The sequence below is a fragment of the Hesperophylax consimilis genome, chromosome 3 (assembly GCF_061612785.1).
Source record: "Hesperophylax consimilis isolate HC1 chromosome 3, BYU_Hcon_1.0, whole genome shotgun sequence".
NCBI lineage: Eukaryota > Metazoa > Arthropoda > Insecta > Trichoptera > Limnephilidae > Hesperophylax > Hesperophylax consimilis.
The window spans coordinates 17445062-17699020 of NC_142838.1; the positions used below are offsets into that span (position 1 = coordinate 17445062).

The window sequence follows — 253959 nt, forward strand, 5'->3', positions numbered from 1 at the left end:
CAGAATTCTGTCCGAAAATTATGAAACTAATTGACAATTTAGAAGGTTCAAACTATTCGTTTGCACACATTTTGTGGAGTAAATTAGAAGGTTCAAACTATTCGTTTGCACACATTTTGTGGAGTAAATTAGAAGATTTGAAGTCCTCTCTTCAGCGTCAATGTGAAGGCTCTTTTGGCGAAAAAAACAATGAATATTTTATCAACCGAAAATTCTATCGATCACAGCATGATGTTGAAGACAGCAGCTCAAGAGATAAATTATTGTTGGTACACATGGGGCCGAATCCAACAAATGAGTGCTACAAGCACATTATTTTGTCCATCGGAAGCAGCAAATGTGCCCTCTTCTTCTGTCAATTCAAATTCCATAGTGGAAAGCTTCGCAAAAATTCCGTTTTTCAAAAGTGTACCACAAGAAGAACTAATTGACGGGTACTCTCATTTTCACAGACAATTACTTCGATTGGTCGGCCAAGAAGCTCCTGTGGATGTAATGCAAGTTTTAGTTACATCAAAATCTTGCTACCCTGGATTTGCAAAAGCAGCTATTCAATGTCTCAATTGCCCTGTCAATAGTGTTGATGCCGAGAGGTACTTTACTCTTTAGTATCTACAACATTGTCGTAACTGATCGCAGGCAAACAATGAAAGATGAAAATGTAGAAATTACAACAATGCTAGCCTTTAATTGAGTTTTTAACGCTGTATTTTTTTTTGCGAAATAAATGCGAAATTTTCTTTTGAGTTTTTTTAAATGCGAAATCACGATTTTCTATTTGCGAAATTTACGTACCCCTACCTATAAGCAATGATTTTGTTAAACGCGTCTTTTCTTTCTTTCGGGAAATTTGAAACTGCTTGTCAATGGACATGGTGAAGGCAGAATTAATTACAATATGAATTGCCAAGAATTTTTGAAGAAACCTGAGCAAGAAAAGATGCTTAAACAATCCCTTCAGAATTAAAAATATAGTTTTAAGTGTCAAGCTGTCAGCTTAGCACTAGCTAGGTCATTTATATTTTAAAAAAAAACATTATCAATGGTAATTTACTATGACATTTTACCTTAATTAAATAATTCATACTAAAAAAGTTTTATTTTAATTAAAAAAAAACTATTTTTCTAAAATCTCCGGGTCTACTGTTTTTGAAAGGTGGCAGCCCTAATCCAGTACTAGAAGAATTAACAAACACACCACCACATTTTTTTTTAATCTCAGCCGTCCAAAACCAGTGGAATTATTGCACCCCTATATTAAGAAATATTGTAAACGACAGAGGGAGGTGTGTGTGGTAAAAAAAACACCTGTGGCAATGGATATATATATATATATTTTATTATATAAATTCAAACAATAGTTATATCTAGTCAATGCCCGTGGCGCTTATAACCTACTTAAATAAAATTGGGAAATGAAGCACTTGACTTGGCCATTTTGAATGGCTGTATATATTTTTTTATTCAATAGTAACATTTCAGCACAAAAATAAAATGTCAATATTTGAACAGGTAACTTTAGTCTTTAACTGTACACCATATTTTGGATATTTCTTGAATACTTGACAATAAATTTCGAACTAACCATCTTCTTTTTTCTTGGTTGCGGATCAAGCTACACTATTTATGAGTAATTTTCTTTGTCACAACTTTTAAGTATTTTTTGGTTTAGTGTAGCACTAGCAGAGAGCGTACACGGTTACCGCCTTTGTTCAAATTATGCCGACATTAGGTTTTTTTAATAAGAAAGACAAACATTACCGGGTTACAAATAACCTGACAATATTTTAAAATCTCCTACTACCACCACAGTAAGCGGAAAATGTTGCTTGTGTTGTGATGGAGGACTTGAACACACTACGCCTGGATGGGACCCAAACGCGATGCCAACTCAGCCACTGACTGGTCTGTGACGTATGACATCTTCCGGCCATCGCTACCCCAACTCTAACATGTTGTTTCATTTACACTGGCCAGCAGCTCTCTCCCCGTACTATACCAAATATATTTAAATTAATGTAATATTAAAATACATATTGATTGAAGTCAAGAAGTGGTTGTGTAGTTCATATTGTATTGATGGTTGTACAGCAAAAACATAATATTCTAAAATTATATAATTAAAAAAATTTTAAACACATTTTCGAGTCATGGGTATTTTGATGTGGTATGTTCTTGGAAATGTACTGTCCATCTTTCCAAATCTCAATGACCTGATAATTTATAGATGTTTTAAATCTCAATGACTTGATAATTTATAATTTTTTTAAATCACAATGATTTGATATAGATGTTTTAAATTCGATTTTCTTGTGATTTTTATGTTATGACCGTAAAACAGTGGGGATAATATCTGTAAAAACAAAATAAATATTACAATATTACACAGAACAAACTTCCACAACATGTAATTGATGCTTCTAATATAAATCAATTTAAAGCTCTATTGGATTCTTCTTTGGAGAGAAGACAGGATTAACTTAATTTAAAACAACTCAATTACTATTCAACTTATTGTGAAATGAGATACGAATGCATCAGCAGAATGCTGTCTACTCATTTAATAATAATAAAAATAATATATAATACTAATGTGTATTTTTAGCAAGTCTAATCTATTTATAGGAGAGTATATGTGTTTGTAGCGGGCGGCCGTGTGGCGGACACCGGGCGGGAGCCGTGGACTTGATTAGTATACACATCTACAGTTTTATTCTGAGACTGCACACTTGACCTTCAAAATAAGAGAGGGGTCACTGTCTACATTTGATTTCGAAAAACTCTGTGGAGAGCCCGGGAAACGCCGGGGACTTCAGCTAGTGTCAAGTGTGAAAAAAAACACGAAAAAGCTTTTAGAAATACGAGGGTGGTCCTGAAAAGTTTCCGACCTAACAATGAAATAAGATTTTTTTTCTTAAGTTTTTTATTTATTTTTCTACATAGTCTCCTTGTAACTCTACATACTTCTAGCAGAGAAGCTCCCATCTCTCTAACCGGTCCAAATAGTACTCGGCATTTTTCTCTGTAAAATAATTGTTTACAAAGGTGATTGCCTCATCATTTGACGAAAATCTCTGTCCTCCGAGTGTAGTTTTTACATTAGGGAACAAAGGAGTCGCTTGGGGCTAGATCTGGTGAGTAAGGAGGATGGTCAAGCAGTTCAAACCGTAATTCGTGGATTTTTGCCATGGTAACCTGCTGAGGTGTGAGACGGCGTGTTGTCTTGGTAAAACAGGATTTTCTTGTTCTGCAAATGTGGCTGTTTTTCCGCAATTTCTGCCTTCAGCTTGTCAAGTAATAATGCGTAGTATGCTATGAAGACAATGTTGGTAGTTCTTATACGAAGTATGATACAGTTAAAAGTGACCGAGGGGGATAGGATCCCATTAGCTCAGTTGGTAGAGCAGTGTCCCGGAAAGACAAGGGTCCTGGGTTTGAGTTCTAGATGTGACCGTATCCTTTTCTGATTTTTCTGTTTCAGATTTTCGTTTAGAAATCACTAATATTGTCTTCAATATTTAAATATGACAATTTGAGGTTTTACTCAATAAAGTTATTCCGAAAAATAAAAAAAAAACATTTTTTACTTATTTTGAAGCCGGTTCCCCTTTTGCAGTCCACTGTTTTGACTGTATTTTTATTTAGTGCATATAATGATGTATCCAAGTTTCATCTACAGTAATTAATCGGTGCCAAAACTCGGATTTATTGCGCCAACAGAGCGTTGGAAATGTTCATTCGTAAACGTTTTTGGTCTTAAGTGAGCAAACGCGGCACCCAACGCGCGGACAGCTTTCTCATGTCTTAATCTTGATTTAATATGTGACAGACACGTTTTTTGGACATTTTCATAACCTCTGCTATCTCTCTCATTTTAATTTGGCGGTCGTCTAACACTATTTGGTAAAGTTTAGCAATGTTATCGTCAGTGGTTGCAGTTTTTGGACGTCCCGACGTTGAACGTTCATCGTCTCCCAAGCTCTTACGACCACGTTTAAATTAAGCTGCCCAAAATTTCACTGTGGTAAATGATGGTGCAGAGTCACCATACACAGAGTCCAACTCATCTTTGATTTGTGTAGGCGTATTTCCTTACAAAAACAAAAATTTAATAACAGCTCGATACTCAATTTTTTCCATTTTCACAAAAACACACACATCGACTCACTCAAACGACTGTCAACTAAAAACTGCGCATCCAAAATGACCAAAACTTTGGTGAGTAACTGTCAAAAGATGCACAACTACATTCACTAGTTTTTATTGAAGAGTACTGCCATCTTTGCGTTGAGGAAACTTTTCAGACCACCCTCCTATAGTACGAAACAGAAGACGTGTAATGGTGCTGCCACACGCAAAGCTCACATCAACAGATAATATAAAGCACAATAGCGCTCGCCATACAATCCCATACAGACCCGACACACGTAAAAAGATAACGCGCTATAAGTGTGGTTCTGAACTTCGCTAACCGAATTTATTTTACGTAACCGCTCCCGACGCGATATTTGAAAAGTTATGCGTCCCCCTCTCCGCCGTAAAAAGGAGAGGGGGTCATTTTAATTACGGAGCTACCAACTAAGTTCCGTGTTCCCTTTGACAGCCATGACATAAGCAGCCTAATAATGCATTTCTTATTTATTATGTTAGCTCATATCGTCATGTGTGCTAGTAAATTTAGAAACATAAAAAAAAACTTTATTTGGCAAACATACTTAACATATATTTAAAATATAAATATAATCAATATTTGAATTTGAAGTAAACAAATTTTCGCCCTTTCAAAATTAATCATATTTTTAATCTCAGTATGTTTATATGGTAATATCATTCGGTTTTTTGATAAAAGTTGGACGGCTTGGACGAAAGTTGAGCTTATTTTACAATAATTTATTATATGTCGCTTTCGTCGATCGGCGTGCGAACTGCGAATTTCCTGATTCGACGGAGAGGTTATGTCAGGCTATGTGAAAATGCGCTATTTACGCGCAGATTGTTTAAAATCTAAAAAGTTTATAAATAGCATTTATAATTATATAGTTGGCGGCATCATCATCTGAGGATGAGCTGTCCAACAGATCCAGCAATAGGCGACAAGTATCATCCATTTCGAAAACGTGCTCAAGCTGTCAGTAAGTAAAGTTGTCACTTTGACAGATGAAATTATGTTCCTCGGCCGCTCTCGAATTCAACTGACCCCCTCTCCTACCATAGGAAGAAATATTTGACAGCGTCGTGTGTCGGTAGAAAAGATGATGCGCTGTACATTAACTTTTGATGTGAGCTTTGCGTCTGGCAGCAGCTTAAGAATATCTATTATTTTTTATGAAACATTTATGTATGTACTAACAATTACAAACATAAATATGAAAAATACAAACATATGATAATAGTTAGTATAAATATTCACATAACAGTCCCGATAGTTCAAAAGGAAGACAGCAAATTTCAATAACATGCCAATACAAAGAGTAGGTATTCATCATTCTTACCTGTTAAAAACATATTACAAGAACATATATTTCATCTGTCTATGGTCTTATAATTAGTGTCTTTGGTCTATATATCAGGAAATGCACTCCCAATAAGATTTTTCCCGTCATACTTTAATATGTAGGTCTTTATAGGAAATGATTGTCCCGCAATGGACAGTGGACAACGCCTGTTTGGCCGTGTTATAAAACATAAGGAATACAATGCCATTTCAAGTTCTGGAGAGAATGCCACGAACATGGATCCCACAGCTTTTTGTATACCATCCAAAACAAATGTCATCTTTATTATTGAATTATTCTGCAAAAATATAACACATTGTGCATTAATAATTCAATTACAGAAAATGGAATGCAGGCATAAAAATAAAACAAAATATAAATATACATATACAGGTACATAAACACTGGGTAAATATTGTAATGTTTCAAGGGGTTAGTAGATCAGTGGTATGTGTTTTTATTTTTGTTGTTTAAACAATTTTGTTAAAACGACGCAAATTATTTACAGATTACATAATTTTAATGGTAAGTTTACCATGCTATCCAGTACACCTCTACGTTTGTTGACCACAAAATAGTGAAATACATACTTCCTTCAAATCTATTTTATTGAAATAGCCCAAATAGTTTGCATGATGCGATTCTTCTTGAGTGAAAAAATACAACCAATTGTGAAGACCTAAAAATCAATCAAATAATACAATTGTATATACTTTAGACCCGTAAAGCAACGGAAAGGTAATATTCATCTTCTGTCTCAGATTAGTAAAAGATACAATAGTATATCAGTTGAAATTATTAAATTAATAATCCACTTTGATTTCGAAATATTGTAATTATTTTTATAAATAAATTCGAATGTTACCTGATATTTTGCCTCTCTTTATTTCTGATAAAAATATGTGTTCAAAACCACTGCTTGTGAGTTTGCCTTTGCTTCTAGGGTATAGTTCAAACCACATGTTCCTTAAGTATTCCCTTTGGTCATTGTAATCATTTGGTACTAAACCTAAAAAAATATAATGAACAAAACATAAAACCTGACCTTGCTCTATTAACTCTTTGCACGCGGCCGTATCAACTGTTGTTACGGCAAAAAGTCTATACTCACACGCGGCTGTATCAACAGTTGATACGGAAACTTTGACAGCCGATATTCCAGCGCTCTTTCGTCATAAATGTATTTCTTGCTCACTTGGACATTCGTCGGAACTATCACGATGCTGACATCTACAAGAATTTCTCAAAAATAAAATTGTATTTCATAAAAAAAGATCGATAATCAAGTGCGCCTCTTCGCGCCTTTTAGTCCTTTAGTTTACATTTTTGTCAACGGATGGCGTTAGTACTAGTATGTCATTCACAACTTTTGATAACTAAAAATGATAAGTGATCATGGTGTCCCACTTGTGTCTATCAACGCAGTGGCCTAAGTACACACACACCGAGTGAATGGCGGGACCACATTTAAAAGATACGGTACGTCTTTGTATGAAATTTTATGTTTTTGTTTTTATAAACATCTAAGAGTGTTGACACACGAGGATTTGTTTTCATGCTGTGGAGAATAATCTGTTCTGTCTATAAAGTCCAATAAATCATGCCAGAATGCTATAATCTGACATTTAATTGCGTGCATAGGTATTTGAAAATATGTACCGCGTACGGGTATAGATAAAACGGAGCTAATTAACGCGTTTAAAAGGTTAAATAAAATTATTAACAATGGTATTGACAGCCCTGAAAATCTCGTCAAAATAAAATTAATTTGTAGGTATTAATGAATAGAGATATGTGACTAAATGCTAACTTTTTCTGTGACAATTTTAAAACAAATTATCAGGCTCACACCCCTATAAATGGACTTCTTAATTTTGGTAATAGATTTGGGAATGATGTATATATGAGATTGCATATTTATTTATTTATTTAACGCCCAGAGGCCTTTTACATGGTTGGTAGTATAATTTTAATTTGACAAATACTTTGAAACATAAAAAATAAGAATAAAATTACATTTGATAAAAGCTATGCAACAAGTCATACAAACACAAGAAACAAAAAAAGAAAATTACAGCTATTTGTAGGTTTACATGATGTGTTTAGGATTATTGTTGAAATAAATGTTTTAAATGATCCACAAAACTTGCCAAGTTGGTATTGAATATGTCAACATAACCCAAGTAATGATTTCCCATGGTGTGAAGTCGTTGTATCGGAGAGTGGGCAATGTAGTTACGCTTATGTGTGCTGCTGTAGAATATTGTATTTTGTCGTGTTGTTACTGTGGGTGTATGTATGTTTATAAGTTGCAGGAGTTCACAACAGTCGAATTTAGAGTTAAGTATTTTGAATAAGAACGTTAAATCGTTTATTTTGCGTCTATCTTCTAATGTATGTATTTTTAGAGTATTTAATAAGAAATTGTATTTTAAGTCTTCGACAGGGATATTTAATTTAAAATTTATAACACGTAGAAATTTTTTTTGTATTCGCTCAATGTTGTTAATGTGAATTTTGTAAGATGGAGACCAAACTACTGAGTTATATTCAATTAGACTTCTTACTAGAGATATGTATAATAGTTTAATGGCTTGTAAAGAATTAAAGTTTTTAGTTGTTCTTAATACGAAGCCTAGTGTTTTCATACCTTTGTTCACAATTTGATGGACATGATTGGTGAAACTTAGTTTTTCGTCCAAAATAATTCCAAGATCTCTCATTTCCGTGACTCTTTCTAAAGCTATGTTATTGATGGAATATTCAAATAAAACAGGATTTTTGTTTCTGAAGAAAGTCAAGGTTTTGCACTTTACTACATTTAAAAATAAATTATTTTGAACGCACATATTGGTGATGAAACATAATTGTCATATTAAATTTTATTAATTTCTCAGGTTTAGGGGGTTCAACCCCCCCCCCCTAAAAAAAATAGAATAGTACTCGTAAATTACATTCCTGTCAAATACAACAAAATTATTTGCACCATCTCTTTAATCAATGTGATGTAAATAACGAACCCCTCCCGTGTGAATGCTCTAGCTACGCCCTTGATTATATCACTAACATTTATTTCATGTAAAAGCCCACTAAGGCGTAAATAAATAACCTCTATCTCACTGCGAGTATACTACCGGGCATTATAGTTAAAATAATACTAGCCTTTATCCTTTAAAACAGACATCAAGTAGCCCATGAGTGGGGTACCCATGACAGCATCCAAGAAAATAACCTCTTCATTTAATTCCTAAAACACATACATGTAAGTTATTCAAGTTTTTAAGTATATTGAAATATAAACTTTTAATCATGGGGGTTCAGCGATCAAAAGGGGTAAAAATAATATAATTTCAATTTGCATTTAGAAGAAAATTGATATTTAATTTTGATTCATACATTAATTTATCGAATTGACAAAATGAAAGTGATTTTTTAAGATATTTTTTACTTTATTTTTGATTATAACACTTTCCCTACACCAAAAATGCCAAAGTTGCCTCTAAAATCAAGCAAAATTGAATTCTTTAGTGGTAAAATAAATATAATAAAATAATAATTTAAAACACAAATAAATAAAATAGCACAGATCCGTACTAGATATTTGCTACATATTAAGAATATCATATTTCAAAATACCTGACTGGTAACGGTTTCTTCAATTTTAGAGTTCCTTTCATAATTGTCATATAGTGCTCTCATAGCTGATATGGTGGGTATATTCCATACTTCATTTTTCACAATCAGGAGACTAAAATATTTTTAAAACATTGACATTTTTGTTACCATGAAAAGCAGCAGTCTTTGATAATAATTTAAAATACACTTTCAAAGAATTCTGTGAGAAAAAACGCAAACGTTGGAAGTTTTTATGCATTTTAAAAGAACAATGATACTCACACACACTGCAATATTGCTACACCATCATCATTTTACTGTTTATGTGAACAAATATGCATATTCTAACTGGAGAATTCCAGATGTCAATAAAGGTTCATTTTGGTTCACTTCACTCATATACTAAATTAATCACATAATTTTGTAGCATACAGCTGCTAAAGTTGCATGCATAAATATATGCGCATAGCGCTGAAGGTGTGTTTTATTTGGGAATATTTGTGCGCAAAGCAGCATATAGGTTCAAATGGATTGAAGGTAAGTTCACAAGATTCCTCGGGGCCACTAATTTGTTATATCAAATAAAGGAAAAAGTTTAAAGCCAAATTCCATATCCACACTATTTTAAATTTTTAATACGTACGGTTCTAGAGCAAAATCCACTTTTGACTTTGACTGTGCTTTCCCTTGGTAATTGACCAAAACATACTTTCCTGCATTATTAACATCTTTCTTGAATAGATTTTCGCTGATAGTTTGAAGTTCAAAATCAGTCATGTTATGGAATACCTCAGGAATAGTATAATCCGAAGACTTTCTCAAGGAGTACGAAAGATCAGTCGGAATTATTTTTTCAATCATGGGAACCACTAATTCTGGTAAGAATGCTGTAAAAAAAATGTGTGTCAAATTTTAAATTATCAAGCACAAGCCATTATTTGACCGGTATCCCAGATTTTATTTTCCGTACAAATTAATAATGTAACTTTATTAAGCAAACAGTATTTACTCACCATTTAAAAATCCTAGATCAGAGTATAGTATAAATAAACCTAACACACAAAAACCCATAATTATTGCTCTTCCAGAAATAAAATTTCTAATCATAATAATGATAGGTATATTGTATCATACAATATATTGTTAGTAAAGCACTATGTAAAATTGGTGTCATTAACACACATTGAAGATTAAATTTCTAGCAAGGCGTAACGTGTATTTTTTGTTTTGTTTCGTTTTGGTTTATTTCGTCAACAAATGTCAAAATCTGACAGCAATTTTTTTCTTCCGGGAAACCATAGATATGCCTATAAATAAACTACCATAAATGAACCACTCACTAAACTACTCACGATATGCCATTATCACAGTAGTGATGGGAAGGATCGAAATATTTTAATCGAAACATCAAACAGACGAAAGATCAAAACAATCTGACAGACCTAGACGCAGCATTGTCTGGAGAGGGGGAATGAATTCCCTTCTAAAAATTTCGAATTTCTTCTACAACACTGCCATATTCGTAGCTTCTTCGGTTGGTAGATAATATTGTAAACAACAATCTACCCACGGGAATATCTCGTTTGTCAAGCCATCCGAGATATTTTTGACGTATCTCGGATTTGGGAATCGATGAATTCTGACCAATGACGTGACGGCTGTGATTTCGTATGATTTTTGAGAGAATCGATGTCTAATTCGATGACGTTTCAAAACGATTGTCTCGGACTGCGTGATTATTTTTGACAGAATCAATTTTTTCCATGACAATCTTTGAAATATTTCGATGGTCAAAAAGATCGAGCTATCATCGATGATTCATCGATTGTGAATCACGTCGAAGTAAAATTGAGTAAAACCAAAGATATTATAATAAGAGTAAAACCAAGGTTCGTGGAAAACGTATAAAACATAAATTTTCTAAGAAACTTGGAGTAAAACAATTACAAATAAGATGAATTCGCATGTAGAACATTTAAATCGTTTCCATATTTTCAAATTTATATATTTCAAAAAGACAGACAAACATTTCCGGGTTACAAATAACCTGATAATAATTTGAAAATCTAATACTACCACAACAGTTAGTGAAAAGTATTGCTTGTATCGTGATGGAGAACTTAGCCAGCCGAAAAATGGCACTTACGACGCCTTGGTGGGAACCAGATGCGATTTCAACTCAGCCACTAGCCGGACATTTTAGAATTATTTCGATAACAAATTAATTTAATTACCATCAGATGTTTTTTTTATGTTCGAAATAATTAATCCGAATTACATATAGTAAGAAAATTGTTTCGAATGCATTTCAGACATTTCGATGGCGAAAAAATAATAATAATAATAATGACAGAGCAATTCGATTTGGAAAAGTGATCATTGATCAGATAGTGATTTATTTATGTTGATCAGTAATGAAGAATTGTTTTATTTGATTTGTTAACGCGACTAAAAAATATGGATATTTCTGTAATATTTTTCTAGCTGTCTATGGGATTAAATTGAAAATCTCCGAGTGGTATATTTATGATCTCCGATTTTCTTCTGGTTTTCGTATTCCCTATTTTGTATTTGATTTTAATAATTCAGTTTCCTTTCAATACGGTCTGCGATTAAATGACTTAATTTACACTTTACAGATTGCGTTAAAATATCTTACAATCATGATTCGATCTATATTTTCATGTATCAAAAATAATTTTGAACCTAACCTGTTCTTCGCTCGAAATTTGCAAATTAGTTCCACTCTTTTGAAAGATGATAGGAAATGGACCTATAAATCGCTGCCCACGCTTGACGAAGGAACACTTGGAGAGCGAGTAGTGGATCTTGACTATATGATTGACAAGTAAATATACCAAATTATTAAAAAAAAATAATTCTTACCTAGAGTTTTTGTGTTTTGTGCAGCATAAAATTAACTCCGTATTCATTTTCCTTAGAAATTTGCACACCTGCAGGAACACTGGCATATATTTTATAAAAATTGACCAATTTCCATAGACCTTATATCTTTAGTTGGTTAAAGAGATAATCGCGTTTGGGTCCCACCCAGGCGTAATGTATTCAATTCTTCGGCTGGCTAAGTCCCCCATCACAACACAGGCAACATTTTCCTCTTAATATGTGGTGGTAGTAGGAGATTTTCATATATTGTCAGGTTATTCGTAACCCGGAAATGTTTGCCTTTCTTTTAAGGAAATAAATAATAATAATATTGAATTTCTTTCAGGAAAGTTTCCATTTTCCCTGATGCCAACTCACACCTGAGAACATTTGATGGGATTCCATTTGAGAAAATTCCCATCTGTAACATAAAAGTTTCCCCAAACAACACTATTATAAACATCACAAATGATAGCGGTGTTCCTGTATTAATCCGAAGCTGTGGAATCGAAGGATTTAAGCACACGAGGAAGGGGACGAACATAGCAGCGCAAGCAACGGCCATTAGCATTAGCCAAGTAACAACATTTCTTTTGTACAATGCACTTTTTTTTAAAGTTCATTTTTACAAGTATATTAAAATTTCTTTTCGTATTTTGATATTATTATTATTTATAGAAAGCAATCAATATGGGATTCAAGAATATGAGAGTCAAAGTGCAGGGGTTGGGACCAGGAAGAATGGTAAGCTATAATTCTGCTCTATCCCAAATAAATTATTGTATGAAGGTATCTCTGCTGCCAGGAAAACTTGCTGATCCATTGGCTACTGTACCCCTACGCGGATGTCACTTATTATGTGATCCACGATTCTTCACCATAACACATCCTAGGTGTCAAAATGCGCCTCACGATTAGACAGATTTTATAAAAAAGTCAGCCTAGTAAAGGTTAATTGTATGGTTCTTTACAATATGAAATATGAGACAAACTCCTGCCTTTTCTGCGACAATTTAATTGTATGGTTCTTTACAATATGAAATACAAGACAAACTCCTACCCTTTCTGCAACAATTTAAAAACAAACTATCAGGCTCACATACTTATAAATCCACTGCATAATTTTGTTAACCTCCCAGGCCACTATTCCATCCGAAGGTTGGAATATTTCCACTTTGCGCAAATAAACTAAAAACTGTTTTGAAAGGTATTTTCAAATATTAAAATTTTTAATGCAACATACAAAAGTTTCAAAAATGACTCACCTTACGCTTTTTTATCTAAACACTGAACTAAAATTAATGATAACGAAAATCACACATTTTATTAGACAAATGTATTTTAAACATTAGGTACTGTCACCTCACTTTTTTAAAGTTTCATATAAAAAAGTCACACACTTTCAAAAAATTTTCTCAATTTGCGGTCATTACCTCTGGTTTCACAAAGGTGTACTCTTTAATTCTTCTGTGGTTAACTTCTAGATTTGAATATAAAGTGTGATGTTTTCTCTTTCTGACACCGTTTACATTATATTTCTAACCATGTTAGTAAGGGAGACCCAAAGATTTCCATGAGACCATATGAGCTTTTCCCAAAAGCAAACAAATTAGCCTGAAGGCTCAATACATTTGGGAATGTTGTCGACATATTTATAGATTCCGTATTAGTGATGAAACGAACTCTTCATAAATACTTTGCTGAAATATGCCAGTTTACCATTCCTTAGAGATTTTTTTTTAATGTATTATTATTTTTTCTTTTGTACATATTTCATTTTATAATTTATTTAAAATCAACCTGTTTACATATTTAATTAGATAACCTTATTTTTTAAATTTTAAAGAAGTGTGTTTTTGTAAATTATTTTATAAATCAATACCATGCGTGTTCTTACTCCATTGTTACTACAACTGCATTATTTATGTCACGTAAAAGACCAGGGTAGATAAATAAGAGTAAGACAAAAATGAATGTCAAAATCAATATCTCTTGAAAATTATTACATCAACAATGAAGCAAGCATCATATTTTGTAAAGATATGCTCTTGAAATGTGTACTTTGTTAATTTAAATATTATAAAAGCTAAAGTTATTTGTATTAAATTATAATTTTCTTTTTGAAGGCTGCTATCAAAGGACTTCAGATGGGCGGATTGAGCATAATCAGTATAACCGATGCTACCAGAGTATCATGGAATCCACCGCGGCCAAGGAAAGCCAGGAGACTGTAGTGTAGTGCACTCTCTAATTGTTAATATATTATTTTAGAAATAAATATTGTTTAGAGTTTACACAATGTATTTTTATTGAAGGTCAAATAATCATTACTGTACAAACTTATTTTATAATGTTCAGTCTTCTTAATGTTCAGATTTTATTTTATTGTTAATTAACCTTCATCCTACATTCAAATGTATGGATGATGTCATCCCCTTTCATCTCGTCTTGGCGACCAATAATACTTAATTTTTTAAACTAACTAAGCATATATCACTTTTTTTTTACAAATATAAGGCAAAAATGTCCTGATAAACTGCTTATTAGCAGTTTATCTAACGGGTTCTTTACATTATAAATCTTATTATAGTGAGTTTACAGTTACATTTTTACAATTATATAAAATTAAAACTGTTTGTTTTGGGCACAGTTTTTAATTTCAGCAGGTAACATATTAAAACAACTGGGAATCATATAGTTTAACGTTCTTTGTTCATATTTATTTGTATGCTTAGGTACAATAAGTCCTTCATTAAAGTTAAAACAAGTATTATGATTGTGTTCTAGCCTGTTAAGGGTTATTTATGTGCTGAAATATAATTTTGTACCACAGAATTGCTCTCACGAAGTATGGAATATTATGCCGTTCTTTGTATAAATTTTTTTCAGCTAAATTAAATGAATTTTGCACGGATTGAACATGGTCGATATTAGTTTTACAGGAGAATCCCCAAGCTGTTACTCCATACCTTATAACAGATTCTGCTAGAGATAAATAAATTATTTGAAGTATACAGATTGGAACAAAAAAATTTAGTTTATACAATCTGCTTACAATTGATCTTAGTCGTGCACAAACTTTGTATATTTGTATATCCCACATGATCATTCTTTTACTAAACTTTGCTCAAATAGCGCATCCATATATACGTAAATAACTATTGTTATTACGTATATATTATATTGTTTTGGGACGATGTTAATATAAAAAATAAAAAAATTACTGAGCAGATAAAACATTACAGAATAGTAACGCGGACCGGGCGGTAACGATAGATAATTACATCTGTTTGTTTTTGAATTTTGTGTCCAATTGTTTGATCTAAGCGTCGATAACATGAGCGTTTTATTTATGTAATAAGGATTTGTTCATGAACTTACATATACTATACGCAAACTTACAAATACACTTAAAGATAACATTTTTTACCTCTGAACAATATTTCAAAAATATTAATTAAATAAAAAATCAGTTTTCTGAGCACTATGTTAGTTAAAATTATATTTTAAACTAGCTGTACCCCGCCACGCGTTGCTGCGGCTCAGTATGTCTGTGCAGATTTAAAAACTATAACTTAAGTTGCTTTTACATCCAAGAGATGGTGCTGTTTTTTTTTAAAGAATGTTTATCGAACAGATTACGCTGTTTTTAAAAAAAACATGTTTTTACATGTCACAAGTGACATTTATATATGATATAAGTATATAAAAACACACGCATATTCAAATGCAACGTTGTTTCAAAATTTCACAACAATCGCTAAAAAACATTCTGAGATATTTTTCGGAGTTTGCATTATACAAACGAATATTAAAATTTTTATTTTTGTATATATAGATAAAACGCATTGTGTTGTAACACATAAATCCTCTAAAACACAAAACAAAACACAGAACATAATAACATTGAATCTTAAGAGAAATGTAAATTTTTAGGTTAATAACTCTATTGCGTTTTAATATTAAACATTTTAACAAAATATTCCAGCAAGATGAGATTATCAAATATATGAATGAGAAATTTTTACAAATGAATTTCGTCTCTGTAACGTTCTTGTACGCAATACAGGGAGGACTCAAACCTAGAAATGACTCGAGTCGGCTCCCGTGAAGAATTTTAACCTCTTCCCGTATGACTTAACAAATATTGTTATAAATAATAATAAAAGATCACATTTTATTTTTGATGTTAAAGATTACAATTTTTTTGGCTTATTTAGAGTTTAGCAGGGATGTGACATCATATGTGTAAGTCATGCATCAATGGACCAATATTTTTTTATCATAGTAGCAAACAGAACCTAAACAAACATAGTATTTGATAGCACAAGTAAAAAAGATAAATAACTTTTTCGAAATTTTAACATTTTAAGCTACAAAAGATGAATTGTTTGTATGGAAAATGTTTTTGTACGGAAAAACATTTGTGTATGGAGAAAAACAATTGAATTTCCAAAAAGTTATTTATCTTTTTTACTTATACCATCATGTAGAAAACCTCCCAAAGTTTTGTGCTTTGTCCTGTACCCCGGACATCCCGTATAAAAGATAAATTAAATATGTTACATAGAAACGTACATTTATTACAATATTTTTTTTTAATTTACAAAAAAAACATACGCCATTTGAAAATTTGACAGAAATATAATTTTGGTATGGAAATGCCATATAAAATCAGGACTCACAGGCAGTGGCGGCTCGGTACTTTTCTGTGTACTAGATTGCTAATATTACAAAAAATGGCATTTATTTATTTTATTTAAACGCCCATAGGGCTTTTACATATAATAATATAAAATTAGTAATAACAATAGTTTACAAAGTAGGTAGAAATAGTTTGCACATACTCCGTTTAAAGTTTGCCAAGTTCAAATTATTGTCAAATACATTTATATTGTTTAAGTATTTGTTACCAAGTCTGTGTAAACGTTGTATTGGAGAATGAAAACTATAGTTGGAATGAAATGTATGTATGTAAAATACTAGTTGTTTGTGTAGGTATGCAGAATTTATTAATTTTTTTCTTCTGTTCACAACAATCGAATTTAGAGTTCAATAATTTTAATAAAAAGGTTCGGTTGTTTATTTTTCTTCTGTTTTCTAATGTTGGAATACGTATTTAAAAGATTCATTAATGACGGGTAATTTATGTGTTCTAAATGGATGTTAAAATTAAAATTTATGCGTAGAAATTTTCTTTGAATTCTTTCAACATTATGAATATGTACAAAGGTGGGTCACGACTGTATGGGAAGAAAAATTCTTGTTTCGATTTGTCTAATAGTGATAAAAGGGTATTAACCGTTTGGGTGCCAATCGTCGATTCGTGTTTTAACGAAGATTGCCGATCGTCGATTTCCGTCGATTGCGTCAGTCGTGTTCTGATTCGCGCGTAGGTCTGTACGTAAAATTCTCATTTTTTCGAAACGCCTGGACTTCGGGATCCTCCTCCGCGTGATTCTAAACCAATATTCTTTAATAAAACACCGAAAAAATCATCGAAATCCTTGAAAATTCAAAGAATTTATGGGTTTTAAAAAAATATATAGTTTCATAAAAAATAATGTTTTTTTGGTGGCATTTTACAAGCAACTGTATGAATTTTTTTGGCACTCAAACGGTTAAATGAAGATATAAAATCACTTTTTTTAATAATATTTGGATATCATCTTTTTCCGGATTGACTTTGAAAATTTCAAGAAAATGTTACAAAACCAAAATTAACTATTTTTCAATAAAACACGAAATAGTTAATTTTTAATGGTTAATGGGCCAAACCATTAAAAATTAACTATTTTTCATTAAAACACGAAATAGAGGGAATATTTTGATTTATTTATTAAAAAAAAGGTAACCGGATAAATCACCACAATGATAATTCATCACATCTTTAAAAAGTTATATAAAGTCATGGAAAGTGATGAAACAAAAACTTTATTAACTGGGTTATGTAGGTTAGGTTAAAACAAAAAAAAAATTTCATCGTTTCTAATGACTTTATATCACTTTTTAAAAGTGTGTTGAATTTTCACTGTGTTGAGTTATCATGGAACCCAAAAAATATATGAATATAATTCAAATTATCTCAAGGCAGTGTATTCAAATACCAACAAAATCCTTCTTACTCTCAAATTTCTTCATTATTTTGCGAGACTCGATCTTTGCCTTAAAAAGACCTTCTCTTACAGAATTCGTACATAATGTAGTTGAGGCTTCAGTAACAGTCTTTACAGCTCTTTCAACTGCTTGAGTATGATGCAGAAGAGGCAATTTACCTTCTCCCCCTTGTGTTACAAATAATTGAAGATCTTCAGTATTGGGGGTACGGTTACATTTTGCTGCCAATTAATAAGATCATAGTAATATGATGCATCGAGGTTTATGTTTGGAAGTTGGAACAGCCTTGTTTTACTTAGTTTCTTACTGCGTGCTTTTAGAACATGACGCGCAGCTAATTTTCAGAAATGCTTGTGAGGGTCAGTTAACATTGCAAGCAATAAATTTTCAGGGTGTGTGAAGTAACTGTTTCTTTCTATGACTGGATCAGTTAGTTAGTTAGTTCAGCTGATAAGTATTTAGACGCTGAGATTAACTGCCATTGGTGACGTGCTCCATCTTTACAGGTGGAATGAGTTTTAATACTGAACCGAGTCGGAGCATAATGTGGAATAATCTATTGTGACCGCAACCTGCTTCTGGGGCGTTTGAGGTACAACATTAGGTTTGAAAACATCATCACAATCGGATTCATTTAATGCAGAAAACGTGGAAATATCAAGTTGAGAAGTAGTTGGCTTACCCGTGCTTTCCTTTTTAGATGTGCACAAGAATTTTTGCATCAAAAGTTTCCTTTTCAACGTTGTTTTCATTTGTTTTCTTGTAGCGGTATCCACGTTTCCTATTAACATTTTTTGTGTAGTTCGTTGGTCAGTAAAGAAACTCTGATTATTTACAGGTATTTTTTGATCTCTAGGACAGTCGAATTTACTGAAATCATGGCATCTGCAAGACGAAATATAAGAAGGTTTTTGCATTTCAAATGATATGCCTTCAACATTTGTGCTACCCGCGTGTGTATGTAACGATGGGAATAGAAGCCTTTCTCCATATTTCTTCAATTCGTGCTATCACAGTACACGCTATTTGCTGAAATTTGGGTTCTAGTTTAGTCTCTAGTTGGTAAAACATTGTCTTTGACGTCGCAAATTTCACCAAATAGGGGACTTTTTAACGCATTCCGAGTACGTTCCTTAGCGAAAACTAGTGCAACGCGACCTACCGCTTAAAGAGCTGTAGCGATACCATAGTGATACTGACTCCGACCCCGACCCAACGCTGACGATCACAAGTGTCGCGCCTGCCCTTAGGGCAATCAGTGCTCCCCCGCCCTCACCTCACGCCTCCAATAATCAAAACTGGGACTTGATCTACCTCTAATGAAACCATGTTGTTTGTCATTTATTTCCTTTGTTAGTATGGGATGTATTTCTTCCAGAACTAAAGATTCAAAGATTTTGGGTAATACAGGTTGTATGCATACTGGTCGATAGTTTGTAATGTCAGTATCGTCACCTTTTTTAAATATTGGAATAATATAGCTGATTTTCCAATAGACGGGAAAATATCCACAAGATAGTGGTTAAATAAAATGGTTAGTGGTTTAGATAAAACGGAGGAGCACTGTTTTAGGAAAATTGGCGGGATGGTGTCCGGGCCTGCAGACTTGTTAATGTGTAAGGAATTTAGTTTTTTTTTGCAAGATTCTTCGGTGATGTAGCACTCTGTTAAAATGTGTGGTTTTTTTTAATGTGTATGAAGGAATATTTTCTTCTGGTGTTTCAAAATTATATTAACATTTTTAAAGAAATCAGAAAAAAGTTTTACAATGTCTTTGTTGTTCGAGTTTAAGGCTGTGTTCTCGATAGAATTTATATATGTTTTATAACAGATTTTAGAGAGATCTTCGCATTTTTTCCTACTTTCACTGAAATTTGTTTCTTAGAATTTTTTATGAAGTTTTTTTTTTGTTGTAGTGAGGCTATTAGTTCTGATGGTAAGTTGGATATGTATGTTTTTTAGGAGTAAATAGTGGTACATATGATTTGATGGTGGTGGAGAATATTGAATATAGGTTTTTTAAGGAATTGTCAGTATTAACTTCAGACAAAAAAGACCAGTCAACATGCGAAATATGAGAATTTGTAGATTCAAAATCTGCTTTTTTGTAGTTGAGAGTTTTTTCAACAGGTTTCGGCTTGACGCCATATATTTAACGTAATATAAAGAGGGGTGATGGTTATCAACAGGTAACAGGGGATCATTACATTCCTCAATGAACAATTTAGGATAATCTGATATTGCTAGATCTCTAGTAAGCAATCATTTTTTTGTATATTTGGGGATCTGGTGAGGAGGCACGAAATGAAAAAGGTAGGTGAAGGTCACAGTGTTTATTTGAGTCAGGTAGCCGTGATGAGAGTTGACGTAGGACTGATGTTGAATTCTCCTGATGCAGGCGATGATGTGCTGGTCAAGCGCGGGTCAGTGAGTCGATGCCGCTGCTGGTGACCGGACTCGTTGACGGTCAGGAACTGGCGAAGAATGTGGGTCTTCAGGTACTCCAGTTCCTACAGGAAAGCCGAAGGTGCGGTGGACCTTGTAGGCGGTTGTACGGGAGGTGCGTAGACCAGGGAGTATGCTGCGTGGATGTAGCGCTGGTCAGATGCGCTGGAACCAGGGTGCTGGCCAGGGACGGTGGCCGGGGCCAAGGCGCTATGATGATATCCCGATGGAGTCGATGGTTGAAACCGTGCGGAGCCGGGAATGTTGTCCTAACGCGCAGGAAGAGGAGCGGTAAGCGGGTTATCACTCTCGAGACTTGCATATTGTTGACGGATGACTGACTGACTGACTGACTGCTCGCTGTGTCTGGCCCATTTATACAGAACGGCCGACGACAACAGTAGGCAGGCGAGATCGCAAGTAAAACGGAGACACTCGCTCAGTCTGGGTCCTACTGGAACTTTCGTTGGCGCTGCTATTATTCCTAGGCAACAGGCTAGAACCCTCTAGTGAGTTGGCGTAATGTGCCAGACCAACTCGCAACGTATTGTCGTAGGTAGCTCTAGACGTCGCGAGTAGGTAGTTCACTAGCAAGTAGATAGGTAGGTCGTGTTGTTTACAATTAGCGAGACAATCTGGATTATTCTCTCGCTACATATATAAAGTTATGTTGTAAAAGATTTAAAAAATTTGTCATCTAAAATCTCACGTGCACAATCATGTTCGCTTTCATGAACAATGAAATCACTATCACTTGTTTTCCATTTTAGGTTAGGGAGGTTGTAATCCCCGAGAATAATAATTTTAGAGTTATTTAGAGGTATTTGTAGAGTAGATTTTCAATGTCTTGGCTGTGGCTTCGATAGTTTCCGGCATCAGATAGTGGCGGTTTGTACAAAGTTTTTTTTTTTTTTATTAGGCAATTCACCCTAAAAAGAGTGCTATGTGCCGTTAAAGTTAGGGGAGATGGTCATAATTTTATGGGAAATCTATACGGGAATAGGAAATCTCAAATATTGAAGTCATTCAAGTCTATGAACTTGTATAGAACTTTGAAAATGCGAGAATTGTTGAGAGAAAGAAAATAAGGAATACTAAGGGGAGATTGGTGGGTGATTTTTATAAGTAAACGATAAATGCCTTTGAAAGATAAATGATTTTTACAATTAAAGAAAACATGATCAAGAGTCTCATTTTCCATGCCGCACTGGCAGAGTGGACTATCTAGGACCCGGATTTTAAACAAATGGGATGCAATGGAGCAATGACCAATTCTCATTCTCGAGATACAGGAAATAAATCTTTTGGATTTTTTCTTGCCGTGGAACCAAGGTTTACTTGGAATATGATTTTGTATTCCAGCATAAAAAGCACCAGTTCGGGTTTTCGTATTAGTCCAATTTTCTTCCCAGGAGCGAATCATGTTGGATTTAAGAATTGGGATGACGTCAGAGATAGGAATTCTAAAATCTAAAGGATTAGAGCCAGAAATTGTTCCAAGTTTAGCTAGAGAATCGGCTTTCTCGTTACCCTCAATTCCCAAATGGCCAGGGACCCAAACCAATATTGTCTCGAAATTTAATTCATTTAAAGATTTAAGGGTGTTTCTGATATTATAAATAATATAGTCTTCTGGTTTATGGATATTTGAGGAAATTTTCAACACTGCGCTTAGTGAGTCAGTGCACAGTAAGGCTCGTCGAATATTAAAAAGCTGGATTTGGCTCAAAGCTTGTTCAATTGCGAAGCATTCTGCAGTAAATATAGAAATTTCTTTAGGCAATTTATAAGACAAATCTAAATCGAATTCGGGAATGTGTACCGCAGCTCCACAATCTTTGTTATCAGACTTAGAACCATCTGTGTAAATGAGTGAAAATTCTGGAAACTTAGAAGATGTAATGTTTTTAAATTTTTCCTCAACATTTTGATTAGATGAGGTTAAAATATCAGTTCGGAAGTCTGAAGTTATAACGTTGGGGATATAATTGATAGAATCAAATGGGATAGTGAAAATAGGAAGGATAGGATCTTTTTGTAGATTTTGGAGGGAAGAGGACAGAGATTTGAATGAAAGAAAACTTTTTAGAAGGAGAGGAAGTCGATTTTTATCTGTCGATCTTTTTTCGTTATTTAAGTTATTGAACAAATAATCAAGGCTTTGTTCTAAAGGGTGACGCGATACAGAAAAAGATTTAAAAATATATTTATCAGCCAGGAATTGTCTCCTCAGAATTAAGGGGGGATCAACACATTCTACCTGGAGAGAATTAATTGGAGAAGATTTCATCGCTCCAATAATTATTCTGAGCGCTTTCGACTGAATTCTTTCAAGTTTTTTGTCCAAATATTTAGGAAGAGGATCGAAAAGAAATGTTCCATAATCCAAATGGCTTCGCACTAGAGCACCATACATTAATTTAAGAGTAGTAGGATGAGATCCCCACCACACTCTGGAAACAGCTCGCATAATATTTAGCCCCTTTTCACACTTAGCCGAAATGTTCTGAATATGCGGGAGCCAGGAAAGTTTATGATCCAAAAGTAGTCCAAGAAATTTAATTTTAACGATTTGAAAAGGGACATTATCAAAGCAGACAGAAAAGGGGGTTATTTTTCTTTTGCGCGTAAAAGCCACTACTTTGGTTTTAGACGTAGCTAAATTCATCCCATTAGTCAACAACCAAACTTTAATATTATGTAAAGCCAAATTCAATTCCTTCGCAGCGCGCGATAGATTTTTGTGTGATAAATATATAAGGAAATCATCAGCAAAATAAAGTCGCTTGATAGATGAAGGAATTACATTGTCTAAATCACTTATATATATATATTAAATAATAATGGACTGATTACGGACCCCTGAGGTAACCCCTTCCATAGTTTGCGATTTATCGTTTTTGAGGAAAAGTGGATAATAATGGATCTGTCTGTTAGTAAATTAATAATAAATTGAACTAGTTTTAAGGGAATTTTTATTTTAATTAATTTTTCTTTCAAAATGTTAATTAATACATCGTCGTAAGCTGACGAAAGATCAAGAAATGTGGCCAGAGTGCAAGAATTAAGGGACTGAGATATACGGATGTCTGTTGTTAATACACTTAAATTATCTATGGTTGATTTCTTTTTCCGGAAGCCATATTGATTAGGAGAGATAATTCTGTTATTTTCAACAAACCATTCCAATCTGTTCTTTATCAAGTGTTCTGCTACTTTCATTAAACATGACGAAAGAGCAATAGGACGATAGGATGAGATTTCAGATGGATTTTTGCCTGGTTTTAAAATCGGAAGGATTTTTTGAACTTTCCAGACTTCCGGTATAAATCCTGTTTCGAACATGTAATTAATTAGGGATAAAAAATATTCAACCAACATATCTGAGAATGCTTTAATGAAACTATATAAGATTCCATCAGGGCCAGGAGAAGAGTCTGGAAGGGAATTGATTACTCGATTTAATTCACTTACTGAGAAAGAAGAGTCCAGCCAGCTAGAGTGAGATGGATAAGAAATAAAGGAAGGCATTTCCTCACATCTGGCAACTGACGGAGGAGCTATCTTATCAGCAAAACCTATAATAATTTCTTCTGGAATATGTTTGGAACGCTGGGGAGTATATGACGAACCGAATTTTTTTAAGTTGGACCATACGGATGACTGGGGAGATTCAGGAGACAAGCGTTCACAGAATTTTCGCCATCCAGACCGCTTTTTGTTTTTCAAAACGCGTTTCGCTTCTGCCTGGGCGCGTTTCACAGAAAGGTAATTTTCGAAAGACATACATTTACGGAAAATGGAAATTGCTTCTCTTCTGGATTTAACGACACTAGTGCATTCTTCATCCCACCATGGGGTGGAATGTTTTATCTTAATGTTTACATTACGTTTTTTAAGTGTTTTTTCTGCAGCTTTTATTATCATGTTAGGAAATAATTCACATTGTAAACTAGTGTTGACAAGGGAAGACTTAGATTCTTGAACAATGGAGTCTAATTCTGAAGAAAAATTTCTCCAATTCGCGTCTTTCGTTTTAAATTTAAAACTATTGTTTATCGAAAAGGAATGCGTGGAAGATAGATGGTGGAAGGTAATTATTATAGAAAAATGGTCACTGGAAAGTGGATCTTTAAGAATGTTCCAAGAACATATGGGAATCACCGAAGATGAGCAAAGAGATAAATCGATTGCACTTTTCCGATGTTGAGGGGCAGTGAAACGAGTTGGAGATCCATCATTTAGAATACATAAATTATAGGTATCCATAAATTCTAATAGATTATGGCCAGAACGGTTTGTTAACTCACTGCCCCAAGAAGGAGAATGAGCATTGAAGTCCCCAAGTATCATATACGGGGGACGAATCTGGGATATAAATGTTGTTCATTCGTTTTCAACAAAAATTGTAGAGGGAGGGATATATATTGATGGTAATGTAATATCAGATACAACAGCTGCTACTATCTGAAAATTATTGGGGAGAGTGTTGAAAATAATTTGTTTAAAAGGGATAGAATTATGTATAATAAGAGCAGTGCCACCTTTGCCATCCAGTCTATCATGTCTTAGACAATGATATCCAGGAATCTTAAATTGGTATGAGGGTTTTAACCACGTTTCGGAGATGGCAGCAACTGAAATATTATGTTCATCAAGTAACTGTACAAGATCAATTTTGTTGGCGAATAGACTTCTACTATTCCATTGAAGTATTTTGCTCAGTTGCGGATACATCGGGAAGGCTAGAGAGTAAAGATTTCATATAATCGGCAGCGTTGGACGGTACTTTATTGTTATTTGAAAGGATCGTAATTAATAGGGTAATTAAAGTTTGAATAAAAGAAGAATTTTCAATCATGACTTTAGGTAAGATATCGGAAGTGGAACAGTTTTTTAAGGCAGTCCCATTGGGAGCCTGGGATTTATTATTCCCATTCGGGTTAAGTAAAAGATCATTATGTAGTTTTTTATCGAAAGAAGGAATAAATTTTGGATTAGATTTTATCGGTTTGAAAATTGTTTCTTTGTGGGAAGATGATAGAGGGGATTTAGGGGAAGAAAAATGAAAGATAGAAGCGTTAGACGTTATCTCTGCAAAAGATTTTTTCGTAGGAGAGAATAATTTAGAAGCCTGAAAGTAGGAAATGTTGTCTGCAGCCATTGACTGTTTGATATTTCTCTGTCTAGATAACTCTGGACAGGCCACACTAACAGCAGTATGGTTGCCCTTACAATTAATACAAATAGGGTTATTCGTTGTATTTTGACACTGTTCAAAGAGATGATCCTCTCCGCAATGGAAGCAACGAGGAGGGGAACGACAAATAGGTTTTGAATGGCCAAAACGGCAACAGTTGAAACATTGGATCGTCGGGAATCTGTATACTTCAACGGGAAGAGCGTTATAATAAATAAATACATGGGATGGTAATGTTTGACCTTCAAAAGTGATAACAACGGATTGGGAAGGTTTCCATATAGTGGTGCCGGTGGAAGTATCCTTGAAATTCAAACGACGTGCTTTTAAAACTTTTGGAGTTAATTGAGAGTCATTAAGAGCGTCTACTATTTCTGTTTCTGATAGATCGGTTGGGATACCTCTTACTCTGCCCATTCTGGTTAAATTGAAAGTAGGTATGAAAGATTTAAATTTATTATTTGAAAGAGAACCTATTTTTTTAACAAAATCATTAGCTAATGTGGCGGATTTAAATTCTATGGATAGTTTGTATCGACCTTCCGGTTTTATTGATCCATTTATAATACCGAGGTTATTGAGTTTTGAGCTAAAAATAAATTTACCGAAATCCAGGGGATGAATTATTTTCCCCTGTTCAGTCCTTTGGACATTAACAATAAATGGAGCTGAAGATGAAATAGAATACATAAGCTCAATGGCTTTTGCTTCTGTAGGAATGGTATCATTATAACTTCCATGAGAGATTGGGGATTCGTTTGTTTGTGAAAGAGATTTAATTTTAGCAGGTACATTAAGGCAAAGCGGAGGTCGTCGTTTTCGGGAAGGAATGGTTACAGAAGCTTGGGAATCATCAGAATCGTAGACGTCTGCAATATTAGAAATGGACTCAGGGTCAGGAGGTCGATTTTCATCCTCCTCCATTTCAACAAATTAAAAAAAAAAAAATTAAACAATAAATACTATTTAAGAAATAATAAATTATAGAAATAATACACGCAACTGCGTCGCAAACCAATAATAGAAACAAAAATAATGAATACGAAAAGGTAACAATAAATAAATCTTATCTGTACGTCGCGCCACCGTCAGTAAGCCGTCAAACACAGAGCACTGGAAGTAACACGACTGCACACTACCGAGGTTCGGTGACTACTCAGTGTACAAAGTTGCAATTATTATCTTTTCTACAGTGGTATCAATTTGTACATATACATAGTTGTTTAGTGTATTATTTTTTGTTTTGAGTTTTCTAAAATATTGCTAAGGAAAAACTTTTTTTTTTGTTATTAAATTGTACTTACAGTACACATTATTAATTTGTAGATGTTAAAATTCAACCACTAACTAGCAATAATTATCGATCAGTACCCCGTGAGAGTTGTCATAGACCTCTTCCTCAGATGCACGATGGCATCATATGATGCCACGTGTTTCGAATCTTCTAAAAGTGTTTTAACCCTTAGCACTCGAGTGCCGCCATTGAGGCGGCATGCGTGGTTTGCCATATTACTTGAGTGGCGGCAAGATAATAAAGTCTTATTCTTCAATATAATTTAACCAAAATCATATTAGTACAATTAAATAGTAAGAAGTTACGGAATTTGATCGAGAAACAAGTGATAAGTCATTAAAATACAATATATCGTTTTAGTATCAGAGTGATAATTGATTTAAAGGACATAAATATATTTAATATATCTGTGAAAGATTTACTTGTGTGTAAAGTCGTACATATTGCTGAATGGTATGCTAAGTATTCACGCTCATTCTTATGTATAAATTCAAGCGTAAGTCAACGTGAGTACCATCCCGCTTGAATCATTTTTGACAGCTGCAGCGCAAAATGAACGAAACGAAAAAGATTCAAGTTATGTAATTCTAGATGCGGCATTTTGCTGCCGTGACAAGTTGGTGCATGTTCGCATCAGCAACTTCGTTCATTTCATTCGCCGTATTGATTGTGTGGAAGAAAAGAAACAATTGTATTGCGAAACCTGCAAAAGATCTGGACTTCACATTGGGGATTGGTATGTAAAATATCATACAGTGAAAAACTTCAAATTATCAATTGTGTCCATTTTATATCTTACATACCTGTTTTACTAAAACAAAAAATAAATAAATAATAAAACAATTTATTTTTATAAATTTTTGTGTTTCAATTCAAATGATTTATTTTTCTTAAATACTTCGATTAGGCGGTATGCATATACCAAGAATCTTTTGAGTACAAAGGGTTAAATATATTTTAAAGAAGAAAAAAATAAGAAAGGTCTCATTAATGGTGGAAAAATTTCTTACCTATGATAACAGTGTTTTTCGTAGAATTTAAAAAAAAACACCATACATTCAAATCTTTTGAAATCAAATATACTGTGTTCATTCAAGTTGAATTTTGTAAAAGTGGCAGTGTTCGACGTCTAACAAAAAAAATTGTGAAGGGTAAAAGGCACCTTTATTATCTCTGTACGATGAAAAATAAAGTGAGGGAGTCAAAATAAATTTTCGAATTTCCTGTCAACGGGTGATGCTGTCATGCAGGAAGGGGTTAAAATATGCTTTGTACTTTGTTTTCAAGAAATTAAAATCCGTATTTTGATTGTGTCTGCTTTTTGGAAAGACGATTATTTGCCCATTGATTTTGCAGCTCTTGTTCATTAGCCTTAGCCTGAAACAGATAGAAACAATTCATTGAGAATATGTACAAATAAAATAGTAATTTTTTTTTTTCGAAGAAAATTTCTTCTGAAATCTTATCACTCTGTGATGTCATTATTTATTATATTAAAACACAAATAACTTTGTTTACATCACTTTAATATAAATATTTATAACCTCAACATGTTTCATGAACAAAGTTCACATCATCAGGATATACTTGCACCTGGTGAGGCGAACTTTTTTTATGAAACATGTAGAGGTTATATATATATATATATTAAAGTGATGTAAACAAAGTTATTTGTGTTTTAATATAATAAAATAGTAAACTTGTCCCAGCTAGATATTTTATGTGACGTCATCGTTCTAGTATATCTGTTTTTTTTTGGATTCTGAACAAGTTACATGATAAGGAAGAGGACGAACGTCAATCACGTCCGTATGAGCTCTTTACAGGGACTAGTAAATATGTAAAATAATAAAATCAATTGGTAGTTATTCCATATAGTTATAGAGAGAAGTCATAGATGACGCCGTCGTTCTAGTATTTTCTGTCTTTTCGTTTTCACAGAAGATGTGTGAGAAGGAAGAGGACGATCGTCGATAATATACGTACAAGCCCTCTCTGGGACTACTTTAATATATTATCAAAATGTCTCAATTTCAACTGCACAACATTCAACGTGAAGTGTGGTACTAAATAACAGATTTTTAATTTGTGAAACTTCACCCTCTTTCTCATAAACTACAGATGTAGCATAAAGAGATTTACAGTGGAGCTGTTTCTGGTATGACTGAAAGTGATGTTTCTTCTCAAAGGGTAAAGAGAAAATTTTAAATACCTGGTGAGCCAAATACGTAATTTGGTGTTTACGTCTCTGCTGGGTGGTTGGTTCATCTCCGCGCCTCTTGCTGGACGAGGTTCTCTTGGAGTTGTCTTCGGTCAAGGCCTTAGTCAGCCACTCCCTCGGATCGGGCAACATTTCCTTCTGGTTGATGTCAATTATCTGCATATTTTCCCCCTTGTGTCTAGCCCGACTTCCGCATAGTTTTCGCAGCTAAAAAATGAACTCCAGTGGGTCAGAAGATTAAAATGGAATACACAAAAATAACTTTCAGGGGTAGTGCAGAGATATGTATCAGGTATTCATTACTGTAGGGCTATTCTCACGCTTTTTAAAAATAATCACATTTATTGTAAAATTATGTACGCTTCAAGGGGGACTGGACTCTTCCATCGTGGGGCCTTTAGGGAACCAAGGAGGGGTGGAGAGAAGAGACGAAGGCCTCTACCCTCGTGGGGCCTTCGGGGAACCAAGGAGTGGAGAGGAGAGATGAGGCCCTCTTCCCTCGTGGCCCTCAGGGAACCAAGGGGGAGTGGATTCTTCCCCCATGGGGCTTTCGGGGAACCAAGGAGGAGTGGAGAGGAGAGATGAGACCCTCTTCCCTTATGGGGCCTTTAGGGAACCAAGGAGAGATGAGGCTCTCTTCCCTTGTGGGGCCTTCGGGGAACCAAGGGGAATTGGAGAGGAGAGATGAGACCTGGGAAGACACATTGTGGAACCAGAAGACATAGCCACATATCCAATGACAACCCCGGTGAACCTTATCCCAGGTTACTGTTAAAGGAATGAGGTAAAATGGGAGATAGCACAATGGGCCTATGGCCTAAGTGCTCACGGGAACTATTTGTAAACCGCCTCCGCTCTATAAATAAAAAATAAAAAAACAACCTAACCTAACCTAACCTAACCTAACCTAACGCTGGCTAAACCTTTATAAACCTGAGACACATCAAAATAATGTACTACGGAATTGTATATCTTGAACAGGCCTACAGTCCGCGATTGTATATGTCTATCTCCTAAGGATAACCCCCAGCAATCCCAGGTACATGTCAGCTATACAGAATATAAAGTTTTTAATACAATATGGTTCAATATTTATTACTTACGGTATCATCATCAATATCCATATTGGTATTCTGATTAGAACTTTGTTCTGGAATTGCATTATAGTATGATTGATTTTCTTCATACTCTTTCAGATGCTCTGAATTCACTTCCTGGTTTGATTCGATGTTAGCAATAGCTTGGATAGTATTATCCTCATATTTCTGGGCGATATTACTTGGGATTCCAATGTCTAAATCAGCATTCAAGTCTTCCAGAGGGGCGGCTTTTTTACTCAGGGAAAAGAAATCCATAGAAGCTTCCTCATTATCACTTTCATCCGATGAATCATACTTAATAAGAGATGAGAACTGCTGAGAATTTTTGTTGACTGATGGTTTAGGGTTGATGGGAGTCAATACCTTATTTTTTACTGAATCTGGAATTAATAACCCTTTACTTTTTTTCTTGATTTGTTCTGCAACTTGCGCTGATTTTGGTTGGGGTAGTAAACTAAGTAGACCGGTTCCTTTCTGAAAAAAATGTGGACTATAGAGTATTAATTTATAAAATTTTAGAGCCCTCTGACCTTTCAAATCTCTTGTCATATAAAAAAAAAGATTTTAAACAGAGCTTTATCCCTCCTCACAGCATTTCCAACACTATGTGGACAATGTATGGATTTAATATAAAGCTGCCTGTCCACATTGGGCCAACCCGACGAGATCCTTTGATTTGTGCATGAAAAACCAACGCTAATCGGTTGGCTGGCCAACATTGGCAGCCCAATGTGTTGGCCCAACAGGCAGCTTAACACAGATAAAATTAATTATTAATTTATTTTAACCCTTGGCATATTACAACTTATATAGTTTTTTTTAAATTTAAATCTATATCCCAAATTATTTAAGGAATTACTGCAACTGAATCGGTAATCTACCTCGAAGCGGTATTAAGTTTATCAACAGAAAAAATGAATTGTCGAAAGTCAGCATTCATCTATCAATTACATTACAAGTAAGATAGCGTACAGTCGAATTGTGGTGCGCTGGCGCCGATAGGTATTGCATCTTATATTTTTAAATATTTTGTCTATTATAGTTTTTTTTTAATAGATTAAGGTTTTTATTTCTATACAAAGATTGAATAAACATGCATCCTAATGCCTGAATTACACCTGCCGAGTGCTCAGCCAAGATAGTGCATTCGGCCGAGTGCTCGGCTGATGTGATCAGTAGTCAGTACTCAGTATAGTAACGGGCGAGTGATTCACACGAGACAGTGGATAGAAGCAGGGCCCAATGACTCGGTCGAGTAAGTACCCTCCACCTGCATTATCAACTCGGTGCTTCACTCGCTCTCCACTCGGTCAGTACGATCAGCCGAGTCAGTCAGTGAATGAAAAAAAATTCTGTTGTCATAAAACTCTCATAATTTTTATATTTTTCATACTTGGTATGTCAACAGCACTTTAAATGAATATCAACGAACTGACTCCCCCACTGTCTCTTCTCCTCTCCAATAAGTTGCTTGGCAGATGATTTCAATGATAATTATGATGTAGATTATAGTCTACACTGTCAAGTGCTCAGATGAGGAGTGTTCTTGTGGCATGTATATGTATACAACATACAACCTACACTGCCAAGTGCTCAGCTTCTTTAGAATGTAGAAAACAGTATGAGAACACACTGGCAAATACCTTATATAGTATTCATAATTAATACAGGACGTTTTCGAACTGTATATAAAAGTTGGATTTGAGTGATTCATTTGCTAAAACTAAATATATTTAGTTCAATGTGTTAAAAAAAATATTTTCTACTTCTTTTAATGACAAATCTATTTATTACATACCTGCCAATCAAAAACTAGTAAATGAAAATATTGAGCATGTATATTTCTTTGTTGATATGCGAGCTCACAAAGAGAAGTTCGCAATCAATCGTTCGAAATCACAAAGATCGTTTCCTGGCGTCAAAGTTTTATCAAACAATACCTCAGGAACTTGCTTAGAAAAGATATTGGGTTTTGTTTCTTGTATCCAAACGTCGTCAGATTTGATGTAGGTGAAGGGTCCCTTATTCACAGTTAAAAAGCTCAACTCCTTCCTTGGAAAGGATGATTATTCATTGAATTTCTCCGAAATGGATACCGAAGAACCCAGTAATGCCAAATGCGATTTTCAGCTGACACCCGCCATTACAGAGGTTTTTCCGAGCCAGACTGCCAGCCGAGATAGTGACGATGCCTTGCCGTCAATAATCATTGCTTCAATCTTTATCCGTCACTGCCACCTCATAAAATTTAATCACATATGTATTAACCCTTTGAAAACGTAAAAGAGCACCACATATGGTACCTGATAGGGCCAAGAAAAGGGTACACAATAGGAATTTTTATTGGCAAAATCTGATTTCACTCTCTGCGCAGAGTTGATAGTTCCGTCTTTAGTAAAATTGGAAAAAATAAGAAGATTGAATCATGAAATTTACCACAGATGGTTGAAATTTTGTTAGAGGTCCAGTCGGCTTCTCATCTTCAAACTAAAATCAAAAATACACAATAAATCACAATCAATGTTTGTTTATTAATGCTTTTAATATATTTTACTCAGGCAGCGCTTTTATGGATATAAACTTTTAAAGGGCATAAACTTTGGGGTGTGATTCTACACAATAATACTAGTAAAAAAATAAATTACTTTTTTCGAAATTTTAACATTTTCAGGAAAAAAGATTGTATTTTTTTAATGCAAAAAATAATACTTTTATATATCGCGACACCAACATACATAAAAATTTTGTTAAAAATATAATTTTTCTCACGCTAGACAGAGATGGTAAAAAGATTTTTGCTGTTTTCCTTTCTGTAGTTTTTTTCGGCAATTCTACTGGGGTTTCTTTTTTCAGAAGAAATTCATCTTCAGTTTCTTCACTATACTTCAAATTATGAGATGTAGACTTCTTGGGCTGTGGAAGTGCTTTGAAAAGATCTTGAGCTGAAAGAAATTGCATACTAAAGAAATAGCAAAAATCTATAAGCAATTAAATGTTACACAGTTAAAGGTAGAGATCAGTTATCAAAAGCAAGATGTCCTGCATTAATCGTCGTCATTTTTCTTGGTACATACAGAAGATAGTTTAGCGGTTTATTTATTTATTCTTTTCATTCATTTTCTGTTCTATTACATACATTGACATTATACAACTGTATTGGAGGTAATTATTTCCCTAATCACCGCACTTTTAGGCACAGGTTATAGAAATTATACTTTTTGAACAATGACTATAAGAAACAAATATTTATATGAACAAGATAGGTTCTTATTTTGGGTTAATTAAGTAATTTATGCGTATTTCGATTGAAACGAAACTTTCGCAAGTGTTTCTCTCTATACATAAAAGCACAAAATGGTGACAAAGGGATCGTTTTATAAGGTCAATTTTATACTTTGAATAAAAATGCAATAACAGTGCATCTTTTACGATCTATCCCAACGTAAATCGTTGTTTCTTGTAGTAAGTAAGTAGAAACAGGGTATAATTTCCATGATCTGTGCCTGTTAAGGGTGCGGCGGTTGTGAAAATCTTTACTGAATTGAAAATAGCCTCTAATGTTGTAAAAATCTAGAAAATAAATAAAAGACTTACAATCAACTAAAAGAGGTTTCACTGGAAACTTTTCAGTATTTACTGGTTGATTAGACGGTCTACGATACGACTCCTGCTCATCATCACTGTCACTTATTTCACTATCGTATGCAACAAGAGAATTCATTATTTTAGAATCTTTTATTAAATAATTATTATTACTGAATTAGACAACATTGACAATTTTTGACACATTGTGCATAAATAAACCACTCTCCATTTGTGACAGCGACAACCATAGATATACCCGATATACCACGCGACATAATTATAATAACTTACGTACCGAAACCAGACTTCTCAAACTATCAGATACAAGAGTTATTATTTTATTACCTATTATTTTTATTCAAAATTATAAAATCTCTCATTGACAGCCCTGAATTATTGGAATTAATTTATATGAATGTACCTGCCAGACAAACTCGAAGCAAAGACACTTTTAAATGTAACAATAACTTCGATACTAACTACTCTATGTATTCACCAATTCCAAGAATTCATCACCTTGCAAAGAAATACTGTGAACTTGTTAATAACTTTGTGAGTTTCAAAAGGCAACTAATTTCATACCTATTTGCTAGTTATTAACTTGTATTGTTTATTAGCTTTAAAAAAAATCTTGTCTCTATACCTTCCAACGTTTAACTCACATACTCCTTAGTTTATTTGTTATTTATTTTTTAGGACGCATATTAATTACTGTATGCATGTACGGTCATACTTGATATGTATATTATACTTTGTATTACTTTACCATTTCAAGTACTATTATTTAAATTCAATATTAATTACGGCGTTGGTATTTTGCCATTACTTATTAGTTTTTTTCTCTATAGATACAACAGACACTATTTTTCTTCTTTTTTAAACATTTGTTTTATAATACATATCAGTATATTACATAAATTTATTTTGTAATTACCTTACGAGTAAATTATATTTAGCTATTTTATCCATGTATTATGTTAAACTTACATACATATACTGTCAATTTTCTATGTAAAAGCCCGATAGGGCTTTAATGAATAATAAATAAATTAATTAATGTGATAGGCAGGATCGAAACATTTTAATCGAAACACGAAAAATTCGAGTAATTAATCGATGTAATCTCTCGTAGGTCAGCGGTACCAGTAGACATGCAATAGCTGCGGACAGAGGCTTCGTTTTTTGCTCTCGGGGCAGGGGATATATAAATGATGTACATTCGTATGGCAACATTTTGGTAGGTAAGTACATAAATGGGCAAAACCAATATTTTCATACTGGCAATGATATATATACTGTTTACTTTGCTAATTTTCTTCGACTACGAATTTGAATGCTTATATTTCCGTGAAGACATTCATCGAGAGAAGAAATAATACAATATTTCATCTTTACGGATATAAAAACCTGGACACTATACGAAAACCAAATGTTAAATTTATATTTCAGGATGAATGGGTTTTTCACAACAATTACTATTATTTATTAATTTTCGGGATATCTACAGTTTACATTTATTTCAGTTTGTACATAATTACTATACAGCCAAAATAAAACCAATTATGGATTTCTTCCTTGTGACTACCTCGACTGAGACAGCATAATAAGGAATAAATAAATAAAATGTGCAAGAAAGGAATATGAATACAAAAATTTATACAAAAAAAAGATTATATAAAACGAAAAATTTACAAAACAAAACATTTATAGTCGTGTAGAGAGGTTGTAGATATAAATCAAATCATAACAGATATATAAACAATAGAGACATAAACATTATTCACAAACCATCAGAGAAATATTTTTTTATAGATCTCTTGTATTTGGTAAGTTCGCAACTGAAAATATCACAATATAAAACTATTGCTGCTATTAAAAAGTTTTGTTTTTCTTATGATGAAGCCTAACATTTTAGCAGCTTTATTTGTGATTTGATGTATTTGAAGGTTATATTTAAATTTAATATCAAGGGTTATCAGAGGCGGATTTGCCCTTAGGCCCATGTAGGCCTGGGCCTAGGGCGGCCAGATATTAGGGGCGGCCAATCGTGACAAAACTGTTCTGGAGAACGATCATTTTCTTGTTTACGACGTGTAAAAAATTATTTACGCACAACAATGGCGGAGCAAAGGCTGAACAATCTTTCTTTGCTTAACATAGAAGCAGATTTTTTAAGGACATTGGATTGCGAAGATCTAATTAATGATTTTGCTTCACTTAAGTTCAGACGAGAATTATAACTGCCAGATTTTTGTTTTGAGTTCAGTTTTTTTTTTTTATGTTAGATAATGCTTTACGTAAATTTTTTTACCAACGTTTTAATTTGTATTTTAAGTTTAGTTATTATATTCGAATATGTACCTTAAGTTGATTTTTATTTAAAAGAGGTGCTGATTTCTTTTATTTGTTTGGAGACTTAATAATAACTTTTTATCCAGCCCGTATCTGGCAACCCTAATTGTAACTGTGAAACACTTATAAATTATTGTATGAGAATAAACCTGAAACTAGTTAAATAAATTAAACCTAAAACTGTTTTAAATGTTTTATTCAAATCCTTGAAACCTTAGAAAGTATTACAAACTAGCAGCTATTATAGTTAACTAAATTTCTGAATCGATTTCGATAAAAGTTGTCAATAAAGTAAATTCATTATGTAGTCTATAGTCTATATCAGGGGTCTCCAAACAACGGCCCGCCAATGTCATCAATCCGGCCTACGACAATCGACAATTACTATACAGTAATTGAACTAGCGAATTTAGCAAGCGTATTTTTTTACATTAATTCCACACAGGAGGCTTTGAGGAAAATATTTTTTCTTATGTCATCTTAGGTGATGCTGTGTGGAGGGTCTTTTTAAGGAAGGGAGGGATAGGAAGTTCTGAAAAGGAAAATGTATGAGGGGTGGGTAGGAATCTGGGGATTAGTGTGTCCAGGAGTGACGGGACGTATGAATACATCCCTCCAACTGCGGTGCAAGGCGATGGGTCAAGATAGCCCGGCTGGAAATGTCAAAAGGCCTCCCTCACCCAGTCTCTCTCGATCCGGCCCGCCACGCAGCAGGTGGGCAAACGTATCCGCCTCCAAGACCTGGATAAATTTCACCCCATGAACCATGAATAATAATGGCAGGAAAATTAAAACGGTTTTGACCCTAGGAACTTACTGAAAAGTTTGGATACTCCTGGTCAATGTGATGGGTACTGAGAAAGGGGCGGCTACATGGTCTGGGGCCTAGGGCGGCCAAGACTGCAAATCCGCCTCTGAGGGTTATTCCAAAATCACAAACATCTGAGACTGCTGCAATGTTGTTGTTTAGAATAATTAATAATAATAATAAATTCTTTATTCCAGGATGTGGGAGGTTAGTGCAATCCCACACATCCCATAGAGGATATAAGTACAGATAGTATTTACATATAGTAAAATAAATAAAAAGAGATTAAAAATTAAATTAAAAATGAAATTAAAGCAGAGAAGCGCGGGAATCCATCGGATCTAAGATTGTGGGAGCAAGTATCTTTCTCCAATGGTCTTCAATGTTCGATCCTGAAGTCAGACGGGATTCTATGATAAGAATGTTTCTGGAATGGTTTATCCTTCCCCTCAGTCCTGCAATCCTGGTTTATCCAGAGTTGCAGGATAAATAAAAAATAAATTTAAAAAATAAATAAAAAATACATTTTATTTTTTATCCAATCCAGAGCTGTAAATCCTGGAACTCGCCCTTCTGTAAATATTGAGGAGGCACTGCAGTTCCTGGGGAGTCCGAACATCAATCGGTAAGTGTTGTTATATTGCACCCGAAGCCTTTCTTTTCTTGAAATTAGCCCAGAGCTCGCATGTGTAAAGGGTGGTGCAAAAGGCTATGAAGAGCGTCCTTTTCACTCGTGAACTACAGAGCTGAAATCTTCTACTGAGCATGTTACATTTTATACTCAGTAATAATAATATTTTATTTTTATTTCTCGAATGTGATGACATTTTGAAACATTCAGATATATGTAGTTCATTTTATTGGCAATAGGTGGATATATTGTTTAAATCATGTTGTAAATTGACACAACAGTTTAGACTTTTTATTAATTGTATAGCTTAGCATCATCAGCAAATAATTCTATTTCTAGAGTATTTTACAACATTAGTCAAATCATTAATATATGAAATGAAAAAACAATTATCTAAGATAAGAACCCAGTTGGATGCCAGAGGAAATTTCATTGAAATCTGATTCAAAGCCCTTTATTGCTACTGCCTGTGATCTGTTGAGTATAAACATAACCTCAATTTATTTTTATTAACAATCTTCCCAACGTATTATAAGTTAGAGTGCCATTTTTTACACACTAAATGCATGTGCATTGTAAATCCCAACCTAAAAACGAATAAACTATTCAAATACACATAGCTTCTTGGCTTCCTAGATAATATCATAAAAACAGCTAATATCTTATACCAATATAACACAATTACCAAAAAATAATTGCGTAATAACAAATGCATATCAAATCTTATTAGGTAGTTCGTAACACAATGCTCCCGTGGGAGGAATATCTCGTTTGTCTTGCAATCCAAGTCCGAAATATTATTGATGTATCTCGGATTTGGGAATCGATTTGATATCGATGAATTCTGATGAATGACGTTTTTTGACTGCTTTTTAGATAAACTTTTGAATTATTTCCGACAGAATCGATTCCTTATTCGATAACGTTTCAATTTATGTTATGTTATGTTGTTATGTTATGTTACGTTATGTTATGTTGTGTAATCAATTTTATCCTGTAATTTGTTGTATTTATAAGAATAATTGGTAAATATTTACCTACGACTACCGTTTTTACTACTACAAAAAATTGCCCCTTTAATAACGCCTGCTCGCGTCCCCTTTAGAGTTATATCCCAGTTTTCAAGTAGTTTGTGGGCTACGCTAGGTTTGTATAGACTGGTTTGTGATTTAATTCTACCTAATCCAACCTAACCTAACATGTACGGAATATTTTCTCAAACGGTAGTCGTAGGTAAATAATTACCGAATAATTACCTAATGTTGTAATGTATGGCCAAGATCACTCTTAATGGGTGAAAGCCAATATAAAGAATAAAAAAAAAAAAAAAACGACTGTCTCGGACTGTGGTTTTAAATGATTTTTGACAAAATCGATTTATCTATGACAATGAATCGAAATATTTCGATAGTCAAAAAGATCGAGTAAATAATCGATGTTTCATCGATTGTGTCCATCGCTACCGACAGCCGACAACAGAATCTAAATTAACTTTTATCTATAAATCCTAGTGATCAGCATAATCGATATAGAAATTTCGAAATATTCGACTTTTTAAATATACATATATAATTTCTTACTCAAGTGATAAAAAATTAGCCCAATCGATTACAATAAAAAAAATTGCGCGAATACTAAATTTGAAATGAGAATGAACGTGATGCTTTTGTTGGAATAAAACCTGGTCTTCGTTTTATTTTACAGTGAGAGTGTGAAATAAATGCTTTTTCAATTTTTCAGGAAACAAAATCGTCGTCAAAGTATTAAATTTGGACTGAATTAATTTTTTTTCCATTTAACAGAATCAAACATTTCGATACCCTTTTTCAAATACTTTCATAACCAGCACTTACTTTAAGGAGTAGTCGGGATGTAATTTGTAACCATCTACATTTTAATATATTTACTTTTTAATCGTTTCACCGATTTTCGCAAATATATCGAATGCATAGACATATGAATATTAGTAGACCTGCCCTAAGTGATTAAAAGCGTATTATCCCCACTCCCCATACCGGTTCCATTGGAGCCGGCTGTGCTCGCGTATGGCCTCAAGTGAAATTTGAAAACGTGACGTCATCATTCTTGTGCGAACTATGGTCGAGGCATCATCGGTTCATTTTACGAAATAACACGGCAAAATGTTGACTTGTACTATGAAAACTTGTAAAAATAGATGTGAAAAAGAGAATAAACCCAATTGTCGTATTACATTCCATATACACGGTGTCCGGAAACTCGTAGTACAAGCGGGAAACTGGAGAATCTACACCACATGGGGAACCCAAAAAAACATAAAGTTTTTTGATTTGAGCATTTTCAAAAAAAAAAAAAAAAAACAAAAAAAAATATTTTTCGGCTATTTTACGGTTAAAGTTTTTTCTGGTGTTTAGGGTTGAATAACAGATGTTTTAACCCTGCAGAGCAGAAATATTTTATGATTACACCGGGTTAAATGAAGGGTGATTTCAAAATAATGCTTCAAATCCGAGTTTCTTCATTTGTTTTACTTTCAAATAGTTTTAATTAGTTGGGTACTTTGATCTTCAGTAATAATTTATAAGAATTTGATTTAAAAAAAAAAAAAAAAAATCAACTTCAAACTCGATTTACTCGATAACGAAAGCTCAAATAAAAAAATATATACTACAAAATCGACTCCAAATGTGATGTAGATTCACCAGTTTCCCGCTTGTACTACGAGTTTCCGGACACCCTGTATAAGCATTATTTTACTTTATTTTAAGCATATTCACATCGTATAATATGAATCAGTTGTTACTATCACATCGAGAAACGTCTGGATGCGAAACACAAAGCTGGTTGGTTGCTGGGAAGTAAATTATGAACATTTATAAAAGTGTCTTAACCCCTCCGACATTTCGCGAACTTGAAGCTAAGATGTCTTAACCGAAATGTCAATTTCACGAAAACGTTGTCTTATTACCGCCTCACAATCAAAGCTCTATAAATGAAACATTACTGAACGGAGCCGAATAGTAAAAACTGTTTTAGAAAGGTTACAAAATAGGCTTTCAAATTGTTGTATCATAAATAAATATTAACATTTGTAAATATTTAAATTTAGAATGGAAACATGAAAAATAGGTTAAAAATGACTCACGTCATGTTTTTAGGTGAAAATGGTACTAAAATCACAGATTATGTAAACAAAAATATTTATTCTATTGTATATATGTGTAATAAACACTTTTATCACCTCATTTTTTTATCATTTCATATAAAAATATTTTATAAAAATTTAATATGTGAAGCGCGCGGCGCTACCGGCAGACATTTTGCGCGGATAAAAATTTTGTGTCAATTATGCGACTGTCAGCAGATTCCTGTTTTGTATTTCCATAGACAACTTGGTAGTGATGTGTAGCTTGATCTATAATCGACCTTTTAGTTTTTGTTTGAGGGATGTAACTAAAATAATAACGGAGTAAGAACGATTTCTATGGAGAGACACGCGTTGACGTGTAAACACGCTTATTGTACTTGACTGCTGTCGTATTTTTAACGCATATATCTGCTTACGTTGCTGAGGGGTTAACTAAATACTTAAACGAAATATTCGACTCTGAAAATATAACCGAATTTTTTTGCCGAATTTGGACTTCGCAAATTTGTTCATAACGTGGCGAGTAATTTTCGCTCCCATGTAAAAATGTCTATTCATTCAAAAGCAGATTTTACTTTTAAGAAGTAAATGGTGATATTATAATGCGAGATGCCTATTTACTGTCAGATTGATTTATTGACGAATCACAGTCAGCTTCACTCCCTTCGTTCTCCAACAGTTGATTTTACCCCTCGCCATTATCTTCTCGTCTATTAATTCCTATGTCTGTGATCGAATGCCATAAATATTGAAGCAAAGAAATTTTTTCTCTGAGTACTTACAACTAGTGTAACTAATCCACTGAATGATTTTAAATTCGGTGAAATGCTCACCACGTTTTTGATTTATGCTGCTTCATAAACCAGTGAATACAATAATCATTATTCTTACTCACCGAAAAGCATTGCAGTTATGAGTATACGAAAGACTTTTGTTAGATAATTACAGTAATTTATTTAAACTTTGTTTTTGTATTTTTTTTTGAGAATTAGCATTTACGTTCCTACTTTTCATAAACGAGTTTACAGTAAAATTATCTAAAGAATCATTTAAATCTGATCAAGTGGACATTGAGATATATACAACATTGTTACAATTTTAACTTACGAAGTTAAAAAAACAATTAAAAAAAGGTAGGTACTTGTAATCGTCTTGTGATCATTCTTTGCACTCGCGTTTTCGAAACAAAAACAAGAAATTACTACTGGTTATTAATTGGGCTATTTTTCTATGAAATATTTATATTTTACTAATATTTTCAAATACAAAAAAAAATATTACGCCCTTGAAACAATCCGCAAGGTAAAATAATATTTGGTAGGTAGGCCCTTACCTGTTTTTGGTTCTTCCGGCCCTATTTTGCCCATCACAAGTAGCAAGAAAAATAAGAAATTGAAATTTGGAAATCGTGTGTGCTGCTGTTTTGATTTAGTTTTGTCACAATTGATTCAATTGAATTCATTGTTGTCCAATTCCTACATCGTAAATTGTATTTTTCATTTTAAAAGGTGAAATTTCTTATAAAAATTAACGTTTTGTTATCCGACAATCTTTTCCCGAATGTTGAATGTGATGTTTATACGCCATTTTTATTAAGCTGTCATTCGAAAAATATTTTTAGAGGTACATTTGATTTGCAAATTTTCGCAAATTTTGTTGAATTATTAGTGTTCAAATGTGTTTGATTGCATTGTCTAATCAATCAGTGAAGAATTTAAACCGTTATTTTATTATTTTTCTTCTGTTCTTGTTTTTTATTAGATTTGATATTCCTCTACGCATTTTCCCTTTCACGTTTATTTATTTTTACCAAAATTCCCGCTTTTATTCTTGCTTTGTCAATTCATTTAGCGTGTGTTTAACGGTAATGATTTCCAGCTGATTTTAGCGAGAATAATATTCGTATATGATATGTTTAAAACATATTTGCCATGTGCATTTCAACTTTTCTGTTTTAGTGTCACCTTTTGGTTTTTCCATGCCAATTTAATTAAATATTGAGTTAATCGTTAGTGTACTCAGGCCGACAATAAATCATATAGCCGTATAGAATGGAAAATAACATTTATAACGTTATTACAGGTTCTATGATGAGTGATTCAAGAGACATGGCTGCGGAAGGAAACCAAGATGTAAGTTATTTTTTAATTTCATTAAATTAAGTGTTGGAAATACGTGTAAACCTTGACACACAATACAGAACATTATTAAATATAGGAAGTTAAACATCAATAGCTGTCACTTTAAATCCATTTACTTTATTACTTGCTGGAAATTGCACCCAAATTTTGAAATATTGCAGTTTCCAGTGTTGACATAATAAATTAGGTAAAGTTGACAAATTCCGCTTCATGCAAAGGCTCTTTTAAAAAACAACACTGGGTTTCAATTTAAATATCCAAAGTGAGACAACTATTAAAGGTTTTTAGGTTGGTAGTTCGGGTTATTTTAATAATTTATTCGTTTTTCCTAACCTTTAAACATAACTTTTGATTGAGAAAAAATGGAACTTTAATGCATCTTTTACCACAACATAAATAGTTGTTTCTTGAAGTGATTAAGTTGAATCCAAGTGCAATTTAATTTTTTTTTTTTGCGTATTAAGCGTGAAGTAGAATTCGACAAGTTTATGTATCCCGGTATCCGCTTAGATAAAAATGCTGTTCTAAATTCGCATCTCCAGCGACAATATTATCACAAACGTAGATCCAAAATGTTTGTGCAAATATCAAATATTGGGCCAGGGCCACAATGTTTTTGTTTTTGTGGCTGATGGAAAACCCGACATAAAAGCCGCGTCTGCAACGACAATATTACCACAAAAATTGAACCAAATGTTTGTGCAAAAATGAATATTAGGGCAGGGCTACAATGTTTTTTCCGTTGTTGCCAGTGGAAAACAAAAACATTATGGCCAATGTTTTGAAAACATTTGGTCGCTGGAGACCCGACTTGATGAGTACAGGAAAACCAATTGAAAGAGCGCACGTTTGACGTATTTGCGCACATCGGTAGTGATTCAAACTGCTTCAAATTAGTTTAGTTAACTTCTGCCCGCAGTGTCCTACCAGTCCTACCATACAGTACACCACTTCACAACTGAGGTCTGAAACTATTAAATGATTTTAAAATGCCCCGGTTAACCCTACATGGCACAACCTAAATTTATACACACCAAAAATGTTAACATGTTCGGTGTGCACAAATAAATTCAAAGGTTTCCTCTTTGCCCGTATCTCTCAGATATTGCTGATTCTGCTATAGCGCCAATGTTAACATGTTCGGTGTGCACAAATAAATTCAAAGGTTTCCTCTTTGCCCGTATCTCTCAGATATTGCTGATTCTGCTATAGCGCCAATGTTAACATGTTCGGTGTGCACAAATAAATTCAAAGGTTTCCTCTTTGCCCGTATCTCTCAGATATTGCTGATTCTGCTATAGCGCCAATGTTAACATGTTCGGTGTGCACAAATAAATTCAAAGGTTTCCTCTTTGCCCGTATCTCTCAGATATTGCTGATTCTGCTATAGCGCCAATGTTAACATGTTCGGTGTGCACAAATAAATTCAAAGGTTTCCTCTTTGCCCGTATCTCTCAGATATTGCTGATTCTGCTATGACTCCTGTGATCTCCAGATTAAACCGCAATATAATAATAATTTGATAATTTGTATAGCGCCATTTTTGTGAAAAATCACCTAAAGGTAAACGTTATGTAAACGACATGCCAATTATTATTAGTATATTTTTGTAGATAACGTTGTTTGACTTTAAGCCCTCGAATATACAATAAGAAATCAGTAACTGCCCTTGATATAATGAATAACATATATTATGAGTCGTATAGAATCAAAGGCAGAACTATCCAGAAACGATCCATTTGATATATTTAAGAAAACAGTTTTCGGGAATTATTTTATGTTGAGAATTTTTAACATTATTTATATTTAAATGACTACGAAATTTTAAAATAGCACAATTGAAATCAATTAAATATAAATATTTAAAAAATTAAAGACGGGTTGTTTCGGAGAATTTAAACAATTCTTCAAATTTCAAAGTTAATTTTCAAGTTCTGTTATTATTTCAGTTCTGTCAAGCAACTAGCCTATAATGATATAATAACAGGACTCAAATAGGACATTCACAGAACCCGAAAATGAAAACGAAAGTGAAAGTCCTATTCAAGTTCTATTATTATATCATTGTAGGCTAGTTGCTCGACAAAACTGAAATAAAACAGAACTTGAAAAAATCTTTCACAGAACTTGAAAATGAACTTTGAAATTTGATAAATTGTTCATATTCTCCGAAAAACCCGTCCTTAGAGTTCTACATCTCATACCAATTTATGTATAGTTCTGTTTTTGAAAGCAAGGGTTGTGGATGTTTCTGTATTTGATTCCAAATAATGTGCCTGACATCAAAATTACCGTCAAAATTAAAACTAGTAAAATAACTAGTTATAAATTTTTTATTAAAAAATAAACATGGTAGGAAGGTATGAATTTTCAATTAACACAAATAATTGGAAATCCCTAATTTTTGTTGAAAGTAAAATAAAATGAAAATATATATTTAACTGCATGCACTGGAAAACTCAGCCGTTTTTACCGCATGTAAGTTTATTTGGCAGATATTTTGTAGAGTACCTGTGAAAATGTTCATACGAAATAAGTAACAAATTTAATTTAAACATAAATTATTTTGCTTCCATTTTTTCAGATTTATGTACTTCTTTCTGGCATTGTTTGACCTTACAAGGGTGGCACCGGTTTAACTTTTTTAAAATTTTATTTTCAATAAAAACTATTAAAAACTGGTTTTTTAGCAAGCATAAAACGCCAGTCGCCATTTTACCAAGTGGTTTAAAACACCCCGTGATTGGTCAACATTTTAACAGTTCTGCTTTTGATTCTAACTTCGTGGAACTTTGCTACCAAACACGATTTTAAAATCATTTTTAATACCAAAGAGGTACGATTTAGATACTAAATTTAACATTTTTTTACGCACATTATGACCTAAAGAATAATATGCCATATTTAGTTTATTTTGTCCAATTTATTGGATAGTTTTGCCATTGATTCCATACGACTCCTATATATAATAATGAGAGTGCACATTTTATCTCTACATACCTCAAGTATTAGTTTTATCATTTATTTATCTTATTTTAAAAACCTCTGCTAATGTTATGATACACGGCTTAGGTGTTTGTTATCTGGGTATCTATTCTACATTGTTTGCACAGACTGTTTCTATCATTTTATAGTTTTCACAGTTTCATACTACTTCAGGGTGTTTCATTAGCTCCGTCCTGACACCGCCAATCAAGCGATGCGTGATCTAGATCTAGTGCACATGCGAGCAAGTATCAAGCAATAATTGAACACAGTGTCAAGGCTCGAAACACTATTACGGTCACAATTTATTTGGTTTGCCCACAGACATAGGAATTAATAGACGAGAAGATAATGGCGAGGGGTAAAATCAACTGTTGAAGAACGAAGGGAGTGAAGCTGACTGTGATTCGTCAATAAATCAATCTGACAGTAAATAGGCATCTCGCATTATAGTATCACCATTTACTTCTTAAAAGTAAAATCTGCTTTTGAATGGATAGACATTTTTACATGGGAGCGCAAATTACTCGCCACGTTATGAACAAATTTGCGAAACCAAATTCGGCAAAAAAATTCGTTTCTATTTTCAGAGTCGAATATTTCGTTTAAGTATTTAGTTAAGACACTTTTATAAATGTTCATAATTTACTTCCCAGCAACCAACCAGCTTTGTGTTTCGCGTCCAGACGCTTCTCGATGTGATAGTAAAAACTGATTCATATTATACGATGTGAATATGCTTAAAATAAAGTAAAATAATGCTTATATATGGAATGTAATACGACAATTGGGTTTATTCTCTTTTTCACATCTATTTTTACAAGTTTTCATAGTACAAGTCAACATTTTGCCGTGTTATTTCGTAAAATGAACCGATGATGCCTCGACCATAGTTCGCACAAGAATGATGACGTCACGTTTTCAAATTTCACTTGAGGCCATACGCGAGCACAGCCGGCTCCAATGGAACCGGTATGGGGAGTGGGGATAATACGCTTTTAATCACTTAGGGCAGGTCTACTAATATTCATATGTCTATGGGTTTGCCCTTTTTGCAATATTTTTTTGTTGTTGGTTAGGAACTGCCTTTACTCTATGAGAGCGGTGTGGACAGGGCTATTGGCTAATTTATGACATTTATTTATTTAAATTACTACTAATATTTTTTTTTTTTTTGCATATTTAGCCCCACGAGTTGGAAAAGCAAGAAGAAGCCAAATTGAAGGCAAAATTCCCCACAGCCGTCCTGGGAAGAGCAGGCGGACCTGGTGGCCACACAGCCTTCTTGCAGAAAAGGCTGGCCAAAGGGCAGAAGTTCTTCGATTCAGGAGACTACCAGATGGCCAAGCAGCGGCCGGGCGGGCTGGGGGGCCCCCTGAAGACGGCGCAGATGGGGAACAAGCAGCTGCCCACAGGGGACACCATCCCCACTCCCGAGACAGTTCCTCTCAGAAAAACCTCCATAATCCAGCCAAAGTTCAGTGCACCGAGCCAAACTTCTTAGCCCACCACCAAACCGCAATGCATTTAACATCCCCATTGGTTTAGATTAAAATAATTAATGCGTCTGATATTTTGTATGATGTAAAAATTTAGACTATGTATGTAAACCCAAAAGAAGTCTAATTTATCCCTCATCCCAATGTACAGTTAAAATTCACGCCAGTTGTTTTCATCCAAACTGAGTGTAAAATATTTTTATCAAAATGAATCTTTCTCATTTCTCATAAATTCTCATCTACACTATTTTTTTACTAATGACGGGAGTAAATTTAACTTTCTCTTTTAATTATAAATTTATGTTTTCATATACTTTAAGGATCTTATGAGTGTCTTAGTTGAATGAATGTGCTGCATAAGAGTTAAATTAAATTTAACGCATCTCAAAATTCTTTGGTAAATCAAATTTATATTGGATTTAGCACTCTAGCAGTATTCTAGCCCTGTCCAGGTGAGGTGAGGGACTCCATTAACTGTACCTATCTAATTTTTAAATGATTGGCTCAAAGTAATATTACATTCATCTAATGAAACCCTGTCCATGAGAGGCGAGGGACTCCATTAGTGTGCCGATCTAATCTTCAAATGATCGGCTCAAAGTAATGCTTCATTCATCTAATGAAAGTTTGTCAGACAGTGATTTGGTTTCAGTTTCCTAAAGAACACACCTAGCTTTGTTTTGTAAATGCACATTGTGGCTTTTGAAGCTGTGTTTTGGTTCACATCACCTTTTTTTGCTTGTTCACTTTTTCGAAATCCCACCTTTAACTAGGGATAAATGTGATCTAATCAAACTAACTTTGTAGTCTCGAGTTACTTTATTGTTTGGTTTATACCACTATGTCACAATCACCCAGGTCTATTTCCTTTGTATTGCTTGTACAATGTATTTGAAAGCCTGGTTTTCATATTGTCACTAGTGTGTTTGTTGTATAGAAATAGGAAGGTGATTTGTTATTCTGTGCTATCCTACAGCCCTACAATGATAGTGCGTGCAATACTGACACGGAGGTCAACTTACCCTCACAATTGTGTTGTAAAGCCAAGACTACCTGTAATTATATTTAAATTAGTATTGAGAAACCATAAGTTTGTGGTGTTGGGCAATCTTGATATGTACTAGTGTACTGTGAGTTATATATGCAACATTACTGTAATGTTTAGAATACCTCTACATGTTAGTTTTCAACATTCAAAATATGATTTCTGGTACATCTTTTCTATAGTTACTGTGACATTATTTTAAAAACTTGTTTCGCCTCGGATATATAGAATGCTAAAGTTAATAAAAATGTTGTTAAAATAAATGTGTTTTGTCTTTCCCCCTTTACCAGTGTTCTTTCACTCAATAATAAATTTTATAATCTCCTGTACCTAAGTTATATTACGGCAAGTCATGACATTGGCAATTCGACACTTTTGGAAAGTGATTTAGTCATGAATAAAACAAATAAGTTAGGTTTATAGGCGATTTTTCCATCACTTTTCGAATAAATAGGATTTTGGGGAAAAATATTATAATGACATAGGGAGGAATTATTTTCTTTTTTATTTATATTAAAATTGTAATTTACCATCAAGCTAAAAACGTTAACATAGTTCGGGTAATTTACAAAACATGGTCAATAATAAGTTGGGCACATGCAAAACGTTTTTACAATCAATACCTTTAGATCAAAAAATCATAATTTAAAGTTTTATCACTAAGTTGGAAAATTAATGTTTGTAATTTAGTATTCTATATACTAACAAATTCCTCTTTTGTGACAAGGCAACCCCTATAAATATAATCTTTTGATATTTTTTTCATTCATTGGAAAATGATATACGGAGATTCAAACATAAGGTTTTGTAATACACCAGCCGATCATTATTATGTATTGAAAACAACAACTTATCCTTTAAGTGAACAGTATTATGGGCATGTGAAGCTAAGTAATTAAATGTTACGGAAAACCAGAACTAAAAGGTCCTTTCAGGTCATCATACTAATAGAATATTTTATTGTTGAAAAGCATAAAGAAAATTATTATGATACAATACTTAAATTGGGTTGAAATATATTTTTTTAAAACCTTTATATAAATCTTACTAAATTTATCACTTGCTTGAAGGCAACTTCGAACTTACAAAAATTAAACTCAGAATGTATGTACAGAGAAAAAGTCCTCTACCCTTCTAATTCAAGATTTTCTTATAATAAGAATATACATATCTTTAATTACAAATTTAGTGAGCAAACATTATCTGCAACATGCATATTATGTTCAAAGATATCATTTTTCATATTCGTCCTTCCATTATCTTACTCATCCAAACTATTTCATAGGTTGCTCCAACTAAACCAAATTTGTTCATATTCCTTCTTCCAGTATCTTACTTTTCCAAACTATTCAATAGGTTGCTATCAGCTCCAACTAAACCAAGTTTGTTCATATTCCCTTTTCCAATCTATCCAATAGGTTGCTATCAGCTCCAACCAAACCAAGTTTGTTCATATTCTTATCATTTCTTCCAGTATCTTATGGAACCAAATTAGTTAATTCCATAACAGATGATTACAAAAGTAATTATTGGTGTTTCCAATTTTAAATGTCACAGCATGCTCCTGTTTTACATGGATCGGTATATATTGATAATAAATAAATCTTATTCAGAAATTGAGTTTATAATGAGGCGGTCAGCGCAGAAGAAGTGAAACCCACATAAATAAAGAGCTGAGATAATTGCGTTTGACATTTAAAGATGAGGAGGTGGTTGGTACTGTTGTGGGGTATTCCGATTAAAAAAATAATTTAAAGTCCCTTCCGATTGTTAACCTCATTTAGGAATTTTTGTGGGGTACATGCGCCACTTATGCGCTGATCGCCTCAAATCAGAGTCTCATCTATAACAGGAAAATACATTTGAAATTATCTAAAAAGATTCCGAGCAATACACTGGCCCTTGTAAAAGTGGTTTTATTGAAAAAACAATGGCATAGCGACAATCTCCCGGGCAAGTCGGTTGACCGTGCCTAACACCTACATGAAAAATTATATGCAGACATTGGTCCCGGGCCATCGTGCCACTGGGAAGGACATTCATATCACAATGATTATTATTGCAGTTACGCAAAAATTATGGCTTTGAGGTATGGCAAGTCGCTTACTACTTTATCACTCAATTAATAATATATGTAAAACAGTGAAAAACTTATAGCTATTCATTTTGTGATGGTTATTTATCTATCAAAAATTAAATTAAAATGGCCAAAATGTGGAAGCATTAAGGCTTAGATTGTATAATTATACACCAAACCCTTCACATTATTTGTTAGTGCATGATGAATGTAAAATGTATGATTCGCAACAGTGATGTTTTATGACACATTTCAAATTTGTCCGTCTTCAGTCAGCCGAATCTGTAACAAGAAAAATTATAATTTTATTAAGCACTCGAGCTTATTACATAACAAGTGCGCCCCAATTAAATTTGGCAGCCACCTCTGGTCTGTAGCACCAAAATACTTGAAAACCCCTGTACTCTTATCTAATCCTTAGAGCAAAGGCATCAGATGGGAATGCTGTCCTTGTACTATCGGTATTTCAATGAAGGATGCTCCGGTGAACCAGCGTCATTGATCCCTTTGGCACCACTGCATAGTCAGAAAACACGCCAAACACGCACACCCTACATTTGTACATGAGAAAGTTTCTACGACTCATGTTCCTACGGGTCCTCCCTCCGCACATCATCCCCAAAGATGATGTAGGCCCTGAGGGTAATTATTTTCCTGAGGGCGTCCAGTGTGGAATTAATGTTAAAAAAAAGTGAACAACTGAAGCAAGAATTATTGATTTTGGATTTCAAAATAAATAGGTACCTATGCTGTTTGTGAATTTGTAAGGGGAAGTAATAATGTGATAATGTCTCACTTGGTGTCCAGTTAATATAGTTGGGCGTGGCAGCAGCTTGGTATTCCTGCACCAGGTCATCCACCACAGCTCTCGAATTATCAAATTCTTCTAGGGAGTCTGAAAACATTGACTCCCTGCGGAATACTTCCAAAAAAGCCTCCCTTTTTCGAAGCTTGTCAAATTGCTGAAGACACCTATCGAAAAGCTGAAATCAAAAATTGTAATAAATTATCAATCATATTCCTCTGATTAGCGGGAGAGGAAGAAATTGTTTAAATAGTCTGCACCGATACATTCTAGTGTACCATCTAGATACGTTGATTTAAGACATGGTCCTTTCAGACCTTTAGATTTTGTTAGTAAATAAGAAATTTATTATTTTATTAAAATTTTAAAAAAAAACCGTCGTCTGAAGTTGGCCAATAAGAAACCAGCCAATCATAGGATAGCGGTAGGGTTGTAGTATAACGTAGGGATGTAAAATCAAAGAAATATACTTTGGCAGTTCATCTTTTTAAAATCGATAATGCTTTTGAACGAAATAAAATAAAGTTTGATTATAATAATTTGGCACGGGTACCGTCGCCCTGTAGTTAAAAACTACATCAATAGCGTCACGAAAATTTATAAATTATACCAGGAGGGCAGAAGTTTGAAGAGGTATTATTAGTAGGTTGAAACAAAGATTTTTGTTGTAAAATATACATTTTTTTAATTAAAAGTTTTTGTATTTCGCGTAATTATAAAAATCATTAAATTCGGGAGGCGGGCATGGGTACCGTCGCCCCGGGAGCCATTAATATATAAAGTATGATCCCTTTATTTTTTAACAATTAAGTTTGAAATGACAATTTTTTTCCTCCATAATGATAATTTTTATAAAGCCATATTTCAGCGAAAAATTACCTTGAGTACGCAGTAATCTACCAGGAGCACTGAAGTTTGGGAAAGTAATTTTACTATTAAAAACGTATTATATAATTGAATTTTAATTTTATATATTGTAAATTATACAATTTTTACATATTATTTTAATTAAAAGTTTTTACATTTTGCGTGTTTATAAAGCAATTTTATTTCCAAAATAAAACTCCCTGGGACTTTTCAAGAGTGTCGGTGACAAAAACCGTACATACGATATGGATATCAAACTACGCATCTCAACCTACACAACCCGAATGGCTCGGTGAAAAAATGATCAGTTAGCTGGCACCTTTTTTTCCCCAAATTTTCATTTCTTTTTTTAAATTTTGTAGTCCCACACTCCTCGCTTCATTAACATTCAAACATTACACCACGCACCACATTTTTACCCTAATTAATAAGGAAAGCTAATTTTAAGCTAATTTTAGGCACATACATTAAAACATAAAAATATTTTTATAAATTTGTGGGTACACACTCATTGCTTCATACACATACAAACATCACATCATAAATATAAAAGTAGGAACACACCTCTCGTTCCATCCACATTTAACACCAAATCATACATTCAAAAGTATTTTTACCCATTAGTTGCCTGCAACGGGCAAAAAGCTAGTATTTTTTTTTTTTTTTTTTATAGTGAATACCTCACAAGAGTCCCAACTGCTCCCGTCTGGAGCCAGTGAGACTATGGCATCCCCAATTGGGGGATGTTGTGAGGCTGGAGGTAAGTGGGGAAGGGAAAGAGGAAGGTGGGGAAGTGAAAGAGGAAGGTGGGGAAGTACCTGGCTATTCAGATCTAGTCACTAAACACGGCTAAAGCCATTTGGAGCAACGTTTCAATTCTGAATGGTGGTCTTACACCAGGGCGATACTGGTAGTATCTTCCACTCTGAAAATGTATGTAATTATTGTTGAGTTTTTTTATGTGACACCTCACAAGAGCGCCCTTGTCTTTCCAGTGTAGACAGGGGAACTACGTCATCACATATGAGTCGACTTACATAAAAAATTGGCAATGAAATGACCCATTCTCGTGTAGCCAACATCAACTGTTATGCCTATTTCACACGAGGACAGGATTATATTGTATTGTCCCATCTCCAGACGTGAGCCGACTTACATAAAAAATACTTTTAAAACAGACTCAGCATGCCCAAATTGCGTCTGTGTTTTATGAGATGGCAATCGGTCCGTTAACATTGGATTATCAATCAGACAGACCGCCCTCCTTTGCACAGAATCAAGTATTTTGGGGCTCCAGCCCAGAGGTGGCTCCCGAATTCAATTGATGGGCGTACTTGAGATTTGTACAGAGTTAGCAGCTGGTAAATATAGAAGAATCTGCAAGCCATATTCAAGAAGGACTAGGGTTAATTTTAAATGTCTGATGATGGTATCGGTAGTGCTGAATGATAATTTGTAATAATTGATTAATGGCATTATATTTACCGATGAGATGTTTGTGTGGTTAGCCAGTAGCAATCCCGACACCTTGTGGCTTGATTGGACATATGGAGATCTTCTGGAGAGGGCAACTTGGATGGACGCGGGCCCCCATGGTATAAACTGTGCCAGCTTTCTTTCCCTAATACGCTGTAAGGACTTGTGTACTTGAGAAGGATCTACTTCTCCCTGAAATTGATGAAAAAAAATCAAATTAAATATTAAAACCCTATCCTATCCTACACCGGGAATGAGTAAACTGCTCCGAACCCAAATGCAGCAGAATCATGAGGATCAAAGTAACTATGTACTATTAATCCATCTAATTATGTATTATGTAGATCAATATTTTTAAGATTATTTATTTTTGGTTGTTTACCTGAATAATGTTAAGAATCGATATGTAGCAATGCTGGTTATTTCTGTCAGGACTTAATGACACCATCATGTTTTTGGGCTGCAATAATCTCTGCATAACGTCTAAAACTGTAGTTTTTCTAATTTTAGGAGCCTTTGGAAAAAAACATATTATATTAATATAGCATAAATTTGAAAAAAATTATGTTTATCCAACTCGAGCATACCAGCAAAACTAGCAAACAAAATATTAACTACACCATTCGAAACAATCTTTGTGAAATCAAGCACTTAGTTCTAACTAGTTACAATTACTGAGGAGAAGCATTTATACATCATAAAATTGAATACCGCGTTTACTTCATGGTCAGTTGTGAGTGGGGTGTAGCCGGTCATCAGGAAGTGGAGTCGCGGGGTGGGGATGAGGGGGGCCACCAGACTTATCAGGTCATTGTTCATATACGAAGGGTACCTGTAAATTATAAAACATCATTTTCATTTGATTAAAGTGTCAAGCCACAAAGTAAACGCTTTCTTTGATAATTATATACTATTTTATATAAATAATTTTGTAAATTTATAAAACTTCTACTCAATAGTAAATATGTGTACGTTTTGGTTCAATATGTAGTATACAGCAGGGCTTCCCTAACTGCGAGTCGCGACGCTCCGGGGCGCCGCGGGATCATCCCAGGGGCGTCGTGAGGCAATATTTATAGCGTCTTCCACACGCACACTTCGGAGCGACTGAGTCCCGCGCCACTTCAGGCCGCCGCGCAGAAAAGTCTCACAGTGAACTCCGCTGTAAACTTATCGGTCTTTACCCTTCTGCGCCTGAAGTGGCGCGGGACTCGGTCGCTTGGAAGTGTGTGTGTGGGAGAAGCTAATAGGTTGGCTGTCTGTGTTGACGCGACCGACTCAAGTGAGCGCCACGCACATTGCGATGATGCGGCAGCCGGTGGGAGCGGGGGCTAGTGCGAGGCGCAGCGGGGGGGGTGGGGAGACTGTCCACTGTCCGCTCGTCCGCGTCCGCTCGTCCGCTGCCATAGTCCGCCCCCCGCACGCGGGGAATACGTACGTTGGCATCGTTTAGTCAAGCTTGTGTTTTGATAAATTACGCACGTTTTTAATTTTCGTTTTAATATTCACTATGGCGGATAATTCTATTAAAAAAAAATAGAAAACGAAATAAAGGAGGGAGTAGTAACGGGAGTTCAGAAAAACGGAAAAAGTATAGAAAATATGACGATCAATATTTGGATTTCGGATTTACCTACATTACTAAAGGAAATTTAGAACTCCCTCAATGTGTTGTTTGTGATAAAGTGTTGGCGGCTGAAAATATGCTTCCTAATAAACTAAAACGCCATTTAGAAACAACTCACTGCCATCTTCAAGGTAAGCCGAAAGACTTTTTTGTTATAAAATTGGGAGAACTGAGACGTCAGTCCACAGCTTTGTTTTCAAGAGCATCGGTTCCTGCCAAAGCATTGCTCGCTTTCTACAAGGTAGCTCACCGTATTGCCAAATGTAAGAAACCGCACACGATTGCTGAGGAGCTTATTTTACCAGCAGCAGTTGATATGGTGTCATTTATGATTGGAGGATCGGCTGCTAATGAAATAAAAAATATACCTCTTTCAAACAATACAATTAGCCGCCGTATTCATGACATGGCAGAAGATATTACTGAGCAAATTGTGGAGAAACTTTCAGGTCTATTTGCCATTCAACTTGATGAGGCCACCGATAGTAATGACGATGCTCAATTGATATGTTACGTGCGGTACATAGAAGAAACATAGAAGAAAATATGTGAAGGTGGCAAGGCTGCTGATTTATTTAAGATCTTAGAATCATATATGATCGAAAATAATATTAACTGGGAGAACTGTGTGGGTGTGTGTACGGATGGTGCTCGAGCGATGTCTGGACAATATGGAGGACTACAAGCTCTTATCAAAACCAAGGCTCCAAATATTAAATGGATCCATTGCATCATACATAGAGAGGCCTTAGCTACAAAAAACATTACACCTGAATTACAACTATGTGAAAACAAGACCCGTAAAAGCAAGATTTTTCAAGAAGCTTTGTGAAGAATTGGGTGCTGAACACACCCCTTTAATTTATTATTGCAACTCTCGTTGGTTATCCAGAGGCAATGTACTCGCACGTGTTTACGAATTACGAAATGAGTTTTACACTTACCTTCATACAGAATCACACAGTGATGCGCAAAATTTTATTAATACAGAGTTTTTAATAAAATTGTCATATCTCTGCGACATATTTCAAAAAATAAATGATCCCAATAAGTCCTTGCAGGGAAATAATACTAACATATTACAACTGGCAGATAAAATCACTGGGTTTCAGAAGAAGTTGCTCTTATGGAAAAGAAAATTAGAAGAAGATCAAGTAAGTTCCGAATGTTTCCCTGCTTTACAAGGCATTCTACAAGAAAAATCGACAGAAATTCTCGATCCTTCTTTAAAAATAATATTTACACAGCACTTGTCATCTTTGAGCGAACATTTTGAGAAATATTTTCCCGAAAATCTGGAGCAATATGACTGGGTTAGAAACCCTTTCCAGTCGACCTCACCATCAACACTTTCGACAGCAGAAGAAGAACAGTTAATAGAATTGTCCTGTGACTCCAGCCTTAAGCTGCAATATAATAAGGATAAGCTACTTGAATTTTGGAGCTCAGTTTATCAAGAATATCGTTCCATCAGCACTGCAGCGATAGGGTTTTATTACCGTTTGCGACATCATACTTGTGTGAGACAGGTTTCTCTGCAGTTGCAGTAATTAAGAATAAGTACAGATCAAAAATAAATTTAGAGGCAGAGACGAGAGTGGCGATTTCGAAACTTCAACCTCGTTTTGAGAAACTATGCTCAGAAAAGCAAGCACATCCTTCTCATTAATACGAAAGAAAAAAATTGCTTTTTTATCTTTTTTGTTTGCTTCCATTTTTGTTTTTATGTTGTGTTCTTTATTTTCTAATAAAAAAATTAGATACTATTTGGAGTTTTTCTGACAAATTGTTATTAGGTAACGTACCCATACTACGTGACCCATTCAGGGGGGGCTTCAAAATACGCTACGCTTGGTACAAATGAGCGGCGGGGGGCTTAGATTTTTAGTCACCAGGGGTGGGGAGGGGGGGGGGGAGGGGGGGCGTCGCAAAAATATGGCAACTTCCTAAGGGCGTCACAGTTGAAAAAAGTTTGGGAAGCCCTGGTGTACAGAATCATTTTGTGTTATTTATTAGTCCTTTACCTGGTTCAGACCTGGTTTAGCAAAAAAATGTTGGTTTGGTGATGGCTTTGTATTCAAATTACAACACCTCGGTAACAAAATGAACGCTGTTCCTTGGTTTCGCTCATGAGTTTGAACGCTTGTACTAGGAGTTTAAACAGAGTTGGGTTGTTAAGTTCATCTCCATATTTGGACGTACGCTATGTGGTGTCATTTTTAAAATGAATTTAACTAGACAGGACTAATCTATTTAATTATTTATTTATCGTTCTTCAAAGTACAATCCCATTAAACCGCAATTAAGCAGTTTGTCAACAGGATGTTCGTGTTCAATTACAATATAACATATTTTCATAATATTATTACTTATTACAATACAACTTATACATCATATTTATCACCAACCACTGCCATAATCAAAAGTATTACATACTAATCCAGAGTATCCTCTGCTTAGTAGCCATGTTTTCAGCATATTTTTTTTTTAAAAGAAAGACAAACATTCCCGGGTTACGAATAACCTGACAATATTTGAAAATCTCCTACTACCACCACAGAAAGCGGAAAATGTTGCTTGTGTTGTGATGGAGGACTTAGCCAGCCGAGGAATTGAACACGGTACGCCTGGGTGGGACCCAAGCCCGATGTCAACTCGGCCACCGACCGGTCATATATATCTGAATCTCTGAGGTAATTCACATTTTTTTATATTGCTTGGTATAATAGTATAATACATCAATGGATAAGACGGTACAAAAACATAATTTTGCAAAAATTATTACGAAAATAGAAACAGCTGGTACACTGCGAAAATTTAGCATTGGCGATCGAGAAATTAATACAGCCATATAGAACACAAATATTGCTTGCAAATTGCATAAAAATTGCTGTGTGTGGTATAATAATGTCTGCTCTGATCTAGAATATGCCTGCATTATTTGGTCTCCATTCTATGATATTCACATTAATCATATTAAATCCATACAGCATCGCTTCTTAAGGGGAATTGCTTGGAGGTTAGGGCTAGAAAGAAGCGATTACTCATACGATGAACTTGGGAAGTAAAATTAAATCTTTCTTCTTTAGAAAAACGTACATCTCATCTGCATTTTCAAAATTATTAACAGAATGATTGACTCACCTACTTTGTTGCAAATCCCTCTCAATATCCCTTCCCGTAGACTCAGAAATAATGATTTGCTTATCCTTAATCAACACTCCACAAATTATGGATACCATTCACCAATGTCCAGAATGGCAAGACTTGTTACTCAAGTTAGGAGCTTGAATTTTTTGGTGTAAGCCTAAATGATTTTTGTCACCCAAGTTAGTTTGTGTTACCTAAGTAATATTTTTTATATTGATGAGGCAAAAGTCGTGAACTCCATTAAAAACCTTGTTCCTGTATTGACTTGACATTATCTTCATTGTTTATGTACCCTATTTTTGTCTTAGCAGTAATTTTTTAATCATCCTGTATTGTAACATTTCTCCTTGTATTTATTAACTTTGTGTAATATGTAATGTGTTGAAATTGGACATTGTTCGATAGTAAATAAATAATTTATGAATAAAATGACCTTAATGTTGCAGTGCTGGCACTCATGATTGTGGACACCAAGTTGTTGATTTGGGTAAAGGACGGGTTCTGAATGTGCAGTCTCTCGGTGGCTATCCTGTTGAGCGCCGTGTTGTCCAACACCATGACGCAGTCCGCACTCTCCGTCAGCCTCTTGAGGGTCAGTAACGAGTTGTAGGGTTGCACTACCACATCACTGTATTGGAATAAAACATATTATATACATTGAGTACTTGAGACTATGTAAATGTATTTTTTATATTTTTTGGTACCAAATAAACTACACTTAGAGCAGGTGACTGGAATATAAATAAATTTTAATAAAATAATAACTTCATCCCAATCAACAAATATTTTTTTCTGCATTCGCATATTATGTGTAGGGGAGCTTTTAAATTCGCCTTTTGAAGAATAATTCTATAATGACTCAACAATATTATTATTAGAAGAACAGATATAAAAATATAATTTAAATTATTAGTTGGGATGGTCCAATGCTCTGTAGGGAACCCGCTTGCACAGGGCAGGTGTAAACTGTGTGCCCTAAAGTTTAAGTTTAGACTTACGGAATTCAATAATTAAATTACAAAAATCTGTAATTTATTAATTCAAAAAATGTTTTTTTTTTTTTTTTAATTCTACATGTGTAAGGATTGTATTAGGACATACATAATTATGTACATATTTAAAATACTACAAATAGATAAATTAAATTAAATTTTAAAAAAATATATACCTTATTTCGTCCAGATTGGGAAAAACGCTGTAGGTTTGAACTAGTTTTTTAGGAAATCTGTCGGAGAGGTGCTCCAAGATGTAGGAGCCCATACCAGAGCCCGTTCCTCCGGCTATAGAATGGCACAGAACAAATCCCTACAAGGAAATAAAACAAGTAAAGAATAATAACACACTTAGCAATATGAGGAGCCCATACCAGAGCCCGTTCCTCCGGCTATAGAATGGCACAGAACAAATCCCTACAAGGAAATAAAACAAGTAAAGAATAATAACACACTTAGCAATATGAGGAGCCCATACCAGAGCCCGTTCCTCCGGCTATAGAATGGCACAGAACAAATCCCTACAAGGAAATAAAACAAGTAAAGAATAATAACACACTTAGCAATATGAGGAGCCCATACCAGAGCCCGTTCCTCCGGCTATAGAATGGCACAGAACAAATCCCTACAAGGAAATAAAACAAGTAAAGAATAATAACACACTTAGCAATATGAGGAGCCCATACCAGAGCCCGTTCCTCCGGCTATAGAATGGCACAGAACAAATCCCTACAAGGAAATAAAACAAGTAAAGAATAATAACACACTTAGCAATATGAGGAAAATGGTCAAGAAATAATACCTCCAAGTTGTCGCTTCCATCTGCTTCTCGGTTAATAATATCAAAGATTTCTTCACAAAGTTTCTCTCCTTGAGCAAATCCAGATGCCCAGTTATTACCAGCACCACCGCCATGTTTCGATAAATAGACATTTTCGGGATTGTACAACTGAAAAGTTCAAGATATGTCATGTTATATGATAACAAATGAGAATATACAAATAGATTGATTCACAGAGAAGTAGTTAAACTGCGTACTTTGGCATAAGGAGAATTTAGTATGGTGTGGATTACTCGAGGCTCAAGATCTAACAAAACTGCGCGAGGTATGTAATGGTCGTCATCAGCTTGGTAAAAAAACACATCCTTTCTATCTGAGCCAGCAGAAGCGAATTCTTCCAATATTCCTTCTGGGGAGATGCCGTGTTCGGCACATAATTGTTTCCAAAATTCGAAGCCAACTGAAAGTATAAAGTGAAAGAGATATGTTAACCATGACATTGGACGAAAGATGAACATAACACAAAGAGATTTATATTTAAAAGTAAGATCATAAAATGTAACATCCTAGCTAATTACTGTAATACCCCATAATAAAATAGTCTAATTTCGGTATTTGGTATATACAGGTGGGGCAAAAATAATCACCCTATTGGAAAACGCTATAACTTTTGCAAATGTCGCCAAATTTCAATTCGGTTTTGACATTTGTGAAGTAAACAAACGCAGAATACAAATCGACAAGACATGAATCGGTTTACAAACAATCGAACAAATTTCACAATCAGTACCAAAGTTTATCATTAAAAAAAATTACAGCAAAAGAACATGATTACTTTTGCCCCATCCTGTACAGATGGTACATAGAGGCAGGATCGTTTAGCCTACCTAACAATACAAAGTATATATATATAAAAAGCACTTGGTTTCAACTAAATTACTACAAGAAATAATTATTCATGTGGTGGGAGATGGTAAAAGATGCATTGAAGTTCTATTTTTTCTCAATCAACGTTAAGTTTGAAGGTTTGGAAACACGCAAAAATTATTAAAGTAACTCAAACTAACCCGTAAAAACCTATTTTGTGCATGTTTACTTAAACCCACGACTTAAATAGTTGTCTCCATTAGATATTTAAGTTGAAATAAAGTGTTCTTTTTTAAAGAGCCTTTACATGCAGCCGAATTCCAAAAATTTACCCGAATAATTAGTAAGGTAGATAAATCACAACTGAAATTTTAATTTATTGTGTTTTTGTTTGATACAAAATATCAACTGACATTTGAATATAGTCATCGACTTACTTTGATTTCCGCACTGCCCAAGCTGCAGTGTTATCATTTCACTCGGCATCTTGAATATTTAGTCCTTTAAAGTACGTAATTAATTTTGGAGTTTGACTGAAGCTTGGCAACTTGATTAAATACGATTTTTTTTAGATTTAACTGCACCTAAAAACGGCGGGTCGCGGTTGATTGGTGTCATAGATCATCAAAAGTTGTAGAAAATTTGAAATCACAATCACCATAGATATTTATTTATTTTTAATTTCACGCCCGGCTGGGCATTATATATATTTTTATTTATAACAAAGAACATCTAAATAATAATAATAAAAAAAAATCAAAGCAAAATAAAAAAGAAACCTAGAACCCTACCACTACTTGATCGATATTTTCAATTTCAGGGACCGGTCCCAAAAATATAATGGGTTAAACAGACCATTTCAATTAAGTCGAACGGTTCCATCAATTTGGTTGAGTTGAACGTAAATTTTAACCGTGTGGAGATGCATTGTATGAGATAACGGGGCGTGGCTATCAAGTTGAATTGTTGTACCGCCAGAGCATCCAATCATCATTCAACCACCCAACTGTCCAACCAAATTAAATTGTCTGTAGCGCTGTTTAAACAACGAATAATAATAAATAAAGTGCCATGCAAGACTGATTGACTGACTGAGAACGTTTTGACATTACACAGGATGTCCGGGGGTAAAGTGCAGTAACTTTTCATTCTGCATGATGGTAGAAGTATAACAGACGAATAATTTTTTTCCCATACAAAAACATTTTTCCATAGAAGAATAATTATTTTCCAATACTAACAATTCGACTTTTTTCGAAATAGCACATTTCAAATTTATTTAAAGAGATACGACGAATGAAACTGTAAAATGCTATTTTAAATATTTTTATTCTATAAGTACCATCGTACGACTGAATGTTTTCGTTTCAGAGCCATTTTTATAATTTTATTTTCGTGTCAATAGTTACGGATGCTACTAGAGGGACCACAATTTTTTGTTTATTTTTATAAAGTAGGAGGCATGCTGCATATATGTTCCCCAGAGTAGCAACTGACGAAATTGAACCAACTATCCCGCCGTCTGTACGTATCATTCAACAGTCGAACCAACTAAATTGAGTGGTCTGAAGGGGGTTTAAATAACCGATCCACATTCGGTTCCTCACCCACTGATTAAAAGTGATCGTTTTACTTCTTTAGCATGACTCTCCCGACCCATCTCCTTGCACCGCAGTGGGGGGGATACCAACCAAATTGAGTGGTCTGTAGGAGGTTTATAGAACCGATCCACATCTGGTTACTCACAGACTGATTCAGGGAGATGTTTTTACCTCTGCAGCAGGACTCTCTCGACCCATCGTCTTGCACCTTAGTGGGAGGAATACCTTTATCCTTCCATGATCTTCCTCTTCTTCCTTTCCTTAAAAAACATTTACACAGCATATCCAAAGATGACAGGGGGTCTCCTGTGTGGAGCTAATGTAAAAAAAAATCGGTCTGGGGTACCTGGAACCGCAGTTACAAATCCTTTGGTTCTGTCTTTCTGTCTAGTGAGTATTTATGGTCATTTATGGTTCTGTCAGTTGATTTATGGTTCTGTCTATGGTTCTGTCGTTCTGTTGCCAGTGTTGCCAACGAAGGCGATTTATCGCCACTTAGGCTACTCAGAACGAGAATCGGCGACGTAAAAATCTAAAAGGCGACTGGTCGCCGATCAGGCTACCTCAAATTTAAAAAAAATGTGAGGAATTTTTCGAAATGGAACCCCCCCCCCATGGATTTCAAAATTGTTTTATTTTGTGGGGAGTACTTATTTTGAAACATTTTTGTGGGGAATTATGATTTACAGAAATTCTCTAAAAACCCCCCCCACCATGGATTTAGAATAATAAAAGGGGGAATCAAGCTCACGTAGAATATTTGTGGGGAATATGTGGGCAGAATTACTGCAACTGAAATTCGGCTACATTAGGCTACTAAATGTTTGAAAAACGGCGACATTAGGCCAAGATCCGTTGGCAACACTGTCTGTCGCCGTCGATCACCGTCTATGATTTTATCCGATTCTGTCTTCTGTCAATTTATTGCGTCTGCTTGAGTGCTTATTTATAATTTAACCTTTTAGAATATAAATATCTTTAAACCAAGTGTGTTATAAAGTATATATTAGAAATGTCTGACGGTGATGATGATTTCATGTGTGAAGAGGAGGAAGACTATGGATTGGTATATACAGAACACAACTTATTTTTAATTTAGCTATTCTTGAGCTATCAGGGCAATCGAGGAACTGGAGAAGCTTTATTTCCAGCCGAAGTAAACATCGATCCCCAAATTTTGATGGCTTCGTGTCTTGATATTTTATTCATTTTTATTATTTTGATAATAATATGCCAGGAACTACCCAAGATTAGACGAAAAGAGCAAAAATTGCTCAAATTTTGAAATGTTCAAAATTAATGCATGATACATATTGTCATAAACTTTAGTCATTATTTACCTAACAGCCACACTTTTAGACGCGTATTATGGAAATTACACTTTGTTTCAAGAAAAAACTATTTGCATACACAAAATAGGTTATTAGGTTCTTAGTATGGGTTGATTAAGTAATATTTACCTAATCGCCGCGCGTTTAGGTGCGGATTATGGAAATTACACTCTGTTTTAACAAATACTTCAAGAAATAACTTTACATGCACCAAATAGGTTATTAGGTTTTTAGTTTGGGTTAATTAAGTAATTATTGCGTAATTAGATTGAAACGAAACTTTCGCAAGTGTATGTACTAAAAAAAGTCCAAAATGGCGACAAAGGTATCTTTTTATAAGGTAAATTGTGAACTTTAATAAGAAGAGAATTATAATGCATCTTTACCATCTCTCCCGACGTAAATAGTTGTGTATGGTAGTAATTAAGTTGAAAAGAAGTGTAATTTCCATAATCTGTGTCTTAAAATTGCGGTTAGGGAAATATTTACCTAAATTACTATTTCTTACTTGAGTAAATATTCACTATTCCGCCACACTGTGCCTAGTTACCAAAAACAATACTTCGTTGCAACATAATCACTGTAGGAAAAAATTATTAAAATTGATGCATTTAAATAGCTAACAATCCATTATTATGGCAGCAGAGGTGCATCATTCCATAGGAGTTACAAGAGTGAAGAAACTTATCAGATTTTCTTACCTTATACACGGAATCTGAACCAATTTATCGATCGGTGTCGTGTCAAGTAATGATTGTAAATCATCAAACACTCAAACAGTGATTTATTCTTGACCTAAAAATAATAATTACTCATTACCTGTTGACCCTCCACTATAGCTAATAACATTCACATTTGGCTTTATTTGTATTTAACACTGTAAAATGGTTCCAGATTTCAGTGTTTTTTATTTACTGATGACATTATAATTATTATTTTAGTTTTTGCATATATTCACCTTCACCCGACTGCGAAAAGTTCGATATTAAAATTTAACATCTTCAATACAATGACTAATTAATGTACAATTATGCATTCTATCAAAAATATCACAATTGTTATTTATCGTAATAATAATATACAACTAATGTATTGAGTTTTCTAAATTGCAAGGTACCTTACTAAATGGAGATCTTACGATGTTGTTGCTAAGCTCTTCTCTTCCTGCAGGTGCTTTAGGGTTTTTCTGATTCCTGAAACAATCCCACATAATATTGCACTTATGAGTAGGGAGAGTCTTCTAGATTAGCTCCAAAATAAAACAGAGCACAAAGTTATCACTAAACAGTATGGTGTAACATGTTTATTTATCGGCCAATAGGAAGCCTGCAGGAATCTTGTTCAGAAGAATCTAGTTTCGTTCCATTATTTGTGAACTTCTAACACATTTCTGGTTTCCAGTTCCAACCGTCAAACATTGATAGTAAGTAATGGTTCTATTCAAGATGATTCTATATTCATGATCTTCACGAACTAGATGTAGAATTGTCTGTGTTAATTTAAAAGCATTATTTCTAGAGATCCTGATAACCAGGATCCCGGAAATCCCGGACCTTTGACGGCACCGTAATCCCGGAGCTGCCTTTTTCTTAATTCCAGCATCTTTTATTTGCTTCACAACCTTGTTTCAACCTTTGGAATATCTTTTTTTTATTGGCGAAATGTCATTTATCGCACAATATTCTAATGAATTGTGAATTATTCACATGAGAAAAAAAAATTTGGAGTAGATTATATTTATTGCGCTGCTTCTTAGAAGTAAGTATTGATCACGGATTTAATTTCAAAACCTTTTCAAAAATAAGAGCACCCGGAGATGTAATATGAAATATTTTTAAAAAGAAGCCGAAAAATTTTAAATTAGAAGTATGAAAAATATCACTAGGATTTAACCTTTATGCGGGCCCGCCATTTTTTTATCACTAGTGGGTGCGGGGCGGTAATCTACCGTCATCTCGTTTTTACTTATTTTACAGCTCACATCTCACCATATACCTTTGTAAATGGGGTTTATTGAAGTGAAACTTCTTTACGCGCGTCATGCAATTTCGAGGACCGGAGTAAAACCGACTCATGACCGAAACGAAAATGCGGGTACCCCCACCACCGATTAAAGTTCATTTGATCTAGTCAAAGTTTTGAAGTAACATATAAATGCTTCTTAGCTCATCCCGACAACTGGCGTTGGTGGTGTAATGGTCAGCATAGTTGCCTTCCAAGCAGTTGATCCGAGTTCGATTCTCGGCCATCGCACATTATTTTTTTGTTTTTAACGCCTTTTTCATTCAATATCTTATTTTTTAGTAGGTCAGAACATTTTTTAAAAGAAAATAATATTGCAAAATAATAAAAACACTTATCTCACTGTGATAAAACATTACTCCGCTAGAGCGCGCTTTGCGTTATTGTGTTGGATTAAAATTATTATCTAATCCGTATATTATGATAATTGTATTACATTTATTTAATTAATTTATTTATTTTGATAATATGTAATAATTTACAGAAAAAAAAATTAAAACTATCTCCCTCTGATAAAATATCCGTTCGCTAGAGCGCACTACGCGATCTTGTGTGGGATTCTATTTCTGTACATTGTACATTATTTTTAAAAATATATTATATTTTGGGTGTGATGTAGGTAACATTATAAAACATAACAAGCTCTCATATTTTCAGAACCTACATAATATAATCAATTTATGCGGCTTTGCTTACAGTTGGTGCTCAGCGTGGTTGGCTTTCAATCAGTTAAGCGAGGTTCGATTCTCGGCTGTGGCATTTTTGAAGTGAAACCTTGTTGAGGTGGGGGAGCCGCTCACGAACGTTCTCTCTCTTCTCTTCTTTCCTCTCTCTCAGACACCAGCGAACTGCGCCACGCCAAGCATCAGCTGAAACTAGAAGTTTCACTTCTGTCTTGCGTAGGCTTGACACACCCACTTTTTTTTTTAATAGAGTCGTCAAAACACATGTTTAAACAACGAAAATATATATTAAAATTTATAACATACAATATATATAAAATAGTTATATGTACAATAAACAGACTCGTGAAAGTTGGGTAATCAAGTATCATAATATTACTGTCAAGATAGGAAAGCATTTATTACAATATCCCTATAATAAATACGTATCTCCAAGAAGAATAAAATATTACTGTCAAAATAGGAACTCATTTATTGCAATATCCCTATAATAGATACATATCTCCATTTTTTTTTTTTTTTTTTTTTTTTTTTTTTTTTATAAATTTAATTTAGATTAAATTTGATAATATTATTATTAAGTTCTGCAAGTGTTTTAGTTTTTTATTATTGTGACAGCTGTTTCGGCTTACAAGGCCATTTTCAAACTGTTTGAAAATTTGAAAAGTTTGAAAATGGCCTTGTAAGCCGAAACAGCTGTCACAATAATAAAAAACTAAAACACTTGCAGAACTTAATAATAATATTATCAAATTTAATCTAAATTAAATTTATAAAAAAATTAAATGGAGTTCTACGAATTAAACACAAAAACAATAAATACATATCTCCATGAAGAATAAAAATACAATAATAATAAAGAAGTTGAAAATTATGAGAGAAAAACAGGAATATGTTTATGATAGCATGTAATTATGATCCTGTTGGACGCAAGTAGGTGCAAAGCACTGCAAAACATTAGTTTATTACTGTTTTTACTTGTACATGCAATAAAACAAGAAAAAAAACCCGAAATTTATAACTCATATATTCTTCCAATGGTCGGAGAAATTAGTCACACCACCGGGCTCACGGCGGTAAATTACCGACAACCTGACGCTTCCAACTTTTGATGATGACTGGCACGCGCGACCTGAAGTCCGAGAGATGACGTTACACACATATGCAGTAACTAGAGAATACAAGCCCATCCCGAGCTTCTGGGAACCCGTAGGACGGGCGTTAGACTACCGTTAACACGTCCGCTTGAAGGTTAAAATCAATACCACCCGCCAGTGTGCAATCTGTATGGGTTTTTTCGGGATGTGGAAAAATAGGGACTAAAATAAGATCATCACTAAATTAGACACTTTCATCTTATTGATGTCTCATTTTAATTCACAAAATATTGAATGAGTTTTTTTTATTTCATTTGTGTTTTTTTTCTTTTGAGTAGCTACTTTATATTATTGGAATTTAGTTAATAATGTACGTTTCCTAATCTAAGTATAATATTTGTAAAATATAAAGAAAATATTTTTTACAACTCTTGTTTTTTTAATAATAAATTTAAATTTTCGGTGCCAGACCCGGGATTGAAAAATGCTAGCACAGTAATCCCGGTTCTGAAAAATATAATTGTTTCCAATTCTGGTAATTTTAATAATTTTTTCTACAGTAATTAAGTTAGAATGAAAAAATAGTATTTGGTAATTAGGCATATTTAGAGTGAGGCGGAATAGAATAATAATGTTATATTTTAGGAATATTCTGAAGATAGCAACTCCGAGCCCGATGTAGATTTGGAGAACCAGTACTACAACAGTAAAGCTCTGAAGGAAGATGAGCCGCGGAATGCGTTGGCGAGCTTCCAGAAGGTGTTGGATCTGGAAGGGGGGGAAAAGGGCGAGTGGGGGTTTAAAGCTCTTAAACAAATGATTAAAATTAACTTCAAATTGGTAACTATTTATTACACTATAAATATATTAGTACATTTCATTTACATTTGTCAGAAAGCTTCTTTTAACTTGCTTTCTCTTTTACAGGCCAACTATAGACAAATGATGCATCGCTACAAACAACTACTGACATACATCAAAAGTGCAGTTACCAGAAATCATTCGGAAAAGTCAATTAATTCCATTCTGGATTATATTTCTACGTCAAGAAATGTAAGTTAAAAAGTTTAGTTTTATAAAAGTTGACAATACTTACCTACTATGTATAATTATAATATTATTTTTTTTTAGATGGAACTCCTGCAGGACTTTTATGAAACGACTTTAGAAGCTCTTAAAGATGCCAAGAACGATAGACTTTGGTTTAAAACAAACACAAAGCTTGGAAAATTGTATTACGACAGGGGAGACTTTAATAAATTGGCCAAGATATTAAAACAGCTTCATCAAAGTTGCCAGGTATTCATATACTAATTTTCTTTGTAGCTATTGATATAATTTTCAATAAAAATTGCAGGAAAAACCACAAATAATATTTTTTCAAACATTAAATGCCTTTCATGGTCTGCATTCATGAAATGGAAATATTTTACAATTTCTGATTTCTTGACATATTTTTATGCTCAAATTTGTATTTCATGGATTCCAAAAAAAAAAAACTTTTTTCGATTAACAGTGGGTGAAGTTCCATGATTTTTTTGAAAGAGAGAAATAAAGATGATATTATGCCAAACAAATAAATCTTGACCCTTTTATAATGATACCATCTTATATTTTTTGGTTTAACTTTAACTGACCTCTGGCTTGGGTAACAAGGGAACTGAGGCAACTGTACATAACATCAGTAAATGTAACAATAGCTTGTGAAATACAGATAGGTAATGTGGGGTGATAATAGCTCCACCTATTTTGTGTTTTCTTTGTTTCCATTAGCTGCGCCGGCAGGATTACGACGCGGCCACGGGTATTCTCAGTGTTTCAACAGACGATGTAATTACAACATTCTATATCATTTTTATTTCCCCCTGCTAAGATCGTTGAATTTTTAACCCCTTTCTCAGATCACCTAACTTAGATTACATCTTATTACATTTCCCCACCATGTGTGTTGCATCTGCTTTCAGGGAAGTTTAGCAACCCAAATGTCAAAGCACTCAACGATGAAAATTATTTGAGGTCAAGATTTAAAATATTTTGGAATTACATTTTATTTCTCTCGTTTTTTTAAATGCATATTATAAATACATTCAATCTTATTAGATATTGAGAATAATTTAAATTTCAGACTGATGATGGTGAAGATGATCTGAAGAAAGGAACGCAGTTACTGGAAATATATGCATTGGAAATCCAAATGTACACGGCACAGAAGAATAACAAGAAACTTAAAACCCTCTACGAGCAGTCTCTTCACATTAAATCTGCCATCCCGCACCCCCTCATCATGGGTGTCATTAGAGGTATTCAATATATGTAATACATATTATGTTTTACACTTACAGTACCCCAGATTCTCAGTGGCCCGCTTTATCAAACCTCTAATTGGCAGGTAATCTAAAACCCTCAAATCAGCCGTTGGTGCTGGTGTAGTTGGGTATCATGTCAGCCATTATTCCTATGCAATGGCTTTTTTTTACAAAATTATTTTTTTAGAAAAGTTCAATAATAATAGTTATTAAAATATCTCCATGTTGTATTGTGCCTTTATGCTCCCTGAGAACGTCTTCTCGGAACGAACGATTCTAAGTGATAAAGAGCTAAGAAAAAAATTGACGGTGCCTTAAAAATATATAAAAACAAACAAATATGAAATAATCTATTCGCAATTAACATGTAATCTTATGAGACTACTTGATGCCTCTTGAATCTATTATAATCGTAAGTACAGTATAATTTGAACGGAAAGCTATTTTATTGGCAATATAATTATAAATTAGTACTATTTCAAAACTAGACTTCACCTCACTTTTTAACATTTTTGTTCAGAAAATCTTCTGAAAATTGTTATTTCTGTCTTAAGCCGCCAATCTCAAAAAACACCAAAACCTCTTTCTCAAATATTATGTTAAAAGTATGTGTAGATACGTACATTAAAAGTAAAACAATCTGAAATAGATTGCATTTATAAACAATCTGACTTTCTTTTTCACAATTACTTTTGGATTTATATTTCTAAATTCATTTTTAACAATTCTTTGACACTCCAACCACCCTATTAATCAACTGTTTTTTAAACTGTATCACATAGCTGTCGTAACACACAAATAATATCCAACCACATCAGCGCCATCTGCTTCGAGCTCTTCAGATTTTCTGCCATTAATTTGATGACTTTTGATTGTAATGCTTTTTAGTTCAAGTTTATTTATTTTCTTTTGACAGAGTGTGGTGGAAAAATGCACCTTCGTGAAGGTGAATTTGAGAAAGCACACACAGATTTCTTTGAAGCGTTTAAAAATTACGATGAATCTGGCAGCCCACGGCGAACAACCTGTTTGAAATATCTGGTCTTGGCTAATATGTAAGTCATTTGTAACATTATAGTATATACATATATTAAAAACTGGTCACTGGCTGGTATCTGGTTCCCTAGGTTCATCCAATCCTCAATCATGACCATATTCTACTTATTGTGATGGTAGTAGGAGATTTCAAATATTTTAGGTAATCCGGGAATGTTTGTCTTTCTTAAAAAAATATATAATAAAAAGGAAAACACTTTGTTTAAAGTCACTTTATTGAAATTTTTTATTTTTTTTTTATTATAATTATTTTTTTTTTAAAATTTCAATGAAGTGACTTTAAACAAAGTGTTTTCCTTTTTATTATTTAAAATGTCAAGTCACAATGTGTTTGCTTCTTTTGAAAAAAAAAAAATATATATACAGGGTGTCCGGAAACTCGTAGTACAAGCGGGAAACTGGTGAATCTACATCACATTTGGAGTCGATTTTGTAGTATATTTTATTTTTATTTGAGCTTTCGTTATCGAGTAAATCGAGTTTGAGGTTGATTTTTTTTTATTTTTTTTAATCAAATTCTTATAAATTATTACTGAAGATCAAAGTACCCAACTAATTAAAACTATTTGAAAGTAAAACAAATGAAGAAACTCGGATTTGAAGCATTATTTTGAAATCACCCTTCATTTAACCCGGTGTAATCATAAAATATTTCTGCTCTGCAGGGTTAAAACATCTGTTATTCAACCCTAAACACCAGAAAAAACTTTAACCCTAAAATAGCCGAAAAATATTTTTTTTTGGTTTTTTTTTTTTTTTTTTGAAAATGCTCAAATCAAAAAACTTTATGTTTTTTTGGGTTCCCCATGTGGTGTAGATTCTCCAGTTTCCCGCTTGTACTACGAGTTTCCGGACACCGTGTATATACAGGGTGTCCGGAAACTCGTAGTACAAGCGGGAAACTAGTGAATCTACATCACATTTGGAGTCGATTTTGTAGTATATTTTTTTTTTATTTGAGCTTTCGTTATCGAGTAAATCGAGTTTGAAGTTGATTTTTTTATTTTTATTTTTTTTTTTTTTAATCAAATTCTTATAAATTATTACTGAAGATCAAAGTACCCAACTAATTAAAACTATTTGAAAGTAAAACAAATGAAGAAACTCGGATTTGAAGCATTATTTTGAAATCACCCTTCATTTAACCCGGTGTAATCATAAAATATTTCTGCTCTGCAGGGTTAAAACATCTGTTATTCAACCCTAAACACCAGAAAAAACTTTAACCCTAAAATAGCCGAAAAATATATTTTTTTGGTTTTTTTTTTTTTTTGAAAATGCTCAAATCAAAAAACTTTATGTTTTTTTGGGTTCCCCATGTGGTGTAGATTCTCCAGTTTCCCGCTTGTACTACGAGTTTCCGGACACCGTGTATATATATGTATGTATATGTATATATATACATCGTCGATGTAGCGCAATAAGTCATTAAGTAAAATTTTTGGTAAAATCGAATTAGAAAACATTATGGGTTATTTTTTTATAAAAACTATGATGACTAGAAGATGTCTACATGGTTTTGGCTTAAAGCATAGCACTACGAAGTAATGCAAAATAATGTGTTTAGTTTGAAACTTTGATCACCTGGAAATGTTATGGATGCCAGTCTTTTTTATAAGCCCAGAAAAAATAAAGTATTGGGCCTGTATAAACTGCTTTAAAGTTCAATATCTCCTACTTACCAACCCTTTTCGACAATGGTTTTATTATATATAGTGTGGTAAATTAAGTTCTTTAGAAAATGATGATAAAACATTAAAATATTTGTTCCTGAACTTTACAAAACAAAATTAAACACTTTTTGGTAATGTGTTTTTCTTGCATAAATCAAAACAGGCGGCCGGTGTTAAGCGGGAATTTAAACCTTATCGCCATCTACATAAGGAGTGTTATTGTTAGCGGCCCGATTCCAAATGTTACACAACGTGGTGCATCGCCTTAAAAACAGCTGTTTTGGGGGAAGAAGTCATTAATTATATAAAATGCAATTTTATAAAAATAAATCATCAGGTTACTTGATGCCTCTATATTTTATTTGAATGTTACGTAATGTCTTCTTGCGCCACACCAACGATATATATATTTTAATGAAAATAAATAACTTAGTACATTTTTTTTTGATGAATGACTATTATATTCTTTTTCGTAGTTATTTATAATGAAATGCCTTTGTAATTATTTTAGGTTAATGAAATCAGGTATCAATCCATTTGATTCTCAAGAAGCTAAGCCATACAAGAATGATCCAGAAATCTTGGCCATGACCAACCTGGTTGTGTCCTACCAGAACAATGATATTAACGAGTTTGAAGCTATTCTCAAGCACAATAGAAATAACATCATGGATGACCCATTCATCCGAGAACACATAGAGGATTTGCTCCGCAATATCAGAACGCAAGTTTTGATAAAGCTCATTAAGCCGTACACGCGGATTCATATTCCCTTCATCTCCAAAGAACTCAATATTGATGCATCAGAAGTTGAAAATTTACTGGTGTCCTGCATTTTAGACAGGTTTGTTGGCAATTCATTTTAATATTATATTTATTTAACAGCCGCTCATCACTCCACATTTCATTCCTATTTGTTGCCTTTGTCAAATGGTCTTCTTCCTTTGTAGTGTTTTCTTCCACCAGTTTAGCTTTGAACCTCTTTCAAGTGCCTCTCTCCCGCCTGAAGCTGACACCTGACTGGCCCATCTTAACTGTTTCTTTTTTCCAACCAAGAACGCCGTCCAATGATGTTACTTATTCTATGTGCCTGACATTTGCAACCTTTGTCTTGCTCTTAATTCACTCGTATGTCTTTCTGCTAAAGGATTCCTATGTAGGATTGCTCTTTCCATGACTCTCAACACAGTAATACCCAATTAAAATGAGATAAGCATGTTGTATAACGGATATGTTTGTTATTATTTTTTTGATAAATTAATGTAAAATAATTTATTGGCGTTGGTGTCATGTATTTTTTATCAGGAGATTTTTTCAATGTGGATGAGTGTTTCAGGTGAACAATTATTGCTTATAAAAATAATTGATATGTTTGTTCTTTGTAGCACAATCCGTGGACGTATCGACCAGGTGAACCAGGTACTGGAGCTTGACAGACAGTCTCGCTGCGCGGCCAGGTACAACGCCCTGGACAAATGGACCAACCAGCTAGCTTCCCTCCACCTCGCTGTTACCAACAAGATGGCGTGATTCGTCATCTCACCAATTGAAAATAATAATCGTTTATAGTTTTCTCATGTTTGAAATGGAGTAACCCTTTTTTTAATAAGTATTGAAAGATGCATACCGCTAACATAAAATAAATATAAATGTACAAATAATGTAAGTTTCTTTTTATTTGTCAACGCTATTTTACAATTTATTGTAGCTGGTGAATATCTCACATAAAATATTATAATATTGTGTGACTGAAATCAAGACCAATGTAATGTGAACATGAAGGAAGTGACTTGCCAATAACAAAAGATATACAGCCTTCCTAAACACGTGGATGAAAATAAGCCTGGTACTTATACGTAGTGTCTGGTAACTCGTGGCACAAACTAGAACCTGGTGAATTTGCAAATCTACAACAGAACCAAAAAAAAATACTTTGGCAACTGAATGGTCAAAAACTTTTTGTGCTTCTGTGTATTTTAAAAGACAGTTAACATCTGATAGGAACCCCATGGGACCGTTTTTTCTTCTAATTTTACCTAAAAAATTCCAACTTCAGACTCGATTTACTCAAAAACTAAAGCTCAAATTATAGTTATACCACGAAATCGACTACAAATTGATGTAGTTTCATCAGTTTCCCGCTTGTACTACTGGTTCCGGACACTACATACAGGCAATAAAAATGATCAGCATTAAGCAAAATAATCGGCACAGTGGCCAAAAATTGGATCACATTTATTAATTTTATAGTGTTAAAATTATACTTTGAGTAATTTTACCCTCTTCCATTTTATTGAGAGAATATTTGTGTTGTTAACTATTTTGGTCAGTTTATCAAATAGTCAAAACGATAAAATTATTATGCATAGGTTTTTATTATATTGTTTATTTAAATTAAAGATAATATACTTAGATCTACATGGTAATTTAATATGGGTAGTATGCAATATTGTGTAGAGTGAATGCAGTACATACTTTAATTACAAATAATTATGTTTAAAACATATTTCAAGTTTTCTTTCTCGATACATAATTCTTATTAATGGAGAACTTAAACCTTTTTAAACAATTGCAATGTCAATATTGGTTACAAATGAATGGTTTTATTTGCCTTGTATACATACATAATATATTATGGTCTAACAGCTTAGATTTATTAGTAGTTCTTGTCAAAGTCAATAATTTTATAACCTAGTACTAGTATGGCTCGGTTAGTAAATTATAAAATATAATATTTTACAACAATATCATGGTACTTATAATATATAATATTATGAACTTGTATAATTAATTAATATTGCGCTGTCAAATGTTAACTTAAAGCGTTAGCAAAGCAGTATTTTTTTAAACATTCTGTATTCTCAAAGTAAATTTGTCATTCATTTTACACTTATTCAAAATGATAGTAAAAATGATGCAAATATTTATTACTAGCTGAAGCACCCAGCATTGCCCGGGCTTTATTCTGCGAAAAGGGGACAGGGGTTGTTTTTAAAAATCTTATGTGAACAATGATCTTCCTCTCGTTTTGAAAGTCAAGTGCTTTTGTGGTGTGTGTTTGTATAAAACACAAACCCACAGATACTTCTTTACATCTATATAGATTATAAAATATATACATAATAACTTTAAAAATGACTACTTTTATAAGTACATAATATGAAGAAACTGGGCATTTTATTAAATTATAGCCCAAAGGCACTTTAACACACTTCAACCAGGAAAGGTAGTTCTACCCCTTTCGGTCATTTGATACTTACTTACGGCGGGAAGGCTAGTTCTATCTTTTGCGCCGATCTCATTTCAATGGCAGAAAAGACAGAATTATTCGATTTTTTTATATGAATATTATATACTAATCTCTTTGTAAAGGTGCCAACTATATGTACATAATTATCGAATCGTAATGCAAGTCTTCTTTTTATATTTATCTCGTGCCTTTCGTTTACATCTGTATTTCAACAAAAAGATAGTATATTATTTAGAGAACATATTTTGTTATTGTAATAATTCGATTCCTGGAATGAGGATTTTTATGACCCTGAAATCCGATTCGAATCTCTATCTCTGTCCCATTCAACTCCTAAGTGCAAGCGAGCGAGAGATATCGGGTGTTTTTAAAGAAAGCAGGTATGGGCAAATACCGATAGGCGGACCATAATATACATATTTCAAGGTTAATTGAGTTGCATTTCAAATAATATTCGATTTTCGTTTAGTACTTTTATAGTTTGGTATGCCGAGTTACTAGGTAGAAATTTTTATCAAAATATTTTAATTATTTTCGAGGATGTAGTGATTTAAAAGAAATTAACGAAATTCGCTCAGGACCTTTATTTTCGCCGGGATACAGTGTAGCGCCAGCGCAAAAAATACCCGCCAGAAATGTGTTAATACCCAAGATACATATTTTATGGGGAAAGAGAATTTTTTGGAGCTGAAGGCTTTGGGTTGCGATAGTTGAGTTGTCTACTTGTCCAAGATAGCTATAGTTCATTTGTATGTCCAAGGTTTTGTATTTAACTCCATTATAACTGAGTTAAATAACGGTTATACTGTGTTTTATGTAGGTACAGATAATATTCATAAACTTTATGAAACAAAAAGTAATTCCATCACAGTTGGCGTGGCGTTACTGTGCCAGTTGATCGTGCAGCCAGGGTCGGAAGACAGGTAACGTGCTTGGATAATGTGTCTCAGGTTTTAGTGAGTCCTCTCCGTCACTCAGGGGATATGTGGCCAACATTATTGGGAGCTGAAGCTTTACCTCCTTCTCCAAGCTCTTTGGCTCGATTATAAACTGAAATTAAATATATGTAATGTTATATGTTGTAAATGATTTTACACATAATATTTTTATATGCTTTACGATTGTGCTAAATAATTTGTAGGTTTATCATTGGCGTTGAAGGTCACAAATAGTTATGGAAATGTGCAGAGGTAAGGCTGGTGCTAATGACCCTCTACCACATAGCTAGGGACCTTGCAGTGGTTGTACGAAATCCCTGAGTTTACCTGGCCCCACTTTTATACTTATATACACTATGAACTAAATATAATTAATATTCACTGATTATTGAAATAGAGCTGCCAGAATTATCACTATTGCTTGATCTCCAAGTTGTTACAGTTATAATCTTAATGCTATATTTTGAAGATAGATACTGATTCCATGTTTCCAGAGCCACACATAAATTGTACAATAATATTTATAAATTTAAAAAAAGGATATAACTTGAACATTTGGAAACACAGTGGTAAAATTCACGAGTTCAAAAATTATTGAAAAAATACAACAAAAATGTGTTCTTTGAAATCACAAAACATTTGTAAAATATTATTGTAAAGTACAGAATACAATTCACATTAATTCAATTCAATTCAAAACAATGAAAAAATGTTGTTAACTACTCACATAGACATCATATTGTATTTTGATAAGGTGGCAGCCCCTGAGGTTGGTTGGTGGCAAAGGAGGAACGTACAACAATTCATTAATCCATTTGTCCTCTTCTCCAGGCCTTATCTTTCCCCTTGATAATCCCGCCAACTCCCTTCTCTCCGTCTGAACCACCTTTCCACGGGCCATGTATTGGATTGTCTACAAATCATACAAGTTTTATTTTTATAATTAAATCTACTACTAGATGAAGACCTCCCTTCAATGACATTACAATACATCTAAACTTGTTATTATCTCACTCAGCACACTCGAAGTGAAATGACTCTAAACTGCGCTATATAAATGCGATGTTATTATTATTATTATTTTTCAAGTGATCAACTTGATGCCGTGCCAAAATAGAGCAACAGCGATTGTTGATGATACTCGTTTTTACTGCTGATTTGTGTGTTGTTTTAAATAAATAAATATAGTAATTAGACTATTTTAAACTGTGGAGTTTACTTAGCGACAGTAGTGACTGTAATTTGGCATTTAAATGCCCAGGCCTGTACTCTATTAGGCCTTGTATTTTCTCTAACATACAAACTAAAAATATGTATACGCATAAAAACATAGTTTTTTAAATTTCCAAGAATTCTACCAAAAATAATTAATCACCAAGATTGCTAAAAAATGTAGATAAACCAATACGGAAGAATCATAATTTGTATTACAAAGACTAAGCAGTTGTTTTCTTATTATTCACACAATTAATATTTGACATTGAACTGAAGGCCATATTGTGCGATTTATAATATAATTTTGTAAGAAGATTAAAGATGGGTTGTTTCAGAGAATTCGAACAATTCTTCATATTTCAAAGTTAATTACAGTTAGTTACAGTTCTGTCAAGTAACTGGCCTATGATATAATAACAGAACTTGAATAGGACATTTACAGAACTCGTATATGGACATTGAAATTTGATGAATTGTTCAAATTCTATGAAACAACCCATCCTTAGATTCAAGTTCTGCAAAAGTCCCATTTAAGTTCTGTTATTATCCAAGTACCGTGTAACAACTGGTACATGATGAAAAAAAACTGATTTTGATTTGAACCTGCACAGTACCTGAATTTGTGTGTGAAATTTATCATCAAGCACATCCTAAGCTTATCCGTTTTGTTTAACTTATTTCATGTCATCAACAGGAACAATGATGACTTCCAATCTTCATTTGAATTGGACAGGAACCCAAAAAGGATAGTGAGAATCAAAATATGTCAACGGGCTGTAAAACTCCTTACATATTATAAAGACCAGTGGTTATGATGTGGTCAGGCATGTTACTTAATCGAAGATGGAGAAATAAAGTGGGTACCCCAGCAGAAATAGACATGAGTCGAACGGTGGAAGATTTTTGGGTTCACTGTGTGGAACAAGACCAGAGTGGGATGGGAAGGCCTAGATTCTGAAGATGTATGACTATGGCACAAGAGATGATAGAACACACTTATTGAAGAGGCCAAATCCTACCCTACCATGTAAGAATGAGATTCAGGGCACTTTTGAAGTGATATTTGGCAAAAATAGGGCTATAAAACTACACAGTTTTATTTTCCAACCTCAGTGAGTGCAGCTCTCGTGCTCTTAACCGTAGTTCGCGAGGAGTTGACAATGGTGGCGGAGACTGCGATGCTCTCCCCAGGCACGTAGCCCCCGCGGTCCAGTGACACCCGGCAGCTCAGTGCGCCACCGCCCACGCAGCCCACGCCCAGCCGATGCTCCACCTCGCAGCGGAACGCTTGCTGAAATATTTACATAGTCACTTAAACAAGGCTAAGGCTGGAAATAGTGCCACGCGTACCGTCGATCGACCAACGAAGCAGCAGCGACGAGCTGGACCAATGGTCCTTGTTTTTATTATTTTAGATTAAAACACTTTTGCGGGTTATGATGTTTGCGCATGTACATACGGAATATGAATGAATAGTTTTACATACAAATTCAATATTGTATCGGTGATTCATAGCAATTTTGTATTGTACTTCACCAACTAACCTGTCAATGTTTTGTGGCAGTCTAAAAAATGACTTAGCACGTCGTCCCACCCTGTGCAGAAACTTATGTTGGCTTTAGTAAGGTAACGACCTGCAGCATGGTTCAATGTGGAACTTTACAGCACAGGGTTTTGCAGCATTCGGTTTATGACGATTGCTTACCGACCTGTGGGACGACGGGTTTAGTTTTTTTGTTGCTAGAATTATTACATCCATAAACTACACACAAAGAACCTACTTTGTATTTATTGTATATTTTGTCAATAAACGAGGGCCATCCAGAATGTAAGGTTACAAGAGCTCCTGAGGCCGGGGAAATTTTTTTGTGTTAAAGTTGGCGCTCCTAGCGTGTAGAGGGGAACCTAATGGTCAGTTTGTTTGGTTCCACGTGTTTGTCGGCAATTTTGTTGTCACAGTAAATTCTTCTGATGGAGAGGTTCTCGCACATTACCGCCACCTCCCGTAAGTGCGAGATCTGCTTGAGGTTTTGGATCCTTTTGCACAGAAGGTAGAAGCTTTTTTGGCCTCTATCGTGACGCGGGATGAGACGTGGGTGTGTCACTACACCCCAGAATCAGAAATAGTCATTTCTCTTCCCCAGCCACCAAAAGTTCAAGATGACCCATTTAGCCGGAAAAGTCATGGCATCTATTTTTTGGGACTTTGGGGTATCCTCTTTGGTGGATTTTATGCCCATTAATGCAGAGGCTTACTGCAGTACCCTAAAAAAAACTTAGAAGAGTCATTCAGAACCGCAGAAGGGGAATGTTGACCCGGGAGTCAGCCTCCTGCATAACAATGCCAGGCCCCACACCGCGCAAGTTTCACGGGAGCTGCTGACATCATTTGGATGGAATATTTCACCCACCAAAGTATGTTAAAGTTCTGAAAAGTGATGAAACAAAACCTAGGTTAAATATGTGACCAATTTTACCTGGTTTTTGTTTCATAACTTTATAGCACTTTTTATAGGTGTGGTGAATTGTCATTTTAATGAGTTATCCGGTCACTGTATTGTTAATATCATAGTGTATTTGATTACACACTGTAATTAATATTTTTATAGAAACCAAGGTTTAAGATTTTTCTTCTTTTGTAATAATTACACTCGTTCATAAGAGACTAGAGAGCTACTTTCTATACCTGCCCTTTGATCATAATTATATACATGAAATCATAATGCACAAATTAAAAATAAAAATTCATTGACACTGTGTACGGTATGGAAAATTTACCGAAAGTATTGGTGGCTCCAAGTTTAAGTCTATGGGGTTCATGACAATGAACACCTGTTGGTTCTTATGGGTCAGACCATTGGGTTCTCTGAGGGCCGCCTTGCAGAAGTACTGCACCCATCCGTGCTTCCCCAAAAAAGTAGAGGGCAAACCGTGTGGTAGACCGAGCTTAAAGGGGAAACTGTGAATTCCTGGTGATAGTAGAGATGGACCTTGACCTGGCAACATTACAAACATGTTATTAGAATTGGGATGTACCATTTTTATCCAATTACTATACACATTATATTAGTATAAAGATAGTCTTGTTGCCGGGTGGCAATATCTTCCAACTAATTACCAATGCCAGAAAATAAATAAACAACATGCATTATTATTCAATTATTATGTCAGTAGAGTCAAGTCTGAAAAAAGGAGAATTATCTTGATAGCCATGTCTAATTTATTACATAAGACAGTTTATTATGAAGGAATGTTCTTACGAAGATATGTGAGGGATGTAATAAATAATAAATTTATTGTGACGATTAATGTTTAAACAGAGTAACAACTTTTTTGCTCTTGGTGTAGTTATTGTTATACAGGGTTTCCGGGTGTAAAGTGCACAAACCTCAGGATGTGATTCTACATGATAGTAAAGGTAAAAAAGATAAATAACTTTTTCGAAATTCAATGTTTTAAGGTAGTTTTCAGGTACAAATGCTTATTGTTTGTATGGAAAAAATAACATTCTTTTAGGGAAAAATATTTTTGTGTTGTAAAAAATAACAGATTTTTGAAAAAGTTATTTTTTTAAAACTTTTAACATCATGTAGAATCACAACCAAAAATAATGTATAAGATTTACCTGGCTCGCCTAATAGTCTCATGCGGAAGTCTATGTAATTCTCCTTGTCGTATATTCGCTCCTGTCTCGCAGACCTAACACGCACCACCCCTTCTCCCACAACATGGAAATGAAGTCCTAAAATCACAAATTTACAAAAGGTTATTTAATTATCAGATAAAATATAGCTCTTATGTAATAGCGAATGTAGATTGAAAAAGTTTAACATTTGTAATAAATTATATTAAATGTCTAACTGCGTTAAAAATTGAGGCCTATTAGTAATTTTTTTTTTAAATTGTTTCAATGTATTATTTTATTTTATTTGGTTTTACGCCCAGCCGGGCGTTTACATTATTGGTTATGTTAACTGTAAATGTACACTTAAAATAAATAAATTATTGGTTTGACTTTGTTATTAAAAATATCAGAAATGGGAATAATTTAATTTATTTTATAATAAATAGCTGTAAAAGATCTGATATAAACAGGTACCTATTCCTTATTTAGGCATTGTGTTGTAATCATAGACTAAATACAACATCAATGGTTGTAATGGATCTACCCACCATTGCTAATCTGTCAAACGAATAATATGATTGCAAGGACAAGGAAGCAACCTAAAACATTTATTATTTTTATGAAATTAGGAAAACTTGGTTAGCGTTTTATGTATAATAATTCGCTTATTAGAACTGTTTTGGAACAGTTAAGTGGGTCAGAAACATTAGTTCAGCATAATATTATAATATACACACCCAGGGCAGGAGTGTCATCTTGTAGCTCAATCAACACTCTTCCAGATAGAAACTGGCCCGGAAAATATAACAACGATGTATTGTCAAATAGAATTAGAAACTTTAATAACTTTCTAGGCATATTTGTACGATATGAAACCTATTTCACCAAATACTGGCAGAGTGCATATCAACATAAGTAACCAGTTTCAAGGACTTTTTCCTGGGTAGAATCGCATGTGATTAGATGTACAGGTGAATCTACACTCGTTTATGAATCGATTCTACAAATAAGATAATAACACAGCTTAGATTACGGAACTTCGCACTTGTTTAACTTTTTATTGACTTAATATTCACTTTACTTTGGTGCACAAGATTTGTAATAAATTTGAATCGCAGCAGAAGGTGATTCTTGTTAGAACTTTCGTATTAGAATAGGTATAATATATTATGTCGATTATTCGAATTTGTATTCGTAATTACTAGCAAGAAAATCTAATAATATTATTAGTTGCCCATTTCGCAGCCGTTCGTGAAGACAATCCGCGATGTGAGACTTCAAATTTGTTTAACAGGTAAGGCGTGTACAGTCAGCCTTCTTTGGGCGGTCTGCGCGGTCCGTTTGTTTCGTACTGTCTAACCAGGTTTTTAAAAAAACAACATCAGGTACAATATCACGATTCACTTTACTTACAATTACATTTTATAACACGAGTAACCGCGCTATCGTGATGACGATATTCCCGTGATACTAGTATGTATTGTAATGTATATACCTACTTACACAAGATGAGTTTTATAACCCTTGGGAATGATATTTAATACAATGTTCGTATTACATAGGTTTGTAATTATTTAAAAAAAACTGTTTAATGTATTTATAATTACTTTATATTAAACTTACTACCAAATTTTAATAATATGTTAATGAAATCCTCAACACGGGAGATCCCAATGAGTATATCATTATATCTATTTTTTTACAAAAAATAAGATAATAAAACACTTATTATTATGTAATAACGTAACATAATGGGTAATAATGTAATTATTTCGATGTTTTTAAAATACTTAGGTAGGTTCCGACTTAATTAAGTAATTAATTTTTGTCATCCTCTTTATTAAAAATGTCATGGATTGACTGCAAGTTTGGTAGTATACGCAGCTGATCGTTATTCGATTCGCTAGGGCTGGCCTAACCAAAGTTGTTAAAAAAATACCCTGTATTCTATTATGTAGGTATTAGATACATTCTCATTCAATTAATAAAATAAAATGTTAATTAAAAATGTATCATTACATGCAGATCTACAGATAGGCACTGGGTGCGGAGCGACTTTTATTAATTCCGTTTAAATTTAGATGCACGATGCATTCGAAGATGTTACTTTTAATTTTTTTGTTTAATTCTTCAGCTTCCTAACAAGAACCAAAATATCACAAATGTAATTCATCCTCCTATTCATACAGGGCCGGCCATGAGCCAAGCGGCGCTAGGCGCTAGTAAAAACCTCAATGGCGCTGTATTATAGGTATTATCAGCTGCTTGATGCATAGACTAATATTGAGTATAGGTAATACATTAATGGCTTGACGGCTTGACAAGACTGGTTGACAAGTTGTAGAGAGTAGAGATTTGTTTTTGCTTGACTTTAGTTGGTCGATTGACTAGGTAGGTACGATTATTTTTTAAATTACAAATCGTGGAATGACTACCTTTAAAATTAAAAGTTTCGAAATTGTTGCCAAGGCGGGTATCGTAAGATAAGAAAGAAAGACGCTGGTAGTTTACACTCCCAGTGATGTCAGAGATATCTGCGTTTAGGTAGGTACCCAGTATATCATTATTAGCCATTTTTATAGAGTATCAATTAAAATAACATATTAATTAGATTCTTCAATCAAATAATTTTTTTAAACAATTAATAATATCTTACATAACATTCAATCAACAAATTTAATTATCCAGTCAATAGAGAAATATTCTTGGGTCTAACTGGGCAGCTAATATATTTAACTATTGATGCTTAAAAATAATAAAGGTACAGTATAATTATAGTTTAGTAAATAATTACGCAAGTATAGTTACAAAAATATCCAGTAAAATACTAAGATATCAGACAATAAATTAATATAATACATTTATTATTATCAAGTTTAATTTGTAGAACTTAATTTAAATTTAAATGACAGTGGAATATATCTGAAAACACTGGCAATAATTAAATCAGGTAAATTATTAAATTGCTTTGGGTCTTTGTAATGGTTTTGTGCAGCTTTCGTTTCGCATCTAGGAGCATACATATTTCCAGGTGTTCTATGTCTGGCCATTATACCTAGGTATATGTAAGATTTTTTTAGTGAACAACAGAGAACTTTTCAAAGAATTTTTCTATTTAATAAATAATAATAACAACATTTGTTTTTTTCTTCTTTATTTTTCTAAATTTCCAATGTGGCAGCTCACGACTCACAACCCTACAGTTTTGTACCGCGCTATATGTATAAAAAGGTGGGCACATTGAGTAAGCGATGCCGAGCGCTGCGCTGCTGCTGTCGCTGAAAAATGTCTTAACGTTTCTTCTTGCGTCATAATATCAACTCTACCATATAGGTACCTCTGAGTAGTCCACTCATACTAATTTTAATCATTAACATACGTTTGCAACTGTTTAAGATGTGATGCAAAATAAACAAAAATGCTGCATGAACTTGCCAACCTACTCATTCTTTATCATTACGTTATGTATAGCAACCGAATATTTTATATTATTTCATGACTATTTACGTGGGAACAGCTGTTCGCGTTGTATTCAACGGCCATACAAGGCTGAAGCCCATGGTCGATGTTCAGGTTCGCGTTGAGGCGTCTACGGGTATATAAAATACACTAGAAAAAAATATGCATAGTAAAAAAGGTAAATTGGTAAAGTAAGCTCAAATTGAAATGAAATAAAAGTGCTTGCATGAAGGAAAAAAACCTTTTGGGAACAATTTCAACCCTATTAACCCTCGAATGTCCAATGTATAAGATATATTTATATATATAAGAGGGGAATATATATAAAAACCTTACCACCCGCACCTACCTATGCACCCCGTTTTCTTCCAACAGCACGGTAACAGACGAGCGGTATTTATGCAGACAGACGAGACAGCGCGTATCACGTAAAAAATATCATCGGACAGCAAAATAACATCATACATTTTACTCCAAATATAAGAATCGCCGAACATTTCGGGTGCGTGCTGACACTATTTTATTAAATAGGATACACCCTATATATATTTTCAATTATATTAAATTTCTCGCAATATCAAATATATTTGGTAGGTAAAATTTTTTTATTACGTAATCAAAGTTAATCAAATAGGTACCTACCTAACTACGATAAAAATTAGGGGCAGTCATTTTAGCACCTACTTTTTAAGTAAAATAATAAAAAATACAGGAATTCAAATTTTCCGCCCTACACATTATGTAAGTAAGAGCACGAGTTAAAAAATATCATTATTAAAAAGATGATATATTATTCTAGCAATATTACGCTCGGCCACATGCGTTCGCCTTGAGCTAGATGCGGCTCCAATGCGGCTCTGTCTAAGGCGATGGTAGACGAGCGACGAGGAACGAGGAACAAGTTAGCCGTTTACAAGGCGCAGGCGGATGGATTCCATAAAGCCCACACATCCATTCATCCTGACCGTAGAAAGCTACAATCTACAGTGTTCGCTGAACTGTGTAATAATAATATTGTTTACCTGCATATCTGTTTATAAAAAATAAAGATGAAAATTTTTCACTTCAACATCAAGCGGTATTCAAAAAACAGTGTTTATCAAAATATGTTTTTTTTATTGCTGAAAGTGCGCTTTTCTTCAACATAGTTTTTGATCATATTTAACATCATCTAATATACCATACAGACAAGGCGATTTTAGTTAATCAACACTCTGTTGAATGACACTTACTGAAAGCTAATCGAAAAGTGGAAACACCCTTTCAACAGAGTTGATCAAATTTTTAGTTGAGCGACCAAAGTTGAAAGCCCGTCTACTTTTGCCGTTCAAGTGTGAGTCATCGTTCGAGTTTTACACTGAATCGACACGTCTGAATGCATGTTTCAACTCGCTTGCGATTTTTAGTTCCTTGCGTCCTCTAGCGAAAGAAGACGTTTATATTTAGGAACATGGTATCTTCGTGAAAAAATGTCTGTAGTGGTCCGATGACATAATGTTCAGCTCTATTGATCTCTACCAAAGCGATGCCTGTCTTTGGGATCAAAAAGAAGAAATATTTAAAAATAAGAATGCGAATAATACAATATTATTTTAGAAATGGGAAACGTGGGAAATAAAATTTAAACAATCAGAACCATGTACAAGAAGGATTTAGAATAAGTATTAGTATTTCCAGAGTGGAAGATACTCTTAGTATCACCCTGGTGTAAGACCACCATTAAGAATTGAAACGTTGCTTGAAATGAAATGAGATCTGAATAGCCAGGAACTTATCCACCTTCCTCTTCGCCATCTCCTTCCTCTCCCCATTACTTTCAGCCTCACAACATACCCCAATTGGGGAAGCCAAAGTCTCACTGGCTCCAGACGGTGGGCAGCAGTTGGAGCTCTTCTGCGGTTTACTGACTTAAATTTTTGCTTTCAGTAGTAACTATGTTGAAATTAAATAATTTTATTATATATAAATGCGTATTATTGTTTACCCGTATTTCGTAAATTATTTCGATATTCTTCAGTATCTATCAATATTGTAATGCTATCTCTCTCCAAATAGTATTACATGCACTAATTCAATTCTTCTTAGACTCACGCACGCACGAATAATTTCAGTTGACGCCATCTTGATTATCAATATCGGTTCGAGTTAAACTGAACCGTCTGAACGAAATCTTGTTCTATAAAAGTCGTTCAACTAAAATCGCACCGTCTGAACCGCCATTAGTAAAAATATACCTGTAATACAACGTAATTATTCTAATATCAGCCTTTGTTTTGCCACTTAACCATGACCGCAGCCATATTTGTGTCTACAATATTTGTTGACAGTTTTAGGTGTCTATATCATATACCGCTGCCCCGGGAAACATTCCTCAAAACCTCACCCACAGGTCACCCGTGATTGGTTTATTTATGGGTCACCCCAACCCAAGTGGTTAGCTAAATTTGGTAACTTTGCAGAGGTGTCCGTAATCATGAAGAGAGGTTTGACCAGGTCCTGGCGGTGGACGCGTCTGCGTGGCGGGCCGGATTGGAAGTGAGATACTTTATCCACTCTAGCCGGACTATTGCCGGACTACTACTACCACTTGCACCGCGGTGAGAGGAACATCGTTTTTTTTAAATGTACACATCATCGAAGCCATTTTTAGTTAATTTATCAGAAAAACCAAAATAAAAATAATGTTAGAGAAGCACGCATATTTTAGCATGATTTAACTGACATGTTTCCTGTAAAGTGGCGGTTGACTATTAGAGAGAAAAAGGGGACGATCAGACATACTAAAAGGGAAAGGAATTCGGCTTAGAAAAGGGAAGGATCCAGCGGATTAAAGGGAAGCGATTCGGCCAAGAAAAAGGGAAGATCCGGCTCAGAATAAGGATCGTGTGTGGGGAAACTCAGTAGGGTTTATTAATGCTCAGTAGGATCGGCGTTGCTCGGCAACCTCCGCTTGCTATTCGGTGAGTCCAAAATCCACAGCGCTGAGTCAAAAAGCGGAGGCTCAGCTCGGTCGCATGTGGCGAATCCCCGCGCCGCCTCTGGGCTGGAGCCCCACAATACTTGATAAACCTACGTGATTCTGTGTAAAGAAGGGAGACAATCCATTCTTAACAGAGCGATTGCCATCTCTAATGCACAGGCGCAATGAGGACATGCTGAGTCTGTTCTACAAGTATTTTAATGAAGGCTGTTCTGAGGACCTAGCAGCATTGATCCCCGGTGCATCGGTGCACGTGAGTGAAACTCGTCGTATACGAGCGGAAACATAGTTGAGGTTGGCTTCATGAGAACGGGTCGCTTCTTCTACTCGTTTTTGTGTACGACGGCTAGTATGTGGAACGAGCTATCGGCATATATTTTCCTAATTCATATTATCTAGGCCTCTTCAAGACCCGAATAAATAAATCCTTTCATTCAGGCCCTCACAACGCTGCCCAACCGGGTGGCGACATAGCTCCCCTGAACTTACAATGTACATACGGGGCTCTCTTGTGAGGTGTCACATAAAATTTGAATCAAAAATAAAATAAAATAAAAAGCATGTTATTTATTTATTTTGTGAAAAAATTCTAATCAAATATTTTTGCCACATTATATTCGAAATAAAACCTGAACATGAAAATGAACTTTCCTAAATATTTCTACAGCGCTGATACAGGAGTACAATAATGAGTGTATATTATATAGGCCGAGTACGGAAAATTTAAGCAGGTACAATACAAGTTATCGTTGAGAGTGTTGTAAATTCAAGTAATAGTTGTTCAATAAATAATATATAATAATAAAAAGACAAGATAGGTACTTAGTATAACGATGAAGGTAGTAGCGGAAAAATATTAAGTAACATTGTTGATGTCAGTAAAATAAATATGAAATGTTTTTTGTTGAGCATTTTAGTATTTAGCAAACCTTTATAATGCCGAATTGGGTATTATACAGAACATAGCTTAACCTTAGTATAAGAATTAACAAGAACAGTTTGTTCTAAAGCAATTTTGTAATCAACAAACATGTGCCTGATTGGGAGTTTTGTGGAACATAGAAAGATTTATATAAAGATAAAGTGTGCATGTAAGTAAAATAAATTTTGTTGATCAGTTACAAATATTATAATAAATTGATTTTTAGTTTGGTCACTGAGTGGTGGCGGTAAACATCGATTGAACTATACTTATTACCTAGTTTGTGTAGCAGTTATTAGCAGACTTTGGAACATCATAGCGAGCAGTCTGTCTTGTCTTGTGCGTGGGTACACACAAAGTAAGCCATGGCGTCTAATCTTCCATTCGCTATTTTGATAAAACAAACTAAATCAGTCACTATGCGCCTTGATGATAAGTCGGTCAAGTTTGGTAAGTAATTCGACTGGAATTCCTAATTTATAATTAATAGTGAATCCTAAATCAATCGAAATAAATAGATGTTTCTTGTGGCAGGTAATTAAGTTGAAACCAAGTGATACTTTTTTAAACTTTTACCGTAATCAAAATCTCTATTAAAAAATAAATTAAACATAACATTGAGATATCTGACACTGGGAGTTTCATTGTCAAGTGTCCACTCTTTTATGATTTCATTACTTTTTTTATGTGAAACCGCACAAGAGCCCCAATTGCTCCCAACCGTCTGGGGCCAGTGCCACTATGGCATCCTCAATTGTGGTATTTTGTGTGGCTGAAGGTAGTGGGGAGAGGAAGGAGATGGCGAAGAGGAAGGTGGAGAAGTACCTGGCATTTCAGATCTGGTCACCAAACACGGCCAAAGCCATTTCAAGCAACGTTTCAATTTTGAATGATGGTCTTACACCAGGATGATAGTAAGAGTATCTTTCATTCTGGAAATACAAATACTAATCCTTAATCCTTCTTGTACATGGTTGTGATTGTTTAAATTTATTTTTTATGAAAATAATAATTAAATAAACAAATGATTACAAAAAATTATAATAAATAATTTTCGAATATTCGCAACTTATTTTTAAATATTTCTTGTTCCCATTGATAAGCATCGTTTTGGTAGAGGCCAATAAAACATAACGTAATGTCATCCGACCACTACAGACATTATTCTTCCACTTGTGACCTCATATACTCACCTTCTGGAAGAAGAATTCCTTTGAAGGCGAATCAGCTGTCACGCGTAATTATAATTGAACAGCAGTTTATAAATAAATTGATTTTTATAAATTAAATAACAATATCGTTGTATATAAAAAAATGAGATTCTATGTAGATGTCTATGGTTAGTCCAGTGTGAGTGGTTTATTTATGGTCCAGTTGAGAGTGCTTTGTTTATGGTCCAGTTCGTCATCTATGGACAGTATGGACATTTTTCTCGTTGATTGCTGATTGTCAAATGTCAACTTTTGAAGTTTGATGGAAGCGTGGTCCATTTCAGTCCATTTAACACGTTGATCAACTAATTTTAAAAAGAAAATGGATAAACCTTTATTTGAAAACGATGAATCAGATAATGAAGTAACATTTAAATCAAATTCTGAATATGCCAAGAAGTATAACACATTGCGACGTAAAGAAGAGTTGTTGAAATGTAACAAGATTAATTATTATACATTTTTAACCCATTCAAAATATCCCAGTTTCCCAGAACCACAATTATTCTTATATTCCCATTTAAGCCTCCAATTTTCCTGCAAAAAATCTATATTTTTCTAATATAAATGTACTCTCTTTCCATCCTATAATTATAGATCTGTAATATCCTATAATATATATTTTTAGTAAAAAATAAGTATGGCATGGATGCTGTCTTATCAGAGGATTCCAGCAGTTCTGAGGACGACGATGACAAAGTAATCTTCACTGAAGAGTTTGAACGAGATTTCTTCAAAACTTTGTCCTGTCTGAAGAAGAAAGATCCACGAATCTACGATCAGAATGTGAGATTCTTTGAAAAGGAATCTGTACCCAATAGAGCCACAGAACCTAAAAATAAATCTGACAAAGAAAAGCCAATCACAATTCGGGACTACAACAGAAAAATAATTGTTGAGAAACATGGAAAGTTCAGTGACGATGAAGGTAATTTTGCATTGTTTTTTTTTTTTAATATATACTTTGCTAATAACTTCCTCACTCTTACTGTGGATGAAATGTCAATGGCATTGCGAGTCACTTGGTTTGGCACATATGTGGGAACTGGATATTCTTCTTCGATATAAATGTACTTGTCAACTTTCAGAATGCTTTAGGCCACATTTCTACGTCGTGTGTCGCTATGTCGTCTTTTATTGATTTGACAGTAATAATAATGCAAAAATAAGCACATAACTCTACCATGAGTGCCGGATAGCGTAGGGAGTGTGGCGAACCCATCGCTCAGGGAGTGGAAACACGACCTGCAATAGCCATCCCAAGCTAAGGTGTGAGATACCGTGCCCACGGCTGAATGACACTGGGGAACAGTGTCACGAACGGTTCCTCCGAGACACAAGGTCGCATCTCGGAGTATACAGACCTTACCCCGGCATTCGGGGCTCTGCTGGGGTGGACCTTTTATTTCCCTAGATACTCGTGGGACCAAATATGGACTGCAAAAACAAAGACAACACTGACGAGGGACCTTTAAGGAACCTAGGGGGAGTGGAAGGAGGAGTTGAGGCCGCCTCGGTGGACTCATCCCTCTTGGGGCCTTTGAGGAACCAAGAGGAAGTGGAGAGGAGAGATGGGACCACCCTGGTGGACTCTTCCCTTGAGGGGCCCTCTGGGAACCGTAAAGAAGGAACCCCGACGGACGCAACGCGGCGGGATCCCCCAGGGGATCCAGACGTGGAAATGCAGGGACCATCAGGGGACCTGGAAAATAGCGCATGTCGGGATAAGGAAGGCCACTTTCACGGTGCGCCCTCCTAACACCGAGGAGCGTAAATAGGAGGAATGACCTAAGGATTAGGCAGTAATGGCTAAAAACTTACAGTTCATTCAAATAAACTTGCACCGCAGTCCGGCAGCGACTGCAGTGCTTAGCAGTAGAGTCACCCGGGACAGTGTGGACGTCGCGCTGATCCAAGAACCCTGGACTTATAGGGGGAAGGTCAGAGGACTAAACATGAACCAAGGTCTACTCTATTATAACGAGTCGGGGGACAGACCCAGGGCCTGTATTCTCATCAGAGGGATACCTGGCACACTGCTACCCGAACACTGCAGTAGGGACTTAGTGGCTGTGAAGCTACAGGTCACGCTGGACCAAAGAAGCAGGGAAGTAGTTGTGGCATCAGCATACATGCCCTATGACTCTGTGGAACCACCACCCTCAAGGGAAATAACGAGACTCATCCAGGACTGCAGGGAGAAGGGCAGGGAACTGATACTCGGAGCAGATGCTAACTCGCACCACACTGTGTGGGGGAGTACGGACATCAACAAACGAGGACAGGACCTCCTGGAATACCTGATGACAGTGAACCTTGAGATTCTTAATAGAGGTAGGGAACCCACCTTCGTTATAAGTAACAGACAGGAGGTGATAGACCTGACCCTAGGAACATTGAGAGTCTCAGGATGGAGAGTTTCGGACGAACCATCCCTGTCGGACCACCGACACATAGAATTTAAACTAGAGGGAGAAACAAGCAAAACGGGGACCGACACATATAGGAACCCAAAAGCAACTGACTGGACTAGATACTCGGAGGAACTAAATATAGGAATGACAAGATTCCCAGCTAAATACGGCTGCCCCGAAGAAATTGAGGACGCAGTAGAAGTACTGAGGGACTCAATGATAAGGGCATACGAAAATAGCTGCCCTCTGAAGACAAGTACCAGGGACAAAACACCGTGGTGGAGCAGAAGACTGCAGGAGCTACGGAAAATAGTAAGGCAAGCTTTCAACAAGGCCAAAAAGTCAGGAAACTGGGATGCCCACAAGCAATACCAGAAAGAGTACAAGGTGGCAATCCAGAAAGCCAAAACATGCTCCTGGGAGAAATACTGTGGGGAGGTGGAAACCATCCCACAGACTGCAAGAATCCAAAAAATTCTTGCAAAAGACCCAGGGGCAGCAAAAGGCCCATTCAAAAAATCTGATGGAGGATTTACCAACAGTTGGGAGGAGGAGTTGGAGGTACTGCTGGGGAAACATTTTCCCGGCTACAAAAAGTTAGAAGCAGATGACACCGGTCCACCACCAGCCCGAGTTACACGGGAAGGTAAGGACTGGGACACTGCGGCTAAAATAGTTACTCCCTCCAGAGTTAAATGGGCAATCAGAGGGTTTGACCCTTTTAAAAGCGCAGGAGAGGATGGAATCTTTCCGGCACTTCTACAGAGGGGACTAGATACAATCCTACTTCCGGTGACGAAGATCCTGAGGGCATGCTGTGCCCTCGGATACATCCCCATACCATGGCGGAAGACAAGGGTAGTGTTCATACCCAAACCGGGGAGAGCTGACTACGACCAACCAGGTGCATTCCGCCCAATTAGCCTCACCTCATTTCTTTTGAAGACAATGGAGAGGCTAATGGACAGGCACATAAGGGACGGGGCACTGAAAGAGAAGCCCCTCCACGAGTTACAATTTGCTTACCAAGCAGGTAAGTCAGTCGACGCGGCACTGCACAGGTTGGTGTACAAACTGGAGCAGGCACAAGCGACTGGGGAACTGGCGGTAGGGCTATTCCTGGATATAGAGGGAGCATTTAACTGCACCACTATTAAATCCATTGATGAAGCGGCAGAAAGACATGGACTCGACAAAACCACCAGAAGGTGGCTGAGGAACATGCTCTCAGGCCGGATACTTACGGTGACAAGGGGTGAGGTAAGCATCAAAGTGCTGGTGACACGAGGGTGTCCACAGGGAGGGGTCTTATCACCCTTGCTGTGGAGCCTGGTGGTGGACAACCTCATCCGGAAACTCAACAACAGGGGCCTATATACGCAAGGGTATGCGGATGACATTGCAACCATAATAAGGTGTTGGGATGCAGACACAACCCGAGGCCTTATACAGTCAACACTGGCAACAGTGGAAGAATGGTGTGAAGAAACAGGACTGTCAGTCAACCCAGACAAGACAGAACTAGTAATCTTTACGCGTAAAAGGAAACTAGAAGGATGGAGCAATCCAACCTTCTATGGAAAGGAATTAGAACCTTCTGACACGGTTAAGTACCTCGGAGTCATCATAGATGCCAAACTGAGCTGGAAAAACCAGGTGGAAACTGTAGGCAGAAAGGCCTGTGCTCTGATGTGGGCAACTAGGCGAATCTGCGGCAGAACGTGGGGTCTCAAACCTAAAATGATGCAATGGCTTTACACAGCCGTTGTAAAACCAAGGATCATGCACGCAGCCCTGGTCTGGTGGAGGAGAACAACACTGAAAACAGTGATGGTCACACTCAATCACATACAGGGACTTGCATGCAGAAGCATCACAGGAGCCATGAGAACCACTCCAATACTAGCCATGGGAGTGCTGCTGAACCTACCCCCACTAAACATAGAAATAGAGGGGGCGGCGATGGCGGCAGCCTACAGGTTACATTGCAATGGCCAATGGAGAGGAGAGTTGCCCAGAAACAGTCACACGGAGATAGGAATAAGACTGAGGGCAATTAGTCCGACGGCTGGGATGAAGCAGGACGGCAAGCAAGCCGAATACTTCTTCGGACAGCTGTTTAAAGTGACGTACCCCACAAGGGAGGAATGGGACTCGGTCCCAGGTCCAAACTCCAAACAGGAACTAATCTGGTTCACAGACGGGTCCAAGATGGAGGAAGGAACAGGGGCCGGGGTCTGTCTACAGGGATCTAAGAGGGAACTCAGTATACCTCTAGGAATGCACTGCACTGTGTTTCAAGCTGAGATGAAAGCCATCTTAGCCTGCGCACAGGAGAATATGAGTATCGGGTACAGAAATAAGAACATAAACATATGTTCGGATAGCCAGGCGGCCTTAATGGCACTGGAAAGTAACCGATGCGACTCCAGACTGGTGATGGAATGCAGGACTATCCTAATAGAACTGGCGACCATCAATAAAGTAACCCTGCTCTGGGTACCAGGACATAAAGGTATTGAGGGCAACGAGCGGGCTGACGAACTAGCAAGGAAAGGGGCGAAAGCACCACTTGCGGGATCTGAGCCGGCTGTAGGAGTAGCAGCTTGCCACACCAAACTACATATCAAGAGGTGGGTCAAATCCCAACACTGGAAGGAATGGAAGAAGGCACCCGGAATGAGGCAATCTAAAGTACTCATAAACGGACCGGACCCTAACCGAACCAGGCAACTACTCGATATGGACAGAAACTCACTGAGGGAACTGGTAGGACTATTAACGGGACACTGCCATCTCAGGAGACACATGCAACTGTTGGGAGTGGAAAACACCAACATCTGTAGGAAATGTGAAGAGGAGGAAGAGACTCCAATTCACCTATGGTGCCAATGTCCCGCTCTGCTGGGAATAAGGCTCAGATACCTGGGAAGACACAGTGTGGAACCAGAAGACATCGCCACATATCCAATGACAGCCCTAGTGAACTTCATAAAAGGGACCGGGTTACTGGCAAGGGAATGAGGTAAAATGGGAGATAGTACAATGGGCCTATGGCCTAAGTGCTCGCGGGGAACGTAAGTAAACCGCCTCCGACTTTAAAAAAAAAAAAAAAAAAAAAATGAGTGCCGGAAGTGCTGTGGCCGATAGGCACAATTTTTTTTTGTTACATACATTATTTTATATATAATAAAGCATTCTCTAATATATGGTACAACAAAACGCTCCCACTTTCAAAACAAGCATTTTTTCACTGGATTTAGCACAGTAAAAATGTTTGTAGCTTACTAAAATAAATCTAACAAAGTAAACAATGAGATTTTTGCTTTTCGTTTCACAAAGAGCAGCCGTTTAAAAATAGTAACAAAGTTACTACTGCGTCATTCGTCAATATGCAGTTCTTGTAGTTTGTTTTCTTTATTTTTTATTGTGAAAAACACTTATTTAGCTTTATGGAAGATATGATAAAATTTTCATATTTTCTTTAATATTTACAAAATTAATATTTTTTTATAGTATGAGAAACTATTTATGGTATATTAAATACTATTTTTATAAATATATAAACACATTATCTGGTAAAATGGTACAATTTACAAACACAGAATCAGCTCGGCGTTCCAAAGGTTAATGTATGTGTAGAAATTTTTAATTAACTTCAATAAATAAAAGATATATCAGGTTTTGATACTCACTTGGGCTTTTGAAACTGAACTGACCTGATATGGCTTCTTCAGAAACTCGCATCTAGATAATGCATGACATTCCAATCCAGACATTTTATGGGTGTTCCAAATTTTTATTCAATTATCACCATTCAGATATAAAAGGAAATCAGTAATTTTTCTTTTTTACGTTTTCTGAAGAATTGTGCCCCATATTTATTTTTAAAGAAAAACTTTTTGACCGAAGGAGATAGGGTCCCATTCGCTCAGTTGGTAGAGCGGTGCCCCGGCAAGGCAAGGGTCCTGGGTTTGAGTCCTAGATGTGACCGTATCTTTTGTGTTTCAGATTTTCATTTAGGAATCGCTAATATCTAATCCTGCCACAGACCGCTTTCTATGTAGACCACATTTTATATAGACCTCATTTTATGTAGACCGCCTTTTATCTGTTGTCTGATATTTTATGCATTTGACATACATGCGCAAGTCACATCCAACGTAGATATTGTTTTGACGTTTCATTTGATATCGATCATTTCAGCAGATTGTTATTATTGTTCAGTACGATAGAAAATAAGTAAAAATGCGACTGGTACCGTTCTATACTCTTAAGTATATGTCTTTCACAGTGTGACAGATTGTCTTATAAATATGATCCTTAGAAAACACTTTCGATATACATTTTTTATTTATCTCATATTCAAGTGCATTATGGATAAAAGTTAAGTATTAACAATTTAGTTGTTTTCAATTATAGTTATGAATTTTAGGGGGAGGGGATATTAAATTTGTGGTTGTATGTATATCTGGATGAAAAAGCTAAAAAAAATAGAAAAATAATTAAAATAAAAATTTTATCACAACACATTCGCTTACCCACTTGGACGTGTTATTTCACTAAACATTTGCTAGATAATAAAAAAATAATGTTGATTTCAATAGAATTTTGTTTTTTGGAGGTAAATCAACAGTGACCCGGTGCCTTTTATAAAGTTCACCACGGTTGTGTTTGGATATGTCTTCTGGTTCTACCTCAACTTCCATACAAAATACAGCGCCGATTAAAAATAAAACGTTGGCTTTTTGAGACTGGTGACATCACAGGTCATGTCCACAGATTCAATGCGTTTTCGAGAGACCAGAAAAATTTTAACTTTTAAATTTATTTAACTATTAAAACCATTGAATAAGGAATTTTCTTTAGTCATTAATTAAAACGAACTATAACAATACAAAATATACAGCTATGCTAGAAGGTCATTATTGTTTTAAAAAAATAGACTGCCTTTCCTCATTTTTAAACAAATGTTAGTAATTAACATACAATGGTTGCATACAATAATTACTTATTAACAATTGTTTACAATTTGATAAAAATAAGATAATCTAAAATGATCAGAAATAATATTGTGACATGAAAAAAATGATTTAAACATGGAATAAGTATGTTCAAAATATATATCAATATTTATATATTCGTTTGTTAAACTATGTAGGTCAGGGACTGGCCAATTTGCTTCTAAATTTATTTGTAAATGTTGACATTGTAAAAGGTACTTATGCCTAGTGTCGAGTAGGTTCTCTTATGTTCACTAGATTCAGGAATTTGCTACTAACGAACTCCGAATTTACAATTTTAAAATAAGAAGCTTCTTCGATCATTTTGTTATTTAATAAGTTGTTAATAAGACATTTTTTTAGGATTCGGAACCAGTCCTGGTATAATTATTTACGGGTTAGAAAAAATCGAATGCATATTTTTCTTAAAAACATATTTTGTGTTAGTTTTTTGGAAAAAAAGGGGTTGTTCAACATTTGTTGGCGATTCTTATGAACTTTCCACGTTTTAGGCATTCACATTAGTTTCCTGACTTTGTTATTTAGCGATAATACAACATTTTCTCACAAATCACTCCGTATTTCTCTGTAACATCGATTTAAAAAAAACGGGACAGCTAAATACTTGGGTGGCTGTAAGCACATGGCATGACAGCGGTGACCCATATTTTATTTTTGAAAAATAATGGCTCGTCATTGGTTGAATCCAATAAAGCGGGTTTTGATAGGTTCCTCTTAGCGATATAGCAGATTTCGTGTCTCACCCTGAGTTTTGATTGACATCATTTTTTGTCATGATATGGGGTCTTTTGAAACTGAATTTTAGGTTAGTCTTGTAGAGCGCAAAAATGTGAACAAGATCTCATACTCGGATCATTTTGTAAAAAAACGAATACATATAGAACTTATATGACTCGTACAACTATACTGTAACTTTACAAAATTAAACAATATAAAATGTTGTAGAAAACAATGAGGAAGACAACACTGAACGTCCAGTTTCCCCATCATACGTACAGGAGCAGCAGCAGATCAAGAAGATGTTCTCTTCGGCAATAAATGAGGATGAAGATGATTCTGAAGAAATAGGCGGTCTCTTTAGTAAAAAGATCAAATCCAAACAGGAGGAGGTATTGACATCACATTATTTGTTTTTTTCATTAAATAAATTGTACAATTTTTTAATTTAATTTAAATGTACAATTTTTTTGTAAATATATCAAAATTAATTTTCCTTGTTCTCTTCTTGCGATATGCGCAGCTTTGCAGCCTCATTAACCTTGTATGGTTAATATGTATTTTTAATTAATCCTTTAGGAAGAAGAAGAGAAAGGCTACAGGGATTGGATAGCTGGACAGGTGACTCATTTGACCAACGACTCTGACGAGAAAGATCTCAAACCTTTAAAAGATTTCTGGTCAAATCCGCTTTTGGAAAAAGATGAAGCATTCTTGAGAGATTATTTTTTAAATCAGAGGTAAGTCCATTTGAATATATACGTAGGTAGGTTATGTTATGTTTAGTGAAAAGGTCTAATAAGCTCGGCTTAGGAACTATTTACGTTTATACGGTTGCTATCAGGTAGTAATCCTGACAACCCAATGTGCTCATAACAACATTCCTGACTTTACTGTTAATCCGGTGGTTAGAGTTTATGATTGCTATATACCACTGAGAGCCTTACAATAGAACTTCCAGTTGCAGGATGGTATGTATGTTATATAATGCATACAACACAATAAATTGAATTGTAAAAGAGTTAAGAAGAAAGTGCTTTGTCCTATTTAACATAGTTTTTATTTTTAGGTTTAAGGAAACATCTGGCAAAAACAGGATTCCCAGCTACGATGAGATAGTTAAAGACACTGATGAAGAATTCTCAGAAGATGAGAAACTTGTTGGAGAGCAGGCGGAGTTTGAGCATAAATTCAACTTCAGATTTGAAGAACCGGACCAAGACTTTGTGAGACAATGATAAATAAAAACCTCTGTAAAAAATCTATCTATGTTTAAACTAAAGCAGAAGTCTGTTGGAAAGCAAAATATTTCAAACAGTGAGCTACAGTATGAATTAGCACAGCTTTTTCGATCTTTCATTTTTATCAACACAACTATTTTAAGCTTGCAACACCATGAGCTTTGAAATATCCATTTAACTGTCATCAAATAACACAAGAAGTCAGGCCAGGCCTTTCACAGAATTCGAACAATTCATCAAAATTAATTTTCAAGTTCTGTATTAAAATTCTATTATCACATCATTTTTGGCCAGCTGTTTCATATAACTGACATAAATAACAGAACTTGAATAGAACCTTCACAGAACTTGAAAATAACTTTGAAATTTGATGAGTTGTTCAAATTCTGTGAAACAACTGGCCCTCAAGGCGTCCGCAGACGTGAAACTTCAGTCGCGACAAAAGTTGGAAAACTATTCCAAAATTCATACAAATTCAAAGAAAGTATCCCAACTAAAAAGTCTCTCATGTGTGCACCTCCATAGACCTTAACCAGTGGGCTGCCGATGGGTCTCCGGAGAACATGCGAGCATTCTAATATTATCCTTGTTAGAATAATTTGCGATGCGATTTTGACCTTAATGCTTTGAAAAATGTATGAAAAACAAAATCAGCATCATTTGGGCTAATAAAACTTTAGGTTCCACTTTTGATTTTTATGAAAAAATATTTTTCTGTTTTATGCTCTGGCCTTCAACAGGTTAAACCAATGGTATGATTATATCTATCTGAATACCGCACAAGAGTCCCAATTGCTCCCAACCGTTTTTATGCTCTGGCCTTCAACAGGTTAATGGATCTTCATGCTGCAACTGTTGCAACGCAACTGTCTCCGCAACTAAAGTCTCTCGTCTGCGGATTCCCTTGTTGTTTATCCCAAATTTTTCAATTGTTCAATAAAAAAGATTGTTGAAGTCTACCGAGAGAAAATAAATTCCTGTTATATAAAATTGTATTATTTTGTATATTTTTCAGATAAAGCGATATCCGCGTACCTTGGAGCACTCTCTGAGGAGGAAGGACGATAAGCGTGCCAAGAAGCGGGCGGAGGTGAAGGACCGGAAGGTGGATGAGAAAAAGCGCAAGAAGGAAGAGATTGCACAGCTTAAAGCTCACAAACTAAAGGAGATTAAGGAGAAAATTGAGAAACTGAAGGAAATTACTGGGAACGACCAACTGGCATTTAATGTATAATATTTAATTTAATCTGTTAAAAACTCTCAATTAGATATCTAATGGAAAATTGAGAATTTCACAATTCGTATCCCGTTGCACGTAAACATTTTTCTTTTCTATCTGTTTTTCCAGTGCATATTTATTTATTTTATTTTAGATGCCCAAGGGAATTGTACATTCTATGCAGTATATCTTTTTTGAGAAATTACAACAAAAACAATAATAAAATACACAATGGTTAAAAAATACAAAAAATATAAATATTATGTAACAAAAATAGATTATCTGCCAATGTACCAATTCAATTATTCACTTACCTCCAATTCAATTACCTCAACACAGGCTTGTCCTAGTGAGGTTAAAAATTATAACTTAAAAAACAGATGCAATGTAAAGAAACGATAAATAAATAAATTATTAATAATACTGTATAAAATTGTTGCTAAAATAATTTATAAACTACCAAAGTTTGCCTAGTTTAAATAATTGTCAAGTACATCATTTAAATATTTGTTACCAATGTAATGTGTAAACGTTGTATTGTGAAATGCAGTTGGAATGAGATATTTCTTTTTTTTGGATCATTAAAATGGCAATGTTTCAAATGCAAAAATATAAACCATTATTTAAAAAATATTTATATTTTCAGGATGAAGACATTGAAGGTGATTTTGATCCTGACACCCATGATCGGAGAATGAAAGAATTGTTTGACGGAGGCTATTATGAAGATGAAGATAACATGAAACCAAAGTTTCCAGACATGGACGATGAATTAGGACTAGGTAAAACTCGCTCCTCACTCCTTCCTGTCCTGCTCCAATCTCCAAAATAAATAAATCCATTATACATACATAGTTTATCCACCTCTTCTTCGCTCTCCTCCTGGGTCGCTTACACTGGGACACCCACATAGTCATGACTTTTGGTGTCCTGTCATCTGTCGTTCTTTCTATATGTCCAACTTAAGAAAAATTATGTTTTCGAAGTAAGAAAATATATAAACTTTGACTGTCCAACTAAGAAATTCCCATTTTAGGACAGTCAAACTGAAAATATATTTTTATATTAAAAGAAAGACAAACATTCCCGGATTACGAATAACCTGACAATATTTGAAAATCTTCTACTACCACCACAGCGCCTGGGTGGGACCCAAACGCAACGCCAACTCAGCCACTGACCTTCCTTACTTCATAATATATTACAATATAGGTACATAGCTGACAATTTTCGCAATATTTTAAAGGTACACCGCAATATAAAGCAGCAATAATCGCAAATACAATAGCTCAATGAAGGCTGATCAAAAAAATATTAATAATTATTTTTTTTAAATCTTTGCGCTCCAACACAAAAATACTCCAATCAGTCTCTGCTCCTTTGGAATAAAATATGTTTTTTTTGTGGTGCACTCTCCCATGTGAGGTTGGCAATCTTCAATATTATAGCGATTTATTAATTTAATCCAGATGACTGGGATGCCTGGGATGCTGATGAGCCGGAACCAAAGCCAAGCACCAGCACCACTACCACTGCTGGGGAACTGCATTGTGAAGATGAACATTTCAATGTAAGAATATCTATTATACTATCCTAACATAGTCGATTCCGCTTGATCGGGAAACATTTTGTCCCAAATAAGCGGCTTTCCCAAATAAGTGAAGTTTAAGGTACTTCATTTATTACTTTGTGAGCTTTTTTATATACTTATTCGAGTACTGCCGAATGTGTTTTTAAACTTTATAAAATATGTATATTTAATTACTGAAAAATAATTATTTAATTAATTAAATATATACATATGAACATGAAAAAATATAATAATCAAATAAGTTACAAATAAATGAAAAATCATGAACAAACATTATGTCATATTTTAATATGACTTAATGTTTCTTGACGGAATAAATTCTTACTATTACTATTAATAAAAGTAACCCAAAAAATGACTTCCAACACTTTCGGCAGTGAACTCTGAACTGGAAAAATTTGTGTTGATGGATGTCGGTGGACGGAGAACAGCCGGCGTGCCACGTGATTGAAGTCCACCGTATTACTGCCGAACGAACTCAGAACTCCCATAGCACGGCGCATTCCCTCCCCTCACCCACGCCGCAAACTGCATGCCCACCTTTATTAAATATTATTAACTAAAATTTGTATACTGAGACATGTTTTCCATCGACTTCAAACTGGAATTTGACCCAATATAACAGTATGGTGTTCCAGATAACTGAAGTAAATTAGTACTAGTTTCTTTATTTGGTTTCTGTTCCTCGGGTTTTGGCCCAAATAACCGGCTGTCCCAATAAATCGGTGTACCAATGATGCGGAATCGACTGTATATCTTATCCTAAGATTTAGATTTTGTGATGTATTACATACATCATCAATCTTCGTAAAAAAAAGTTCATAAAAATATTATCATTTTTTTTTCTACCATATAAGTACAAATACATGAAGGAAGTCAGCAGGAGACAGGTCGAAGATGAGACGTTTCCTAGAGCCAGGACGCTCCAGGTGTGTGTTGTAATACCGAAGACAATAATCATAAAGATGTTGTTATTAAATTTATTTATTTTCAGATGGACTGTGAATACGATCCGGATGCAGCCGGCAAAACAACGCTCCTGGAAGAATTGAAAGAAGCGACTGAAGGAAAACGAAAACGCCGCAAAAAGAAGGGCAAGTTGGTGGAGGCCCTCGAGACCAAGAAACCCACGTTTGATTCGCAGTCGGAGCAGACTTACTCGCAGTACCTCGATGAGTACTACAAGCTGGACTGCGAGGATGTCATAGGAGATATGCCCTGCCGGTTCAAGTACAGACAAGTGCCTGCTCTTGATTACGGGCTTACCACTGCCGAGGTAATCATTTATGCTAATGTCCCCTATTTTAACCCTCATCACATTTGACGTTGTCACAAATTTACAATTTTATTTGTATTTAGCAATATGTATTTATTATTTTTTGTATTACAACCAGAGATGTGCTTTATTTCAAATAAATCCATTTCAAATGGAAATGCAAAATGGGTATTTTCCATTTTGCATTTTAAATGCTTTTCTAAAAACCATTTTGCATTTTGCATTTTAAATGCTTTTTTCAATGCATTTTCTATTTTAAATGCTTTTTTGCAACATTCTTCCTACTATCTCTACTCATCCTTTTTTCATAAGCCCCAAATATCAGTCGGTCCTACCTCGCTATGAGAGATAATTTACATTTGTCAAGTTGCTCCTTGGTAGGAGCCCTGGCAATTGAGTGATACCATTACAAAAAATACTGATTCAAATACTGAACATGGGGCCATGACGCTGTAATATTAAATGTTAGATAGCAGTTTCTATTTATTGTTATCGAGTTTAATTTGTAGAACTCCATTTTAATTTTATTTTTTTATTTATTCAATAATATTGTTATTGGGTTTATAAAAACAGTTTATTTTTAAACAAGTTCTGTGTAATTATTATTACGCGTAACAGTTTGATAATGCCTTCAGAGGGCGAAACAGCTGTCACGCGTAATAATAATTACACAACAGAACTTGTTTAAAAATAAACTGTTTTTATAAACCCAATAGCAGTTTCTATGTTTTTACGTTGGCAACATTAGTCCCGCGCAAATTTTTTGTGGTCTCATAATCTGTAGTCGTGGTGTTTTTGGATTTACCATCATGTAATATGTTTGTTCTACTTTGATATCCATTATTAAATGACAAAATTGTTTAAAAATTCTATAATTATTTTAATTGTTTGACCTGAGAAACTATTTTGCATTTTCAATGCATTTTGAAAATAGGTATTTTGCATTTTGCATTTGAAATGCTTTTCTAAAAACCATTTTGCATTTTCAAATGGAAAAGTTTTGACCCATTTCCATTTTGCATTTCAAATGGTTTTGGGTACCCATTTTGCACATCTCTGATTACAACATTATCTTATTTATTCCAGATCTTCATGGCGGATGATGATGAATTGAACCGATGGTATCCTTTGAAGAAAACTCTGGAATTTGGTCAGGAACATAGACAAAAGAATGATCAAAAAATACTGGAGGCCAAAGCACGAAATCTTCAGTTGAAGATGAAAATTCTGCCCAGTCTTTTCAAACCACAAAATGAGTAATTATATTTAAATACTAATTATATATTATGCTTTTTTTATGAAACCAAACAAGTCGGGGAATTACTAAATAATAATTTTAAAAATCTACCTGTCCAAAATACATGTAGGATCATTTTTTTTATTTATTACTTTGTTACAGCCATGAGGAACAGTCAGCTCCAAAAGAGGAAAGTGCAACTAAAAGAAAAAGAAACAAAAAGAAGAGGAAGAAAGACAAAAATCATCCCTCTGAAAATGGTGCCTCAACTAGTCAACAAGTAGGAAATGAAAAGAATAAAAAGCTTAAAGAATCCAATGAAGCAAACGGACAAACTTCTGAAAGACTCTCCAAATCAGAACGAAAGAAAAATAAAAATCCTTTACTGCAAATTGGTAATTCCGTGACTGAAAATGGTGAAAATAAAAAGGATAAGAAGCCGTCCGTAGAAAGCGAACACCTAGAAAATGAATCCATGGAATTTACAGAAACTCCCCTCAATTCTGAAGAAACAGTTCAAATACCAGAAGTGGAGAAAAAGAAAAGGAAAAGAAACAAGAAGAAAAAGCCTGACTCTCTTAATTCAACAGCTGAAGCCCCCCCGGAAATATCTAAAGAAATAGTTGGTAAGAAGAGAAAATCTGAGAAGCAAGACACTCCAGCTGAAGGTGAGGACTCGTCTCCCAAGAAGAAAAAGAAACATCAAGACAATGTTGAAATGAATAATGGTGAACAAAGTGTGAAGAAAAATAAAAACAAGAAGATAAAATTCAATAAACCTGAAAACCTTCATAATGCCCAAGAAGATAGAAAGCCTGATCCAATGAGTACCCTTTCGGATGGACGCCTCAAAGCTTATGGGCTGAATCCTAAAAAATACAAGAACTTCATGAAATTCAAGAAGTATTAAGATGCAGATATTTGTGTATGCAGAGGAAAGCAATTTCTTATTGAGGTGAACTCATTTGAAGCCATGTCCATATTGTCCATAGGTGCTATATTGAAACATTGGTCATATACAATTTGGGAATTCAAAATGTGATTGAGAGTTATCAGTGTTTATGCATCAGTTATTGCTCAAACAGTTCTGCTCATACCAACAAACTTAAGTCACATTAGTTGTTAAATAAGTTTCTATAACAAGCAAATAAGCATATTTTAACTTACTCTGACACTATCACAAAAATACCTTTGTTTACTGTATCTGCAGAGCAGCAAATCAGAAAAAGCTATAAAAGGCATCTGCCTGGTCCTAATTAAACATAATAGTACCTGGTACCACCATTATTCCCATTCTGAAATTAAAGCCTAGTTTTGTAAACTGAAGTTAATGTCAGTGGTGGGCCATTTAGTGATGTTTTATTTGTAAAAAATGTATGTATTTTAGCGTATTACAAAACAAAAATCGTTTCTCACAAATCATTACAGACAAAACAAAAACTTACGAATCTCTGGTGCGATAACTGTAAGGATGTATTTATTGCCTACATGACTACATGCAGGTTTAAATATAGTTTCCTTTTGATTCTTCCACACAAAAAACAAGAATTGATGGGGAAATCTTGGTTCATATTTTTAAATACATATACATATTATAGTTGGGACCCGCACAAAGAGATTGATATAAAATTTTTATATAAAAATATTGGACAGCCATGCCTTTTCCGCTATTCAAGTAGGACCGGCGTAAAAGGTAGAACTACCCTTTCAGCCAGTTAATTGTGAAACCACATAAATTAATCGAATAAATTTTACTTGCACACCGTCGGGATTGGTAGTTCCAGAATCTTACCCCTCCAACAAGGAGGCCATCAAACTAGTACACATAATTAGATGTCATCATTTATTATATCTGGACTAAGTTTTATTTTCTACATCAAATAATTTTGTGTAAATATTTAAATATACATAATATTGTGAATTTTGATTAATCATAAACCATAATTTTCTTTTAAAAAAGAATACATTTTATATATATTCTGAATTTTGATTAATCATAAACCATAATTTTCTTTTAAAAAAGAATACATTTTATTTCCTAATTAAATATTGTTGATATTTTTTAGATTTTGCATTATTTTTTTTTATTAAATGCATTCTTCATATTCCTCTGCAGTTTTATTGAATTAACTTGTTTTTGGACTTTACTTGGGTATTTTCTGGAGAATGGTGGATAGGTGACTTAACTTTAAAAATTAATTTGGTGCCCACCAGAGTGAATTGTTTTAATAATTGTAACTGAATAAAACTTTATACCTCATTATGATTCCGGTGAGAAATATTGTAAAAGTCCTATTCAAGTTCTGTTATTATTTCATCATAGGTTCATTGTTTCACAGTACTTGAATAGGAATTTCACACTTCGTTTCAACAAGTATGTTGAGTGCCAACGTATCTTTATGGAAATGTTCAAAAAATCGTTTCTCTGAATATAACTATCTATTCTGGGGAAACTACTTATGGTAGATTATAGACTATTTTTATAAATATATTAACACATTATTATAACAATTTTCATTGTTAAGATGGTACAATTTACAAAAACATTCAACTTTGCGATTTGGAATCCACATGAGGTAGGAACGGATATCTCTAAAGGATTAGCGTGGAATACTGTTTTTACCATGTTTCAAATGTTACGTATAATAAAATCACGGGAGTGTTATCTAGTTATCTGGTAAATCTAGTGCAATTTTCATATTTGTTACGTTCTGTCGGACATTAGTGAAGTGGAATGTTTATTAGAGCAGTGAGCTCTTTGCGAGCTCATTGGTCGCGCGATTATGCCTCACTTTCCAACGCTATTATTGGTGATCAATTATAAGTCAAACCAATCATCGCGCACTATTGTTAAAAACATGTCGCAATCTGTTCAAATCAATTCTGATGATTTCACCGAACTCGTCTCCATAAACTCAGCAGGAATTTTAAAAGAAACTCAAAATGCCCTAAAAACACTACCAAGGTACCTCGGGAAACACAAAGGTTCCCAAGGAGCAACAGCTGAAGGTTGCCAATAATATAGCCTACGTCCTGGGATCTGTTTGTCAACTTATATTGAAAAGTGAAACTTGCCGAGGTGAACTTGCCTTAGCGAAAGCGCGAAACAAAGTAATACTAGCAGAAAAGATGGCGATAAAACAGGAAAACAAGCAACTCAAATCCAAAATAATTCAGCTAGAATTAGACCTTGGCCGGGTGATGAAAAGAGTGGCAGATGCTACAGAGGCGAGTCTCTTTTATTTATTTATTTAATATCAACGGTATAAATATACCATAAACAATGATAACATGTCACAGTTAAAATCGTAGAAATATTTAAAAAAAGAATTACAAATATATGTGGCATTTGATTGTGAAATGACATTAGAGAGTAAGTAAGTAAACAAGAGATACAAGTACATAAGTTTCTATAGTGCAAATAAGGTAGAATTAGATTAAATTAATATTGATTGAAAAGATTTGATAGCATAGCCCTCTTGTACCTACCTTGCGTGCAGTTAAATAGATTTAACCTTTTGCTGAGGTTGCGAGGAAAAAGTGAACTTACCTCCGCCATTATCGCGTTCGGCCGTCCCCATAGGAAAACCACAGTTATCCGTTTGTTTCTTTCCCAAATTACCATCGATGGAAGACAGCGAGGAAACGAAAAAAATAATCAGGGTAGCACTGAAGTTATCTCAGCTAGGAGTGAGAATTACCAGAGTGAAAAACATTATAAACAAAGGCGTCATTATCCATACGGCTAGTGCTGTGGAACAAGAGAGGCTACTAAGGTCAGAAATCGTAACCGGATCCGTGACCCATAGCGCCCGACTCCCAACAAAAAGGCTACCAAGGGTCATCTTCTTTAACGTTCCAAGAGAGTTGTCTGATGAAATTTTTCTCGAGTGTGCACTAAATGGGATAGAAAACATTGAGGAGACAAACTAAACAATCAAACAATGTAAACTCAGTCATCTAGCTGGCCCCCGAACTGGACCTACATGCCATAGAATCTATGTGGTCCCCACACACCTTAGACATGCACTGGTAAAGCAAGGACGCATATTTGTTGATTGGACAGTGGGTGGTGTTCGTGATTTCATTGGGTTAACTGTGTGCACAAAGTGTCAGATGATAGGACATTCCTACAAATTCTGCAAGGAGACGACGAGATGTGAGCACTGTGCCAGGGAAGGACATACCAGTTAGGCATGCCCTTTGGCTGCAGCGGAGCCAGTCTGCATGTCATGTACGAGATTTCACAAGCCCGCAAACCACCGGTCCGGAGATAAAGACTGTCCGGCTTACAAGGCAGTCCTTCAAAAGGATCTATTATTGATTTTGACACCTCAGATATAAAATATGAACGGATTCAAATGTTCGAAGTATGTAAGTATGTACAAAATTTGCAAACCCTCTAAACTCTATTATAAAACAAATTGTATCACCTAATATATATAGACAAAGACACAATGTGCAATTATTATATTCTGCTGAGGGCCTGCTCCCAATAAAAGGTATAATCTAGTTCCTTACCATTTAGGATAACTGGTAAGATAGTACTTACGAGGGAACGTTTTTAAGTTCACGGAATGGGGTGGTAATTAGTGGAAATAAAAATCCAAATTTACTTTTCCTTTTCAATATATTTACCAGCTACCCTAATACATTTTTCGGATCTTTCAATTAACACATTCACTGCGACGTATTTTCTAAAACATTCACTGGATGCTGCAAATTACACCAAATTTAAATAAAGAATAAAACTGATACAAATTCATCTTTTCCTAACTAACTAACGATGCTCATGAGGTTTTCTTATCTGCGACGTATTTTCTAAAACATTCACTGGATGCTGCAAATTACACCAAATTTAAATAAAGAATAAAACTGATACAAATTCATCTTTTCCTAACTAACTAACGATGCTCATGAAGTTTTCTTATCATTTACCGTATTATATAATCCGTACGCGCTAGGCGCGTTCTCAGCACCACGCGAAATTATGTAATACGAGCTAGGCGCTTTTTCAGCACCCAACGTGTTAACCCCTTCAGTCATCATTTAAAAATTAAAAATGGAAAAAAAAACACCTTTTTTTTATCAATGAATTTTATTTACTCAAAATATATATCCTCATATAAAAGCCATTTCGGGCCCAAAATGGGACTGAATATGGATGTTGTGGTGCATAGTGTGAAAAAATAATTAAAATTTTTCTTTAGTATGAATTCCGAATTCTGGCACATAATAGCCGCCCGAGTATACTCGGGCGTGGTCTTTAAGAGGTTAACTTATGTATACCCTCAAAATTTTGATTTGTCTTTGTCTAAAAAATACGCCGAAACTGCATCCACTTCTTCATCACTTGAAAACTTTTTCCCACAAAGTTCTTTTTTCAAGTTTGGAAAACGGTAATAATCACTGGGAGCCAGATCAGGACTGTAGGTTGGATGTGGCAAAATTACGAAGCCCATATTCTGCAGGGCAGCCATCGCAACATGGCTCTTGTGAACAGGAGCGTTGTCGTGCAGAAGGAGGACACCTTTGGTCAATTTTCCCCTTCTTTTCTCCTTGATGGCTTCCTTTAATTGCTCTAGAATTGAAGCGTAGTAAACTCTGGTTATGGATACACCTTTATCTTTGTAATCGATCAACAGGATTCCTTCTGAGTCCCAAAAGACTGTCGCCATGATTTTCCCAGCCGATTGTGACACCTTAAACTTCTTGGGTGGTGGTGTGCCTTTCTTGTGCCACTGCATAGAGTCCTGTTTAGACTCAGGTTTATAATGATGAACCCAAGTTTCATCACCAGTAACAATTTGAGTTAACACTCCATCTTTGTATTCTCTACAGAGGTCCAAAAATGCACGAGAACACTCCACGCACTGTTGTTTTTGAGGCGGCGTGAGCATTCTCGGCACCCATCTTGCGCTGACTTTAGTCATGCCAAGATTGTCGTGAAGAATTTTGAAAATGGTTGTATCTGATACTCCAACCATTTCTGCGAGCTGTTTCTTCTTTAGTCGGGCATCTTCTATTATTAATATTTCGACTTTTTTAATAATTTCCGGAGTGGTCACCTCGATAGGCCTTCCTGGCCGTGGGTCATCTTCAAGTGACTCCCTGCCTTGTTTAAAGAGGGCATGCCACTTGTAATAATAATAATAACAATATTTCCAGAATGTGGGGAGTGCAATTAAGCGCTTGTTATATGACAGTGAATTTTTGCAAACTCTCAAAATGTCTTAATTTTTTTGTCGCTAGAGGGCGGAAGTTGTACATTAATGAACTTGTTAATTTTAACATCAAATGTGCGTTCATTATGTCGCGCACCATGAACATACACAATCGGAAATCGTAAATATTAAGTAAAATAAACAACTTAGTAAAAAGGTATGACTTATTTACAGAACCTATTATTTTGGTAAAGCATTCAATTTGACATTTTTCATAAATGTTTCATCATTCAGTAAAATCTAATTAGATTTGAACGGCTTTTGGCTTTACGACCATATTTGAGGAACATTTCCGATACAAAGAAAGTTTGTTTTACACGGTGTTCGGAATCTCGTGGTATAAACGGTATAACTTGCAAATGAATCTACCTTTCGTTTATAGTCAATTTTTGGTTATGACTTTTTTTTATTTGAGCTTTCGTTTTCGAGAAAATCGAAGGTGGATTTATTTGATAAATTTCAAAACTTTATATTTGATAGAATAACTATACATATTAATAACATCATTAATAAATTGACCTCGAGAAATAAAAGTTGTTTTTTTATATATTTGTTAAATTATTCTGTGTTTTTTAGTACAAACAACTAAACAATAATCTTTTTTCATTCATTCGTTACTTGAAGCATACCTTGTTTGGAGTATTTTTTCCGGCTGCCATGGATAAATCATGTATTGATCTACAAAGAGAAAAAAAATATAATTATTTAGAACTTTACACCACAACACATACATAGAAAATGGTTACGTCTTTATACGCAGAAAGGCGTAAATTTTAATTTGCGTTTTTAATTTCCTTAAAAAGTTTTTTTTGTTTTGTTTAATCTAAAGATTAAACAAAAGAAAAAAAACGGTAATAAACTTGTTTACTCCTTATATTAATACCCCTTACCATGTAAGGTCGGAACAGTAAAAAACTTGACTAGTTATCACATAAAACGGCCGATTTTACCAAACTAAAAATGATCCGGCTTGAGATTGTAATTTTTGGTTTTATTACCAAACGCACCATATAAAAAAACGGTCACTCTCGCAATTTAGTCAGAGCGCGTAAAGACAATGAATTCTCACACACATAAGGAGCGTAAAGAACGCGCCAGTCAACTTCATGACGTTCGTGCAAACCGTTAGTAAAAGGAACGCACATCGAATGTTGTATTTTACACGTTTGTAAGAATTTGACAGTTGAAACAATACAATTATTATTATTATTATGTAATGAGCAGGCAGCATTCTGCTGATGCGCTCATATTTGATTTCACAACAAGTTTGACAGTACAATGCGATAAATTTACATGAAAAAAGAGAATTTTTTGAGTACTTACTGTTTTTGTAGCTTCCTTAGATTATTGCAATTATTCAAGTGAGTCGGTATTCTACTTTTAGACCCATTAATGAAACATTTTGATGGCATTTTCGAAATATATACGCCGTCAAACATGGAGCGTATAGTTTCACCACCGTTCACGGGGGCTTCTCTCCCGTAATAAGTAAAAGACTGTGAAATGTGTTGAAAATTTGGTGCAAGATGAAGTATTTATTTAATTGTTAATATCCACAGATATCATAACGATAATAAGAGGCCCTACTTCTACAGATGTGTGTATTATACAGGGTGTCCGGAAACTCGTAGTACAAGCGGGAAACTGGTGAATCTACATCACATTTGGAGTCGATTTTGTAGTATATTTTTTTTTTATTTGAGCTTTCGTTATCGAGTAAATCGAGTTTGAAGTTAATTTTTTTTTTTTTTTTTTAATCAAATTCTTATAAATTATTACTGAAGATCAAAGTACCCAACTAACTAAAACTATTTGAAAGTAAAACAAATGAAGAAACTCGGATTTGAAGCATTATTTTGAAATCACCCTTCATTTAACCCGGTGTAATCATAAAATATTTCTGCTCTGCAGGGTTAAAACATCTGTTATTCAACCCTAAACACCAGAAAAAACTTTAACCCTAAAATAGCCGAAAAATATTTTTTTTTGGTTTTTTTTTTTTTTTTGAAAATGCTCAAATCAAAAAACTTTATGTTTTTTTGGGTTCCCCATGTGGTGTAGATTCTCCAGTTTCCCGCTTGTACTACGAGTTTCCGGACACCGTGTATACATATTTTAAATTAAAAATATTGTGTAAAATCGTTATTAATGCAATAATCATAGATCGAAGTTTTAAAAGTGGGTTGTATGGTGTATCAATGTTTTTTATTTTTTATGGTCGAATGCCTACATCAACTACAAAAAAAATAACAGCCTGAAAAATAATAGTCCATTCTTTGGTAACAAAAAATATGAATTCTGAGAATGACATACGAAAGGTAGTATTAAGTCGTTTTAGAGAGCCCGTTTTCCAGCAAATCTCCATTCTGCCTTATAACCTGCTCTTAATGCAACTCTTCTTTTTATATTTATCTTTGTGCTTTTCGTTTCATCGGTATTTCAACAAAAGGATAGTACATATATTATTTAGATAACATATTTTGTTATTCTAATAAATTCGATTCCTGGAATGTGGGTTTTTATGACCCTGAAACCCGATTCGAATCTCTATCTCTGTTCCGAACCCACTCAACTCCTAAGCAGTGGCGGCTGATCGCATAGTGCGTTCGTGTGCAGCACTATCTAAATTGTAATGGCTAAAATTAATTTATAATATCTTACTGAAGACTATAAAATCTATAAAAATCATTTAAAAATATTACTTACCAATACAATGCAATGAATATTATCAAGGAGAGCGATTTTAATCTCTCCAAGTATAAAGTATGGCCGCTGCGCGGAGCTCGAATCCGCCGTGTGCACAGATTTGCAAACACGAAAATACGTTTTTGTATGTATTTTTTAAAACACTGCAAGCTCGTCAATCTAGCCATTTGTACCAGGAATTAGCTGATTCTCGTGTGACACACGCCGCCGACATAACCCGATCATTGCCGAAGATTACCGATCGATGAACTTTGACCCGAGGTTATCCGAATACATCCGAAGTTCGTCGAACTTCGAACTTCATCGATAGTGGACAATAGATCACAGATCGGCTAGCGTCGTTATCGCGAGCCGTGACGTAATTATTGTCATTGTTTTGGTATTGATTTATCGAGTAATTTGATCAAGCTTAATACTGAACTTAATCCTTTTAATTTGTAACTTTATAAGAAATAAAAATGAGTGTACTCAGTGTCGAATATATAAAAAATAATAACAGTTTATTAACGCCGATGGTGCAGTGGCAATCTTGCAACTTTTTAATAAAAATAATTTAGTCAAGTCGTTTTCGGAGTGTGTGAAGCTTTCAAAAATAATATGTACAATACCTATGACATCTGTGGAAAGCGAAAGGTGTTTTTCTACCCTAAAACGAATTAAATCATTCTTGCGAAACACAATGAGTCAAGACCGTTTGAATGCTTTATCTGTACTTAGTATTGAAAGTTTTTGCTCTTCACAAACAACGTAGAATAGACCTTATCTACAAATAAGGTAGGTGGAATAATTATTTTTACCCATAATCTTTTTGTCATATTGTTTTTATTTTGGATTGTCAGTGAACCACCACCTTTTTAGGGCAGCGGCCGCCACTGCTCCTAAGTGCAAGCGAGCGAGAGATATTGGGCATATTTAAAGAAAGCAGGCAAGGTTAATTGAGTTACATTTCAAATAATATTCGATTTTCGTTTAGTACTTTTATAGCTTGGGTATGCTGAGTTACTCTTTCTGCTATTTAGACCTGGTCACTAATGCTATTTCAAGTAACATTTCGATTCTGAAAGGTCCTTCCACCAGGCCACAACTGAGAGTATCTATCACTCTGGAATATGGGGCAAATATTCTATAAAATATATAATTTCGTATTCATTCTGAAAGTTTTATAATTATAACATAGAGCTTTGGCTCTGTTTTCTTATGGCTTTGTGAAAAAAAAGTTGGCTTTCCCCAAAACTAAAAAAGATAAGACAATAAGTTATAAATATTTTTTGTTCTTATTCAATTGAAAGACGGTGTAAGCAGCTAATTGATTTGTGAGGGTTTAGATTTGACACAAAGAAAACCTACATCTTGATAAATGTCTTTATTACATATAAAATAATTATTAGTCATGATTATAATAATATTTATATAAAGGGTATAGGGAAGGGAAGGAGATGGGGAAGTACCTGGCTATTCAGATCTGGTCACCAAACCTTTCAAGCAATGTTTCAATTCTGAATGGTGGTCTTTCACCAGGGGAATACTGAGAGTATCTCTAAGAGTATTCTAAAAAATAAATGGCGGATATGATACAATTTTAGAATCACCACCCGTTTAAACGGAAAACTCTTTAGCCGATTGGCCATCCAGGCCTCCATAAAATCATAAGAATACCATTTGAAAGATAAACACTTCAAAAAAAGTTTCGGAGTATTTAATAAATCATTTACAATCTAGATCTAACTAAAAATTGTAACTATAGATATTACATTTAGAAATATATATATATTTTAAAGTCTCTAAAACATCAGTTGATTTAGATTCCTATATTATTTAAATGCTGACATCTCAATTACTGATACAGAATGAATTCTTTTTGATTGCAAACTTCTGTAGTCAGACAATGTGCACACAAGGCGCATTTGAATGTGCACTTGAAACACGCGATTGAGTATGCACTCGCCCTATGAATGTCTAGTATCTTGAAGCAGGCATTTCGAAAATGAAGCGCCTCCATTTGTACGAGATTTAAATCTAAAGTTATTCAACCAGATGTGTTGTGTTCATTTCCCCTCTAGCACCTCGAGCACAGTCCTCCACTCGTCTTCAGTGAGCGCGGCTCTCACCTTGACCATGATGGGCAAGGGGATTCGGCTGGGGGCGCTACCCCCGAGGTAGGGCAGGTCCATCAGCTGCTGCACGGTGGGGCGCAACTTTACGTTATGCGTGAGGCACCATCGCAGGGCTTTCATCAGCACGGGAGGCACTCCTGCAACCAAATCAATCATTATTGTTTTTTTATGTGAACACCGCACTATAGTTTCGCTATGACTATGGCCATTGACCAAGTATCATCTAGACAGGGCGTGTGAACCTTAAAATTACCACTGAAACTTGATTCAAGAAAATATTTATCAAAAAAAAGTTTTAATAAAAATTATTTATTTTATTTTTATATAAAAATCTTACATTTCTTTCTGGAAAAACAACTATACCACGCAACAACACTTTTGCCACAAAATGAATGATCTTCGCTGGTTTCGCATACATTTTTAGAAGCTTTTTTTATTTATTTATCTATTCACTTATACATACAGTTTATAAGTATACATATTGACATTGGGTGCAAGTAATACAGATAGATGTTCCATATTTAAAACATGGTAGTAGAACGAAATGTGATATGCAACTGTATATACATGATTGAAGCTTAGGTAGTAATGTTCTGTGAACACCTCACTAGGAGAACCTGTGCCGAGGTGTTCGCATGGGTGTTATTCTGCCGTCATAGGTGGAACAATATCCTCCTTGGGAGTCCCCACCGTAGTTCCACCCATGGTGGCAGTATTTTGCATTGTTAGGTTGGAAGTTAGAAGCTGTGTTGACATGTTCATCATAATATTATATAGACACAATGTAGTAATTTGAGGTAAGTTACGTATCAAAATGTTCTGTAGACACACTGTAGTACAAGAGTACAGATACATTGAACAAATGTAGAACATGTTCAAATGTTGGACAAGAAGTTTACATGAAGTAGGGTTTTTTAAGTACATCTCTATATCTTGTGATGCGATGCCTGAATGAAATTTAAAAAATTACAACATGGGATTGAGCAATAACTTTGTGCTCTGTTTTATATTGTAGGAAACTTGCATTTATGTCCAAACTTTCGAAGCGGGGCATTGGAATTCGATGGGGAGTTATATTATGAAGTTATTCTATTGTTATTATATATCGATGACTAAGGCATCCCCAAAGGCTGACAGTACTGGTAAATAAGATGATGGACTGAAGAGGACTTGCCTTCCAGCTTGGGGTAGGTGATGACTTGGTTAGGGTTGGAGAGGGCGGCCACCTTGGCCATAAAGTGCGTGATGTGGCTGAAAGGAGTCTGGCCGTACAACATGCTGTACAGGATGCAGCCTAGTGACCATACGTCTGACTTGTAAGATATCTGAAAACATAGTCAACACTTAATCTTTAATTCCATTAATTAATTAATCATCTTTAATTTAACACGAGCTCCTAGAGCTCACCTTTTGGAATATTAGAATAATTAGAAAAAAAAATTATATTTATTTTGCATATAAGTTGAAATCTGGTATTATTTTGTAATAAATAAAAATAAAAGACACTGACATTCTGCAAAAAGTAAAGTGAAAAATACTACTTGTACAGGTAATCTTTTAAAAATAATTGAAAATCATAAAGTTATGAAATTTAAAATACAGATTTCTCCCATAGAAGAAATCGCTTGAAAGTTTGTGTTCAGATAAATTTTTTTCAAGGAATCGAACATCATAATATATTATTAGTAAATCATACATTATTACAGATTTCTCCTTTAGAAAGGTGAAGAAGAAGAAGAAGAAGAAGAAATGCAATGTGGAAGTATTTCAAACGCCAGAATTAAGGGAAATGTTTCCTCAAATTTTAAGTATAGAAATTCCGTTTTTCAGTAAGTACATATTTACTAATTGTTTTGTCCACACATTTTTAAATGCAGTGTTCAGTAATTACATTAAAAAAAACAAAGCAGTATATATATATATTTTACACTAGCTGTACCCCGCCACACATTGCTGTGATGGCACCAACAGATGGCGCTGTTTTTCATCTATATAATATAGATATACAGTCGAACTTGGTTTTAACGATCACGGCCATAATGAGCAATTACAAAACGATATTTTAGTTAAGGCTTATCTTCATATAATTGTTGACTGTTATAACGAGGTCGATTCACTGATATACCGAGCAAATAATTTTGTCAACACAATTTCTGAATACATGAATGGGTCTGAAAAAATAGTTAGGAATTATTCAAGAATTTCGTATCCCGTTAGGGATGGATTAATATTTTTATAGCACTACCTGTGAAAGATTGTCGGCTATGTGTATCATTGCTATCCATCGGGCACAATGTAAAATTGTCATAAAATCTGCGAAAGTCATAAGAAACTTGAGCTTCGCAAATTTGTTCCCTTTTTACGTCTCCTTTTGTATTACAACTAATCGTCAATTTTGTTTTAAAAACCAATAAATATGTTTATGAAGTTACCTAGTTACGAGTACCGACATCCCTGCACGGGGTAAATTTATGATAGTGATGCACAACTTTGCCTATTTTTCAAACAGGCCGTGACCTACAAGGGGATTTTTTTTTTTCTGTTGATTTTTTTTGAATTTTGTGTTATGCAAACCGGTTCTTCAAATTTGGTTCCATTTAGGAAATGCAGCATACACCAAAACTCTATAAAAAAATGTTCTCAGCCAGGGTTTTCAAGAATTACCCAAACTTTTAGATTTCTCTCTATGGCCAAGTGGGCCGTATGAAATTAACACGCGGGCCGCGGGTTGTGCATCACTGGTTTGTGACAATTAAAATTTCACAGCCGAAAACCAAAACAATCCAGTAAGCTAGTTATTTATGACAAGTGCGATTTTACAAGCGGTAGGTACAGTACGCACAAGATAGTGATAATAAGAAAGACAATTTAGTGATATTTTTCTTGGAAGCCTTGAACCAGGTGATGATACTTATAATGCGTTGATTGTTTTGAAAAAGAAATTGAGAAGCGTGGAAGCGAAATCTTTAAAACAATCATCGATAATAAATTTGAGTAATAAAAGTGTATTTTTCTGATTATTTATTAAGTAATAGTAGAGGCAAGTAGGTAGATGCATACGAATTTTAAAAAACCTCTTTGGATATAACGATTGGCTGTAAGGAGCAAATTTAGTCAGTCCCCTCTGGCTCATTATAATATCAAATTTGAGTGTATAAAAACACACACATATTCTAATGCAACGCAACGTTGTGTCGAAATCTCAAAGCCATCGGTGAAGAACTCTCCGAGATTTAAGATTTTGAACCAACGAACATTTACATACAGATAGAAAGATACATTAGCTCCACTATGAGGCAGAGGGAAATTATTTTCCACAGCCTATGTCATTTTTGGGGATGCTGTGAGGAGGGTCTTTTTGTGGAAAAGAAGGAGTGAATCAGGATCCTGAAGAGACCCATATTGTAGGAGGGAGAAACACACAGGCGGGCAAATCATTCCACAGCCATGCCGTTGAACTCAAGAATGAGTCGTAGAAATGACCCATTCTCATGTGACAAATAATGTCATCTTTGTACGAAAAAGTGAATGGATTTAATTTACCTTCATGGGTTCTCGACCCCCGGTGCCCACATTGACCGCCTCTGGGCTGATGTAGCTGATGGTGCCGGCCGTGGAGTCCTTGAAGACGCTGGTGGCGTCCGCACTAACCACTGATGCGATACCAAAGTCTATCAGCTTCAAGCGGCCATGCGCCAGCAAGAAATTGGCGGGTTTCAGGTCAGAGTGGATGATGCCTGCACATGGTTGAACAGAGTGAGAAATGATACAGTTCAATAATATAATTGTACAGCTCATTAAAATAATGTGGACAAAAAAAGGGGGCACTGCGAAATTGCTTTAAATCAGTGCTCCGCAACCGGTGTGCCTTGGCACATTGGTGTGCCGTAAGCCCGATACAGGTGTGCCGCGGTCAAATTCAATGTATTTGACATCTTACAATATTTCATTATGTATTTAATACACAATGACAAATTATTTTTCATAATATTGTCTATTTTTCAAAATGTCGTATAGAATCTTTGGAATATTCTGTGCTGAAATGGGAGCCGAATATGAATACCTATTATTTTATATTGAAATTTGTTGGCTATCCCGAGGCAAAGTTTTGGCTAGATTGTTTGAGCTTCGTCACGAGGGGCGTGAGTTTCTTTAAAATTAAAATATGCACAAACTATATCAGCGCCTCGATGATGATTACTGATTGATTAAACTTGCATACATGACTGATATATTCGAGCATTTGAATGAACTTATTAAAAAATGTAAAATACAAATTACAAGGGTTGAAAAAAAAATCTAACTTTTGCAGAAAGAGTTGCAAAAAGGATGTTTGGAAATGTACCAAAAGACAAACCAAAGTACAATTGAAAACAAATAATTAATTTTGGATCTGGCCCAACAACATTTAAGTATGCTTCAGCACAAATTTGATCTGTATTTTTATTCCGTTAATACGGAACAATACGATTGGATTCGAAATCCTTTTGCAACCAATGCAATACATTTTACGGAAGCACTTACTCTATATAATTCGAAAGGAATTTCCAGATTTATATAGTGACATGATTTTAAAACTTCACTTCTCCGAAGATCCATTAGATGTTTTCTGGATTTACATTATCCTATATGAATATCCTCGCATTTTCGACAAAGCAATCCTAACACTACTTCCATTTTCAACGACATACTGATGTGAGCAAAGTTTTTCAACGTTTGTATTAATTAAAAATGATAAGTGGTCCTTTGACCATTTGATCATTTTGACAGCACGACTTTTCGTGCTGTCAAAATTCGAGCCGAATAAAAAACTTTTGTGTTCATTGAAACATGCGCAGTTATCACATTAATTTATTATTATTTTATAATTCTTATTAAATAATTAATAAATATGTTATAGTTAGATGTATGTATACTTTTCAAATAAAAAAACATAAAATTTGTGTATCAATTTAATACCTATATATTTTAGCTTTTGGTGTGCCGCGGAATTCCAGGAAGAATTTGAGTGTGTCTTAGGTGAGAAAAGGTTGCGGAGCACTGCTTTAAATGATAAGATGGTTCAAAGGTAAAAGGAAGTAATTTATACATAAAAAAAATTATTAATTACAAATGATGACTGTTTTCACTTGGCCCAAATCGTTAAGTAAAAATAATTTCCGCAGCTTCGGCACCATAAGTGTGAGGATTTATCAGTTCAATGTAGTGTTTTGTGATCTAACGTTTTTCCATACAAAAGACAAAAAAAACACGACAGAAAACTGGTATCACATTTTGTATGCATATACATTAGGGTGGATCGCAATTGTATAGGATTTTTTTATTTTTATAAATCAGTTTTCCGGGGTGCGGAATAGATGCTCTAGGTACATATAATTAAGCATACAAAATATCAATTTAAAATTTTGATAACCAGTACTGCCCCAAAGCAGTTGAATTATTTAAAATCTGGTAAAAAATTGTCCCTTTATAAAACAGTGTTGTGTCAATATTAATACTTTATTTTTTACTTTTACATTTTATAATGAATAAAAATTGCCGCGCCTTAAATAATAATATTAAAAAAATTTGATAATATTTATTTTCCCGCGAAAATTTGACAAATTGCTGAGTCCACTTTCGCGCCTGGCTCACGCACCGCGCATCTTTAGATCAACCGTCCACATCTCGCAGTACAGTTTCAAGTTTTACTAACGTTGATCTTCCAACTGACCAACAATACTTTGCTTCATCTACTTCTTCTTCTTATGTAATAAATCCAACAGACAGTAGACTATCTGTTGTATCCAGAACATTGGATCGATACAGTATTTCTGATCGGGCAGGTGCTGCCATCGTCTGCGCTACATTGCAAGATATTGGATTAGTGACAACAGATAATCTAACAAACGTGATTGATCGTAATAAGATAGTGCTCGTGCCAAAACTAGGACCAAGGTTGGACGCAGAAAAGTTGTGATAGAAAAACATATCAGTCTTTTGAAAGAACCTGGCTCACAATACATTGGCCACATAGGCGTTAAGTTTGGTGATGCTAAAACAATAGCTCACAAATTGTTTGCATATTTTGTGGCAAAATCCATTGATTTAGCGTGTATCGTGGCTATCAGATGTGACAGAACAGCAGTTAATACTGGAACTAAGTATGGCATTATTCGACTTCTTAAAGGAAAGCTCCATCGTCCACTTCAGTGGTTGGTTTATCAGTTACATGCTAACGAGTTAAGTTTGAGACACCTTTTCGGAAACCTTGGTGGAACGACAACAGGTCCTAGAAGCTTTAGCGGCCAACTAGGAAAGTTACTCAAGAACTGTGAACATCTTCCTGTGATAGTATTTCAAGCAATAAAATACAACTTACCAGACATTACAAAATCCTGTGACGACCTTAGCACAGACCAGCTTTATTTATTGGAAATAAGCCGAGCAATCGCCGAAGGACAATGTAACGAAAACTTTGCGAAAAGAAACCCGGATAAAATCTGTCATTCGCGTTGGTTAACAACAGCCAATACTATTCTTCGACTTAACATTTCAACCAAGAATCCGACAGAAAATCTGGGGATATTGACTGAATTTGTGCTAAGAGTGTATGCTCCGATGTGGTTTAAAATAAAAACACAACCTTCGTGTGTTTACGGGGCGAGACACCTCCACGAAACCATAAAATTGTCTCGTTACCTAGAAGAGCATTTGAAAAAGGTGGTAGATTCCTTAATTCAACGCAATGGGTATTTTGGCCACAGCGAAAAATACTTATTAGTATGTTAAACGACGAACGAAGACAAATTAGAGAGATGGCTCTGAGACGGATTCTAAGTATCCGAGAACGTACGTCAGGGTTCTCTCCAATAAGAGTATTTAAGCTACAGTATAACCCCTATTTTACGGGACTGAAAAAAAAAAACTAATTGGAGGGAAAATGTAAAAGGGGGGTTTGAAAAAAAAGAACATTTAAAGTTTGTTTCTAAAAAAATAACGTTTCATTAAAAACAACATTCAATTTTATTTATTTTTTATTAAAAAAATCTTGTATATTAGTTTGTTGCATTTTTGTTTTTTTGTTATGTAATTCTCTTTCAAGACTATAATAAAGATTTAAAAATGTCATCTTGAAAATCACCACAGCTTGTAAAGTAGGTTTTTAAACCCTCGATGAACCTCATTGCTTCTTCTTTTGTTGGAATATCACCCTCTTCTTCATCAGACAGTTCTTCAGCAGACAAGTCTGCTGGTGTTAAATGACTGTCAACAATGTCATCAACTTCCACCAAGTCTGATGTCATAATATTGGAGTCAATGTTTACATAATCCTCCAGGGGTTGGTCTGAAATTCTTTCCCAGCCTTCTATAACACCACACTGGACATTTTCTTGGGTAATATCGAACCGAAAGCAATATTAAATAATAAACCGCGAACTAGTAGCTTGTAAGACTGATGACAGAATAATTACAAAACACAAACACAATACCAAAAGAAAAGATGGCGACCAATGGACCAATCACCTTATTGTGCGCCAAACTCGGGCCAATCACAGCGTCGCTCTACGACCAATCACCGTACGCCTTTTAAAACCACGGAGTATTCCCTCCAATCACCTTACGCTGTTCGAATGTCACGACCCAATCATTGTCAAGCGCGCGTAACTCGCATATTTTGAATATTTCCGACGTAAATCGCGGGAAAAAAAACGTAAATGCTGGTATTAAATGTACTGAAATACATCGGGACTGAAAAAATTACACGCAATTGCCGGGAAAACGTGAATTCCGGGCACGTAAAAACGAGGTTATACTGTACCTACTTTTAATTTCAACACAGACTGACTTGATCTACTGGGAAAAACCATCAGAACCACCCCTTACAAAACTGATATCTAGCGAGACAATAATTGATGCCATTGCAGACCACGAAATTATCGAATACAACATTTTGTGAAAGTTTCGATTGATACCCTGTCACACGCAAGCCACGGAAAGATGCATCTAAGTGGTAACGGCATCATGCTCTGCTGTTTGCGGCCCTGAAAGACGTGAAGGGTGGATACAAAACAAGCTAGAATCTTGTCATACAATGCCAGTATTCAATTCGAAGAAGGACTATAAAACACAATAACTCTTATGATTTTTTACTTTATTTTTTTAACATTGTTTGTGTAGCAATGGTACTTTTATTGTTTCTTGATTAGTAGATAATATTATTAGTAAATGAAAAGTGTTTTTTTTTATTTTATTTTTTGACTACTTTTATTGAGCAAAGATTAAACCCTTCTTTTTCTAGTTTCTCGCTGTTTTTTTAAAATTTGAATTGACTTGGGGCAGTACTTGCACTCGAAATATCTTAATGCTGTCATAATGACTTTTAAAAGTATCCCCATAGAGCATCCATTCCACACTCCGCTGCTAAGAAAAACAAAAAATCGATCTACCCTAATATACATGTGTATAGTTGGGAACTTTTTTAAGATATTAGTATACAATATTCTTTTAAAAATGTCATGCCTCTTCCGCCATAAAGGTAGGACCGGAATAAAGGGTAGATCTACTCTTCCCGCTATCGAATGAATGGGTTGAATACCTTTCTCGCTAAAAGTGGGTTAATATGTTATGGCCTATAAGCTATGTCCTTACCATGCTGGTGTATGTGATGCACGGCCGACAGCATCTCGGTCCAATAGCAAACAAGAATGGGCAGCGGCAGACAGCTCTCCCGTGCCCGGTAGCCCTTCATAAGGCTGCACAGATCCACATCGCCCATCTCCAGCAGCACATACAGCATTCGCTGCTTCTCCACATACTCGCTGTGGTTATTAAAAAAAATAAAATAAATTAGGCTAACTTCAAGAGGCAAATAGTGAAGAAAATTATTTCCCTCGGTGCCATCTTTGGGGTTGCTGTGTGGCAGTTTTATTGAGGAGTGGAAGGAGTGCACATGAAGCGTCTTGAAGCGACCCGTGTTGTAGGAGGGAGGAAACACAGAGGCCGGCAAATCGTTCCACAGCCGTTGAACTATTTTTGTTGAATCTTGTTGCTGTTGAACTCACGAACGAGTCATAAAAATTACCCATTGTCATGTGACAAATGTCAACTGTGTACAAATGTTGGGCACAGTGTACAATATGTGTTCATCGTGGTAGAAATAATCTTTAGAACTGTAATCTTCTTGTAACTATGGTCCAATGTAGAACATAGTTGGGTAAGTCCTAACACCATCCTAACGTTTCAAGTTTTTTTTAAACACACTTTTTTTCCCCAAATTATTAAAATATTATAAAATGTGGTCTTGAATGTTTAAAATATCAATAATAAAATTAATAATCTCGAGTCATTAGTGTGATAATCATTAATGACTCGAGATTATTAATGTTAAAAAAATCTATCAATAATAATATTAATAATCTCGAGTCATTAGTGTGATAATCATTCTGTAGGTTCTTTCTTTCATGGCGTTTATAGTTTGCTTGTGGAAATGCATATAAACATGACATTTTTAAATGCAGCTTTATCGTTGAATGCTTCACAGCATACTGATTATACTTACTAGTCGTACATGGTGATGACTCTGTCAGACCCCTGCAGTCGCTGAAGCAGCCTGATTTCATTGATATAGCCCATCGCCATAGGCTTGTCCACGGCCAGATTGACGCACTTCACAGCATACATCGAAGAGTCCTCGGGGTTCATAACCTGCAACCATAATGCATGTCACTCTTATTATGTATTATATTTTTATAAATCCCTAGTACCTATGTGATCCCCAGAGATTGCGTAACTTTTATCTCAGAGAGCATTTAAAAATATATATAAACTAATATGGTGTCTTGATAACTTTTATATTGCCAGCTTCTATATAATAATAATATATTTATTAATTTAAACGCCCTGATACATATTTAACATGATTTACTGCATCATCAGTGCCAACAGACTGTTTTTATTTTTAAAACAACAACAAAATAAATAACCTAATAATGAACATAATACATGCCACATATAATTTTCCATTTAGATGTACATAATATAAGAAAAGAAAAAAAAAACAGTTTTAAAAGTGCAGATGGCATAAAAATAATATAAATTAATAGAACAGGTTGATAATATGTAATTTACAAATGTCATCGCTCCTACGCGATACTCCTAAATAATATTATAAGCTACATAAAAACATCATTCGGGTACTTCTATTATTATGATAAACTTATTTGAAATGTGTCAATATTTGAGGTGAATTTATTTCTAAGTGTGTGAAGGCGAGATATAGGTGCGTGTGTGTGGTAGTTAGCCCTGGAATTATTATTGGTTGATTTGGTACTTTAAAGTCGAGATGCAAGATATATTAATTATTATAATCAACTCTCTCAGTAATCCAAGGCTCGATTATCTGACAACTACTATAATCCGCCTTTATTTTTAAATACATCTATGTATTTGAATTACGATTTTGTTTTCTTGATGGAATGAATAAAAGGAAATGGAGTCTTGGAAGTGGAAATTAACCCAATACCTAACATCCGATCGAGCTGAAACTCGGCAGATAGACTCGCTGTTCGATGACAATACATTGTCAACTTTTGGTAGCACTCACGCACACACACGCATTTCTCGGAAATTGGATGAAATTACAAAAATTAACAGCAATTAATGTATTAAATAAATCTAAGTACCATCCAATTAGGATTTGGCCTAAGTGATAGCGGTGTTCACTCATTTTAGTCAGTCCCTGAAGAGGAAGGTTCCAATTCTCAGTCAAAACATTGTTTTTTAATGTTTGCAGAAGTTAATAGACAGTCCCTGGGGAGGAAGGGTACTCAACAAGCAAGACTGTTACAAAATCCTCTGTCAAAAAAATTATGTATAGTAAAATAAAACTACATAATAAATCTATTACTAAAAATACGAAAAGTTTGTTGAAATGGTTTAGCCATTTTTGGTGACCAGATCTGAATAGCCAGGTACTTCCCTATCTTCCTCTTCCCATCTCCTTCCCCTTCCCACTATCTTCAGCCTTACAACATACCCCAATTGGGGATGCCATAGTCGCACTGGCTTCAGACAGTTGGGAGAAGTTGGTACTCTTGTGTGGTATTCATATAACAACAACAAAAAACTAGTCCGCCGCGTACCTAGACTCGATCGAGTTAAGCTTTGTACACTGAAAAATCTTGCTTTTACCCAATCAGTTATTACAGTTATACCACCGTCTAGTTTGCTCTTGCTGACCATTTTACCAGACACCAGGTTTAACTAGTGGACTGCCGATGGGTCTCCGGAGAACATTCTAATATGATCCTTGTTAGAATAATGTAATTAGCGATTTTGACCTTTAATGCTTTGAAAATTGTATGAAAAACAAAATCAGTATCGTTTGGGCTAATAAAACTTTAGGTTCCTCTAATATTTTTCTGTTTTACGCTCCGGCCTTCAACAGGTTAATTATTGATGTTTTAGTACAATTTTGGTGAGTTTATTTCCAAGTGTGTGAAGGCGAGATATAGGTGCGTGTGTATGGTAGTTAGGCCTGGAATTATTATTGTAGAATATAATTAATGCTCAATGTATTCCAGCAACTGAACTATCGCATGTGTTTCTGTTAGTTTCGTTCGCAGGCGAAAATATGACACCTTAACTGTAAACCAAAAAATACTGGACACTTGTGCGGATGCGGATTAGTTAGGGAGGACTGTGTTATTATTTATCATACCTTAAATACTTCACTGGACCCGCCAGATCCAATCTTCCCGAGCACCGTATACTGCGTTCCCTTGAGGGTCAGAATCCTAAACTGTCTTGGCAACGCTTGTCCCAGAGGCCTTGGACAGCTCTCTGAAGTAGAAACGCTCTGCGGAGTCGACTTATACTCCACATTTCTGCTGGCCAGCAATCTATCCAGATCACAGCCTTTGTCTGCTGGGTTAGCATGCTGCCTCGGTTGGTGAATTTCATCCAGATTTGACTTAGGCGGAAAGATACTGACAGGCTTGGAATAATCGGGAACTATCACGGGATTGTTAATGGGAACTCTCTCTTTTTGATGGCTCTGTAGGAGTGCATTATTTCTACTGGCTATTTGATTGATCTGGTCTTTCTGCGGAGTATTACTTATAATGGGTTGCTTGATCGCAGATGCATACTGCAAATGACTAGACGGAAAATCTTTTGAATTTTGATTCTCATGCTTAAAGTTTTCACTGTGAGTTTCTTTATGCAGGATATTATTTATGGACATGGGTGGATCTGATATTTTTGTATTAATTTCATTACGCATTAGCTTCGGCTCGACTATGTTAAGCTGGTTTTCTTTAAGTGCTGATGATAATTGTTTAGGTGTATGGTTGATAATTTCATCACCCTTATTGAATAAGCCTTTTCTCTGCCAGCTTGCTCTGCTGGCTTCGTTTTCTTTATCCCTTCTTACTGAGAGGACAGTTTTCTTATGTGAGGCTTGTTGAGATGACGGTGTAGCCCTTTCATTGATTGGAACGAGGGGTGTATGTTGACTTTTGTAAGGAATAACTTTATTTTGAGTTGATGGCGTTTCGAACTTGTGTATCCCACTCAGATCTGAAGGTTTGAGAGGCGTTATGAAATTATTTTCTCTGCAACTTTTTAGAAGGTTTGAAGACATATTGCAGCTTTTTGGTGTGGCGAACACTTCTACAGACTTGGCTTGGACAGTGTTGAGTTTGAAAGGGTTGATCCTTTCGAAGTGAGGCGCCGCCATGTCGTGGTGATTTCTCTCATCAGCGATATGAAGAGAAGAAGCGAACACTTCGTCTAAGGTGACGGCAGGCGCTGGAACGAGGTCCTTGGAGATTCCGTCTGCAAGGTCTTCACTTGTATTTTGCCTCGCGAGTGGTGGAGGCTTACTCGAAGAAAACAATGAACCTGTAAAATGATTATCTTACATTAATACATAATATTATAAATACGACGTACGACAACTCAGATTGTTTTTAATTTTTACAACAAAGTGCTGAACAAAGATGATGATAAAATAAATGTGTTGTTACACATATGAAAGGCAAATCACAAAAAATACTTAAAAGAAGCAACCAGAAGACATACGTAATGTCAATTTTTGTGATATTTTAAGGACGGGTTGTTTTGAAGAATTTGAACAATTCTTCAAATTTTAAAGTTAATTTTCAAGTTCTGTCAAGCAACTAGCCTATAATGATATAATAACAGAACTAGAATAGGACTTTCACCGAACCCGAAATTGAATGTTGAAATTTGATGAATTGTTCAAATTCTCCGAAACAACCCGTCCTAAGACACATGCCTTAATGGTACAATTTTTTAGAAAACTCAATTCCAAGTGAAATTAAAGTAACCACAAACTCACTATTGTTTCAATTTTTCAGGCAAGTATGCCAAACAATTTTCTTGAACGTAGTTTTTTTTAATCAATGTTGAAATCAAATAAAATTGCACAGGTCAGCGTATAAAAAGCAATATCATGAAAAACATACTTACATTTTGTTGATTTAAACGCATCCTCCATATTCAAGCACTTTCTGAAAGGTGTTGTTTTTTTACCACTGCTTTTAAACATATGGGGAGTTTTCTTCTTAGCACTTGATCTAGGCGTCTTTAGTTTGAGAGATTTGATCAAACTCCCGCTTTGTTTACACTTTCTCGGAGTTTGGACAGGAGTAGCCGCGGTAGATTTACCTAGCTTGCTTTTGGAAGCACTGTTATTACTGGGATAAGTCTGGTTGTATTGGCTATCGAAGAGATATTGTTCTTTAGGAGCCCTGCTGCTCGGATGAGTGACATCAGGTTTGTAACTGTTGTAAAACCCGAGGTTATGATCCTCGCTTTCGCCATAGGAACGGTCCGGTGAACTGCTGTTTCCACTTTCGTCGTCTTCCTGCCGCTGCTTCATTTCCTGGATTTCCGCCAAGAGTTCAGACATTCGCAGCGGAGCGACTTTCATGTTGTTTTTTACGCCCGTTTGAGACATTTCTGTATTTAAAATCACATTGATAAATTACACTAAAGGATAATCCACGGTGAACTACAATCTTGCCGTCTTAAACAAACATATAAAGTGCACTTTAACTTCACAAAATTACTAGATTGATCAAATTTTGTGACAATTATTAATTATTATTTAGTTGTCAAAAAATTTCAGTTTTTCCGTTGAGTTTTGAACGAACCATAAATTCATAAATAATTGGAACGAACCGGAACGAACACTGAATATGAAATGTTGCCATAATATTAGGGAATAAATAACTCATTATTATTCCCATCCAAAAAAAACTCATCGTGGCGATTTTAGTTGATCAACTCACCGTTGAATGTTGCTGTCAACAAAGTTGATCAAGTTTTTAGTTAAACGACTAAAGTTGAAAGCCCGTCTACTTTTTCTCTCTTACTCATAATAGAAAATACGGTGAAATAAGGACAGGTTAGTAGAAAACGTTACACACAATCGTTACACGTAAACCGGCCATTATTCTTACGTTTTTAGTTGCCGACAGATTTTTAAACCGTCCGACCCCCAGAATTAGGAACATATTACTATGGTATTAAGACAAATATCTATCGGCTGCCCCTGAATAATACCCATTGGCAGCACTATCAGAGGAATATTTTAAATCGATTTACCAAAGCAAATACGGAACGCATAATCACACTGGCCAAATTTCGAAGCAATTAAAAGCAAACCAGGTGAATGTCATCTTGACATGAAAAACCAAAAATAACCGTTTTTTGAGGATTGAAACGAATTGCTGCCACTCTAAAAAAATCTTGCATTAATATTATAAGTAAATATTTTAACTATAATAATATAATATGGCTCTTGTCGGTTTGACATCAAAAAAATAATGAAATCAATAAAGAGTAGAGAAAATTAAATTCCCAGTGTCAGATATATCAATGTTATTTTTTGATGAGGATAAAGTTGTCGGATTCCGGAGCACTCTTATTCCCTTACTAATAAACGTGTTTAAAATGTTACACAACTGATAAACAACCATCAGTTGTGTAAAATGTAAAACACATTTATCAGTAAGGCCCATAGTATCCAATTTTTAAAAAAACCCTTGGTTTTAACACAATTACCTATTAAAATAAAACAACTATTTATTTGGGGAAGATGGTAAAAATGCATTAGAGTTCCATTTTTTCTCAATCGCGTTCTGAGTTAATTTTGAAGATTAAAAAATACGCTTAAATTCTTTAAATAATCGAAACAAACAACCTATTTTATGCATGTATTTCCATCTCCCCCCGACTTGAATTGTTGTTTCCAGTAGTAATTAAGTTGAAATCAAGTGATGTTATTTATAAATAAATGCGTTTTATGCGTGCACTGGAATTCGGCACATTTACCAAATTATTTATCCGAATTTCTTAAATGATACCTTCAGGATATCCTAATATTTTAGTACTATATCTCCAAAAATAGTATTAGACGCATCTTATTCAATTATTTTTGGAATATATTTTCTAACCCAAATATTTTGTGCTTTTTCTCAAGTTCATTCCGAAAATGTCAGAAATTATAGAGACGCACACACAAATAATTTCAGCTGACGCCATCTTGATTATCAATATTGGTTTGAGTTAATTTTTATTTATTATTCTTTATTTTGGCTTTCACCCATTAGGGGTGATCTTGGCCATACACAATTAACATTTTTCTTATTAATAAAATAAATACAACAAATTACAGAATAAAATTGATTACACATCATAAACATAACATAACGTAACATAAATAAACCAAACATAACATAAACATAACGTAACATACTTAACATAAACGGTACAGAGCTGGTAACAGTAGGTTATCACAAAATTATAAAAATAGGAACCTGTGTACAATATAACCAAAGATTTTTCTAAATTTAGTAGCTTTTTTTTTTTAAACAGAACTATGAAGTTGGCAATCTTATAAACAAACACAGCATATGGGAGTAAACAAATGTGATTATAAAACATAAAGATAAACATAACACAAACAAATCATAACATATCATAAACATAAACCTACCATATTGAAACCTCTGAAAGAAATCTTGTTCAATTTTTGTCGTTCAATAAAAGTTGTTCGAGTAAAATCGCACCATCTGAATCGCCATTACTTTGTTAGAGTTCCTAGCATAGACCAATTTGACGAAGAATGTAAATATTTTTCATAGGCTTTTTAGTAATTATATAGTTAATAATTACCATTACTAAAAATACTGATATACAGGCACAAAGCGAGCAGATCAATTTAAAATGCCGGGCCATAGAGTCGAAATTTCAGTATTATTGATATTCATAATATATATTTTTTAAATATTGAAGACAATATTAGTGATTCTTAAACGCAAATCTGAAACCGAAAAATCAGAAAAGGAAACGGTCACATCTGGGACCAGATGTCCCAGATGTGACCGTTTCCTTTTCTGATTTTTCTGTTTCAGATTTGCGTTTAAGAATCACTAATATTGTCTTCAATATTTAAATATTATAATTTGAGGTTTTACTCAATAAGTTATTCCGAAAAATAATAATATATATTTTTTCATTAGCTCTGAGGAAATTTATGTATTATACAGGGTGTATCGGCACGTACCCGACAAACTTTAACCAGCTATTCCTTAGCACATTTGGAGTAAAAAATCTTACGTGTACTTTGCTGTCCGGTAACGTTTTTTTTAAATAAAAAAATTATTATTCATATTTTCACCACATGTCACCACTGTTTTATCCTTTGACAAAGTTTGAAAACCCATCTGGCAAATATTTTATTCGAATTCCGTTGAATAATGCACGTGTGTACCTATATTGGCGCACGTTTACAGTCACAACGAAATAGCACGGCACCATTCGTCTCATTTTTAACTATTATTATTTAGTGTGTGCGAAAGAGCGAAGACGCTTTTTGACATATTTTCTTATAACAGCTGTTGAACACGAAACGCAATGCCAATGACAGTGATGTAGTGTGGAAATTTTTTTTTTTTTGTTTTTAATTGAAAAAGAAATGCTACCGGACAGCAAAGTGCCCATAACATTTTTTACTCCAAATGTGCTAAGGAATAGCTGGTTAAAGTTTGTCGGGTTAGTGCCGATACACCCTGTATTTATAGGAGACATCAAGCGAAAAAATAGGTTCCGCTTTTTTACCTCCAGCTGACCTCCAACTCTCCCTACGCTCTAACTAAATCTACTTAATCCGGTCTACGTGCACCGCTTATCGATTTCTAATAGTAGAACAAGTTTCGACGAGATATTAGCGCGCAGTACTGCCTCTAATCGTAGCTCTGAGGAGAATAATTTCCCTCGGGGCTTGTGATGTTTCGATCATGTAAATGTTTCGATCCTGCCCATCACTGGCTATAGTAGTATATCAAATCCAATCAAATCTATGATACTGTATGGGCTGTATCTGTATGGATACGTGATTGGTTTATTTAAGATGGATACTGTTTTGTCTATGGTTTTGTCGTTTGCACTTGATTTATGGTTTGCACGTGATTGGTTTTAGAGGTGTGAATAACGGTTCTTTTCCGATACCTAATATAACAAATAACACCCCAACCCAATAACATAGTATCATACCTGTTATTTAATAACATAGTATTCCAAGAATTTGGATAAGCTTGTAGATACGTAATAACGAACGGCATCGTTATTCGTTGCTGGGGCCGAGCGGCTGAGTCGATAATGAAATGTTATGTTATATTCATATTAGGGCAGGAGAGGAGCATAAAATAAATAATGTTTATAATTTGATGATTTTTATTGCTTTGCACCTTTCTAGTGACAGTTAGGTTGCATATACATTATGAAGTACATAAAATTGTTGAATTAATTTTGAATAAATACCTCAAATAAAAAATATATACTTTTACCACTGGAGCGATTACAGAAATAAAAAATATTCTCCTTGATTGCTTGACATTCCTGCGCGAAAAAAGTTCATTCCACATTAAAAATATCTTACCGCCGAATTTGAATATGGACACACAAAACTGATTAAATTGATATCTAGGCAATGAATCCAACTATATTTTATCATATATTTTTATCACATATTTTTAGGATTTAGCTATTAAAAAATCATTAACTTTTTTATTTTTTTATAGAAATTATTCTCAAAACCACAAATCAATCCGAGACATTTAAAATAGTATCAAAATATGGTAAAAATCGCTCCATTGGATAAGAATGTAAGGTAAATGTGTTGTAAAATTATGATAAATTGCACTTGCAGTGAAATTTCACGCAACTGCTGTACATAACAAAGACGAGAAGTTAACATTATTTCATAATTTTGTTATTCCGTTCCGTTCGTTATTCGTTATTCGAATTATTTAGTTATTCAGTTATTTTACAAGTCAACCGTTCCATGTCAGAACGGTCGACTAGTCGACTTATAAAATAACGGGAAGTTATTCAATACTATGTTATGCGGTACTAGAGTAACAGGTATGCCATTATTTGAAGATATTATGTTATCCATACCTGTTAACGTTATATTAGGCACACCTCTAATTGGTTTATGGTTTATTTATGGTTTGCACGTTGCTTATTTATGTGGTATGCCATGGATATGTCTATGTTTTGAATGTTCGTTTGAATATTATTTTATAAAGGTTTCTACAATAATATTCCAAGTAAATTGAAAGTGTTTCGTATCAATAAAATGATTCTCGATGATAGTGAACTAAATCCTCTTAGAGGTGATGCCGTAAGTTTCATAAAATTACAATGTTTATTATGAAAATGTGAATTATTGTTTACTGAAAAGTTGGGTAAAGCTATTTCAATAATACAATGTTATTATGGAACAGGGCTCTGAGCACGTACCCATGTTATTTTTTTAAAATAATATTATTTATTGTTAGTAACTGCTATAACTTTTGATAAGCGCAAAGTCTCAAGGTTCGGGAATGATCTGAAAGACTCCTGAACTCTGGATTAACAGCTGGTGTCACTTGCATTGATAACAATACATCATGGTAACATAATTAGTGTAAAAATAATTACACTGCTCAACATTTTGATTGCAAGTGGACTAATAAAAGCCGTTAGAAAAAACAAACATACTATATAAAATGATTCAAACGCCGACGGTTAATAATAAAACAGTACAAATGTCAGAAAGACGAAAAACAACTTTACTCTAAAATTAAAATATAAGCACAAGATAATAATAAAAAAAATGTTTAGCAAAAAATGAGATAATAAATAAAAAATAAGAAATACTAGAACATACCTAAAGTCACTGATGAAAAAAAACGATAAACTTGTCGAATTCAACTGGACGCTAAGTACGCAAAAAATATAAATAGCACTTGGTTTCAACTTAATTACTGCAATATATGCACAAAAATAGTGTAATATTCTAAATAACTATTTTGTTAAAGTCAGCAAAAAAAATCCATTAACACGACTAACCCTAATATTTCAAACGCACATCATAAAATGCCACATCAAAATAATAACTTCTAACCGGTAACAGAATATAATATTGAAAAAACTATTGCTGAACTAACTAGGCTCCGCCCCCGGATTTGACAACATAAAGGTTAAGACATTAGACACAATGAAACAATACCTATTGCGTCCCATAACACATATTATTTACCCAAGTCTAGCAAGTGGTATATTTCCAAACAATAATAACAATCATCACCCCTATCAACAATATCTAATATCATTATTATCAAATATAGCAATGATATATGACAAGATAAAACAAATCTGAGCATTTTTAGAAAAAATAAATAAACAATAAATTTTAATCAATTTGGCTTAAAAAACACAAGAACTCAAGATGCTATAATAGTTTGTTTTACTTTCTTATAACAAAACGTTTTTATTACAAAACTGACAAATTTTTTAATTAAGTAAATCACTAATAATGGAATTATATCTTTTCTATCACCGTCATTTGTTCCTCAAAGTTTATATGGAAAACTGTATCGGACTATCCACCTTCAGTTCGTGCCGTGCATCTAGTCATAGCGAAGAAGAAGTAGAGGAGGTATACAGTTCGCTAGATAAACTTATATCAGAGATAAAAGCAGGTGAAAATCTGATTCTCCTAGGAGACTGGAATGCTGTTGTAGGAGAAGGACGTGAAGGAACTTGCATTGGACTCTTTGGGCTGGGTGCAAGAAACGACAGAGGAAACAGATTGTCAGAATTCTGCGAAAAACACAAATTAGTGATAGCAAACACTTGTTTCCAACACCACCCAAGACAGCGATACACCTGGAAATCCCCTGGAGACAGACAAAGACTGCAAATAGACTATATAATGGTTAGACATAGATTTAAAAACCAAATAAAAGACTGTAGAAGCTATTCCGGCCCAGATATAGACAGTGACCATAAAATGGTAATGGCCAAAAGTCTTCTAAAACTGAAAAAAATAAAAAAGAGAAATAATTTCAAATGGGATACAAAAGTATTAAAGATAAAAGAGATCAGCGACAGTTTTAGGGAAAAGACGCAAGAGTGCAACTTAATGGAAGAGGAGAACGTGAATGAGATCTGGAAAGTGATAAAGACGAAGATTATAACTACGGCAGAGGAAACTATAGGCAAGGAAAAACCCCAAGCAAGGAAGGAATGGATAACCGATGAGATCCTAAATATGATAAAAGATAGAAGAGAGCTCAAAAATGATAAAAGAGCTGAATCACAAAAGGAATATAAAGTGCTGAGAAACAAAATAAATAGAGAGTCAAGAATAGCCAAAGAAACATTCTACCAGAATAAATGCGATGAGATAAACGACGACCTCAAGAGAGGAAATGTAGAAAGAGCTCACGCTGCGGTGAAAGACTTCTTTGGGATGAGAGTTGGAAAGGGTAATGCAATAGAAGGAAAAGACGGTAAAATACTCTTCGAAAATGACCAAATAGGAGAAAGGTGGAAAAGATATCTCGAAATGCTGTACAATGGAAAGGGAAATTGTGACAATGAAACATTGATAGAAAGAGAAAATGAGGTAGACGCAGATGATTTGGGAGATCCAATCACTAGAGAAGAGTTTGACCTCGCACTGAAAAATCTCAAAAACGGGAAAGCACCCGGAATCGATGACGTTCCGGCTGAACTAATTAAGCCAGCAAGAAAAGGAACCACAGATGCCCTGTTTAAAATGATACAAACCATGTATAAGACTGGAGAGATACCAGAGGATTTTGAGAAATGCCTAGTTGTTGCATTACCAAAGAAGGTAGGCACGACGAAATGTGAACAACACAGAACTCTTAGCCTAATATCCCATGCCTCAAAAATATTGACTAATATCATTCTAAAAAGAATCGAACCAAAAGTAGAGAACATCCTTTCCGGAGACCAGTATGGCTTTAGAAGAGGTGTAGGAACCAGAGAAGCAATATTGTCGCTACGAATACTACTAGAAAAAAGAATAAAAAGAAACCAAAACACATTCATAGACCTGGAGAAGGCTTTCGACAAAGTAGAATGGAAAAGACTTTTCGAGATTCTGAAGAGAATTGACATAAAATATAGAGATAGACGAATAATCCAGGCGCTATACAAGAATGAGGCCGCTATAATTAGATGTGACAATGAAACAAAAGAAGCTAGTATAAGACAAGGGGTAAGACAGGGATGCTCTCTGTCACCTGTTCTTTTTAATGCTTATATACAGAGTGCGATTGATGACTTGAGAGAGAGAATGAGTCACAGAAAAGGTGTAAAGATACACGGGCAAAAGGTGGATATGATAAGGTTTGCTGACGATATTGCTTTGGTTGCTGAAAGCGATGAAGAACTGCAAGAGGCCTTAACAACCATGCAAAGCATTCTTCAAAACAACTACAACATGAAGATAAATAAAGACAAAAAAAAGCTGCTGACTGTAGGCCGAATGCAACATTAGATGAGAGTAGAGATGGCGGGAGTTCCACTAAAGAACACCAAGGAGTTTGTCTACCTCGGGAGCAAAATAACATGGGACGGTCGGTCTAAGAGCGAGGTCGACAGCCGTATACATCAGGCTAGGCTTGCATTCAATAAAAGGTCGAAAATAATAGAATCCAATAATATAGACCTAAAACTGAGAATACTCCTCATCAAGACCTATGTATGGAGTATCTTGATGTACGGCTGCGAAACATGGTGCCTATCCGAAAGAGATAAACGGAGACTAGAGGCTTTTGAGATGTGGTCCTATAGAAGACTGTTAGGAATTTCCTGGAGAGACCATGTTACAAATGAGGAGGTTCTCCAAAGAATCGAAGGAGGAAGGCACCTGCTCAGGACCTTGTCCGAAAGGCGTGCAAGATGGATCGGCCTTGTTATACGACAAGAAGGCCTCTTGCATGTCATAATAGAGGGTATGACCGAGGGGACCAACTCTAGGGGACGCCCACGCCGAGAGTACCTGGAGGACCTGCTGGTGGACGTGCGCTGCTCATCATATGCAGAAGTCAAAAGAGCCGCACAAGACAGGGAAGAATGGAAGAGGAGATTAGATAAAATTGCTGCAAACCAATCCCAGGATTGAAACCAGAACAGATTATTCTCCACATTATGAAAACAAATCCTCATATGTCAACACTCTTAGATGTATATAAAAACAAAAACATTAAATTTCATACAAAGACGCACCGTATCTTTTGAATGTGCTCCCGCCATTCACTCGGCGTGTGTGTACTTAGGCCACTGCGTTGATAGACACAAGTGGGACACCATGATCACTTATCATTTTTAGTCATGAAAAGTTGTGAATGACATACTAGTACTAACGCCATCCGTTGACAAAAATGTAAACTAAAGGACTAAAAGGCGCACTCGATTATCGATCTTTTTTTATGAAATACAATTTTATTTTTGAGAAATTCTTGTAGATGTCAGCATTGTGATAGTTCTACGAATGTCCAAGTGAGCAAGAAATACATTTATGACGAAAGAGCGCTGGAATATCGGCCGTCAAAGTTTCCGTATCAACTGTTGATACAGCTGCGTGTGAGTATGGACTTTTTGCCGTAACAACAGTTGATACGGCCGCGTGCAAAGAGTTAAAAATTATATTTGAAATAACTGTCATTGAGATATGCAACAGATGGTAATGTAAAAAGTTTAATTAAAATATATGGGGGGTACTAGAATTTTTTTTAATCGGTGGGCGGTGGTTGAAATAAGTTTGATAACCCATAATATACATTATTAGGCCCTTTGCTATTTATCATATGACAAGGATATATGTAATGTCTCTAAAAAAGAGAGAGAAATTATCTCCTACATAGACGACACAGCGCTACTACTAAAAGTTAATACATGGACGGAAATAAATTACTTGGGCAGCACAGATATCAATGAACGAAAAAGTGGTTTTTCATAAACTTACTAACACTAAATTTAAAAAACAATATTATTATATTCCATTTTGCATACAAAAAAAGAAACACCTAAAAAACTACAAATTATAATCCACTCTAGGACAAATACACAACAAGATAACAGCGATATCTCGTTTCAGTGATAGAAAGCAAAACTGAAATAAAATACCTAAGCATTACAGTATACCAATGCCTAAAATGGTCCGCACACTTAAACATACTCAAAGACAGAGTGAGGAAACTAACATACATCGTTTAGATGTCTGAGACATATCCTAAATAAAGATTTACTCAGAATGACATACATTGCCTTCTGCCCATCAATAATACAATCTGGCATTAAAAGATGGGGTGAACTTATAAAAACACACACCCAACCGCTTTACACAACACAAAAAATAATATTAAACAATTCTACTTAAACCTTATACATATATGAACATCAGAACTTCTGTTTAAACAATTTAATGTCAGAAAACTAAATGCATTATACTTCTACCATTCAATATTATAAATTTACAAAGATAATATTCAAAATAAAAATGCACATTTTAAAAATAATAGAAAACTCAGACAAACATCAATTTAAAAAAAATAAAGTGGCAATTCAACCATAAATATCTTGGAGTAATATTTTTTTAATACATTACAAAAAAGTATTAGAAATATGATTAACAATAAAGATTTTAACTTTCATCTTAAAAAATTTAACACATGAAAATATTAAATGAATACTTTAACATGTAAATAAAAAAATAACTAACATAAGTACTCATCCCCCTCTACACACACACACACACGCCTACCTTTATGATGGTACATACATCTTATATATAACATGATGTGAAATGATTACTGTGTACATTGTAACATATTTTCTGTAAATGGTGTAACATTGTTTTTTTAATAACACATAAAAGTGAAAAAAAGAAATAAATAATGATATGTTTCTCACTCCATTCCACTAATATGTCTACACTTTCAGGGTGAAATCGATGGTGCTATACTTAGCATGCACCTTCGGAATTTTTTCTGTCACAACAATCTTGAAATAAAGTTCAATAAGAGAATTAATTTCATTGTGGGTCGCAATGGCAGTGGCAAGAGTGCCATCCTTACTGCGCTGGTCGTGGGGCTGGGATGTCGAGCAGCCGTTACCAACAGGGGGACCTCCTTGAGTGGTAAGATATTTATGCCCGCTTAAGGATTCCACTGAAAAGATTACACAATACACAAACTGTACTGTGGTATTCAAAAAAGTTTGTAGAACTGACAAGGGTGAAGTTTTTTATCTACAGAATCTTTTAGGCTTGTGCTTTTTCATGAATCTGACTATTTCATCAAGTACTCTGCAAAATCTCGAAAATAATAATAATATTGGATGATTTGAATAGCACCGGTGCAAAAACAGCGCCCTTAAGGTCTGTAGTGTGATAGATACGTCGGTAATATGTAGGTGAATGGACGAAGAGCCCTCCTCGTTGGGACTTCTCCAGTAGTTTTTATAAAGATTGGGGTGTTAAGTTAAGATGTTGGCTTGAGGTGTGAGGCATTGTTTCCATACGGTAATATGTAGGTGAATGGACGAAGAGCCCTCCTCGTTGGGACTTCTCCAGTAGTTTTTATAAAGATTGGGGTGTTAAGTTAAGATGTTGGCTTGAGGTGTGAGGCATTGTTTCCATACAGTAATATGTAGGTGAATGAAAAGCCCTCCTCATTGAGACTTATCTAATTATGAAGCCGGTTCTCCGCAGAGGTAAGCAGAGAAGATGGACCGCCAAACAACTCGGTCTTGGCACATACTGCATGCCTCATTCACATTCATACATTGTCCCATACATACGTACGGAGGCATCATAAGGATGCACTATTCCTGTATAAAGTAGTTAACCATAATATTCAATGCCCAGAGTTGCTAAACAAGATTCCATTCAATGTACCTGCACGTTCAACACGCTCTTGTGTCCTGTTCAGGGTTGATCAAAGTAAAACAAACTCTAAGCAGATTTCTTGCCTGAACAGACTATGCAATAATTACAATAGCGTATTATCTAAGGTTGATATTTTCAGTTGTTAACTTACCAAATATAAGAGGTCCATAAAAGAATATTTCTCTGATGGTTTGTGAATAATGTTTATGTCTCTATTGTTTATATCTCTATTGTACGAGACAATATACCGTCCGTACAATCACTGTAGATACGAAGGTAGCTGGGTACACTTTTCAGCGTTTTCAGTCTTGGTAGATGCTGTAGAGGTTTTGTGGTAGAGTTTAAAGCCACGATCAGAGAGGAATTTATTTCCAGATCTGAACTGACGAAAAGAATTTATTACTGGCAAAAACTGAATTTACTACTGAATAAAACACTTGAAAATATTTCTTGAGACTTTTGGAGACTTGGAGATGGTTCTTCAGGAGAGAGGATTCTCTTTCAGAGGTAGTTGTTGAACTGACTTTGTATGGAATTCGGTTCTCTATTTATAGAACGTTTTCAAATCGAACCCTCTCGGAGGCGTTCTATCCTCTTTCGTGAGGAGTAAAGTGGTTAGGTATTTTTCCTCTCTGCAATTATCTTGTTGAGAGGAAAGTTATATTTTAATATGATACCTTTAACCAAGTCAGTTCAGTCTACCAAAACCATCTCCCCCAGTCTCGTTTATTTATTGTTTAATAAATTATACAAATTTTCATATTGGGTTTGAAGTTAAATCTTTGGTTTGAACATTTCCCAAAGAGTAACAAACATATTTAGGTATGATTTTTTATGTCATTATATTAGCATATAATTATTTCTTCGTGTTGATATTTAATCCGGGGTTGAATCTTCCATCATTTTCTTGTAAATTGAGCTTGATGTTATCACAATTAGTTGCATTGAATTTCGTTATCAATGTTTGATAAGAATCCTAAAGAGATATGCCGTGCTGTGATTGGTCGAAAGTTCGGCGGCCATCATGGAATTTCTTCCGGGTGGTAGAGAGGGGGGTCCACGTAAATACTGAGTTGCTTCCTAGGCGGAGGTCACTTCGTAGGTTGGCGGCTCCGAGGGAGGTGGTTGATGGTTATTTTTAGATGTGTTTCAGGTTCTGCTATTATATTGCTATGTAATTATCTTGATTAATCACATATAATACATCATTTGATTGAGTTATTTTGATGTAAAGCTTTCCAAATGTGTCGGCGACACGGTATCAAGCGGTTTCGGGGTTCGAGTGTTCTTGTGATTTTTGCGTAAATATGAATTCTCTTGCAAAATTCTGGAGGTCTGGATACGTATGATACATCTATTATGATTTGATTTATATCTACAACCTCTCTCCATGGCTATAAATGTATTGTTTTGTAAATTTTTCGTTTCATATAATCTTTTGTTTTGTATAATTTTTTTTAAAATTAATATTCCTTTCTCACAAATTTAAATTATGCTGTCTCAGTTAAAGTCACAAGGAGGAAATCCATAATTGGTTTTATTTTACTAAATAACACTTATGTACAAACTGATTAAATGTAAACTGTCGATTTCCCAAAAATGAATAAATAAATACTCTTCTATTATTCTGACTCTTGACATGTCCCGACTCAAGTATCCGATTCACTTGGTTGTGCCATGTCTTCCTCGGGCGTCCCCTACTTCTGCTACCATTTAAATTTGCATCATATATTCTCCTTACACTCCTTTCTTCGCTCATTTGCTCTACATGCCCAAACCATCTAAGTATCCCTTTCTTGATCTTACTCATTATGCTCACATCAGCCTTGCACTCTTTGCGGATCTCCACATTTCTCACACGATCATACATGGTTTTACCACGCATACGCCTAAGGGATCTCATTTCTACAGCATTCAGTCTACTTTCATCCTTTCTCTGCCAGTTCCATGCCTCACTTCCATACATCAGGGTGTTCTTCTTTCAATATCTCGTCAATGTCAAAGTGCTAAAAATGGATCGGAGTGTGCACGTGTTTTGCTCGTACTCTTATGATGCCATATTAGTGCATTGCACCCATGCGAAGCCGGGGTGGGGCACTAGTTTAAAATAAAATTATGCTCAATCAGCAAAACACTGAAAGTGTTATATTATGAATTTATGTGTCATGTAATTTAAAAAAATATATTTATTTTAGTTATTTCTAGTTAAATAATTTTCTTTTATCTGGAACAAAAACTTTTAAAAAATAAGTTAATGTTGGCTTGAGGTGTGAGGCATTGTTTCCAGTCTTTCATGGTACAATTTTTCTGTGTTTGGGCATTTAAATTGCAAGTATTGGTTTTTTGTATGCCAACAGTTGTATGTATGACTTTTTATATATGTACATTTCCTTTTTCTGACAACTTGCTTTGTGAGTGTAAAAGCATGTATAATTTTTTATTTGCAATCATAAAACCGTTGACGTGGGACCATTTAAATATATTATTTAGATTGTGCATATAATGTAAGTGTTGTCTCCAAACATCTGGTAGACTATTAACTTGCATTATACAACTTATATAACACATAGACCCCTGGACTGATCCTGTCGCTACAGTATTTGCTAAATTTCCTCAATTAAATTCCTGTCAATTTTAACTTTAATTCTTCTATTTAAAATATTATTTTTGTACCAATTATTTACAGGACCTCTAAACCACATACCTCCTTTGCTGTTAATAGCGTTTGGTGGTCCAATGTGTCCATACAAATTATCCCGACACAATATTTTTTATGCGTATGTCTGTGAATTTCGAAAGTAATTGTAAAGTACTTTTTTCTTTTTGAAATCGATATACATGATGCAATATATTTTTCTAAATACTTGACTAGTTGTCTTTTTATTACTTATTGCCATTTGATAACATATTAATTAACTGGTCAAAATTCCTTAGATTTTTATTTTATTAAGTTAAGTGATTCCATCTGGACTGTCCGTTCAGTATTTTTTGGAAGATAAGTTTTACCAATCAATTTCAAAATGAAATGTGACCTTATTGCAAGCCCATATATGTATAATTATTAACCTGTACTATAATATAATAATAAGCCCTGCTGCCTTGCCGCATATATATTGTGCAAAGGCTCCTCCTCCGTGCTGATGGTCCTCGATTGTAATTTGTGGTATTTTACTCCCCCTCTGCTGTATTTGTCTATAATTATTATGTTTGCGTTACATGTCTGATGGTCTAAAATGTCATTTCAGAATTTGTCAAAAAGGGTACAAATGCTGCCCACATTGAAATCAAAATTAAAAACAGTAGTCGGAATTCGTACAAGCACGATTTGTACGGAGACGTAATAACTATTGTCAGGACTCTGAATGCCTCTGGAGGCTCCTCTTACAAAATTAAAAATGAATATGGTAAGATGGTCACTCGTGACATATTTAATAATTCTTTGATTTTCAATTCACAAAACTATAATTTTAATTGTTTTTAATCTTTTAGGAAATGTTGTATCAACCAAATATGATGATGTTGCAATGATATGCTCAGTTCACGATATTCAAGTGGACAATCCAATATGTATCCTGAACCAAGACGATGCAAGAAACTTTCATGCTTCTGATGCTAAGAAAAAATATACATTGTTCCGGAAGGCCACAAATATGGATGTGCAGGAAGTCAACTACCAAAAGGCCCAAAAAAACTGTTCTCAAGCAAAATCTACATTAGAAAGGAAAAAACAGGTGGGTCATAATTAACAACAGCTTTGCAAATTAATCTCCACAAGAAAGTAATATTGCTTTGGCCGCCACTAGCTACAACATAATACAAAATATGAGGGGTATCCAGAAAATAAGGTTACAACATTTACGTAGGATCGAAAAATGCTTGTATTTATTTGAAATTCACAAATATATAAAACTATTTTTCAACGTAATCACTGTCAAGAACGAAACATTTCTGTAGTTAGGGCACCAGCTTTTGTACACCAGTGTCATAGACCTCCGCCGCCAGCTCTTTCAGCCACTTCTTCACAGCTTCCTCCACCTCCTGATCATTGGAAAAACATTTTCCACCCGAAAACACCTTTAATTTAGTGAAAAGGTGATAGTGCGCAGGCGACAAGTCGGGTCAAATACGGGGAGTGGGTGACAATATCCCATCCAAACGACGTCTGCAGCTCCTGTGAAACTCGCGCGCTTTTCTGGCAATTGTCTGGTTGTCTGGCAACTCTGGCGTTGTCATGCAGGAGGCCATTCAGCGGTTCTGAATGGATGTTCTGAGTTTTTTAAGGGTATTGTAGTAAGCGTCCTCGTTAATGGTAGTCCCTTTAGGCATAAAATCCACCTAAAGAACTCTCTTACTGTGACAAAAAACAGATGCCATGATTTTTCCCGCTGAATGGGTTGTCTTAAACTTTTTGGTGGCCGGGGAATAGGAATGACACCACTGAAGTGATTGTCTTTTGTTTTCTGGGGTGTAGTGACACACACACTTCTCATCCCCCTTCTCCCACAATAGAGTCCAGAAAAGCTTCTCCCTCCTGTGCAAAATGATCCAAAAATTCACGCGCAGCGGTCACACTCCTCGCACACAACTTCTTGTAACCAAGTTTTTCCGATACAATATCACCAAGGAGACTTCGAGAAATGTCAGGAAATTCTTTGTGAAGGTCGTCAATCATCATACGGCGGTCATTTCTCACTTGTTCTTCAAATTTTTGCACAAGTTCGTCAGAAATCACTGATGGTGTCAGTACAGCCTTCTCTGAAGAACCTAAACTACTTCGTGACATGTTGTTGACTAAGTGCGCCAACTTCGAAAAATTTCCCCCGGCCCCAGGAGCCTTTGTAAACTTACTTTCTGGATGACCGTCATAATATTGACTGTGTTTTGGTAAAATCCTACAAGCCACATTTTTTGGAATCGTCTTATCATTGGTTTCGTATAGAATAGTTTTCAATGTACCACATGGTTAAGAAATTGTTGTAAATTAAGGCAGTTTTAATAATAAAAAACTAAATTTATGCGTAGTATTTTTTAGGTTATTTCGAGAAAATCATAGATAAAATTACTCAACCCTCAAAATTATAAATGGAATTGCAATATTTTACTTAAACATTTTGAAAAACAAAAAACCACTTTTATATAAACTTCAAGATTCTTAATTAGTTTTACGAATCTGTAAATATTAGTTTTTATTGTCTCCTGTTAAATTTTGATTTTGTGGCTTGAAGGGTTTTACCAAACCGCAGGTGATGTGTACTTTATTTCATGGCATTTAAAAAAAATCTGTGTTGATTTATCTAGTCCCTCTCGGTGTCAGTACTGTGTATATTCCAACAACAATGATTTTATAATCTATGGGTGTTTTTAAATATGATTTATTTTTTAAATTTATGTTAGCATGGAACTGGAAGACAAATATACATGGGAGAATATTTTATGTGGGTTCCAAATTAGGACATTTTATAATTTCTGTTTTAAGGAAACAAAAAAGGTGCAGATTTCCTACATTTCTTTCCTGTGGTGATATTATTTATTTTAATAATATTATTATGATGTATGTTTTTAAGGCTTTTTCGGAATTAGAGAGAGAGTTGCAGCAGCTGAAATTAAAATTTGATGAAATGCGCTCGAGTGATGAAGTACAAGCACTCCTCAGATCACTCGAGGACGAATATCATTGGAGTGAAATTACAGAACTAGAAAATACATTAAAACAGACTTCCAAGTCCCACGCCAAGCAAACTGCTAAGATTGACAATCTTACAGCACAGCTAACCAATTTGACAGAGAAAGATAACACCTATAAACAACAGATTAAGTAAGCCAATTTTATTTTTTCCCTGTAGTAATTATTTTTATTTGATACTAGCTGTACCCCGCCATGCGTATCTGTGGCTCAGTCTGTCTGTGCAGATGGAAAAATAATAGCTTAAAATATTTGTTCCTTTCCCGTAATTCGTGGCTCGGTTCGTGTTTGGGTTCACAAATGTATACGTACCATAAAGCAAATCATTACAATTACCAATAAGTATTAAATTTCAGAACTATCAATAAGAAGTTACAGGAAGTAGCCGTTGAGTCGGCCAGCAAAGATGCAGACTACACTTCGCTGTCTGAAAAGCTCCAAGACTTAAGAACCAAGTGGAAAACTTGTCACCATGAGCTCAAAAGAAAAAAGGAACAAATTGCACGGGAAAATTCTAAGGTCAACGATTTAGCGAAAGAAGTTTCTATTGCAACGTATGTATTTAAGAAGGTTTTGAACTTGAATCCTGTAACTTAAAAAACAGTAAACTATATTCAATGGATTTTTAAAATTAATTACCAGGTTGTGGATTCTATTTTGCCCTTGCCACACTAACGGCGCAATAGAAATTATTATAGCAATATATTATTTTTCATATTACAGGAATGTCAATTTGGCAGAACAAAGAAATTCCATCATGACAAAGATATCTGAAACTAAAGAAAAACATTCTGAAGTACTGGTTAGGAAAGGAACTACAGAACATGAGCTGACCCAAACCCGCAATGCCATCAACCATGAGCAGAGTGCTGTGAACAGTGCCGCCAAGAAAAGGGATAATTTTCAAAATTCTTTAAGTAACCACTTTTCATTTATATTAAATTCATATGCAAATGATCAAATTTAATTTACTTCTATGTAACATAAATAAATTTTTAATATTTGTTTTTTCAGGACATGTGAAAGCTCAGTTAAATGAACTAAATGTCAGGGGAAAAGACAATTTGGCAGTTTATGGTAAAAATATGACGGACCTTGTAGCGGCTGTGAAGCAAGCTCATGCCAAAGGGAAATTTAGTCAAATGCCACGAGGACCTGTTGGTAAGTGCCTTCATACCTGTGAAACCCTCTTATTATTCACTGAAATCAGTTTTAGCCCTGCCTTCTGGGCGGAATGTACGCAGAGTTTTCAAAATCATGTGGACAGTGACCTTCCTCTTGTTTTGTAGGTCAAGTGTGCAAAATTTCACCAATATTGGAATAAAACTGTATATTAGCATAAAAATCAAAGCCCGCCCACCTTTCCTACACAGACTTTTTTAAAAATATAAATAGATTTCTGTCCAGGAGGACTAGCATGGACGATCGATAAAGCCCTATGTGAATGCGATATTGACAAAATCCGTCATCCATGGTCAGTTAGCAAATTTGTGAGTACGGTCAACGATTGATAAGAAATATTCCTACCGACGTAGACAAATATTAGCACAACCTCCATAGTGTCAGATAAACTTCGGTTATCTGTCAATATTCACATATTTTTAAATAATGTTATTTGTTATACAAAATTACTGGCTTATTAACGAACGGAGTTGAACTAAGGAAGCTTTTAGAATTGAAAGAATTCATATATGCGGCGAGTTGAATCAGTTCGGGCCAATGACGCTACATTGGTTCGGGCTTTCAGAAACGAAATTTGTTCACATAACACGTGGTGAATAAAGACCTCATTAACTAATTAACTCCCTTTTAGTGTCAAAAAGTAAATGTGGACTGTCAATGCATACTTAGGTTAGTATTTCAATTCAACATTGCTAATTTATTAACGTTTTTACGTAACTGTATGACATTTGATGTTTTGGAATGTTAATTCATAGATATTACTTCCAGTGCTGCTACGGAATATCGATTTATGATTTATTGCGTTATCAATATCGGTCTGATTAACAATAGCGCGACCGTGCTCGGGAAATCGGTATAAAATCATCAGTAGTTACGCCTATCTATCCGATATTGTAAAGTTATCGATTTCACTGTGCTAGACCCCCTGAAGAAGTCACACCTTTTTCTTTATCAAAAATGAGTAAAATAAATGTATCTATTTAAAACAGGTGGACCCAAAAACTCTCCATTATTAAGAAATTTTTTTTTTCTCATACTGCTGCTCTTTGTACATCCATAATTTGCTTGCAAGCTAAAATTGTTGTATTATTTCAGGATCATATTTGAAAGTGCGGGATAAAAAGTGGTCCAGTGCTCTGGAGCACATCATCGGCAATTCAATGAAAACATTCTGTGTCAATAACGAGCAGGACTCGAGGAATTTATTTAACATAATGCAGAAGGTGTACGGTAATGAGCCAAAGCCCACAATAACGACAAGTCGCTTCTACGACAGAGTGCACGATGTATCCAGGAAGTGTGTCAGAGCTCCCGCTGGAACGATGGCCAGTCTTAGCTGTCTGCAAATTGAAGATCCTATCGTAGCAAACTTCCTGATTGATAATATTAGGATGGAATCTATCCTCCTTGTCCAGACTCATGGTAATATCTAATGTAGTGTAGTCATTGTTATACATATTACTAATTAACATGGCTGCTTTTGAATATTGTCAAAATAAGGTTAACCTAAAGTTTATATTTATTTATTTTATTTACTTATTGTTTATTTGTGAAAAACAGTGATTCTAATAATATTTCACAACATTTACAATTAATCATATACCTACGAGTACATTAATCTATTATCCACTAGAGCTTATTTGGCCACATTTTGGCTAATTTGCATAACGCGCCAGCGTTCGTACGTAAGGTGGTCAATTTGAAGATTAGAAAAATTTGAGAAATTATTTTAAAAATTCCTGCCTCTTCGTAAGTGCGGTATTTAGAGCGCTAATACTTTTATACAGCAAATTATTTCACCGTTTTTCGACAGTGCCTCTGATGTCTCTCATTTCTCTACAATACATTAATATAAATAAAATAATGTCAGTTGCGAGATATTTTTTTCATCGTGGTTCGCCGTATCATTAAAAATTCCCGTGGATGTTTATTTTACACAAATTCTGTTATATATTGTATAGCAAAGTATATTGAATTCTATGCTTATTTAAAGTTATAACAACATACTACAATTAAAAATAACACATGAATGTGAATTTTAATATACACCTGTCAAAAGTGTTATTTTTAGAAGTCATTCCTGAATTATCGTTAAATGGTGTAATATCATGAAATGTGTATATTTTTTTATTATTAATTCAGTTAGAGTAATTCATAACAAAGAAATTGATATAATTTTTATTACTCTATAATAATTTTTAGTCTAGTTAGGATAAAATAGTAATGCGTAATGTTATTATAAATATATCTTTTTAAATCAAGTTTTTAGTTTTATAGAATTCTAAACAATTTTTGATAATAATCAAACGAATTTCACAAGTAAATTTAATGGTTTTTTTATTTTTATAAAACCTACAAACTTAAGATAAATTATGAAATATAGGTAAATTCATCGGCTTTAAATGACAGTTAACAGTTTATGTATCCGTTTTTGTATCAATATTCGAGGTTATGATTTTTATAATGAGCGCGGGCGAATTCAAAACCAAACGTACGAAAATCTCCAGTGCTCAACGCATTTTATCGTAAATATCTTAGCGCTCCAGTGGTTATATACATTTATTAAATCAGTTGCGATGCATCATCGTGTTAAAAAAAATAGTTATTCTAATTTTAAATTCATTGAGATTTGACTGAAACATGTATATCTCTGAAGGAAGTTGGTTTAAAAGCGTAGTCATTCTCCCCAGAAGCATAAGCATTGGTAGGTTGGTCCTGCCTCTTGGAAAAATAAAAAGCCTCTTCCGCCTAGATCTGGTGAAGTTATCTGGGACAAAAAACGTAATACGCTGTAATTTGTCCGTTGAGCAGCTTATGTACTGCAATTTACCACCATTGCAATTTTTCTCCTAAATAATTATGGAATAACAAAAGCAGTCAGTGTGATAAACCAAATTTTTAAAGTTTGTTTAGTAAAACGAAGTGATCTTTGTCAAAAGCTTTCACAAAATTATTATACGAAACATCAACTTGTTTATTGTTATCCAAAATATTTGAGACGTAATCCGTGAATACCATTAAGTTAGTTGTTGTAGATCTGCCCTCTCTAAATCCATGCTGCTGTTTTATGAGAAAAGGTTCAACCTCACAATAAATATGTTTTTGTATGATATAAGTTCAAATAACTTGGCTGGTGCCGAAAGAATCGCCACAGGTCTGTAGTTGGATACTCACGATTTATCGCCGCGTTTATGTAAGGGCGTGACCTTTGAGATTTTCCATCCGTCAGGGAATTTTCCAGAGAAGTGAAATATTAAAGATATGTAAGAGAGGTAACATTTCAGAATAATTGTATGTATTATGTAAAATCTAGTCCAACAGATTTTTTTTGGTTTAAGTTCTTTAATTGCGGCTATGAAATCACTTTTATTTACACTTAAAATATCAACATTTTGGGCCAATGATTTGCAACCACCAGGAGCCACCTTTGTTTGCCATAGACAGACTTAAAGTATTCCGCAAATGTTTCCGGAATATCGGCACCAATATGAGTACATATGTCCATTCCATGAGATTTGCTTTACAATCCCACCATCTTTCCTCTTTTCGGATACAAATTTCCAGAAAGATTTTTGATCACTTTTGATGTTATTTTCGATATTCTTTAAATAATCCTTGTAAGCAATATTTATGCAACGTTTGATCTCTTACCGATCCAGTGCACTTCCAGTTTCTGTGACTCTTGTATTTCCTTTTCAAGTTCTTAAGAATGTCACCATTAAACCATTTAGGTTAAATTCTTTCATAGCTGGTGTACATTTTATTTTTAAACATATGTCAAAAAGGTCATAAAGTACTATACAAATATTCTACGGCTAAATCAACATAATTCAGTTTCAGTAAAGGTTTCCAATTGTGAGAAATAAAAATATTCGAAATTATTATATTCGAGGTTCCGTCCCCGCTGAGCAAAATTTTCATTATCGCTATTTAACAAATTCCTAGTGCGATTTCTACAGATAGAGATGGATGGTAGGAATCTTCTCTAACAAGTGAATGCAGAGATTTGAACACTGTTAAATCAAAATTACTGACAACAATGCCCAGTGTCCTATTCAATACATTAGTGATCAAGTTTTTCTGGTACACCTGGAACAGTTCTGTAAATTATAAGAAATCTGTTTAAGTTGCTTTATTGCTCGCACAGGAGTATAAGTTAAAATCACCAACAATATGTAATAATTTTTTTATCTACTAAAAATTTTAAATTAGCTATGACCTTATCGAAAAAATAAGAGCAAGTATTTCTCTGTGAAGTCAGTGAAATGTACACTGTACATATATAAATATTAACTTAATTTATTTTAGCATTAATCTGCGTGTTTTCACCCTCACTTTCTAAAAATATGAGCCTCTGGTTACGCGTGACACGGTCACGTCCCGTGGCTAGTAGCACACCTCCTCTTGAGTGACCCAAGATTTTGTCCTTTCATTTTTGATTTTGAAGAGTTGACAATTGTGAATGCTGTAATCAAGCCGTGTCTCTGATAGTAATATAAGGTCGTTATCTTGTATATTTACACTTTGTAGGAAATTATCAGTCTTCGATCTCAATCCTCGCATGTTTTGATAATAAATCGTGCAAGGGAGAGAACTCACTTTAAATGTGTTCCCTAGTCATTCATTCTGTTTTGACCCGTTTTGGTTGGTGTCAACCGGATTTTGTTTCCGTTTTAAATACCTGTAATGTCTTACTCCTAGGAGCCATAAATCTTCCAGCAAAAGTTTATCATACAATTCCTCTGTTACTCCTATGCAGAATGCTGCGTATTCTTGAGAATTAGCGATGAATTTCCGTATCTCGCCTTTTGTTATTTGGTTTTTCTCCAGATGCGCCCGGTTATCATCCACCGTTGTGTCCTTTAGTATCCTAGATACAATGATATTCTTTAACCTTGGGAATATTTTGACATTCAAGGTCTTATCAGAAATAAAAGAAAAGTTACCAACAAACAGGTTCTTAGCCGTCCATTGCCTGTGTTTACACTTCACGTTCATCCATTCTTCTTTATTTGATGGAGCTGATTCCGATTCAGGCTCGGAAACTGGATTGTATGACACCGCCGCCTTTGTCCTGGGGATAACGCCACTGAAAGAAGCAGCTTTGAATTGATTTGATGCGTTATATTTTGCATTACTCAGGAACCCCATAAAAATTACCCCGGTTTAGAGTGAACTATGACTAATTCTCCTTACTAAAGCGTATCCGGTGTGCGTTCACAGTCATTGTGTGTATATGATGCATAAATCGACCTTAATGGATTCTGAATTGTATGAATAAATGCAATATACCTTCATAGAAAATAAAAGAATGTCCCCTCCACCATTTTCCCAGACGCAGGAAGTGACTCCCGATGCCATCAACTTGTGGAATATAGAAGAAATAATGAATTAATTGAATAAGAAATTGAATAAACATCCTTCAAATTATTTCAGATCAAGCAACAAGTTTAGCAAGTGATGAAGAGAGAGTTCCAGTCAACTGCGCCAAGATCGTTACTCTGGACCAAACTGAGTTCTATCCAACACCCAACTATAGATCATATGGTGGCTCAGGGAGGCAGTCCCGCTTTCTGCAAGTCAGCACTAATGATCGAAAAAAGTATGTCCTTTGACCTTTTCTTTTGTATGGTACTAAATTTAACAGCTGTACATTAATTTTCCTCTAAAAAATATTTATGATTTATTTACGGTACATCTAACTAACTAACCATCACGCCATTTCCTCGCAGGGGTAGACAGAGTGGACAAACCACCAAACAACTCGATCTTGGTACACACTCCTTGCCTCCATTACATATGTCGTATCAAACACACTCTTCTATTATTCTAGTTCTTGACATGGCCCGACTTAAGTATCTGATTCACTTGATTGTGTCATCTTCCTAGGGATTCCCCGACTTCTGCTACCACTCACATTTGCGTCATATTCTTCTTACACTCCTTTCTTCGTTCATTCGCCCCACAGTGCAGTACCTTTAAATATAGAATAACATTTTTTACAAAAAAGGAATACCTAATTATATAGTGTAAAAACAAATTACTAACTAATAACTACTTTTTGATGAGTGGATTAGGAAAAAGATAGACCTACCTCAAATGTCTCTAGTTGCCAAAAGAAATATAAACAAGAAGGATTGTGACTGGATGGAAGAATGTTTGGAATGTAGAACTCTTTGGGAATGTCGGTGTAAATGTAATAATGGAAAATCTAAATAATGAACATCTTTAATTTATTTTTAGACAACTCCAAATGGAACTGCAAAGTATGGGAGAGGAATTGGCAGAGGCCGAGGCTTCATTCAACGAGCTAAAGGAACAGAACTATAAGCTGACCAGGCGGGAAGGAGAACTGCACGCTCAACTAGAGAAGCTTCTCAAGGGGCAGAATATGTTGGAAGGAAAACTTTCTACGTTGGAATCTAGTTTGCGTGATATGGAGGGTGGTTACATTAAAGTTTTGGTAGGTTTATATCATTTTTTTTTATCCGTGACCTGCAAGCCTATTTCTTTTTATAGATTTTATGTAAATCCATATCCCATGTCCTGCATTTTTCAAATATAAAAAACCGTTTTGCACCTTAGGAATGTGTAATCAATGGCAAAACCTTCATCCAGCAACAAGTTTAGCAAGTGATGAAGAGAGAGTTCCAGTCAACTGCACCAAGATCGTTACTCTGGACCAAACTGAGATCTATCCAACCCCCAACTATAGATCATATGGTGGCTCAGGGAGGCATTCCCGCTTTCTGCAAGTCAGCTTGTGACTTTTGGATGTGTTTTAAGTTTTAATATTTTAAAAACGCCATTATTGATGTCGTTGTAGCCGAAAATTGGTTTTTTTTTTTGAAAATTCGGTTTTTTGTATGAAGATTTTAAGGAAATTTTAGTTTGCAGTGCACTGTTTTCCTGAAAATGTTGTTACAAAAAAACCGAATTTTCGAAAAAAAAACTCATTTTCGGCTACAACGACATCAATAATGCCATTTTTTAAATATTAAAACACACCCAAAAGTCACAAGCCGCCTCTGCTACCCACCCTTGATAACTTTTTCCATCACAGATCTTCCTCTCCTTATTTTAAAAAAAACCTCCTCACAGCATCCCCAAAGATGACATAGGCCCTGAGGGAAATTATTTTCTTCTTTTAAACACCTTCCTTTATTGTTTTTATTTTATTATTATTAGTTAACGAGCAGGCAGCATTCTGCTTGTGCTCTTATTTATTTTTGCGATAAGTTTAAAAGTGATTGATTTGAATGTGTTGTAACATCTATTTATTTACAGACTGAAGAATTAAACCAAGCTAGAGAAAAACTTGCCATTCTACAAAAGGAAGATAACGAATTATCAGAACAAGAACAAGGTTTGAGAGACACAACCAAAAATATGGAAGTGAAGGTCAAAAAAATGAAGGAGGATAAAGATACTCTTCACACTACATTATATGTAAGTTTAATTCCGAGGCTTAATGCTAGAAGTGCCTAAGGGCCAGTTGTTTTGGAATAAATCACGTGTGAGAAAGTCATCACATTGTCAATCGACTCAGTTTTCCATAAATTGGGTTGTTTCATCGTCCGCAAAGAGAAAATTCAACGAAATATTCATGAAAATGTGATCACCCAAAATCGGCCGGTTAACGCGATAATCCAATTTTTTAAGAATGACGCATCCGCAAATGTCACAATTGCGATCTGACAGATTGTGTGTTCTACAAAATACCGATTACTGATGATAACGACTCAACTATTTTGGCAATTGGTAATAGGTTTGGCATGCGTCATTCTTAAAAAAAATCGAATTTTCTCTTGACGGACGATGAAACAACCCAATTTATGGAAAATTGAGTCGATTGACGATGTGATGACTTTCGTACATGTGATTTTTTCCGAAATAACAGGCCGTAAGTGTTGCGGCCTAACAATGAATTCCTATCGAATTCTTTGGAATAATTACCCGATTTGGCAGGGAACACTGAAACGGATTATTCAAATATAACAAAAGCTTTTTTGGAGTTGAAACAACCCAATTTGTATTTGAATAAAATCGACTTGAAGATTTTCTTACATTCGAAATCGGGAATCTGAACAATTGTTCAGTTTTTCCGAAACAACTGGCCCTAAGTGAAATTCGTGAATTGCTCATGAAAGAAGATTGTTTTTCGATTTTTTGATGTAAAAAGTTTTGAAAAATTATTTTGATTTTTAGAGATAGACTATAATTTCATTAATTCAGAACTCCCGAAAAAGTATTTATTCCATTCAAATAAAGGTTGTTTTAAAATACTTTCTGGTACTTCAAATCAAATTTACCAAAACTGATGTAGGCACTTCTAGCATAAACCCCCTGAATTAATAATGACCCATCTAGATCATAAGACTGTAAGACGAAAAGTTAATGTAATTAATAATGTACATAAATATGCCTTTTTCCATCTAACTTTTGAATAGGTAAGAGAGAAGAAGATTTATAATAATATATGTTAATATTAATTTATTATTGCTTACCTAACCTTGCTTATCCTTTATGACAGGACGATCTCACTCAAGAGCAACTGAAAGTTGAAAGAAATACGGCAGAAATAAACTTGACCAGCCAAGCAATAAATGATGAAAAAGAAAAACTACAAGACCTTCAAGAAAGAGTGCAAAGACAAAAACTCAATGTACAAGAAAAAATACAAAAGGCAGAACAACTCTGCCAACGGATAGACAATACCAGGTGCGTACAGAGGAATGGAAAAATGTTCTCAGAGTATGGAAGATGAGTCAAAAATATGTTGATGTTCACGTCGACCAAAAAACACCGATTCTGATAACTAAACATTTTTTAGTTTTATCGATGGTTGTGACTGTGATCTTTATAAATGTCCATTAATGCACACAATTATTGTAGAACACGCTAGTATAATGTCATTTTATATAATAATATGTCAGAGAACAGATTGCATCTACCATTGTCGAACGCTTGTATTTTTTAGACATTTCTACAAATATTAATTAGCATTCTCTCCTGACATTGTACATAGAAGGTTTTGTTAAATTTAATAAAAAATGTAATATTGAAGCTATTCGCTAACAACACAACTCAAACGTCAGCGCAACCGCGACTAACTTCACCTACTCCCAAAATTAATGTTTTTGTAAAATGAATAAGTAGAAACTCATTTCAAATTTACATAAGAGTGACGGTTTAACCCCACCGGCGAGTACATCTCAATCTGCAGCAACCTGTTAAGCCTGCGAGCTACGTAGGTATAAAGATAATACCATATGAGCCCCAATGTCCTGTGGTGTTGTGGTGCTAATCACAAATTCTAAAGTTAAAAATTAATTTTAGTATGAAATTTTGATATTAAAAAAATAATAATAATAAAATTTATTTAGATGGTTAAGATTGATAAAAAATGACTGGAATTCCTTAATGAAGAAGAAAGAAAATCACCATACTAAATGCCTACCCAGTACTATCCACAGTAGACGTGCGGAGCACAGATGACGTCACGCATTTATCTACCTCGTACCGCTCGGGTTTGGTCATTTTGGCAGGCTTAAAAAAATTCAAACTTTAACTTAAGAATTAATTTAACTATAAAAACAAACATTAAAAAAATACTGTTACATATTTAAGTTTGAATGTAGACATATAATATTTAAAAAAAAAAAAAACTCAAATTCCTTATTATTCATTACTCAATTTTTTATAAAAATGTTATAGTGTAATATAACTGTCTTCGCTCCATTCACTCTGAGGCCCTTCTCCTTTGTAGCTTACTCAATAGCCTTTCTCCATATAATTTAATGTTTTACACTGTATAACAGTATGTACGTTATTATTTTAGACAGATGACAGTCATCATAGCCGAATTGAAAAAAGTGAAAGTAAAATTGGAATCTTTGAAACAAAGCGGTCCCTCTAAACAACAAGTTGCGACTTCACTGATAGAGAAGCAAAACCTACACAGGACAACTTCAAAAGTGATTTCTCAACTATCTTCATTAATCGTTAAGGTAAAGCGACATCTGTACTAACATTGGAAAGTATTTTCCCACCTATTATACAATATCATTAAACAATATAATTACCTTGTGCATACATAGGTATGTGCGAGTGTGACATTTGACATTGTTGAATACAGAATTCAGATAATAATATGTGTTTTATATTTTTTAGCTGGAAAAAGCTGTGGTATTTCATTGGAATAGCGCCATTCAGCTTCAGGCCCTTATTGGAAATCGTGTTCAATATTGCTTTCAAGTTATACTGAAAATGAGAGGATACATGGTAAGTTGCATACAATATTGTATCATAAGAGATTTAATACCAAAGTATTTTGAGTACTTTTTATGTTATGTTAATATTAACTCCACACGGGAGGCTCTGAGGAAAATAATTTCCCTCAGGGCCTATGTCATCTTTGGGGATGCTGTGTAGAGGGGTATTTTTGAAGAGAAGAAGGAGTGAAGGGTTTTGAAGAGACCCATGTTGTAGGAGGGAGGAAACACAGAGGCCGGAAAATTTTCTGAAGTTCAAGAATGAGTCGTAGAAGCGACCTATTAGTCGTAGTTTAGTTGTAGAAGTGTACTTTTTAATAACAATTTTACTAAATTTAAATATATGCATATATTTATTTTAAATAAGAGAGTGTTTTGTGAATTTAAAAATATTCATTTGAGTAAAAATAACGCCTCATAATAACGTCATACTGGAATGTGGCAACACCCTTAAAAGAAAATTTTAAAGGTCCTTTTTAAAATTATTCATACTTTTTTAAAACTCTTTTGTTTATATCCAGGGTTCTATAGAAATAGACCACGAAAGAAAAGCTTTGGAAATAAAGTGCACAGGGCGAGATGCGGCTGCGCTGAGAACAGCCTCCTCCACGCGCTCCCTCTCAGGGGGCGAACGCTCATACGCCACCGTTGCCTTCATCATGGCACTGTGGGATTGTATGGAGCTGCCCTTCTACTTCCTGGACGAGTTTGATGTTTTTATGGTAAGTCATACAGAAAAAATTCTCCATGCAAACAGAATAGCATTTGTGAAAAACTGCCATTTAGAATTGAAACTTATTACTCAGCTTGTAATAAATTAAACGGCATTTCTTATTATTATTAGTGTTGTTGATAACTCGTAACCTGTAGTTGATGACTCGTAACCTCCCGTAAGCACTCACTCGCTCAAACCTATTTGTCATCTCTATCTTCAATGTTTCCCCTTGTTCCATTGACAGCTGCCCATTCCCTTTAATTAAGTGCACCAACTGCGTGTAAATAAACATACAGTAGTTACACTTGCCCTGTGGTGACATAGAGCCTTACACCTCGATCACGGAGGCCTTCTATCTTTTTTTGAAAAAAACCACAATGCCTTTTCACAATTCTCCTATTTCAATCATGTGTTTTTTTTAAATAGGATAATGTGAACAGAAAGACCACAATGGATCTGCTAATTGGACATGCTGAGGTGAACCCTCACAGGCAATATGTATTCCTCACTCCCCAGGACACATCTATTCTAGTTGCTAATGACGGAATACAAATACACAAGTGAGTTTCTTTTTCATAATTTTAAATTACTCATATTTTATAATTACAGTAGTACCCTGTTAATTCTTAATTTTATCAAAAAATATCTAAAATCTAAAAAAAAATAATCAATCAGGTTTTTGTAGCCTTTTTTGTAATTGTATATTACAAGATTTTTCTCTTTGTAGGTTGGCTGACCCAGAGAGAGAAGTTGTGGCTTGACTCCATTAACTACCAATGGTTAATCACTCGAGCAATAGAGATTTCCGGGGGTTCACAAATTCAACATTCCTTTAAATAGTTATATTTAGTCATTAAAAGAGATTAAAAAAACTAATATGTAAACCTAACATCCATTACCTTAAAACCAATGAATCCACACACATTTCATAGTACAACTTTCGTTCTTTGAAAAGACCATAGATTCTCATGTAAATGAAAAATATTTTTAAGGCGGGAACGAGTTACTGAAATTGCCGTTATTTTTACATATTTGAGGCAATATTGAATATTACTATTTCTGTATGTTTTCTATGGTTTACTGTAAATGTCTACAGTCACAGACATTAAAAAATTCAATTTTTATATGCAAACAAATGTTCAATTTTTAGAAAACAATTTGAAATTACATATGCAAGCAGACTTCACGATATAAAACATTACGTGGAATATTCAATGAGTCAAACATTAGTGACATCTTTTGGTATTCGATAGAAGCTTGTGACTGAAAATATTAACCAAGAGTGGAAAGTTCAAAATAAATTCATTAAAATCACCTACAGCCACCCAAATTTGGGTGGCTATTGCTCGAGTGGTTAACTGCGATTACCACCAAATTTAATTCATACCCACAGAGGATTAAAAATAACTTTATGGGCTCTTTGAGCATGCACTAAGCTCAGGTGGAGTTATCAAAAGGATCAGTATTATTTGAGTAACAAATTTATTCCTTTTATTTTTATATTGTAGGTATTTGAATGATTGTATGTATTTGTTATTGTAAACGTAATGTATTGTTTCATGTGATTGTACCCTAATTACATTAACAATAAGACAATTAATATGTAAATAGAATAGATTGTAAAAATATACAATAAATATTTTTCAATATTCTTTCAGATTTATTTGTGGAAAAATAGATAATGTAAAAATAGTATTAGATAAATCATCCTACTTATTTTTTTGAATTCGAGAATGGGAATGCCTATGCATATTACATATATATAATATTGATGGCTTACATTTAAAATATTGTATCTTCATAAAACATAAAAATTTGAAAGTTTTAAGATTTGCAAACCTGGAAATTTTAGATTTTGTGATATAAAAACAAGTTTTTAGTTACATTTTAGAGTATGTGTATCTTATGTAAATACAACATTTTGGCATGAACTTTCTTTTAGCTTAAAGATCTTTGTTATGGAGACACAATATCTGTGCTCATAAACACATTTCTTGGAGGATATTATATAATATGATTTTATCTTTAGGATGGTAGTTTTAGGAGGTGCAATATTTAAACGCATAAAAATACAGGCTCTCATTGCTTAACTCATTTTCGACCAAAATTGGAGATACAATATTTTAACACCAAGGGCAGCTTGTTTCACGGAATTTGATCAATTCATTAAGCGCTTGTTATATGATAGCGAAATTTCGCAAACTGTCAAAATGTCTTCATTTTTTTGTCACTAGAGGGCGGTAGTTGTACATTAATTAACATGTTAAAATATAACATCACATGTGCGTTTGTCGCAAAGCAATGATCGTATAATATGAATGTGAAATATTAAGTAAAACAAACAACTTAGTAAAAAGGTATGACTTATTTGCATAACCTACTATTTTGGTAAAGCATTTAATTTGACATTTTTTATAAATGTTTCATCATTCACTTGCTGTTGTCATTAGTGTTGAGGAACATTTCCGATACATATAGTTTGTTTTACACGGTGTTCGGAAACTCGTGGTATAAACGGTAAAACCCTTTATAGGTCATAAGCTAAAAACGGATAGTTTTGAGACCTGCAACATTAAGGTTTATATTTCTTTATGTTTACAAGTTATAAGCCCTTGGGTTGTAATCATTCTGAGGTAACGCACAGAGGTCTTGAATCGAACCAACCGCCCGAAGTTCGCACATGTTGAGTAAATTTACGAAAATCGCGTCCTGGTCAGTTTCTCTATAACATTATCAAAGCAGTTATTCCCCTGTAACGCAAATAAATAAAAGTACATTTTCCTTACCAACCTGTCGTTTTGTAATGAAAACAATAATTTTATATCATTTTTTTTAAATGGACACCGGTCAGAAAAAAACCCGCTGGAAAATCGAAAATTTCAAAAAAGCTAAGAAAAAAAAAGTTTTTTTCTGTTCATCAAAATGAATATAGAATACATAAATAAAACCATTAAGGGCGTATCGTTTAAAAAAAGTTGTCCTATAAAGGGATAACTTGTGAATAACCTTTCATTTATTGACAATTTTGGGTTATGACTTTTTTTATTTGAGCTTTCGTTTTCGAGAAAATCGAAGGTGGATTTATTTGGTGAATTTCTTAATTTTATATTTGATAGAATATCTATACATATTAATAACATCATTAATAAATTGACCTCGAGAAATAAAAGAAATTTTATTTTTTTATTTATATATTTGTTAAATTATTCTGTGTTATTTAGTACAACTAAACAATAATCTTTTTTCATTTATTCGTTACTTGAAGCATACCTTGTTTGGAGTATTTTTTCCGGCTGCCATGGATAAATCATAATATTGATCTACAAAGAGAAAAATAATATTGGTAATTTTTGGTTCAATTACCAAACGTGCCCTATGATAAAACGTTCACTCTCCCACTTGGTCAGAGCGCGTAAAGACAATGAATTCTCTCACACACACTTGCATAAAGATGCCGCCAGTAAACAACATGACGTTAGTGCTAACCGTTAGGAAAAGGAACGCATATTAAATGTTGAGTTTTAAAATATGACACTTGAAAAAATACAATGCTAATATTGATCACGCTGCCGGTAATCTGTCTTCATACAAAAGATGCGTTAAACTAAATTTGTTTGCTAGTACCACGTAAATACATCATGTAAACATAATATGCCTACCAGTACTTCTAAAACTATTAATGCACTTGAAATCATAAGTACTTGTAAAATTTATCATATCGGTTAACATAATCCAGGATTTATTACTTTTATATTTAAATCATTGTCGGTACCTTGAGATAGGTATCTTATTGGTACATTTTATTGTTTTATTTCAATCTTTAAATTTTTATTTTTTTTTATACTTTTTCCTAATAAATTATGGTTTGTACTTTAATACTTTATATTTTAAACTATTCACTTTACAATTTACTTTTATACATTATAGTTTTTATACACTACTTATTACCTTACTTTTTACCTATTTTCTTAAATTTTACTAACATTATACTGTTATTCTTCATGTTGTTGTACTATTATAAGTATGTCAATTATGTTAATGGCACGTGTTGTGCCGTATATGTGTAAATAAATAAATAAATAAATACGTCAAATTTACATGAAAAAAGAGAATTTGTGAGTAATTACTGTTTTTGTAGCTTCATTAGATTATTGCAATGCTTCAAGTGAGTCGGTATTCTACTTTTAGACCCATTAATGAAACATTTTGATGGCATTTTCGAAATATATACGCCGTGAAACAGGGAGCGATAGCTTCAGTACCGTTCACGGGGGCTTCTCACCCGTAATAAGTAAAATACTGTGAAATGTCTTAAAAATTTGGTGCAAGATGAAGTATTTATTTAATTGTTAATATCCACAGATATCATAACGATAATAAGAGGCCGTACTTCTACAGATGTGTGTATTATATACATATTTTAAATTAAAAATATTGTGTAAAAGCGTTTTTAATGCGATAATCATGGATCGAAGTTTTAAAAGTGGGTTGTATGGTGTATCAATGTTTTTATTTTTTATAGTCGAATGCCTACAACAACTACAAAAAAAAATAGGCAGACTGAAAAATAATAGTCCATTAATTGGTATAAAAAAATATGAAGTCTGAGAATGACATACGAAAGGTAGTATTAAGCCGTTTTAGGGAGCTGTTTTCCAGCAAATCACCATTATGCCCTATAACCCACTCTTAAAGCTAATATTCATGTTCTGTGAAAGTCTTATTCACATACTGTTACTATCCTAGTACTGTGAACCAACCGGTCAATGATAAAATAATAACACTTGAATAGAATTTTCACAGAACTTGAATATTAATTTTGAAATTTGATGAAATGTTCGAATTCTGTGAACCAACCTGCCCTAAGCCATCGGTATGACACATGATGTAAAACTAAAGCCACATTCGGATGGTGTAATTTTACTGAAATATAATAAGTGTTTTGTGTTAGTTTCAATTGTTACTGCATAATTAGGATGCTGATTAAAATTATCCGGTGAGAGATTAGCCTACTTTTGTGACAAAAATATCTGTGATGAAGTTGTCATATTGATTTTTAGGAAAATATTGTTGAAAACAGTTTTTTTTTTCAATACCTCAAAATATAAATGAAACCATCTTAACAATAAAGATGCGTAGATTTAGTTATACTTGAAAACATTTGTAGTACAAAAGTCATTATAAGTCTTAGCGGTCTGAGAGCCGCTCTAGTTAAGCATTCTGCGAGGCAGAGCGTACAGAGTGCACCACAATCACATGTTCATTCATTCAAGTGTCCTGAGTGATGGGCGATTTAGAGGCGTACACATCGTTCTTGTTTGCGTTCTGCGGGGGTGTTGTAAGAAATGATATCTGAAATTCAATCTAAGCCTGAAATAAGGATGTCTACTCATCCCCTTTTCAAGAACAGAATAACCAAGGCGAAAGTGTAGAAAGAATCTCTCTTCTATCTATATAAATAAAAATGTGATTGTTCGTTTCTTCAAAATCTTAAATCTCCAAAAGTTCTTCACCGATTGCTTTGTAATTTCGACCCATCATTGCATTTGCATAAGTGTGTGTTTTTATATACCTATATTATATATTTGTTTTAAAAATAGTGCCATCTGTTGGACGTAAAACAAAACACACCATTGTTTTTCTATCTGCACAGACATACTGAGCCACAGCAACGCGTGGCAGGGTACAGCTGGCTAGAAATAATAATCAGAATGGAAGGTAAATAATTTTCTTTGTTTTACAATTTCACTCTGACCTTCCTTACACATATAATAAAATTTTCTTCTAAATACAAATCGAAAATATTGTATGAAGCCATGGTGGTAATTTCAATTACGGCTGTTTCCCTTAAATGCTGTCTATGCACTGAGGCCAGGCAGCGAACGCACAATTTGGTTAGAGTGGGCGAATGTTAGCCATTTCTACTCATAAAAAAACCTTACCCTGATAGACGCCTCGTATCATGTGTAAGATTTTGATAGCATTCCTCATACTTGGTTGCTGCAATAAGATCCATGAAATTTTACAGCCAGTAAGGTCAAAATTAGTCATTCGGAGATTGGAACAAGACAGGGAAATTAGTCCGACAATTGATAGATTGGGGTGAACTACTTAAAATTAATGATTTTCAAGATTGCTGGAATTCATTTACAAACACTGTCCAAACAAATATTCAAAAATGCTCTGAATACAAACATAAGACACAATACAAACTCCACACAAATGTAAAATCAAAAAACCTTGGATTTCTCCAGGTCTTCTAAAAAGAATTAGGGACAAATTAAACTTGAAAACTAAAAAAAAATCTGCTTGATCTTTCCTTACTAAATCTTTATAAGCATTATAGAAACATGTGCTCTAAAATGTAAAATTTGAGAGAAATAACTACTACAAACAAAATTATTAAGGAAATGACATACACTAACAATAATAAAAGCAGTGATTTATAAAAAAGCTCAAAAAGATTGGAATCTTAGTACGTGAAGTGAATCTTTTTATTTTTTTTAAAATTAAATGGAGTTCTATGAATTAAACACAAAAACAATAAATGAATCTTTTTAAAAGCTATATGTCACAATTAGTCAGATTTCAAAGTATAACAAGCCAACCAATACAAATCCAATATGGTGTTCCACAAGGCAGTGTCTTAGGCCCTATTTTATTCCTGATATATACTAATGATCTATGTAATCTAAACTGTCACACCTCAGTCATTAGTTTGGCAGATGACACAGTGCTTATCTTCCATGGAAAGTCGTGGGAGACTGTATTCGAAAAAGCTGAAGTAGGGATGAATAGGGTAAAACAATAGCTTGATTCAAATTCACTAACCTTAAATGACACAAAAACTTAATATATTAAATTTAAAATCCATAATAAACAGAGCGATAACCTCAATACAAACCTAAACATAAAAATTATTTAAAAGTGAACCAAGAAGATCCTTGCAACTGCCCAAAATTGAATGAAATACAAATGATAAAGTACCTAGGAATAATTATTGTACAAAATATAAATTGGAACTCCCAAGTTGACAATATAAGCAAACCAACCTATTTTTCAAAACTATAAGAAACATTTTAGAAAAAGAACAACTAATTGAAATTTATTACACCTTAGGCCAATCTCATATAATCTTATCGGATGGGGAAGTTCATGCGATTCCATTCTAAAACCAGTCCTCACAACACAAAAGGCAATTTTGAAAATTATACTTAGAGTCCCCATCAGAACCCCTACAGACTATGTTTTTAATTCCCTGAATGTAATGTCTCTGAAACAATTATATTCAAAAGATATTTTAATTTATGCATTCCAGGATCACTTTGCACACACAAACAAAAGTCGATTCACAAGATCCTCATATACATTTCACCAACCTACAACTAAAACGACTTTTGGGCAAAGAAATTTGCAATATTTCTCTGTGTTTAAAAATAGTTTTATCAAGGAGGATATTTTATAATATCCTCCTTGCAATAAAAACCATTAAAAAAAATAACCGACTTTAAAAGAAGTATGAAGACATAGATTATGGACACGGGAAGAAAGAATATAGATAAAATGTTGCAACCTAACAAAGTTTAACCTTATATTATGTTTTTCTTCTGTATGTTTTACCAAAGGTTTTACCACTATACATTTTTCTTGTATAATTCAATATTTTTCTTCTATTATTTCACTTTATAATTTAGCTCTTGTACATTTTGAACATTTACAAAAATTACTTTAAAAAAAAAATTAACATACCTACTTACTAAAAAAAAACTTGACCAAATTTGCAATTTATAATTCACACAAATTACCATATACAATGTGACCTTAGAACAGGGTACCTCAGTAAGGTCGCATTCTTTTCAACAAATGTAAAAATAAAAATAAATTACAAACTGGAATGAGGCAGCATGGTAAACAAGCCTAATACTTCTTCAGACAGCGGTTTAGAGTGATGTACCCCACAAGGAAGGAATAGAACACAGTTACAGGTCCAACCTCGAAACAACAACTAATTACAGCCGGATCCAAGATGGAGGAAGGAACAGGGGCCGGGGTCTGTCTGCAGAGATCCAAGAGGGAACTCTGTATACCTCTAGGAACACACTGAACTGTGTTTCAAGCTGAGATGAAATTCATCTTAGCCTGCACACAGGAGAAATGTACATATTGGGTACAGGAATAAGACCATAAGCATATGTTCTGATAGTCAGGCATCCCTAATGGCACTTGAAAGTAACTGATGCAACTCCAGACGAGAAGTATTCAAAACATTTCTTGAAAACTTGCTTCTTCCTTATTCTATGTTTATACCAATGTTAATAAATCTTGTTGAATAGCTTTTAGAATTATAATATTAATAAAAAACTGGATAATGCAAATAAATTATACATATTATAATGAAAATACCCTTTACTCAAATGTGTAAAGTTTTAACCTCGGTACAGGCTTTTAGCCTTAGTGGGGTTAATTATTATGTGAAAAAGTAGCTTTGTGTTCTGTGAGAAGCAATAAATAAATTTATTTGTAATATCCGTTTTTTTTTTAAAACATTATTTTTCATTATAATATGAATATGTTATTCATTAATTTTAGATTTTTTTCCTAATTTCGAATAAAGGTCTGCGTTTATAGCCCCTTATCAAGGTTCTTATAAAATATATACTCAACAGCACTTAAACAAGTTTGCTCAAACAGCATTTTTTACATGACGTAGCTCGAAGTCTAGAACCCAGAGATGGTTGGTACCTGAAATAGTTAGTCATTGCGATTCCGGCTACGTTAAAATTAAAATTACGGGAGACGATGTGGAACCGGTTGTTTATTCACGTACTTTTGGAACCGGTTCTTCAAAAAGAAAAAAAGAACCTCAAAATAATTGTCACTTTTTCAATTTTTTTGTAACTCTGAAGTGACCAGCCAGGTAAGTAAATTTTTCTGTATCTGTTTGTAAATAATAAGTATGTTATCTGAGTCTGTAAATAATAAAATTAGATAGATCCTAGAAACTCTCAATATATTGTACAGCACCCTTGAAGTGATTTTTCACAAAAACAAACTGTACTGTACAAATTATCCAATTATTATTCCACAAAGAATCGGTTCCTAAGACAAATCATATCTTGTTCCAGTGACAGCAAAGGAATAACGATTAAGTATGTTGCACTTGATACTCTGGTCATTTATGATTATTTCATCCATGAACGGGCCGTTTATTCTTATTCGATTATTCTCAACACTCTCCCTGTATAATCCTTTACAGTTTATATTAGTTTGTTAAATGCGACTTTGATATTTAAAAATTTATATTATTATTTGTCAGTATCGATATTCATCACTGTACAATAGGGTGTATCGATTTTTAACTTTTTTTTTGGTTTTCAAATTCCAAGTTGAAAAAAAGTTGCCACTTGGTACCACAACTTACCACAAAAAATTTTGGATTTTTAAAAAAATGTTTAGGTCTCCCGCACAAGGCCTAAAGTTTTAATTTTTTTCAAAAAATATCAAATTTTTTTTAAATTTTAAAAAATAAAATCGTAACTTTTGTGTTTATTCCAAGTTAAAAAAACAGTAATATTAGGGCATAAAAATAAGTAAGAAACGATTTTTTTTATAAACAATGGATTTTAGGTCTCCCGCACAAGCCCTAAAGTTTGTTAATTTTGATGAAATTTTGTAATTTTGTGTACATATATGAACCATGTTTTTTTAAGTTTAAACCACCGGAATTAATTGTACTTTTCTTACAGAAGGCATAAAATGAGACAATAAATATATACATAATTCATATATACATATAGTAAAAATATATACCCCATATAGTGAAAATTTTATAAATGTTATTACAGTTCCCAAATGAAATTTCAATTTAATATGGAAGACAGTATGACAAAGACGTTATTTAGAAACATTATAACTACAAAATAGTCGAAAAAAACTTACTTAAATTCTAATCCTTTGCAGAGGTTTTTGTACTGGCTCTTGGTCTCGAACGTAGCTCTTTACGGTCTTCCAGTCTGGCACGGATAAAACCATCCCTTTCATCTCTTTTGATCTGAGGGGGTTTAAATACCCTTACCCCTTTCTTGGATTCTCTTGTAAGCCAAGGCTCTGATTTGTTTTCGTTCATCGAACAGCATAGCTATTAACATAACAACAACATAAAAATTTTGATGCCGAAGACTATATAGATATGATTGACTGGCAATCCACTTCAGTAACCGAACCCCCTCTTGTTACTGATATGAGTCTAGAAGAGTTGGAGTCAACTGCGGAAACTGGCAAAAGTGGAAGGGTTGAATTTAAAATTCCTTCTCACACTCAAGCGGTGGAACGAATTGTCAAGGAAGTCACAGAAGCTTCGAAGCGAGTATGTGAGCTGATCGAAAGAGATGGTTTTATCCGTGCCAGACTGGAAGACCGTAAAGAGCTACCTACGTTCGAGACCAAGAGCCAGTACAAAACCTCTGCAAAGGATTAGAATTTAAGTAAGTTTTTTTCGACTATTTTGTAGTTATAATGTTTCTAAATAACGTCTTTATCATACTGTCTTCCATATTAAATTGAAATTTCATTTAGGAACTGTAATAACATTTATAAAATTTTCACTAGGCCTATGTAAATACTAAACAGAACTTTGATTTAAGGTTTTGAAGCCAAGATGAAAGGACGAATATTTAAACAAGTCAGTAAATTTGCAGTAGAACAAGAAAACTGCCACTCATGTCGTATGGAAAGTAATCAGCAACATTTTGTACTTAGTTATTATACTACATTTTATGACATGTTATAACCTTTTATACTTTTGTAATAAACAACAGTAATATCAAATAACATTAGTTTCTTTCAACACCTTTCTCATACAATTTACACCGTCCAACTATCTTTTTTCAGATATAAAACGTATTATATATATATATATATATATATATATATATATATATATATATATATATATAGTATATATGTGGTATATATTTTTACTATATGTATATATGAATTATGTATATATTTATTGTCTCATTTTATGCCTTCTGTAAGAAAAGTACAATTAATTCAGGTGATTTAAACTTAAAAAAATATGGTTCATATTTATATGTACACAAAATTACAAAATTTCATCAAAATTAACAAACTTTAGGGCTTGTGCGGGAGACCTAAATTCCATTTTTTATAAAAAAAAATCGTTTCTTACTTATTTTTATGCCCTAATATTACTGTTTTTTAACTTGGAATAAACACAAAAGTTACGATTTTATTTTTTTTAATTTAAAAAAAAATTGATATTTTTTGAAAAAAATTAAAACTTTAGGCCTTGTGCGGGAGACCTAAACATTTTTTTAAAAATCCAAAATTTTTTGTAGTAAGTTGTGGTACCTAATAGCAACTTTTTTTCAACTTGGAATTTGAAAACAAAAAAAAAGTTTAAAATCGATACACCCTACTGTACAAGGCGCTAATAACATCGAATCTATATCATCAATATAAAAGCAGTGGAAGTAACACTGCAAATATTCCAGGGATTTTTCATTCTGAATACTTATTTTATTAATAATTACCAACGCATTCGAAATCAATCATTTGTAAATGCATTCAGAGTCGCTTGACGCCACTTGTATTTTAGTAAATTCAAAACTCCTGGTGGAAATGGACTTCGAGCTTTCTAACTATTCACCCATGAATAAACCACTTGCAAATCACCGCTCTAAACATAAATACTCTACCTCCTCAATCAGCGAACTTTTAAAAATATATTTTCTAATAATCTTGGCCCCTGTTTATTTGTTTATTTAGGTTGGCAGTAGCTACCTATCAAACTAACGTCGATCAACTTCCACAATGTTATGTCAGTCAAATAATATTAAATAGCACTATTTTTCCCTTTCCGCGTACTGAAATGGTCGCTTCTTATTGTCATTGAGGTAAATCAAAGGTTTGTAAAAAAAAAGGGTAGTTGTAGGTACCATAAAAGTTTATAAATAAAAATAATGCAACTCACTAACTGGTATGGCTATGAAAATTTTTAATGAATAACCATATTATTATTATCATTCAAAATATCTATGACCATATCCGTTTTGCTCTTCTTTAACTAAACACTTTAATTTGCTAGGTTTCTCTATGCCCCATTTCCTGCGTCGTTTGCCGAACGGATTGCTAAATAGGTTGTACATTTCTGGTTCCATTTAGTGAAATTGTAAAATGTGAGTATATTGCAACTTTTATATTCACGCTTGTCATCTCTAAAATGGGCTTCCGTCTATGAAATTCATCCTGTCATTAGGCCAGAAAATATTCTGCGCTACCTTGCAATGTTAGCGGGCGGTAGTGAAACGCCAATATAATATTTGAACGCGCATTAGGAGGAGGGCTACTCATGTATATTTCCATTCCTTCTTAATAATAGAATAATCGCATATCTCACTAAAAACAGGAAGCTTGAACGTATCACTTGAGTGATTCTTGGCTTCCAGTGGTTCAATGACGCTCACCGGTCGTTTATTATTTTCGTTATGATCGATATTTGTGTATTTACATCCAATAGATGCTATTTAGAGTATTTGTAATTTTTAGAATAAATATCAGCTCACTCCGAAGTAGGGTCGTCAAACTTGAATTTCGTTCCTAGCTGTCACTCAAGTCCTCTATCTACACTCTAGGTTCTGTCATCAGATAGTCGTAATAATTGATTGAATTCTTTGGTTCATAAATTTGAGTGCTTTTTCGTGAATCGATATTGAATAGTCTAAATGTACTAGTTCAGTTTTTGAGAGTCGAAATTTAATTTCACGCTAAAATTAGCGAACAAAATATGTGTTACTTAATTATAATGACGTGACTGCAAATAATATTCAACTTTTTATGTACTTTTTGTATGTATTATGCAGAGATGTGCTTTATTTCAAATGGAAATGCAAAATGGGTATTTTCCATTTTGCATTTTAAATGCTTTTCTAAAAACCATTTTGCATTTTGTATTTTAAATGCTTTTCTCAATGCATTTTCCATTTTAAATGCTTTTTTGCAACATTCTTCCTACTATCTCCACTCATATTTTTTTCATAAGCCCCAAATATCAGTCGGTCCTCAACCTCGCTATGAGAGATAATTTACATTTGTCAAGTTGCTACCTGGTAGGAGCCCTGGCAATTGAGTGATACCATTACAAAAAATACTGATTCAAATACTGAAAATGGAGCCATGACGCTGTAATATTAAATGTTAGATAGAAGTTTCTATATTTTTACGTTGGCTGCATTAGTCCCGCACAATTTTTTTGTGGTTTCATAATATAATCTGTAGTCATGGTTTTTTTGGATTTACCATCATGTAATATTTTTGTTCTACATTGATGTCCATTATTAAATGACCAAATTTAAAAGAAATTCTATAATTATTTTAATTGTTTGACCTGAGAAACCATTTTGCATTTTCAATGCATTTTGAAAATAGGTATTTTGCATTTGAAATGATTTTCTAAAAACCATTTTGCATTTTCAAATGGAAAAGTTTTGACCCATTTCCATTTTGCATTTCAAATGGTTTTGGGTACCCATTTTGCACATCTCTGGTATTATGTGTACAACTGTACATTATGTATACATATATATTTTTTGTATGCGACACCACACTCGAGCTTACTTGTTAGTACTTATTATTTTTTATATGTGGCTGGGAGGTTGATTATTATGTGAATTTGTATTGTACCCAAGAGTTGGAAAGTTGTTTGTTTAAATGACACCGCACTAGAGGTTTTAAATAAATACAGTAAAACAAAAAATATAGGCAATTTGGAATCGCTAATATGCTTGGATAATATGAAATAAAACCTTCTGATTAACCTTAATTACTACAAAAGGAAATTGACTGCATTTGGGAAATTTTAATTTTTAAGTACATAAAATGAAAGTTTGCTTTCCTTGTATGGGATGACAGCCGGAATAATTTCTACCAATGACATTTTCTTTTGTTGGTATTCCTGATAAGAGTAGCTAGAATTTTTACCATCTAGTCTCTGCAAATACTAGGTAGGTACTATTTTGGCAGAACTCGAAAAATAAAATAAAGGTATTGAGGTATGTTTTATAAATATAGAAATATTTATAAAAAAAGATAGGGTTTGGTTAGGAATGAAAGTGAATTTTCATTTTATATAATATTTCCCAATGCAGTCAGTTTCCTTTTAATTGAGGTAAATCTAAAGGTTTAATTTAAAAATATTTCGTTTTATCTGTGGCCAGTGATTCTGAATATTTACCAAAATAGATATAATGTATAAGCTTGCAATTTGGCTCCTGTGAGTACTTTCCGTTACTAGGTACAGTGAGTACAGGTACAAAAAAATACCAGGTACAGATTCCTGTCATTATTTTTATACCTCTTTTGAGTATCTGGGGACTCGGACTGGGGACGGAGAGTGATGGGGACCTGAGGTATTCTGAGCAATGAGCAGGGAAGTTGAGGTGTAGGGAGGGAAGTAACAAGCAGGAATAACATTCCTTAGAGGGTGTTCAATATGAATAATTTTTGCTTGATTTTTATTTCATTTTTATAGTTTGTACTTTCATAGTGAAGGTAGGTTACATAATCTAAAATAATGATTTTTGGAAGAAAACTTCTTCTAACTGCTTTTCACTTTGTGATGGCATTATTTATTTTTTACTAAAACACAAATAACATTGTTTACATCACTTTATTTCGATACAAAATCTCAACATGTTTCATGAACCAAGTTCACTTCATCAGGATATGTATACTTGTGCTCCTGATGAAGTGAACTTGGTTCATGAAACATGTTGAGATTTTGTATCGAAATAAAGTGATGTAAACAATGTTATTTGTGTTTTAATAAAAAATAAAATAATGAAGTAGGTAATAGGCACTACTTTTGGAGTAATTTTAAGTAAATATGTCCATTTAAAAATAATATATAAATGTATGGTATTGTATAATTATTGGGTTTTGGGACTAGTTTTTCTCGCAGATATTTTAAATAATAAAAAAAAATATTTATTTAACTTTAAAAAAATACTTTAGTAAATTTTTGAAATAGTCTGTAGTGAGCTAAACGTAAAACGCAACAGATAATGCGATTGAACTAAAACTTCATTGTAAATTATGCATACTACCATAGGCTTAATTACGCGTTACTGACGTTTTTCCTCATACTCCTTTCTAATAGGACCGAGCGAAAATGTAGTATTTTAAAGGATATCATTATCAAATGTACATCTCCCGTGGTTGAATGGTTAACATCCTTGACTATGATTCTAGAGGTCGTGGTTTTAATTGCCCGCGTAATTATGTATTATTTCACATTTTTGTGAATATTAAATAATGTGTAGTAAAAAGTAGAACTTTAAATTGTAAATACCAATTTTACCATACCGTCCATAAAAGTCGGTGAACGTGGTTTAAAACTTGCCTTAACACTCCTAATAAAGTAAATAATTTTAGCAACCATTGTTTCGAGCTGAATAAATTGGAGATGAATTATTTTATTTATTTATTTACGCCTGTTAAAAAGGCTGTTAAAATATTATATATTTATGTAGTTTATACAATATACTCGTTAACAGTGCAGTAGATGCCTGATAAAAACATTCAAAATAAAATATTGTATTACAAAGAAAAATATAATTTTATAGGTAGATATGTAGTAAGGAGTAATATGAAAGTATCTATACAAATTGTATTACAAAGAAAAATATAATTTTATAGGTAGATATGTAGTAAGGAGTAATATGAAAGTATCTATACAAATTGTATTACAAAGAAAAATATAATTTTATAGGTAGATATGTAGTAAGGAGTAATATGAAAGTATCTATACAAATTGTATTACAAAGAAAAATATAATTTTATAGGTAGATATGTAGTAAGGAGTAATATGAAAGTATCTATACAAATTGTGTTACAAAGAAAAATATAATTTTATAGGTAGATAGTAAGGAGTAATATGAAAGTATCTATACAAATTATGTTACAAAGAAAAATATAATTTTATTGGTATATATGAAGTAAGGAGTAATATGAAAGTATCTATACAAATTGTGTTACAAGGAAAAATATAATTTTATAGGTAGATAGTAAGGAGTAATATGAAAGTATCTATACAAATTGGCACCTTCAGCCATCGAACCAATGCTCTTTTGCATATCCAGAGTTAAAAATTTTCACCGAATAAATCAGCTCTACTAGATGAAAAAATCTGTGTTAAAGCCAGCTTATATTGCAATATTGGTGAACTGCATATGTAAACAACATTGAATTATATGTTTCCCAAATTTTGAATTTGTCTCATTGCGACGTTGAAGAAGAATTGTTACAATAATGTGGTAGGTACTGTTTTGGTCTTGTAACTGTCCTGTAAAGAATGTGGAATTAAATTAAATGTAGCAATTCAGGGGTATTCAACATCGAATTAATAATTTTAAACAATCCCATTGACCGCAAATAATTCGTCTTTTTGATAATTTTAATCTATTTAATGAAAAAAGTAGGAAGCTATAATCTAATCATTCTCTAGTAATACCAAATCTAAAATTTAAATATCTTAAGAATTTATTTTGGATTCTTTTAATCGTGTGAATGAACTTCATAATTTGGAGACCAAACTGACTCAATCTGACTCCTCACTAGTGACATACAATGTTCTGATTATTGTCATTAGATAATCTTAAGGTGAAACAGATGTGACAATTCCCATACAATCTATTTTTCAGCCACATTTGAAAACTACAGATAATATTTTATTTATTTTAGTACCGAAAAATAATACTCGTAATGAGTTTATCGCGAACGAAAATTTCACTGTTCTATCACTTATAATAACCAAGTAATTAAATTAACAAAAGTAATTATTTTATGCGGGCACCGCCAGCCGAAATGCCCGAATCCGTGTTAGAAGGAGACAAACATATGTGCGAGCCATATGTTTCACGTGCACGCTATTAGCCCATTCCTACGGTGTTAAAGTGGTCAGTAAAAATGTCAATTTGCGCGGCTTGATTTGTTATTCTGATAGAATGTTCGTTTTGCTTTTTTACGAATGTTCCAGTATTACTCGTCGCAAGGAACATTTGCGGTTTTGGCACGCAGTAAAAAAGGCAAAATTAACTGTATAATAATTATAGTGAGAGCGGTTGTAATTATTTAGAACTTTCTTAAATCTGTAACTATCACTAGCTAGACGCCCGCCAATTCACATTCTCTCATTCATTCATTCAACAGTCGATTGTCTGCCGCGGTTTGAAGTGACTTTTTTCGATTTTGTACAGCATTGTTATTCCATAAAAATGAGGCGTGCCCTTTATAAGAATCATCAGTATTCCGGGAAAAGAGTGAATCCAAGACTAAGTGCGAACGGGATGAAACGTCAGCACGGCGAATCGGAATACAGGTAAGTATTATGAAATTATTTCAAAATATTTTATTATTTTTAAATATTTTCTCGGTACCTACCTAACTAACTAACCATCACGCTTGTTATTTTATGACCCATGTCGCTCGTTTGGTATAGGGTGATTCATATTTAATGTTGCTCAAAAATTATACTCCTTTAATGCTTTTATATTATATCTTTTAGTTCCCACAAACACTGTCGCGGAAATAAAGAAAACAAGTGTTCGAATGACGAGACCCAGGAGGATAAATCCAGGACTGCTTCTCTGAGAGAAAGATGATGAATTAATTGGACAAAGTAGACCAATTCAAGCTATCGGACAAAATATTAAAACAAACATTGAAAGAAAAAGGATCTTACAAAAAAAAGAAATATGGACAGAATATGTGAAAAGAATAAAAAATAAATAAATAAGTAAATAAAAAATCTTTTACTATCGTCGTTCCCGCCAGGCATCGTGAGTTCAATTCCACAGCTGGCTAATTCCTCCATCACGACCCAGGCAACGCTTTCCGCTTACTGTGATGGCAGTTTTACAACTAGTTTATGGACACCGTGTATAAGATATTTGTACAAAAAGTTTTTTTTTTTCAATCACCTTTCTGCCCTATAAAGGATTTACTATTATTAACATGACATGTTTGTCATTTGTGAACATAAAATATACCCATTTACAAAATACAAAAAGTTTTTTAATGTGAAAAGGCGACTTCATATGCACACTGTAGGCATCGTCTTTGTGGACACTCATATATTACGACGCACGTGGCGAGCTGATTTCAAAACAATGCCTATATTATTTATATGCGAGATGATGTTATGATGTTCGAGAGCCCTTTCTGACTTGTGCATATGACAAATTTGTTTCTCCGTCTGGCAATTCTAACCACTTCGTTGGTTTGATGAATGCGCCCCATAGAAATGTAAGAAAAAGTGTAACCTTTTGACTTATTCGCGAAATATTTGTAAGCAAGCAACCGCGCGAATACATGGTTACTATGTAGGTATATACCTACATCGCTTGGTATGATTATGTCCATTTAGCAAAAGCGGCCTTTAAAAAAGAGGTCCAGTTAACGCCAGCTCCCGGCACACATACCGTTGTTCCTAGCCGGCTCCTTTTATAAATTATTTAATCTTCCCAGGCATTGATTTAGTTTAGTGAATTGAACAAACCTCTATCTCGTGTCTCTTTCATACTCATGCGAAACATCGTAAATTTTTTGAAATGGAGTCTTTTTCGCAAATGGTTTTGGTTGGGTAAATAAAAATTTCCTGTACCAACGCGCGCGGAGCTGCGTGAAATGTCATTTGTACGTATTTTTTGCAATGAAATTGTGTATTTTTCAGCCGTTTTCTACGATTATGTAATTATAGGTACCATAAAAAATTTATACAGATTAATATTACTTATATACGTTCGCAAACCAATAATTCATCTCAATATTATAAAGCATAACGTGTTAAAAGTGTTTTATTAGACGATATTGAAAATAACACCATCTATCGGCATAAAGTTTCGAAAAATGTTTTGAGATGGCCCTTAAAGTAAAGCCCAATATTTGCAAAACTTTATCGGTCATTTCTGTAATGTGTTGGAAGCAACAGACTCTTAACCAAGCAAAAAAAAACTATTTCTGTAATGTTGATTTTTTAATTATTGAAGACAATATTAGCGATTTCTAAACGAAAATCTGAAACAGAAAAATCAGAAAAGGATACGGTCACATCTAGGACTCGAACCCAGGACCCTTGTCTTTCCGGGACACCGCACTACCAACTGAGCTAATGGGACCCTATCCCCCTCGGTCACTTTTAACTGTATCATACTTCGAATAAGAACTACCAACATTGTCTTCATTTTTTCACCGCACATTTTTATTGGCAACTATCTTTATGTATCATCGCAAGATTCAACCCGAACTAAAATGCAATCTAGACAGCGTCTTTTTAGATAAACCTATCTTATTTTTTTTTTATGTGCGACATCTATTGACTTTTCTGCAAGTCTAGAATAAATGTTGATTATTTAATTTCCCGAACTGTTGATTAATTAGCAAAGCGTCTCTTTAATAATTAACTGGTGGGATCATGATTATATTATAATAATATAAGGTTCTTTTATTTTTACAAGGCCGGTTCATGTGTCAAAATGTATTGTTATGTAGGCTTTCATGTCAATTAGCAGGCAGCTAACTTAATGATACCATTTCTAGCCCACGAAAGATTTCGAAAGATCGTTATTTTATCTTGTAAAGTAAGATGTAAAATTTTGAAAAATAATATTATTTTCATATCATAATAAAGTGTTACCGTTGGACGATGCGCAGATTTGTTGCATTTTCAAAGGTGAAGTTGTATTATACAACAAATATTTCAAATCATATAATAATACAGTATAAACAATCAATAAATTATCTATCATATGTATGTATAAGAATTTTGTTTTTATTTCAAATAAAATTACTAATAAATAAATCCGAGCACGCGTTTTGTGACGAAAATCCCTCAATTGGACTATTTATTTATCGTCTTACAAATTGGTATAGTTTAGATTTTTTTAGAAAAATAATTTACCAAGACATTATTGAAACATTAGAAATAATTTATGACCAAAAAATATATTCCTAAAGTATATAATAGTAATTAATTTCGATTCGCGTTTGTTGTTTGTGATTACCCCGGCGCAAGCCGCAATTTTATCATTCTCCGCTGCAACAGGGCGGCGAGCGGACGTCTATTCCACGCCAGTCTAGTTGATAACATTTTAAAGAAATTCCTCGCTAAAAAATGGGGAGGAAAATACCCTTGGAAAAAAGTTTTATTAGAAAGCACAAATTACGACATCAAAAACGTACGTGGGAGATATATTTTCAAAAAAACAAAGGTTAGTGATATTTAATTATCCGTGTACATTGTACGTACTTATATGCTACAGAGTCGTTCGAAAGAATCAGTCAGAATAAGCAAAGATTTTTTATAACATTTGGCGATAATTTTGTGTTGTTTAATTTCCAGGGAAAAGAATCAACTATGGACAGGAGTTTATGTCTGTCATCGTTTTTTCATGTATAAATGTTAAAACTTATGCCAAAGTATGTGAAACTGTTTGTGATTGGTAGTCAAAAAGTGCCACGAACCAAATGAATTTCGATTCGTATGTCTGTCATCGTTTTTTCATGTATAAATGTTAAAACTTATGCCAAAGTATGTGAAACTGTTTGTGATTGGTAGTCAAAAAGTGCCACGAACCAAATGAATTTCGATTCGTGATGTGCGATTCAAATAATTTTTTTGTTCATAATTTCTATTCTATTGTCCAATTCACTATTACATTGGTATAATTCAACATATTTAATATTTTTGTGTTACTTTTTGTCAGTTTCATAATGCATATTGTGAATTGAGCTTCTTGTTTTAGGAAAAAAGACAAGGTTATTTTTGACTTACTAACCTTTGATTTTTCAATCGAAATTTACCTCGTGAATTTAATAACATTTCGAAAATTAGTCAGGTCGCTCCGTTAATCATGAAAACAAATACATGAAAGCGATACAATATTATGCAATCGCATAACTACATATGTAGGTAGGTACCGTAGAAAATAGTTGGAAATAAAACCTAGTTTTAATATATATACTACTTCAGTTGTGAGGAATAAACCCTCTTTTCAATGTCATACATATCAAATCAAGTAATACTAAAGATAAGTATTAGAAATAAAACTTACCGGTGATACCTTTCAGACAAACGAATAAATAAGTAAAACAAATGATTTTTACTCACCTTTGGACAACTCATGTAAAATATTTAAAAAAAAAAACAAATTAAACAAATAGGTATTTGAAATTTTTTTTAAATGTATATTCATATATACCTACATATTTTATATCTACCATGCCAAATATTTATGTTTACGCACTCCAACGTATAATTTACAAATATGTATGTAACTATTTATTAGGAAGAAAGTTACAACCGAGAATTTAACAACAATAATTATTGTTATTTCATCGGAACCATGCTGTAGTTTTCGTCAGCCGCGCTAGATTACGGCTCGCAGCAAAATGAATTCGGTATTTCTGTCTCGGTCTAAAAAAAACGTCCGATCGCGAGACCGTCTTTTAACGAAATTTGAATTCTCGTCCGCTGGTTAAACCGCCTGAACATTAATGATTGCTTTTAAAGAACAACATAATTAATTAATCTGCACAAACTGCAATGTTTTTGATACGGTATTAATAACATAATTTTTTGATAGAATGTCTTCTCGGGGACGAGGAACTCGCGGATATGGAGGCAGCAGAGGGGGTGGATACGGGGGATACCGGGGGGGCGGGGGAGGATACCGTGGGGCCCGCGGTGGGGGGGAGCGTGGCGGGGGTCGGGGAGGCGGCGGGGGCTACTCCAACTACTCGGGGGCAGATAGATATTCTGGTGGTGCAGACAAATACTCCAGGAATGAAAGATCTGATGATATGGGCTTCAAGAAGTCTTACCGATCTGTAAGTTACAATCTCAATTTATTTAACCAGTCCACTGTTTTTCGTTTGTTTTTGCACATTTGCGCTCTCTAATACCATCCATGCTGGGGTTTTTCGATATTTTTAAGCTATTTGTTTAGAAAATGAATAAAGCTCAAAATTAGAATCGCTTGCGCTAATGTTACTGTAGATTCTCCTTTTTATTTCATGAATATGGCCTCTACAATGGCTTATGAAATAAATTGTTTATGAATGTCAAAATTCATTTTTAAAGGAATATAAATAAAATAAAGGCATTATTTCTTAGAAAACTACTATTGATTTTTTTTTTTCGGATAGAAATTTGAAATAATAAAACCAGTTCATATGTTCATAGATACATTTTTTTTTTTACTGTTTCCCAAATGGGAATAGAAACATTTTAAAGGTGATGTATATATATAAATAAAAACATCTGGTTAACAGAAAACAATTATTCATATAATTTGCAAGCAATAATTTTAAATAATAATTTTTATTCCGATATTCTCACAAGCATTTGACGCAGTTCCGTGAATTCTCATCCGACATGTTTACTTAAATAGTACATTAACGGATGATGTGTTTGTTGTAGGAAGCACCTGGCGGCTACGGAGGTGGCAGGGAACACATGAGTCGGGGTGTTTCTCCAGAAAGAAAAAGAATGCGCCTGGATGTAAGATATCACACAACTTTTATGCTTTCATTTAAAACCCCATGAATATTCTCTATTGTCTATTTCATTAGTTTAATGCAAATAATCTTGATTTTGTTAAATTTATTTTAATTTTTTGGATTGATTCTCTATTTTCTGTAATGAATTATTGTATTAATCTCTAGTTTCCTTTACAGGCAATGTTTTCAAAAGTAGTCACTTTCTGTTGTATCTGCCTTTCAGCTTTCACTCACTTGTGGTTGATTTTTAAAAGCTTTATTTGTTTTGTTATTCCCAGTGAAGTTGCGGCGTGCTGTTGAAAGCAAGTAGCTTGGTACTGCCATATATCCGAGTAACGAGTGTTGTATGCTAACAAAAGCTAAAGATACATTGTTTTATTATTTGGATTTCAATCATCGGCAACACTGATGAGATAGTCAGGGGCTCGCTGATGATATGTTGGCTGGATGGCCGGTTTGTCTAGCCTAGCTTTCCACCTCTAATGAGATATCTGCGGAGACTCCATAAGATGCTTTTTGAAAGAAAGATCTAATACTGATGTGCTTAGATTGAATATTAAGACATTTTGTTTGCTACGTTGAAGACTGTCAAATACATATTTGGGATATGTATCAGAATTAAAATATGTATAAATTTACTTGTATTAAAATACACAATGTATTTACTGAACCTGAAGGTTTATCACAAATTTAGATATTCTCTCCCTAGCTGAACAGTAAATATGAGAATGGACTCTATAAGAAATAATTATATATAGCGGGACATTTAACAACTTAGCTTAAAATGAGAAAATGAAGTAAGAGTATTAATAATTTATAGAAAAGTGTCACCGTCACTGTTAATGGTCTAATGATTGCATGTTTCCGCTCACTTTGAATGATGCAGTAGCTCACACCAACTTAAAGCAAGGTAATGCAGACGCAGATGCAGATAATGCAGACTATGACAGACTGTACATGTGTATGTGATCTATGCCACGACAGTTGTGTAGAGTGAGTTGTTGTGAGTCGAGTGCGAGCCCGGGGAGGTACATGAACACCCGAGTGGCGGGGCTCGCACTTGATCCCGGCTAACTGGCCTTGTGTTCAGGGATCGGGCGGACGCAGAAGTCACGACGGGGGCAATCACTACTCGGAGTACGCAGGAGGTCGCCACGAGTCGTACTCGACGGAGCGCAGGAGCTATGTAGAGCGGCGCTCCCCGGCCAGAGAGTACGGGGGCGGCGGAGGCTTCCGCAAGGAGATGGCCCCTCCGCGCAGCCCGCGGCGCTCCTGGAGGGCCCGGCCGCCGCGCTCCATGAGGGGCACGTACCGCGGCACCCGCGCCCGAGGCACCGTGGCCCGCCGCCTCATTACCAGGCACTCGGACTACACTGCGCGGCGACTTAGGCAAGTCAAGCTTAGAAGGTAATATAACGTAATACAAACCACAAAATATCAATTCTATCAATACCAACCAACCAACCACCCATTCCAGACTGAATATTAGCCCTGCGATCACATTATCATCTCCGACTAAAACTTGTGACACTCGAAACAATATGTTATGAAAAAAGACTCAATTCAAATTCTTGTTTCCAAAAATATTTAAATCTACCTCGAAAAATAAGATTATATGATAACCGACGGGCTTTTGAATCAATAGCTCATTGGCAGCCAAGCGAGAATCCGCATCCTCCAGTGAAGTGGAGGAAGATAATTGGGATGAAGAAGAAGAGAAGAAGTCGGTGAAAGAAGAAGCGGCCGAAGTGGCGACCAAGAATCCCGTCAAAGCAGTGGGGACTGTGGCCACAGAAGCTGGGGAGGGGGCAGCAGGAGGGGGCGACGCTACAGACAAGGAGGCTCGCGAGGGCTCCGTCGAGGAGGGGGAGGGTGAAGGGGAGGTGGATGACGAGAAGGAGCCCCATACGGCCCAGCGGTCCTACATCCGCCTCGTCTGCGCTCACTGCAGGGAGAAGAGTCTCACATTCAAGGTTTTTATAATTCCTACCAGTTTATTCTCATTGATGAAACCCTTCCTAATTGAAATATAAAACTAAGATGTCAAGAAATAATATGTTGAAACTAGAATAGAGAAGGAAACTCGAAATGCCTTAAATTCAAATTTAAATGGAAAAAAATAACCATTTAGCCCAATAGCCCAGCGCACTGTCTCACTTACACTGACATCATAGATCACCATCCCATTTGAATTTCGTAAACTCGTCCACATGGCGTTTCTTGTGTTCTTCTTTATTCTACGATTAATGAGTTTTTCTTTCTGATTCCTCAATAAGAGGGTTACACTGTTAAATATCAATAGAGAATATATTTGAAATTTAAACATTTTGAAGGAGATAAGATAACCATTTTATAAAAATGAAACCCATTTACTGTGTTTCCACAGACATACACCCGCCACTTACAATCCCGCAAGCATCAGTACGTAATGGACGACGTGGCGCTGAAGCTGAAGATGATGCTCCAGCGCATGCGCACCACCCAGCGGGGGCAGCAGCGCACCCTGGAGGATGCCCCCGATGCGCCGCTGGGCGAGCAGCTGTTCTGCCCGCTGTGCAAGCTCATCTACCGCTCCTCACGCCAAGAGCACTACCGCTCCGAGGCGCACAAGAACATGAAGAAGTTCCTGCTGCCCTTCTGCAAGACCTGCCAGTTGTCCTTCCGCGCACCTATGATGTATGAGCATCACATTTGCTCCTTGGATCATATAAAGGTAAAACATTCTTTAAGTAAAATGGCTTAGTGCACTTGACCGCCACTCAGAACGGTGCGAGTTCAATTCCCGTTGGCGGCATTAATTTTTTCAATTTATATTTGTGTTTCAAGCTAGTAATTATTGCTTATAATAATTTATTATTAAATTTGTAAAACATTCTGTTTATGTATGAATGTAAATGAGTAAATCCTCAGCTATTTGAAACAAAAGGATTTATGTGCACCTGAATGGGACTTTTGATGTTTCAAAACCTGTTCATTGTGTGGTTCTTGGTCTGTAATCACACATTGCCTACATGTAATCAATCAATCTGTTACACACGGTAATATTGTAATTTTATTTTGAAGAAAAAAGCTCTGATGGAGAAGAAACCAGTGAAACCTGTAGCAGAGGCAGGAAGTGGCGAAGAAGGAATGGACGTTGACCTGGATAACTTCATGACTCTGGATTCCGTAGGCGATGTGGATGGTTTGTCTCTTTATTTTCCTTCGATAAAAATTCTGTATTTTCTTGAAATATAAAATATTTAAAAATAAATTTCATGTTCTTAATTACTCTTTTCAGAAGTTGATGAAGATAGCACAGGAGAAAAGAAAACTGAAGAGGCGGGCGCGACGGAGGCCAAAGCCAAACCAGAAATTAATATTGGTAGTGAACATGTCAAAAAGATAGAGGTAAGGCTGCATTTTATTCTTTTTTCTTCTAAATTACCAGTCTTCCATAACCCAATAAGATTCACAAATCAAAATACATGCATGTTCCGCAGTCATTTGGAATTTACATAATTTTAAACGAAACTAAAAGTTTAAACAAGTTATTTGGTAATTTTTGGCAGTCATTAATGTCCGCAAACATTAAAACAGGGACATCATTGAAAATGGTAAGAACATCATTCACAAATAGCAAAAATAAAAGTGGTCCTAAACTCTTGGGGAACGCACTTGTAGCCTAGAATTTATATGAAATAAATCAATTTTAACAGCCAATTGCCTGTTACTTAAATAACTGTTAAACCACATGTATAAATACCTTGCTATTCCAAATTTATGAAGCCTTTTTAACAACAATTCATGATAAACTCTGTCGAATACTTTGCTGAAATCAGTACAGACAGAATCAACCTGTAACTTCTTATTCATCGATTCGGATATAAAGTTTTGGTAAATTAAAAGATAACCTTCATAGAACTTGAAAATAAACTTAAAATATTAATGAATTGTTCAAATTCTGTGAAACAACCCATCCTTACTTTATGGGAGTTCCTTATTCAAACAAAATATCATTCACATTTCTCGAGCTGTGAAAAATATGACTGTGTTTTGGACTAATCAGAGGAAAATGACTGCTTTGATCTCCGATTTATTTTAATATTCGTCATTCCATACGGGATAGTGCCAATCAAAGGAGAATAAATGCATTAATTAAATCAAATTTTATGGAGACGGTTGCTAATCTGAATATTATTGAAATATGTGGGTATAATGTAAAATCTAAAAAACATAATTATTTCGTCATCTGTGTTTGAAGCAAAAAGTAATGACGTGTATTTGTTTTCAGGTTTATTACTGCGAGCTGTGCAAGATGTATCTGCCGCGTGGAGGAGGCGAGCAGGCCCTGCGCCGCCATTGCCGCCTGCGCGCTCATCTCACCCGCTATGTCAAGTTCAGGGACAACCGCACCTTGCGCAGACAGGCTGAGCGGATACACCGCATCCACCAGAAGGCCAAAGAGGGTGAGTTGACTTGACTCACTGTTCTACTGCGAGCTGTGCAAGATGTATCTGCCGCGTGGAGGCGGCGAGCAGGCCCTGCGCCGCCATTGCCGCCTGCGCGCTCATCTAACCCGCTATGTCAAGTTCAGGGACAACCGCACCTTGCGCAGACAGGCTGAGCGGATACACCGCATCCACCAGAAGGCCAAAGAGGGTGAGTTGACTTGACTCACTGTTCTACTGCGAGCTGTGCAAGATGTATCTGCCGCGTGGAGGCGGCGAGCAGGCCCTGCGCCGCCATTGTCGCCTGCGCGCTCATCTCACCCGCTATGTCAAGTTCAGGGACAACCGCACCTTGCGCAGACAGGCTGAGCGGATACACCGCATCCACCAGAAGGCCAAAGAGGGTGAGTTGACTTGACTCACTGTTCTACTGCGAGCTGTGCAAGATGTATCTGCCGCGTGGAGGCGGCGAGCAGGCCCTGCGCCGCCATTGCCGCCTGCGCGCTCATCTAACCCGCTATGTCAAGTTCAGGGACAACCGCACCTTGCGCAGACAGGCTGAGCGGATACACCGCATCCACCAGAAGGCCAAAGAGGGTGAGTTGACTTGACTCACTGTTCTACTGCGAGCTGTGCAAGATGTATCTGCCGCGTGGAGGCGGCGAGCAGGCCCTGCGCCGCCATTGTCGCCTGCGCGCTCATCTCACCCGCTATGTCAAGTTCAGGGACAACCGCACCTTGCGCAGACAGGCTGAGCGGATACACCGCATCCACCAGAAGGCCAAAGAGGGTGAGTTGACTTGACTCACTGTTCTACTGCGAGCTGTGCAAGATGTATCTGCCGCGTGGAGGCGGCGAGCAGGCCCTGCGCCGCCATTGCCGCCTGCGCGCTCATCTCACCCGCTATGTCAAGTTCAGGGACAACCGCACCTTGCGCAGACAGGCTGAGCGGATACACCGCATCCACCAGAAGGCCAAAGAGGGTGAGTTGACTTGACTCACTGTTCTACTGCGAGCTGTGCAAGATGTATCTGCCGCGTGGAGGCGGCGAGCAGGCCCTGCGCCACCATTGTCGCCTGCGCGCTCATCTCACCCGCTATGTCAAGTTCAGGGACAACCGCACCTTGCGCAGACAGGCTGAGCGGATACACCGCATCCACCAGAAGGCCAAAGAGGGTGAGTTGACTTGACTCACTGTTCTACTGCGAGCTGTGCAAGATGTATCTGCCGCGTGGAGGCGGCGAGCAGGCCCTGCGCCGCCATTGCCGCCTGCGCGCTCATCTCACCCGCTATGTCAAGTTCAGGGACAACCGCACCTTGCGCAGACAGGCTGAGCGGATACACCGCATCCACCAGAAGGCCAAAGAGGGTGAGTTGACTTGAATCACTGTTCTACTGCGAGCTGTGCAAGATGTATCTGCCACGCGGGGGCAGAGAGCAGGCCTGCGCTGCCATTGCCGCCTGCTTACTCATCTCACTAGCTACGTCAACTTCAGGGACAACCGCACCTTGCGCAGACAGTCCGAAAGGATACACATTTCACACCACATCCACCAATGTGCAAACACTTGTGGTGAGTGCTAAAAACTTCTGGAGGGCGCAAACTAAAATCCGGCAGTGCTAATAAATAATTCAACAGTTACAAAAAAAAATTACATTTCAAACTTCACTTTTTCCACTGAGGAGATAAACTGAGCGTTTGATGTAAAGTTAATTTTAATTTATTATGGGTCAAATATCGAAATAATTACTTGAACAGGTAGCCATTTTAATTAGCCTGACCAACAAAAATATAAATCAAGAGTCGAAAGGTCTTATGCAAATTGGCTACTTCAGTTTTCTTTCAAATCATTATAGATTATAATTTACCTAATCTAACTCTATTTTTATGTTTACAGAAAAGAAAGAGCCTGCAACTGGTGAAGGTGAGGTGGCAGACGTGAAGAAGGAAGTGGGCGAGGGCACAGCACCCACTGAGGCCGGGGCCCGGGAGAACGGGGCTGCAGCAGCAGGGGCGGCCGAAGGAGAGGGCTGGGCCGATGTCGACCAGGAACTGGGGGACCTCCTAAGGGATGTGGAGCAGCAACCCAAGTCTAGTGATGATGAGGATGATTCCAACACTGGAAGGTTTGTTTATTGACGATGTTTGTAAATTAAATGTAGTTCTGGGCTGCAGCCGGCCTGCAACTTTTAACCACCTGAAGGATATTATTCTTTCATTGAACACTTTAGTTTAGAGCCAACTGCTGATTAAAATACAAAACAATACAGAGATGATTTACATAATTGTCAAGAGCTTTAAAAACCTATAAAACAATTTTACTTTGTAAATTTACATGTAATTGATATCATTTATAGGAATACCAATTTTCAAATTAATAAGGCATAAAAATTTATTTAGAATTTTTTAGTTTTGTAAGCAAGCCATTGTGTAAAATGAGGAGACCAAATGAATGAAATATATTCTACCTGACTTCTAACCAGAGATACTAGATGTTTTTGTCATTCATGTCACATCAACCAGACTTCTTTTCCAATTGATTCAATTCAATTGGAACCATTTCGGAATGTGCAGTTTCTGATCATTTTTTAAATCACTAATCTCAATAGTATAAAATAAAGTCGCTACAGTAGAACCTCGTTAATTCGAAATCCACGGGACATCAAAAATCAAATTTCGAATTAACGAATTCCCACATAATTCGAAATTTTATGAAAAAAAAAAAAAAAAAATACGCCGAAAATCGATTTTCTCAGCCGCCTCTTCAAATCCGGGTGGTATTTTAGTTGTAAATTCGTATTAATACCAATTATTTCTTTATTTTCGCGGCCGATTACCATAGCGGCGGGCCCTTTAAATTCAGATATTCGCAAAAAATTCGTAAAAAGCTATATATTTACGCGTAAATCGAGATTTCGCTGCCGATTTCGGTCGCGGCCTACCCTTTAAATTGAGATATTCGTAAAAATACGATATATTTCCGCGTAAATCGAGATTTCGCGGTAATTTTCCGTCGCGGCCGGCCTTTTATTTCAAATATCTGAATTTAAATTCGTAAAAATACGATATATTTCCGCGTAAAACGAGAATTCGCGGCCGTATTCCGCGTCGCGGCCGGCTCTTTAAATTCAGATATTCGAAATAAATGCGCAAAAATACGATATATTTCCGTGGAAATCGAGAATGCGCGGCCGATTTCCGTCGCGGCCGACCCTTTAAATTCAGATATTTGATGTAAATTCGTAAAAATATGATATATTTCGGCGTTAATCGAAATTTTTCGGCCGATTTCCGTCGCGCCGTATTTTTTAACTCGGATATTCGAAGTAAAGTTAATAAAAATACGATATATTTCCGCGTAAATTGAAATTTCGCGTCCGATTTCCGTCGCGGCGGGCCCTTTAAAATTCAGATATTCAAAATAAATTCGTAAAAATACGATATATTTACGCGTAAATCGAGATTTCGCGGCCGATTTCCGTCGCAGCGGGCCATTTAAATTCAAATATTCGAAATGAATTCATAAAATACGATACATTTACGCGTAAATCGAAATTTCGCAGCCGAGTTTCGTCGCGGCCGACCCTTTAAATTCAGATATTTGGTGTAAACTCATAAAACTACGACACATATCCGCGTAAAACGTATTTTCTCGGCCCTTCAAACTCGGATTTTCGAAATAAATTTGAAAAAGTATGACATTCCAGTGTAAATCGATTCAGATTTACAAAATAATAATACTTATTAGGACGATGTATAACCACGTAAAAATACATTTTTCGGCGTTTTACCGCCACGGCTGACTTTTAGATTCAGATTTACGAAATATTATGATTTATTTTCGCAAAAATCAAATTTTTTCGAATTACACGAACAAATTTTCGTGAGCGGACAAAAATAAATTTCGAATTACGAATTAACGAATTTCGAATTAAAAAAAATTTTGTACGAAAAAATTTTTCTGCGGAAATTTTTTTGGTGAAAATTTCGAATTACGCGTTTTTTCGAATTATCGGGGTTCGAATTAACGGGGTTCTACTGTATCTGCATCTGCCTGTTTGTGCACTTAGTTCTTCTAAACTATGGATTGGCAATGGATTTTGATAGGATTTTCACTATCATTTAGAGATTTTTTCCGGAAGGTTTGTATATACAGGGTGTCCGGAAACTCGTAGTACAAGCAGGAAACTGGTGAATCTACATCACATTTGGAGTCGATTTTGTAGTATATTTTTTTTTTATTTGAGCTTTCGTTATCGAGTAAATCGAGTTTGAAGTTGATTTTTTTTTTTTTTTTTTTTAATCAAATTCTTATAAATTATTACTGAAGATCAAAGTACCCAACTAATTAAAACTGTTTGAAAGTAAAACAAATGAAGAAACTCGGATTTGAAGCATTATTTTGAAATCACCCTTCATTTAACCCGGTGTAATCATAAAATATTTCTGCTCTGCAGGGTTAAAACATCTGTTATTCAACCCTAAACACCAGAAAAAACTTTAACCTTAAAATAGCCGAAAAATATTTTTTTTTGGTTTTTTTTTTTTTTTGAAAATGCTCAAATCAAAAAACTTTATTTTTTTTTGGGTTCCCCATGTGGTGTAGATTCTCCAGTTTCCCGCTTGTACTACGAGTTTCCGGACACCGTGTATAAGACATGCATATTAGAATGTAGAGAAAAGTCTGTTTATCATAAAATTCACAACCTAAAAATTTTCTCCAAATCATTCACAACGCCAGGTACACGTCAACTATAAAATAAAGTTACTATCTGCGTCTGTCTGTGCGCTTAATTCTTTTAAAATGAAAAGAATTTTGATAGGGTTTTCACTATCATATAGAGAATTTCTTCCAAAAGGTTTATATAATAATACATGCATATTATATTAATAGAAAGTAATGAAAATTCTATGTTTATCCTTGTATTCACAACCCCCAGCAACAGCGGGTACTCATCAGCTAGTTTTGAATTAAAATTACATATTTTTAATGCGATAATCATAATCAGAAAAACAAACTTTGAATCTTCCACACATTTTTAACAGTATTCGTGGTTTGTGAGAATACCCCATTTTTAGTGTCCCTACATAAACGGCTGTGAAATCTAATGGTATTTGCTTGCAGATATGACAGGTTCCGTAAATCGGACAAGAAGCCGGAGGTGTTGGATGCCAAAGCAGAGTCTCCATTGGATGCCCCTAAGAAGGATGTGGCCGCCGCCAACGGGGCCGCCGAAGCCGTGGTAAAGCCCTAGGTCTAGTATATTCATTTAGGATCGTAACATATTAATATTCATCTTTAGACGTTTCGTGTGATAGGAAGTTATTGTCTTTTTTATGTGTAATTGAGATTTATGGTGTCTTGAGTGAATGTAGCGCACATTCTAATAAAAAAATAAAACTGCAATTATATTTGACTTCTTTTATTACTTCCCCACACACCATGTTTCCAGCCACGAACAGAGAACAGCCTCCTATTGCGGTTAAGTTTAAACTGTAAGTAAAGTCAAACACAAAGGGACTGAATAAGTTTTGTAAGAGGAAAACAAATGTTGGTATCAATTTTGAAAAACCCTCTACTTATCAGAAAAGTCCAGGGAAACCACCCAATGGACAAATAATATCACGTGGTGTTCTGTTAATAAGTGCTGCCGAACAACCAACAAAATTTCATCAAACATTCTCACCTCAACAGATGGGTGGTGACATCGGTTAAAGAAATGTATATTTACTTTGCTTTGACAATGTTAATGACCAGAAATCGTCATCTGACGATAGAAGAGCATTGGTCTACCGATCCTTTGATGTCGAATAACATATTTGGGAAAACCATGCCAAGGGATCTGTACGAGATTTTACACAGAATGTTACACTTCTGTGATTCTAGAACACAAATCCCTGGTGACAAATTACATAAAATTAAAATGTTAGTTGATCACACCAGAAAAAGCTTCAAAGAGACATTGGTACACAAAGAAAACTTGTGCATCGACGAAAGCATGATTCTTTTTAAGGGTAGGTTAGCTTTTAACCGTTTGAGTGCCAAAAAAATTCATACAGTTGCTTGTAAAATGCCACCAAAAAAACATTATTTTTAATGAAACTATATATTTTTTTAAAACCCCATAAATTCTTTGAATTTTCAAGGATTTAGATGATTTTTTCGGTGTTTTTTATTAAAGAATATTGGTTTAGAATCACGCGGAGGAGGATCCCGAAGTCCAGGCGTTTCGAAAAAATGAGAATTTTACGTACAGACGTACGCGCGAATTCGAACACGACTGACGCAATCGACGGAAATCGACGATCGGCAATCTTCGTTAAAACACGAATCGACGATTGGCACCCAAACGGTTAAACAATATTTACCTTCTAAACATCACCGTTTCGGAATAAAAATGTTTGTTATGTGCGATTGTAAGACTGGTTTTGTTTTAGACTTTATTATTTATGTTGGTGAAGGTACGGACATAACGGACAATCAGTGCCTTGGCGTTTCGGGGACTGTCGTAACGACATTGCTCGAAAATTATTTAGGAAAAGGGCATAATCTTTGGGTCGACAACTGGTATAGCAACCCAAAACTATTTTATTTTCTTCATAGCAAGAAAACTAATGCTTGTGGAACTGTGCGCAAAAATAGAAAGACCATGCCAAGTTTCGAAAAATTAAAAAAGGGGGAAATAGAGGCAAAACACCGTGGACCACTGTTAGCTTTAAAATGGCAAGATAAGCGTGAAATTCATATGATCACAACTATACACGACAGCTCTTCATCTCCAATAGGAAGAGTTAACAGGGAAACAAATGAACCAATATTTAAACCAAAATGTATCTTGGATTACAATTTACATATGGGCGCTATCGAAAAAACCGACATGATGTTGACCAGTTTGAAATGCATGAGGAAGTCAATAAAATGGTACAAAAAAGTGGTTTTCCATATAATAGAATCTTTATTTATTAAATTCGCACACGCTCTTCAACAAGGTTACCGGAAAAAATACTACATTAGCAGATTTTCATTTGAAAGTAAGACAATTAGAAAAATATAATGAACCATCTCAATTTACTTCACGTTTTTCTGATGATCCACTCCGTTTGTCAGCCAAAGGATTAACGAAACACATGCCAGACATAATATCCTCAACGGCAAAACGTGCAAACCCATGTCGGCTGTGTCGTGTATGTACCAACTCCAAACTGAATACTAAAGTAAAAAAATATTCAAGGTGCTCAGAGTGTAATGTGACATTATGTGCCATGTTTCCGAATTTACCACGAAAAAAAAACTACTAAAAGTTTTTTTAAATTGAAGTGTATTTTTGTATATATTTTTTACTATTGTCGTCAATGTACCTTCATATTATTGCAAATTTATCACAGTGAAAATAATATAAAACGATTTCACAGCATAAACGTCAATAAAATGTCAACTAAAGAAAAACTAAGTGAAGTTGGTGAAAAAAGAAATATAAACTAAAGCGAGAGCGTCGGCGCAGTGGCCCTCCTAAGGTCTCGTATTTCTCTACACAAGTAAGTAGGTACCTACATGTTACGTTGTACGTCGCTAGACGCGGCCATGCGAGAGATTCTTTGTTTCGGTTGAAATCACTATGTGACGTGTGTTTATATTAACACAATTATGGCATTATCTTAATTTCAGTTTATCTCAAGTGAATGTTTATTGATACTTCGATGATGGAGGAAGATTTTACGATATGATATAAAATGGTCGATCTAAAAATAACATTCGACAAAAAATGTGCAAAAGGTATATTTGTTTAGCGGTTAAAAGGTTATTGATCGGGCCATTGAATTTTCAATAGACATAATAGCCAAGTTACGTGGCCTGTCTTGTCACATTGACTTTCTTAACCCCTTCAGTAATCATTTAAAAATTAAAAATTAAAAAAAAACACCTTTTTTAAAGCCTTAAAATTAAATAAATACCTAGAAAAATTTGACATTATAGACCAAAAACAATATGGCTTTCAAAAGAAAAAAAGCACAGAGCATTTATTACAGGATTTTTCAAATTATATTAATAATGAATTAAACCATAAAAGACATGTTTTAGTACTATTTATAGATAACTCAAAAGCGTTTGATACAATTGACCCACAAAAATTATTAAAAATCTTAGAAGCAATTGGAATTAGAGGTAACCTACTTAATTTGTTTAAAAATTATTTATCTAATAGACATATATGTGTAAAAATATTAGAAAAAATGAGTGGGAGAAAAAAAATCTGTGCTGGAGTCCCGCAGGGGTCGATTTTGGGTCCAACCCTTTATATTATATTTGTATCAATAATGAAAAAATTATTTAAATATGTAAGACACTTTGTATATGCTGACGACACTGCTCTTGTCATATCTGATGAACAATTATCCATTGCGATTAAATATATGCAACATGACTTTACGTCCCTGATAAAATGGTCACATGACGCAGGTCTAATCATTAATACCAAGAAAACTAAATTGATGCACATACGGTCTCCACATGCTTCATTTCAGATCATGCCTAAAATAATTTCACATAACTTTATATGTATTCATCAAAACATTCTACAGCCATGTATGTGTGAAAGTATTGAACTGGTAAATGAATACGTTTATTTGGGGGTGACTGTTGATTGTCATTTCAAGTGGGATTCACAAATAAACAAAACTTGCAAGCGGCTGAGAGCGATAGTGGGTAGGATATACAAACTAAAATGTTTCGTTCCGGTGAATATTTTAAAAATTATTTACCTATCACTCGCAGAATCAACTTTACGGTATGGTTTAACTACTTGGGGTCACTCTTGTAAAACTAATTTAAACCACCTGCAATCAGTACAAAATTCTATGGTGAAGTTATTAGCTCAAAAACATATTTTTTCACAGAGACGAAACATTTCATTGTTGTATCGAAATTTAACAATATTACCGGTGCAGGCCTTATTATGGTACAAAATATTGATCCAACATATATCTGAGTCTGATTATAAAAGGAAAGTGCAACATGAATATAATACAAGGTTTACAAAGAATGACGGAATGCTTGTTCCAAAATATAATAATAAATACGGACGGCGAACCCTAGAATTTAACGTGCCAAAAATGCTTAACATGTTACCCATTAATATAAAAAATTACGATTCCACAAATAGATTGAGATATATGCTGAAACAATGGTTACTAAATAGAGATAGTTTATATTAATTTAGTTGTGTTAATTGTATGGTTATAGTAATAATATTATGTGTGTATGTATGTAATTGATCATTAACATCCTGTTGACAAACTGCTTTATTGAAGTTTAACGGGATTGAAACTTGAAAACCAATAAAAAAAAAAAAAAAAAAAAAAAAAAAATGAATTTTATTTACTCAAAATATATATCCTCATATAAAAGCCATTTCAGGCCCAAAATGGGACTGAATATTGATGTTGTGGTGCATAGTGTGAAAAAATAATTAAAAATTTTCTTTCGTATGAATTCCGAATTCTGGCACATAATAGCCGCCCGAGTATACTCGGGCGTGGTCCTTAAGAGGTTAAGTATGTTTTTATTAATTTTATTTTCTAAAATGACCTTTCGCCACTAGCTGTAGTAACAGGATTTGTAACAAATTTGAAAGATTAAGATTAATGCAGTGCATACTTCAGGTAAGCTGCACGACTTAAAATGATTCTTTATTATTAATAAATCAGCAAGTTCTCTAACACACAAAGCCATTTCTATTTCGTCTCTGAAGGTGGACCGAACTGAGAATTTCCCTGGCAAATGATTCAGACATGTCTTCTTTATATACCTATATCAACAAATTCTAGAGCTTTTTTTAAGAGATCAGTGTCATTTAAATTTTGCTAAGTGTCAGGTTGCAAAACATTGGAATTGCATTGGAAGGAAACGCGATTTCAGTTGATTAATAATGATGTCCAATACTTGATAAAATATATTCACTTTAAACAACCTTTCCAGATCTTGGAGACGCTCATCTTCGAAAAGTTCGTCAAAATGGCGTTTCACCTTCCTCTGATGGGTTTTAGAAAATTCAGGGTTGATGGACCACTTTTCTGATACACAACTTGCTTATAAAGTTTCAAATTCATGTCGATACCTTTCATATTCTTCCAGAAAATTTTCAAACGTTTTAAGGCATTTGAACGATGGCTTTGGACTGAAGTGCTTTAAGGCTGCATCTATAGTTTGTAGAATTTTGCAATGGAAAACCAATAACATAATAAAACTGAAGTTCTCGATCTTCTTCTTGATTGAAAAAGCTTAATTTCTTTCATCCGATTTGCAATTTAACAGAGTTGTTTTCGTTAGCGCTTTTTGGACTTCAACAAACCGAACCGAGCTAAAAAAAAACATGGTTTTTAAGTGACATTTTTCGAGTGCCAATATCCACTCACGGAACAATGTTTTAGTTCTTATTTGTTCTAACTCTCGGATATTGAACATTCAAAACCTTATGAATATAATTTTTTTTTTTAAATTCATAGATATTTGTTCAATATCCCGCCGAACGTTGAGAGCTTGAATGTTCAATCTCGACTTTCAACCAATCAGGAGTCTTCTAGTTAAGATGAGCAGCCATGTTGGTTATTAATTGTTTCTAACTATCCCCGGAGTTGCGCATAGTTCCACTAAAAATACGTTTAATTTCGAATATATACTGTTATTGAATTGAAAAATGACTTCACCGACTCCAGAATCAATAAACCTTAGACCAGTAGCTCAAATAGAAAAATAAGTAAGTAAAGTAATAAAATAGGTCTTAAAATTATGTTATTTATAGGCTTTTTCACCACATTTTATTTATTTATTTATTCCTTTAGATTTACACACAGTACAATATGATACAAGATATAATTAAAATATTTTTAGTGATTATAGATTATTGTACCTTATCAGGTCGAAATTATTGGTTCCTAACTAGGCAAATTGCCCGTTCCAAGGAACCAAAAATATGTGAAAGTAAGTGTGTGATTTGTCTATGTCTATAATATATCTCATCAATGTTTTAATTTGTGATGTATAATCGTTACAATCTTATGATAGAGTCGAACTTGAGCTGTTGTGTATGTTTCAATTGTGTATGAGCAATAATTAGAATAATGGAAGATAAATTTAGTGTGTGATTGGTCTATCTCTATACTATACTTAATACTAACCTCTTTAAAAGAAAGCTGAAATTTATCATAAAAAAAGCCGACTGGTGCCATTTTAGAGAATTTATCCAGGGTCACACTTTTTCCCTGCCTACCCCTTCTTCAGATAACTGCACCTCCTCTTACAAATCTTAGTCTGATTCCATTCTAAAATCTGCAGACAAGTCTATTCCCAAATCATCCCCTGTAGGCACGAAGGCTCACCCTCCCTCCTGGTGGGATGAAGAATGCCTTCGAGTGCTGAAGGAGAGGAAAGCGGCCAATAAGACATACTGCCAACAGATGACAATGGAAAATTTCCTGAAAGCTAAGAAAATTTTACATGTACTTCTTGAATTTGCTGGGCAAATATATAGGATGCTACATTTATTATTTATTTATTCAATTATTTATTTACACCTTTAGGGCTTTTACCGAAAATAAGTCTTAATAAATTATATTAGGGCATTGAAATTGAAGACCCCGAACAAGGTATTGAAAATATTGCCGCAACGTCACCAAAAAATAAAAAAATCAAAATAAAAATAAATAAGCCTAAAGAAAATAATAAACAAAGAAAAAAAAAAGCACTCACAAATAAAAAGATTTTTTTTTTTAAAACTCAGTTTTCCCTAATTATATAGGTACAACAGCGTAACAAATTAAATGTTACTTCTCTAATAAATAATATGTGCTTGTTCACTTTTGTGGTTTTTCACTTTTCTTTTAACACATTTTTGTGGGAAACGAGAAAACTCATCATATGCCTTTTTACAGTAAGACGCGGGAGACGAGTTTACTTGTTTTGTTGCGCAAAGCGGTAAGGAGCGGGAAACTTGTAAACAGGGGATTCTAAATGGGTGCGGGGTCATGTGTTTTCTATTGTTGGCGGTACCCGATCTATCTACCTGTCAATACAATGAGTTTGAAACACAAAAAAAAAATCGTTGTAGCGTATGTTCCGCTCACAAACTACACAGTGAAACGCGGTACAAGTGCAAGTTTTGCAACGTGCCCCTGCATAAAGGAAAGTGTTTCGAACTCTATCACACACTGAAGCACTATTAGGTTATAGTTTTTTTTTATATGTATTGAAAATTTCTAAATAATCTTGTAATTTTGTATGAATAAAATCATTTCGATTGGGAAATACTGTTTTTTCTATGATTCCCAAGAAAGTAAAATGTTTTTGTTCATAAAAAAAGGAATTACACATACCTACATTGCTAAGTAAATAAATAGAGACATCTTTTTAAAGTAAAACTCTGAAAGTTTCATCGAAAAATATCAAATAGATCATAAGATATGAATATTTTGCGGAAAGTCTAATTTTGGCACTAAAATTTTAAAAAAACACCCGCGGCTAAGCCATGATTTGGCGGTAAATTGCCCGACCATATGGTGTTAGTAAAAAAATATATTTTTTTTAAATTGTCTTAATCATAAATACAATTTTTTTTAAATTATTTTGGCATCATGATGTACGTCCGCTCTAGGGTTTGTAAATCCCACACATTCTTCAAATCCCGCAGGATCGAGGAATATAATGTAATGATTTGGATTGCAAACCCAAGTCGGCTTGTATGTGGAACGAGCTAAGATAAGGTATCCGTCTTTTCTTCTTCATTTTAGTCATGCCTCTTCAACGCCCGCATTAAAAAATCTCAAAACAGCCCCCTCCTTAACCCATCTCACAACGTTGCCCAGCCGGGTGGCGATATAGTCCCCTTTTTGAGGCGTGCACCGTACGGAGAGCAGCACTCTTGTGAGTAGTCACATAAAAAACAATAAATAAATTCTTATGTAGGAATTACAATAAAACCAACTAGGCACACGATTAACAATAATAAATGTATAGTTATACTAGCGCAGACCCATAACCCAAATCGCGGGATATTATAATTTTAGGACTTGAGCTGAAAGTATTTAAAAAAATAATATTATAATCACGGACGTATATAAGGGGGGGGTCTTGGGGGTCCGGACCCCCCCCATTGCACCGCGCCGATTGTAGAATACGATAGTTTCTTAAGTCCGCCACAGTGCGGGGAGCGGGGGAATGGGCAGTGCCCCCGCCGCGGCGCGCCGCCGCCGCCCGCGTTTCGGCCGCGCGCACCATACCAAGCTAGAATCTAGTTTAGTCTATTTTGTCTCTTCGCGTTGCGCAGTTGTCAGTTGTTTTAATACAGAAAGAAGTGTCGCATTTAAAAAGTATGAAACGATCAAATCAGGTATCTCTTTTGAGTTTTTTTTCTAAGAAAGAGAGACCAAATCCCAATGAACTTTTATCAAAAGACAATGTGGAATCCTGTCATATTGAAGAAGTAGGAATAAATAGAGCGGGGCCATCCACAGATACTGATGACGATGAAGTGAAGAAAGGTAAGTCTCTTGTTTATTTTATTAGGAAGGAACCCAGTTACTAGAATTTCAAAAACTTTTATCCTGCTCTTATTTTTATTCCCAGAGAATTTCTGTAAACAAATGTTTTGCCGTGAGCATAAAATATTTGACAAATGGTAATTTCAGTGTATATGCGACGTGTACCTAAGTGTTATAAAATCATTTCGCCTTTTAACAGAAAGAAATACAATTATATTTAACTAACAACTAACTGGTGCCCGCGACATTGTTCGCGTAGACTTAATTTTTAGTTGAAAATTCTTATTCTTAACATAACTTTTTAGTTTATGAACCGATTGGAATGAAACATAGACTAAAATGTTAAGCAAAACCGCATACAAATCGATTAAGCCGTTTCTGAGATTAGCGTGGTCAAACGCACAGACAAACAGACAAAAATTTTAATAACTATTTTATTGACCTCAGTAACATAATTATAGTGCGTATGAATTGTTTTTTTTTTGTAAATATTTATGTACTTACAGAAACGGAACGCTTACGATTTAATTATAGTATGGATTAGAGTATTAGAGTCACAAATTATTATTATTATTCTTACAATTAAATATGACCAAAAAGCTGTTTGAAGATGGGTATGTGCTGTTGTTTTGTTTTAGTCAAATATGTCTTTGTTACAGCCAGGATGGATTTGTGTTCGGCTACGTCCGCAGCCGCAGCCAGGACGGGTTATGATATTGCGCTCTACGTATGTCATCCTCCAAGCAATGACGAGGAAAAGCTGAGAGCATTAAAAGAGCTTTGGACCCCTCCGGATACATTTAAATTTCCAGTCACTATCACTGGTAAAAAGAAACTTTCTTTTCAACGCCATTGGACTACCAGGTACTCATGGCTTGTATATTCAAACGTCATGCAGGGAGCACTTTGCAAAGTATGTGTTTTATTTGGAAAAAAGCATGGCGGTCGTGGTCAGCAAGAACTTGGAGCCTTGGTTAGTAAGCCATTTACTTACTGGAAGAAAGCTTTAGAGAGCTTTGATCACCATGCAGATACTAAGTATCATAAATTTGCTGTTGAGCAGGCAGCAAATTTTGCAAGGATCATGGAAGGAAAAACGTTTGATGTTATAGAGTGCATGAATGCAGAAAACAGTGAAACTACGGCCGAAACCGAAACTGAATTCGGGAGATTTCGTCCTGCGGTCGGACATGTTCGGTGCACTGAACTGCGAGCCACGAAAACACTTTTTATTTTCATTATATTCAAATAAGTATTATTGCATTAAAAATATTTTGTCATTGTAGGTAGGATGGTACTTTTTAATTTTAATTATATTGTAGTTCATTAAAAAGAGTGCCATACAAAATGACCAGAGTTTAGAGGAAATTATTTTGTTCTTAAAATGAAAGAGTATTTTTTGTTTAGTGTAGGTAGGTACCTAAAGAAATTAGTGCACCTAAAAAAGTAATTTTGTTTTCTACCTTTTATTTTATGTTATTCGTTAATAATTTTCACACAGGTAATACCTAGATACTGTTTATTTTTTTATATTATTTACGAAGAAGTTATAACTTATTTAAAAAAGCACAACCATTTATTTGAAATAAGGAATGATAATTTTTAATTAATAGTAGTTGTAAAACAATGAATCTCGTGTCAGTTTTTTTTGTTTGAGAGAAAACTACATTTATTTTCATGTATAACTTGAATTTACAATATTTTGTTAGTGTTACTGTAGGTAGGTAGGTAATTTTTAATTTTAATTATATTGTAGTTCATTAAAAAGAGTGTCATAATAGTACGACCAAAGTTTAAAAGAAATTATTTTGTTCTTAAGATGAAAACTCTTCATTTAGCTTGAGAGAAAACGCTTATTTTTTTCATACATTAAGTATTATTTGCATTAAAAATATTTTGTTATTGTAGGTAGGATGATACTTTTTGATTTTAATTTTATAATTGTAGTTCATTAAAAAGAGTGCCTTACAATATGACCAAAGTTTAGAATAAATTATTTGGTTATGTGATTAAATAAAAGGTGTTTCAATTTTAAAACAAATTATTTGTTCTTAAGATGAAAGAGTATTTTTGTTTAGTGTACCTTAACAAATTAGGTATAAAAAAAAGTTATTTTGTTTTCCACCTCTTATTTTATGTTATTTCTTTTTTTATGTTATAAACGAAGCGATTTTATTTAAATAAGGAGCGATAATTATGTTATGTTTATTTTTAGTTCAAATATCAGAGACTGAATGATTTATATATATAATATTTAAAAATAAAGGCTGATTGATTAAGACTGACTATTTTTTTCACGAAAACATGACCTTATATATTTTTTTTTAATTTGCGGACCCCCCCCTTATCAAAGCTATATATACGTCCGTGATTATAATCAACATAAATAATAAGCTTACGGCAAATAAGACCTTTCGAAAGTAGAAAATTATCTTTCTACGGTAAGTAAACTTTAAAAATTACATTAATTTGTCAAATGTAGATAACGAAACAACAAAAAAAAACGAACCAACATTTCAAATAAAGAATTATTAATTTTCAACTAAACATTGAACTTGAATAATTTTACGCATCACTAGGAATTAGAGGAAACCTACTTAATTTGTTTAAAAATAATTTATTAAATAGACATATCTGTGTAAAATTATTAGAAAAACTGAGTGGGAAGAAAAAAATGAGGGCTGACGTATCTCAGGGTTCAATTTTGGGACCCACGCTTTATATAATATTTGTATCAATAATGAAAAAACTTTTTTTATATGTAAAACATTTTGTATATGCAGATGACACTGCTCTTGTTATATCTGATGATCAATTATCTAATGCTATTAAATATATGCAGCATGACTTTACGTCCCTGATAAAATGGTCACATGATGCAGGCCTAACATTGATGTATGTTAGTCTATGAGGCCTAATCATAAATACCAAATTGATGCACATAAGATCTCCACATGCTTCAGTTCCGAATGAGCCTGAAATAATATCTCACAATTTTGCATGTATTCATCAAAACATTTTGCAGCACTACATAAGCGATAGTATTGAACTAGTTAATGAATATGTTTATTTGGGAGTGACTGTTGATTGCAACTTTAAATGGGACTTGCAAATAAACAAAATTTGTAAAAGGCTGAGGGCGATAGTGGGTAAACTGTACAAACTGAAATGTTTCATTCCTGTGAATATTTTAAAAATAATTAACTTATCACTCGCAGAATCTACTTTACGATATGGAATAACCACATGGGGACACTCTTGCAAAACTAATTTAAATAACCTACAATTAGTACAAAATTCTGTGATTAAATTACTAGTTCCAAAACAGATATTTTCACAGAGGCGAAACATATCATTGTTGTATCGGAACTTGACTGTCTTGCCGGTACAGGCCTTATTAGGACACAAAACATTGATTCAGCATATATCTGACTCCGAATATAAGAGGAAAGGGGAACATGAACATAATACTAGGTTCACAAAAAATGAAGGAATGCTTGTACCAAAATATAACAATGAATACGGATAGCGAACCCTGGAATACAACGTGCCCAAAATATTCAACATGTTACCAAGCAATATAAAATTTGCGAATTACCTTAGAGATTCAGATATATGCTGAAAACATGGTTAATAAGCAGAGATACTCTGTATTAGTAATACTATTGATTATGGCAGTGGTTTTTTTTTTTTTTTTTTTTTTTTTTTTTAAATAAATTTAAAATAAATCAAATTTAATAATGTCATAATAATTATTAAGTTCTGCAAGTATTTCTGTTATTTTTACAGTTTTTAATGTGACAGCTGTTTCGGCTTTTGAGGCCATTATCAAACTGTGGATATGTCGCATAAGTTGAGTAGCGCCCTTTGTGGCAGCTGGACGCGTCATGCCGTCTCCAACCGCTTTGTGTTTTTTTAGTATTTTCAAGGGAAACGAGGCAACATCCCTTTGAAGTTATTTTAAAAATCAGTCTATCAACATTTTAAATTAACTTACCAATTAGTAATCAGAACTTAATAGTAATGTGACTAGAGTGCAGTGTTTCAAAAATGAATAATCGAAAATTGTGCTAAAAATATTCTAAATTCGCTGAAGTTGAACTTGGGACGAGAATCGGTAACTGTAGGTACGCCAGATGTTTTCAATGTTATTCTTGGAAACTCTGAAAGCCCTAACAAGTGCCCAAGGTGATTTATTATCCCGTCCGCCGCCTTTTATTTCGGAACAATGCACCACTAACATAATCACCAGAAACAAGTGTACAAGGAAATGGACTTTCCGAACGTCACAGCGGTGCTGCCAAGGTTTGTTATCTATGTGAGGATACTGTGACAGCGCTTAATTAGCAGCAGACACATACCTGGACGGTTGACGAACCTCGTGCTGGCACTGTTGGTGGCGCGGTGCACTCTTTCGCTGCAGTAGCTGGTCCAGTTTCCTCACCACCTGGGATTCTTGCTGCAGAGTCTCCATCCTCTACCTTCGTCGAATGTCACAGCGGTGCTGCCAAGGTCTGGAATCCATGAGAGGACATTGTGTCAGCGCTCTATTAGCAGCAGACACATACCTGGAAGGATGACGAACCTCGTGCTGGCACTGTTGGTGGACGCGGTGGACTCTCTCGCTGCAGCAGCTGGTCCAGTTTCCTCACCACCTAGGATTCTTGCAGCAGATTCTCCATCTCCGTGTCACCTGTTTCTGTACTTCATTTTATTTAACTTAATTTCAATTTCAATTTGTAATATTTATATATATTTTTTTGTAATATCTGCATTAACTGTACAGCGCCCCTGAGGTGATATTTCGCAAAAGCGGCGCTATAAAAATCATCCAATAAATAAATAAATAAATGTCCACACGGCGATGACTTATTTATATGATTTTATCTATCCCCACCCATTTAAATTTCTATAATGTTCAAAAATGATTCATTAAGAATTGGAATAGCCAAAATATTTGGGAATCCAGCAGTGTTTGCACACCTGTTAAAATTAATGACCTAAGGGTTTTCTTAATTGTTGGTATGTGGGTGATTATGTTAAGGAATTATATTGTTTGGGTTTTTTGAAAATATTAAGCAGGGGAGAATTGATCATTTTTGTTTGATTATTAATTAGGGTTATGTTTGGATCATTAGTTATTTTATTTATCTCTAATTGTTCTAGTAAATTTAATCTAAAACCCTTTCTTTCTATGTGTAAAGGTTTAGGCTCGTTGTTGTCAAGCGGGACGTGGTTTTTCTCCAAGAGGTGAGCTGCGAATTTTGAATCAATTTTATTATTTTTATAGCAACGCATATGTTCTTTGAATCTAGTTGAAAAGGCTCTCCCAGTCTGTCCAATATAAACGGCATCACAGTCTATATGGTCGCATTTTAATTCATAAATGCCGCTATTTTTAAGTTTAGGGATTTTACTTTTAGAGTTTTTGAGGTTAGTTCCTATATTATTATTAGTTTTAAAAGCAATATTTAGACCACATTTTTTAATTTCTTTCGCTATTTTTAAAGATATTGGACAGAAAAATTCTAAACATGCAAATTTATCTAACTTATTATTACGTACCGGATATATTAAATTGATTTTTTTAAAATATTTTTTCTTTCTTATAATTTTGTCGATGTTATTTGCCTCGTAGCCGTTATTAACCGCGATTGTTTCTTTTTGATATGCTTTATTTTCTAAGGGAATGTTAATTAATCTATGTACCATTGAATGGTAAGTTGATAATTTATGGGACCAAGGGTGAGTTGAGTTTACATTTATTGTTGTGTCGGTAAATGTTGGTTTTCTAAATATTTCGAAGGTATGTTTATTATTATTTTTACCGATTGTTAAATCCAAAAAAATTATTTTACCTTCGATCTCGTGTTCTACTGTGAAGCAGATTTTATTATTAATGGTGTTGGCCCAATTCGTAAAAATATCTAACTGTCGGTTGGTGCCTTTCCAACATATGAGAATATCATCTACATATCTGACATAGTATATAATATGTTTTGCTAAGGGGGATTGAAGAATTATGTTTTCAACATAATCCATAAATATCTCCGCTAGAAGCGGGCTTAACGGTGATCCCATGGGAAGACCATCATTTTGTTGGTAATAGGTAACGTTGAAAAGAAATTAAGTAATTTGTTTCAACACAAATTTTTATGAGTTGGAATAACTCTTTTCCTATTACCGGGTTAATATTGCATTTTTCAAGGATGTTATCAATTATTACAAGGCATTCTTCAATGGGGATATTAGTACATAAAAAGGCTTTTTACATCTAGGGAAATAAATCGACAGTTATGTGGAAGATTAATGTTTTTGATTTTGTTAACTAGCTCTATCGAGTTTTTTACGCTATAACGCGGTGAAAAATTTGTGTATTTTTTGAAGAGGAAGTTAAGTTTTTTTGCTAAGTTTGCTGTAGGAGCATTTATAAATGATACAACGGGTCTTATGGGAATATTCTCTTTATGGATTTTAGGTTGGCCATACAGAGCTGGGGCTCTCGGGTTCATAACCCTGGCGCTTTTCTTTGACCATTTGGTGGGAAAAATGGCAACATTTTTGACAATATTATTAGTGGGATCTTTGTTTAAAATTTTAAAATCTTCTGGTACCAAGAAGTCTTCCACCTTATTTATATACTCTATTCTATCAAGTATTACAATAGAGTTTCCATTGTCAGCTTTTGTGATAGTTAAATCATTCTTTTTAATTTTATCTTTAATATTTTAGTTTCTGAGTCGACATAATATTTATTTTTAGTGTTAACCGTTTCGAGTTTTTTATTTAAGATGTCTGCTGTGACGTGTTTTGTTAAGTTGCTATTTTTAACTTTGTGCAGAGAAATTTCCATGTCAATGGCTAATGATTCTATTTGTTTGCGAGTTTTATAGACCATTTATATTGAACATATCGTCTGGAGATTGAACAATTCGGCTCCCATAAGTTAGAGGTATTTTTTGTTCAATTAGCCATTTAGTGATAAATTGTATATACAGGGTGATTCAGATTTCAAACAATTTACTTTTATGTTAGGTAGTAGTTGACTTAAAGTATTACTTTCAAAGATACAAACAGTGTCCTTGAGGTGATTTTTCACAAAAACTGCTCTATATAAATCATCCAAATATTATGTTAAGTTTGAAAACAATCTACAAGTACAAGGTACCTACCGCTAATATACTACTATCGGTTGTCGGTGAATGCGTGATGTGAAATATTCTTACATCGTACGTATTACGGCCTACTTGATCTAGGGGTAACGCTCTCGACTAGAGATCCAGAGGTCGCAGGTTCAAAATTCGGCGTGCGTAAGTGAATTTTATATCTATGTACCACTAGTGACACCTATGAAGGTTAGATTATATTATTTATGAAAGGTTCTCGCCTCTGCTATTTGTTTGTGATTAAATTGTATCCGCAAAGACGATCCCTGTTTTGCGGGCCTTTTGAATTTGAAGGTGTCAACAGTCTTTGTCATATAAAAGGTCGGGTTTCCTTAAAAACTCTCTCTTGCTCAAAAACAACCAAAGGTTTCACCTTTCCTAAAGAACCACAGGAACTAGCCTGTAACCAGAGTATTTATTAAAAGGTGCCTAGTCATATCATGTGATAGTGGAGGTTTATTGTTAAATAAAAGTGATTCAGTTTGCTCTTAAGAACGGAGTTTTAATTCCAAGGACCCTAATTTATAACAGATTCATTTGTGTTATTTCACAAATTATTCATTTAAAATAACAAATAGTTTATTTGCGGCAAGTTCCAAAGTGGAAGATGCGGTGTAAATACCATCAGAATTGAAATGGCTTTAGCTGTGTTTGGTGACCAGATCTGAATAGGTACTTACTCACCTTCTCTCTTCTCCTTCCTCCTCCTTCCTCTCCTTCTCCTTCCCCTCCACACTACCTTCAGCCTCACAATATACGAATACATATACCCCAATTGGGGATGCCATAGTCTCACTGGCTCCAGATGGTTAGGAGCAGTTGAGACTGTGTGTGGTATTTCATTAAAAAAAATCCTGAGTGATGGGTAAAATTCTTCAAGTTCAATGTTCAGTTGAAAATTATTTTTCAGATAGTATAAAGCAAATGTTCACAGATGTGACTTTAAAGCATTCAATGCTGATCCAGTAGAATTACCTCAAAGCATGTATTTACCCGAGACAACTCTCACAGAGATTAAAAAAATTCAAAATTCAAAATCTATAGAAATGGACAACATAAGAATGTACGACATATATATTTTAGGACCCGTTATAACACACTTTGTCAATAGACTTATTATACAAGGGAAAATGCCTGATGACCTTAAATGTGCTATTGTTAGACCTATATACAAAGGAGGAAAAGACTCGGAAATAGGAAACTATCAAGCTATTAGTATCTTGCCTGCACTTGATAAAAAAAATATGTTTCTTTAAAATTAAACAAATAACCTAGAAAAAAATTGCATTATAGACAAAAAACAATATGGATTTCAAAAGAAAAAAAGCACTGAAAAATTATTACAGGACTTCTCAAATTACATAAATAATGAATTAAACCATAAAAGACATTATGGTATAAAGTACTATTTATCGATAATTCTAAAGCATTTGATACCATTGATCCACAAAAATTATTTAAAATCTTAGAGGCGAGAAGGATATTCTTATACTAGGTTACTACAGGCTTTTGAGAATTCATCAAGTTTAGATTAATGTCCCCAAAATACAAAAAAATTTCTCATGGGGAAAATCTCCCAGAAATAGTAAACAATAATAAATTAATATTCAGAGTGTTAAAAACTGTAAATTACTTGGCATTGTGAGCTTTTCATCACAAAATTGCTACTGTGCCATTTCGCCTACAAGAATAAGTATTTTAAATTTAATACGCCTTGTGATAGGTGATGTTCGCATATATGGCAATATGTACAATGTCACTTTCAGTGGTTTCATATAGAATAGTTAATAATTAAGGTATTTTTATTACTAAAAGGTAAAAAGGTTATTTCGAGAAAACCCTAGGTAAAATTATTCAACCCTCGAAATTTTTAAATTTTATAAATAGAATTTCAATATTTGACATTTTGAAAAAATAACTTTCATACAAACTCCAAGATTTTTAATTAGTTTTACGAACCCGTTTTGTGGTATGAATGATTTTTCTTGGAAGCCATTTTGGTAGAACTTTTTTTATAGGAAAATGTAATATGAAAAAAAAAACTGTTTTAGAAAATATTTATTATGACAACATTTTTCTGTTTGTAAAAGAAGTCATGTGCTTGATTGGAAGGTCAGGAATCTCCACATTACATCATTGCGTATCGGGCCTTACAATGCACTGAAAAATAAAATAAATATCGTTAATAAATTTTTGTGAGGTTTAGCGGTAACAATGAGTGATTTTTTGAGATAGCGTTTTCATAAATACCGATGAATTCTGAAACAGGATCGTTTTCTCCTTCAGCTCTCATAGTCCCTGTAATTTCTTCATTTTCTACCATCGGTAGAACTAGCTGAACGAATTCAGGGGTGTATGGAGGGGCGATAGCATCTAATACCTGAAAATAAAATACATGATTATTGTCATCACGGTGCTGCACTGCATCCCAGGGTGGGATTTGGTCTCCTCCCTCACCACTCCCCTGCAGTCCTCAATCCTTCCCGTCCTGCTTCTATCCTCTTTGTCGGTCTTCCTTTAAGTCACTTCTCTGGGGGCACCTTGGTCATAATTTATGGCATCCTATCATCACGGACAGCAAAGATGTGTCCATTCTGGAAGAGCTAGGCATCCACGATAGGCTTACTGTCAGCCTACAACGTATTTAAAGATATACTGCTCGCCAAACTAAGGACTCAAACTGGCAGTCACTGACGAATCTGAATTGAGTCAATGACTGAAAGTCAGAGGAAAGGCAAAGGAAGGTCACCAATGCGCTGGATCAATGCAATTATTACTGGAGTCCGGTACGTCGGTGTCCTAGGCTCTCCACGTAGCTCAGAACAGCGGAGTGGAGGAGCCTAGTCCACCAGGTAAATTAGAGTGGGGGTCTAGATTGTCAGCAAGGAGGAACCGACTTTAGAAGAAGAATCTTCAGGCATTTTTAAAACATGTCCAGCCCATCGCAGTTTTTGCAGTCGTAGGCTGGATAAGATTTTCAAGCTCATGATTCATATAGATAAATAAAAAATTTAAATGTTCGTTTGTTCAAAATCTTAAATCTCCGAAAGCTCTCCACCGTTTGTTTTGAAATTTTGACACAACTTTGTATTTGAATATGCGTGTTATTGCGTGTTATTGTTTATCTATCTGCACACCACAATGCGTGGTGGGGTACAGCTAGTTTCTAATATGTATGATCCATTTTGAATTGGGGAAGTTATTAAGTATCGAATTTCTTTACTTAAGTCATAATTTAATATTACATACTAACTTTTCCTATTATTTTCATACCTATTGGTAAATAAAAATGCAGTATTCTGTTTCTGTAAGTAAACACACAGTAACTACTTTGAAATTACTGTGTTTTATCTACCTTCTTGAAATACATTCTCCCAGCGCAGATTTTCACTCTATCGCTGCATACCACACAAACCAATTTAAATATATTTTATTTAATTTATATGTGTTATTTTGCATAATTAAATTTTTTATCTTATACGAAATGAAGTAGACTTCTTGCTTTGTAATTACGGCCCAAGCTAGCGTATCAAGTAGGGAAAATCAAGAAAATGTAATATTACATAAAAAAATAATTAACAAAACGACACATCCCTCATACACACAAGCCTAGCTTTATTATGGTGGTCTCATTGGTTTTTACTTATATATAAAATTAAGTGAAATAATTACTATACATATTTCTGTAAAGTATGTAACATTATTATTTGTGAATAAGTATTTAAAAAAAAACAAATAATATATTGTATATTTGTAGCCCATTCCAAACTGATTGTCATGGTGAAAGACAAACATTCAGAATTATAGAGAAGAGTTTTGAAACATTGCTTGAAATTACTTTAGCCATGTTTGGTGACCAAATCTGATAGGCAGGTACTTCCCCTCCTCATTCCTTTTGCCTCACAACAAACCCAAATTAGGGATGCGAGACTCATTGGTCTTTACTTACCACGGTAGTGTAGGTAACAACGTCTTATTTTAGTTATTTTAAGTAACCACATTATAAAAGATAATATTATTTTCTGTAAAATTTTGTTATCTTTATTTTGGATCGATCATAAATTTTGTCTTGGAACTATGCTCGTCAGCTCGACACAAGACGCCATAGATATACCACTAAGTACAGTCAATTCGTAAATTTCTGTCAAACATCGAGCAAGAATTATAGACTTTGAATAATTTTCGAATCAAATAAAAAAGCATCGAGTGAGACGGTACACACGCTAAGACGTGTTCGAATGAGCGTGGTGTACTGGCCTTATGGTTTTCATTAGGAACTTCCTACTTGAGTTGCACTTACCTCTGTTACAAAGTATCTGATGAGGGAGATGTCTGTATCGTCTCGTTGCCAACAATGCTTGATATACTTCAATACAGGAACTACACATCCACGACTGAGCAGGTTCACCATCCGGTCTAGGAGCATTTTTCGCAACTCCAACTGAAAGAAAAGAAGAAACACTTTGTCATACATGTCATACTTTCTTAATGACTGTTAACATGCGTTTTTCCACGGTCCAATTTTTCCAAAGGCCAGAATTTTATTGATTTGCCGCTATGGTTATGCAGACCTTTATTTCAACGAATTGAAAAATTGAGAATACTTAAGGAATAGGAGTACAGGAATCTTATGATGGACGTTACTGTAGAAAAAAAATGATTCAGTCACCTGCACGAGTATTTCTAGCTCATCTTGTGGAGTCTCGAACAATTGCACCAGGAGTTGCAACAGCTGGTGATGCAGCAGGGGGTGCAGACCGGCCACCTCATCCAGCAGGGCTAAATGTAGGGGACAGTGCTCTGTGCTCAGTTTGAAGTAGGATGGCTCCAGAACGGTGCACTGCACCCACCTGATGATGCCCACACCCACCACGGGGAACCTACAATTAAACACTATTAAAATTTCTACTGTAGTAAGTAATGTAATCTTGTTGAATTGCAACTCAGGATTCTGGAAAGCAGTTTGGACTAAAATTAGGGCAGGTACTATAAGAGGTTTGAACATACTTCAAACGATTAGAAGATTGAATCTAGATGTTAACAGGAAAATTTTATTGCTGTAACTTCAATAGAACGTGCGATAATATGTAAGTGGTACAATGGCACTTCATTCCAGACCGATAGATACTCTCATTAATAACCAGATACTTCCCAATCATCCTCTTCTCCTCACTCAGTTAGCCTCAAAACATACCCAAATTAGGAAATGGATTACTGGATTAAAGATTTTTCTTACCGTATGCAGTGATACAATGTGGAAAGTTCTGCCGTGAGTTCTGATGATCCTTTGTTAATATTACAAATGGTGTGTACTTTTTCAATAGCTAGAATCGTGGGTTTCAATTCATCTTTATTGACGGTCCTTTTAACCTGAGCTTTTCTGGCGGGCGTTTCAATCACACTGGCAGAGTATGCAAGGAGATAAATGTATTTAGGCTTGTGTTCAGGATTCAGTTTCATGCCAGGCTTGAACAGTGAGTCTACGAGGAGTTCTGCAACAGTTAATTACTTTTATGACACAGCATGGTGGTCGAAAAATCCTCAATGCATGTAACAAATAATTTCAATGAATAAAGAAACTTAAAAAAAAAAAGAAAAGTTTATTATTAAATTTATCACCAGGTGCAGTCGTTCGCGTTGAAGCTACATGACCTGCAAACTTTCCATTACATACCCAAAAACTGTGGTGTTCTGATGAGATCGATTGGAGGAGGTTCAGGTAAGTTATAGTTCCTAAATAGCACGGAGATATCAGCCGGGTTGAGGGCGTTTCTAGATAACATGGAGCTGAGGGCTTCACAAGCCTGAGGGAAGGATGCTGCTCCATTTAATGCCATAGTTATCGGGGTCACATCGTGGTGGCTATAATCAATAAAAGGTTCAGGTAAGCTATAATTCCTAAATAGAATGTAGAAATTCAGCTGGGTAGGGGGCATTTCTAGATAACATGGAGCTGAGGGATTCACAAGCCCGAGGGAAGGATGCTGCTCCATTTAATGCCATAGTTATCGGACTATGGCATTAATATGGCGCAAATTGACTACATAACATCAAACTATCCAAAAGCCTTCACGGATACGTCGGTCCTAACTAAATTCAACTTCAATACAGATCATCGAATGGTCAGAAGCAACATAAGAATAGAATTACCAAAGAAATCTAGAAAACATTTCGCTTCACTCATTACAAAACACCACAGCGATGAAAACTTAAAGGTAATAACACAATCTCTAATTAGATCAGCTGCAGAATTAACTACGAGTAACATTGATGCTCATACGAAATATGAAAAGCTAGAAAATCTACTAACTAAAGTAAAAGCTGAGACTAGCAAAAGAAACAAGTACAAGCTAAGTGATACAACGCTGCAACTTATAAAAGAAAGAAAAAATCTACTTACAAAACATCCCAAAAAAGAGAACATAAAAACTATAACTGAACTAAGTAAGGAAATCAGAGAGAACATCAGGAAAGATAGGAAGACCAAGAGGCTGCAAACATTAGAAAAGCATATAGTGAAAATAAGGAATGGATACCAAAACTAAACAAAAAGGGGACTACTTCTTAAAATAGAAATAACATCAACGAAATAGCCATAAAATTTTACCAGGACCTCTATTCAAGCTCAGACGACAAACAAAAACACGATCAGAAGACAAACGTCAACAAAGAGCAGAAAAACGTTATAACCGAACCAAAAATACTTTCCAGAGAAGTAGAGAAAGCCATATACAGTCAGAAGATGGAAAAAGCTCCAGGCCCAGACAAAGTGACAAACGAACTTCTTAAAGGCACCCTAAAAGAACTACTACCAATACTCACTTCAATATTCAACGAAATACTAACAACTGGTCTAATCCCTACACAGTGGAAAACATCAAACATTATTTTTATATTTAAAAAAGGACAAAAGGAAGATATCGAGCCATAATCGGCAGAACAGCGTAAGCGACGTTTTTTGTCAAATTACGATTTTTAACAAAAGCAGTTCAATGTTACCTAATACGTTTGCGACAAAAATATAACAGTTCTATCTTATACGCCTGACGCTTTTTTGGTACCTGTGCCTTTTAGCGTATGAACTTCCTTACAAATCTTGTAGGCGAGCAAAACAGCGCAACCGACGTCATTTGATAGCGTAAGCGACAATATGGTCGGTTACGTTCTTACGCCGAACGGTAGAGAATGTTCCAGTTTTGTCAGTTAGCGTCCATCGGATGACCAGTGCGAACGTGTCAGCAGAATTTCTACAAGGTAAATCTGTTTAATTTAACGTTACGTATTTAAATATTAGTATAATTAGTTAAATAATATTAGTATAATTACTGTTACCTACTACGCACTGTGCGTTTAAGGGGTAAAATGTCATTGTGTTATGAAGTAAACTAATACAAAATACTTTTCTTGTGCAGATGGCTCCACAAACTCGAACGCCTAAGATGGTAGAAATAGCATTACAGTCTATAGCCAATACCTCTTCAGGTTTACCGATTATTCTGCCAAAGATAGATAGTGATTCAAGAATGTCACCTACATTACCGAAACCTTTGACTACTGTCCGTCTAGTAGATTACACTGATAGCGAAAGTGATTCGATGGACATTCTGGAACCCCCCGATAATAATTTAAGAACAATTTTATGTATTGACGAGGAGCCCCATAATCAGAAAATAGATGTTTGTGATGGGAACACTTCAGCAACAGCACATTTAAGTCCAATTGTTCAATTCTCCGATACTGAATTATGTTTAGATTTCGAACCATCTGAAGAGTATTGGAAGCCTGATTCAGATGATGCAGATGCAGAAATGAGCGATGAAAGCTTACTTATTGGCAGTGTTAGTGATCCACATTTATCTGTTGGATATGCTGGGTTAAGGAAATCAAAATTAGTCCCAAAGAGAGTGCGAAGGAGAGGACTAAAATGTAATGGACAGCACAAAAGTGTTAAACCAAATCCGTGTCTAAATAAAAAATGTGGCAACAACTGTGCCATTCAATTCAGTGAAGAAGATCGCCTTAACATACATGCATTTTATTGGGGCATGGCCAGCAACCAGCGGCAGAGGGACTGGCTTCTTTTGTATATAAACAAACAGCCAATCAAAAGAAAAAGGGCTAAAAATGATAGCAGAAGAAATACATCATATAAATATTTCATAAATTGGAACAGGAAAAGAGTTCAAGTCTGTCAGCAATTTATTTTGAAAACTCTTGACATCGGGCAAATGACTATCAGGCATGCATGCAATAATATTTTAGAAAATAATTTTTCTAAGGCCGATTTGAGAGGAAAGCACGATCCATCCAATAAAACGGACCAAGAAAAAAAGGACATGGTAATAAAGTTTACTACACAATTGCCCGCTGTTCCATCTCACTAATGTCGAAATAAATCTTCGAAAAGATATCTTCCTGCCGATTTGCGTAATGTGAAAACCGTGTATAAAATATACATTGAAAATGTTAATTCATTAGATGAATCTGGGCATAGTAACATTGTGAGTATGAATATTTTTAGAAAAATATTTAATACTAATTTCAACTTGGGTTTTTATTTACCTAAAAAGGACAAGTGTTCTTTATGTGAGAAAGTGAAAAATTTGTCCGGTGACGAGAAGCTTTAGCAAACTGAAATGGATATTTACAAAAGTCACCTCAGCGAAAAGGAAAAATGCAAAGAGATCTTCATTAATGATCAGGCTAAAAGCAAAAATGATAGTGATATTTTGTGCGCAAGTTTTGACCTCGAGAAGGTGCTAACCACTCCCCATGGAGAAAGCGTAAATTTGTATTATAGTCGAAAATACGGAGATCAAGTATAGGGATCTTAAAGGTCTCTGCGAGAAAGGTATTATTCCTGAGAGGATGAGGCATGAATTTTTGGAACTGCCACATGGATCCACAGTGGAAGATACCTTACCTGAATCCGACCAGGAAGACATGTGAATAGTTTTGAAAAATGTGGCTCAAACTAACAAAGTTTTGAAAAATTGCCGATATAAGGGCTATTATTAAAAAAATATATATGTTGTATCTATTATGTTTATTATTTGTTAAAATGTTTTTGTTTTATTTTTATTGTTTTGGAAATAACATTTTTATTTTTATTGTTTTTAGAAAATAACATTTAATCTTAATTTTCCCTGTAAAGTACAAGCAAGATAATTAAAAAAATATTTCTTTAAAAACATATATGTTTTTTATTAGTTGTTACTTATGGCCTATTGCATGATAAAAATTTTTTTAAAAATCTACTCCAAATAGCGTAAGCGACATTTCAGAGGGAAAAAAATCTGTTAGGGTTACAGGCAAAACAGCGTTACCGCCACTATCTCGACAACTGGAAGCATTCAAATAAAAAGTATTTTCATTTCATACAGGCAGTAACCAAAGATTATTAATCTTCATTAACCTAAATCCTTTTTGGAATCAATTAAGAAAGTTAATTAAAAAAAACCTTCTCCTGTATAATTTACAAATTGTCGCTTACGCTGTTCTGCCGATTATGGCTCGATATAGGGAACTATTTTTTTTTTTATTGAATATACAAACTAACTAACCATCACGCCGTTTCCCCGCAGGAGAAGGCAGAGAGGACGGACCGCCAAACAACTCGGTCTTGGCACACACTCCTTGCCTCATTCACATTCATACATCGTCTCATACATACTCTTCTATTATTCTGACTCTTAAATCAGATCATGTGAATCAGATACTCGAGTCGGGCCATGTCAAGAGTCAGAATAATAGAAGAATATACAAACACATTACAATAATTTACAAATGTAGATATTTCGAGGCTGATTGCGAAAAAATTAGAAATTTTTTAACAAAAATTGCCCAACTCAGTTGAGAAATTATTTCTCGTGTTTGAGTTGGGGAGTGTTGGGAGTCATTATGGTTTATAGGTTGTAAAATTTCACTAGTTGATGTAGCTAAAAATTAACAAATAGTTATAAAACTAGATGATAAATTTGATAACACAATATAATTAAGAAAATAAGAAATATAATTACAAACTAAAAAATATAACTTAAATAATATAATAGTTATTAAACTTAGAAAAAATAAGATATAAAAATAAAAATGTACTTATTAGGTACGAAATAATAGAAGGTAGGTACAGTACTGGTTGTAAATTGTTCAATGACCGAGTTGGCAATCTTGTATGAAATGGGTACTTAATAAAATGCAACAACAATAAATGCATATTAGGAAGCGCATAATATAACTTTAGAGGATATGTAAAAAAAAATATATGTAGCTTTTTTTTTTTAAATATTAAATTTTGTTTATATATATATTTTTTTAAATCATTAATCAATTTTCCTAAATTCATAATGTGAATTTAGGAAAATTTAATCAATAAAAATTACAAATGAGTTCATATAAACAATTATGTATTTGAAAAATGTATCCAATGATATTAAAACTTGTGATTACCGTTGGGTTTATCTAAAAGTTGTTTGATTTGTGATTTGAAAGTTTTGTAATTTTTTTCAGTTTTAATTTTATCCGGAAGGGCATTAAACAATTTTATACCTTGATAAGTATAATGGTGTTGACCAGCACTAGTTTTACATTTAGGAATTTCTAAGTTACCACGTGATCTAGATCGGTTACTTATTTTTGTAGAAATTGTTGAATTGAAATGGTTTTTATGAATTTGTAAGAGTGCATTCTTTTTAAAAAAATTGTTTAAGCTAAGAACCCTAACCGAGTCAAACAGCTGCGTGGTTGGAAATATCGATGGTTTTCTTAGGATGACTTTCAAAATTAACCTCTGAACCTTTTCTACAGGTGAAAGGTTAGTTTTGAAAATCCCTCCCCAACCGATTATACCATATTGTAATATGGATTGGGCAAGAGAAAAATATATAATTTTAATCATACTGGATTATAGGATTGTTCTTAATCTAATAAATATAAATATATTAGTTTTCTTACTCTAGTTATAGTATTTTTCATTTGCTCGCTCCATTACTACAGACCTATAAGTTTGATGTCAAATATCTACAAAGTATTTTCCAAGGTTATCCTGGAAACAATAAGTAAAAAGTTAGACGAAAACCAACCACGGGAGCAAGCCGGCTTCAGACAAGAATACTCTACCCTGGACCACATACACACAGTGAAACAAATAGTAGAAAAATATAACGAGTATAACAAGAAATTATACATGGCATTCATCGATTACTCCAAAGCTTTCGACAGCATAAAACACACAGCTTTATGGGATAGTCTTGAACAGCAGGGGATACCTTTAATATACATCAATATTATAAAAAACATATACCTGAATTGCGAAGCGAGGATCCAACTAGAAACATTGGGGAAAAAGTTCAAGATCAAGAGAGGAGTAAGACAGGGAGACCCTCTATCGCCAAAATTGTTCTCGGCTGCTCTAGAAAGTATCTTCCGCAAACTAGATTGGGAAAAATATGGTATCAACGTGCAAGGTGCAAAACTGAACCACCTAAGATTTGCAGACGATATAGTCCTATTCGAGGAAAACCCAACGCACCTCAATAAAATGATAGAATCATTAAACGAGGAAAGTGTGAAAGTCGGCCTATGCATGAACAAAGACAAAACAAAATTGCTTACAAACTCTGATCCAGTAACTATAAAAATTGACAACCAACCACTCGAATATGTGTCAGATTACATCTATCTTGAACAAATAATATCACACAAAGATCAAACCACTAAAGAAATCGAGCGAAGAGTAGAAAAATGGATGGAAGAAATACTGGTCTTTGAAAGAAGTCTTGAAATCCAAGGAACTAAGTATGCAAATAAAAAGGAAAGTCTTCAACACGTGTATAATTCCAGTCATCACCTATGGATGCGAAACTTGGGCACTCACCAAACGCCACAGAGAAAAGTTGGAACGCTGCCAGAGAGCCATGGAGAGAAGTTTGACAGGAATAAGAAAACAGGATAGAGTGAGATGTAGCAAAATAAGGGAGATAACTAATGTTGCCGATATAGTTACCCGAATAGACCAACAAAAATGGAGATGGACAGGTCATATGATTCGAGACCCACAAGAGAAATGGTGTAAAAATGTCACTGACTGGTATCCCAGAGATGGCAAGAGAAGTAGAGGACGTCAACACATGAGATGGGAAGACGACCTAAAACTCACGGCTGGACATCAATGGAGAAGAGTAGTGCGTGACAGGTCTCAATGGAAATTGTTAGAGGAGGCCTATGCCAATAGGCAAACTGAGCTTCGGGATATATTATAACAAACAAAACATTTCTAATATTAATGTACCTAACAGAAGTTCAGAATAAAAGGCTTATTATTATTATTATTATCGGATTGACTGAGCATAGCGAAGTCCTGTTATAACTCGACCACATTGCATTTCGTCTGTCTGTAAATTTGTTTGTGTTCCATGTCTGGTCAATCCTGTCAAGATGATAGCCATGTTCGATAGTACCTTTGTATTCTGCACAGAGCACATGAGTGTTCCAAGCTGTCAAATCGGAATAATATTAAATATATTTATGATAATAGCATTGAATTATGTAGTTAAGCGAAATATGTATATTAGTTTAAGTACTATAAAAAACTTTTATTTTTTAAACAAAGACAAACATTTGGAAAAACAAATTACTTCTGCTGTGCGCATCTTGTTATCTCTTGGGAGAGTCGCTTCATGATAGCTCCGCCACGGGCTTCCTGGGCCAGAATATGTATAATGACTTGACTGTATACATACGTATGTTGGCCATGACATACCATTTTCTGGAAAAGATTGAAAACATTAACAAAATAAGTTTCAAGAAAAATTGGCACTTATTAAATGCAAAATAACAAAGTCAAGATATTTACTGCACATTCTTGAACACTAGTCTGCCAGTCTTCAGTGTTCTGGAGAAATCCAGCAATTGCTGTTTTCAAAACTCTTGAAAACACCTCAATTTGTTGGGCAGCTGTTGATATGCTGGTAATTTCTCCTTGGAAACCAGCATCAGATATAAGCTGTAACGTGAACATTGAACATCATTATTTAATGGAAGCCAGCAACAGATATAAGCTGTAACATGAATATTGATCATCATTATTTAATGGAATAAATTGGACAGAAACTAAAAAGAAATTGAAATACGGAAGTATTGATACAAATAAATTACCTTTATAGTGAAATTCAGCATGAGGCAATCTGGATACTCTTCTGCTAATCTGTAGATGAGGGATCTCCATGTTGGATGCTCTATCATTTCAGTCAACCATGCCGGAGTCTAGAAATGATGAATTATTTGAAAACCCTAATGGATTGCATATTGGTTTGAGTGTAGGAAAAATTACAGTAACGAACCTCTCCCTCTTCGGTGAAGATGGTGTCAGCCTTTTTAGGATCAAAAGTTTTGAGAATCATATCTTTTAAATGGTTTTCTACCATTGCTTGCACTTCAGTAACTTTAACCCCTAGAAATAATCTCAAATTTGTAAATGAAATCATAATATTAACTATTTATCAAAATGTAAGGATTAATTCCCCGATTAGTAACAGTAAATCACCTCCCAAGATGAGCCACTCAGCCAGCAAGTTAGCCATCTGAGCAACGGCGCTGTAGTTGTGTGACAGTTGTTCAATGACTTGTTCCGGGTTTCCTCCTGCTTGGAAATACCTCTTTAGCTGTGTGAAGATCCCCGGCTCCATGATGTAGTCTGGAGTTGTGAACTTCTCCAGACATTCCTTCAGGACTTCCACCGGGTTTTCAAGGGACTCTTCTGTTCCATCATCCTAATTTGACACATTTATTTAATTATCAAACCGAGAAAATTTGCAATCAAAATAAATAAACAGAAACCACACTAATTATATGGAGGTGAAAAGGAATAGGGTTTAGATTGATTGAATATATTAATATATGTATATTAAAAAAAAACTAAAAGTGATGAAAATGTGACTTATTTATAGCAATTCAATACAAGCAATTGATTAAATAAATATATTATAAAGGAGCAAAAACTAATACTATGTCTAGACACACCTCATAATCAACCATATCGCCACCTTCCCATGTACGTTCCTCCTCGTATTGTCCTGGCATTGCGAATTGTGAATAATTTTATAAAATCAATTCAGAATAAGAAGAACCTCCATAAACTAAAATCAAAATTCTTCAATATGTTTTTTTTTCTTGAATATCAATCATCGTTTTGAATAAATCGGAATTTCTCTTGTGTCCACCGTCAATAAATTGTACCCATAAATAAACCACTTGCACACCTCTACGCATCCTCTACGGAAATTATTTGACGTTTCGTAAACAGTTTGTTTATACCATAGACTATAAACCATGGATTTACCAATCAGCTATAACAAACTATATTATCTATTTATTAGTGATGAGCATAACCGATATATTATTTTAGAAAATATTTCATTACAATCGAAATTAATTTATTGACAGAAAATTTATATGTATTCTTGATTTAAAGTAATAAAATAAGGTTTCGACCGGGGAGAAAAGAAGGGAGAGGAGATGGCACTAGGGCAAACAGCAGCAGGGCCGCCCAAGTACAGGTGCAATTGAAGCAGTCCGGAGTGTCCGGACGCCGACTTGCCATGGAGTCAATGCTTCGTTCTTTTCACCTTTCGCATGATTTGTGGTTCTCTCGCGATTTGATTCGCAAATGCATACGTGCTATTAGATGCAGAATAAAAATTAAAATAATCGAAATAATATTCGAATACTGAGATACTGAAAATATTGAATACTTGGTTATTTCAGTGCGATTAAATAATGCAAATGTGAATGGTAGCAAAAGTCAGGGACATCCGAAGAAGACATGACATGATCAAGTGAATCAGACGCTTGAGTAGGGCCATATCAAGAGTCAGAATAATAGAAAAGTATATGTTAGACGATGTATGAATGTGAATGAGGCAAGGAGTGTGTGTCAAGACCGAGTTGTTTGGCGGTCCATCCTCTCTGCCTACCGCTGCGGAGAAACGGCGTCATGGTTAGGTTAGGTAAAAAAAAAACGAGAAACAGATGAGAGACGATGATTTTCGATTGTCGATGTCTTCGAGTTCGAAATCTGATAATAAGCCCATCACTAGGATGTATTTCCACGTGCATCCGTCTATGGAATCTTGGTTGACGGTTGTGGTCTGTGTTTTCGACAATTCTACAAAATCAAAAAGCTTGGTTTAGCTTGGTGAAAAGCCTACCCACGAATTTTCCCTCCAACGTCTAATAACTATCAATTTTTTCGAAAACATTATCAACTTTTCAGAATTTCACCTCTCCTCCCCATTAGCAGTTTGTTTTTTCACCTAAAAGGTGGTCTTCCAAATTGTTTTTACGTTAAAAGTTTTCGGTTTTAGGTTATATTTTTGTTATAAAAAGTTTTATTATTTTAAACCATATTTGAAAACCGTGTGTTTTTTACTCTTACTAAAGGCCTCTAATATATCGAGATGATAGACATTCAGAATAAATCTAAAGAATTTAAGAATGGTAAGTATCTACATTATTTTGTTGTTATCAGGAATTAAATGAAATTTGATTGATTGATTGATTACAATACGATAAAATGTTGGTAAACTTGTCGTATTCCCCTGCCTGCAAACCTCTTAAAAAACAACACTTGATTTCAACTTAAATATCTAATGGAGGCAACTATTTTAGTCGGGGGTAAACCTTCGCAAAATAGGTTGAGTAGTTTGGGTTATTTTAATAATTTATGCGTATTTCGTATGAACTTTTATAATTTATGCGTATGAACTTTTATTGGGAAAAAATTGAACTCTAATGCATCATTTCCCATCTCCCACGACATAAATAATTATTTCTTGTAGTAATTAAGTTGATAATTTGTTTGCGCAATAAGCATGCAGGGGAATTCGACAAGTTTATCAAAATTTTTGATCAAAATTATTTTGTCCATAATGAATAGGTATCCCCATACCAAACTAATGGGCGTACAGACGGCTCAATTTGGTTGAGCAGTTGTGTCAATCTGTTTGAATTGAACGTAAATTTGAACCCTGGGTATATGTGTTCTATGTGATAAGGGGGCGTGGCTATCAAGTTGAATGGTTGTACAGCCAGAGCATGCAACCACCCATCCGTATATAGCACTGTTGAAACATTGAAACAACTACTAACTAGTCTGCCTAGGTGCCTATGTGACTGAGGAAAACCATCAGAATAGTGTGAATATCGAACGGCTATTGATTTATAATAGATCAAAGGTTAGCCGGATCTTTTTTGACCCATGTAAGGGTTAATAGTGCACAACGGACACCAATAAAAAAAATGTTGTTTTTTTTTTCTCCCATTTTTTTTTAACAATGGGCTGATATTATGTACTATGGACTAAGTTTATTTCCTCAGCCTCACAAAATACCCCAATAGGGATGCAATGGTCTCACTGGCTTAGACGGTTGGGAGAAATTGGGACTCTTGTGAGGTATTCATATAAACAAAAAATTCTCAATACATCCATAGAAAGTACAGGCGACTTTTATCATACCATTTTAAATTTTTCAATTGCGAGTTATCGTTCTTGACCATCATTACTCAATACGATAATAATACGATTTTATTAAATATTATAGATTCGCTCAGTTGGCCCTCGGAAGACATTGAGAAACTGCTGTCTCGGATGAGGCTGCACATTCCTCCGAAAGATAACCTTAAGCACCAATCAAGAGCTGCTAGACTCCCTTGGAATTTGGTATGATATTGCATTCTATTATTATTATATTACCATAATATCATTAATCTTTTCACACAAAGATCCTTCATGAAATATGACACAGTGATCTAAAAATACTCTTCATGCATAGACATTCAAATAAATAGAATTGCTATAACTTGAAATCTGGGTATCAATTCGATGAGCTGGAGGCAAATGGACCGTCATGCCTCCACGTATGTTGCTTTGTTCCCCTTTCCCTGATTGGCTCGTCTATTAATTTGGATGTCTATGTCTTCACGGAATCTAGGGAGTCCAGGCAAGAGAATATTCCAAGTTTGAGTCCCATATTAGGTTAAAATACAGAATACCCTCAGTAATCAGCGCTCAACTGACTGTGGAATTCCACAAGGGAGCGTATTGGGACCGACTCTGTTCTTACTGTATATTAACAACTCTTGCAATCTTGAAATTGAGGGAAGCATTGTTAGCATAGCTTACTGTTCGAAGACAACAATTGGTCAGCTTTATTTAAAAAAGCTGAACAAATATTAGCTTAGTTAAAAAATGGTTAGATATAAACACGCTTACCCTTAACATGAAAAAAACAAAATATGTCACTTCAACTTCACTCCATAAAAATACATAACTGTATGAATTCCAATGAATGCTCCAGTATAGAGCGCACTCCACAGATGAAGTACCTCAGCCTCACCATTGACCCATACCTGAAATGAAATCTACATACTCAGATCATTGCAAATAAAATTAGGAAAACAATACATTTCTTCAGATCCATAAGGAACTTCCTTAACTTACAACTTCTAAAAACGATTTATTTTGCAATCACCCAATCTATCATTGAGTATGGTATCATTGCATGGCGAGGGGGTACTTCATCAGCTCTAGATCCTGTTGAAAATGCGCAGAAAAATATTCTCAAACTTCCTCAAACTGCAAACAGTAACTTAATTTTCAACATAATGAGAGTATTTGATGTTCGACAGATCTATGTAAAAACTATCCTCATGCATCTCTTTAACCTTTCCCTTACTGTGCTAAAAAAATACACGCGTTACGGTGCTGTGTAGTCAATACACATCTCAAAATAAGCGATTTAATATCGGAAAAATATGAATATTCATAGCTAATCGATTATGTTTATTATATTTTATATCAAAAGTGATAATAATTGTAATTTAATTGCTGAAAACATGAAAAAACCATCGGCATATGCTAAAGAAACGTGCGAGGGGTCCACATCTAACGACGGTTCGCGGCCAACTGGCTAGTGACCGCACAGCTGGCACAAACACAGCTGTGCGGTCGTAGGTATCGATGGTCTAAATCAAAAACTACAACTGCAGAAGTATGGATATCTCATATTCCCGCATAGCGAATTAAAGCGGGACATCAATAGCGTGTCATTTCCTCGCACACTCTTCGCGTATTTAGTATCACACGGTTGATTGTATTGGTGTATTTGTTCCCGATTTTTAACAAAAAACTCTGATTTTTAATTGAATTTGAAAACTATGAAATATATTATTTTTTAATTCAGTGCATAAATGTATAACGGAGGAATACTTAAAATCTGAACCCAGAATTTATTATATTTATAGAGTTATTAAAGTTATTAGAAGCAATGTGTAGTAAATACACACCACAGATGAGGAAAGGTTAAAAACAAACACGTGCTTTATGATTTAAAAAAAACTTAAGATTTACGCGTAATTCGAACAAAGACATATTGCAAGTTCCAGCACTTTATTCCACCTTTGGTCAACGTAGCTTTAGATACGTTGCCACAAACATATTCAACATGCTCCCAGAAAATATTAAACTGAGTCAAACACAGGAAGAGTTTTAAAAAAATGTTAAAATTTGGATTTATTCTATTGATCGAGCATATACTGGTGCCCTCACCCAAACGCCTTGTCACTGACAGTTATTGTAGTATGTATTGTGCTAAAACTTGCTGTATTTATTTGTATTGTGTATATGCAAACAATAATGTAACCTAAACAAACGCCTTGTCATTGATAGTTATTATTATTATTATTTGCTAAAACTTGCTTTATTTGTATTGTGTATATGCAAAAAATTAAAAATTCTGCCTCAATACAGGTTCGCCTAGTGAGGCAGGTTATGCACAACTTAAAATATGGTATATTATGCCATTTCTATATATTTATTTTTTTATTTTTATATATTACTTGTAAATTATTTAACATTATAAATGATAACAATATGCAGACTTATATATATATATATATAATTTTTTTGTTTTTTAATTCTACTACTCCATAAGTTGAGCTCCAGGAGCTCGTGTTTATGGGAGGAGTATTTACCTTTAGTTCTAATGATTTTTTAAACAATAATCAATAACAATATAACACTCTTGCATACATATTTACTTTTTCTTCTATTAGAAACTTCTCTATTATTGTAACATTCTTTCAACAATGTCATTGTTACTAACTTATATATAGTTATACAACCTACTAATGATATATTATATATTCTGTAATTTTTTGATGAAATAAATTTAAAAAAAAAAAATCCTGACACCTTTGCAGGATTTTGCAGAATACAAAAAAGTAAATGCACATCAATCTCTGCTTGTACAAAGCTGTAATACCTTAATAGCTCAGTTGGAACAGCAGTCTTTCGAAGTGGGGAATTTCTAATGTTGGACTCCAGTTCTGGAACCTTTCCTCGTAATTTTTTAGCAATCAATTAAAATACTTTCATGAGAATCCAGTAGCTGTGCAAACCATAGTATAATTTTGTTTTTATTAACATTTTCTATTGAATAGATTGCATTCGATGAATATAGCGGCCCCCTTTGTCAGCATATGTGGAATTTGATTTTCCAAAGACTTCGTGGGTTCAGGCTGTTGGAGGAACTGTTGTCAGATGCTGTGGAATGGCTCCAGCATCCTTGGACAGATTTTTATAAATTAAAGGTAAATTGATTGAAATCCTCCAAATAGGTATATCTAGGGCTCAAGAGGAACGGCTGAACTTCTTCATACAAAACTTAAATTCGGATTTGAACCCAAAATACTTGACCAAACTAAATATAATTATTTTTTTAAACGGAAATCGGTCATTTGAAAATTTAATTAAACCCTTCAATATAGTTTTTTTAACAATTCTCATAATTTATATTTCATTACACTTGCATAGTAAAAAAGATTATTTTTTTAGTAATTACTAAGTCACAAATAATTGCCAAACTTGCCTCTAAAATTGTGAAAAAACGATTTTTTTTTATTGCCTACATTTATAATTTGAAACACTAATAAATAAACTAGCACATCACCACCCTTTGATTTATAAAAAATGATTATTCAGTTTGGTTTGGTATTTTAGCCTGTAATCCAAATTTAAGTTTTGCATGAAAAATGCTGCACAGCCGTTCCCCTGTCAAACAACATTATCTACAAAAAAAAAAACCAATAATTCGAGGGCTTAGTCAAAAAAAGTTATCTACAAAAAGGTACCAATTATTTTTATTGGTATGTTTTTTGTAGATAAACGTTGCTTGACTTTAAACCCTCGAATTAGAGGTATGTTTTTTGTACAAAACGTTGTTTGACTTTAAGCCCTAGAATTGTTTGTATGTTTTCGTAATAATGTTTGTATTATTTCTATAGCACCATTTTTGTGAAAAATCCACCTCAAAGGCATATAACGTATTTTGACATTAAGCCCTCGATATTATATTACGTGATGTGTATTAAATGTACTGCACAGATATGAACATAATAACGTTAAAAATAGAGAAGAACACAAAATCTAAGATTCACAAATAATAAACCTGAACTATTGAAATGACTTTCTATTTGAAATGTATTTTTATTTATCTATTTAAGCTACAATAAGATTTTTAATGCAGTGTAATATTATTATTTTGCAAAAATATAAATAATTAAAAAAATAAACATAGTCGTAGGTATACTAGCAAAAAACGTTATCTCTGAAATGGCTGTTTTGAGAAAATAAGCATTTATGTTTTGCACAAACTTACAATTTTATTATCAAATTCAATTGTTTCTAATATCTGCTTCACCTTCATTTCAATGCATTTCATATGTACTTAAAATCTGCTGTAAAAAATAATATTCCACTCAAACTGTCAAACAATAAGTGTTTTTATTTTTTTTTTTGTATATTTAGGAAACATACAGTTACACATGTGAATTAATTTTGCATTTATGATGTTGAGTATAAAATAAATTAGTCAAGTTCCATTTACCATGTGACGTTTGTGAAGTTTGTGACATTTATAGAAGGTAACGCGAAACACCTAAAGCCAAAAACTTGAGCTTAAGTTTTCTGCCAGAAATGATAAGGGCAGATACAAGTGCACATCCATAGACATTCATAGCAATTCGATTGAAAGTTTTTTTCCAGTACAGAAATATTCATTTTCGATATAATATTAAATTTAAATTTAACACAACTTTGAGTGTTATTTGGTACCTCCTTTATCAGTTTTTCTACAATGAAATAAGTCTTTAGATACATTTAGGAAAGCATAATTTGACAGATGATGAACTTCTTTAAAAGCAATCCAAGTATTTATTGTGTTCCTTACTGTACATTGACTGAAATTGAAACTTGTGTATATTTAATGTGTTTTCTCTATACCGACATTAAAAAACATTTTTCCTATTCCTCTGAATAAATTAAACATTTAATATATAGAGTTTATCCATTTTAGCAGAATCAACACCCGGACCACCCTAAGAGGCCAGCAAGTGCCTTCTTTCTGTACTGTGCCGATCACGCGGGGAGTGTTAAAGAAGAGTTTCCCAAATTAAGTCTCGTAAGTTAGCTCGGTATATTGTATTATAAGTGAGGGTATGGAGAGACGGGTCAGCCACTGATCTGGGTCACTGCACATAATATGTTAAGATTAGAACGAATGTAACTCTCCTAGGAAAAATGAGGACAGCAGGAGTCATGAATTTTCTTTGATATGATATTTACTAACTTGATGAAGCTGTAATCTGAAAATGATAAAAAAAAATTAAATCTTAACTGATATCTATTATATTTTATATTACCAACAATTCCATTTTAGCCTCAAAGGACTAAGGTGATTGCGGAACGGTACCGTAATTTAAAAGACAAGAAAAAATCAAAGTACTTAAAAAGAGCTGAGCTGTGCAAACAGGAGTATAAAGCTCAATTGGAGATTTTTTTGTAAGTAGTTTGATGTTTTTGTAATATTTTTATTATGAACAAAACCACTTAAATGAGTATAAAGCTGACATCTCCGTATCAACTTTTAGGGCAGAACACCCTGAAGTGACTGACGGCAGAGAGAAACTGCGGAAACTACCTAAAAAGATAACAGCTTTCAATTTGTATGTAGAAGATCAACATAAGAATCAGGATTTAACCAACAAAACCCCTAAAGATGTTTTCGATCTACTTCGTAAACAGTGGAAAGAACTTCCTGTTGATGACAAGTTACCGTGGCTGCAAGCAGCTGAAGAAAAACAGAGTGATATAATTATGGTTGGTTATGATAAAATGTGTTCTAACTTGCTTGTTAGTTTTGCTAGTTTTTTTTTTTTTTTTAAATATCAAAGTCTCTTTAAATAATTTTATTAAATGTATTAATTTAAAAAAGTATATTGTTAATATATTTTTTTGTTACATACATTTATTTATATATTATAAAAACAAGCCATCTCTACAAGCGGCAATAAATAACAAAAAAAATAATATAGGGAATAAATGAAAAGTAATAGAAATAAAATAAAAATGTAAAGGAAAATATAAGATGTATTTGTACGTATATAATTACATTTATCATTGTTTAATGTAACCATAACAAAAAATCGCACATACGCAAGGTCAGTGCATGAGTATAATGAATGTGGGTCCTTTGAAACTTTTGATTTAAATTTTTTTTATCACATATTTTAATAATATTTTTCTTAGACTGATCCTTTGGCAAAGTCAACGTTAACGAAGGCCGCAAAGAAGAGGCACGACCGACATAATGGGAAACCGGACAAGCCACCATCCAACATTTATAGTCTTTACTCTAAAAAAATGTTAGGTTCTGGAATCCTTGCAGAGTACAGTCCTCGGGTATGTTCATTTATGTAAATACAGTGTAACTTTCTTGTAAAATTTTCCAAGAGACCGGAAAGAAAACAATTGATAATAGTCTAGGATGAATATTTATTTTTGGGATAACTTAACGAGTAACACCTCAAATTGTAATATTTAATTATTGAAGATGTATTAGCGATTCTTAAACAAAAATATTGATGAGAAAAATCAGAAAAAGGTACGGTCATATCTAGGACATGAACCCGGGACTCTTGCCCTCCTAGATTTCACCGTATCTTTTTCTGATTTTTCAATTTCAAATTTTTAGTTTTATACGCTAATATTGTCTTCAATAATTAAATATAACAATTAATATTTTGTAAAAACACAATACATGTAATTGTTTACTATCAAAGGCAATTTTGAAATCAATTTGCGAATTAGGATATCCCTCAATTTCACTTGGTTTGTTCAAACTCTTTTATTTAACGAAATAGTAATTCCCTTTATAATAAATGTGAAGGTGTCTGTCAAAAAGATTGTGTTCATATTACAAGGAAAGAAAAGAATTGATTCATGTTATCAATGATGTAGAACCATTTGATATTACTAATTGAATAATTTGTATAGCGCTTTTACTCAAATGGCTCCATATAATTGATAAGACTTTAAAATTTGCATTATTAACACTTTTTTCTTCATTATATATATAGACAATATCGACGGTCCCGAAGAACAATGTTTTGAAGTCTTGAAATATAATGTTGTTTGATATTTTGCATTAACACCTATTCATTTAATTGGAGAAATATATGATCAAAAACAGTAAAACTGCAAACGAAACATTAAACAGTTTTACAGAAAAACTACAAATTTGCACATCATTGTTATTTAGGACCGTTATCTAACAACTTTTCATTTCTTGTAAAAATTTATAAATATGGGTTATTTGCTTTTTCCTTTTCACATATTAATTCCCCCAACTCTGGGTTAAATAAATAATAGTACATTGTCATGTTTTAAACTAATTTGGTATCAATTTATTGACATATGTTCTCAGGAACGGATGAAAGAAATTGGCCGGAGGTGGAAGACTGTTAGCCCCAAGGAGCACAACGCCCTGACCCAGCAACTAAAGGACCAAAAGATACAGTACGAACTTGATCTGAAGAAGTTCCTGAAGCGGCATCCCGAGGAAGCCTCCACATTAAGGTAATTATTATTTCCAACTAATGTTGTTTCTAGGTTTTAGTCCTTGTTGCATTGTGGCCAATTATGATACAATAAAAGTACTACAAGAATGGATGCAAACATCAAACCACCGCTTACAAATTTCATTCTCAAACTGGCCGTATAATTGAAATACCATTTCATCCGTCTTGATTAATTGTATTTAATGTTTTGATTTATACCTGGTATTATTTTCATGACATCTATCCATTTTCAGTGCGGAAAAGCCAAAAAAGCGTGTCCGAAAAAACACAGTGACATCTGTAGATGAAGAGTTAATTGAAGATGATAACTTTGATTTGTAGTAAGTATCTTTTACCATTTTGGGCAGTAAAATATATTCAACCAAGAAGACATGAATTAACACCTTAGACTTACGTGGGGGGTTCCATACTCCATCAAATTTACAATCAGCTTCATTTTGAATATTTACAGTCCTTGTTAAATGCCGATTCTTGATCCGTTTCCGCTTTTGATAATTTTGTCGAGCATGCTTTAATGGATTTAACGGGGTCCGTTCAATTTTCAAAATGGCTCAGAATTATTTATGATGTCAATGTGACAAGAGTTCACAGACCTGTAACTTGAAAATAACGTAATATAAAACAAAAAAAACCTGTCGACACTTCTACTAATCTCGCCATGTTTTCAGTCCTTCAATCCTGACACCAAAGAAAAAGAATACCAAGGATGAAGTTGATACATCTGAAGCAAAGACCCCAAAATCAAAGTGTGTATAAAAATTATATATTTGAATAATTTTATAAGAACATTTTGTTAGACACAAATGCAGTTTCTGTGCGAAATAATTTTAAGAATTTAATCATTACTAATGTTGGGTTCCCTTCTTATATATTCTATGGTCTATTTCAAATAATGAAAGTTGACAACCATTCAAGTTAGGGTTGTTTCTATTGCATAGAAAGCCTGATTTCGCTGACCTACTTCTTAAATTCTATGCTATTCCATAAGCCTCCAAGCTTATGGAAAAGATGCCAAGATCAAACCACCGGTTACAAATTTCACTCGCAAACTGCTCATATAACTGAAGTACCACTTCATCCGTATTGATAATGTGTATTTAATTTTTTGGTTTTAATTTTCATAACATCTATACATTTCTAGTGTGGAAAAGCCAAAAAATGCAACCAAAAAGCGTGTCCGAAAAAACACAGCCACATCTGCAGATGAAGAGTTAATAGAAGATAATAAATTTGATTTGTCGTAAGTATGTTTTACCATTCGGCATTAAAATATATTCAACTAAAAAGACATGAATTAACACCTTAGACTTAGGTTGGGGTGTTTCATATTCCATCACATTTGATGACCATCAAATTGACTATTCGTTGCTCTGGTTCGTTTTTGTCCAACAGACCATTTTTGGAAAAATTGAGTTAAGTATGCAGTTGTTCTCAGAAATCATGTATTTATACGGTACAAGTTAAAAAAAAGTTAAATATTTTTAATGTGTTTTCAAGACGCAATTTGTCTTAAGTCCACCAAAATTAAACAACATTCCGAGCGTGTTTATCCAACACTTTGTCCTACATCCATATTAAAAACGTGTTTTCTGCGTAATTTTAAACATTTGGAACGAATTTTACTTAAAAATAATAATTTCTATCACTTTAAATCATTTTAGTAAGCTACAATGAGCTAATTTCATTGTATATGCGTTTTTCGTAAAAAAATACTTTAAAGCGCTATTTCTCCCGATTTACGTTTTGGTCTGTTGGATAAAAACGAACTAGAGCGATGTATCAATGGCATTTTGAATTTTGTCAGTCATTTTAAACGTCGATTCTCGACCCTTTTCAGCTTTTGATCGTTTTGTGTTCAGCTGTCAAACGTCCTATTATGCGTTTAATAAGGACCGTAAAAATTTTGTAAATGGCTCTGAATGATTTATAATGTGAATGTGACAGGAGTTAACAGGCCTGAATCTTTGAATAAACTTGAAAATAAAATAATAATTTGTTGACACTACTACAGGTACTAATCTCGCCATATTTTCAGCCCTTCAATCCTGACTCCAATTAAGAAAAAGAATACCAAGGATGAAGTTGACACACCTGAAGAAAAGACCCCAAAATCAATGTGTGTATAAAAATGAAATATTTCAATACAGTCGATCACGGCAATAGCGAGTTCACGGCTATAATGAGCAATTTCAAAACAAAATTTTAGTTTAGGCTTACCTTCATATAATTTTTGATTGTTATAACTAGGTCGATTCACTGATATACCGGGCAAATAATTTGGTCAACACAATTTCTGAATACTTAACTCAACAAGTCACTACTACTACCTTGCTCATTTATTGGTTTTAAATTGTAAACAAGCGATATGAGAATGTTTTTCAAATTGTTAGCAAGCAAAATTCAAGTCAGGCCATCATATATCCGCATTCCGATTTTTTTTACATTTGGTTTGTGCCAACCTCCAATTTTCGACCCTTCGGCAGTTGTATTTGATTGGCCGGTGATAAGATTATCAAGCAAACTCCAGAAACTGACAAGCGGAAAAACGGCGGTCAGTGGGGCTTGTTCAACTGTCTAAAATTCTTTGTCGCTACATAATTATTATTGTCGAATTGATGATTGAAATGGGGGTTCAATAAGTTGACCGTAATGTAAAACTTCTAAGAGTTATTTATTTTATCTCAATATGTTGAGACAAAAATAAATAAATAGTGAAGGTATTTCGCAATTCTTTGGAATAATTTGACATCGCCATAAAATCATAAAACATTTAGGATGGGTTGTTTTCACAGAATTTGAGCAATAATTGTTCAAATTCTGTGAAACAAATGAATTATTCATCAAATTTGTAGTTAAGTTCTGTGAAAGTCCTGTTCAAGTTCTGTTAAATAACAGAACTTGTAAATACAAAGTATGGTGAAAAAACCGGCCCATGAAGAAATAATTACAGAACTTAAATTTTAACTTTAAAATTTGATGAATTGTTCAAATTCTGTGAAACAACCGTCCTTAGTTTTTAGAAGTTGATGCTAAGGTAATGCAAGTTCATCACTGTGGAAGATACTTTCAATATTTCTCTGGCACAGTGATTCCCAACGGCAATCAATACCGAGTACTCACTGACGAGCTGTAACCATAACTCGTCAGTAACCAGGCGCTATTGAGTATTACACCCCTGTATCCATAACAGCGAGCCGGCATAAAGGGCTCTTTGAGCCACACACACACACACACTATGATTACGGTGAATGAAGATTACGGTTACAGCTCGTGGGTGATTACGCGGCTTTAAGTAGCTTGTGGGGCGGTCAAGGGTTAATAGTGCTTTGGAAAAAAAATGCACATATCTACTTAAAATGTGGGCAAAGGCTCCAACAGAAAATTGACAGCCTATGTGGTCGAGGGGTAAGGCTCTCAACTAACAAGCTGAAGGTCGCGGGTTCAAATCACGGCATACGCAAGTATATTTTATTTGATTAATTTGTGTTATCTAACAATTTATTTAGTATACTTGCGGCACATTCTAGATTGGATGATACTCTCGGTATCACTCTGGTATCAGACCACCATTCAGAATAGAAACGTTGCTTGAAATGGCTTTAGCCGTGTTTCGTGACCAGATCTGAATAGCCATTTACTCCCCCATCTCCTTCCCCTCCTCACTACCTAGACGGTTGGGAGCAGTTGGGACTCTTGAGGAAGGAATTCACATAAAAAAAAATACAGGTTGGGTACCTCGGCTCTAGGGGAAGACCTAGGTATATTTAGTGACCAGGTCTGAATACCTTCTGCCCTTCCTCCTTTCTCTCCTTCCCAATTATTTTCACTTGACACTCCCTATAATTGCCATATTATGTGAATGCTCTATATTTTTACTTGACACTCCCTATAATTGCCATATTATGTGAATGCTCTATATTTTTACTTAACACTCCCTATAATTGCTATATTATGTAAATGCTCTATATTTTTACTTGACACTCCCTATAATTGCCATATTATGTAAATGCTCTATATTTTTACTTGACACTCCCTATAATTGCCATACTATGTAAATGCTCTATATTTTTACTTGACACTCCCTATAATTGCCATATTATGTAAATGATCTATATTTTTACTTGACACTCCCTATAATTGCCATATTAAGTAAATGCTCTATATTTTTACTTGACACTCCACTTTATAATTGCCATATTATGTAAATGCTCTAAATTTTTACTTGACACTCCCTTTATACTCCACTTTATAATTGCCATATTATGTAAATGCTCTATATTTTTCATTTATTCTAGACCATTCATAAATGATACACCTAAAACAAGGAAAAGGAAACATCATGAAAAACTTGAGAGGGAAACTAACGTTGAAAAGTAAGATTTTATTATTTTAGCTTGTAGTTTTGCAAATAAAAATATTGTTGTGAGAAATAATCTCATGTTTTTGTATTATTATACGATAGATAAAACTTTGAAATTTCCATTACATAAACTTTACAACCGCATTTTAAAGTTTATGTAACATATTAGGGCTTTCAAATTTGAAGCATCTCAAAAATGTGTGTTGTGACTTTTGCCCGAATGATGACGATATTATGATTCAATAAATTATCTCGGTGCATTATAATACTGGCTGAAGTCCCCGGAGTTCTCATGTTGACATTGACCTTCCTCCTGTTTTGAAGGTCCAGTGTGCAAAATTTCATCAATATCAGAATAAAACTCTAGATTTGTACAAAAAAAACTGCTAATATAAATAGTAAAAGGAATAATAGTGGTTGTTACTGAGTCATTAAAGTTATCTGTGCAATTTAATTTATTTTTAGAACGTGATAACCCAGTAAGGTCACATTCTTTTAGACAAATGTAAATAAAAAAAATTAATAAATGCATTTTGGAAAATGATTAAATTAATGGATGGATCCAAATGCTCCGGCTCGGCTCCGAGTCACCGACCGGATGCATATTATACGCAGCAGGTGGTAATGATAACTATGTGTGAGCGCCCTTGAGGAAATTTTTCTAAAAAGCGGCGTTATATAAATTAGCCAAATGTTATTATTATGTCAAATTCCCTCAGCGCCATTTAACACTTCAAATTGAACCAAACGATCATTAGCAACAATTTTGGTTCAATATGTTGCTTCTGATATAATATGCATCATGGTGCAGGAATTAAATCTTTCACATTACATTATTATAATTATTTGAAACCGTTGATTTATGTTGTGCAACTAAAACTTGTTACCAGAAGGAACCCAACTTATGAGTAATCATATTAAATTTACAGAAAGAAAAATAAGACGGAGATGGAGGAAATGTCCGAAGTAGATCCTAATGTCTCGCTGAATGAAACTATTAGCCAGAAAATTTCATTGTTTGAAGGAGAGCCGAGACCCCCACCAAAGTAAGTACTGCAAAATATCATATTTTACATGTTTATGTGTTATGAAACAAAATAAAATCTAAGGCTACATGATTATGTGTTCTAATGTGTAATGGGATCCCACCTGATCTATTTATGGTCTTGCCTCTGAGAACTCCTTTGTATTTGGATGATTTATATAGCGCCGTTTTTGTGCAAAATCACCTCAAGGGCGCTGTACTAATATATAATACACTTTACAATGATCTAATTACTATACACGGAGATAATATACAGTACCATACTTACCTGGTAGGTAACTTGAGATTAACATTAACTAATTGTTTATTAGCGAAATTTAGATACAGGATTTAGGACATAATTGGAAAATTGGATATAATTGGACTTTCTCTCAGCTTAAAAAGATATGTTTTAGTTTAGACCTGAATCTGTTGGACTTCTTATGGATCTTAGTTCCGGAGGGAGTTTATTCCAACCCAGATGCTCCGAAAGCGCGATCACTATACTTAGTATTTGGCTTGCGCTTAGGTTTAACTTCTATTTTGCTGCCATCTGATAGGTGCATCACTTTCCCGGTTAAGCTGGGATTCCACCCGATCTACTTCATAGAATCTATGAAATAGATCGATCTCTTCTATGGAATAGCAATCCAAAGTCGAATCGGTTTCAGCTTTTAAATTTTTAAATAATTAGTACATCATTAGTTTTTGCAGACTAGGTACACTATAAGAGTGTGAGTTTTATATATGTTTTTTTTTTCATAGTTTAAACAAAAAAAGGTATTGTAATGATATAATTACTTTTATTATATTATTATGTATATAAATACATATGGTACTCATAAAAAATACACATTATTTTTTTTCTTTCTCCTTCAAAAATCCAGGCCTCCAAGACCCGCATTAATAAATTTCTTCCTTCAGCCCCTACCTTAACCCGCTCCATGACGCTGCCCAACCGGGTGATGACGTAGTTCCCTTGTCTTTATACTTTGAAGACAGGGGCGCTCTTGTGTGACACATAAAAAAATTGATATCAATTGATTATTATAACCTTGTCGTTCATACTCCATTGGTTTGAATGACATGGTTCGTCCATACTCGCCAAGAATTTAAGAGAATAAAGGAAAGGTTACAAAGGAGCTATCAACAGCAAGCTTATAACGCTTGACCATAGAAGCAGTTGCTAGCTGGCAATGAGCCTGCTTCTATAACATGCACAGTATACTTAGTTAAATGTAATAGTTATATATGATTTTCTTGGTAATTTTATGTACGTTTTTTACATTTATCGTCCCATGTTCTTGTATTTCATAATTATAGCACATATGTATTTTATTGCACGATTTCAATATCGACTTTTAATTTTCAGATTGCCTATCAAACTTTTCGCAAAATCAATGAAGAAACAAAAAGTGAAGTATGCTTCAGAGGAGGAACTCAATGAGGCGTGGGATAATTTGTCAAGCTCTGAACGGAAAACTTACAAGAAAGCCCTCAAAAAAGCCAAGGAGATCTATATGACAGAATTCGAAGCATTCTTGTGTTCCTTGTCTTCTAAAGACTTAAAAAAATATAAGAAATCAAAGATAGATGCAGCGTAACGATTTATACTTTCATTTTATTGACTATTTGCATTTTAATATGCTGTACATGCGTGTGCCATAGATATTAAGAAAATTGTTGTTTTATTCTGTCACATTTGAAATTGTTGATAACAGAATCATTTCAAGAATCTACCTCACTTTTTACAAGTTTGACTAAACTACTACCTGCACCTACTTTCTTATAGATCAGTGTTTAAAAAATGTGCAGTAGCGCTCCCTGAGCCCTGGGGGCACGGGGGCACTGAGTGACAAGGGGAAGTGGCATGTAGAAGAAGTGCAAAATGCTCATACATATTGACATGCTTAACTATGCATCCGGTGAAGATATTCGGAATACAAAAAACTTTAGATTTAAGAAATAGTTCACTCCTTCAGTAATTCCTCCTGTGTGCAGATATAAGTTTGTCAATAATTACTATTTAGTAGCCTAGATAAATACAGGACGGGTGTTTCACAGAATTTGAACAATTCATCCATTTTCAAAGTTGATTTTCAAGTTCTGTGAAGGTTCTATTCAAGTTCCGTTATCATTATTGGCCAGTTGTTTCACAAAACTGAAATGATGAAATAACCTTCACAGAACTAAAAATCAACTTTAAAATTTGATGAATTGTCGAAAAGTAGTCAAGCGTGCCAAGAAATTCAGTTGCACAAAGAAATTTATTATCTTGAGGCTAAAACATAGTGTTAGTAGTGAGATAATTATGACAATTCATCGTGAATCTAAATTTTCAAAAAGTGCTATTAAGAATCGATCAGAAAACAGCAGAGGGAAGTCGTATTATAAATAATGATGTACTTAGTACCTTGACAATAGTACAAATTATTTTTTTTAAGTCGAATCAAAAGCCTTCTCAAGACATTTAAAAAAGACTGAAAAAGCTTTACTCCCCATTGTGTACTTAGTAGCGTGAGAACTGAACTAAACCAGTTTGTAGTGCCCAGATGCGTGTTCTCCTTCATTGCACAAACAATTATTTCAGCTTCTATGTATTTAGTTGTGTGAGAATTGAACTAAACCAGTTTGTAGTGCCCAGATGCGTGTTCTCCTTCATTGCACAAACAATTATTTCAGCTTCTATATATTTAGTTGTGTGAGAATTGAACTAAACCAGTTTGTAGTGCCCAGATGCGTGTTCTCCTTCATTGCACAAACAATTATTTCAGCTTCTATGTATTTAGTTGTGTGAGAATTGAACTAAACCAGTTTGTAGTGCCCAGATGCGTGTTCTCCTTCATTGCACAAACAATTATTTCAGCTTCTATATATTTAGTTGTGTGAGAATTGAACTAAACCAGTTTGTAGAACCCAGATGCGTATTCTCCTTCATTGCACTAACAATCATTTCGGCTTCCAATGAATAAGGAGTAAGGAGAATTCTAATATTGTCGGGTTATTTAAACCCATAAATGTTTATCTTTTTAGAGAATGTGTTACCCACTGCTTTTATACACAACTTGCCATTCTTTTGAGATAAAAATATGTATCACTGTCCTAGATAAAAACAAAAATGAGAATGTATTGAGTATTTTATACTGGCGGGTTAGTGTTACAGTACTGTAATAGTAAGTAAAAACACGATAGAGTAAAGTCACCATTTACCGAGTAATTTTTTTTAGAAGCCCTAAAATGAAAAAAATTATTGAATTTTTTGAAAATAAATGTGCCCAACGATACTCGTTGTTTATCATCTATGCACAATGAAAATAATTTAGCAGCCAGGTTTATAAATTTAGATATTAATATTAATTTAATTAATATTAATTTGGTTTATAAGATTATGCATGGTACCCTTATATCGGGTACTACGCCTGCCTATTATCGGGTCGCGATGATAGAATGCCTACCCATATATCGGGTACCCGGTAATAGGTATAAAATTTTATTAGTACAGATACTTAGGAAATAAATGAGATATTTTTTAAAATAAATCGCATTACATTAAGTTTTTAAAATATTTTTTAATTTACAATAAAAATACATAAATTTTTTACTGACCACTTAAATTTTATTTACACTTAATAAAAACCCTTCCTTCAGGACAATATTAAAAACAGATTTATTTATTATTTTTGTGCTAAAATTACGAGCCAACATTAGAAACAGCATTGTATTACGATGGTAGGGTGTTCAAATCTTCTCTTGCGTTAACGCAAAGACAAATGTCACAAATAAAATCAGAGTTATCATAATAATAATAATTGGATAATTTGTAGAGCGCCGTTTTTGTGAAAAATCTCCTCAAGGGCGCTGTACAATTTATTTCCTAGGATCTACATTATCATTACCACAACATTCTACGTGAGCACATTTTTTCATGTATTGTTCTCCTCTGAAATGAGATGAATATGCGTACACATAATCCTAAAAAAACTTTGCCATTTTTATCAAAATATGCATTGTGTACCCTTTCAGCACTGCACTTTTATTTCCACACGTAAACCATATTTTAAACATGATAACAACACCTTAAACAATTATTTAAAAATTAAATTTTTGTGTATTTAGTTTTTTTTGCTAATTATTTTACATTTATTTCTAATTTGATTTTTATTATTTTTAGGCCTTAAAGGGTTATTTTTTATCAGTAAGGAAAAACAACATATCGTGCAAACTGTTGTTTAATTAAAAAAAGTATTAATTTACAGTGTAACTTGTATAAATATAAAGATAACATAAAAATAATAATGGATCACAGTCCAAGCAGAACAGCCAAAACGGGATCTGTCATTATATTTACAGTATTGGTTGCAACCTAGTATAAAAGATGGACATGCTTGAGGAATATCCTTCACAAGCGATATGCAAAATACGGGGCGATTTGTTTGACAAAATCAAGACCTATTAATTTTTTGTTCAGGTTCTTCAGGAGGAACTCTGGTATTGAAAGGGTAAAAACCGCCTTAATATACAATTAGATTTTTTTACAAAAATTCCTCACACTTCACAAACTTGCGAGTGACGATTGTCAATGTTCGCCTCGTAATGGCCGATGGTAAGATCCATGTTTTACCGATCAATATATTTGCGAAGTTGGCTTCAGTTTGGAGTTATGGGGGTACCCGACTTTGGGCAACTGCCCGATTAATGGAGACTTTACTCTACTGTGTTTTACTTACCACCATAGTGTAGGTTCCATTCCTGGCAAGGCAGAGTTTTACAGAATAATTGATTCTAGAATAAATTATGTGTAGTAAAAAAAATATATATATATATATCCTTAACTACGTACCTGTTGCATATTTTCTTTCCATTGTGTACTGTATTTTGATAGCCTTACTAAAGAAAAATCATTTCACGACCTTTAAACTGTGTTTTTGTTACACATCGTGCAAAGACCGTGCAGTATCTTTTTCGAATTATTACCAATAAAAATGACTCACTACGTTACCGATTTTCATGCTTTTAATAATAATTTCTATTCTACTGACCAATTCACTGTTATGTTAGTACAATTCAATATATTTACTATTATTGGTGTTATTTTTGTCAGTTTTAATCTGTTAACCACTCAGAACATTAGAACGTCAAAAGACGTAAATATGATAATAGCGGTCAAGACATTAGAACGTCTTTTCACGTAAACGCGCGAGATTTTACAAAAATTGATTTATTTCCATCACTAGTATACGGATTCCCATGATTTAAAAAACAGAGTATCGATAATGAATAACGCTACGCGTCTGTATTCAAGAATATCTATGGAACGTAGAGGTGCATTATCTAAGCCGATTGAAACTGTCAAGATGTTCGTTAATAATTTATTGCGTTTCTAAATAATTTATTAAAAATATTTTAGTTTGGACGGTTAATATTTTGAGGTGACTAATAGTTTTTAAATATATTTCTTCAATATATAAAGTGTTATTTCTTTATGCTACTCAGAAAAAAGTACATTTTTCAAGGCTTTGAAATAATGGTAAGCGATTTTTACATATTTTTGACGTTTTCATAAAATGTATATTTAGAAACGCAAATATTTACGTATAATAACACAATGCGATAGTGGATTTCATAATCTTTCCAAAACATTTTTTAGAATGAGGCTACGTTTCCCAAAACGTGAGTTATGAAGCTTGTAGTAAAACTCGTAAATAACACAAAAATTATCACGTTCTGACAGTTCTTAAAGGGACACAAATAAATAAAATTCTATGTCTGAGAGGTTAATAATGTCATATTGTGAATAATATAGTTTCATCTTATCGGAAAAAGTGAGGTTATATCCTACTTATTATATCGCTCGAATTTAATAATACTTCCATGAAAGTGATTTTGTTTAATAACCTAAATGCCTGTGTAATAATAGTAATATAACCCAAAATAGTATAAAACAAAGTCGCTATTTGCGTCTGTCTGTTTGTGCGCTTAGTTCTTCTAAACTATGCAACCGAGCTTGATGGGGTTTTCACTATCATTTAGAGAATTTCTTCCGGAAGGTTTATAAATAATATATGGATATTATATTTATTGAAAGTAGAAAAAAGTCGAGCAACTTGATAATTATTGAATAAAAATTTCACCACGTTTTTTAGTAAAACTGTCATTATTTTATTGACATAATTTTATGGCTTTAAAATTAAGTAATTTGTGTATATTTTAATGTATGTATATTTTTGTATTGTAATTCGATTATTTAATTTACTAATCTGGATCTTAGGAATAGAAACTTATTAGTATTTTTTTTTTAATCTGTCATCCTAAGATGCACATTATTTTTTCTAAAGAAATGAAAAATATTGATATTTTTACCCATCAACATGAATATATTTTTATAGTAGTATTTATATTTTCATAAAAAGTACTAGGTTGAACTAATAGTTAATTTTAGTTTATATCTTATTATTATGCACTACAAATACCAACCAAAATAATAACCAATTTTTTAATATTATACAAGTTTATTTGAAAATACAGTACTCTATCAGTAATCCGCAGCCCAATTAACCGACAACTACTATTCTGCCATTATTTTTAGTAGTTGAAAGCACAAAATCGTGTTCTATAATTATAATTTGCCGGTATTCGTATGTTCATTAATTCAGTAGTTGACTGTGTGCCAAGCTTGGAGGCTTTGGAGGGCGGGTATGAGTACCGTCCCCGGGAACCATTTATTGGTTAACCAACACCCCTGTCATAGGTCACCCCAAGTGGTTCGCTACATTTGGTGACTTGTTTGGTGGTGCAGGGGTGGCCAGGTTTACATGGTGTGGTTTTTCTAGGTCTTGTCAGTGGTTGCATTTGCCCACCTACTGATGTTACCGTGGGATTGAGTGGCAATAAATAAAAGTAAGGAAGGGTTTATTATCTAGAAATAAAAAAATATTTAATACCAAAATTTATTACCACAAAAAAGACATAATAAAAAAGAAATCAATTAGCATCCCTACTATATAATCCAGTCATACTCAACCTGCGGCCCGCGGGCCGCATGCGGCCCGCCGAGCTATTTTGTGCGGCCCTCAATACATTTAATATCAGGAACATTTACAAAATCTGGCATTCTATATCACGTTAATTTGAGATTAATTGCGACTTTGACGTACAGACATTGAAACCCGTAAATTTTAATAAATTTTTGACAGCTCCAAATGGTTTCCAGTGTTGTCAACGAAGGCACAAAAACCTCTGTCGGAATGGGGGGGGGGGTAGCTACGGAATCCCGTAGCTACCCCCCCCCCCCCCATGGATTTCAAATATTTTGTGGGGAATTATTTTTACAGAAATTCTCTAGTAACTCCCCCCCCCCCCCATGGATTTCGAATAATAAAAGGGGAAATCAAGCTCACGTAGAATATTTGTGGAGAATATGTGGCCAAGAACATTAGGCCAAGATCCGTTGGCAACACTGCCCAGTATAGTGCTGCGGCCCGCGTAGCTTTACAAACATATGAATGTGGCCCGCAGAAGAAAAAGGTTGAGTATCATTGATATAATCTGTCTGGCAAAGGGCTTGCATAGGTAAAATGAAGGTGTGATACCAGAAGTAGTAGATTCCGGTTCTTCACGGCAACTCCCAGTTTATAATTTATCCAAAAAATAATCTTGTCCAATGCAAAACAGCCTCACCCTGCTGGTCTCCAAAAGGGTCCCTCTTAATCAATCAGGATCGGCAGATGCCATCCGATTTCATCAATCCAATGGTCAATGCTCCATATGCAAAGCTGATGCTCACAAAAATTGGTGAGTGCCAGCCAAGAGGAATGCCCGCTGCTCTGGGCTGGTGATCAAAGAATGGCCACTGCTTCCAATGCAAATCACAGATCCTTGCTCCCTCAGGTTTGGCAACTCTCCAAGTCAGAATTCCAGGGCTGTCAATTTGACCAATAGCAAAATGACAATGTGTAGGTACTTAAAGGTCCCACACATCAAGATGCGATGTAAGTAAAGTGATGCACACACACCTTGTTACAAATCTTATATAACAATCGTAACAGCGGGCCGAATCGGAAGAGACTGGTTGATGGAGACCTTTTGACCTCTTCATCCGGACTCTCTTGCCTTGCACCGCAGTGGGAAGGATGCAGTCATACGTCCGTCACTCCTTAACATATTGACCCCCAGATTCCTATCCACCCCTTTTTCCTTCCTAGAAAATCCTGTCCTATCCTTCTTTTCCATAAAAAGAACCTCCCCGCAGCATCCCCAAAGATGACTATGTGGAGCTAATGTAAACAAAGGTTGGGTTATCTAAGACAGTCGTCCCACAGGTCGGTAGGGAATTGACAAAAACCGAGTCATGTTGGGTGAGGTATGTTACATGATTTCTGCACACGGCAAATAAGCTATGTAGATTGTAGCTCAGTAAAGTGATATCATTAATGTGCCTAAATAATAAATTCTTAAGAATATTAAAAATCATTTTTGACTAAATGTTATTGGTAAAAATGATAATTAGAAGTTCATTATGTAATATTGGCGGTGAAGCGGTAAATATCAAATGCCAACTGAATCCTGGTACCACTAGCTGTATAATACAAATACAGGTTGTTCGAGGGTAAAGTGCACTAACTTCAGGGGGTGATTCTACATGATATGATTCCAAAATTCCAACGTTTTTAGGTAAAAAAAGTTGAATTGTTTGTGTGGGAAAATATTTTTGAATGGGAAAAAAAGTTGTTTTTTTTATTTCTACCATCATGTAGAATCACCTCCTGAAGTAAGCGCACTTTACCCCCGAACACCCATAATATGGATCGGTGGGTTCTCAATATACCGCAATCAGCTTTTGTGGATTCTTTACCGACCCGTGGGACGATTGCCTTACTCTTGCACACTCGGTTACTACACCGCCGTCTATAACTATAATCTGCCGCTTTCACTAATTGGACACTTGCCAGGTTTTTGGTGTGGCGGATTGGTGAGATAGTGCCGTACTGAAAACACACTTCACAGAAATGTATATGAAATTAGATTAGGGGTTACTGGAGTGAAAAATATTAAATTGGAAATAGAACTGGAGATAAATCATCTTTGATAAATGCTCTACTAATAACAGACAAAATGATTTTATGATCAGAGTGTGTAACTTATTTAATAATAATTTTAATGGTACATATTGACATATTTTCGTGTAATTCAAGAACATTTAAAAAATATATCCTAGCGAACATTGAATTATTTTTAATAACATACTGCAAGTTATCATGTTGCTTTGAATCTTGTTCATTTGCATACCATTTATTTTATAAACATTTATTCAGTCTAGTTGTAGGTATTTATTAGTGATTATTGCTCTTAGGATGGGTTGTTTGACGTTTAGTCAGGATAATTTGTTTTTATATGTTGTCATTTATTGTGTTCTTATATCTTATTTTATTATTTACAATTGCCCACTGGTACTGGAACCTTAGTTTTTTGTTATAATTTGATGTCTATGTGAAAATCTGTCATTAGATTTTATTTGTATTGTTTGTAAGTTTATTATTAAAAATCGGTTGGTTTTCCTAAGTATGAAATTCAAATCAATTTCTCCAATATATTTTACATTTTGAAACTGTTATAACAATTAATTAATTTACTTGTTTCAGAAATGTATATATTCCATAAATTATAATATAAGTTTAGTGCTTAAAAATAAATAAGTTTTCTTTCTGTCAAAGATCAATCATAAAAATTACCACCACTCAATAATTCTATCATTAATACAAATAAAAAATCAGTTTTATATTCTCTTTTTATGAATAAGTAGTTCTTATTCAACTCACACTACCGGTTGTTATTTACGCCATCCGCAAATATTCCCTTGCTAATTTATGAATATTGTCAATTTCCATTTCTTCCTTTGTATCACTTTCTGACAATTCGACTTTTTTCTGTAAAAAATAAAAATAAGTCATTTAAAATTATTAATTTTTTATCATCAAGTATTCCTGACCAATTTGTATCAACTGGAAAAAATATTAAAATGTATGTTTTATATTGATCATTTTCATGAGTTGATCAAAAAAATACAAAATGTTATTAAATTGTGTTACTTACAAAACGTTCATTCAGTTTTTTATTTAATTCATTTTTGTATTCATCTGCGTGCATTCTTTTACGATGAGAATAACAGTTACTAGATGAAGCAAATGTTCTCGAGCAAAACGGACAGTTATATTTAGCCTCCCCGGTATGCCTAGCCATGTGGTTCTGTAATTTTAAAAATGCGAACATCACAAATAATTCATACTCGCATAATATAATTTAGCCACTGAGAGCTTGCTGGCGGCAAAATTAGGAACTATAGTTTATTTAGTACAATTTTTTTAGAGATCTGTAGTTCCTTATTTCATCGCCCGCAGCAGTATGAGCTTATCAAACGTACATTGAGAACACTTTTAAGTTTGAAGGATTTTGCGCATACAACACAAATGAATGGTTTATCGTCAGTGTGTTTAATGCGAGTGTGTTCCTTGAGTTGTTGCTTTCTGTGAGTTGTGTACGGGCACTCGTTGCATGTAAACTTTATCCCAGTGTGGCGCTTCTCATGTATCCTCAGACAGAGAAGGTTTTTGCAGCTAAAAGTCAATAGAACATTATAAGACAGACATGGACAAAATTAATGAAAAATATATTTAACCGGTTCGCTGCCACCGTGGGAACGTTCAGCTCTAGTTTGTTTACGTCCTCAAAATTGTGTGGCAGCGAACCTGTTATTTCAGAATGGTAATGTTAAAACAAAATTAGTAAACAATAGATAAAAAAAGTTTTGACAGGGTGAATATAATAGATTTGCTACACATCTATAAAGCGATGAATATTACAAATAGTTACAGGTTGACATGGATAAATTTGCGGTCGGTGGTGACTAGTGTAGTTTTTGTGGATACAAAAAATCTGTAGAATAAAATCTATAACATACTAGTGGACCCCGCAATGCTTCGCTATTGCTAATGTCTTTCTCGGGCGTCTCCGACTTCTTCCACCACTCACAGCAGTGAGCACAATATTACTGTTAAAAAAACTACATTACATCGACATTAATTTGACTTTGTATCTCATTCCAGTGCAGAAATATTGCATTAAGTATTCCTCGGGCGCCCCCGACTTCTTCTATCTTTCAAACCACTCTCTATACACTACTGGCACTAATAAGAACAAACTTTGAAAATATCATCGAAATCGGTTGACAACTCACCGAGTTTTGCTAGCACGAACATACGCTTGCTGAATTTATATATATAATTTTATTTATTTAACGCCCAGAGGGCTTTTACATGGTTGGTAGTATAATTTTAATTTGACAGATACTTTGAAACATAAAAAATAAGAATAAAATTACATTTGATAAAAGCTATGCAACAAGTCATACAAACACAAGAAACAAAAACAGAAAATTACAGCTATTTGTAGGTTTACATGATGTGTTTAGGAGTATTGTTGAAATAAATAAAAAATAATTCAAAAAGCTTTGGCAGTACTGACTGTATACAAATGGGACGATAATTGGCTATGTCAGTATCGTCTCCTTTTTTGTAGAAGTACAGTGTAATGAAGCTAGATTTCCAGCGGTCTGGAAAATGTCCAAGGGACAAGAGACGGTTAAATAGTAATGTGAGTGGTTTAGATAATGTATTAGAGCATTTTTTGAGGAATATTGGTGGAATGTTGTCTGGGCCAGCGGATTTGTCAGTGTCTAAGGAAAGTAATTTTTGTTCGCAACACTTTTGTGTGATTTGGCGGTTTATTAAGTTTGTCGTCATATTAAATTTGTATTCGGGTATTTTATCATCTGGAGTGTCTTCATCATATACATTTTTGAAGAAGTTCGAAAAAGGGTTTACAATATCCTGTGTATTGTTTGCACTGATTCCATTCATTTGCATTATTGGCGGGTAGTCTGTGTTTTCATTGTTCATTTTTTTAAGAATTTCCAAAGGTTTTTGGATTTAAAGACAGTGTCAGTGACAGAGGTTATGTACATTTTGTAACATTGTTTGGAAAGATCTTTACATTTTTTCCTAGTTTCGCTAAAGATTATATAATCATTTATGGATTTACTTTGTTTGAATTTTTTGTGTTGACTCTTTTTTTGCTGAAGAGAGGCTGTAAGCTCTGATGAAAACCAAACCGGGTAGGTATATAGCTTTTATATATATAAATGAGCTGACATGTACCCGGCATTGATGAACTTTTCTCTACTTTCTATAAATATAATATGCATGTATCATAAAACATTCTGAAGAAATTCTCTAAACATAATAGGGGTTTTGATTCAAAAAATATATTTAGAATTTAAGGAACCGCTTTTTTAAGTTAGGGACGGGGACAAAGTAGATCAAAAATGGTGAACTCACATAAATCCACAATGCTTGCACTGAACCTTGTTTTTGCCAGTTTGATCATGGGTGAGCATATGGCAGCGGAGCTCTGATTTACTTTGTAAAGTTCTACCACATTCCGCACACAAGAACTTGGAACTAGACTGGTGGGTCTTCATGTGTGTTGTCAGGGTTGATCTGAATGTATATCTGGAATTTATCTAAATTATTAACTATCAATAATTCAGTCATAATGTTTAAAACAATAAACTCTACCACATCCACATTGGTGCAAACTATAAAAATTATTAAGTATATATTACAAAAATTGGAGTATAAGACTAACCCTTTTCCGCATATATTACAATTAAACATTTTTCTCTCTTCTATTGGAACATGATGAGATTTATGATGGCTTTTCAATCCACCTACATAACTGAAACTGTAAAAAAATAAATATATATATATGTAGTATTTTTAGAAACATTCTTTTGAATTTATTTTAAATCCATACTTTTATATTGTAAAATAATTAATTTTATCTGCAAAGGAGTAGTAATAAATAATTAATGCAATAAATTAACCTTTGATTGCACTTATCACATTTGTGCAGCTTCTCGGCTTCAGGTAAATGAGTCTGCATGTGCAATTTTAAGGTGTGTGGACGAGTTACTGCTTTTTTACAAATCGGACATCTGAAATAATGTTATTATTAGAGCTTCACTAATATTTCAGTACAACTTGCCTAAATGGTGCTAAGTAAAATACTAATGAGATTTATATACATTGAAGATTTGGGAACATTTGGCGAGCTGTTCTAGTTCAGCAAATAGAAATAAATAATAACAGAAGTACACTTACTCAAATGCAGAGGGTTGCAAGTGTTTTGCCATATGCAGATAAATAGAGCGATGATTATGCAAACGAGTGTTGCAACAAGTTAAATATCCTGGCATATCATGAAATCCCGAATAGTGTTTCATCAACTGAAATTAAAGGTTAATTTTTAAGAAGTAGAAAGTAAAAAATAGATGCATAACGCCTACTGAGAATTATAGGGGCCAAACTACAACAAAACGATTTTCGACTGACTTCCAAATTACCCCTAAATGAATGATTTTTCATGCAAAAGAGATGAAAGCATTATCTCAACTCCTTGTCACTAGCGCTGGACATACACCATGGGAGAGAGGAAAAAATGACCTCATCTTTGAGACTGGGAGTGGTGCATGTCAGTTTTTGCTGAGCATTGACTTATTTTAATGATTGTGATTTATATTTCTTTTTGACATATTTAAACATTCGCTGGTATCCTTTCTGACAATAAAAACATATCTCGGTAAAACGCTTCAGTGACGCCTTCCACTGGAGCTTATTTGGCCATATTTTGGCCATTTTGCAAAACCCAAGAGCTAACGCTGGCCAAAAGGTAGTCAATTTGAAGAGATATATAAAAAAAATCTTCATCTTCGTAACTGCAATATTCAGTGAACAGTTTTACAAAGCAATTGGTTTCCCCATTTTTCAATAGATCAGTACACAGTGCGCTAATAAAAATATTGTTTTTCAGTTTTGAAATGCCGTCTTGTCGTTGCATTAAAAATTCCCGTGAATGTTTATTTTACACAAATTCTGTTATGTATTGTATTTCAGTGTATTCGTTATTGAATTCAATTTCAAAGTCATTTCAGTTAGTTACTTTAAGTTATTTCAAAGTCCTAAAATGAAAATAAGATGTTAAGGTGAACTTTAAGTTTAAATTTCCACCTGACAAAATTTTACTTTTTCAGTGCGTTTCCTAAATTATTGTAAAATCGTAACTTACGTGATTGTTAATTCTAATTCAGTTAGAGTGATTCATAACAAAGACGTAGATACAATTTGTATTAATCTAGGAGAATTATTGGTGTGATAAATTACGATTGAATAATTATTTATTGACGAACAAGTGATTTTTGAAGTTTCCGTAAGTACATTATAAAATTTTTTTAATTAAAAATAGTCATTCGTATTGTTATAAATTACGAAATATAGGTACATTCTTTGGCTTTAAATTACAGTTGATGGTTTATTTGTTTTCTTGTCAATGTGCAGAGGTATGATTTTTTTTAATGAAATTCAAAACCAAACATACGAAAATCATTTTATCGTCAACATCTTGGCGCTACAGAGGTTAAGTAACCAATGACACTAAAAAATTGCCTCGAAATTTAAGCAAGAGGCAAAACTACAATTTAAAAATATATTTTTTGGAGACTGATACCATGACTAACTTGCACTTAGTTTTAACAAGACCATTTGGTTGAGCAAAATTTCAGACATGATTTTCTCCAGATTGTGAATTTCAGACTTATGGTTCTCAGCAGACGATATTTACGTATCGTTAATCTTACACATTTTTCCAAAATCAAAGTTAGTCTCACAAAAATTATGAAAGCTGTTTTTAATTTTGTACACAATTAACAATTCTGACAGCAGATACATTTCAACTCACCTTCGAAATTCTTTTAAATTTTGGCAGATTCGTACATATATCACATTGAATATTATAAAATTTATAAATCAATTGATCTAAGGGGGCTCCTTTCATAATCAATTTCCCTTCTCTTATTAATTCCACGGGAAAAAGAAACGAGGACTCATTTGAAATAATCAATTGTTTTTCAACTTTCTTAGAAAGTTTGCAATCACTTAATTTTTTTTTTGCTTTTAATGTTTTACTGTGATATGGCTGGCCAGCGTTTTCATTGAATTCTTTATATGTTTGTAAATTATTATCACTGTCGAGCTCATTCAGAATACTTCCATGTACAGACTGCCCATCATCCTCATCTTCAATTTTTAGGTCGAGGTACTCTTTGTCATCTATAAATTCAGCCCGATATTCTGGCCCCAGTAATGCACAGACCGACAGTGTGTTCACTTGGGTAGGATTTTTGGTATCACACATTTTCAATTCTTGCTCATCTTTGACTAATTGAATACTTCCATTTCCAATAAGTTGTGTATTTTCAATAAAATACTCTTGATCAACCTAAAAAAGTTTAGCAATGTCAAAAACGGATGAAAAGAATGCTATGTGAAAGCATTTGTTTATTCAAAAAGAAATCCAACCTGATGCTGATTAATTTGCAAACTACTGTTCCGCTTTTCCTGATAAATTTCATTTTTTTTATCGTTTCGTGATAGATATATCTGTGTTTCTTTAACTTTCTGACAGAAATTGTAAAAATCAATGACACAATTTTTACACTGAATACATACAAATCGGAGAAAGTCATTTCGCTGAATCTGTAAATAAATATATAAAAACGCTTTAAAGATAACTCTCGAGACACCTCGGTAATTATTTACCTAACCGCCACACTTTCGGGCACAGATTATGGAATTACACTTTGTTTCAACAATGACTACAAGTAACAACTATTTACATGCCCAAAATAGGTTCTCAGTTTGGGTAATTTAGATTGAAATGAAATTTTCGCAAGTGTCACTCCATACTGAAAAGGTGGCAAAGAGATTGTCTTATAAGGCTGATTTTAGTGTCACGCCGACCGCACGCGCACCGTCGGCGCTGATGGTCGAGATATATGAACTTCTAGGAAGCGTTTTTGAATGACGCGTAGCTATCAGCGCGCAAGGTGGTCAGCGCTGATGGCTACGCGGCCGTACGCGTCGCGCGTCGGCGCCGCGTAGCTGTCGGCGCTGACGATCGCACGAGCGCCTCTGCTTTGAGCGAGCGTTCTAGTGTCGAGCGGAGCAGACGTCATCGCGTGTACAGTCATGGCGAATCGCGAAGTGGATACAGGTCGAGTTATCGATGAGGTTCGCCATATAACAAGACAAAGTCTCCAGCAACGGCTCTCTGCTCAATCAATGGATGAACACGGAGTCTTCGTCGTCGCCGGTTTTTATTTTTTTTGGATAGGTAGTACAAAGCAGTAATAACTAATACACTTCGCATTTTGGTCTTCGACTGTACAGTAAGGCGGTCAGTACGATACTGAAACGAGCCACGCTGAGCCTCAGCGCTGATCTATAAGCGCTGACGGTGAGCGTGACACTAAAATCAGCCTAAGATAAATTTTGAACATTGATTGAATAAAAATGTTATTATAATGCATCTTTTACCAACTCTCTCCGCGTCCATAGTTTCTTGTAGTAATTAAGTTGAAACTAAGTGTAATTTTCAAAATCTGTATCTAAACGTGCAGCGGTTAGGGAAATGATAACTTAAATAGTAACTTGGTTTACCAAAAACGAAAAAAGGTTGCTTATTTTCGTTTGTAAATCTTTTGATTTCCAGGACTCTTCGAAAATATCTATAAGATCCTCAGACACTTCTAAACAGAGCCGGCAACGAGTTTGCGACATTTTATGATAATTTTAATACTGAAGCGGAAAATGACCAAAATTTTGTAATCATTTATAGTGGTCGCTTTATTTTGTAGTTTTTATAAAACGTAAACAATGTCAAACTCATAAACATAAATAAACCACTCGCATAAATAAGTCCATAATAAGTCTAACTAAATGCCACTCTCAGTCAAACTGTCATAATATAAAATAGACAATTCATAAACATATACAATACACAAGATATAATAATTCTTATTATCTATGGATTTGAATTAAAAATGGCGTAGTAGCGATGGGCACAATCGATGATTTTCTCGATCTTCGTGCGCATCGAAATATTTCGATTCATCGTCATTGATAAATCGATTATGTCAAAAATCATTCGAAAACACAGTCTAAAACGTCATCAAACAAGGAATCGAGACAATAGTTGTGAAACGTAAGAATACATATGAAAACGTAAATCTATTCTCAAATCTGAGAGGTTAAATATAGCATCGGATTGCTTGACAAACGCTATATTATTCCATAGGTACATTGTGCTTGCTAATATAATATAAAATGTATTTGAAACCAAGCAATTACTTTTGCTAATTGTCAAATTTTTGCAATATTATATACCTCGATATGGTTTCCTCTTGGTGAAAGAATAACCTAGGTGAATTTAATGTTTCAAAGACCCAATCATGTCTTATAACGTCTAAAAGAGATCGAAATGACAATCTGGTCTCCTTCGATGAAAAC

At 34.4% G+C, this 253959-nt stretch overlaps 14 protein-coding genes across 21 annotated transcripts; 7 read left to right on the forward strand and 7 right to left on the reverse strand.

Moving 5' to 3' along the window:
• Positions 1–1372: 1372 nt before the first annotated feature.
• On the reverse strand, positions 1373–10415 carry LOC149425044 (endoribonuclease Arlr-like). 2 transcript variants are annotated; one of them, XM_089650924.1, is made up of 8 exons: positions 10124–10415; positions 9754–9997; positions 9132–9243; positions 8658–8742; positions 6361–6504; positions 6086–6174; positions 5493–5793; positions 1373–2353 (listed from the first exon to the last, which is right to left on the reverse strand). In XM_089650924.1, the coding sequence occupies exons 1-7, from the start codon at positions 10215–10217 to the stop codon at positions 5560–5562; spliced, it is 1002 nt and encodes a 333-aa protein (XP_089507050.1). In that variant the 5' UTR covers positions 10218–10415; the 3' UTR covers positions 1373–2353; positions 5493–5559. The 2 variants fall into 2 exon arrangements, with proteins under 2 accessions (XP_089507050.1, XP_089507051.1); XM_089650925.1 differs by lacking the exon at positions 1373–2353 and having other exon boundaries at positions 5656–5793; positions 6031–6174.
• A 1186-nt stretch (positions 10416–11601) lies between these two features.
• Positions 11602–14283, forward strand: mRpS11 (mitochondrial ribosomal protein S11). The gene is made up of 4 exons (XM_089650926.1): positions 11602–11958; positions 12343–12574; positions 12675–12740; positions 14123–14283. Exons 1-4 carry the CDS (start codon positions 11774–11776, stop codon positions 14228–14230), a joined length of 591 nt encoding a protein of 196 aa, XP_089507052.1. The 5' UTR covers positions 11602–11773; the 3' UTR covers positions 14231–14283.
• A 13634-nt stretch (positions 14284–27917) lies between these two features.
• Positions 27918–34209, reverse strand: LOC149425046 (proline-rich protein PRCC). The gene is made up of 6 exons (XM_089650927.1): positions 33968–34209; positions 33143–33315; positions 32810–32860; positions 30377–30847; positions 29265–29480; positions 27918–28429 (listed from the first exon to the last, which is right to left on the reverse strand). The coding sequence occupies exons 1-6, from the start codon at positions 34092–34094 to the stop codon at positions 28343–28345; spliced, it is 1125 nt and encodes a 374-aa protein (XP_089507053.1). The 5' UTR covers positions 34095–34209; the 3' UTR covers positions 27918–28342.
• A 7845-nt stretch (positions 34210–42054) lies between these two features.
• Positions 42055–48801, forward strand: endos (endosulfine alpha). 4 transcript variants are annotated; one of them, XM_089648711.1, is made up of 3 exons: positions 42055–42193; positions 42959–43008; positions 47189–48801. In XM_089648711.1, exons 2-3 carry the CDS (start codon positions 42964–42966, stop codon positions 47504–47506), a joined length of 363 nt encoding a protein of 120 aa, XP_089504837.1. In that variant the 5' UTR covers positions 42055–42193; positions 42959–42963; the 3' UTR covers positions 47507–48801. The 4 variants fall into 4 exon arrangements, with proteins under 4 accessions (XP_089504837.1, XP_089504857.1, XP_089504826.1 ...); XM_089648731.1 differs by having other exon boundaries at positions 42086–42178; XM_089648700.1 differs by lacking the exon at positions 42055–42193 and adding an exon at positions 42230–42384.
• Positions 48802–48990: 189 nt separating this feature from the next.
• LOC149425048 (tubulin gamma-1 chain-like) lies at positions 48991–61805 on the reverse strand. Of its 2 annotated transcripts, none has more exons than XM_089648691.1 (10): positions 61626–61805; positions 60579–60781; positions 60343–60489; positions 59717–59853; positions 58982–59176; positions 54492–54603; positions 54154–54285; positions 53781–53963; positions 51420–51606; positions 48991–50905 (listed from the first exon to the last, which is right to left on the reverse strand). In XM_089648691.1, exons 1-10 carry the CDS (start codon positions 61672–61674, stop codon positions 50892–50894), a joined length of 1359 nt encoding a protein of 452 aa, XP_089504817.1. In that variant the 5' UTR covers positions 61675–61805; the 3' UTR covers positions 48991–50891. The 2 variants fall into 2 exon arrangements, with proteins under 2 accessions (XP_089504817.1, XP_089504808.1); XM_089648682.1 differs by having other exon boundaries at positions 54483–54603.
• Positions 61806–63667: 1862 nt separating this feature from the next.
• On the forward strand, positions 63668–74610 carry alien (COP9 signalosome complex subunit 2 alien). 2 transcript variants are annotated; one of them, XM_089648741.1, is made up of 9 exons: positions 63668–63855; positions 68568–68762; positions 68850–68975; positions 69054–69221; positions 69696–69752; positions 70048–70222; positions 71145–71283; positions 73469–73801; positions 74343–74610. In XM_089648741.1, exons 1-9 carry the CDS (start codon positions 63802–63804, stop codon positions 74485–74487), a joined length of 1392 nt encoding a protein of 463 aa, XP_089504867.1. In that variant the 5' UTR covers positions 63668–63801; the 3' UTR covers positions 74488–74610. The 2 variants fall into 2 exon arrangements, with proteins under 2 accessions (XP_089504867.1, XP_089504872.1); XM_089648746.1 differs by lacking the exon at positions 69696–69752.
• On the reverse strand, positions 74610–83291 carry Vdup1 (arrestin family protein Vdup1). The gene is made up of 6 exons (XM_089648758.1): positions 82723–83291; positions 81986–82102; positions 81139–81356; positions 79469–79651; positions 77873–78058; positions 74610–77257 (listed from the first exon to the last, which is right to left on the reverse strand). The coding sequence occupies exons 1-6, from the start codon at positions 82841–82843 to the stop codon at positions 77090–77092; spliced, it is 993 nt and encodes a 330-aa protein (XP_089504884.1). The 5' UTR covers positions 82844–83291; the 3' UTR covers positions 74610–77089.
• A 7488-nt stretch (positions 83292–90779) lies between these two features.
• On the forward strand, positions 90780–107381 carry LOC149425051 (protein KRI1 homolog). Its single transcript, XM_089648770.1, has 11 exons — positions 90780–90994; positions 91186–91485; positions 98941–99104; positions 99292–99452; positions 99782–99938; positions 100969–101181; positions 101819–101954; positions 102642–102742; positions 103758–104039; positions 105126–105295; positions 105439–107381. The coding sequence occupies exons 1-11, from the start codon at positions 90880–90882 to the stop codon at positions 106184–106186; spliced, it is 2547 nt and encodes an 848-aa protein (XP_089504896.1). The 5' UTR covers positions 90780–90879; the 3' UTR covers positions 106187–107381.
• An 8249-nt stretch (positions 107382–115630) lies between these two features.
• On the reverse strand, positions 115631–130975 carry Mps1 (dual specificity protein kinase monopolar spindle 1). Its single transcript, XM_089650929.1, has 8 exons — positions 130937–130975; positions 129797–130288; positions 128022–129205; positions 125862–126007; positions 124952–125121; positions 119864–120057; positions 117495–117645; positions 115631–116457 (listed from the first exon to the last, which is right to left on the reverse strand). Exons 2-8 carry the CDS (start codon positions 130284–130286, stop codon positions 116252–116254), a joined length of 2541 nt encoding a protein of 846 aa, XP_089507055.1. The 5' UTR covers positions 130287–130288; positions 130937–130975; the 3' UTR covers positions 115631–116251.
• A 3860-nt stretch (positions 130976–134835) lies between these two features.
• SMC6 (Structural maintenance of chromosomes 6) lies at positions 134836–161064 on the forward strand. Its single transcript, XM_089650930.1, has 18 exons — positions 134836–135020; positions 140642–140837; positions 144833–144991; positions 145077–145318; positions 147152–147402; positions 147627–147824; positions 147994–148187; positions 148285–148431; positions 149548–149874; positions 153889–154054; positions 154696–154915; positions 155740–155901; positions 156986–157173; positions 158294–158462; positions 158626–158736; positions 159248–159448; positions 159868–160001; positions 160169–161064. The coding sequence occupies exons 1-18, from the start codon at positions 134976–134978 to the stop codon at positions 160200–160202; spliced, it is 3144 nt and encodes a 1047-aa protein (XP_089507056.1). The 5' UTR covers positions 134836–134975; the 3' UTR covers positions 160203–161064.
• A 10476-nt stretch (positions 161065–171540) lies between these two features.
• Ciz1 (Ciz1 zinc finger protein) lies at positions 171541–191862 on the forward strand. The gene is made up of 17 exons (XM_089647820.1): positions 171541–171641; positions 181104–181347; positions 181940–182020; positions 183110–183426; positions 183665–183992; positions 184406–184732; positions 185083–185203; positions 185300–185409; positions 186293–186467; positions 186529–186660; positions 186722–186853; positions 186915–187046; positions 187108–187239; positions 187301–187432; positions 187633–187818; positions 188348–188576; positions 191576–191862. The coding sequence occupies exons 2-17, from the start codon at positions 181105–181107 to the stop codon at positions 191703–191705; spliced, it is 2907 nt and encodes a 968-aa protein (XP_089503946.1). The 5' UTR covers positions 171541–171641; position 181104; the 3' UTR covers positions 191706–191862.
• Positions 191863–209192: 17330 nt separating this feature from the next.
• Positions 209193–221450, reverse strand: TH1 (negative elongation factor complex member TH1). The gene is made up of 12 exons (XM_089650931.1): positions 221166–221450; positions 220690–220915; positions 220487–220596; positions 220302–220409; positions 220000–220149; positions 219782–219912; positions 212824–213011; positions 212386–212641; positions 211819–212029; positions 211450–211590; positions 209400–209529; positions 209193–209309 (listed from the first exon to the last, which is right to left on the reverse strand). Exons 1-12 carry the CDS (start codon positions 221223–221225, stop codon positions 209278–209280), a joined length of 1743 nt encoding a protein of 580 aa, XP_089507057.1. The 5' UTR covers positions 221226–221450; the 3' UTR covers positions 209193–209277.
• An 875-nt stretch (positions 221451–222325) lies between these two features.
• LOC149425056 (nucleolar transcription factor 1-B-like) lies at positions 222326–243435 on the forward strand. Its single transcript, XM_089650932.1, has 17 exons — positions 222326–222372; positions 222509–222641; positions 223745–223863; positions 226644–226793; positions 228557–228661; positions 228920–229041; positions 229131–229359; positions 229789–229941; positions 230966–231117; positions 231353–231439; positions 231788–231865; positions 232261–232359; positions 233155–233235; positions 235415–235492; positions 236409–236525; positions 237876–241613; positions 242277–243435. The coding sequence occupies exons 2-16, from the start codon at positions 222602–222604 to the stop codon at positions 238105–238107; spliced, it is 1842 nt and encodes a 613-aa protein (XP_089507058.1). The 5' UTR covers positions 222326–222372; positions 222509–222601; the 3' UTR covers positions 238108–241613; positions 242277–243435.
• Positions 243436–244557: 1122 nt separating this feature from the next.
• Positions 244558–253402, reverse strand: LOC149425057 (zinc finger Y-chromosomal protein-like). Of its 2 annotated transcripts, XM_089650933.1 has the most exons (10): positions 253111–253402; positions 251971–252147; positions 251351–251890; positions 249718–249842; positions 249441–249551; positions 249203–249298; positions 248893–249066; positions 246921–247113; positions 246593–246745; positions 244558–246426 (listed from the first exon to the last, which is right to left on the reverse strand). In XM_089650933.1, the coding sequence occupies exons 1-10, from the start codon at positions 253228–253230 to the stop codon at positions 246334–246336; spliced, it is 1782 nt and encodes a 593-aa protein (XP_089507059.1). In that variant the 5' UTR covers positions 253231–253402; the 3' UTR covers positions 244558–246333. The 2 variants fall into 2 exon arrangements, with proteins under 2 accessions (XP_089507059.1, XP_089507060.1); XM_089650934.1 differs by having other exon boundaries at positions 251971–253402.
• Positions 253403–253959: the final 557 nt, after the last annotated feature.

Bases quoted from the DNA above. Each gene is read 5' to 3' on its own strand.
- LOC149425046 (XM_089650927.1), bottom strand. From the start codon at position 34,094: ATGAATTCTCTTGTTGCATACGATAGTGAAATAAGTGACAGTGATGAT. The intron at 30,848-32,809 runs GTAAATTTCATG...CATTTTTTTCAG, and splicing joins CAAAATTTCAACCATCTGTG to AAAGGAACCGGTCTACTTAG. The intron at 29,481-30,376 runs GTAAGTAATAAA...TTCATTTTTTAG, and splicing joins TGGATATTGATGATGATACC to CTGCGAAAACTATGCGGAAG.
- Ciz1 (XM_089647820.1), top strand. From the start codon at position 181,105: ATGTCTTCTCGGGGACGAGGAACTCGCGGATATGGAGGCAGCAGAGGG. The intron at 184,733-185,082 runs GTAAAACATTCT...TTTATTTTGAAG, and splicing joins GCTCCTTGGATCATATAAAG to AAAAAAGCTCTGATGGAGAA. The intron at 187,047-187,107 runs GTGAGTTGACTT...TGCCGCGTGGAG, and splicing joins CCACCAGAAGGCCAAAGAGG to GCGGCGAGCAGGCCCTGCGC.
- LOC149425044 (XM_089650924.1), bottom strand. From the start codon at position 10,217: ATGATTAGAAATTTTATTTCTGGAAGAGCAATAATTATGGGTTTTTGT. The intron at 8,743-9,131 runs GTATTTTGAAAT...TATGTGTTTTAG, and splicing joins AAGAAACCGTTACCAGTCAG to GAATTAAATGAAGAGGTTAT. The intron at 6,175-6,360 runs GTAACATTCGAA...ATTGATTTTTAG, and splicing joins AAAGAGAGGCAAAATATCAG to GTCTTCACAATTGGTTGTAT.
- Mps1 (XM_089650929.1), bottom strand. From the start codon at position 130,286: ATGTCTCAAACGGGCGTAAAAAACAACATGAAAGTCGCTCCGCTGCGA. The intron at 120,058-124,951 runs GTAAGGACATAG...AACCATGTGCAG, and splicing joins GCATCACATACACCAGCATG to GCATCATCCACTCTGACCTG. The intron at 116,458-117,494 runs GCAAGTCCTCTT...ATTTGGTTGCAG, and splicing joins CACCTACCCCAAGCTGGAAG to GAGTGCCTCCCGTGCTGATG.
- Vdup1 (XM_089648758.1), bottom strand. From the start codon at position 82,843: ATGCCTAGAAAGTTATTAAAGTTTCTAATTCTATTTGACAATACATCG. The intron at 81,357-81,985 runs GTAAATCTTATA...TAATGTTGCCAG, and splicing joins GAGACTATTAGGCGAGCCAG to GTCAAGGTCCATCTCTACTA. The intron at 77,258-77,872 runs GTGAGTAGTTAA...ATTTAATTTCAG, and splicing joins AAATACAATATGATGTCTAT to TTTATAATCGAGCCAAAGAG.
- LOC149425051 (XM_089648770.1), top strand. From the start codon at position 90,880: ATGGATAAACCTTTATTTGAAAACGATGAATCAGATAATGAAGTAACA. The intron at 91,486-98,940 runs GTAATTTTGCAT...AAAATGTTGTAG, and splicing joins AAAGTTCAGTGACGATGAAG to AAAACAATGAGGAAGACAAC. The intron at 104,040-105,125 runs GTAATCATTTAT...TATTTATTCCAG, and splicing joins ACGGGCTTACCACTGCCGAG to ATCTTCATGGCGGATGATGA.
- LOC149425048 (XM_089648682.1), bottom strand. From the start codon at position 61,674: ATGCCGAGTGAAATGATAACACTGCAGCTTGGGCAGTGCGGAAATCAA. The intron at 59,854-60,342 runs GTATTATTTCTT...ATTTCCTTGTAG, and splicing joins ATGGAAGCGACAACTTGGAG to GGATTTGTTCTGTGCCATTC. The intron at 53,964-54,153 runs GTAAACAACCAA...CATCAATTTCAG, and splicing joins CGATTCTTAACATTATTCAG to GGAGAAGTAGATCCTTCTCA.
- LOC149425056 (XM_089650932.1), top strand. From the start codon at position 222,602: ATGATAGACATTCAGAATAAATCTAAAGAATTTAAGAATG. The intron at 222,642-223,744 runs GTAAGTATCTAC...TAAATATTATAG, and splicing joins ATCTAAAGAATTTAAGAATG to ATTCGCTCAGTTGGCCCTCG. The intron at 231,866-232,260 runs GTGTGTATAAAA...ATACATTTCTAG, and splicing joins GCAAAGACCCCAAAATCAAA to TGTGGAAAAGCCAAAAAATG.
- mRpS11 (XM_089650926.1), top strand. From the start codon at position 11,774: ATGATTCGATCTATATTTTCATGTATCAAAAATAATTTTGAACCTAAC. The intron at 11,959-12,342 runs GTAAATATACCA...AATTTCTTTCAG, and splicing joins CTTGACTATATGATTGACAA to GAAAGTTTCCATTTTCCCTG. The intron at 12,575-12,674 runs GTAACAACATTT...TATTATTTATAG, and splicing joins CGGCCATTAGCATTAGCCAA to AAAGCAATCAATATGGGATT.
- TH1 (XM_089650931.1), bottom strand. From the start codon at position 221,225: ATGCCAGGACAATACGAGGAGGAACGTACATGGGAAGGTGGCGATATG. The intron at 220,916-221,165 runs GTGTGTCTAGAC...GTGTCAAATTAG, and splicing joins GCGATATGGTTGATTATGAG to GATGATGGAACAGAAGAGTC. The intron at 219,913-219,999 runs GTAAATATCTTG...AATCTTTTCCAG, and splicing joins CTAGTGTTCAAGAATGTGCA to AAAATGGTATGTCATGGCCA.
- alien (XM_089648741.1), top strand. From the start codon at position 63,802: ATGTCTGACGGTGATGATGATTTCATGTGTGAAGAGGAGGAAGACTAT. The intron at 68,976-69,053 runs GTAAGTTAAAAA...ATTTTTTTTTAG, and splicing joins ATATTTCTACGTCAAGAAAT to ATGGAACTCCTGCAGGACTT. The intron at 73,802-74,342 runs GTTTGTTGGCAA...TGTTCTTTGTAG, and splicing joins GTGTCCTGCATTTTAGACAG to CACAATCCGTGGACGTATCG.
- endos (XM_089648711.1), top strand. From the start codon at position 42,964: ATGATGAGTGATTCAAGAGACATGGCTGCGGAAGGAAACCAAGAT. The intron at 43,009-47,188 runs GTAAGTTATTTT...TTGCATATTTAG, and splicing joins CTGCGGAAGGAAACCAAGAT to CCCCACGAGTTGGAAAAGCA.
- SMC6 (XM_089650930.1), top strand. From the start codon at position 134,976: ATGATTCTCGATGATAGTGAACTAAATCCTCTTAGAGGTGATGCC. The intron at 154,055-154,695 runs GTATGTCCTTTG...ATTTATTTTTAG, and splicing joins AGCACTAATGATCGAAAAAA to ACAACTCCAAATGGAACTGC. The intron at 157,174-158,293 runs GTGCGTACAGAG...TTATTATTTTAG, and splicing joins CAACGGATAGACAATACCAG to ACAGATGACAGTCATCATAG.
- LOC149425057 (XM_089650933.1), bottom strand. From the start codon at position 253,230: ATGTCGCAAACTCGTTGCCGGCTCTGTTTAGAAGTGTCTGAGGATCTT. The intron at 251,891-251,970 runs GTTGGATTTCTT...AAACTTTTTTAG, and splicing joins TGCAAATTAATCAGCATCAG to GTTGATCAAGAGTATTTTAT. The intron at 249,843-251,350 runs GTGAGTTGAAAT...CTTTAATTTCAG, and splicing joins AATTTAAAAGAATTTCGAAG to TTGATGAAACACTATTCGGG.